Source organism: Chlamydotis macqueenii, chromosome 1 (genome assembly GCF_036417535.1).
Source record: "Chlamydotis macqueenii isolate bChlMac1 chromosome 1, bChlMac1.mat, whole genome shotgun sequence".
In the NCBI taxonomy this organism is placed as follows: Eukaryota; Metazoa; Chordata; class Aves; order Otidiformes; family Otididae; genus Chlamydotis; species Chlamydotis macqueenii.
In genome coordinates, this window is record NC_141556.1 from 87,656,151 (window position 1) to 87,894,631 (window position 238,481).

The following is a 238,481-nucleotide window of genomic DNA, read 5'->3' on the forward strand; positions in this document are numbered from 1 at the left end:
ATCAGTCAAAACAGAATTTCACTGTAGCACTGAAAGTCACATCAGTTGTTTTCCTCACATCATATCTCAGATCAGATGAGTACTAAGCTGTGATGAAAATTTACAAGAAATGTTTAAAAATGGGAACCTTCTCTCTTCCCTGCTCCACAAAATGAATGATGTTTTCTTCAAAAATGCATCCTATGCAAAGGGTTAGGTCTGAAAAGTTATGTAAAAGAAACTGGAAAAACTTAAACTTGGGCAAAATTAAAGATGTACGTGTCAAATTGTTTCTTGTGATAATTCATAGATGTTAACACCAGAAGGACTGTTACCATTCAATCTGTTGGAACGCAAAACACATCTTCACTCAAAGATTTGTTTCATTACTAATATAATGTCCTCTACCGAAGTCAGTGAACAATTCCTATTTCCACAGCCTGGAGAAGGCTTTCACAAAGGAATTGCCCAGCAGCTTGGGACTGGTCTGGAAAGTAACTTTAAAACAGACATACATTCTCAATTTGAAGTCTACATTATGAATTTAGCTTTTCCCTTGATAAACTGTTTGGTGATTAATTACACTCATGGTTGAGAAGTTGTATGGGTTTTTTTCAAATTTGCATTTTTCCAACCTGAGTTTCCAGGTGCCAGATCTAATTATATCCTCATCAGCTAGATTAAAGGGTCTCAGAATTACATACGTCTTCTCGTTTTGCAGATATCTACTGACCATGATTAATTTAGCCATTAATATTCCCTTTCATGGACTAAATAAAATAAGCTCTTCTCTCATTTTAAGCCACATTTTCCAGACTTCTTTCTTTCTATTCTTCATACCTTCTTCAACACCAAAAGCAAACACAGCAGTTATGGAGTAATCTTTGCAGTATCCTATACAGAGGTTTTGTCACCTCTGTAGTACAAAATCATTTGAACTGCCTCTGTTTTCTTCTCAGGTCCGCAGGCTCATGGTCTGCAATCCCCTCAAATTATCAAAGTCTCTGTAGTAATTTTCAAATCCTGAACTTAGTTACTCAGAGGATTCGGGCTGTGATGTTTCTTAAAATGTTTTCAGCTACTACACTACAGGTAAACACCCCAATCTAAACTTGGTTTAACATTGAGCATTGGTCAGTAATTTTGCAAAAGAAAGATACAAAATATGTTACAATTAATCATTAAAGTAAATGGAGCTAATAATAACATGAAGATCACACAAACATATATTTAACACATACATTCATACATTTCAGTTCATGGATTTTTGAACCAATGACCCCATGTAGAAATGATTGATTTTGCTGTAAAGATCTCTGGGAGTACAGCTTAGAATAAATACAGGGGATTGTTTTGTCAAAAGCATGAATAAGTCATTTTGCAAATAAGAAACATATACAGAGATGGTTGGATACAGTCACACGTGTGCAATACAAATGCACAGAAACAGGCATACCCAAATGTATTTTTATGTGATTACACATTGCATAGTCTCCGCTACTGTCAAATGATATTTGCACTGACATAAAGAAACTCAAAAACATACAATACCATGAAACAAGTAACCTTTTCAGAATAAAGAGGGAATAATAAAACACTGAGCAGGAAACATCTTTTCACTTCAGAATGCCTCATCTCTTTTTGCCTTGGGAACAAAAAATCCCTTTACAGTCAGACTTGCAGCAGCTCTCTCCAGACAGGCTACAGGGTGCTTATTTGTAACATTCATGTTTGTATAAGGCAGGCTGTTCAGTCAAAGATTTTTTTTAAAAAAAAGGTACAATATATAATCCTTTTTTGCACTCACTAAAATCTGTACTTGTTCCCTAAAGTGATGTGTTTCTGTAATTAGGAACTTTGAGAGAAACCTTTCCAGGTAAATCTGACTGGTTTCTTTTTCATTAACTAGGCTGACCCAGAGAAGAAGAGTTTTCAGAGACATCTTGATTGTTAAAGAACCTGAGAGACACTCTTTCTTTCCACTGTGTCTGGCTTACAGTCTCATTTAGTTCAAAAGGAACCACTGAGATCAGCCAGGAAAGTACATGTGCACACACACACAGAGCAGAATAATTCTGTGTAAAGGAATAATTTTTAGTAAACCTGGAGAATAAATATAGAACTTACGTCAGTCTGCAAACAAACTTTTGGTGAATCATTAGATGGTACTAATTTGTTGAAGTCAGAAGTCAATGAAGATGGTGAAGTAATGAGAGAATTGTGCTCCAATGATTACATCACTGATTATCTCATTTAAATGTCCATGAACCAAAGCTATCGCATTGCCCCGGCATTCATGCAGGCCTCTTTACGGAATATTCAATACTAACTGCCAAGGATGCCACTGGCTTTGAGATCTGTTCTTTGCTAACTTGTCACTCATAATTTCCTACGTATTTTTTCCAAACAGTGATAGGAACATAAGGATGAGAGGAATTTAAATCCCCTAAAAGGGGGCTGTTGAACAAGCCAGGAAAAAAGAGATTCAATTTCTAACAGGTAACAGTTACCCTAGATATGCTTCCATCTCAAAATGCCGTGTATACAGAGAACAAACATGCTGATGATGTGGTAAGACATTTGGCCCAGAAGAGGAAATTACACTGAAGTACAAAATATTGAATCACTTGGATATGGTTTTCATACTGAAAAAAAAAAAAAAAGTTATTTTTGTCTCAACTGGCACTGAAAAAAACCCAGTTTTAAAAAGGCCTATCCTTGCCAGTTTTTCTAAACTGCTGTAGCAAGTCACCCTCTGAGGGTGAGAAAGGCACTCTGGGGTGGGAACAAGTAGAAGGCACGCACCAGTACAGGGTTACCAGTTGCAAGGATGGCCTTCATCCAACTCCATTATGTCAGCCCAGGAGTCCTGATGTTAAGGATTAGTTCTGCTTTGTATGACCTCCTGAGTTTCTAATAGCACATCTGACAAAAATCACAAGATGGTACTAGATCTCTCAACTCTAGCTGGTATTGATCTACATGAAAGTTTTTGATACATGTCAGTTAAGACAGAGTCCCATGCAGAAACCAGTTGTGAACATGAGATGTTACCACTTACAGTGAAATATCTAAATATTTCAGGAACTGCATGGGCCAGGATTTCTTACAGTTATTGGAAAACCACTTACTATGGTGTATTTCAACCTACAGTTATTCTACAGGAGGAGGTATTACATGTCACTGTCTATGACAATAAGCTATCCATTGCAACACCTCTAAAGGAAGGGATAGTGCAGGGTCTTATTTCTTTTCAATGACCCACTGTATCACCTTTAGGAAGTTCATTTCTCTCTCTTGAAATAACATTCACAGATTTTGCATGAAGTATGCTATTTCATTATGGGGAAAAATTCTTTCAAGCTTGTCATGTTGTCATACGATAGCACAGATGTCCCACCCGATCAGCAGCCGTTACTTCACATGCAAACCATCAGGACAATGCTAAGCCTCTTTAGAAGCTTTCCTATATGTGCATGCTACCTATACATAAAAAAAAATATTAAGGCTAGAAGGGGTTGATAAGTTATTTGTTTGATTTATAGACTAAAGGAGAAATGTCCAGAACTGCATATTGGCCACTGTTATGTTATTAAATATTTTTTTTTCTGGGCCTTTCTGAGCTAATCTGCTGTCACACTGCCAGGAAAACAACAGTGCTATGCTGCCAGGTTGCTCGGGGTTAGGATAACTGATGACATCAGATGGATTTGTAGCAGACTCGAGTTTGAAACTTTGTGGTGCATGAGTGATTCTTAGAGAAATTATCAGTCCTCTCAGATCAATGCAAAAGGCACAAACTAAATAAACACTTAGGTCAGCTGGGCTGACAAGAAGGTAGCCTAAAAAATGGCAGGGAGGGTTGACACAGTAGCAGGAGGATGTCCTGTTGGCACCCAGTAGTGCCACTTACATATTTGATGGCACAGATAACTGGATGTGGTTATCTGCCACTGGATGTGGTTATCTTCACCACCACAGGAGAAAAATGCTGTTAACTAGCCAGTACTGTGTGTGTCCGTGAACTCCTGCCTTCCCAAGAAGCCACTTTTTCCACAATGTGCTCAGAGAAACACCAGCAGCCAGTCTTCTGTTCTGTCATGTAGCAAGTGTTGGCAGAGTGTTGCAATGAATTACAAACTTAAAATTGCACGTGATTTGAAACAGTTAGTGATTTAAAATCATAAGTGGTTGCTCAGACACTGGGAGAATACTGGCTATTGCTGGAAAAATAATTTTCTGTGCTGGTGATGCTGCACAGAATGAGTAAGAGAGAAACAGGCACAATGGAGGAACCAGAAACCACTTATCAGAAATTCAGACAAGAGTTGCCCAAAACTTGAGACAAGCTCCTGGTTTTACTATCACTGTGCTTCATCGATCTTGTTTACCCACACCCTTTTCAACAGCATTCAACTGCCTGACCTGGGAGACTATGAAATCTCTTGTCCACCTTCCACTGAGGCCCAAGTTGCACTGATATGTACCTCCTTAGCAACATAACCCCGATCCAGTCCCTAAGCACCTTTTATTTTGTGCACTGAATGAAGCAGGTAAACTGGAAAAAAAAGCAGAACAACAATTAAGTTAACAAAGTTAACATCGTAACACACTTACAAAAAAAAGTTGAGCTAACCTTGGGTGACCAAATTTAATCCTGGGAGTTCTTAACTTTTGGATATGTAAGTCCTTAGGCTTTTTATTCTTTTAATATTTTTATGCAAGTGGGCATACGGAGGCATAACAAGTCTGAACTTCTGCAAAAAAAGGTCGCCATATAGTCACTTCTACTGCCAACATTAACTAGCCACAGAAGAGAAGAGAAGATGTACTCCCATTCTGCTGCTCCAACCGTGGCCAGTATGCTGAGTGGATAACCCCTGAAGTGACACATCTTCTGCACATCTGCCCTTCTCACCTTAGCCTGAATGGAGTCTGCACTCAGCTACGTGTCTGAAAACCCCCTTGCTCTCCCAGTAATAAAACTGTGTTGACTGCATCTCTTGAATCCATTTGAAAGATTATTTTTCAGACAGCCACATTCAAGTCTAAGTACTTCACTGTACTGACAAGAGAGGCAAACATAGGCTCAGCCTGCCTACCACACGTGTGTAAATACCAGCTAGTGCTTGCACTTCGAGCACAAGGCTGCAGCCTGTAAGTATCATTCACATCCTGACTCACACCCGGGGCTATAAAATGTCACTTGAAAAAATAGCAGTTCTGTGCTTTTTGAAGGATGGGCTTTAGTTTAGACAGACAGACAGAGGCCTGGGGGTGCGTTCTGGGCATTTCCTGCTGGACTATGCAGCTGTAAAGATCAGTCACATTATAAGCCTAACCAACTTGACAGAATCCCTTTAACTAAATCTGCAAATGAAGGCAACCCCTGATGGGAAGGAAGGGCCACTGTGGCTTAATTAACTGTTAATGAAGAGCCTGAGCCTTTCCAATACTAGTAGAGGATAACTTTAAGTAACAAAATCAGCTGGTGACCACTCTTGGAAAAACAGAAAGCTTGCAGCTCCCTTCAGAGAAATGATACTTCTCTGCCTTTTAGTGTTTCTGATATGCCCAGCAAGCCTGCAAAATATGAGATGTAAGGCACAATTTTAGCTGATCATTGCCAATTACCTTCTTATTGTACCTCACCTCCCACTGTCCCCACATCGACATACTACCTATGCTACCTATTCTGATCTAGAAATTATCATTTCCTGTAAAATACATTGTTAAGTGCAGAAGTCACTTAAAGTTTATCCTCTGAATCTCTTTTAACATTGCCTTGAGTGATGGGCTCAATTAATTAAGCCAGATAATTCCTGCACACCAAGCAATGGTTAGATGTTGTCAGGTCCTCAGTTGCAAACCTGCCTGAAAGTCTCGGGTCCTGGCCTGCTGAGAGACTGAGTGATCAGTTTCTTTGTCTTTCTGCAACAGTCAAGTAATTTGTGAGCACCAGCATTCACTGATGTACTGTGGCAAATGAGAGCAGGCAGGAGAAAAAATCCAGGGGTAATACTAGCTTCCACGCTATTGACAAAGGTTCACTACAGGGATCTGAAACATGACCATACCCATGGATGTTCAGTCATTGGCAGCAGTTTTCCCGTGAGCCAGTTCTTTACCAATATTCTCCAAATCTTGCAGATTGTCATAAAAATCATGGGAGTAGAAATGGAAAAGTCCATTGTTTTTATAGTCTCTTGGGACCAAAGAAGGCACACTCCTTTTGCTAAATTCAGCAATTCTATACTTCTTTTAAATGCAGCACTGTTTCAAATTACTCAAGAAATGGCTCTCACCATCTCTTGTAGACAGAGTTCCACAGCTAATAAATGTCACTGAAAAGATTTTTTTTTTTTCTCAGTGGCCCACCTATGTTTTGGTTTCTTCATATTTATCTCATTACTCAAACTGTAATACTTTACTTTCTTTGGTGTTTTCATGGTGGAAGTACATGTGGATGGCTCCCATAGATTTATAGAGTCTAGAAGGGAACTCTGCGATTATTTAGTCCAACTTGTATATAACATAGTCCAAGTGATTGCTTCATCTCAGCCATTAATTTGTGGCAGAATCAAAGTGTACCTTTTGAAAAGACAATGAGACTCCATTAAGAGACTTCAAGTGGCAGAGAATTTATTACATCCATGAGTAAAGTGCTGCAATACTTCATTATTCTTATGGTTAAAATTTTAATTCTGAATTTTAGTGACCTGAACTCTGAGCCACCAACTGTTGTTATAGCTTTTGCCATTAAAGAATTTTCAACTCTGCTTGAATAATACCTTAGTGTTCATTTAGCTTATACTAATAGTGTTTAAAGCTGTCTGACTATGGTATTGCAGTCTTCACAGAAATGGGGGTCTCAAGATTACTCAGAACTACCCACCCAACATTGCGCATTATGACTGATAGAGATCCCACTCTCTCTATATCTTAAGAGATCTCAACCTTAATGCCTCCTGTCTTTCCAGCAAAATGGCCAAAAAAAAAGAGGAAAATTAATTTTGAATTAGTAATTATTAGCACTTTTTCTGTTATATCTTTGTGATACTTTCCATCCAGAAGATGCAAATTGTCTGTGCTAAGGAGAGAAATTATATGCAGATTTGATTTTCATGGAGAGTGGGAGCTGGAAGAGATGGCTCTGTGGAATCTATGCACCAGTATGGAAAGGAAGAGAAGGCAGGGCAGCAGTTTCCTCCAGAGCACTATTATTATTGAGTGAGTATGTTATTACAGAAATGTACGTATGCCTGTTTAACACTAATGCCTATTCTGAGTAAATAGGATCTTGGCATTCAAGGATTCCTTCTAAAAGCCTTTTCACACTCAGAATAGAAGGGAATTCATCCTAAGCACCTAAAAAATATTGACAATAATAATAATAATAATAATCTTCCACTGTGGTTTACACATTTGGCCTTGTCGGGCATACATTTCTGTACCAGCATAAACTGTTTTGGTTAGAGGCTGGACTTTCATTTTGCCTTTGAGTTATTGCCTCAGCTGTGGATACAGCCACACTTTGTGCTTATCCTGGTATAGATTATCTTCCTCTAGTAAAGGACTAAGCTACACCAGTAGAAACAGGTGTGGATTCATTCACCATAGGTGAAGGTGTTGCCCCCAGCACCACCTGCAGTCTGTGCTCCCCTGGATCACACTGTGCGTTAATGGCCATGCGGCTGCACAGCTGCCTTCTCCACACATCCTGCCCAGCTCCTTGTACCCTTCCGTGAGCCTAACAGCACGGATACAAGAGAGGGACTTGATAAAACTTGAGCTAAACCAACAGTACAACTATGTCTAAGTAAGAGGGCTGCATAATCAGTCTGCTGTTTACAAAGGGTACTTTGGATACAAACAGAAATGTGGTGCCCCAGCATGAAACAACACAGTGATTTCATACTAAGATGTTAGGTTCATTAGATAACCCCTAGTGAAACAATATTCCCTTGCAGGCTTCTCTCCCTTGCTGCTCTCTCTGACCTTGCTCAGAAATTTTGCAGGTAGTTGCTTCCCCTGACTTGTTCTACTTGGCTCCACCCTTCAGCTGGGGCTCTACACACAAATGCACCTGCCTTAGCCTGGGCATTTGCCAACACATTTTTAGTACTTTGGTTAAATAGATTTGTACAGGTCTATGATTCTATGACTCTATGAAACAATGCAACTTCTTATCACCTATGACCAAACTCTCCAAGAAATTCAGTCCCTCAGGCAGCACGTTTTACATCTGACTTTGATAAGTTAGATGTTGGATGGTTATTCTCTATAATCTGGGGTCATGCTGATATGGCCCTCAGAATTAAAGACTTATCTACTTTAAGTTCAAATTCCAAGTACTGTTCATTTTGGGAACAGGTTAAAGTATAGGTGTTGCTGGTAGCTCACGTCCTAGGCTGATTCAAAGTCCATTTTAAGATGAAGTCATGGCAACATAAATGCAAATTCACAGAATTGACATCAGAAAGCAATTAGGTTATTTTGTCCAATCTCCTACACATAACATCGGAAAGTTTCAGAGTATGATCTTGCTACTCTTCTGTACGGTCCAGCGACTTCGGTTTGACTGAGGCATATCAGCCAGGAAGAGGACTGTTACAGAAGATTACTTGTTTGGAAACAAAGGGAGCAAAAGGCTGATGCCACAGTAGCATGACGTTCGAGTACAACTGAAATGAGACAATAAGCACAACCCACTTCTCCATCTGTTACAGAGTAAGAGTGGGAAAATGCTCCAGGGTGGGTCAACAGGACCATTTTCTGTAGTGCAGCACTTCCAGCAACATGCAGCACCAGGAGCTGTGCGCAGCCCACTATCAGCTACTGACTGCAACATCTACCATCTTTCTTGGACATGAGACAAAATCCAAACATGCAGCCACCTCAGTTCTGCAGAGATAACAGCTAGTGAGTTAGCGCTCTGTGATGGCACATCTCGGATAACAGAAATGACGTATTAAGCCTACAGAAAATCTCATCTGGTAGCTGGGCTGAACAAAACATAAAGCCCAGATTCTTTGCCACAAGGTGATATCTACTCTGGGCTGTTTCAGGATTTCTGCAAGTCTTAAAGAGCTATTTAAGTTAAATCAAAATAACTTTTCATAAATAAATAGTTTACTGACCAAACTTGCCAAGGCTGCATCTCCGCAAATCTCAAGGGAAGAATTGGCTGTACTGAATCAGCTACACTGAGAAAGGTCCCTCTCTTCATGCCTTCAACACCTACAAATCTTCCAGGGCCTGCCGGGCTGCCCCCTAACTGACAGCATTTCTGCAATTAAAATAAACTGGCCTAGAGTCAATTTTACAAAAGGAAAGTGCAGACTTTCTTTCCAGTGTATAGAGGAGAAGGCTGAGGTAGAGGTCTGGGGACAGACAGAGTAGTAGGTACAGAGGTAGAAGAGGACATAGGGTGTAGTTGCAAAAAGGTGTCCTGTGTTGTCCTCAATGCCTAGAATTAGTTGAGCGTTGGCCATGTGAGAAAAATACAAGTCTTTCCACCTAACAAGAAAAAGATTTTTTTTTAGCCTTTTTTTTGGGCGTTAAACACCTTGTTAATTTTTCAGCGATTAACAGCCGTTTAGCACATGGAGAGTGCGGTGGGCAACCTATGTAGACGAATAAATTAAGGCTAAGAATGCATGCTAAGATGAAAATCAAAGCTGTCTGTTTTATTGGAAAGGCATCTGCAAATGAGAAGGGAGGAAATTGGTATCTCATTAAAAATGGGAAAGAGAGCGACAGCAAGAGAGAGAGAGAGAGGAAACTGAAATCTCGTTAAAATAACTGGAGAGTCTGTCCTAATTATATGTTTCCAATTGCTAACAAGAGGATATTTGTTAGAGGTTCAGAGTGCTTTTCCTCCAACCAAAACAAACAATATTAATGGTATTATTCTGTGTCCTTCGTGCAGTAGCAGTGACAGAATCTTTTTCAAAATAAACACTTTGAGGCTGGAGATCAGCAAAGTTAATGCAAGCAAAAAAAGATCAATTGCTTTTTCTCTTAATGACTAGTTGGTATGTTGTGGCTTGACCTCTACCCTGCTGCACGTAAAGTGGCAGGTTAGCCTTAAAAAGAGGCAGCTCAGCCTAGTAATGAACCAGTCCACAGGGCAGCAGAGGCACCCTTGCACTGAACTACAAAGCTCCCTTCAGCCTCACCAAGTGCCTGCGTGTTGCACTGGAAAACAGTGAGACTTGTCGCTCACCTCTGAGCTCAAAGATACGCCATCATATCTAGCAAACAGAGAAGTGGATTGAATGCCAGAGATTTGTGACTTTTACTCCCAGTTCTTCCACTGGCTGATTCAATTACTTTGCAAATGTAGCCTTGCCTCATCGTGCTTCTGTATAGACTGAGGGTAAAAATACTTTCTTCTATTATTTCAAGATCGCAGTAGAAAAGAGACAGAAATACAAAGTTCTACCACACTGCAAAAGGAAGTCTAAAACGTACTTTGACTACTGACCAAACTGCAACTCAGCTTGGCTACAATACTCCAGAATTTGTCCCTCAAATAGCCACAGTCAGGTTTGGGAAACCTATTGCAGGTCATAAGAGGGTTCACAGCTGCAAAGGCCAGAACGCATAGTCTTCAGCCTTCTCCATACTTCCACTGTGCCAGTGCCAGTGACATAAGCACTGGCCACCAGTTGGATGACTTTAACTGGGACTCAGTCTAGTCCCAGCTAAATGCTTACTTAGCAAAAAAACAGCAGCCTGGCCCAAGCAAAAGTAAGAAATGCACATTTTACTCAGCCTGGAACAAGGAGGCTAAAACACACTAGAAATGGTGACCTCTTTATAATGGCATGCCTTTGACCAGGACCCCTCTAACAGAACTTCACTCTAACCCACACACAGTGTCCCCACGGCACGAGTTCCCTTTCCTCCCTTTCAACCCAAGAATTATCAAACATGTCGCCAGAACATGTTTCAGACATAAGAATGGTAGGAGGTGCCACTTGAAATAGCACAAAATTCTCAATCTAGAAATTATTCACCTAGCGTGCTATCGTCCGCCTCCAGCTGAGGAACATCCATGCTCTCTGGCATACTATCCGATGCAAAGCTCTTCTCCAGGCTATCCAATCCGCTTTGCAAAGGAGCAAATGTAGACAAGGCATCATCCTATAAAGCTGCAAACTTTGGCTATGGGATATAGGAGGTTACTGGTTGGCACCAGCACAGTGTACTTGTCTCCAGACAGTATCTTTGCCTGCACATGTGAATCTAATGAAAGCTGGATACAGCTACACTTTCATTGCCATCTCCTTCCTACTCCAGCACCGTACAAAAACATGCTTAGAGGTAGTAGGTGATGAAGTGAGCTGCAGAAAAAGTCTGCCTGTGAGGGTAATCTCAGAGAGAGGTAAAGACAGAGGATGCCAACTGGACAGAAGATGATTACGGTGAGAAAACCATAAGAAATTCTCAGCAGGATGCAAGTTGTTCACATCCCTGCTCAGTATTTGATTCTCCTCTCCCAAAGAGCTTGTGGTCCTTCACCCAGGATGAACAAGCTGCTTCTGTCCCAAAGGCATCTTCAGATCCTCAGGCAGCACAGCCCTCTAGCCCGGCTATTCTGAAAGAGCTAAGAGCCAAACCCTTTGAGAGGGCAAGAGGTGGAGTGGTTGTGAGCACTTCCGGGTGTACCTCAGTTTTTGTTCAAAAGAACACAAGTGTCAAGTGTTTTGCTGTTCTGATGCTAGCGTTCGTTTTCATGTGCACAGACAGCATCACCACAACATCACAATGTCTACTCATTCCCTGCACCATAAGCCAACCAGCAGCAAATCCAAGTTGTGAATAAATGGATCAGTGGCTCAGTCCTGATATTCTCTGCTTGGAAAAAGTTGCCAGGCTTCTCACATTGGCTTTGCCTGGTGCCACCAACTGTCATGATCCTTGTGTTGATCCAGCTTGATCCAGCTTGTTCTAGAGGGTACTGTAGCATGTGTCTGCTCCCAAAAGTATACTCTGCCTCTGCCGTACAGCAGCTCAGGTCTGAAGTACAAAGGCCATGTGGCACGGTGTGTTTAAGAGACAGCTGCACGATTCAGGGCAGTGGGTCATAAACAACATTCCTTAAAACACAGGCAGGTACCTTGAGGCCATGATGACTGATGTCTCCTTGAGAGGACACGATGCTGGCCTGCATAAGAACTGATGTAATGAACTGAGCTGTTGTAATACGTGCCAGTGGCCATGGGTCTCCAAAGTAATCCAAAATAAGTTACGTATTCCTTAACATGAACATAAGAACATCATGGGGGCAGTCTGTGGGGATGTGAATGCCATCCACTACCCCTCCTACTGTGCTGCTGTGCAATCTTTTTTGGGTGAACCGTCCCATTCAGTAGGTCCTGGCCTGGAGAAGTATGGTTGAATGTCAACTTGCACCACTTAGCCAGAAGACACAGTTTATTCTCTTTCATGGAGAGAAAAAAAAAACCACCAGAAAACTCCAAAACAACAAAAAAAAAGGACAATGTAAATGTGCATTGGGTCACGTAGGCATATCCTTGGGTACTCCTGCCCTGTCTCAAGGGAAAGAGAACATATGTGGCAGACTGTGAGATGTTCAGACATTGTGTGTAGGTGAACAGAATCAGGCTCAAGTGAACATCAGTTTAAGCTAGTAATAATTTCTGACTTATAAGGAGCAAACTGAATGCAAATATTGACTACTTAGTGACTTTGGTCTGATAATGTTACTAAAATCAATGTGCAAAATAGACATGTCAGATTTTACAAGAAGGAGCCAACAGCAAGCCAAATTCAGTTTATGATCTCTTCATTATAGAACAAAATCCACAAGTACCTTCCCCACTGCTTATTATTTTTACAAACTATAGCCAAGCTGCCATTTATGTCACTATGAATCATCCAGTAGATTTCTGCTATTGTATAAAAACTTACAATGATAAGGATAGAAAAGGTCTTGAGTTACTTTACTAAGTTCAGAGAAACTCTATGCATCTGTTGTGGAAACCATGGGGACGCAAAGGAATGCACTGGTCAAGGTGGATGAGACTGCTCATGCAAATGCAGTGTGGGCCTGAGTCAGACAACCTTCTTTTCAATCTTCTTTCTTCCCTCCTCCACTTTTTTTTTCTTTTTTACAGGCGATTTCTCTTATAATCCTGCGTGCTGGTGTTACCAGCAGCACACAAGTGTGTCTAAAACCTTGACGACAGTAATTAATGTATTCCATCAGCACCCATGTCTCACAGCCAGCTGTTTTGTTGTGAAATCTGCCAAGCCCTAGAGGTAGAAAACTATGCCCCCTCCTTTCACTCCATACAATGTCTGGTGTAACTTTCACTTAACGATTAGTGGCTTTATTCAATCCATCAGCATAGGGCAGGGGTTACACTACTCTCAGGGGCATCGAGGAAAACCTGATCTGATAGAAAGCACTCTGCTGAAGGAGAAGTGCCTATCAGAGGAGTAGCTGCAGGTGGAGAAATGAGAGAGAAAAGAGGGGAGGCCTTTTAGGGAGAGAAATACCACTTCTGTTCTGCTTAGTTATCAGAGAATACAATAGGATGCCTGGGGAAGAAAGATCTTGGCTGACAGAGTAAGGCAGATAAGATGGGAGCTATGCTTGATTATCGCAGTGACCACCAGACTGTGCATCTGGGCCTTCTGTGTTATTCTATTCCAAGCAGAGTCTGAGAAACCTGTTTTGTCCCGTCAAGCCCCTGTAACTTCCTTGTATGGAAAGCTTCATTGTTAATTGCACTTAAAACAAGAATGGAGCATTTTTATATACCACACATATTTGCCAATTTGCAAGTGGAAAAGGAACTTCTAATCATCTATAAAGAAAACCACTTGTTTAGCCAAGAAGTAGGGGAGCTAGAAATGTAAAACTATTTTAAGAAATCCTTTTAAAAAATCCTTTGCACTGACTAATGAGTTTATGAGTCATTAAGGTTACTCTTGTCCTTCTCTGATTCACAACAAGAATGTGCATACAAATTAATTTTCCGTCAATTTTGTCTCAGTGAAGGCACTAAAAACTCAGACAAAGAGATGGGACTTGAACTTTGTCCTCAAAACAGGTAGGTTTATAACCTTTCTCAAATTAATAGCATCAAGGCAGTAGTATCAAAGTATTCTCCACCAGGAACATTAAATTTTAAACGTGGCAGACATGAATGTTCCATAAGCTCCCTGTTTTCTCTGGACCCATTCCCCAGCCAAACCTACAAGGAGGCTCTCAATCAGTCTTTGTTGGCTCTCTTAGAAGTCCTTCAAATCCACCACCTGTTCCCTTCCCGAGCTGCACTGTAGGATTCAGTTATCATTCTTGATTCCTGTACTCCCTGCACAGGTCCCTTGTTTGCAATAGCCCTCTCTAACTTAATTCTAATTTAACTTGCATCTTTTGCTGCTTCCTTGCACAGTAAGTCTATGTGCTTCACTCCCACCTTCACAACTCTGCTCTTAATTCTCTCTCATCCATGAATCAGGAAGGCTTCTATGTTACCAGCACTGATTTACTGGATGCACGAAGAAGCTGTGCATAGTTCCATCAGAGCTGCCTGTTGCTGCGTACACACCTGCATCATCTGAAGCAGATGCTGCTACTCAGCCTGTGACGATAAATGCTGCTGACAGCAAATGCTTTCTACCCTTGTGAGACTAGATGTTTTCCTATGCTGTTGTCTTCTTATCAGAAATATCCTGGACTGTTCACATTTAGGAGCTTTGCTTCTTATCTTCCAGTTGTTTGTTGTTTTTTTTTTTTTATTTCCAGGACTCCTCTCTTTTAGCCAAACCCTAGATTTTCGATCTTATTCTCTTTTACCTAACATATAGCAAAGTTAAATTACTTTCATTGAGCTTGACACTTCACTGTAAAACAAGCAGTAAAGCAACCATGTGCGTAATTTTTTTCATAGACTTTCCAAAGTTTTCCAGATTCGAGTCCTAAGGCTTGAACCATTTTGACCAAAAAGGGTGCAATCCCCTTTGATCCATCAGTCTTATGCAGAAAAAGCAGAAATCGACCCTTACCAATCACTACTGTAGGTGACAAAGATCTTCAGCAGATAGGTACAGTATTTAAATATAGGTAAAGACTCCCTCCTGTGGAGCTTGTGAACTCTGCAAAACCTTAACAGGTTTTGAAACTGCTCTGCAAGGGAAGTTGTTAGTGCTAAACCATGTTTGGGACAGGCATTATCTTTGGGGACAAATCCCTAAGAAGGATGGCATCTGAGTCAGTGGCATCTTAGTCTAAATTTGTTAGCTGAAAAAACAGATTCAGCTGCTGCCTACATCAGCAGGCAGCATCAGCAAGGTGGCTGTGCATCACTAAACCATTTGCAGAACAAATAATGACGGCTGTGATGCTGTCTGTCGCCACTTCCCTGATCTCACACTCTTTGCCCTTTTGATGTCATGAAAGGTGCAGGACTGAGGGTTGCTGGGGGCATTTGTGGCTTGTGGGGGAACTTGTGCCTCATCTTCACATTTCTGATGACTGTTTGGGCCTTCACAAAGACCTTCTTCCAGTTAATGGCCGTGAAGACAAGAGGGCATCTGTGAGAAACTGCATGGATGAAAACTGGGAATCTGGCAGCTGAATTCTGAGCCCCAGAGACAGCTCAGGTTTTAACACTTAAAGTTTCTCAAGTATCTCTACACGTGTGCAGACCCTGCTCCTGCACAGCCAGCCCAGACCGGTGCCACCTCACACTGAAACCCCCTCTGGCTCCAGAAACCTGGCACTGCTCCACACCTCTCCCCCAGTGCTGGGGCTGACAGGCATCCCCTCAGGTGGGCTCCACTCCCATGATGGCAGAGACCATGGAAAGGGAGCCAGTGGGCCTGACCAGCATGTGGAGGCCACTGTGGCTGCTCTCTCTCCCTCTGCCTCGTGCCAGGCTGCAGAGAACCTCAGGGCCGGAGAAGCCACTGCCACCTGACCATTCCCGCCCAAGCAGTGGCCCCAAGCCTGGGCCTTGCCTCTGCCACCGGGGCTGCCACTGCTCTTCCTGCTTCAGCCACCCTGCCACCTCCTGCCCTGCTGCCATGTCGTCCTGGCAGCCTGAGAGCCGTCGCAGGGCACAGGGCCACTGCAGGGGCAGCTGGAGGAGAGGAAGATGTGCATTCCTTGCTGTCCCTGCTCAGCCTCCTTCCTTCGTCTGGCGATGGTCCTCAGCTCCCTGGAGCCCAAGCGACCCTCCTCAGGCCACCTGTCTCGCCTTCAGCACCCTCCCTCTGCCCCTGCAAAGAGCCTGCTGCCCCCATGGCATGAAGCCCTGAGGAGGCTCCAACACAGGGCAGCCTGGAGGGGCTCCAGGTGAATCAGCTCACACCCCTGCACAGCAAAGGACAAGGCTGCCAGCAAGCAGAGGCACTAACACATCACCCATTGCTGAGAAGACTTTACTATTGGTTTCTTTCCCATCACAGCCTTGGTCGGTATTTGAGAAGAAACACGGGATGGCCACAAAGAACTGGGTTGTGGCTGAGAGAAGCAGCCCTTGAAACAGCCATGGCTCAGAGCAAGGCAGGACATGACAGTGGGAAGCCTCCAGTGGTGCTGGGTACAGAAGGGATGCATTTGAGGGGAGTTCAAGACTGGTAGCAAGTGCCTTTTGGCAGCCCAAAGGAGCCAGCTTCTTTAACTCCTTCCCGATCCGAGACTGGCCATTTAGGCTTCCCAGAGGCAAAGGAGGCCTTTGTGCATTTTATTTCTCTCAGGAGATTTGCAGTCAGCTCTACCATACACCTGCCACCCTGCCAAAAATAATGTAAACAAGGTCATTCTGTTTAGTCTGTAGCCAAGAAAATCTCTGTATATTTTGAACAACTCTGGCCCTGATGTTCAGGGCTTTTTGAACACATCTCTTTTTTTTTTTTTTCTTCACTTCTCCTGCATTTAATAGCTTGTAGACGGTGTGTTCTCCTGTATTTATGCACAGCCTCACTTCTACGGGTCCAGGGTCAAACTCCATAGTATGGTTCAAAGGACTGCAATACTACATTTAGAGTGTGAGAGCAAAATCTGCTTGATACACTAACAGCCCTGCAACAATGTTGGTGCCTCATGTAGAAGACCTGTGTAGCTCTGTGAAAACAGAGGGATGCTTTTACTGTTTCCTTCAGCTACCTTCTTTATATAGACAGTTATGTGCTGCTGGGGAAGGAAAGTACACTCAGAAGGTAGAAGGCTAAGTTTTAAAACATGATAATTGCTTTTCTGCAGAGAACTATTTTAGTATGATTTAGGATTAATGTCACACTTCAAAATTCCTCTGTTTTATTTTTTTTTCATATTCCTTGAGCAAAAAGCATCTAGATACATCGTATAATGGGAAACTTTTTTCACTTGCATAACTAAGGAACATACAACGGGATGTGGTCAAACTTTCTAAAAAATTTTACCTCTGGAGCTGAGACCATGCACTGAAATGGGAGATTATAATAAAAGTCCAAACATAACCTTAATAATAGGTTTTTCTGTTTTGAAAGCTATAATATAAGGTAACTACTTGTGCCAGCCCAGCCTATAGGGAAATTCTTTTGTCTCTGACACTTACAAAAGTTTCCTTTTAGCTAGGAAAACATCTTTGGGTTCCTCAACTGAGTCACCAAAATAAAAGAAAAAAAAGGAATAAAATTACAAGAAAAAAAAAAGGCTTATCAACTCCATGTAGTCCAAGAAGCTCCCAAAATAGCAAGAAAACTGCCAAACCTCTAATGCCACAAGGTCCACTCATTCCTTGATCTGATCTTGTGTTTTTCATTCCACACTGGGATAGAAAATTCACTAGCCCCTTCCGGAGCTGCACGTCTTGCCTACTCTTAGCCAATACTGTTAGTATTGTCTACTCTTTCTGTACTGGGAACACCTATGGTCTTATTATAGAATAATAAGAGCAATGAAGAAGTCCCAGAGGAAGGAAAGACAGAGAAAAGGATGGTTATGTGGAAAAGCCAGAAGATAGGAGAAGCTGAAGGGATACAGAAATTGAGAAGGAAAACAGAGAGGATGGAAAACAGGCAAGGAAGGTGATGAGAGGAACAGAGGTGGCCCTCAGAAAGAAAATGAGATTATGGAGAGATATTTTACTTTCCCGTCCATCTGTTACAGGCAGAGAGAGCCATAGAATTGCACTCCTCATTTCATTGTTTACTCGGTGGAATTCTCCCATGTGGTTTGACATACCAGCTGAATCTACAATCCACCCCATACCCTCTACAAATACGTCAATCAAAATGACCTCCTGTGAAAGCTGTGAGAAGGCGCTCTTTTGTGTTTTCCTCATATGCATGTTAGACCCACACAGAAGCCCTGCTGTATCTTATTTTCAATCACGGGACTCTGGAAAGCTCCTGCAGATGTTATATTTGCCATGCAAGTAAAGGAATATTGTGATGTGACTAAACCATGAAAGATGAGGAAAAGCCATGAAATGAGGTCTGGTGTGTGAGCTAGCAGAAGGGCATCAGTCACACATAGGAGGGTCTGACACAGCACAAGCTCAGCGCTCTTTTATATTACTCATTCTGGAATCACAGAGACAAACAGCTTTGCAAATATTGCTAGAGAGCTGATGATGAAATTGCTCCAGTCAACCCAGATGTTCCTATAAAGAAGCCCTTCAAGAAACTCCTGAAGCATCAGTGATAGCCAAAGAAAACTTCCCCATTATACCACAGAGCAATTTAAACAAGTTTCACCATCCAGCTGCAGGAGCTTTCTCGAGGTTCTGGTCTTTCTTTCTTTTGTGTATCTCAGATGTTTTCGGACCCACAAAGTCAGTTTGCTGATTCAATAACAGGTCTAAATCCCTCACCTCACTGGAAGCTTGAGGAATAGCTTGCAATACTAGTATAGTATTGCAATACTAAGCTTAGATTTAGTTAAATCCTGAGGAAGCTGCGAGACATATGCATTACCAAGCTGCGCTTTATCTGGATACTCACAGCTATATAGGCCAGTCCAAGAGCTATCTCTTACTTGTGTAAGTTGTACTCACAATAGGTAAATGAAAATTGTTAGCTTCGCACATCTCTATTCAAACGACAAATACCTGGAGTTCCTGTTGGTACTGCAGATTACATGAAACTTTAAGCTATACGAAAGTAAGTTGAGGGATTTGTCCTGTAAAATGTCAGATTTTTTTTTTCTCATCCTATGATCAAGTTTCCAAAGGAGAGACAGAGCTTTTCTGCCTGAATAACAGCTCTATGTTTTCTTAAGATCATTCCATGCTACTACCTTCTCATCTTCTACCGTATGATTCCTTCACATTTCTATTTCCATCACATACAGTGGGAGACACTCTTATCTTTTTTATCTTTTTTTTTCTTATTTAAGCAAATAATGTAATTAATTCTAACCCCATGCTGTAAATTGACCTCAAGTGAGAAATTCTGGCATTTCTGTGAATGGGACAGTCAGTATTTTCACATTTCTGGTACAAGTGGCACAAATCAATTATTTTGTGAGCATGCTGAAGGAGAGGATTGTAGTAGGATATTCATTATCTCATGAAGCAGTGGCAGGATGGAGACTAACAGGAAAATGCACAACAAATACATAATAAAGAGGCATTATTTGTCCCTCTTTCATAGACAGGTAAAGTCAGGAGCACGGTTTTCTTGGAAGTCCTTCACAATGATTGAAAAGCATAAATGCCCAATAGCCTTCCTCCCAACCTTCTAGTTCTGAACATCAGATGCCGATGCCTTTTCATTAGTATTGTATTGCTGGTACATGGTCTTCTGCAAAAACAAGGTGGCATATAGTTTCACTTAAAGCTCTTCTGTGAAGAAAGGCACATTATTTCAGAATAATCAGAACCTTAAAGTACGATGCCTTAGGAATTGTTGCTACTATTTCCTTCTGACAGGTAGTCACAACTTAAATAAATGTGTCTGGGTGGAAAACTGATACAGCAGTGAACACTTGTGTATGATCCCCGATAGAGTCCTTGGATGCGTCACTGATTAATTCATTTCAGCTTTAACCGAGTTGCTTTACTGGCCTGCTGAAGTTAGTTAAGTTTTCAATTGGTCTGCAATTGGATCTTAATCATCCATCTCAAAGGTATGGGGAGAAAGTTTGAGCCAACCTGATGACTCACAGTCATGCTAAGCAGGTCACACTTGTCCTAAAGGGTTGCGTAAGTCTGGGGGGAGGGAGTTCACCAGGATGAAGCTAAACTGATCTGTGCTGATCTCAGTCAAGTCTCTGTCCAGCAGTAAATTAGATCCTGTGACACAAGGAATCAAAATAGAAATGTGATGTGCAAGTGTCTTTGTGAGCTGAAGACTGTTCCTTTCTTTAGACAGCAGGCTGGTAAAATGATGCCTCACGTAAACTGAAGTGGAAACAGTTTTAGTAAGGCCTACTGTATCAAGCAAATTTTCTGTTCATAGTGAAAATAGCACAGGAGCTGGTTTTGCTGTCAAGTTCTGCTACAAGGAGTGCCAACTGTCTCACAGATGTTCTGGGAAAACCAAGAGTCTGTGTTTTAGAAGAAATAAAGAAGAAATGAGAAAAGTTGACTGGGGTTCAGATCAGATGCACAGCCACCACATGCCAAAAATGCCAGAATCTCACATCATGTGAGAGGCACACATGCAGTCACATAATGGGTAATAACATTCATCCATGTGACCAGCTCACTCCTTGTCACTTGATGGAAGGAAGGGCTGTGGGGACATTAGAAAAGAGGATAGCAAGGAAGAAACTAACAGAAAAAATAATCCAGCCTGCAACACATTCCCTCTCCGGTCACCTCCAAAACCACTTTCAAGTGACACTTCCTCCTACCGATGGTCAGCTGGAAGGCTGTCCTAGCAGAGAATGCCTTGGCCATGTCTTCGTCACCATGTGGCTGAACTATAGCAATGTCATAAACTTTGGGAAGTAGCCTTTAGCCCATAAGAGATTCCAACCACATTCAGAGGGGAATAGGCTATCATTTATTCCATACAGATTTGTGAGACATGAAGCCTGACTCCCCTGTGCTCTGTGTGTGCAAAATCAGAATCAGGATATAAGAAGTTAGGATCGACACCTTCTTTACTATCTGCTGCTTCACATACCTGTCATGCTTTTTGATGTAGTCTTCCCTAATATAAACAGATAGCAGTGTGCTCTTCTAACTTTTTTTTTTCTAAAATAAACAAAAACAACAATAAATGTGTATGTCCCCATGAAGCAACCTTTTCCTTTCCAGCAGCAGCTTCTTCCACTCCTGTCTCCACTGTTCTGCAACACTTCCTTCATCCATGCATTCCCTGAGTCATCTCTGGTACTGTCTATTGCATGCCTCCTTGGATTCCCATCCCTTCTGTGCAAGAAAAGATGATCTCTTCACTTACATTTTTGGGGGTAGTTACAGGTCCTGTCTGAACATGGTGCAAGGAACTGCACAAGCAATAGCTGGCATGGCTGATGCTAATAAGGGGGAATGTACATCAATAAATCAACTCCTGAAATGCCTCATCTGGCCTCAGATTATGTGGTGGCCTCCAGCTTAACATAACTAGAGCATAGATAGGGAAGTTTATGTATTTGACAATTTATTCAGAATGAATCTTACATAGCAGGATATGAGGACCAAAAGAGAAGTCTAATCATATTTAACTTCCAAATAACAAATCTTTGCATCAGATAAGACCCTTCCTCTCCCTTCAGCATTTTGTCTTCATCATCATTTTATCTGGAAGGGAACTATTTTGTGTTCTTTCTATGACATTTAGCATAGAGAGATCTTCATCCCATCACAGAGGCCTCTGAGGTAATAAGTACAATGACGATAGTGATACATATTGAATAAAATCTATGTGCTGGTCCCATTACTTTGCATGTCCCTGCACAAGCAATGGAAGACGTTTGGGAGCTGCTGCTTTAGCAAAAAGCGATGCAAGGATGATCATTCCTTTGGGGCCTCATTTTCTGTAACTTTTGCCATATCTGTTCAGTAAATTTTTGAATTGCATTTCCCTACCAGACCATTGCTTCTTTGAACTCTCAAGTGTCTGTCCTGTCAATCAAGTTCCCTGTATTACCTCCCTCTTCATGTCACACTGTTTCCCTTCTGACCAAAAATTGATCATCACGGATTCAGGTTGGCAGCTGGAATCCAGCCATTGAGCTGCACAAAGAGTTGTGAAAGAGGGACATCAGCCAAGAAACTCCTCAAACAATATGTGCTTTAGTGGAGAGAATTCAGTGTAACATGAGTTGATGTTTCACAGAATTAAACACATCTGCTTCAAAAACCAACCTCATCTATTTGAGGGCATGCATAAAGGTTTTTACTTGGTCAAGATATTAAATAAATAAATAAATACTCAATAAATACTAAATTTTTTTTCTTTTACAGGAGAAGTTTTGGTGGTTAAGTTTTTGTGTTTTGATTTGGGAACAAAGATGAATGTTGAAATATCAGGTCTCCCAGAATGTCATGCAATGTAGATAACTCTGGTGTGTCATACACAGTCCAATTACAGTTCCGTCTGATGGGAACAGGTTGCTACTAACCAATTGATGAGCTCTGCTGAATTTTTCTGAAGTGGAAGAACAGGCATTATGTCTATTCCTACTACCCACCACAACCTGGCTTTGAAGCTTTTGGGCCAACCTGGAACACCAGTCTGTGAACTGCAGCATCTGGGCACAGAAAGTGCTTCCTATCCTTCCACTTCTGCTAAAAAAGGTGGTGTCTCCAGAAAAGGATCGAGGCAGAAATGCCAGAGAAAAGCAGTATCTTTGGCCACCTCAGCAGACATTTGGCATACTTCATCAAATGAAGCCCTTGTGCTTGCTCTACTGCTGGACTTGCATTCCAGGAGAGACATCTGATCCCCTCAGGTGAAGGCTATTGCCAAGATATTTCTGTGGTTGGCCTTTGGCTTTGCAACACACGTCTTAACCCTCTGCTCACCTGGCAGTGTGTGCCTTTTTGTTCCCTGACATCTGGCAGAACTCTGTGATACGACTTTGTGTAATATAAGTGCAATTGAACACTAATAAAAGAGGAATTTCAGTTTGCGTGGACTTTCCAGTACTTAGCTTTTAATTTCTGCACAAATGTTTGGACTGAGCTGAGGTAGGTTGCTTCCAATATAAAAAGAAAATATACTTGAAAAATTCTAATTAATTCACTGTCAGTAAGAATGGCCTTTTGATATTTATAAGCTATCCTGACATGTTGAAGTGTTAATATTAATGATAATTATCATTATCTGCATACAAAATTAACAGAACAGCCAGAGGTTATATCAGCACTGAATCACTTTTCTATGTGGCAACTTGTGAACCACATTTCTTTTCCTTAGCTGATCATTCTTCTCAACAAATTTTACTGTGATTTTTTCCCAAAGAAAATGAGAAAATCTTGATTTGAAGATTACTTACATCTCAGATCATCAATCAAAACTACCAAAACCAAAAATGAGATTATATGTTCCAAGAAGCTGTACATTTTGTCATTGGATTCCATTATATTTTAAAATAATTTTCTTTTTAAAAAGCATTCACAAAAATAACTTTTGGGGGAAAAAAAACCTAAAATTAGCTACTTCAAACTCATAAGCCATTTGCTATTAACATTTTCCAGCTTGAGGTCAGACTTATGACAAGTAATGTAGAGTGTACTGAGATATCTTAAAGGACAATATGACCGAACACTAAAGTAATATTTCTTTCCTACTGGGACACTTAACCACAAAGTGATTGAGTCCAAAGTATTCTCAATGAGCTGATCTTAGAGCTGGGAATGAAACTTCAGGCTCTGGCTTGAAATTTGCCATTTGAACACTATTAAAATAATGAATACAAATAGTGGAGCAATAAATAGTACTGTTCCTGCGCCAGGCATCCCCAGATGATACTTGCACTTAGCAAAAAAAAAAAAAGGAGACATTTAATTATATGAAGATTTTCTGCATTACGAATTTCAGCCCTTGATAGCATCAGTGTCTGAAGACAGCAGCTGTGCAAGCAGCTGAAAAATTTGCTCTCTGCCTTGATGTCTGATCAGAGCAAATTCTTGAAACATTGTCTTTTGTGAACTGCGTAAGAGGCTGAGATTCTCAAAGAAACAATTATGTGTCCAGCACTTGACGGCCTGTGTTCCAGAGCATGTGTCTTGTGAACAAAGCAAGGGACACGCAGATACTGAGATACAGAGATGCCTGTTGTGGGTGTTTCCCATCAAGCATTGCCCAGGTGTCTCTGTTTCACATGGAAATGCCACCAGCACCTGAAGAGAGCAAGTGCCTGAAAAAAGGGCATCGATATTCTGAAGAACCCCATGAATGAAAGAAGGCAGCACATGACTGTAGACCTTACTCAATAGCATGAGTACTTAAACCTCTATTTTTTTCTGTACTAAAACTGTTACTATCTGAACTCTCCATCTTGGTTCCAAATATCTGGATTTTATCAAATTCACCTATTTTTGAGAAATTACAAAATAACAAAATCCATTTAGGAGACAAGGAATAAAATCCTTCAGGAAAGTAACAGTTCCCTTTAAAAGCCTGGAATAAGACTCCGATCTACAGTGCCAGATTGCAACAATGGCAAAAGAAAAAGTCATCAAGGAAAATGCTGACTTCATATCACACCTGATGGTAACAAACCCAGCTGCAATTTCAAGCAGGGGAACGGTACTTCTCCCTCATCACTTTAAAGCCTGCTGTGTTTTAAAGTTCCTGCTAAATTTGACAGTTTAAAGGGGCATTTAATGGAATTGGTCCTTGTACCTTGTGTTATGCTTTAGCTCTGGAAGGAAAACTTGCCAGTTTTGCTGAAGTCATGCCAAGAGAGTGGCAATGTGCACTATGCATGATCATCCATTTGGGACAGAAGCGAGATGGTCACTTGCACAGACCTTTTATAGCCATCTGAAGATCAAATGACCTGCTGTGGTTCTAATCATGGCTCAGCTCTGCGGGAACTGCCAAAAGGAAAAGGCCAAAGGAGAGAGAGAATTCGAAGCTCACATCATAACAGCAATCAAGCGGGGCCATAGTTACAGGCAAACCACAGAAATGAGCAGGGTAAAAGAACTATCCAACTATCACAGGCACATTAACTCTGGTCACATTCCAAAGCACTCATTACAGCACTCCAGTGTGGCTCCATGTACAGCTGGTCAAATAATGCTCATCAAATAAACGATTTGACAAATTTTGCAGAGTTTCAAAAATAAATTATCCAAAAAAGTGTGCTTTTTAATTATTCCCACAGCTGTAGTCTTGTGAGTCTAGAAATATGTTCAAACTCGCCTCTTTCCCTCAGCTCACTGACTCTCTACATTTTCTTAATTCATGCTCCCCAGTTGCACTTTCTGAGCAACTCTGTTAAAATAAGTCTCTGGGCACACGTTGCAGCCTTCCCAAGCAACCCAAAATAGCAGTGCAGTGTACCTTGCCCAGTTCTCCCCTAAGTTTTAATAATAAATCAGTATGTCAGTACACATGACAAAGCCCAGAACCATGAGGGTTTCTCCCAGACAAATCAGGCATCCAGTTGTACTTCATCATCACTCCTCTGAAGTTAAGCTCCACTGAAGTTAACGGCACTGTGTTGATTTACACTGGATGAGGATCTGCTCCATCATCACAACGACCCTGGTCAATGTACATTTGAGAAAGAGTCCTGCTTAGTTGCCTGCCTCAGTTTGCTTCTCTGTACACTGGAGTTGGTAAAAACATATGATCCTGCAAATTTATAATTTCCCCCAATAATCTTGTTTGAAAAAAAAAAAAACCCACAGAGCATATATTTATTGAATTTAATTGATTTTTTTTTCCCCTTTTATTTGTGGAGCCATCAAAATGGCTGTTTGTACATAGCAGTGTACACTGAGTGTTTCTCCTGAACAACTACAAAATAAGGGGTCAGTAAATTTCTCATAGCTCTTCTGAGCAACTTTAAATGACAATCATGTTTGTATGACCAAGACTGTGCAGTCATCCCTGAATGCTAGACCTGACTAATTCAGTTCTCCATGGCTCTTGCTTGAAGGCCTCTCAGCTGAGAAACATGTAGGCTGAAGTCGTTCATTTTTTTCACTATGGTTAGGAACAGAGACACAATGGAAGAAAGATAGTTTATTCCTTATAAACAAAGAGAATGCAATTTCCTAGCCCTGCTGGACCAACTCCTTCAATAGCATTAAGTACACATTTAATTAACAAAAAGAAGTCAATGTAGAAACAATTAAAAACTATGCAGATACATTTATTAAATTGGTTGATTTTGATTGCAGATTCAAAGATCTTTTGCAAGAGGTCCCAGATACCTAGCAGATCTGCTCCTGCTCTTGCTTCTAACCACAGCTTCCTTCTCTCGAACATTGAAATTGTCGGTCGATAGAGGGAGGCTTCTGACCATGGGAAGCAGGAGCCTGGCCAGGACGAGGACCAGGTTGCAGAATTTTGCTGTCTGCTGAAACAAAAGTGAATGTTCAGTCTTGCCACTTTAAGAATTAAATGCAAAACCCACCTGTTCAGAAAAGTTTGGCTTTTTTTTTTTTTTTTGGCAATAATACTCTTTGTGATGCATTCATTTAGAAAATCAAGCCAAACTTATCAAACTTTGGAAAGAGGACAAATGTTTTTTATCACTTACCACAGTCATGATAACAAGTGACATACAAGCATCAGGGTTATTAGCAAAATTATATTGGAACATCATGTTTAAATTCAGAAGGAACTTACCACCTCACTGCTGTTCATTAAAAAATGTGTATTATGCATATGCGAAACACACAAGAATACACACAAGAATACAAGCCTCTGACTATTTTTTTTCCAAACTTGATGAATTAACTGTGGCTGTGAGAGGACAATGGAGACATATGCACTATTTCTTTAAATCCAAAGCAGGGGAAGGTTGTATGCAATAGTAAGCCTACAGAATAGCTTTGGAGATGGATCGATTTTCCTTAATCTAATAAAGTTGAGGGGCAGGGGAAGGGTGCCTGTACTGATCCATATCACTCTGGTAGTTCAAGCCCCTCACAAATCCTCTATCAAAATGAGTGTTAAGCAATGTTGCAGTCTCAGTGGGAAATTAAGTTGTGGATTGTTCTTACAATTAGAACAGGAAGAGTGGTGTGCGCTGATGGAGGCTGTGTTGCTGATTTTAGGCTCATAGCCAATATATATTTGTTAGGATCTGAACAAAGATGTGCCAGTTCACTCCATAAAAACTCCTGAGCAGTCAAAGTAGTTCAGTAAAGTCAGTGGAAAATTAAGCATAAGGAAAAAAAGGGTTCAGAAACAAATAAAAATGAAAATGTGTATCTAAAATTGAATAAAAACGTTAAAAGCAGAAGTTAAATAAAAGAGTGTTTCGACCTGCCTGATTCTGTATGCATTGCAAGAGTTATTAAAACACAAAATCTTACACATTATATCTTTCTCTTTCCTCAGTTGTGTATTTTTTCACCTTTTTATATCTTGCTATATGGAAGTGGATTCCAACAGTGCATTTATTATCCAAGGATAAGCTTTCAATTCTATCAGAATATTCAATCTTTAAAATATGGGAGAGGGAGAGGAAAGGAAAAGGGTCTAGGAGTGAGAGACGCCAGAAGGCACCAGACTGGTTTTTTCCAGATGCAGAATTACCATCTAGTTTGATATTTATGGGCCAGCCTTGAAACACAAAGGACATGCTTGCATCCTACAGGATTGGATTTGGAACTGTTAGACTTATAGATCCAAGGTTGCAGCCCTTTTGGGGGGCTTTCTTATCTTGCTGTTCATGTACATGAATCGGTTGGATGTGGGGTAAGTAGATCTGGGCTCAAATGAGGCTGTCATGCAGTCTCAGGAGTCTTCATAGAAGCTGAGGGATGAGGAAGCTGGGCCTGATCTGTGGCCTTAATGCAGTGTGCAGCAGTGGTTCTGGAGGTTCTCAGCTAACTGGTACGTCACTGCAGGTACAACAGCAGCTGCCACGGCTTCATGGGTGAGAAGGGCTGTGAAAAGATTTGCCTCCCTGAGCCACCTACACAAGTCCTAAGTGAGACTCAGAGAACAGGGTTGGAAAGACACTTATTTCAGGCAATGAAGGAGTCAATAGGAAAAGAAGGCAAAAAAACATGTCAAAGGTAAACGAAGTACAGGTATGAGCACAGATGCTAGTGAGGCTGTTACGGAAGAAGACCCCATTGAGATCCTAAAAGGGCTGAGAGACAAGTGAGGAAGAAATGGAGATAAAGAGAAAGAAAATTAGAGAGAGAACTGTAAGAGGGCAGTACTTCTCAGAAAATGTGCCATAAGAGCAGCTGAGTGAGTGAATAAGGGCATTGAGCCAGCGCTGAAGAGGATGAAAGCAAAAAGAAATCTACACTCAGATCAAAAAATCACTGATGCAACCAGTGAAGTCATTCAACACAAGAACTGTGCACCACACGGTGAGGGAGAAAGAGATGGACAGAGAAAAAAATTCAGAGAAAGAAATTAGAGAAACTGGAAAAGGAGCAAGGAGGAGGTTCCTCAACAACAATCAGCCAGGATCCTCAGTGCAGAGGTTGAATCAGTCTTGTAATCAGGAAAGGACTTTGTCTCTGTGACAGAGAGCAGGAACAAAGAGATTGCCAGGTCTAAATGAACATTTTAACTGTCAAGCAGGGATCTGAGAGGAAGCAAAGGGCAGGAAGAGATAAGAGGCATAAAGCTGGATAGACTATGTGGAGGAGAAGGAGAGGGTGTAGGAAGAGCCTGATATTTAGAACTTGCATATTTCTTCCTTGAAATGATGAGGCAATTTATTTTGGAGAGATTTCTACTTTGTGGACGGCAAAGGGGCTGTAGATGATATGTCTTATGCAAGGTACATTTGAGCCATCGGTGTCAGGTGGCACAGGAAGAGTTAACTTCAAGTCCCACCAAGCGGCTGTACAGCTGGTGAAATGCATCTGTCAACAGAACTATTACTGTCATCCCCAAATCAGCACAATGTCCTTGACCCTGGAGGTCAACTGTGAGGCATTAGCTGTTACACAGACAGAGCTCTCATGCTCAGTTGGGAACAGAAAGGATATGAGACCAACTGGATCAGCCTAAGAAGTAAAACTGGCATTCCTTACCCAACAGTGGCTTAGAGGTGCAGGTGAAGTGCAGTCTGATGGAGTTACTCCACTGAGTTTTCCCTTTGGAAACCTAGATTTGAACACTCCTTTTCAAACCGGCAAGGAGAGGGACTCCGGTTATCGTCCTCAATAGTCCCTATTTATGCGCATCACAAAACTGTGGTGTAGTTTGCTGTGTGCAAAGCCTGCTCTTGACATTGAACAGCTCAAGGCTGGAAGGAGGTGGGAAGCAGATTTGAAGGGGTGGCACAGCTGGGGTGAAATAGGCAGCACAGGACAGATGTTGTAGGACTGCAACAGTGAAGAGCTGCAGGACAGTAAGAGGTTTGTGCTTTTAACCATAAGAAGATGAACATAGGCATTAAAAAGTTACTTTTTGAAGTAACTGGTGGCATTCCCACTGACTTCAGCAATTTTTTTTTTATCATTTTGGTTACACTGCAGTCACAGTAAAAACTTTTCAGTATAACAGAGGCAGAGGGCTCTTAATGTCCCATTTCTCTGAGGGGATGTGAAGTCTTAAAGCTAAAATTTCATTAATGAACAATTTCATTAAATCTCCTCTGAAGATATATATAGACATATAATCCAGTGCTGTTCAATTGCCAGCCCTGGCAATTACATCCCGGCTTAGCTGAAATATTATCTAAATTGCCTTTTTAAACAGGTGATTGACAGTGGAATGGCAGCTTTTCCCTCAGTACTAGAATGTGGCAGTGTGGAAGGGTGATGAAAGAGCAAGCAGAGAACAAAAGCATGAAAGGTGAAAGCAAAGGGAAAAATAATCAGGTTCTCCAGTTTTTTGGTAAACTGATTGTAAATTGCTGATCTGGCAGCCCATTGCTCAGCTTGTAAAATGCCTCCCCTCTTGCTCCTCTAACTTCCACTCCCGCTCCCAAGTTGTTTTTTTTTTTTCTTTCGAGGCAATCTGCATTAGGAAGACATTTTTGCATTATTTAAATTGCGGACAACCTCCCACTGCGTGCCGCTCGGGGAGAGGACTCTGCCCTTTTGTTCATCTCCGGGTTCTGCAAATCCTGCAGCATTCGCAAAGTTCGCTCAGTACTTGCAGCAGGTGGAAGCTCCCAGCCCCGCAGCAGCTGTGCACAGCCTTGAACTTCAGGTTTTCACACACAGTCCTCAACCTTCCCTGCCCAACCCTCCTTTCCCTGTTGGTTTTTCTTTTGTTGTTTTTTTTTTTTTTTAATGCGGAAAGCAGTAACCCTCTGGCCTGGCTAGCCCCCCACTATCAGATTCCACCAGAGAAATTCTGGGCACGAAGCTTCACAGGGCAAATAGGTCTCCTGCCTTCTCTAAATGTCTCCCCCTCCCTCCATCTCTGTCACTGGGAATCCACCCTTATGCACTGCAGCAGAGATGATATTTTTGAATTGTGTTTATTTGTTGGCACCCTGGTGTGAAAGCGCTTCCCATCAACTCCATATTAATCTTGTCAGCAGTTTGTGAACATTTTCCTCCCTCTCTGTCCTAACTAATTTATGAGGTTTGGGTCTCTTGTTCCCTTCCATCCTCACCTCTCACTGTAATTAAAGATAAATTAATCATCCTGATTTTTCTTAAAGTGACTCCAACCACGTCAAAATGATAAGAAAGGGACAACTTTAGCTCTAGGAAGAGTGAAGTTAAGAAAGCTATGAACTGACTTTCAGAAAGAAATAGGTGGTGATACACGTATCTATCCATTACATATTCACATGATCTTAGAAAGACCTGGGTCATTTGTGCCTGTACTTTTTCCACTGGTCTACAGCCATTGGTTGGTACCTCTGCTGAGTTTTCTTTATCTTGAAATCCCCAGGGACACTGCAAACACCCAAGACACTATTCTCCATTATCCTGAAATCTTTGAGGCCATTAGTTATATTCATTGATACAGCCTTGTATTCACTGCACCCATCAATACATTAACACTTCTGTTACTTGATAACCCAAACATGCCTGGGCATTTTTTGCAATCCCAGATTTCTGGTCCCTATTTCTTGGGTACATAGTCCACTGTGATTTTTATTTCAGAGTGGTTTGGGGGAGTTGAATTAAATTTAGTTGCACTGAGCAGTTTTCTTCAGGAAAAGGCATGATTAAAAGCTCTCTGGCTGATGGGGGCAAGTACAAATGGTGTGATGCTGTTAATGCATGGGGACATTGACTAGTTGAAGTTATACAGGAGGTAACTGAGAGTCCCCACTGCACAAGGACTGCACATTCCTCCCCTGGCTATATCAGAAAGGAAGGAGGTCCCCCCACCTTCTTGGCAAGGTGGAACTAGCAGAAATCCTGTTCCTTTTCTTTACTCATTTGGTGGTCACTTCTGATGAGCTGCTCCAGCCTTTCACTTCCTTGGCTTAGTGAAGATTCACGCGTCCATATCACTGTGGACGCAGATGGATACTGGACCCACTACCAGAACACTCAACTATGTCTAGGACAGATACTGCCAGCTTGAAACAAGCTCTAGCTGACTAAAAGTGAGCTGCTTGCTTATATAGCACCCCAGGCTATGTTTACCATCTTATTTTCCCAGGAATCTGGCTAAATAGCCCAATCAAATGCAGAACTTCGGGCAATACCTTCTAGTTCCTCTGCAGTAAGAGCCCCAGTTAGCTGGAAAACTCAGCAGCAGTCTTACCCTTCCAGGCCTACCATACAGATGGGCATAATTCACAAAAGCCCCCTGCCCATCTGTGAGCTAACTAAATGTCTCCTGTAGCTATTTGGCTTTTGCACAATGGTAGTAACTCTCAGCCCGTACCACCTACATCAGGGAGTGACTTTTGCAGGGACCTAGCCACTGTGCCATTACAATTCATACTTTCATCACTTCCAAAGCAGATCAGTGTTAAATGCTAGGAAGGGGACCATGCTTGAAAAAAGATCTGCAGAGATGGGAGTGTAAGAAGGAGCAAGGTGCAAGGAGAATGGGCAAGGAACTTTGAGAAGGCTCCGTGCCTTCTCAAGGAGCATCTTCCTGAGACCACACATCCCCAGGGCCCTGGTATTTGTACCACATGCCTATTAGACTTCAACTTTTTTCCTTTGACCCAAAACAGCTAGGACCAACCTGCATAAAACATCCCATCTTCCCTGCATCCTGTCCCCACTGCAGCTAGGGAAGGTGCTTTGACAAATACAGACCCAGAATCTCCACATCTTATTTTATCTTTCCTCCATCGTGATGTCCAAAATTTCCCAGATCTGTCAGCCTTTTTGGTACACCATATAAATTGTTCATACAATCAGTGTTTCAGGAAAAGGGTCGGCTATAAGACAGAAGGGAAAGAAGGGGCTTTTATCTGGGTAAAGGAAAGTGGGTAGTGGTTCGAATTTGTAGTGTTGGGGTGTCAGAGTAAGAATACTTTATGACACTGGCTGACAGACATTTTGTAAGAATTTGATATTGCTAAGTACTTTATCACTGCTGTATTTGCATTTCTATAGTTTTTACAAAGCATTTCATAGTAGGCAAATAGACATCATCCCAAAATGAGAGGCCAATTGTTTTGCTAAAAAATTAGCAACTTTTATCTTGGGGACTGAAAGTAAACTCAAATTTTTCTCTTTGTAGGCCAGGTTTTTCTACCACACACTGGAGCTGTCTGCTTCAGGCAAACCCTGCTTCCCTTGGAGTATCAAAAGAAAGATTATGCTAAGCACTGAAAAGGGCAGCAAGGTGAGTAATCTCGTACTGGTTGAAGACTAGAAATGCAACAGGCAGAAAACATGTGACCCTCTAGATGCTTTAAATTCAACTAATTCCATAACTCAGGCTCTTCCGACACAGATTTCATTTGCTTCCTGTCCGAATATTCGTCTCCTCTCTCTTCTAACAGAGCTACATCCTTCCCTTTGAGCTCTGACAATGTTTCTGCTACCAAAATTACATCAGTTGCAAGTGTGCCACTTTGTTATTTATGTCAGCATCATCCTGGCTGGGATTAATAAAGCTTTGGGTACCCCAAGGCTGCTGCTATTTCTCTTATTTATGTTAATGAGTCCTGCATAAAAGATTTTGCCAAAATAAAAAAAAAGTGAAAAATTGATGACATAATCATGGGAGAGTCTACAGGAATATTAAGGAGGATTAGAATACTATCAACAAATCAGGTTTTAAGTATTGTTCTGCTGGGCAAGGAGTGTTTTCAATTAATTTGTAATTAAATAAAAGAAGCAATTTAGTGAACTCAGAGAGATATTCCAGCAAACGGTTTATCTCATCAGTCTGAACCTCACATTCCTCCAGAACAGGATCATTGTTTAGATCTTGGGCACGTTATATGATCTGACCTATAGGAGTAATTTAATAAAATATCAATATTTTCCTTCTATTAACCCCCAGTGTCATGCTGAATGGAGAGAGTTGCCTCTGCCTCCCTTCACAGTCCCCATTAGATCTACACCCTCTCTAACTGGTTGGACAGGTGTTATCACTAAGTAGCCTGGGGCTTTCAAACATAGACAAACCAGACACATTCTCCAGCAAATCTGCAGCACAACAGTAATATATGGAGGAATGGAGATGAAGAAAGAGAGGGAAAGATAGAGAGGACACACATCTAGCTTTCACAGTGGAAAACATAGTGTCACTTGAAGAGATTTCCAACTAAGATGATGATGGAATTTGCTCACATTTTCTCAAAATGTTCCTTATAAAATAATTTCTTCAATTGGGCTCAGAAGTATAAGGTAGTTTAGGAGGACCTGAGAAGAGATGAGCAATTCCAGATGGGGTTCTATGCATGAATATATTCAGGGCAGGCAGAGCAGGGATTTGTTGATTGTTTAAAGGGCTTAGTGCAACAGCTGGGCACATTTGTATATGACCAAAAACAAGAGTACAAATGAACACTGATGTCCAGACATCTGGCCTTACAGCTATTGTTCTTGGCTTTTTCTTTTTCTTTTTTTTTTTTTTTTTTTGCAGAGACAGAGTTATGTTATGGAATAGATTGAAAGGAGAAGAAAATTATGACATGAGGGAAAAGAAGCCAAGAGAAGTGATTCAAGAGATAATCAAGAGGCAGAGTAGGAAAGAAAAACAATATGAGATGCAAGAGGAGTATAAGGAAATAGAGTAGGAGACAAAACAAGTACAGAACAGAAGAATAAAGATGTTTGGGACAGGGAATTAGAGAAGTGAGTGAATGAAGTAGGAGAAGACAAGACAAGAGAGGGGTGAAGAGAGTACTTCATGATAACTATGTTGTTAAACAGTTACTGCAACTGCTGAAAAAGGACAACTTCGGTATAAATGTCTTCCTTTTCAAGTCTCCTTTCACTTAGACTTCTTCCACCCTCTCTGTCCCTACCTTGCCCCAGTCATTGTCATATTCACGATAAAACACTTGTCTGGAAAATTCAACTTAAAAAAAATTTAAAATTGAAAAACTGAAAAATTATAATATGGACATTTTTATTTTTGCTGATATTGAACATGTTCTGATAAATTAATTTTAGAAGCTGTAGTGATACTAAAGTTCAAAAGGAAAATGTGGTCCTGAGTCAGGAGTATTCCTCTTTCTCTCCTTGTGAAAACTATCAAAGCTTGGCCAAGTTGGAAAGGTCTATTTTTGACATACACAGGTCAAAGCTGTGCAGCTGAAGTCACCAAGGATTTTGTCCATGCATAAGAAGTCAAGTAAGTTGCTTCTTACAGACACTGCTCCTAGAGTTAATAATGCTAGGACAGACTCCCTCAGGATTGCGATGATCTGCAGCTGGCACTCAGAAGACAGGGTGGAGAGGACCTACTGAATGGAAGCAGATGTGGAAGAGAGAGGGAAGGAATAAAATCTAATTGATACAGAGCAGGAAATTGACTGGAGCATAGAAATTGCAAACAGGCTAATGCTTAGGGCAGGGATCTAAGGAAAAGGGAAAGCTACATTCAGAAGAGGAGGAGGAATATGAAGAGGAAATACTGGCCTTGAGGAGAAGGCTGGAGCCACAGGCTATGCTGGAAACCTGTCAGATGAAGAGGGGTGGCAGGAGAGAGATCACTTCTAGTAGGAGTTGTGTCCAAGGTCTACACAAACCCAGAGGCTGGAGAGGGAGCAGAGAGCAAGGCAGGCAGGAAAGCAGGTGAACGCCAAGGGTGAATGAAGAGTCTGAGAAACTGCAGTGGTATGGGGCAACAGAGATTGTGAGAAGTGCAAGTAGGGATAAATTATTGTAAACTCAGAGAGGCAGAGAAACAGATTGATCAGGGAACTAGTCAATGCCGGTGACGCAAATCAGAGAAGGGAGTCAGAGACAAGCTGAGCCAAGAAATTGGGGCAGGTATGGGGAGAAGGGATTGAACTACAACATGTTTCTAAGTATGGGGAAAAGATAGAACTGCAGCAAGGACCAGGGAACAGTGATGGTGCACAAGGATCACAGCTTGTTTGGAGCTGGCAGAGGGGATCACAGTCCCCATCGGAAGAGAGTCCACATCTCACCACTCTTTCCCTGCCATGGAGTCTCTCTGAAAGCCAACAGTATGTGGTAGTAAGAATTGTATGACCTCATCTCTTTTTAATGCTCATTCACCTACCAAATAGCAAACCTCTGCTGTTACCAGTTATTCCAGTTAGCTCAAGTGACAGGGGCTGCTGAAAGTGATCTTAAGCTATCAGTTGTGGAGTCAAGGATGCCAGTGTGATCCTGCATAACTGGTTTATTTTTCCTTGAGTTCACCTTTCCTCTTTGAGGCCTAGGACCATAAACTCAGAAAAATATTTTAAGATAATACTATTAAGCTGTTAAGGTCAAAGACTTTTAAGTTGTTTAAAATAAGGTCAGCATTGTGAGGCATGCATCATGTCAAAAGTATGAGGTTATGCTACTGTAAGAATTTAACTCTGTTTTTCTTACAATTTCTCTTGTGATGCTGTATTAATTTCTATTTTTCAATCGAAGAGTAAGCTCAATATGCAGTTTGATTTTTAGTACCCAGAGAGACAGTGCTCAGCATATCTGGAAATGGTTCCAGCAAAAATACAATTGTCTAAGCCCTTCTTCAGCTACACATGCTGCAGAGAAAAAGCCTATGACAAGAAATATCTTGCATAGCTTTCAAGAATTCTCTCCTTCTCTAGAAACTCCTCCTTTCCCACTCCAGCAGCTGTGGTTCACCCTGTCCCTCTCAAGCTCCTAGAAGTAGGTCCCTTTAAGCTACACAGTGGCCTGGGTACTTTAAAGTTAAATGCTGCTTGAAGAATCAGAGCATATTTTCCAGTTCCCATTTAGTAATGGCTCCTTATCTGAGTGTGGCTCAAGCAAGCTTAGCTTCTTTGCCCATATCTGAAACAACCATGGGCTGTTATGTCTAATTTGCCTTAGAAACCTACAATAAGATTGCTTTCCTTCTAGAGGGACCAGGCAGGACTGGGTTACAGGGCAACACGAAACTTAGGGCATATACAAATTGCCTTGGTTGTGGTGCTGGGGTTTTGTATTTATAGGCTGCCCAACTGCAGATGTGGAATGCAGCCATGAACTTTGCTTGTTTATCTTTGCTTTGGTTGCACCAAAACCTATAAATGAAACAGAAACCCCAGAAAATGGTTTCTGAGCTTAACCACTGCTGAGCTTTTGCCCAGCTGTACAACCTCTGGCTTTCCCTCATATAATTATGGAAGGACCAGAGGCTTGATCCTTGGTTGTATATTAATTTTCTCCTCTGCAGAAGGGGAAAAAACAGTTCTTAGGAGGAGCCAAACAAGACTAGAGGGCTTGCTGTAGGAAACAACAATGCAGGGAGCCCAAGTTCTGGATTAGGCATGGCCTGGGTGGCATCATTTGCTTCCATCACAGATGATAAAGCCAGAAGAAGCCATTGTGATCATCTGCTCCAACCTCCTGCATAACACAAGGCAAGAGGCTTGCCTAAATTAGCTTATCTTAAAGCCATAGCATCTGTTACAGGAGAAAAAAAAATTCAATCTTGCCTGGAAGCCTTCCAGAGAAGGGTGTTCATCATAACGCTTGCTAATTGTCTCCAGTCACTGGCTGCATTCCACATTAAATACGTGGGCCCTTGTTTCCAGTCTAAACCAGTTTGTCTTCAGCTTCACCCACTGCAGATCATCACACATTTGTCTGCTGTACTGAAGAGTTTCAGTCCTCAGTCTGCCATACCTGTCACATTTGAAGGATGGAATGACTCCACTGAATGGTGTCATCTCAGCAGTGCAGCTCTGTGAAAGACCATGGACTTAAACATCAGACATGAAGGAGCCCCCGTCTCCTTACCGGGGGTGGTGGATCATGGCTGAGAGACCCCATTTCTTTTAAAGCCCGTGGGGACTCCTAGCGGGAAAGACACAATGACTTTCAAAACACTGAAAATTGTTTATAATCGAAGTGGTCACTTATAAATAGCTCTCACTTGTTGTCATGTGGCCAGCTTAATTTTAAGTAGCACAGAGCGTGTGCGGTCACTCACCTCAGATAGAAAAATCTGTACTGAGCCTTCACCCTAATGTGAATTTCCTGACCTGACAGATGGGGATTGAGTGTCTGTTTATGCCGAGAGGAGTTTGCTAACATTTTTCCTCTAATTACTAATTATACCAGTGAAAGGGGCTTTACGGCCGGAGTCCTGGAAATGTGAAATTCGATCATCAGAGATTTGCAGGAAAGATGGAAGATTGATGGGTGACATCAAACAGCTGACAAGGAGGCCGGGGCAGCCAGACGGACAGCAGCTGCTCCAAGGGGCTTCATGGGTGGGGGGGCAGCTGCTTAGGGGGGGCAGGGGTCTGGAGGGGAGCAGCACGGAGGGGGCTGAGCCATTTTAACACTTCTTCCCCCCGCCACCAACGCAGACATTTCAGATATGAATGGGTCTAATCTCCCTGGGCTTGAGGCTGCGCATGACAGCGCATCTACCAACAGGTGGTAAGGCAAAGCAGCAGGGCTGAAGGCAGCTGCCGCTGCAGAGAGGGCTATGGCAGAGGGCTCCACGGGGCCCTGCAAACACTGAACCAAGGAAGAGGAGCTGGAGGATGTAAATCAGCTCCTCCAGGCCTCAGGTTTCCCTGAGGGTGTTTTTCATGCGGTCTCCAAACCACCAGTTTCCCTGGCATTCTTGGGAATCACAGGGATTGGCTACCAGAGCTTCCCCTACACACTCCCTTGTCTAAACTGCAGATCTCCCAATTACAGCCGGTCTGCCAGTGTGACAGTCCAGACGGTCCAGACAGAGCCTCCCGTGCTGACAGGAGGCCTCTGCTGAAGGACTTGAACCCCTACCTTGACTGGCGTTCCCTGAGTGGACATAAGAGCCCTGGTGCTGGGGCTATGCCTGCTCCCAGCATTACTGCCTGCTCACCAGTGCCACCCTGAAGAGGATCAATTATCATGCCATGAGCTCACATCACTACACCACTAACCTGCAGGCTACCTCTTCCCCAAACACACTATTGTCAGAAGTGAGCAGAAATGGAAATACATAAATTGGGAGTCTGCTGGGGAGTTGAGAGAAAACAAGCTTTCAGTGTCCCGGAGCAGTCATTTGTTAATTAGAACTTTATTCTTGAAAAGGGCCAAGAGAACGGTGTTTGGTTTTGCATTCCACAAATGCAACTAAATAGTGAGCCATCCTTAGGAAAACTGCTTTTTGCTGGATGTAAGAGAGTGCACAGAAGCAGTAGTGTAGGGATGAGCAGACCTGTGGTAATAGGAATTTTTTCACCAGTACAGTGAGCTGAAGTTCAAACTGGTATAGTAAAGAGCGCAGACGTGTATTAATCCATAAATAACCGCTACTGCCACCTAGACAATAGTCGAGGTAGTTACCACAAGCTCCATATCAGGTAACAAGCCTGCCTTTCACCAGATTTGGCAGAATATTGTAATAATTATGAATGGTTTCCAGAGCGTGAGTGTAAGTTTGAAACAACCAAATGATCACATAGGAAATACTATCATTTCATGTTTCAGCATGTACACTTTCATCCCACTGTTTCTGATCCAGGTGGGCAGCCTTCATCTGAAGGGCAGTTGGAGGAATAGACAGGGGATAACTCCATAACACATGTATTCTCTTCCATGAAGGAGACTAGTTATCTATTCTCTCTAGGAAAGGCTGTGGTCTCCCCCATTGACATCTGCATTTCTATGCTTGTACTTTTCTTATCAGAGATAGAAACTACTAAGCATCTCTTAGCTTAGAGGAGAACAGTCTTGCTTTTTCACTGTGTAGAAGACAACTGCCACCAAGAACCTAGCCTAAGCTTTGCAGCTTCAGCTTTACAAATGCAAACAGGACCATACTGAAAATATGGATATTTAACATTACAATTAGCTTTGTATTGTCTTATCCTCTCTTTCTTCAAATTATGTTTTAGACATACTACCGTACAGAAGTGTCTTACGTTCTTTGAAAAAAATACCCCACAAAAAAAAAACCCCACAGGCTTTTTGAAGCGCCCATCACCAAATCCTCATCAATATCCTAGAAAGCATCTGGGCAAGACATCCCCAGCTTGATCTTTATCAGACTGATAAGCTGTTATTTTAAAAAGTCTAATGCAAATGATTTCCAGGGCTTCCCATCTAGGTCAGGAGCCTTTCAAAACTTGATTAAAACATTCTAAGCATAATGTTTCTTCCCTTCAACAATTCTTTAAATTCCAGATATATAAGTGGAGGTCTAGAGCCCAGCATGGAAGGACGGGCAAACACTGGGTTAAGGCAGGTCAAGGTATCTCAATTTAAAAAGACATCAAACACACAGTGCAGTCCCTAGTGGTAATATTGCTGTGCCCCACCAGTACCATGCCGCACCAGCAGTGTGGAGAGAACCAGAATTATTTTCTCCCAGCTTCAAACGTTTGCCTTTCAGTGCCTTCTCATCCTTCACCACACTTCCAGCTACACAGACTGCTTGCTTGTGTGTAGTAGCAGTGATGCAGTGTGCCCCAGGGTTCTGAGCTCTGTTCCTCCTTTGTTCTCTCCATGCCTTCACATCCCCTCCATAGATAAAATCAGGAACAGGAATGTACTCTTTTTTTTTTTTTTTTTTTTTTCAGAAAACCACACTGTTCCTGGCCAATTGATGGAAGAGAATCATAGAATCATAGTTTGGGTTGGAGGGGACCTTTAAAGGTAATCTAGTCCAACTCCCTGGCAAGGAGCAGGGACACCTTGAACTAAATCAGGTTGCTCAGAATCCCATAATAATCAATGATGGCATAAATGCAGCCTTGAGGAATGCCTCACAAAGGCCAAGCTGCATCATCAATAGCCCTTTCTCATGAACACTTGGGCAAAGAATTTGGTTTACAGCACTGTAAAGCTTTCCATCATTTTGCCATATTTCTGAGAAGCAAAAAGGATAGCGCTTTCTACGGGGAACTTTACTGTGCTTAGCAGTAAAGATCTCCAAGTCTCTGATCTGAATAGCATCCTAGTATGTGTAGTGGATCAACTGACTAAAGTTTCATTAAAATCTATTAATTAGAACCACTGGATGAGAATTGCTGCCAATTGTATCTACTATGTGTTGCTAATCCACTCACTTTGGGCAGAAAAGAAGGGTAAACTAGCTCAGTCTGCCCTGTTTTGCCCTATTCGACAGCCATCTAATTACAGGTGAGTATACCTCCAGTGATCCAGGATGTGTGGCCGAAGGTGTGTGAGCCAGGTACATAAGCTCAGATCATTCAAGGTATCTGGGGAGCTAACTGCCTACAGATCTGGGCCTCAGCCTGTTGTTTGAAGCATCTAGAATTACTCGAACTCTGATGGCAAGGTCTGAATGAGGTAAGTGTTGAGCTTTAGTAGTCACTGTTTTCCTTGCTTCAGAACCGATCAGCCTTTCCCACAGCTAGCTTACTGCCCCAAAATAACAGTGATATATTTGCACCAGCTTGGAATCCCAAGCACTAAGCTCTAAAAAGGAATATAAAGTGCTGATTGGACCTTTTGTGCAAAAGTTACGTTATGATCTCTGAAATAAAATTCCATCACCTCTGAAAGGAAAACTACCCTAGGAGTGATTCAGTTTCAGAGCAGCTTTTTATTACACCCAAACTCTCACACTTCTTGGTGGCATAGCTCTGTCTTTCTAGTGTTGTCTAAACATCATTAGACCAGAAGACGGCCTTTCAATTTCAGTTCATTAATTTTTTTGTCCTGGAAAGCAATAGTTGGTGTTGCAAAATGCAAAATATTTCAAATAAATCTTGCAAATGTCAGACTTTTGTAGAAGAGGAAACCAGACAAGTTGCAATTCATTGATCCACACTGGTACTAATGGTACTCAAGGTTTACTGATGGGAGTTTGCAGTAAAAATAGCTAATTCATCAGTGCTTTCTTTAAATTGTTATTGCTTAGTTGTCATAGGATTTTGTGGGATCATGAAGAAAAGCAAAGCTAATTCAAGGCAAAAGGAAGAAGATGTATTCACCCAAAAAAAAGGCTTTCTGTTGCCATTTGACATATATTTTAAAGAAAGATAAGAAATTCTGCTTTCTTTCATTTTTTTCACAGTTTTACTTTGTCATATCTGATAACAGATAGTCACAATGAATTTATGATGTTTACATACTCAGAATACATTTGTGTAGAAGAAAATTAGGTTCAGATACCAGAGCTGGTACACTGGGCCAAACTGCTGAGCTCAGCTGTTTATCTCAAATCTCTCCACGTTATTTTCCAACCCTGACCAGTACCTGTCTTAAAAATCACTAGATACAAAATAAGCATTAAGGATGGCACAATCCAAAAACTCCGGCACAGGCAGGTCAATACACTGGGAGCATGGCCAAATTTTAGCTAACTAGTGTACCTTTTCCATTGATGGTCCTCCACGTCTTGCAACCCTGCCATAGTAAATGTTTTGCTTTGTCTAAAGCAACGAGACAGAGGGAGATGGAAAAAGGTCAGATTTTTCATTCTGACTGCTATTAACATGAATTAAGGAATTTGAATGATGGGAATTAGTGCTGACAGTTTGTTAACTAAGAAAAGTGCTAATTAGAAATCCTTTTAAACTTCATCTCTGCTGCATTTTATTTGCTTAAAGCTTACTGAATCCATATGAACGGCTGGTCATGGCAGAATCTGCACTACACTGATGATAACGCGTCACCAATTCTTCTTTGCAACTTCTATTTATTATACAACATCTGTCAGTAGTAACTGGAGCTTTTACATTAAAGCAGGTGTTAGCATCTGATAGGGATGAAAATATTGTTTACCTTTCATTTGCTTTACCTTTTATTTCATTTGCTCTACCTTTTATTTCATTTGCTCTTTAAATAAAGAATTTATTTTCTGAAAATTTTAAATTAAATCTGCTCTCCTGCAAACAGCTAATTTAAGAAATGCAGAAAAGCTGACAAAGCTGACAAAGCCTTGTTTTTGCTGTCATTTACAGAAACAACAACAGCACAAATCCCTTCAACTTCCCATATTGCTAAGACTCACTAAAGTCTTGCACATAGGACATATATGCAGACTTTTGGGGGCAGGAAACTGTCGGTTTTTGTGGTTACTTTGCATAACTGCACAGTGTCCATCCAAAAAAGCTAAGGAATAATACTCCATTACAGATAATTCCGCAAAGGTAAGCCACATGTCACAACACTTTCCATCTCTCACTTATCTTGGTAGGAGGGTGCCAGATGAGGCACTGGCTGGCAGAGACTGCTCACAGCATGCTCATCCCCATCACCTGGTTCTCGCCATTCCCACCTAATAGTAGCTGGGGATACAGCACTTGCAGGGGCCACTGTATAGGTTCAGGGCTGGATCCTGGTGCCCTCAGCAATAAATAAATTCCCAAATTATCTATAGGAGTTCTTATAGGATAACTGGGCAATTTTTAGGTTGTGAACTCAACTCATTAGCTATCGCAGTACCCAGCCTTCCCGTATTCTTTTATTTCATATGCCGCCTGGGAAACGGTGGTAGGGGGGTGCTCGATGAAGTGCAAGGGAGGTGGTATTACTGACCACATCTGCATAAATACTTTGCTGGAGTGCTATGCCAGGAGCTCGCTGGCTGAGGTGCTTGGCAGATGTATCACAGATCACACAGACCAGCTGCATCTAGAAGAAAGGCCTGGTAGGAGAGAGGTGCTGGTCCTTCAAATATGAGAGATCTGCTCGTGCTGCTGCTGGGAGATGCTGGCTTTGAACCTTTACAGCACCACAGTCTGCTGACACAGGGAGGGGTACGTGCTGGCCATGGTAAGTATTTCAGGGGATTGGGGTCCAGCTCAAATTTTGAAGATGCAGAATAAGTAAAGCTTGTGAAGTTGAAATGGTGCAGGTGGGAAAGAGAGAAGCACAGAATGCTGTTCTGCTCTGAGGTAAGGAGATGATAGACTTCAAGTTTACGGAAAAGTAAAGAATTTAGTGGATGATAAGGTGAGGCACGATGGTGTTTTGGGATACAGTCCTAAGACTGGGAAGTTTAATCACGGCTGTTCTAGAAAGCAGATTTTAGACACAAGTATGACCAAGAGAGACAGGCACCAAAATAGGGCAGGAAATAGTCATTACTCCATGCACTTCTTTCCGAAACCTATTCATTGATCTACATCTACCAGGGAGTGTATGTGCTCAGTGAAACAGATTGGAAAGAAGGGAAGGAGGATTAAAGTTGAAGCAGCAGTTTCATAATAATATATATATTCTGCAATTAGACATATATTACCCTCAAACAATTCAGTAAAAAAACATCCAAATATGAGTTCACAGAATTAGTATACCAAGGCTAAAGAATTATGGTTCTAGCCATTTAATTACTCCAATTCCAGTTCAGATTGCATGTATTTTTATAAATAACCTCTTCTCCTTTAAAAAATAAACAACCACACCATGTCTTTCCACCACTTATTATCAATATTTTCAGTGCAAACTCTGACATACATCTCAGGTCTGTTCAGTCCTCCACGGTGTTAATGTTTGTTTTTAACAGATTAGAAACATTTTTATTTTTGCACCAGTAACAGTACAATGTTTCAAATTCCACTTATTTAGACATTGCTTTGTTTGGCTGTTGAGAAAGGTTAGTGGTTAACGCTCAGCACTACTGTTATACAGTCTTACAGACTCCCTTTTCTTGATGGTGGCAGAAGTGAGGAGTGCTACAGAAGCAGAACTCCACTGAGGACCCTCTAACCTTAGGGGAACTACTCCTTTTGTGCCAGAAGAAAGCAGGCAAAGACACAGGATTTCAAAGTGCAGGGGAATGGTGTGGGGATGCAGAGTCTGGCTTTCTGGAAGGGTGGGGAAATGTTTTCTTTGGATTTACTTCTTTAGAGAGAAGAATTAAAACCTTGTGATGTGTTTTGGAAAAGGCAGGAATAAAGCCTGAGATATCTGAAATTGGACTTTTTTGCTGACTGGCAGCACTGAACTGCTTCCAAAATTCAGTTACCTAGAGACAGTAGAACTACAATACCAAATGCAGAGGGAGTCTTTCTTTAAAGAGAGACTGTTGCACAGCATCCAGCTGGAATTTGGAAGTCATTTTACTGACAGATGATAATGGATTTCACTTTGAGCTTTGCCAGGAATCTTTATACCATTGGCTATAGAGAGGAACAAGCATTCTCCTCGCACATGCATGCACGTGGGAGAGAGCAGACTACGAAAGCATCTTTTCTGAAATTAAATGCAGGGCCTTGTAAGTTTTTCATTTTGTTTTGTTTTTCCCAGTAAAACAAAGTTGGTCGAGACTCTTAAATGTAAACTTATTTATATGTATAAAAGAAGTTTCCTCTGTTCTGTGTGTTACGCTGGTGATAAACAACAGAGGCTCCATACATTTGTAACTCAGCTTGACAGGAAATATTCGAGTGAAGAAAAAAACAGTGACTGGCCAGGCCAACACTAAATGCTAGAGCCAGAGGAAGAAGAGAATATCTACAACTTGCTTTGATTTTGGCCATGTTATTAGACAGACAGGCTTAAAAAGGCCAGGTCTATTGATTTGTGCATATAGTGGCCCAGCATCAGAGGGCAGACCTTGCCATGTGACAGGTGAACTTGACCAAATTGTATTGTCTTCACAATTCAGCCATTCCCTTTCTGTCTAGCCACCCTTGCACATTCTCACAGTTTAACAACCATCTAGCAACACTTATCTTATTAGGAAGGCCCATTACGATCTGAGGAGGTGACTGACTTTATTTTATTGTTTCAGTTAGAACTCAGTCTAATTAAAAAATTATTGACCTTTGGCGCTAGAAGAATTATAAGCGCACCATGCCATGTTCAGAAGGGGAGTGCATTAATATATTTATGCTCAGCCTAACCTTTGTCCCTTTCAGGGCACACGCACTTATAATTTACTGACGTAGAAATAAGCTTTCTAGATCCTAAAGCCAAGACAGATATTCGGTCTGCATCCACGAGGCCAATGCAGTCCATGTGGGAAGCTTTATGCAAATTATACAAATGAATTTAGAGACTGAGAAATAAATCATAAGGAATCATTTGGTGGCCAGAGCAGCAACTGTAGGCAAACACCTCCTACATCCAGCTTGGTACGTGAGAGTTCAGGGAGGCTGTGGAAACACATGCCATAGCTGCCAAATCTGTATAACTTGTGAGACGGTTGTGTCCTGGGGGGTTGCAAACTTCAAGCAAAAGCTGTTCCCAGCCCAGATGCTGCAGTGCTATGAAACTGGAACGGAAAGGAAAATGAGTTTTATGTTCTTCTCCTTTTTCCTTTTTGAGGGAAAAAGGACTGAACAGTGTTGTGTTTTTTTTTTTAAGTGTACTTTTTAAAAAAATACCTTTCTTCTTCTTTTATAAATAGAAGGAATATGAAGGACTGTTTTCCTTAGTGGTACTGAAGGCCATGTTAGCTGTTCTAGACAACCTTCTGGAAAGTTTTCTAAAACGGAAACAGCTCTCTGAAGCCATAATTCAGGAAGCCTCCTCGTTTAAGAAACATTTAAATCTTATGAAAGCAATATAAAGCAATTAAGTGTGTTCTTAAGGACTCAAGTAAAGAGGACTCTTTGCTCACTTTTCAATTGAAGGCATGAAGTTGACGGTTCTTACTGAAAAGATCATTTTTTCCAAATATTTGTCAAGCATTTAAAATAAGCACTTAAAAAAAAAAAAAAGCAAGCAGGATTAAAATTAATTGCCTTCTCAGCCAAGCAGGCTTTAATTATTTAAGATCCAAAAATCTTTACTAGTTCTTTAGTCAACTGTAGTCTTTCAGGAAATATCAAATAGAGAAGACATGACTTTTACAACTAGTAATGCCTTTCCACTCCCCAGACTTTACTGGAGAACAAGTAAGTGCAAATGTTCTTTAAGTCACCCTAAAATAAAAGGCAACTGATGTTTCTTCTTCCTGAAGGAGGTAAAGAGTATACCAGATTTTTTACATATTCCTTCTATATTATTATTAAAAGTGTGGGCACAGGAACATGTTATTGTGTCCAGCTACTCTGCAGTATTAACCATGCATGCTTTCTTAACCTGCTGTGTAAATTCAGAATACACAGGGTCATTAACTCCTCTCCCAGGGAAAGGCAAGCCACCTTCTATTTACACAGAGTATTATTCAGAATTGCAAGTGTACTGTAAATTCACGGCTTTGGTTACTCCACTCTCATATGTTCATGTATTGACACACTATGTTTTCTAATAAGCCAGAAAATAAAAGGCTGATTTTATGATTTTTAGGTTGCCACTCTCCCTGAAAATCTCACCATCAATATTCTTGTCATATACAAAGTCAGCACAGATTTGCCTATTAATTCTTGCACTAATGGTAGACCCAATTTCGCTACATGGAAATGTCAGGCTTACATCTGCACATCCCTTTTTTTTTTGTGCAGAAGGTGCATGTATTGTCTTTCTGGATCCTTAATTTCTCTATTCATCTCATCTGTGGCTCATCAGTATATTTGAATTACATTCATTTTTGCAATACAAGTTTTAAGATTGCAGCAACTTAATCTTTTAGTTCTCAGAAGGAAGCTGGAGGTTTTCAGATGGCTTGGAAACAACTGAGTGTTTTGTAGTCCAGACCATTTGGAGGAAACAAAGGCTGTAGTTTCCCAATATTTCTGATTTGTCTCTTGTCTGTTGGAGGATTTAACCAAGAGGGTTTCAGTTATCTGGTTTACAGCTCAGCCTACAAGTATCTTTGGCAGCACAAACAAATGGACAGGGACAAGTAGCCAAACAGGAGATGACTTTAGCTGATTTCACTACTGGAGAATCTATTTTAGGACTATATGCTACGGCCCTTTGTAGTAGGGAATAGATACAATTTCTTTCTCTTCTTTGTTTGGGAGAGTGGTGGAGGTAATTTTATATGAACTGGTATAAGCTCCCCGTGATGGGCTCTCCTACTTCAGCTTGACTCACTATTTGCTACAGCATCCAACAACAATAAACAGCAAGTTATCTAGATGACTTTACTAAGATGGTAAGCAGCAGAACAAAACGACTTCCTTCAAATTCATCCAAGCAAACACACAATTGGTATAAAGAGGGCAGTTCATGGTTCTCACAGCTACTGTTCATGTTCTCAGAACTGATTGTAGGCTGACATCAGTCTTGCTGGTTTTTAGCCTTCCCGATGATCCTGAGCATACAGATCCAGGCATGGGCATAATTTAGCAGCTGTCATCTCCCACAAACATCATAGTCATACCATCAGGATCTGGGTGCACCACCCTCTCCTGTTGGGCCTCCTGAAGCTTATATCCAGCCCTGAAGACTGAGCTATGAAGAATCAGAAAGGTGGTTCATTAAAACGGTATTTGGCAACATTATTTGTGAATTCCACCCCATACCTCTGTCCTGTTCTGCTGCATTGATTGCTGATCCTGTCCTATTCCTCCTTCCTGTACTCTCTCAGTGCTCCTCAGCAGGCACAGGCTGCATATCCAACATTTTAATGAAGAGCAAGGGTACAGTGGGAATGTCACACTGCTTGTTTCTGTGAACAACTGAAGTCTGATTTTCTTCTGGACAACAAAAGAAAACCTCAAAAGGAGAAAAATGGATACCCGCCAAGAAATGGGGCGGGGAAAAATGTTTATGGATGTTGGCAAATCTACTGTACAGCTTTCTTGTGTTATAACCTACATCACTGTCTGCAAACTCAAGGAAGATACCCTTCTGCAAACTAAGACGATACACCAGACTTGCCTGTTACGTCCCCTATGAACTTCTTCACTAAAACTGTGTCACTAAAGGTACTTTATTCAGCACGTACACCAGTTCAGTATCATCCCAGAATGAACTTCTGACTAAACCAACAACGCGCTGCACAGCAAGGCTTTAAGGCTCTGCTGAAATTAAAACAAAGTTTTGGAAGCTCTGAGCAACCCTGGTCGGTATAAGGGGGTGGGGGAAGGGCAGCATGTGGTTCGGGATATTTTCACCAAATGTTAAATCACAGAGAGTATTTCACTCGTCTCCAGCGTGAGATCACGACATGACTCCTCTGTAATGAATTCTTTATCTTGGCAGCTCTCCTGCTTTCTCCCAACTGTGCCTCCCTCTCCCCTTCTGGTGCCGGTGCTGTAACACATGGTAGTATTTGGAGAGGGATGGCGGCCTGGGAGCAGGGCCGCCTGCCTGCCCACACCTGTGCGCTCCCCCGCCTCTCTGCTCCGCAGGCGGCCCCGCTCCGGTCACGCTCCGGCGCCGCGGTGTGAGAGCCCGGGCCGTCTCCCTCCTCCCCGGGCACGCCGAGAGCTGCGGGCGGCCGGGTGTCGGGCAGCCCTCGGGATGCGACGTTTAACGCGGTGGCTGCGTGACCGGCTGCGGGCCGCTGCCGTTTCCCCACCGATCCCTTCGCGGGCAGCCGTGCCGGAGGCGGCGGCAGCTGCTCGCCCGTGTCGGGCACGGGGTCCACGGGCGGGAGGCACGAACCGCCCGCCGTCGGTTGGCGCGGCCGGAAGCCGTCGCCCGGCGGGAGCCGGTCGCCACGGCGACGCGTGCGGCCTGCCCGCCGCCATGGGCCCGAAACGGCCTAAGACCGGACCGGTCGCCTCGGCGGGGGCCGTGGCAAAGAGCTGGGAGGCCGCGCTGGTGTCCGCCCACCTCGAGGAGGTGAAGGCAGGCTAAGGGCAGGGTGGGGGCCGCCCGGGGCGGGCTCCAGGACTTGGGTTGGTGCTCAGCGGGGTCCCGAGGGTCGCCAATCCTCCCAACGTGCGGCAGGGCCGCTCACCCCCCCCCGCAGCTTTTGTCCCCCGCCACTGAGCAGCGGCCCAGCGGGTTTCTTGCTTTTTCCTCCTCGGCACTTTTCTTTCTGGGGGCTCTGGGTGCCAAGTTTCGGCTCGGAGTGAGCATTTTATAAACTGCTGAACAACGAGGTTTGATGGAGGTGCTGACACAGCATTAACCGTAGCGTTGAAAATGTGAGGCTGTAATTTTCCTGCTTGAGTGTGTGCAGCTAAAAGGCACTTTTTTTTTCTTTTTTTTTTCTTTCCTTTTACAGTGTGTGAGGATCTAAAGGCATATTTAGGTTTCCAGGTTCTGTGTAAGCAATGTAATTCTAATAAATCTTGACTTGCAAGAGAGAATTTGGTTTCAAAATAGGGTAGTAGTTTAGCAAACAATAATATTTATCTTGCATGTGTTTATCTAGCACTGCTTCTGCAAGTGAGACAAACGACTTCCACAGCTTCCTTCTTTGGTGGATTCCTGTTGTGCTCTATTCAAAAACCAAGGGTGTTTCTTCTTGCTGCGTTTTGGTTTGTTGTATTTTTGTTGGGTTTTTTTTTTTTTTTTTTTTTAACATACCAGCAATTCTAGTAAGTATGAGGACTTTTGCATTCAGGGGGAGGCTTTTAAACCAGCTCACCAGGTTTCCTGAAAATGCCACAGGTGCCCAAAAATCTCTTAAATACTTACTTGCTTTTATTTAGTACTGACTATATAGTACAAGTTTAGCCAAACCAAATCACTCGTTGAAGTAAGCTGCTCGCGTAAGGCTGTTGTTTCCCGTTTTTCCCTAGAACATAGATTTTCAGCAGAGTACAAAGGCCCTTGAACCCTTCCTTGCTTGTGACTCTCGCCCCTATCTAGGAGACCCTCTGTGAAGCATGAGAAAAGGGTGGAGGTTCAACCTCCATCACCTGCTCGGTTCCTGACCTTTCTCCCGCACTTACTAGCAAGGTGACAATTAGTGACTTATTTTTTTTATGGTAGTGTTTATTATGGTTGTGGATATTGTCCAGTGAATTCAGTGTACAAAGTGCTTTGTTTACTCTGCTGCTTCTACATGTAACTTATTACATTTGTTAAATGCTAACCATTATATTGAAGTATTTTAAAAGGTAAGAAAGAAAATGCTCAAAATTTAGAAAATGCTAGAATTAGGATTGTTCAGGACCACACATTGAGGTAGGTGGAAAGAAATGTATATATGTTCACTAAATGGGGCAAGAATTCTGTAGGAAAGCATATGTGAGCACCTAATTAAAGATTATCGTAGTGCCTGTTCCCTTGGGGGCTAAATTAAGATTCCTGGGTTCTTTATTTCTGTTATTGTCCAACTGTTTTCTGTTCCAGTTAAGCCAATTTCACTTTCTCTGTCTTGCTGTTAGCTGACAGAGCCTTAAGAACAAGTGAAAAACTGTCTCCCTGCTGTGGTCAGTTTTAACTCGAGCTTCTGTGATGCTGGGCAGCCGCTGAAATTTCTTATTGCAGGAAAATTGTTTTTCAGCTCTTATAGTCACGGGCAGGATCCAGCTTGGTGCAAAACTGTCAAATGCCAACAAATCTCTTCTGAGCATGTGTGAATCAAGATTCATCAAGTATGACCAAATTTGGGTATACTTAATGTAAATAAATGTGCTCTGTAAAAGCACATCTTTGTCTCAAGTATGGCTGTGCTGCCAAATTTTAGTTCCTTCCTCTTGAACACAGAGGGAATTGAATATCTTAATTACTTAATCACATAGGCATTTTTATTAAAGGATTAAAATTATTTTAAAAATCTAATTCTGCAAATAGTCTAACCACACTATCCTTTCTGCCCCCCTCTCCAGTAATCTTACACAAGATTTAAACTTGAATATATAAAGGTCAGGAACTGAAAGCATCCTGTAAAATAGTGTTGAGCAACTTTAATTGTAGATGTCACCAGACACACTGCGCAAAATTATTTCTTACTCCTTCTCAGTATTTTATGTGATAAACCATATGCATCTGAAATTATTTGGGGACGACAGGAACTCATATCAATTAAATAAATTTCTCTCCTCGTAGTTAATGTATAAAGAATTTTAAAATCTTTTACCTGTAGCAATTTAGAAAATATTATTTCTCTTCAGTGGAGTCAAAGGGAATTTACTAGAACTGGTTTTAAATTGTACCAGATAGGCTGTGCAATGAAATGTCACATTTTAATGTGTGTTTATGACTTACAATATTTTATTAGTCTGATCTATGAAAAGGAGTCATTTTACCAGTGGTGTTAAGATTTTATGGACGGGTATGCTAACTAAAATATGATTTAAATGGTATTTACTAACCAAGTAATTGCTTTTACTAAACACACTGTGAAAACTGGCAAACAGACAACTTAAAAACATGTACAGAGGAAATATGGATTTTGCAGAGCCTCACATCATAGTTTATATACATCTTTTTTGTTTCTAGTGTGCTACGCAGAAGAACATGGAGCTGCAAGTTGTATTTGCCTTCAGATATTTATCAAAATATTTTTATTGGGTTCACTGCAGAATTAAATTGCAAAATGTAAACTAAGATTCTTATTTCATTTTAAACTTTGCATGCTTTAAGTAGTTAAAGGGCAGTACTTGCTAAATGAAAGGTGAATTCTGGGCAAAGACAGCCCTTAGTTGAAATAACTGTTATCTATTATGTGTTCTGGTATAACTAAGCATAGCAACTGGAAGCCACGTTCTGCTTTGACTTTCCATCTGTATAATTTCTCTCATTTTATTAGCATTTTAGGGCCTGAAAATTGGACTGAAATTAAACCCTTTAAAACCACTAAAAATGTTCTGAATAGGATGACTCCACTTTTGTTTACTGTTCATGCTACTTCCTCTTCGGAGAGGAATTAATATTCAGTTGAGCTTTGATGCTCTCTAATCTGCTTGGATAATACAGCAAAAGCTCAGGCTCTGAAAATCGGAATCCATTAGTAATATGGGTGTGTGTCAATCAGCAGATAATGCAAGTGGGCTTGAAGATTTCTTAGCAGTGATCCCCTGAACAGTCATTACGTTAGGCCTACAAAATTGCTGATAAGCAACCTTTCCCAGTAATGCCAACTGTATTTACTGATTTACAAGCTCCCTGATTGTTGAAAGCAAAGACTGCTAGAGGTAATATTGCTTTAAGTGTTCATAAATCACTAGTAAATCTCTTTTTTTTTTTCTGAGTCGTTACTTAACACTCAGGAGATTAAAGAACTCTTGCCATTTGATGCTCAGATGTTGGAGTTTTAAGTTTTCAAATGTTTCTCTTCAGCCATTACAGTTGAATTTGAAATTGTACTGTAATGAAATGAACCTACTAGTTGTGGCCCTAAGGAAAAAAATAAAAAGCAGACAAACAAAAAAACCCCATTGAATACTGCAAGAATAAGTGATGATGCAAAATGGCAGATACCCAGATTGCCTGGAATGTGTGTGAGATGGCTGCTTGATGCTTTTCCTGACCAAAGAGATCTAGAAACTGGTACTGAAAAAATAAACAGTATACAGAACTTGTTCAAATGTCTTCTCTAGAACAGCTACCCTTTTGTGTCTAGGAAATGAAGCAAAGAGAACAAGATATATTTAAAAAGGAAACAAAATTTTGTGAGCTTGTCGTATCTGTTTTTTTCTTCAGTGTGAATTCAAGTTAGAGATTTTTTTTTTTTTACGTATCTATGCTATTCCAATACTACTGTGACAAATAAGATTTGTAGGATATGTGTACTGGTTTCTAACGTTGGAAAAAATTACATCACAGAGGGACACAATGGAGGCTTGAGAACAAAATCTGGAGATAGGACACCTTCTGTGTTTTGTGAAATCAAGGATTTTTGAAAACTGCTAGTTGCTTCTGTGGAGCTTCAGAGTTAGGTGGATCTTGCTCGGATTGGAGCCTCTTCACCTGAGGGGCATACAAGCTTCCCACACAGATGATTGTTTCTAACACTGAGAGAGATCTCGCTGCATTTCAACACTTGACGTGGCCAAGAGTTTTAAAATGGAGGGAATGACACTGTCACTTGTGACAATGATTGTCACTGGATATTTTCCAGTGAGAGTGGTCTGGCCTCCCCTTGACTGGAGCTTGTTTCAGATTGTTTAAGGAATATTCAGTTACCAATGCCACATTTCCAGCTTCAGGTTTTTTTTTTCCGTTCGTATTTGAATCAGCATTGTAGATTCTGTGAGTTATCTACTCCTTGCATTTTGGTCTTTGTTCACAATAGGTAGTGCTTGTGTTATACTCTCAATGGCAGCCCCCCTAGACTCTTTCCATGCTTTTCCAGTAGTTATTTCATGGTTTTCTCTATCCTGTTCTTTAAGCTGGGAACCTCATTTGAGGTAGCCTTAGGGTCACTAATCTATCCTCTTTCAGATCCTTTCTCAGGTCTCACTTATACAATAACATTTGAAAGAATTAAACTAAGTAGAGAAGCAGTTGTGTATTGAAGGAGAAAATATTTTTAAAGTAACCATATACATTTTACTACTTCTCATTTTTATGTTGTGATTTTAGGTGGTGAGCTGTAGAAGCAGGGTCTGTTTCTTCTCCATCCTTTCAGTACCTTGAACATTAAGGATACTGTTACAGTATTGATAATTTAAGGGCCATATTGCAAAAATAATACATTTTTAGGGTCAGAAAAGAGCATAGTCAATTAAACACCTTAAACTATATACTAATGCTGCTCATTTGCTGTCCTTATTGACTTCAGTTGCTGTTCTCAATGTTCAGCTTTTCTGAAAAATGATCTTCAAGGCCTTCAAAATTGGTCAGTGTAGAAATAGATGACATGCTATTAATGATTCTGGGAATTCTGGATCGTTATTCCCTGTTAAAGTGTGTGTAGCTGTTTCTAATATTTATCTAGCTCCAATTCCCAGGTATTGTACCTTTTTTACAAAAGGATTTATTCTTTTTTCCCTGCATTTTGCAACTAGGGAGGTATGAGCTATCTCTAATACTTATATTTTTATGCAAAAGACTGTATATCAAGTTGCATATACTTCTGCAGAATTAAGTTAGATGGGGTTATAATTTTCACTACCAGTTATCTTGTAGAGGTTAATTCCATGTATTTTATTTTTAATATAATACCCAGTATTTTACCTATGTTATGAGTACTGTTATAGGTGTTCTGTGGAGAAGCTTCAGTAGCTTTTTTTCTTTGAAGCAGAGAATTTAGAGGGGGGAGATGTGGCACACTAATGTCAACGGCATACATTCTTTTGCTTAGGGCATACATTTTTCTGAGAATGTTTATGTTTGGATAAATTCTAATTTTTTTTTTAGAAAGTCGTTTTTCACATGCAAGACTTATCCTGGTGTTTTGCTTTGGTGCTTTGCAGGCTGCTGTGAAGGTGAGCAACACAGTGGAAATGAGGAAAATTCTCTCCCGGTTGCTTATGGTGCCTTTCCAAGGAATGCACAAGTATAGTGAAGGACAAAGTCTCATTGCTCAAACATAACTCTGGAAGTGCCTGGGAAGTATTAGAAGGGCTAGAGAATAAGGATTTGGAGAAGGAATCTGAGGATGGAGCAAGCTGGAAGTGGGATCAAATAATGAAACTAGGGACTAGCTGGACAAGCAGATTGAGGACAAGAGCTGGGAGAGCAAGTACCAGATGTGGGAAGCATTAGGAGAAGTGACAGAGCTCAGATGAGGAATAGAGAGTGGAAATGGAAGCAGAAATGAGCCAGAGACAGTTGTGACCAAGGAATGAAAAGATCAAGAAGAGACAGGACTGTGTGGAAGACATGTTTTACAGACAGCATTATTGCAGGATGATGTTAATCAGTGCTAAGCAGGTTTAATTTATGGGCACCAAGATACCAATGTGTTTTAAGGAGGAACTGAAGAAGGAATAAGGCAGAGGTTTTAGGACTCTGATGGAGATTTCTTAACCTGTCTGAAGAACTGTGGGAAGTTGCAGGAGCAGGCTCTATATTGCTGCTGAACCATGTTTCCCCTAGAACCTAGAATAGGACCTGACATTCCTGAGTCTTCCTACTCTTGTGCTGTCAGCATCTGTCTGTGAGACTGGGCCTTGATCCCATCTTTTGGTGGTCCTTACTGAAGTGGACAGCATAGTGATACCAGTTGCTGCGTTAGCTCATGTCGCAGGTGGATGGTTGTTCTAAAGGCTCTGTCTCTGCTGGCGAGCGCTGGGAACACCAGGATACTGCCACATGAGGGCATTTCAATCTCAATTCTGAAAGCCTAGAAAACTATGCATTTGCACACAAGTATGGACATCTAAATGATCTCTGTTCAAAGAATGGTAAAGTTTTTGTGTCCAACTCTTGGCAGCTTACAATGATAACTTTGAGTCCAGATTAACTGCAACACATATATGCATGTGTTTTGGTGATAATATTGGAATACCTAGCTCTTTGATAGTGAAAAGAATGGTAGCTATGTTGGCAACTTAAGACAGGAGAAGGTATCATCCCCCATCCTCCTCCCCAATTAGAAAGGGGAGAAAGAAATTCAGTGTACCTGTTGCGGTCCCTGCACAGGCCATTGCTGCTGACAGTTCTCCATTGAGAAGTGCCTGCTGCCTCAGCTCAGCTGGACACTGCTCTCATAGCTCTATAGCTACTTGTAGTTTCACAAGACTACACTTAGTGACCCAGGTGATCTTGCCATCCTTTTTATTTCTCTGAATATTCTGTGGTTAAAAAAAAAATAGGGTGTGTATGTATAATCCCATCAATCTGTATTCATGTGATGTTATGCTTTGTACCTTAAGAGTATGACAAACTTTCCCTCCGTGCGACCATTTACTAGTTTGAAACTTATGTCAACTGTTGCTTTCTCCCATCCCAAGTCATCAGTTACTCAAACTGCAAACATTTAGGTAGGCTTTTTTTTCAGCTAAGAGAAGGAAAAATTGAAGCTAGGAAGGGTACAGTAAAACTAGAAGAAGAAACTTCTCCTTTTACTGTTTACATCTAACTTTTTTTTTTTTTAGTGGTCCTTTCCCTCACTTTATCATAACTCACATTTTGTTCCTCTTTTCCAAAAGAGCTTTGTATGTAATATACGCATATGGAAATATTTCCATCAAAATCATAAAGTTACCACCTTCTCTTAAATTTATCTTTTAAATCTTTCCCTGCTATGATGCACACTGAACTGGTATGTGACTTTGCTTAGCGTGGTCCTGATTAGTGTGACAATGTCTTGGGACTACCTTGATTGTACTGAAGCTCTTTCTGTATTTACCTTTGTGCAGCTTTATTGATATCCTTGCAGTTTACCTGTGCAAATGTGGAATGAAAAAAAAACTATTTGGTGATTCCTGAAGAGTGTACAGTACAACCATTAGAAGTACTTATGGTTCAGGCACCTCTGATGCTGATAGAGAATGCCCTGGAGTGAGATGTAGATGTCCTGGAGGTAGCCATTCACTTTGTGAAAGGGATTCCAGTAGGTTAAAGCAGAAGAAATAGGAAAGAAGAGTAACCAGCAAAAGCTGTTTAAATGACATTGTTTTGAAGCTTTTGTGGATGTCTATCACTAAATAATGTGTTCCAGTCTTCTCTTGTTCTACATTTCTTTAATGTTGAATCGAGTTGGTTTTTTTTTTCATAGAAATGTGTATTTTACTGCAAATGTTTGAAAAGTGTTAGTGTTTTTCATTTGTCAATACTGCAATGAAATATAACTTTCTACTGATAAAAAATTTTTCTTAGTTCAGAATACTTAGTGAAACCATGTAAGAATCATAGGATGCATAAATATACACTCATAAATATACAAATAGTGCTACAATTTTCAGAAAATAGTGTGCGGGCATTATCTAATTCCCAGGATGAGCAAGCTGAAAATTGTTTATTTTTTTTTTTGTACAGCAAATAATCACAATAACACATATATTCAATGACAATAACACATATATGCAAAATTCGCTTCTGCTTCGCGTACTGAACCGTCAGATCTGCAAATGACACTTTGAAAGTTCCTTTATCTGTGTGTGATGCTAATGCAGCATTTGCCTGCGGGGAGGTTTGTAGAGGGTGTTAGTAGGCATTTGTGTCTTCCATAGCATAATGCTGCCACCTAGTGGCAGAAAGAATTGAGACAAAGTAGTGTGTGCTTTTTCGGGTTGTACACAGTTTATTTCAGTGTGATTAATACCATGGTGTTTAATATGTCTTCAAGGGAGTAACCATCTCTACAGGATTACTCCTTGAAACTGCAGAGAAACGCATTTGTTTGCTTGACTTTAATACCTTAAATGCTTTATTTTCGAAAATAGGATGACTGGAAGCCTAGCATTGCTTTCGTTGTTGGGAACAAAATTGAGGATGAAATGCACACCAAGGCTCTGTCTCTTGCTGTGCAGGTGCCACAGCGGAAGCTCTTCAGTGTGATAACACGTGAAGACATTTTCAGACAGGTATTCCAGGAAAGGAACTTTTCATAACAAACCAAACCCACTCACTTCTAGATACTAATTTCTTTGGTTTGCAGTAACTATAAATTTTGTCTTCAGTTGAATTACTCTGTGGAAGTTTTAAAAATTACACTAGTTCATAGGACTTAAAAATGTAAAAAGAAAAGCTTACTGTACCAGCTGCTCTGCTCCGTGTAAATAATGAGGTTTTGTTACAGACTTTTCTTCTAGGTGCTTATCACAAAAGTTCTCTCCCTAAGGTGCAGGGGTAGCATAAGATGATTCTTCACTGTTTTGGAGTGTGAGTGTAGTGTTTGCAAAAGGGAATAGTGAGTAAAGTAATTTGTGTAAACTTAAAGTCTTCTCACAGTAGAATGTTTTATTTCCTTGCAGGTCAGAGAATCTGGGAATCAAAAGGGAAAAAAGGTTAAGGATGTGCCTATGTACTATGAGGTAGGTTAAAACATGTGTTGCAAAGTCAGTGCTCTTTTACACTGAGGTAAATACAGCTGTATGATTGTGTTATGCACACCTGAATAAATGCAAATCTGTTGGATGTAGATGGTAAAAACACTCAACCACTTAAACTGCTTTCTTTTTGTGATACCAACAGTGTTCTGTTGGACTGCTAATTAAGTGAGGATCAATATGTCTTTTTAGGGATATGAGTTTTGTTATGTTAAGAATATGTTCTGTGGTCACATTTTGATGATGGTGTCACAAAAAAAAAACAACATTAGATTCTGTTCTCTCAGATGCTCCCAGAAATTTAGAGACTTATACCTTCACATATGGGAATGCAGTCCGACAAATGAAACACCATCTGTATGCTAGTATCCATTATAATCTCGATTTGATGTTGAATTCTAACCTGATTTGTCTAGCAGGGTATGTCAGGAGGGTTAGGAATCATACTTAGTATAAAGAGTAAAACATTAACAAGGTAGGAGGAAGTACTTATAGCTTGTGAGAGGTAATAACATCCTGTGATTAATTAGAAGATTGTTTAACATTTTCTCGGGTAGAGTTTTATGGCCCTACAGACCTGGAGCATAAAGATTTTTGGATCCCTCTAAAAAGATCTTGTTTGCATTTTAGTTCTGCAATGACTAATAAACTTTTTATGTGTCTCAGGTTTTGGTGGACTTTATAACAGGTCTTTTTAGTTGCAGTCTGTTTGTCAGTAATGGCAGACTACTATCTGAACAAGTCCCTTTGGAATTATTTACCACTGACATGACTGTGAATTTTATGCAATTAACCCTCTTCGTTTAGGACTAGCCTCCCAGGCAAACTCACCGTTGTATTACCTGGTACGTAAAACCTCTTCAGTCCTACTGACAGGATTTTGAAGTCTAGCTCTAAGCAGAAGCTTTGTATGATACCTGTATTTAATTACTAAGAGCAGTTTTCCTTGTGAAGTGGATACTTATTAAATTCCAGCTGTCAGTGCTGTGTCTCATTAGCTACTTACTTTACTCCTCAAAGACATTTTTTTCCTCCCCTTCTTTAACAGAGAATATAAAATGCCTGTTCTGACCTTTTGCTTGGACTCTGTTTCCGTTCTGGCTGTAGCAAATTAAAAGATTGATCATGTTGCCACAAGCATTAAGATCCTGCCTCTTTGGGCAGAATTTGCTTCTGAGTGTTCACTTAAAGTCCATGTGTGGTTTGTGCATTCAAACCTTTCACTGTGGTAAGGATAAACAAGAACAACATTAGCACAGAACACAGGGTTGTGAAGTGTTCTTCGGAGAGGAGCATTTCTGTCTTCACTACATACAGTTCTCTTCTCTGTGGTAAGATTCAACACACTGGCATTTCCACAAGCACATATACATTTCAAGGGAGGCTGTAAATGAGATGCCTGAAGCTTATGAAGTGTACGTGTGTGTGAATTTGGGATTGATGACATGCATAGTAATGTGGTTATTACTGATATTAATAGTAATGTTGTTACCCATATCATTAGTCTCGCACATTGAGTCTACTGAAATACAGAGTTTTTTAATAAATTTCAGTGCAGCAGTCTGCAGTGCCTACTGTAACAAAATGCCCTTGAGATATCATATTAAAATAATTCCTTTTTGTCTATTCTAAATTATTTCCTTTCAGAGTTTATAACATTATGTTATATTTCATATCACTCTTATTATAAGTGGAGCAGATAAGGGCAGGGTTTATGAGTAGGTAGATAAAAGATTTCCAAATCCAGGAGACTTAGGCTTCTGACTCCTTTTCTGTCTCTTAAGCTACTTGATCTGGAGTAGGAGTCCTGATTTGTAATTTTTGCTAATTCCAGCATGTAATTAAGTGATGTGAGGCCGAGTCCCTCATAAAGATGCCATGGATTTTGTTTTCTCCTATATGAAATGTAAAATGCTGATTTTCCTATAAAATATTAATGAATTTCATAATGAATCAGATTAATTTATAATGTACAATTTTTCCAGCAGACAAGACCTAAAACTGCAGTATGTTTGAGTAAAATGTATACATTTTACAAGCAAGGTATGTATTTTTTTATTGTTTATGTGCCTGTTTGTTTTGTCAGCTTTCTATTAAGGTTGGTAATGTCATGTGTAATTAAGGTGCTTTACCACTACTAAATATAAAACAGTATTTCGCTTTCCAAACTTTGAATTTTGAAACTCTATCCAAGTCTAAATTTTCCATACTAAATTTGTTCTTGAAAATGACCTTTTTCCTTGAAAGTTCTCGTGAGACTGATTTCAAAGGCTGTGTGGATGGATATTTATTCATCTATTTATTTATTTATTTGTTTGTTTGTTTGTTTATTTAAACTTGTAAGAGTTGTTTTGCAGTTTTGTTGGACTCACTGGGACAGGGTTAGGAAAGTTGCCTTTACATTACCCAGGAAATTTTGAGAATAATTCATATTCCAATACCCGTAAGGGAACAAGCTGGAGCTGGGGAGTACTACCATGGTGAGAAAAGATTGTGAAAGAACATGGAGCCTCATGTGGCCCCTTCATGTGAGAAAACTGGATAGAAGGGATTGCTGAAAATGGACAGTTGAATAAGGGATGTGGCCATGAGAGAGAGGGGGCTGAAAGGGGGAGAGATGTGGAACAATTTTGTGGTTCTTTCAGATAAGCTGAGATGCTTGGGATAAAGGCTTGTGGAAAAATGAAAAAGGTACAAGTGGCAGAGACGAGAGCAGGTTTTTTTTGAATGTGGATCCCAGAACGCTGCCTTCAAAATATGTCCTTGTGCTGTGAAGACAGTAGAACTGAAGTCTTGTAACAGTAGCATCCTTCCCCACACTTCTCTGACTCGTCTCTAGAACAAAACATTCTATGTAACTAAAAAGACTTGAATGCAATTAAAATTATTAATCTCTGTTCCACTACATGTCAAGAATTAATAGATTAATTCTGCTTTTCTACAGCAAGGCTCCCACCTATAGTTGTCAAACTGAAAAATATTTTCAAATCAGGGCCAAATCTGAATCCTGGCCCATTCCCATGCTGGAATTCTGTGAGCCTAGAAGCAGAATAAATCAGCTCTAAGTAAGTGTTCCCCAACTGTTAGCACTGGGTAGATAGCTAACTCTACTGGTAGTGGTGTCTCCTGCATTTTGGGGATGGGAGGCAGCATTAACAGTGTGCACTACACTCCAGAAGTCCTTGCTAGACTTACGATTCCTTGCGCACAGGTGTAGGTGAATACAAGTTAGAAAAGCTCCTAGCTCTTCTGCTAGGATTTGTGTAGTATGCTGTGGAAGAGTGGAAGCATGCATTAAGTAGAAAAGATGGGCACAACCCAGGGGAAGAGGCCATTACAGATGTGGAGTGAAGTCTGTGATAGCAGCAAATCCCATAACTTGTTGTTATCATCAGTTTGGTTTATGTTCTGTGAAATTAGTAGGTAGATGGATTTGATTGGCAGAAGAGACTATGAAGAGACTATGTGCACAGACTAGCACAGGTCACAGTATTTTTTTCAAAAATAATCTGTGTGCTGAAATTTTTAAAATCAAGATCGGATGTTTTTTTCTAAAAGATTGAAAAAATTGAGAATCTGCTACAACTTAATTTTTTTCTGGGGAGGACCTTTCCTGATAAAAGGTACTTCTAGTTTCAGTGTAAATGTATGTTTCAATGTGTGGCTACAGCCATATTTATAAATTAAATAAAATCTCACAATTAATCTTCTCTGTGTAGAAACTTTGAGATTGTCTTCAAATTGTCCCTTAATTTTTCTCTTTATTTAGCAATGTGTAATAAATTCCTTCATAGTCTTTTTTCAATTCTTTAATAATTTCTGTGGATCTTCTCTAACAAACATTTACAATTCACTGGTTTTATTTAATTATGGACACCAAATGGACTTAGTGTTTTTGTTGAATACATATCAAATACAAGCATAACATGATGCATGTACTCATATTTGATAGCTCATTGTATACAAATCTGAAGATTGCATAAGTTATCTTGGCTGCTGCCTTGCACTGAGAGCTAGTTTTGAATTGATTGGTTCATTTTTGTCCAATGAGTCCTTCCCGAAGTTACTGCTTCACAGGTTCTCCATCCTGTAAATTTGGCCTGTTTTCTTTCATCTGAAATAAGTCTTTTAATTTAACAAAATCAAATAATACTGCTTTCTTGCACTTTACTAACTATATTAACCAAATTTCTTTGTATGAATGAGTTTTCCATTACGTTCTTTATATCTCTAATGATTATTGATTTTTCTAGAGTTCTTATAATTGAAGACTTTGTGTCTTTTCCCAGGTCACTGACAAACTTCTAAATAGTCTGAATACATTGTATGATTCAGACCTCACAAGAAACTCACCTGTTTGTAATTGCATTTTTAGATCTGTCAGTTAATGAGTTTTAATCTTCATTACTGCTTTCTAAATCAATGGTCAAAGAATACGTAAGGAATTCTGCTTTTCACAATATCATATTAACTGTTTCAACTAGAACTGCAGTCTTACCAGAGAAAGCTATTCTCTTTGTGAAAAGGCCGCCTTTTTTTTTGCCTTTTTTTTTTTTTTTCCCCAAAAAGAACAAAATTGAACTGGTAATAATTATTTTTACCCTCCTTTTATTTGTTGTTCATTGAATCCTCCGTTAGGACATTAAGGAAATAGTATCAGTTCCTCTGTTATCCTGCAATGATCAGCATTACACTGCCAGTACTTAAAATATATGTTATTCTAGTTTCCTTTTTTTAAGTGCTGGTGTGACATTAGCTTTCTTCTATTTACTTTAAAACTGCCCTTGTTCTCCAAGGGTTGCCTAAAGTCAATATTCATAATCTAAAGAGCTCCTCAGCTACCTGTTTTTAACTTCTTTGATTACGTTGTCCAAGTCTACTGGATTTTGGTATGTCTAGGTTTAAAAGCTGCATTTTGCAACTTTCTGTTGATATAGTTGGAAATAACTGCTTATTAATGAAGTGATACAACCATATTATCTGTTGGTTTTCCGACTATAGAGCAGAATGATCACTGATTAGCCATACTTTTCCTGCATCTTTATTGACTGTTCTACTATTTCCATTTAATATGAGACCAATGCCATGTTAATAATATTTTTTCCTGATACAATTTAAAAAGAAATAATAATCTGTTATTGTCTTTATCTCTGCTGGCATGTGTTGTCTTTCTCTTTGTTTTTCATACTTTTCTTCCTTAAATCTGAAATAGTGAGGACTCTTAAACCAGACTATCCAGCATCTTGTTACCCATCTGATTGCACTGAATTATCGTTTTGATTCTTGCATGTGACAAGCAAGCAAACATTAGCTTGCATGTCACATGTTGGAACTGTTAATATTTAAACACAAGAAAATATAGAAATTTGATTGCAAATTGTTCTGCTTCTTGTCATCACTGGCTGAACGCAGGACCCGTTTGATTCTCCTGTTGACTTGCTTCCAGATCTGCATGGCAAACGGTTCTCATACAAAACCTCACTTTATTTTACCTTCTTGCTCACAGGGAAATAGTATCAACTCAGATACTTCAAACTTCTTGACTGATAAAAGCAGGACAAGTGCCAGTTTTACTGTCTGAGCCAAGATACTAACAGCCAACCCCTATCACCAAACATATTAAGATATCAACCTAGTTGTGCAGTTTCAAGAAATAAACCAGAGAGACCCCCAAATTAAATCCTACTGCCAAGAATAATATGCACAGTTTTTCCATTAAAATCCAGTTCAGTTGAGTGTTTCCATATAAGTCTTAATTAGTTCATGCTTTGTTCAGCTCATTTTGAGAATTGAAAGTTTATTGGTTAGAAATAGAATCTTGCATTGTTTATAATTATTTATATGGTACATGGGCTTTTTTCTTTGGTGTTTTTGTTGTTGTTGTTTTTTCTCTCCCCCCCCCCCCCCCCCCCCCCCGAGATTGTGCTGTCAGAATCCTTGGGAAATTGTATAATGTTCACAGTACTTTTTGCCACAGTACACAATAGGTTGTAGCAGAGACAGAAGGATCCTCAGATTTTCCCCGATTGCTCTCCTGTCACTTCCAACACAAAATACGTAACCCATGATGTTAAGAACATCTGTAGGACAGTAAAACATAACAATGAACAAGCTGAAGTGGAAAAAATGGGATTAATTTAGCCAGGAAACAGTGGATTTAAAGCAGTCTTTAAGCATTTATGTGAATTAATGCTTACTGTAGACTTATGAAGTGAGGGTTACTGCTGGTTATACTTTTTGAAGTGCTGGTCACATCATGAAGTAAAGAGAAGGTCCACTTTAGATTGGAATTGAGCATGTAGTTCTTGGGGTAGGTGCTCTTACTGTACTATGAAATTATATATATGTATATATTGTATTATATATAATTATAGCTTATGTAGTTATGTAATAGATACATTTAAACTATGTGTGTGCATGTGCGTACTTATTCAAAACTACCTTCTATTACTCACCCCAATGACATGAGTTTCATTCAAGAAACCAGTTAAGAATAGCTGTGCTATTCCTAAATCACTTTTATGACCTGTCTTCAGTAGCTCTTAAATACCTCATACCTTTCTATTATTATCTTATACCTTTCTACTGTCTTATGTCCTTTTTTTAAACTCTCTCATCATTGTCTTAACAAGGTCTTCATGCCTTTTTTTTACGTTCTCTAATAATTGTCCCTAACAGTATCTTCAGAAAAAAAAAAAAAAAAGAGGGCAGCACTAGGGACAAGGAGTATGCATTTATTTTGTGTTAAGGATGGTATAGTAAATTCCTAGTGTGGAAAACCAAAACACCTTAGCTTGATGTGAAAACAGAACTCTCAATGTCACAGACATGGCACTTATGGCAAGGAATATTTTCACCCAAGAAGTAGAAGCTGTTGTGAATTGTGTGGCATCTGGAGGAGAGCAAAGACTTATTAGTAGCCAGGATATGTGTCACTGAAGAAAAAAGTTTCAGAAATAACACTAGTCAGGAGTAATTTTAGGGAAGCATATATATATATATATATATATGTTGTGGAAACATATAATTAAAGGTGAAATATTTTGGGGGAAGTGTATAGATTTTGACAAAACACTGCCAGAAAGGTAGTGGTCAAGACCAGGCGTTCTGAAAAGTAGAGACAGCCGTATTAAAATCCAGGCTTCTCAGTCTAAAAGTATATGTCAATAGAATTCTATTTTGTAATGAAAATTAGAAAGATTTTGTTTTCATTCCGCTGTAGAACAAATTAATTTTAAAAATTCTTGTAAAATGGAACAGCTCAGGAGCCAAAACTTGTATGGTGTCACTGTTTTGATGAGAAGGTTTGACAGTAAAAAAAACTTTAGCAGCCATGCTGAATGGTCAGAAGGATAGAAAGGTTTAACTTTATTTTTCATTCCAGTACAGAGCAAAACAAATACTGCAGTCTTAAATGTCATAATAAAACAGAACAGTTCTTCAGTCAGCCTTTGTCAAGTGCTATTGCGTGTATGCAAGTTAAGAGGATTTTATTGCAGCAGGTCTTGGCCCTTGCACTATACAGATATGCAGAGAATTAATGTTTAAGAAACAGTTGGAAATTGTTGTTAAATGAACATGCCTTTTAGGGAGGTACTGGTTCTAGGGAAGGGTAAGGGACTTTAAATCCTACTGTGGGCACTATCTACTAATCTGTTTTCAGCTCTGTTGTATCTGTTACCAAGCTCCTACCAGGTACATCATAGTACAGAATAGAGTATGTTTTGCAAGTGATCCCACTGCAAGAGGTGGTATATTTATCCAAGATGTTTATTGTCTTGTCTTCTGAGGAGAGTTTAACTACTCTGTCTCCTGAGTCCAAGTATTTAGGTCAGTTTACTTAAAAGGATGTTAAGGAAAAAAAATCGTTAGCTTAGGTTTAGCAAGTTTCACAGTTCCCATTGGTCTTCATCAATTTGTAATTGTCAATATGAAGGAGGCTTAAGGAAGACTACCAGTGTCTGTGTATCAGCTGAGGTTAGATTTATCTCACATTTCTTTATCTCACATGAGACTTTTACAAGCAATTCAGTTTGCTCTGCTGCCAGCTGAATAAGGACAATTTATGGCTGTGCCAAACTGTTCCAGACACACAACTGTCACACCCCAGGCCACAAATCTTTGGCATCTTCAGATGAACTGCACACTTGAGTTATCCACATTCCTCCTAGATAATGTTAAGGTATACCGATATTTCCTACATCTTGAAGATTTTTCTAGAACTCACTGAGAAAAAGCTACATGAGCTTCTACCTGTCCTGCTTATCTTAATTCTTACTTCATAATTCCTTTCACTGGTGGACTTCTTAGTGCTTGCTAAATTGCTTGGACAAACAATTGCCTTGCTAGCACCAATACTGAAGAGACCAGAATATCATTGTCAAATACCTCTCATAACTTGGCCAAATGGAAACAAAAGAAAATGTCCTGATAAAAGAAAAGGCATTCACCTGGGTTCAGCTGCCTTCCCAGAAAAGCAAAGATCTCACCTAGTCTGTGTTCTGTATACCAGTTCAGCATGGATGTCTTAATGACCTATGTCATCCTAGTGGCATTGGAGGTGTGTATGTGATCATGTAAGTAGTTCTAAGCATCGAATAACAGAAAAGGGATTTTTATTTCAAATATAGGAAACACATGCCACCTAAAAAGAATAAAATATTACCCAGAGTAAAGACATACTACCATGTCTTTGCATCAGCCATTGCATGGCATTGTCAGAGCATCTGATGCCACTGCATGATCAATCGTGGCATGTGTAGTCCTTTCGGTTATCAAATTATACGCCTTCCATTTGGGATTTATTTATTCCATGAGAATTAACTGTTGTTACTATGTCCTAGTCATCAGGACAATCAGTCCTAGAAATTGTAGTTGTTTGTAATTGATTTCTAAAGCTTCTCCAGTTCAGTATCCCTTTCCAGGGACCCCTCTAAGGACAATATATTGTGTTAAGAAGTACCAGAATTTCTAAATGCTGAAACTAGGGCAAAAAATGTTGAGCTACTACAGAAAAACAATCTGTGTCTTCTAATTTTCTGTTTCCTAAAAACTGAGAGGTCTGGTTCTGTTATTTACGTGAGACAATTGAACATGTTAATAATTTTTTTCTATTTCAGAATAGTGACTCTTCTTCATAACTCTGATTTTAGAGGCAATGTTCTCTGCATGTATTATTATTTTACCACTGATACTTGTAATTTTTTGGCCTGATTTTGTTTCATAAAACTAAAAATTGATGATAATTTATTTGCTAGGAAAGAAACTTGATACCTTTTGCAATTCATCTATTTTAAACTTGCTTTAGATCACTGGTGAGACCTTGGTTTTGCTTCCTAGATCACGAGATTTCCTGCATATATGCAGCTTGGTATAAAATTTACTGTTTTTTTCCGTGCAGGTTTTGTTGAGATCTCTTTGTGACTAGAGCAAACAACAATTCTGTCTGTAACAATGTAATCCTTAAATTGGTAGAGGGACCCTCTGGAGTAGCCAAAGGAAATACTGTTCTCTGGTTTGTTGCTTTCAAAAATTTCAACTGACTGTAATTGGTTAATTAAGGATAGTAGAGTGTAAGACATTTTTCTCAATTAGAACAACTAATTCCAGGATTCTTTATCACCAAAGGAGAAAAAAAAAAGAAATCGCAAAGCCGTGTTGCAAAACTGGACCAAGGTGGAAAGATCCTGCCTAGGAGTTTTGTGGTGCCAAGTCCACGAGGCCCTTGGGACTTCCTGGCTGATGAGTTCTGAGGCTTCTTAGTAAACTCTGGCAAGGTATAGCTAGATGGGTTCTGCTGGCACAAGGGTTGATGAGACAACTTTGCTTCTTAAATCATTTTGTTCCACATCTGATTGGGTTCTCTTCCTAGCCAGACGCAATCTTAGAGAAGCGTGACTAAATCCTTTAGCTCTGTAATGTTCATTGTGTGGATCCAGTTGGCTGGAATTACTGGAGACAATTTACTTCTCAGAAGCATAAAATATTCTACTCCACAATGGAAAGACTTGCTGGGCAGATCCATACCACTGAAATGTAAACATTTCAAGATTAAAATCTAGCAATATATCTCTTCTTCTGAGCACAGATCACAGCAGACTGGCCTGTCCTCTCTTTTTAAAAAGGGGTTCTTCAGATATCACTTAAATGCTATTTTAACTCTCTCCCCCCAGTCAGAGTGTTAAAAGGAAACAGGTATCTGAAGGGTCACTTGATAATGTATAAAACTCCTCCTTCCTGAGATAGCAATGCTAATGACTGATCTTTGTAATCACTGAATTTCGTATTGTATTTTGTCTTCCGTTAACGCAACTCATTTTTGTAGCAGTTAGGTGGTCAGGAAGCTGTAGGAGGTACATTTCATAGATGGTGAGAGCTGTTGTATAAGCTCTTTCATAAAGCCAAGTCATCTTAATTTTTATGTAATCTATTTTCTCATTTTTACTTAAATTAGGTTATTCACCTGTTGTATTTCCCTTAAAACATTATTTAAGTACTTGTAACACTAAGACACATATGCCGTACACATGTCTTAGTTCTCATTCTGCACTTCTGAGGTTAAACCAGTTAAGGTATGCCCTCAGGTTGCACATTTTCTGTACAGAGAGGTTTAAAGAACAGACTTTCTTACAGTGGATATTTATAACTAGGTTTCTGCTAACCAGATCAAGCTGTGTTGTGATTTGGCAAAAAACAGACTTGCTCTTATGAGTGACAACATATTTTTCTAGAGCACAAGCAGCCATTGCTGCTGCTTTGAGAAATGTTCTCACAAGAGAAAGGCAGATATTTAGTACATGAACAGCATACATATTTGTTCAGTATTGCTCAGTAGTGAAAGTAGTGTAGTCTTATTTTAGTAGGTTTGTTTGAAAAGGGCTCTGAGGAGAAGTACTCATCAAATCCACTTTAATTTTTTTTTTTTTTTTAATTCTGTGGATTACATGTTGGTAGAGACTTCATTGATTAATAGAGATGATTCATTGGGTTAGCTTAAGCTTAACAGTGTACCTTGTGGATACATAAGCTCTATATGGATCTCTCTTCAGATATGTAATTGATTTACTGATTTACATGAGTCCTTAAGCTCAGTTTGAATTGTGAGTCATTAATTTGCTAATGGAGGATAATGATTAAGAACGTTATCTTTTGACATCATAGTTGGGAAGAGGTTCTGAGAGGAAAAATGAAATAAAGTGAATGGCCTGATAGTAGAGACTAAATTGCCTTTCAATGCACTGCAGGTATGATCTGAAAGAAATTGTTTCAGTCAACTCAGTGCCTTCCTGGTGTTCTTTCAACATAATTGATCATGGTATGCTATAGTCAATGAAATGACATCCGCAGATTCAGAAATATTTAATAGTATGTGTAAAGAAGTCTTCTTTGGACAGAAGAAATTTTTCAAGATGACACAGGCACCTTTTTTTCCATAGTCTGTCTTGAAAACTGCTTGTGAGGGATTCACAATACTGATGGCAGATGGTGGTAAGTGAAGATCGCTTTGTTTTTTTTCCCGTATTTTCATTAGCTTGCTCAGGAAAACACATTTGAACAGTAGACAGTAACTTGGTTGGTAAGTGTAATCCATGTGGCCTCTTGACTTATGGCTCTTCTGCTTCATATTGACTTGAACAGTGTCAGCTACTAAGGGATCTGAATTACTAAGGATCTAGGAACCACTGTGTTTCTATTAGGAAGTGTTTTGTGAGTCTGAGGCCTGGGTGTGATGGCCTGGATTTCTTACAGTTTAAAGAGCAGAAGGGAAGACAGGCCTTTAGAAAGGTCATCCTGAGTATGGGAGAACTACGCTATGAAATGGGCTGACCACTGTTCATAGCAAGTGATGCTACTGCTTCCAATTAGTGATAAAGATGTGAAAGTTGATAATGCAATTTATCACTTTGAAAGCTTTTCTGATTATTATTTAGCAGCCACAATAGTTCTGTATATTGAAAAGGAGGCATTTCAAAGAAAGATACCATAAAGACTCTAGCTTTAAATGTTTCCCTAACTTTTAAGACCCATCTCCTCTCTCAGTGGTGCTGGCCAATATGCATGGTGTCGCCTGCAAGCACTCATGCGGGTTTAAATAGCTTGAAATACATGCCCTTTGCACCAGACAGCTAAATCTCTGCATGGTTCATACTGCCACCATATGAGATCAAATACTGCATCACTGAAGCCTTTCTGCACTTCACAAATGTGACCCCTGCTGTGTGAGGAATGCTAAGTTTCTTCTTCCTTTAAAGGAAAAGAGGCCCTACCTAGGTTTGTCCATCCAAGTTTCCATGGTTTCTCACTTAACAAAAAGGTCATCACTGGTGGGATGAAGTATAGCCAATCTGAAATGAATCCACTTCACAATATCCTAAAAAAATTATTCTGTACTCCTACCAAGTCTTTGTCTTCAGCTCTTTTTTTTTCTTTCTTTTTTTTTTTAATTGAAACTTTGTGGGTTCTAAACTGTTTATGCCAGGTGCCTTTGAATTCACAGGGCCACAGATTAAGTAAAAATGCATAAGTGTAATAAATACAATTTCTTTTATCTACTCTGCATGGATTGATCTATGTTCTGTCTTTAAACTAGCAGTGATGAAGAATTGTTTTTTATTAGCTTGTGCATAAAGCAGATTTTACATTGCTGCATGAAAAACTATTTGCTTCCTGTGTATTGCCAAATGTAGTGTCCTCATTTTATCTTTGTCTTTGTTTCTCTGATCTCTCTCCACAGTCATGGAACGTACTCCTGTTAAACAGTTATGTTTATACTTCTCTAACGCCTCACGTAAGAAAATTTGTCCTTCCCACCCACTCAGAGTTGTCCAGCTCACTATAGACCTTGGTCCAGTCTCTCAATTTCTACATTCTCTATCTATGAAATAGGAATAATCATGATGCATTACTTCTGACTGGTGAGATGCTTTGAACTTCTCATGAAGAATGGATTGTAAAAGAGTCTAAGCATTCCTTCCTTCTTCTATGAACAATAAATCATCAACTGCCAACAAGTCAGGATACTATATATACACTTTTCAGGAATCCTTCCAGATTCCCTCCATTTCCCCTCTATTGTATTTCAAGAAATGTGCAGTTCATCTAGACTAGGCAGTTGGGAAGCATCCCTTTCCATAGGCTGTTAACACCACTTCTGCAAAAAAAAACAAAACAAAACACAACTACGTGAGAATTTTTCTCTCTAAGGGAAATTGCTGTGATATTTCTACCAAAGTCTCTTTCTTTCAGAGCACAGATTTTCTGTAGCTAGCTCTGGGTGACTATATTTTTTGTTGGAACACCTAGTAGCTTCTAGTGTGCCTACAGTCTGTGGGAATTTTTAAATCTGTTTTTAACATATCCTTGATTTTCTGCTGTGACTCTGCAGTCAATGGGAGTCTTTCAAGAAGCCTTCTGTGGTTGGCTTCTTGAGATAGTGACCAGTAAGTAGTCTCACTCTGAATACAAAAGATGTAAAGCAGAAATTATCTTAACCATGATGTGTTTTCCTACGTCTGTGTTAAGGAGATCATAAGGTTTATTAGTGTTGGAGGGACAGGATTGGTTTGGGAGGATTTATAAATGCAAGTATTTTGATTGTTTTGTCTCCCTGTTACACGATTCAGAAAAATCTGAATTTTAAGATATTTCTTTTTCTGTACTTTGCTTTCATTTGTATGAAACAATAACTTGGCATATAATGGTCTGGATTCCATTTTCGTTTTGTTTTATTCAGAGAAACATCTTTAGTGGCTATGTTTGCTTACCTAGGTTTTACTTGAGAAGTGAAAATACCTAGGCTGGGTGAGAAAGTATGAAAGCTCAAAGCTAATGGTGGTGTTTGCATTAGACAAGACACAGTTCAGTGAGATGCAGTGTGCACCTTCATTGTCTGAATGTTAGCAAGCAAAATTGACACCATATGTGCCCAGCTGTAATTGCTCCAAGAGGGGAAAAGAGAAACATGTCAGAACATTTGAGTAACACCTAATTCAGCCCATGGTTATAAATAAAGCTGATAGTTGCTTTAAAACAAAAGTAGGAAAATATTATGGTTATATTATTCCTCAACAGTGCTTCCTACATAGGTGAACTTTATTACAGAGACAACACAAGTGAAAAGAAACATATAACAACTTTTTACGGTATTTTTATGTTATTTTATTTTTTTCGCAGTAAATAAAGTGGTTATGAGGCTCCAAGGAAAACAGCCCAGATGTTAGTGAGTTGTATGAAATTTAGTGGAAACAAGCTGTAAAAAACATAGTCATAAAACAGCCTGTCAATGCCACACATCTGGACAATGCAGCTGTATGTTCCCGCTGCTGTCATCACCCTAAGAAAACTCAATAGCCTTATTTCACCCCAATTAGGCTGCATACCAATAGAATCAGAATTACACGTGGAGGGGGTGTATTTTCACCAAGATAGACCCTTTCAAATTCCCTTCAAGAAGTTTTTATCTTTTGTTAAGGGGTAGTGCTTCAGACACTAGTCACTTTGTGTACAGTACTCCAAATTATTCCTCTTGATTTTCTATCAGTTAAATGGTTTTAACTTTATTACTTTATTATAAGTAGTTGCTTACTTCTTTGTTTAAAACCTTAAAAAAGGACATTTTACTGTAAGAATTGTGTGTGTGTTGACCTTTACATAAATCATAGAAGTTTTCTCCATTCTAGTTTTGTCTCATACTATAGTAGATATAACTTCATCTGAGGTCTTAGGAATCAAAGAATAGCTATGCATCTTACTGATATGTTGTTTTTTCTGAAAGTGTGGCCATTTTGACCCACACATTGTACAATGTGAGATAGCACTTCCTCATTTCAGCATGCAAAATATGTCAAATGCAATATTAAAACTATACGAGTAATAGTTTGTTGGTTTGTTTTTTGTTTTGTTTTTTTTTTTTTCTCTGCAGGTGATAGAAGTAGCCAAAGCCATTCTGGATAGTGGTGAGGAAATTTCTGTAACACTAACTGGAAAGCTGTTAAAATTTCAACTGCTCTGTCTCAAACAGAAGGACCTTCAGAGAAGAGAAGCTGAAAAGAAGGTATTATAGTATGCCTTAGGGAGGATGCTTAATTAACTTTATGGAGACACTTCCATTCTGGTACGGTTTGCATAAATTCAGCTTTCTCCTCATGCTTAACTTCCTAGATCTGAAACTGGAGAGAAATGTGAATAGAAATTTGTATTTTAAGTTAATTAGATTTGAGGGAAAAATCTCTCAATTTCTCAAATGCAGATGAGACAGTGAAGAAAAAAAAAAGGGCAAGAATTTTGCTAGAGTAATAAGTAGTAATGTCTTAGCTGAGTCTTAGGACCATTAGAAAACAGAGCTAGACACTAACTTGAGCTGCATATATCTCTGCTGAAGTAAAGGTAGGAGAGGTTATTGCTTGCAAGGTATCAAGAATAGATGCAGAGCAACACTATGAGGAAGTTATTATCATGAATCACCTCTCTGGAGGAAATTTGAAGAAGTTCTCTATTCCATCCTCCAGCACTAAGGCAGGATAAAATATACATAAACTATTCCTCCCAGGTGTTTGTTGAATCTCTTAAAACCTTCCACTGCTGTGCTTTTGCTTTTCTACAGCAATCAGTATTACTGCTTAACTGTCTCTGCATCATAGCCATTTGGAAGAGATTTCTGACCTTATCAACCCTGCTCTAGTTTAAACCCATTACTGCTTCACATCTTGCTGTGTATGGGGACAACAGGTCTTACCTTCAGTTCTGCAGAAATCTGTTTCATATTTAACTAAACAAACCCAAATACATGTAATGGTTTTTAGTTTTTGATTATGCTTGTTCCTCTCCTCTGAATTCTCTCAAAAAAGTTGGTATCTTGAAGTCTAATTCTCAGAACTGGGTATCACATTTTCCAGTGTTCCCAAAACTCGCTTCCACATGTTCTCCAAGATCATCACTACTAGATGCAAGATTGCCTCCGTCAGATTACTTATGTGTTCTAGGAGGAATTTCACCAAGCTTGCACAGAATCACAGTCAAATCAGACCTCTAGTTGTTTTCTAACTTCTATAATTAAAAAAAAATAAAGAAAAAAGTAATCAGTGGTACATTTCAACATCTTACTGAACAGTTGGTCTTTGCTATAGTCCTTTTCCAGCAAATATTAATGCAGCTGATGACCATTATCAGAAAGTCATATAATTGCTGTAGTAGTTTACCATGTTAATTGATTAAAAACTGTAATGTAAAATATGATGACATGGAGACCATGCATGTAAAAGATGCAAAAAGAAAATTATTTCATGGATTTTGTGTAGTTCAGATGTCTGTAGATTTCTTTATAAATAATTCTATTTATGGAAATAATTGGTTGATGAAGTATAGCGCACTAGAACATTAAATGCTAGGACATAAACTTGTATCCTGTTCCCACAGAACTCAATTGCAAAATTGATTAGCAAATGATAATGTAAGCTACAGAAATATGTAAAGAATCTGAGGGGGGAAAAAAAAAGTATTTTCAATACGAAGAGAAATTGAGAGGCTGAGTAAAATGTAAAACAAAACTTTGAATTTTAAAGATTCAATATTAAAATGGAGCCTTTAGCTTTGATTTGGCACATTTATGCTTGTGAGTGTAATTTTATTTCCTTAGAGGAACTGACAATAGTCAGTATTGAAGGCTGAAGAATCTCTGGAACTTAAAATTTCTTCTCTGTTTTAGCCAAACAATGTGGACAAAGTTGTCAGCTTCTCTGAATTGTATCTATATGAAAGCATGACAGGCAAACATGAGAGCAGCACTTGAAGGACAAAGACTGAGTCAAGAATTTGGAGGTCTCTTGGCTTTGAGGATCCTCTGCAGTATAGAATGGGCAGAAACTGGCTTTTAATTTAGAATTCTAACTCTAAATTGTCTGCCATAATTTTTTAAATCCTTTCCAGCTAACTGGTACAGTATAAGTTCCATTGCCAACAACTCAGGTGTTGAAACCAGGATTTTACTAGCAGATCAGTTCTCAGAAAGTTTTGGGGTTTTTTTTTTTGTTGGTTTTGGGTTTTTTTTTGTTTGTTTGTTTTGTTGGGTTTTTTTTTTTTTTTTAGAATAGACACCAGGTAATAGAATTGGTAGGCAGAATAAAACCAGCAAAATAAACCATTATGAAATTTCTATATTTCATTAGGAGCAGAAGTTTGTAATCAATTGACAGGTGCATTTAAATTAATACACAGAAGAGAAGAAGTATCTCTGAATTAGAAAACTGTTTGAGGTAGTAATGTTCTGTAATATGAAGCTTAAATTAACAAAATTACAGAATGTGAAGCTAATGGAAGATGAGAAACTTCACAAAAAGCTGCACCTTGTAGGGAAAGAGAAATATAACATTGAGTTGAAAAGGAAAGGCTCCTAGAAGGGAGAGACTTTTACTTCCTGAGGTATTAAGGTCAACTAGTGCTCTTGGAATCCTGGCAAGTTCAGAAATGTCTCTGCTTATTTGAGACTTAATTACATAAAATGAAGTGGATGCAATCCAAAGCTGATTGTGAACTTCATAGCCTCATGATTGTATCATCTGTTTTGATGTCTTCATCAGCTTAGAATTAAAGTAAGATTATCAAAATCTTTCATTTGAAATGTCCAAAGTGTAATAAACTTGAAAGAAAGTAATGAAAGCATCCAAATCCCCTATTTCACGGTACAAATAGTTTTAAGAAACTCTTGAGGGTGTTTCTAAATTTTACAGAAAGGGAATGCATGAAGAAGGGAAAGCAGCAAAAGATTTTCCGCTTTGATTTTGAATTTGAACTAAACACAACTTCTGCAGCTGGAAAGTCTACTTTTTTAGCTGAGTCTAGGGAAAGCAACTGTGTAGAGTCAACTGCCCTATCTCATTTGCATGGAGAGCTTTTCCATTTGCTTTAATAGCCTTTAAAGTGACGCCAGCAGGATGATAACAGTAAGTTAAGTTATTATCATTTTATTGTATTTAATTTAGCTTTACAACCCTTAGATGTCATAGTTAATGCATAGTCCTGCTGCTGGGTAGAAATAAGGTGGAGGTTTTCTTGCTCTCACAGCACTATGCTTTACCTTAATATATTTTGGATTATTTTAATTTTAGACTGTCTCTGAGCTTTCTGGATTTATCGTGTGAGGCTTACAAAATCTTTTTTCATTCTTTACTCTTAAATTGCTGAGCAGAACTTAATGTAGGTGTTCTTGTTGAAAATAATGAGAGTGGCTGAGTAATATCCTGTATGAAATGAGCACAAGACTCTTGGTTCTAGTTTATAGTATATTTACATCAAAGAAAAATAGCACTGGTACCATTTTACACCATACTCGAGTGCTAACAGAGATACTAAAAACTTAACAGAAATTGAATTTTTGTCTTATTTCCCTTCAGTCCAAGGAATATTTCTGGCTGATGCAAGTGCTGTACTGGCAGTAACTAAAGCACAGTGATTCTTTTCTCATCTTTCTACCAGTATACATTTCATTAGCTTTATAGGTATAATGTCTACCTACCTCATTCAGTTCCTTTTTAATATGAAGTCTTAACACTATGGTTCAGTAAGAATATAATAAACTGAATGGTGTGTTTGAGGAGGTTAAAGCAGAGTGTTCAAGATAGCTTCACCACATCAACTTTATAGAGGCTGAGAGGAAAAGGTATTCAAATAAAAAAACTGAACCACTAAAATTTTATAGCAATCCGCCCTTCGTTCTGTACAAAGGCTACAATGAGAACTTAGTTTATTCATCTTGTCAGGTAGAAGAAGAGCAACAAAAGGAAAAACATGGAGGGAAAGAGAAAGCTAAACCTCCTGGCAAGAAGAAGAACCTCCCTAGTGCCAAGACAGCTGAGAAAGAAGGGAAAGGAAAAAAGACAGAAGCAGGCCGTCTAGCATCAGCCACTGTTAAAAAGGACACCCAGTTGAAGCGACGGGGAAAAGTGGAAGAGGAAGGCAAATACATTGGTATGTAAAAAATGTTTACCCCTGGTAAACTTGCTAGAAATCTTGCAACATAGGTTCTAACCAAGTACTTTGTTTTGCTCAGTGTTGAAAAGTCAAGATTTATTTTGCCATGTTAAAGCATTGCCACTTTGCATTTGAAGAGAATGCTGTGTTCTGCTCAGTATTAGGATAGATTGTACAGTCCAAGAAATAAAATACATATGAGGTATATGTAGCATGTTGACATAAAAATGTTTTGGCATGTGTAAGATTAAAAGAAAGTGGCTAAGCAAATCCTACAGAAAACCTTTTCTGTAAGAAAGATTTCAGAATAAGTAAATGCATTTGTGCCAGTATTCAAAGGTGGCTTTCTCCTTGCATTGTAACGTATAACAGAACTGTCTATTGATGTCTGGAAATGAAGCCAAGTTCTGTGCAAAGGTCAATATGATTTCATTTGCTGTAAAAACACGTGAATAGAATTGAGACCTGAAGAAATCTACTCCAGAAATGAGCTATACGGAGTAAGGAATAACATGCTAACTAGTGCTGAGAAAATCTTTATTCTTAATACATAGCACCCATGGTTACAAATTTCACTGGAACAATGTTGTAGAATGTGCATAGCTCTCCTCATTAAATGGCAGTTATAGTTAATTTAGACCATAATATGTTTGAGCTACATCAACATAAACAGGATCTCTCCTGCTAGAGAAGCACTTGCTGATTTTTTGATGCATTATGTGTACCTGCTCTTCACTAGTTGAACCGCTGCACATTTTCCTCACTCTTTCATCAGACCTTTGCATCTGGCAACTGTTCAAGCATCTAAAAAGCATCAGTACAGGTGTTTAGAGCAAATCTGATTCTTAGTGAAGCTGACAAAAGTACACAAGAACAGAATAGTAGCTATCTATGCGTAGCTCCTCATTTTTTCAGATAAGGCTTGGCTATAACATAATCCTTTTGATGATTTTAAGATTTTTCAGGGCCTGGAATGAGAAGTGTTCAAAGGAACATTCATGCTTTTAGGAATCCAAGCTGACGTGATGTAGCGAACTCATGTCACCTTACTAAAATTTGTACAGGCTGTACATTATGGAGTGGCTTTGAGTGAGTATTAACGTGCTTCCACTGGGCCCCATAGAAAGAGTTTTACCAGCTCCAACATTTTTACTCCCTACTCCCTTGAGAGATGGGCAGAAAACCTCAGGTACCTGTATAAGATAACCATGTTTTGCTGCCTTGTTAGTCACAGCTAATGGGAAGACAAAGTAAGGAAAATACAAATTGCCTCCAAAACCTAACAGCTGTGAAAAGTATCCCCGTTTAGTGTGCTTAGTAGCTTTATATTATGAACTACCAGCATTGCGGTTAAACTGTGATTTTATTGACTGGGGTTTGTCTTGTTAGTCCCAAGGATATTTACAAAATAGCAATAGTTGCAGATTGCCTCAAAGGAGAAGTTGTTGAGGTATTTTGTGCTTAGTCACTTGTGCTGTATTTAATTTTACAGTCATGACTGTACTGAGCTGAAACCATTCTGAGCAATTCACCACATTCATTGTGCATCCACATAATTAGACTTAATAAAAAAAAGATTCTGACACATTTAAAAAAAAAAAAAAAAAAGAGTTCCATGGATTGATTTCCAGTCTGAAGACGATGAGGAACTACGTAACAACAGAGAAGGTGATCTAACCTTGCTAATTCGTTTAGTCATGCTGAGGAAGACAGTGAGGAGGAACCTATAGCCCTAAGAAGGGACAGCAGCCCTCAAAACCCTTCACCCTAGGCTACAGGAAAAACACAACTGTTGTTTTATGGAGAGGTAATTGTTTCTTCGTTATTCCTGACAGTACCACCTAGAAGTCCATACTAATAGAAAATTAGGTCAAATATGTCCAAAACTTCTGGAGACCATTTTAAGTGAACATTAAGTGTGGTGAAACAACTGTGTCAGGAATGTGTGTCTTTCCTCAAGAACACAGTAATTAAGGTTCTCAAGGACCTCATGTTAAAGCTTTGGTTTGTGTCTTGGAACAAAGTGGTGCCAGCTCCGTTTCTTAGTGTCAAGAACATGTAGATCTATGAAACATTTAACATTTCTACCAAGAATGTAGTACTCTAAAAATCTTCATGCATATTTCATATTTTACAAGAGTCTGAACAGAACAAAGAACACAAAGAACTGTTGATGATCCTTAAAATTCATACGTGAAATTTTATTTTCAGCACTCTTGGCCACTCTAATATCGCTGTATCAAGCAAAATAAACCAAAGGAGAAAAATGCCACAATTTTTACTTGAGACTAGTCTGAGTTATTGCTTTTATATGACCATGTTTTGAATGCAAAGATAATCTGTATGTTTCTAATAGCTAACAGTTGTTTTATCATTCCTCCCTAGTACAATATCACCTTTCTGAAATTGAATATTTCTGCTTTTCAGTAATCTTGAGATTACTTGCACTGATGTCTTTCATCGTTTGAGTATGAACTAGTTACTAATTATTAGAACTAATGGTTATCAACTTGTCATGGTTATTGGAATAATCATAATTTTAACTGTTGAATGGCAGGCAGTCTTTTTCTTCAGTATATATGCATTGGGATTTTAGATCTATGTAAGTTACTATGCAGACATGTGTCTCTTTTGTTAGAAATCATTAATGTTCAGTAATTGTGTGTGCTTATACTTTTTCTTCCTGCAGTAGCCGAGGCATCAAAATACGTAGTTCGGTTTCAGTACTAGCAATGATATAATGAACTAGTTTTCTTCTGGTTTTGATTTTGCTTTATGCTGTGTATGTACTGGACTGTGCTGCCTGCTTCCTCAGTCAGTCCTTCTCTAAACTCCTAAGTTCTTTTTTGTTCAACTAATGTTACAAGAAGAGGAGAGATGAGCATGTTGCCAGCCTGCTGCTCCAGGTGGTAGCAGCATTTGCACAGCCCTGGCTGTATACCTGAGCACAGGCAGATGCCAGTGCCGGGCTACCTTTTTTTTTTTTTCCTACTCTTTCTTCTCTCTTTGATTAATAAGTCCCGTGAGCTCAGGAGTAGCCAAAAGACTTTTAAGTGTGTTGTGTTAGTCGGCATATGAAAGAATCTTAGTGCTAAATAGAAGAGAAATCTGTGTTTTGTTGTTAGTGCAAGATCACCATTAATTATGTATGTTCCATAGTTGATGGAGAGATACAGGAACTTCAATAGGCAGTTTATCTTGTCTTAGGATAAATAACCTTGCTGCATGAATTAAATCACCTAATACCTGTCTGAATACCTGTATTTCTGCATGGGCCATAAAGGGAATCTATGTAATTAACTTAGACTAGAGTTAAGCTTCTAGAGGGCTCGTTTTTACTTACATAATTCTTAATCCTTTGCTTTGGTACTGAAACGTTGCTACATGTGTTTCTACAGAAGTATAAGCATGAACAGAGTAGGCACTCAATGAAACTTCTCATCTACTTTAGGATTAATTTGGATATCCCTCTTGCCAACTTAAAGGATTAGTGTGAGCTGGTATTACCAGCTGATGAGGGTTTTGACAGGGAGTCCATCTAGCAGATATGAACGTGTTGGGCAGGGAGCAGTCAGCAGTGAGTCAGCTCCTAGCTGCAGCTAATCCTTCAAAACTCTTGCAGCGAATATCATCTCTTAGCTAAGACACAGTAACTTATTCTGTGTGTGCTCCCTGGCCAGCTTTATGCAGGATGAAATAGGATAACTTAAGTTACCATTAGAGCATGTGAGTTACGTCTTGACACTAAACTCCTGCTTAAAGAGAAGCAGTTACAGAAATGTTAGCATTCTGGTTATGATCAGCTTCTCCAATTTTTCTCCTGTTGCTTCTCCAAACAAGTTTTACTTCTGACTTGTATTCTTTCTGCTGAGTTTTAGGTGATTTGCCACAGAGGACTTCAGTCTAATGCGCATACTGTTTTGAAACTTCTATGTAATTACCCAATGACGTTATAAAAATTGTTTCTCTGAACTTAATTTGTAGTATCCCTATATAGCCAAGAAAAAATTGATTTTGTTTAGCTGTTGAATGTCCTTGCTCTAATCTGGTTTTGTTGTGTTTTGAACAGATGATGAACCAGATGATGGTGCCCATCATTACTTTATAATTTTGGATTTCCACAACCCTCAGCTGTTGCCTGTGATGTCTGAGCTTGGGATTAACATTTCAAGTGTAATTAGAATTTCTTCTGAGAATTACAAGCCATTGCAGACATACTTGGAGGCAACTGAACTTGAGAAAGAATCTTTACTTTCACCTGAAGGTAATGTGGTCATAAGAACAAAATTTGTGTAGAAAGGCGACTATTTTGTATCCAAGTAAAGGCTGTTCCTTCTATGTTTTTCTCCCTCTCTGTACCTTGTGTTTGTGCGTACTATCTGTGAGCAGCTGTTTGCCAGTGCAAAGATGGTATTGCCACTGGTTTGGTCACCAAACCAAATGGTTTGCCAGTGCAAAAACTTGCCTCAGCTGGACAGTGGAAAGAGGAACTGACAAAGCAGGCAGTGGTTGCAGCCACAGTTTTCTGCAGTAGCCAGTAAGAACAACATTTTATCAAATGCATACCTCTATGAATTGTTAGCCAGGAGGGTGTGTTGTTAAGTAAACTTGGCTTATTTGGTAATTTCAAGGGAAGTCCGCAGCTGGCTACTTTGGAACTGTGGCCCCAGCCAGATAAGAATATGCCACAGAATAACTCCCTGCAGTTGTATTCAACTGTCCCCAGGCTGTAACACCTCTCTTGAACTGTGATCTTGGTGAATAGCAAGCTAAATTTGGGTCATCAATGAAAGCTAACCATACTGAGCTGTAGTAGTATAGCCGGTAGATCAAGGAAAGTGATTCTTCCCTGTTACTTGGCTCTCATGAGACCAGAGTTCTAGGCTCCACAATACAAGAAAGATACTAATAAACTTGGGTGAGTCCAGCAGACAGCCTCCCTATGAGGAGTGGCTAAAGGACCTTGGCTTGCTTGATCTGGAGAACAGAAGGCTTACGGGGCACCCAATAGCAACCTTCTAACACCTCTGGGAAGGTTACAGAGAACACAGAGCAAGACTCTTCATTGAGGTACATGGAAAAAGAAAGTGAGACTGTTTAGTACTGTCCCACACAACATCCTTGTCTCTAAAATGGAGAGACATGGGTTTGACAGCTGGACCACTTGGTGGATATGCCATCCAGGGGCAAGTTTCCCCAAAGTTATATTATCTGTTGTTTGTCTTATATGTGTAATAGTGGGAAGACTTTAGTAAACTTAGATCATTAGTAAGTAAATTTTGTGAGGAAACTTTTTAAAAGGGATAAAATGTAAATATAGATGATAGTATCTTATGGAAGTAGTATTATGGGTAGTAATGCAAGTTTTCCCCGTTACTAAGAAGGGACATGCATGGTAAAAAAAAACAACTCGGTTGAACCATGCATTCTCTGGGGACCTCAGATATTTGGAAGCATTTAAGAATTAGAAATAGGTTAGGTCATTAGGAATGACAATATATGTTTATTATGAGCCTATTTTCACAAAATCAGAAATGCCAAGATACAAAATAGGATGCAGGAGGATGATCAAGGAAAATGATTATCTGCTGCTCAGCAGAGAGGAAGAACTGTCAGGAGGTGATCCTGAGAAGAATGGCAGTGGTTAATGTTTGAGGGGGCTTTTGGTACTTCTTGCTGACACGCGTTGTGGAGGGTTAATCTGTTTTCACTACAAGTACTATTGCAGACACTGATAGTTTTAACGAACCACAATCAATGTTGGTAGCAGAAAGATGCAGCTTCAAATTGTGGAGGAATAGATAAAATAACCGAGTACTACATAGGTAAGGTAGAGAACTTCTCAGATCAACTGATTCAGATTAACTTAAATTGTATTCTGTTTAAAGATCTGCCTGCCATTCTCATTTATATTTGAGAACTCATAAGGAGCAAGTGAGATAGTGGAAAAAGAGCTGTGAGGAAGAGGGAAAGGAATAAAAATAGTTGAGGCAATGTAATCTGCTTAATTTCTGTTTCAATACTGGAAAATAGTAATTTGTAACCACTTAAAAATGAGGAGATGAGTAATAGCTAATGTATGCTGTTCAAGAGCAAATCATGTCACAGGTTTTATTTCCTTACAAAATGAAGTACTGGCTTTCTGAGCAGAGGAGTAGTCTCTGTTGTATATCTGGGTTTTAATAAGATTATTTCACATGGCCCATAGTGAGCAAGCTAGGTCTAGATGAAAATAAATATATAGTAGGTGCAGTTTCATTGAAAAATCTTGCCCTCTGTAGAGTAACTGTGAAAGATTTGCTATCGGATAGAAGGATCCATAGAGTGAACTCAAGGGAATTTGTGCTGGGTCTGGTGTTATTTGGTATTGGAATAAGGGAGTGTGATTCAAATGCAAAATGTTCTTGACAGAACAGAGAATAATAATCTGGAAAAAAAGACTATTCTGTTCAATATGGACAATGTGTTATGCTTATACAGGAATAATTCAATGTACAAACAAAGTCTAGGAAACACATGGCTAGATGACAGGTTTGAAAGATAAGCTATAAAGCAGACTTCAAAAATGAACATAAGTGATATCAATAAGCCTCTAAAAACCAAATGCCATCTACAGATTATAAGTGAGAATATGTCCTAAAAAACCTGGAAGTATCTTAACATGCAACTCAATAGTGAGGTAAAGACCTTGTAAGAAATGTGTGCCAATCAGAAAAATTCCAAGGAATGGATAAGAAAATTATTAGGGATCTATAAAATTTTACCTATGAGGGGAAAAAAAGGAATTGCTATCCTTAAGTTTAAGAAGAGAAGGCTGAATGCTGTAGTGGAGAAATGATAAAAGTTTTCAAGTCTGAAAGAGAGAGAAAAATACAATTTAGCAGGAAGAAACTTTCCACAAGTGAGCTTAGTGAGGTACTGAAGTGGACAAAGTAGGAATATTATTGAGTCTTCGAGGCTTTAAAGGTTATATTAAGATAAACATTTGTCAGCAGTGATACAGGTATAGTTAAATGTGCCTCAGAGTGTTACCGAAATCCAGAATAAAACTCCTTAACAGCAATGAGAAGTTAAGAAGCAGGCACTTCTTTATTGCAGCGCTGGGCACACGGGGGATCGATCCACCTAGCGTGCGCACCTGTCTGATCCAACAGCACAGTTAAATACGCATTCGATATACATATTCACTAGATTTATGAGAAATGTTACGCATAAACATCAGTTTTCTGAGAAGTCATTATAATCTGTCTCCTCCCATTTGCGGATGCTCAGTCTTTTTGAGTCGAGGGTCTTCTGGTGGTCTTGGGGGTCGTCAGGACACCCCCTCCTCGAATTCGTTGGTCGAACCCCTCCTTGAAATCTCCATATATGGTCCTGAGAACAAGGTCATCTTGCCCTTGAATCTTCTGGCTTGAAAGTGATGGCTCAAGGCCCAAGCTGCATAGCTGGTGCCTTGTTCTACCACTCCCCAAACTATCCCCGACACGCTAGGCTAATTTCTAAGGTAAGGATATTTCATATAAAATTTAACCCATGTGACTATAGCTCTATAGTTAACAAGAATCACCCCATATTTATATTCCAGAACAATATTGATTAAGTATCTTCCTATTATCAATCATTGGTTATATCATTGATTATAATTCTACTGATTAAAGTCCTCGATACCCAGATCGAGGTGGAAAGGGTAGGGGGTTTCCTAGCAGTAAGCTGGTATCCATAACAGATTTGCAACAAGAGCAGGTATTAACTCAAGTATTTTGTAGCTGAATGACTTACAAAATAGATCATAGGTGATCATTTCAGTAATGTACAGAGATACTTTTAGAAGGGAAGACTGTAAATGCAGTCATGTTAACAGTGTTTGTTGTTCCTAGCATGAATGCACATGAATCATGGATTAGAGACCACAGTTTTAATGTTCTTTTTTTTCCCAGGTGTTTGCACCTCCTAATGGCTTTCATCTTGTGATGTTACCAAGCCAAGCACTTTTAGTACCCTTTCATATATGGTTAGTTTTTTGTTCCTCTCATCACTCTAGTGGCTGTGCTTAGGCCAATCTCTCAGCCTGACAAAACAGAATTCATTTTTCTCTGTTTCTGCTGGAAATGTGTGACCTGACACATCCTAGTGATTCTAGGATTTCTCTTTTCACAGTGATAGTTCAAAATCACTATGCAATGTATTAGTGTATACTAGATGCTTTTCTTCTACTGTTATATGGTGATAACAGCTTTTGTTATTGTTGTTCCAAAATCGTGTAGTGTACTGCTGGGTATTGTCTCATTTCTATTGCCGAAGACTTCAAGGTAATTTGGTTCCTCTCTGGGGTTGTGCCAAATCTCTACTGCATTGACAGTTTCTCCCAGCTCCTGCACCTTCCTTTGGGGTTACTCATGAACACTTTAATTCATTCTGAGAGGGTTTACATGATGAAAATATACCTGAGGAAAGAAAAGCCTTAGGACTGCAGGCAAAAGAATTAAAAGAGGACACAGTAGTCAAGGGCAGAGCATGTAATTATTGATCCTGGCAAGCCATGATGTTTCTGTGAAAGAGAAAGCCTAGATATCATGGACATTTTTGTGTGTTTTTAATTATTAAACTATGGACGAGAGTTAGTGAAATGTTATTATTCTTCTGTTGTAAAACAGGAATGTTTAGCTACAATGCTATTAGCACAATGCCATTCACCTTTCATTCAAAAATGTGAAGAGATTAATACATTGACCGAGCAGCCCTAGATGCTGCTACACTGCTGAGGTGTGCTTTCAAAGCTGAGTTTGTTAGGGGAACATTGCCACAGGTGAGGTATTGTCCTGAATTAGAGGGTATCTTTCAAGAGCAGATGAAAAACAAAGAGAGAAGATGATCCTGTGACTGAGATGAGCTGTTAGGAGCATAGAACTGTTAAAGATCCAGTGACCGTCTATCTCCAGAAGTGTTCATAAGCTAATGCCCAAGAAAGAGTGAAGAAAAAGAATGGAAATAAAAGGAAAAGAGTAATGGGAGAAGCATGTATGAAACTTCTCAATGCATGCATCACCTAGCCACTAGTTATTTTCAAGTCAGGGGATTTTCCTGATCCTGATGTGTTTTGTCTTTTTAGTAAATCTCAATGGATTTAGTTTGTTTGCTTCCTAAGTAGTTGTTCAGTCTCCCCTTGAACTCATGAGACTGTCTTATACATGCAGAATCTTGTGACAGAGTTCCCAGGTCTTCTGCCCACTGTCTGGAATCACTTAATGGGACGTATCTTCCAAATTGTGGTAAAACCTTTTTATAAGTTAATTGGCAGATGTTTCTGATGGCTGCTACAGGATGCATATATAACCTGAAAAACTGTAAAGAGACCAGCATTTTTGGAAGTCCACAGCCTCACTGAGTTGTTTTAAACCTGTGGGGCCACAGGAATTATACAAGTGAGGTATTGAGCACCCATAAGTACTAGAGAAAGCAAGTCACAGTTCATGTCCTTGTGTCTTTTAAATTAGGCTATAGAAAGTATGATTTATCTTGGATTCCAGAGTGTGATTGTAAGGTTGACATTGTAAGGTTGAGAGAATTATTTTTTTTTCTCTGTAGCTAGAGCACCTTCGAAAACTATGCAGTAAAAATAGAAACCATACAACTTCTAGGCTCGCTATTCGTAGTCATACTGTATCTTAATCTCCTTGTGCCCCAATTTCCACACCAGTAAAATTGTGATAGTAAGGCTTGCTTACCCTATATTTAATGAACAGGTTCACCAAGGTATGTGCTGGCAGCTTTGGAGAAGTGCAACCTGGAATTTTTACATTTACTAGGTTTCAGGCATTCATTGCTGTTTTGTAGTTTGGGGGAGAGAGGTAGGAGGAGTGATTTTGGTTTTCCTTTTGTTTTTTTAATTTTTTTTTTTTTCTGAAAGAATGACTGTATTTTACTGAGGCTTTGTCTTCCTGGAGTTTGTTAATCCCAAAGTTGGGTGTCAAATTTTTGCTGAGACTATAAGGATGGAATTACTTTGACAGTACTTATAGGAGACTAATATATGATTTGTGCTTTGCATAAAAGGGAAACATTACACCATAATTTAGTTAATACTTTTACATTTTAGTTGAAGAAGCAGAGAAAAGAAAGAAAGAGGAAGCTATCAAAAGCCTGGAAACATTTTGGAAATACCTGGAGCTAGTTCTGAACAGTGGAAAGCATGGATCAAGTCTCTTTGATGTTGCCAGACTTCATCACGTAGTTAAGGAGAGTGCCTTTCCCCCTGATTGGTCTGACAGAGAAATGCTGGTCAGTAGATTCTGCTTTCACAGTGCATACCATGCTTTGGGGTTTGTAACACTTAAGACCAATTTAGAAATTACAGGAATTTTAGCTTAGTCTTCTGTGAAACAGAGCCGGAGTAGTTAGTATATTTGTGATCTTGAACAAAAATTATTTCCTATGTATCCAACAAGTATATTCAGCATGTATTCACAAGGAGTTCTTTGAATAAAAATAGCTGACTTAGATTTTCTTAATACTGTAGGCCACAGCAGCAGAGTTTTAGAACAGTTTGAGGTATTAAATTTATTCAGCATCTTTACAGAGACCCACTTTGATCTCATTAGAGAGTCAGTTGTCAGTGTGAAATAATAAAAATTGTATTTTTGTCCTCATAACAGCAGGTCTGCTGTATCTTAGAACAGTCACATGAGAACACGTGCAATGAATGCAAAATATTTTTTGATATAAGATGTTCTTTTAGCACACTCATTACTGCTTCTTTTTGTCCAGCCCAAACGGTGTCTCTAGCATATTACACGTTATAGTCTGCTGAGTCAGGACTGTTTATTACTTGTTATAGCCTACTGCATCAGGGCTATTTCCAGGCACTGGAAGAGACAGTGAACCATTAGAAATTTTTTTCCAGCCTAGATTTTCAAGTATAGTGAGATAAAAGGGTCCAGGGTATTTTCAATCCACAATGCCAGCAGTAAAAAAATATAAACTGCTGAAGCAAAGTCAAGCAAGGTGCCATAGTATAACCTACTGTATTTGTGGTCTATATTATTAGGGTTAAATGACAGACTGCATCCTCCTAACACTTATTTATGGTACATTAAATCCTATATATAAACAATCTGATGAGCTAGGAAGTACCCTTGATCCTGAAGGGATCAGAATCGAGTTTGGCCAAATCCACAGTGGTTTCTAAGGCATTCACTTAAAATGCCTCAACTGTGGATACTTGTAGACATGCTACTTACAACATTACTTATCCTTATACTCTTGGTCTAATCTTAAAGTATGAAGTCTGTTTTGGGAAAGAAGTTTTTTAATTTTATCTATCTCCCCCATCTTATAGGGCACTGCTGTTAGTCATGAGAATCCTGTAAGCAGATTATAGATTATATATTATAGGTGAAATAAAATAAAAATTATCTGTCACTGAAATTGTTGCAGCGGATTATAGTTGTAATTTCATGTTCTTCTGTATCTCAGAATTCAGCAGAGCTCAAAAGAAGTAGGAATATTTCTAAGTTTTTAAAGAAACAGGTGGGAAGAATATAAGTTGTGAAATTACAGGTGGCTAGAGTAAGTCTGTTCTAGTGAACTTCCTGGAGTGTCTCTGAGTCCTAGCTTGCTGCATCTCTGAAGTCCAAGATATACAGAAGGAAAACTCTTGTGACAAATTGTTAGACATTGACAGAGAAATGACAGAGTATTAGGTACAGCAAGTGTATATACAGCAAGTAATCTCCACTTTCAAATTTCAGATATTTAGAAAGGAAAATATTTTAGGAATTTTTTTCCTTTCTTGAAGACTCACTAGTGGTTAGACTCAAAGGACTTTTGACAAGCATCTGTGTCTGTCCTGAGAAGAGGAGAGAGCAAGCAAATAGAATGACAAAACTGTAATTATACGAAACTTTGCTTGTGTCTCATTAAGTGGACCCAAGTTGTGTTGTAATTTTGTAAAAATTCTTGTTTTGTTTAAAAGATTGTGCATTCAAAACAGTTCAGTACTTTAGATGAAATTTTCCTGTGTTCTAGTGTCTAAAAATTATAATAATTTCATCTTTTCCACAATGTCTAGGATGTACAGGGGAAGAATATGTCCATTAAAGCCACTGAAACTTGAGTGTGGCGTATGGTCTCGGATAGGGTTTGGTATTTGTACAAACACATTCAACATTTTAAATAGAAAATGGTATTTTTCTTTTTATTTCTGCCAAGCTTTGGTGAAAACCACAGTACAGCACCTCAAGAACCTTGACTCTTTCCTTGTAAGACTATTGCAGATACAGCGCAAAATGCATTTGGGCATTCAGCTGGTATGCTGATATTCTTTTGCTTGCACAACTACAGACTTCAGAGTTTAGCTCTTGAGGCTTTCTTTGTTTTAAAAGGGCAATAGAAAGAAAGAAAATAATATGAGATTACATTGATTACTTGGTTGAGTTTTTATTTTTTATCCTTCTAGGGCAGGAGAATGCTACAGGTTGATCATCAATGGAAATATGCACATAAGATATAAAACAATTATTTAAAGTTACCTCTCCTGTTCCTTCCCATAAAAAAAAAACCAAAACCTAAAGTCCAGTTGCAAGAGAGCAGATCTTGAACAATTACTGTTAAGATAAGTTAGACTTTATAACAACTAAAGCAGTTGGGCAGTACTCAGTCCATACTATGATGTGACAGTGTTTACACAAATAAAGATGAAGAGGCCTTGTTTTCTTAGAATAACTCTATAAAACATTTTTAATTAGTAGAGAAAAAAATCCCTTGGAAGATTTTTAAACAGTTGTAGATCTGCTAGTTAGAGAGCTAATTGACTCATGGCTAAGTTACATGACACTTCTGTATGTAAACTTCATCCTTTGTATCTGATTTTCTGTCATAGCTTGCATTTGGCACTGTGCTATTTGAAAGCATTGCTTGTTTAATGTATGACTGCCTGGACTGGAGAAGACAGCATTGTAACTACTTGGAAAACACCAAGTTTATTAATGTGCCTTCATTATCAGAGAGCAAATCGACACAACCACCTGAGGCAAGGATCCTTTGTGCTTTACCATGCTTCCTGTAGAGAGTAACTAGTTATAGGCTAGGATTGCCTGTCTTTAATTCTGTGCTCAAAAATTCACCTTGGACCATCGCTCTATAGATAATTTTTTGTGAATGAAATTGAGATTTTTGTCTTCAGCACTTAAAAGCTAAAAAATTGAGAAAAAAAAAAAGCAGAGCATTAGGGAAACAAAAAAAAAAAAAAAAGAAAATTTGAAAGATCATACAGGTGCTGGCCTAAAGTGCTAAAGTGCCACAGGTGTAAAAATTATTTAGATAGGCTCAGATGACAACTTCTTGTGTCTGGAAAAATTACTATGCCTGTAGTGCCTTATTATGTTGTGTTGCAGATCTGTGAACTACGCAAAAAAGATTAGTAGTTCTACCCAAGATCAGTTTCTTTATTTTGTTCACGGTAGACAAAAGCTTAAGTGAACAGAAGAAAGTGGTTTATAGGATGTAAGTGGCAGGGAAAAAAATGGGGTTACTCCATTTGTAGCAGTAATACTCAATGCTTATTTAAAGCATTCATAAAACTACATTCTTACTCTCTTGTTCTGTTCAGTTAGGTGGGATTTGCCTTCCCTCGTATTAGCCATTTAAAAGTTTAACATCTGGTCTAGGGTAGATAACCAAAGTGAAATGAAATTAATCTCTCCCATATCTTCGTGTAATCCTCATTTCTTCCACTGTTTCTGAGGTTTTCTATTTTTATTTTTGTTCCTTTAGGTACAACTGGGATCACAGATTACCCTTTCAAAGAAAAAAGGGCAATCAGAAGAAATTCTGCCAACAATAATTTTGTCACAGGGTATGTCTAAAGGATTAAAGCAGTCATCTGTAGCTGTTTACTCTGTCATACCATTCATTCATCTGAAAGCACAAATACTTGAAATTACTTGCACAGTAAGCTGAAGATGTGATCTGATGTTGTGAGAGTAGTTTCTTCGTGAATACACTGTGAAAGACTCTAGAAACTGCACTGGATATAACTAAGCTCTTTAGAAAATCACTTTTTCTATGTATTCCTGGTCACAGTCAGATTTAAGAGCTCCACAGTAATGGACTTCTTTAGTCTTTTTTAAGAAAAATTGTCTGAAAGTGAAACTGATTGGTAATATAATTTGACGTTTCTGAAGAAATCAATCTTAACATTTTATCTCTTACTACAACAGAGGAAGAAGCTTCTGTTTTGGCTACTTCCGTGGACATGAGATATTACAATGACTTACTGAGTCAAATTCCAGAGGAATACTTTTCTATACCCTTAATGCTGCACTGCATGTTGGAACAGGTGGGAATATTCTCTTTATAATTCCTGTTGCTAATTTGGCTTAGACCTGGTATAATGAATTAATCAAAGATCAATAAACCCATCTGTTTCGGCCTAAAGTAAGAGACACTGCATGGAGGCACTGACCAAGGAGGTTCAATACAAAGGAATCACAACTCAAAAGTGACATCTTTATTTTTGTTTTGTATTGTGCACCTACTCTGTATATAGAGTGTTATTCCAAAATTATTTTTTAAAGACTACAGATGCAATATAATCAAATGAGGAAGAAGATGTGGTTTCTTAGTTAGGTCAATAACAAGTGTTTATGTCCTGCAACAATGTTACTGATACTGAACTTTTACTGTTTTACGCAGTACTAAGGTTGCAGGGCAAGCCTAACTGTAGCTGTGTATCGATGTGTCAATGGTTTAACCCCAGCTGCCAACTAAGCACCACACAGCCACTCGCTCACTCCCCTCAAGTGGCATGAAGGAGCGATTCAGAGGTGTAAAAGTGACAAAACTTTAAGCCACACACGCAAGCAGAGCAAAACAAGGAAATCATTCCCTACTTCCCATCGGCAGGCAGGCGTTCAGCTGTCTCTGGGAAAGCAGGGCTCCATCACATGTAACAGTTACTTGGGAAGACAAACGCCATCACTCTGAACATCCTGCCACCTTCCTCCTTCTTCTTCCCTCAGCTTTATATTGCTGAGCATGACATCATATGATATGGAATATCCCTTTGGTCAGTTGGGGTCAGCTGTCCTGGCTGTGCCCCTCCCAACTTCTTGTGCACTCCCAGCTGGTGGTGTGGTGTGAGAGGCAGAAAAGGCTTTGACTCTGTGGAAGCACTGCTCAGCAATAATGAAAACATCCTTGTATAACCAACGCTGTTTTCAGCACAAAGCAAAGCATAGCCCCATACTAGCTACTATGAATTAAATTAATTCTATCCCAGACAAAACTAGCACATGATGCTAATGCTAGACAGATCTGACTCTTCACTTTTGTTGAGTTCAGGCACGATCTATGAGTTAGCAGAAACCCAGAGTATGATTTGGAATTCCTCCTTCTTTAGAAATAAAATTACAGCACTATCTCTCTTTCTCTCTTTTTTTTTTTTTTTTTTTTTTTTTTTTTTACTTTTTGCAATTTAGTCTGAAAGTAGACTCAGGCAAAAATACTGAAAATAAGGGTCAGCAACTGATAAACAATCAGTTTTTAATTATCTGTGTTCGTTAACAATTCTTAACATTTCAGGATGGAAATATTTTTCTTCTCATCCTTCAAAAGTGAATACTAGGAGAAAACATTTAATTCTGTTTTCCACAATCTTTATTTTAGGCAGGAACTAACATGGAGAATTGCATTTTTGCCACTTGTAGAAAAAAAGTATGGTTTTCTTTCCTGACAAAATTTATGGATGTGTGTTTAGTTTATAGCAGGATCTGCATGGTAGTTTTAATAATGTTAAGCAGCAGTTATGCTGAAATAAAACCTATTATGTATCCCATTTGTCAGGTTATTGCAACTGAAGAAGACCTTACACCACCTAGTCTGGTGGTGCCAGAGCCCCAGGCAGATGGACTACATAATACCGTTGCAGACCATATAGCTTCTATCCTCCCTTCTCTTTCACTTTCTGTGAGTGAAAAAAAGGTTTGTGTTGTCTTTTGTTCATTTCCTAAAAGGACAAATAAATCTGATTATTGGCATTTAATAACATCTTTATTTTTTAACAGAATCTGTATGACTACTTTTCTCCTAAATACAATGAAAAAAAGACTGTCACCCCCAAGTACCCTCTCTTATTTAACTACCGTGATACCCTAGCTCAGCGATTGCACCTGCTGAAGGTATAGTGCTACCTATCTTGTCTAAACAATTCTAAAGTCCACAGGCAGTGAACACTCAATGCACTAGAAAGGACAGAGTGGTGTTTTTACAAAGCAGAACAGTATAGCCTAGATTTTTCCTACTGAGATAGACACACTAACACATACGTTTGGTCTGCTTGAGAAGCAACGGGTTACTGCTACTGGTAGAGGACACATCACAAAAATAGAGCATTATATTGATTTGAGTGATCTGCTTGCATTATTAATACGAATACTTGGCCTTTGGCATAGATTAGAGATATTACAGAACCCTGTTAATTTACTGTGTTCAAACAATGATGAAACTGCAGAAAATTAGTTACTGGCTTGATAATGGTGATTTAGCATGTAGACTACATTAAATACTAAGATATAGAGAAGTATGAGAAAACATGTAGAGGTTTTCAGTGAACACAAGAAGTATATTCAGGTTGGCTAAATAGTTGGAGCATAGTGCATAATGAAGATATTGCCAAATTCTAAGAAAAGCAGAAAGGTTCAGAGACTGCAAGGTTTGGGATTATTGAAAATTAACAGTTCCCAGAATGTCTGAACCAAAAAAGCCAATGTGTCATTTCCAAAGCCAATTCCAAAGCCAATGTGTTGTTTTACCATTAAACTTTGAAAATACTGTGAAGGTAATACAAGTGATAATACAGTTCTAGATTTCACAGCTAAGGTGGATCTGCCTGGCTTCATGAATTACAAATTGTCTGCACAATACTTTGACAACCATTGATTAAAACAGTACTCAGAAACAAATCGAGCTTGAGACACTGGAAGTACTCAAGCAGAAGGCAAGACTGAGTAAATCACCAAGAGAAGTGCTCTTAGCAGGCATGTGCTTGATGTGTACAATGTACTTGCTGCAGAAGAAATTCAGGATATAGCATAATGTTTGAGGAGTGGATGCAGGGAAAAGATTTGGAAGATACAGTCCAAGAAAAAAGGTACTGTAAGTATGTAATATTAAAAAGAGTGAAGCTGAAAGATATCAATAAGTCTCAAAAGATAAATCCTAAAATATATAGGGATGCTGCTGTCACAGACTCATGAATGAGTTTACAGACTTCATTACTATGAGAAGTGTCACAGGCTTAGCTGCTGCCTGTCTGGATAGATCAGTACTTATTTCTCCATGCTAGAATTTTAAATCTAGCACATATCTTCTAACAAGTGTCTGTTGTTATGCTATCAGTTATTCTCTTATGTATCTCATTTTTTCTGCCTAAAATGTCTGACACCATGATTCAATAACACACTGCGAGCACATACTGAAATTTATGTCCAGCTGACTTAGGCACATGCTTATGTCTTTCGCTATAAAAAGACTTCTTTATTCCAGCATAATTTTTAGAAATCCACTGATGTGAAAGTTTACTTTAATTCTGGTATTTTGGTTTTTATTCCAGATCCAGGAGAACTTAAATCCAGAAAAGATTGAACGTGAAATGATGGAAAAACTGCCTCTTGCAGAATTTATCCAATTCACTCCTCCTTCAACTGAAAGCAACACTAAACGCTTGGCCAGAGTCCATGAGTTTATGCATTATTGTACCAGTGGTAAACCGATTTTCTTTTTCATTGATATAACTTTCATTTTTTAATCCTGGTCAATGATCTTGTTAAGTAGCAGGAATTTGGAAACAAGCTTTTTCAGCTGCTGAAAACGTTTGCAGAATTTCAGATTTTCACACTTTTGCTTATACCTTAGCCTACTATTCAAATTAGCCCTAACTTCAGGCCTCAGTTTCATGGTTAATGGCCAAGGCTATATAAGTATTAAATGTTGCATGACTAAGAGATGGAAGTATTTTAGAACTCATTTATTTGTTTATATTAACAAACATAAAAACACTTACTAAATCTGGGGGAAAAAAAAACCAAAAAACAACGGTGTACAAATTGCTATTTTGATCCTAGGATGTAGAATGCATTTTGGGAGACACTGGCATAAACTATATGTTTGTTTATCAACACCCTTTTGGTGGAGGACTGCACGTGTCTTAGGCAGAAGATTTTTATTAGACAGCAAATGGCTTTCATTATGTATTCTGTGTAAGCTGTTGGTGTTAATAATGAAATGACTTCTATAATAGTCCCTTTATCAAACCAGGAATACATTTACTTCTTCAACCATAATCACTTCTGCAGCTACGTTTTCTTGGAGTGTGCATACCACCATGACGTACACTGTGAAGCAGTCCCAAAGACTGCGTAAATATCCTTAGGTGGTTTTGAAAATTTACTCTAGACTACTAAGAAATATAAACATCCAAATCCCTTTGGTTACATTTATGCCATCATATAAGGCACAGGATTTGAAGGTACTTTCCCAGCTATTCAGTCTTGAAATTCCTCATGTTGGATTAATTTGCACTTGCTACATTGTTTCTAGTTGTTGATATTTTCATTTTGGACGTTAAGCTATTAAGGTATTCCATATTGCTGTAGCATTCCATATAATGGGTATCAAATTTTATGGTCTTCACTGGACCATACTATACTGCCCAACCCTCCCAAATGTTAACTTAGCTACCAGTGTATTCACTTTTATCAAGAAGGTGCTTGATTTGAACAGGAGATGAGATAGCCAACATTTTCAAGATGTGTGACATGCTTGAGTTTTTAAATACCATAAAGAGAAAAAATTTCAAACTGAAGATACTCTTTGTATGATTTGGGCACCTTTTTAAAAATTCAGTTCTCCTTGTGATTATCATTGTTATATGGACACCAATGCATACAACCATAAGTAGGATTTATTATTGCCTTTGCACCTTGCATACTTCTGTGTAAATTATGTGTAAAATTTTGTCTGAAGAGAAAAAAAAAAAATTGATACTTGATTTGAGAAGGTACAGATAATAAAAAAAGTTTATGATAATGGAACCTTTTCATGAACTGAAAATAACTACTTGTTAACTGATTTGATAAAGTCTACTCAATATTTTAAAGTCAATGTCATTTGTATAAAGTTAATGAGCCAGGAGGTATTCAGATGTAGGAAGCAGTTCATTTAAGATGGATTAATAGTTAGGCATATCATTTTGCAATTTGGAAGCATTCAACTTCGAATACAGTGTAAAATGTAGCTCACATAATTTGATCCAATACCATTAAGGAAATTGTTGTTGGCTTTTGCAGAGTTCCCAAGAACAACACACTTACATAGTCTTCTATTTATCTTCTACTGAGCCGTAAGGACATTTTCAGTTAATGATTGTGACTCTTTCATAGAACTTCTGAGCTGGGCTGAAGTAGAAAGAGCCTTCAGAGTGTTTACTTTTGAAAGCCTGAGGCTGACTGGGCTGAGTGAGTCTGGTCTCCTGGAGAGCTCTGGATCTATGGTTGGAGGTGATTCTGAAGTGTCTTATATCCCTTGGGATAATCCAGCCAGGTTTGCAAGACAGCTGAGACAACTCTTCCTTATGGAAAAGAAGCTTAATGGGAAATCTCCAAGAGACTCTGGTAAAAACCTCTCTGTTTACATTACTCCTGAAGAATTTGAATCCACTGTTTATTTTACTGTATCATTTGCAGGGCTGTGATTTTTCTTCCTTGTACAAATCACTGAAGTCTGAAGTGTTGTATAGTCTGTACTTTGGGTATCTATGTAGGAATACTAGATAAAGATAAAAGCTAGCTATTTTGTGTGGCAATATTGTTTATTTAAGCAACTCTTTAAAATGATATCTGTAAAAAAGTATTTACTAGAAAACTGTTTTATTGCCTGTGACACCAAATATATTTTATAGACATAAAATACTGAATATATGCTTAAGTACCTTTCCTAAGGTATTTAATATAATAATATATTTAATTTATTTAAATATAATTTAATATAATAATAGATATTTAATGTAATAATTCATAGAATCACATAGAATGGTTAGGGTTGGAAGGGACCTTCAAAGGTCATCTAGTCCAACCCCCCTGCAAGGAACAGGGACATGCCCAACTAGATCAGGTTGCTCAGAGCCCTGTCCAACCTGGCCTTGAATGTTTCCAGGGATGGGGCCTCCAGCATCTCTCTGGGCAACCTGTTCCCAGTGTTCCACCACCCTCATTGTAAAAAAATTTTTCCTTATGTCCTGTCTGAATATATCTCCTTCTATTTTAAAACCATTACCCCTCATCCTATCACAACAGGCCCTGCTGAACAGCCTCTCCCCATCTTTCTTGTAGGCCCCCTTGAGGTACTGGAAGACCACTATAAGGTCTCCCTGGAGCCTCCTCTTCTCCAGGCTGAACAGCCCCAGCTCTCTCAGCCTGTCCTCCGAGGAGAGGTGCTCCAGCCCTCTTGTCATCTTCGTGGCCCTCCTCTGGACCTTCTCCAACTGGCCCATGTCCTTCTTATGTTGGGGGCTCCAGAACTGGATGCAGTACTCCAGGTGGGGTCTCACCAGGGCAGAGTAGAGGGGGAGAGTCATCTCCCTCTGCCTGCTGGCCACACTCCTCTTGATGCAGCCCAGGATGCGGTTGGCCTTCTGGGCCACAAGGGCGCATTGCCAGCTCATGTTGAGCTTCTCGTCCGCCATCACTCCCAAGTCCTTCTCCTCAGGGCTGCTCTCGATCCATTTTCCACCCAGCCTGTATTTGTGCCTGGGATTGCCCCAACCCGTGTGCAGGACCTTGCACGTGACCTGGTCAGTAAACAGGTCTAATTTCCTAGAGAAGCATAACCTAAAGATATGTGTCTGGAAGCTGAGCTGGTTGTGAGCCATTTATGAACAAATACTTTCTGCGGTATTTCTCCCAGGAAGAGAATTTTTCTTGTACATGTGAATTTTTGATCAAATATTAGTGATCTCTGCTCTAACTTGGGGCATACAGAATTCTATTAAATGGAAGTTATTTTAAAACATTATGAGAATACAGAAGTTAAATTTTCTGTGTGAACTTGTCCATGTCAGCTACCCATTATAACAATGGGTACTCACTAAAGGTAATATTCTGTCAGTAGCTGTCAATGAATTTAAAGTTTAAAATTTGCATTTTTCAAAAATAGGTGAAAATATCAAAGTAATTTATTTTACCATCTTTTTATACCATCTGTGCAAAAGAATGCTTGTTATTTTTTCTTAGATAGTACACAGAAAGATGATTCTTCATGTATGAATCTGGAGGACACTTCTTAGAGTATTTTTAATGTTTTTGACCATGCAAGGCCAGCATAAGACAGACAAAGAGGTTGATTTGTATGAGTCTTATTATTGTGTAGATCTTTTTTTAAAAAAAAATATTTTTATTTAACTACATGGCACTTGTTCCTGGATTTTAAAGTACTCTTTAGGAAAAAAGTGTAGCAGAGCTGATCATGTATCTATTGGACTAGTATCATAAAAGGAAGCTTCAACTTGATGGCAGTCTCATCAGGGAGGCTAAGGAAATTGCACCACTCTGACCTTAGTGTTTAGGGCTGAAATTTCTGGAACACTTCTTAAAACTCCACTTTCAATTTCCAGGATATAAAGATACAAACGGCAAAGATGGAAGAGATGGTCTGACTGATCCTGTTTTGAACAAAGAATTGGATTTCCTTATTTATGATATGGCAAGTGTGAAGAATGGAATAAACAGTGCTCTATAGCATGAGACAACAGAAGATAGTGTTTAGTGCCAGGACTTGTTACTGGGGATTCCTTTGAAATGCTGCATGCAAGTGTTAATTTTGTGATGTTTGGCAAATAGTGCCATAACTTTTAAGCACTATGAAATCACTTTGTTTGAATTCTAATGTGATGGGCCTTGCTGAAGCTACTAATGACAATTCTGTGCTGGTTTCACTGAATACCAGGGGTCAAATACTAGCATGAGAGTTTGAGAGAAACTGCTAAACTGTGTCGCACTAATAAACTGTGTAGTTTGACATCTTCAGCAACACCTGCCTGCCATACAGCCCTGGATAAATATAGTGGTTTTTAAATTGCTTCATAGACTATGTTTAAATATTCATAATTGCTTACAGAACTCAAAAACATATAACCTAGTAATAAAAATATTTAGATTATGTTTGCCATCAAAAAGCCAAGACCAAAAACCTTTGGAAGTAATTGTGTTTTTTATTAAATAGTGCCATACGGGTCTACACATGTGCAGCATTATGCAATTAACTACGATGCAACTTGGGATGCTCTCTAAATCAACAAGATTACAGTTAATTTAATACAACTGACACTGAAATGTTGATGTTCATTATTTTGTTTTGATGTATTTTGAGGTGAGTCCGGAAAATTATGGCCTAGGTCCAAACTTAGAAGAAATAAAAAAGACACAGAGGCGTTGTTTGACAGACTGGAGTTTCGCTGAGCATTTTCAACCCAATATTCTTCTTCAGGTATCTGTGAACTGACAGTCTTATATATACAGTCACCCCTCAGAATGCAGTACAAAGAATTAGTAGCAGGGTATACGGTATTTCTTTGATAGATAATTGATTCCGTTTTATCCCTTTTACATTTTTCCAAAACCCATTGTTCTTTAGCTACTTTTCAGATTCTTGTGTAAAATAAAGTTTGTAATGGGTTTTTATTTCCTGGTTTGGCCACACTGCAGCTGTCCTTTTTGATAGCAAGTCTTTTAACTAAACACGTGATGGCGACAAAATGATCTCTACCCTTAGGGGTGATCGTCCCTGGCAGTTATGGGATTCATTAGTGCAATGTATGTGAAAGGATACATTGCAAATACCTATGCAGTACATGTTTTATGAGCAAATAGAAAATTTTGTTGTGATGGTACTTCACCCTTTCAGGTCTAAAAGCTTTGTTTATATAAATCTTGCAAGCTAAAGACTAAAACTCATCTTGCAGAAAGACAGAATGACAAATATGAAAGATGGTAGGCATTCTCTTGGGACGAGTGGATTATGAGTTCCTGTACTGCTCTGAGCTTCATGTGCTCCAGTTCTTATTTGATCCTGACACATTCTATACATGGGTGAGGGAAAGGCTACTTGGACTTTTTCAGCACCACGTTAAGCATCACAACTTTAAAGTCTGGTCATACATTTCAGTACATGGGGAATTCCTTCTTGTGCAATATAAATAGCTAATTGAATTAACTGTCAATGATTAGTGAATCTAGTCAAAAGATACTGATGGAAAATTACTGCAACAAAAAAGGAACATTTTATTGCAACAGAAAATAACATTTTGTAAGAATATTTCCTTATACTACATGTCACATCTGAACATAATTTTTACACCAGCTGATATTAAGGTTTTAATTTTTAAAGAGAATATTTGTTTATATGAAATTATTTCAGTTTTACTTCAGTTGCATAGTTCTGTAAAAATAATAGGTTAAAAGAAAGCTTTGTTCTAGCTAGAACTATAAAATAAGTTTCAGCCTGCAGACAGGTAAACATTGAAAATGGCGGGGCAGTACAGAACAGAGCAGAATAATGTAGAACACAGTAAATCTCAGTGATGTGCAGGTCATAGTATAGCAAATTGAATTCCAAGTAAGCTTAAGTGAGCCAAAAAAAGTAAATTTGGGGTTTTTTTTTTTCCTTGTATATGGTAGTTCTACTTTTATTTACTATTTATTTATTCATTTAAATACTTTATTAATTAAATTTATTTAAATATTTAATATTTAAATTTGTTTGTTTATTATTTAGCCGTACTGTTTCATTCATGGTCAGTCTCAGAAGGTGGAACACAGTGACTACCTCTTCTCAGTATGAATAGCAATGGAGTTTCAGTTTCCACCTGCTTGAACACTTCATATTGCTGGAATTAAAATGCTTTGCGTACATCTTGTAGGAGAGTGACATTCTGAAGCATCTTTTGCTAAAAGCTGTGCTGTGTAGCATCTGTATATATGCTACTGTCTGCAGGGAGGATGTACCTTTTTTTTTTTCCTTTTCAGGTTCTTCATACTGCATCCCAAGAATACAGATGTATTGATTCCTTTTATTATACCCAAGATAACTCCTTGCTAATGGTTCTTCACAATCCTATGAATCAGTATCGTTTGTGCCAAGAGACCTGGAATATTGCATTGCACTCTAATGTTGGGTTCAGGTAATTGATTTTATCTTTTCTGTCTCATTCACAGCCATTTTCAATTAAAGCCTGCATGGCTATGCTTGAGGCAAAGCTTTGAAATTAAAAGATACCATGATGTAACACATTTAGGAGAAAGCAAGTCATGCAGGTGGACAAAAAAGTGCTATATCAAAAAAGAATTCTGTTGAGACCAAGGTTTTCTGAGTGAGGAGGACCATATAGTAACAGTATGTGTGACTCCTTATCACAAACTATAGAAACAGTATGTAATGCACATACATGGAAAGTCATATTAGAGATATCCACATCAAGAAAATTATATTGTAGACACTTCAGGTGAGGGAGGCTAAGAAGAAAATTCTATCTAAGAATATAATTACCAGGTTTTCTAACTATGTATACATAAATTGGGTGAGTGTCACTGGGAACTTTTTTGAGAAAACCTAGAAGCCCTTTCATAGTATTAGAATAATTTTTTCACAGGATACCACATTCTTCTTAATTCCTTATCACTGTCTGCTCACCAGTTAGAGGTATGCAATTGGTTGATGCACAATTTGAGCTTTTGATGGACCTATTCATTTTGGAATACCTTTTTTCACTGGAACAATGATGTAAATGATGATGTGGATCCAATTGCTATTCCAAGTAATTGACCAAAACTAGAATATGTGTCCATGTACTGATAGGTAAAGAAGCTATAATGCCATGGAGAGACAGCTGAACTATCTTTAACCATGTCACACTGGTGCTCTATGGATTAATTAGATTTGATTTATCAAATAGAATTTCAAGCAAGTTATCCAATGGACAAACTGCCCCCCCCCCCCCAATTTGTCTGCAGGCATCCCTTTATCAGAATATGGGAATATTTTAATAGCAACTTTTGTTGGTACCTGAGTAGATGAACAGGTTTGAATGCTAAATAGACAAAGTGTTCCTTTCTGAAGATATGAATTGTATTTTGTATCTTTGCTCTCAATTAAGGAACTCTGTGAGTCCATGTCAGCTTTCCATCACTTGGACTTAAATTATTTTCCGTGAAAAGAGACTGTTGTGATTAGCAGTTACTGGCATCACAGCCAGAAGATATTTACCAGCAGAAACACAAAGTTCCTTGAAGAAAATGCTGGCTGTTTTATGGTTGTTGGGCAAATCCACTAAATGTCTAGTCAATGAATTTTTTTGCATGTCTACAACAGCTGAAATCTTCCCCAGAAGACAGTGAAAAATGATGTGTTCAAGTAAACCTGGGTTTTGGATTCAGATAGACTCAGGCAGAGGGTCAATGGTCTCAAAGCTTGTATCAGGAACAGTGTGGCCTGCTCCTGTAGGGAAGTTATTGTGCTCCTGTACTTGGCACTGGTGAGGCCACACCTTGAATACTGTGTGCAGTTTTGGGCTTCTCAGTACAAGGAGGACATTGAGTTGCTGGAGCAGATCCAGAGAAGGGCAACAAAGCTGGTGAAGGCTCTGGAGAACAAGTCTTAGGAGGAGTGGCTGAGGGAACTGGGATTGTTTAGTCTGGAGAAGAAGAGGCTGAGGGGAGACCGTGTCGCTCTCTACAGCTGCCTGTAAGGAGGTTGTAGTGAGGTGGGTGCTGGTCTCTTCTCCCAAGTAACAAGTGATAGGATGGGAGGAAATGGCCTCAGATTGCATCAGGGGAGGTTTAGCTTGGATATTAGGAAACACTTCTTTACTGAAAGAGTGGTCAGGCACTAGAAGGGGCTTCCCAGGGAGGTAGTGGAGTCTCCAACCCTGGAGGTGTTCAAAAACATGTAGACATGGCACTTCAGGACATGGTTTAGTAGGCATGGTGGTGTTGGATTGACAGTGGGACCTGATGGTCTTACAGGTCTTTTCCAACCATAATCATTCTATGAAAATCTATTACACAAAAGTCTATTGGAGCCCAGAGCTATTTACTTTGGCATCTATTCTTACCCTGCTTTGTGGCACTGGACATTAAAGGCCTGATTGAAACTGCTTAAACATAAACACCTGGTGCCAGTTTAGCTGCCTGGTGTAGCTGAGATGTCCACACAGGGCTGACACGTATGACATGAGACCCATACTCTTTTGGAACAGACACTGGAGACAAGGTCACATACCCTAGTATATCTGACATGTTACTTGGTGTTCACATACACTGAGTAACACCTCATCCCAATGGCATATTGTTGTTGTGTTGTCTGTAGGAGCAGATAGTGAGGAACTTCTCAGGAAGCATTTCTTCTTGAAACAACAGCTTTTCATCTATGGGGTCCTAGAGCAATTTGGCTTGAAAGGGCACTGAAATAGTCAATTCAAGGCCAATTGGGAAATGGGAAGAGGTCTTGATACCTGTGAAGCAAAAGTTGCTGATTTTGCATCCACAGAAGGAAGGTGTTCTCTGGTAGAGACATTATAATTCAGTTGAGGATGGAATAGCTATATGCTTCCTCCTTCTCAGTCTTCTACGTACACTGGCAACAAGGCTTAGACATTAAAGATAGCTTCTGCTTGGGGCATGCCATTTTTGTTCAGTGACACTTCATCTGTTTCAAAGTAGCAAGGAGTTCTTAAAGAAACTGGCATGAAAGCTCACAAGAAGTTTTGGCTTTGCTTTTGTTTCATAGAAATATTCAATGTCACTGCTACGTATGCTGCTTAGTATCTTAGCTGTGGGCTCTCACTTGGTTCTGTTATATGGCTTCTATACCTGCCTTTTTTTCTGCCAAATGATCAGCACAGTTTCTGAACTTATTCAATCTTTTTCCTAAAGATAATTTCAGATTTCCAGACAAAGTATCATAAATATTTGCTAGTGTATGTTTCCAAGCAACATAACACTTCTGTGGAAGACAGTCTTTAAATACCTGGAGTGCTTCAAGTTATTGCCTGCGTTAGCTTCCGGATCCTGCTGAGTTGCTAGTTACAGGCACAAACCCTACTTATTAATTAAGCAGTAGTATTACTGATTTTTGCCTTTGTATGAAATAACTGGCTTCTGATTAGTTTAGTAACAATTTATTGATTTTCTTTTTATTAAAATTACTACCTTTCTAATTTGGGGGATGTATTTGAGTCACACTTCCGCCATAGGAGAGTTCTGTACCTGTGTTTACTTTAGTTTCTTCTTTATTATAACATCTTATAGACCACAGATCCACTTTGTAGGGTTGTTCCAGAGTTGCTGTCTGGAATATACTTCTGTTAACCTGCTAATTAGTTGGTTACAGTGGGTCCTGTTACAGCAAATTGTCATGCAAGGGGAAAAATCAAATTTCTTATGTTGCGGCAGCTTTTGCTTCTGGAGATTCAAGTCACCCTTCCTTCTTTTCTGTGGATATCAGGTCCCACAGTTTGTGTAGAACACACAGAAATTCAGGAATTGTGCTGTTCAAAGTGTAGACGGCAGGAGGCTGCACAAGAAATCCAAGGGCTGTTACTGACTAAGGGAATCCAAAGGCATGGGCATATGTACCTGCAGTGATACATGTGTATAAAACATTTCAACTCTGTTTAGGATAAGTGGCCGCTCTATCAGGAAGCCAAATGAATTCAGGACATTATTAAAACTATTCTTTTGCTCAAAGTTAATTTTAATGACATTTGTTTATTGTTTCATAGTAAACACATTACGCAAGTTACTGGAAAAGAATAATCCTTTCTGAGAAATTATTCTGAGTCAGACATTGGCAGTAGTGACATCAGAATACATATTAATAGGATGTGTATTTTTGACTTTGAATGACTGTTTCATTGCCCTAAAATATTTTCCACACGAATAATCTCTTATTTATAACATATATTTATCTTCAAGTTATTCCAGTACTGGCAACTCTAGGTTCCAGCCTAGTTCTGCCTTTTGTTTTCAACACCTTTGTTTTTATAGCTTGTACACTTTTCTTCAGATACAAGCAGAGTCACTTTGTCCCTACTTAGTATATGATCAATGATTTCTCCACGCAAGTTTCCCAAAGCAGGCTTCAAATATATTGCAGGAGCTAGGAGAGACTTGCATATCTTTAAGTTGTACACGAAGTGTATACATCTCCACTCTGTGTAGATAGCCTACATATTAATTCTCTTGGATGTACAATATAGTGTTGCAATAAGACCTTTAAAACTGTCATGAGGTCAAGAATTGGTTGTGCTGCCTACATATTCGCAACCAAGAACTGTAATGCACACGGAGCTTTTGAGTGCAGTTGAATCATCTTGAACTTGTAAATGCAAAAACAACAACTGAATCCTGTGCATTCTTTAAAAGCCCCTTTTAGTTTTGCACACGTGAAGAATTTCACTTTAAAGAATTAGGGTAACACTCCAAACAAGGGGTTGCGTGGCAACTACATGTAAGATTTCTAGCTTCATCCTACCTTTGAAACAGTTTACACAAGGAACTATTTTAGCAGTCATTTCAGACACCTTTGGAAGATGAGACAATGCAGCTAACAATACAAGCTGCAAACTCTGGATCAGTTTGTCATTCAGTGCTTACTTCAACTGTTAATTGTGAATATTCTAAATTTATGCCAGTGTACTGATTCTCTAATCTGGATTTGGATGACGATTTCCAAGCATCTTTCTTGTCACACTGATAAAGAAGAGCTAGAAATTAAATAGAATAACACCTCCTCAGTTGATGAACAAACGAATTAAGTGTATTCTAAAAGACAATATAAATGAAGAGCAACTAAAAAAATAGTTATCCTGGTGGTAAAACAGTGAAGGGGAGAATTAGTCTCAACCTTTCTTAAACTGAATGTCTGTATGTTCTCTGACTTTCTGGATTCTTTGAGGGCAGGCATTCTTTGGAAGACAAGTTTCTAGTATCTCTGCAGAAAGGAGAACCCAAATCTCAAGCATAAGATATGTTAAGCAAATACTAGCCAGGCAAAAGCACCAGCTCCTGCAAAAACTGAGTGAAACCCTGTCAAATGCAAGCTCTCTCTCTAAGGTTATAGAATAATACTATCTGTATAAGAAACTAAGAAGCCAGTTGATCTTGTTTGACCTGAAATTGTATTAGTGAAAACTGTATTATGGTAAATAGAGGAATGTTGTGCTTTTCAGGAACTACCTTGAGCTGGTGGCCAACACAGTGGAAGACTGGGTGAAAGAAGAAGAAGTCAAATACCAAGAAGAAAAGATGGCTCGGGAAATAGAGTCTCTTAAACTGGAAAAAGCCATGGCAGAATTGTCTACATGTGCTGTCAAAAAAAATGGCTTCCCTAATAAAGCCAAAAGTAGGTATCTTTCTATCTTTTATCCTAGAAAATTCATTTTTCATGTTAAGTGCTGAGACCCAAAGTTGTTTGGAACAGAATTGCGTGTATTTTTTCGTAGGGTAGTCTTGTTTTGTCATCTGTATAGGCTTAAATAGGTTTTTAAATGCATTAAATACACTTATTTAAATGTTCTGCATCATATTCTGTTTTGAAAACTGAGACCTTTAATGTCAATTGAAATTTACAATAGCTATGTGTACTTAATGGAATTACTTTAAGGATTACATACAAATATGAATCTCTGTTTAGATCACTGAACATATGAAGAGATGAGCAGTAGTTAAAGTTGGCAACACAGTTCAGGAAAATTCCTTTTTAAAAGGGCAGGATAAAAGCTGGAAGTCAGAAACTGTGGGCTGGAAGCTAAAACTGGAAACTGGAATTGGCTAGGCTGCAGAGCAAACTTTAATTACAAACAACATTTTTGGAGAGTGAAAATTGTAAGCGGATTACACAATAACTGTTGAGCAGGCAGCAAAATCTGAAAATCCCTTTTGACAAAAGAGAACGTTTGTTCAAATTCTCTGTTTGCGTATTTAAATGGTATTAACAATGATTTGTTGATATTTAGCCTTTGTGTTTTTCACCTGCTTTGAGAATGCACTTTGGAACCTTCTAGCACTAGCAATTAGCATTTACAAAAATAGGAATGTTATTCCTTAAAACATTTAACATGTCTGATTATCATCTGGAAACCAAAAGGACTTCTAAATCACAATTTGTACCTATCTAGCTGTCACAGGACAATTTTGCCCATCTGATGCCTCGTGACAGATATGATTCATAGAGAAGTTCTCTCACTAAAGGAAGATAATAGTCTCTAGCTGGGACATGAAGACAGTCAACAGTGTCTTTAGGAGATTTCAATTTCACTGACACTGCTGTAACCCACAGTGCAATTTTTACTTTTTAATACAATGTAATTTAACTAGAAGTTTCTGGTAGTATACTTTAATTTATCTTTTCTAGCAAGGAAATATTGTGTCTCCAGTCATGGTATAAAACCACATACCTAGAGAGATACCCTGTTCATGAGTCATAGGTGCTCTAAAGCTCTAGTAGTAAACAGTGGATATGATGAGTGCTTGTTTAGTGAAGGTTTGAACGTTCAGACAGCATTTATTCACTTTTTTTACTTGAAAGGTTGTAATATTTATGATTCTGGTATTAGGCTTGTTCTGGAATCTGGTGAGCTTGTTAAATCACCAGATCTGAATTTTGGAACAGTGGTAGTGGCAAAATAACAAATACTGCATATTGTTTATTCACATTGCTTATCTGCATAAAAAAAAACCCCAACTTGTTGCAGGAGCAAAGCCTTTAACAGCAAGAAGCAGTCTTTAAATATGTTGATATATTGTTTAGCATATTTGGTCTCCAGAGCTGTCAGATTAATTTCTTCTAACCTAAGGAACCTTTCTATTTCATCTCTAAAAATATTTTCTTTATTCTACTTTTATACTTCTATACTTTACTGTTTACAAATATATTTTCTTTATTTTATTTACTTGCACTTCTTTTATTTTTATTTTTCTATATTTGTTTAGTTATTCAATTTTCACATATTTATTCACACCTCATTTATTCCACTTTCTTTTCTCAAAGGCAGCACTTCAGGACCTGAGAGTGTAGTGGAGACTATTCCAGAATCTCAATCCAACAATGAAAAAACTATTTCTATCAGAAAAAGTTCTCTAAAGGTGAGGCAACAATATCTATGTTTCTGAAATGCACTAAATAACACTGCTTTCCCAGGAAGGCAAGCCTTTATTCTTATATAGACTTAGTAGTTTTAGTTTTTGTGCTCTTGACTATTTTTGTATATTTTGTTTCTTGTTTTCTTTAATTTATTCCTTATTGATTCAGTTTTATTATGTTATTTTCTTAAGGGAAGACTGTTTGGAGCTAGACTAGACATTCCAAAAGCAATTCATAATTGCAGTACTAGGAAATGAGAGTCATGGAGAATATCCTGCTTCTCATTGAAGTTTTGTGGTTATAAAGCTATGAAAATGCAAGATCCAGATTTATGAAAGTACTTAAGTACCCAACTCCTCATTTCACTATCTACATCTCTTTGAAATTAAGGAATGTAAATATAGTACTTCAGAGTTCCCTTATGTCAGAGCATCCCTTTTTATAGATGTAGACCATGGTCGTGCACTGCAGGTGAATTGACTTGCCTAGGCTCACACAGTGAGTTTCTGGCTGAGGCAGGAGTTAAGCACACGTTTTTTAAGCCTTAGCATTGGCATTATCCATTACTCTACACAAATGTAGCTTAACTGATGTATTCGCCTTCTTTCTTTGACTCCTCACAGCCATAGTATGTCTCATCCTTCTTATAGTGTGTAGTGCTCTGTTGAAGTACTGACTGGAATGTAGATATGAAATAATGTTACCCCATTCCTGCGTACTCAGCCTAACTTGTAAATGTGAATGCTTACCATTTTGTCTACAGAAGTGTTTGTGCTTTGGTATGCTTAAAATATAAAATGCTATAAACCTCTAAATACTCTGGAAAATCTCAGATTTCTCTTGTTGTCTTCCTGACACAAGTTGATAATTCTGGCATTGATACCCAATTCCTCTTTCTGTAAAAGAATAAAATAATGTTATGTCACAGTTGTATTTTGGAAATAAACTAATACCAGTGATGCATTCTGATTTAATGATAAACATTGTGGAAAAGTGCACAACAAATGATTTGTTTATGTCTGAGTGTGTAATATACAAATAATCATCTGATATTTCTCCTGTGGTCAAGAATGGCTAAACCCATGGATTGAATGAGTCAGTAATTTTATGCAAAATATAGGGCGTAATATTGTAAAACTGTAGGCAAGTTTGGAAAACATGAGTGACTTAGAACATTGATTCCTTTGAGTTTGTTTACTTGTACTCTTTTCAGCATGCACTTATTAAATATCTTGTAATACAAAGAGAACATAGTCATTTGAATTCCTAACATTTAATGTAGGCTTGGAAGGAGGAGAAGAACCTATTACTAGAGGAAGCAAAAATTAAGGAAGAAGAAAAAGCAAAAAAAGAAAATTTGAGAGGTAAAAAGAAAGGGCAGGAGACAGTAATACATGAAGAAAGTGAAGATTTCAACAAGAAATCTTCTGAAGAGAAGCTTAAAGATGAGCCAGCAAAAACACCTGAACTTGAGGAGGATCCCAGCATCCCAGAAACACATTCTGATAAAGTTTATAAGGTAAGGAGTCATATTATTGCACCACGTTAGGGGACCGCTAACTGTTTATATATGGAGTCAAGATTACAGGAAAGCTATTACCCTTGGTGAAACTGGAGTTCAGGGCAAATTAAACCTAACTAGGTCTTGTTAACTTCATCATTTTAGCAGCAGATCCTTTCCTAAAAGTTTTGGAAAGCAGTTTCTGATATTTAAGATTATCCTACAGAAGTCTATTTCATTATTTTGGATGAGTTTTAATGTATGTGACACACAAATGTATATTTTAATATATAATGAACACAAAGATAAGTTGTTCATGTTTTTGTGTCCATGGAAAATATATTTATGGAATGAATTTTGCCTAAAAATATTACTTTCTTGGGAGAGGGTGGGAAAAGATAGCAAAGAAAACCTTAGAGACATGTTGTAACTCCCACATTCAGGGCCTGGTAGACCTAGTTGAAGTTTGGGCTGCCCACATTGGAAATCAAGTAAGAGGAATTTACTCTTTCTTCCATTTCCTGTTTCAAAATTAATGTTCTTGGAGTGCCCTAATACAAGCCATTCTGCCTGTTACACTAACAAAGGGATATTTCTTACAGAGGGAACTCTTCACTAGTTGTGTCCAGACAGTTTTCAGGCAGTTTGCACTGCTTTATATTTGCAGTCTAAGCCTTGCATCGAAGACTTGCAGAAGTTAATTTATTTTAGTCTAAACTTGCTTGAGTACAGGCTTCAAACTTAGAGATGTATAACATTTCAGTCTGAACTTGCTTGAGTACACTCACCTAGTTTTTGCCAGTTTGTGGTTCTTTTGAAAGGCACAGCAATCTAAGAATCAGACTTACAATGAATTCCAAAATCTAGAAGGTGGAAAGCTGAATCTTTATCTGCCCTTTATCTGATCCCATGGCATTTTACTTTGTACGTTATCTCATTGTACTTAGCCAGAGTTTCTTTCTCTTCCATTATGTGTTAAGCCACCAGCCTACTTGCTATTCTTCAGCTCCTGTGTTGGTTCCATACCACCAAAGGACCAGATTCTGCTGTCATGTGTAACAAGTTACTTCATTAGTAACTGAGAAATTATTTGGGTGTGAGAATAACATGTGTTTGCTAGAGTCATCATTACATTAGTTAAATATCTAAGCAAAAAATGTTGACCAGAACAGTGTTATCCTGATGATCTGTCCCTCATTTGCCTCTTTCATGGCTTCTGCCTTTCTCATTTATGCATAATCTAAAACTTATTTTTCCAGTTTCTTGGCTACAGTACAGGGGAGGATCTTATTCAAGTATCAGGAACCACTCAATATCTTTTCCCATCTGATGGAGGACAGATCCAAGTAGAGAACATAGAGTTTGTAAAAGGTGATTCTTTTATGCTTTGCTTGCTAACTAATGGCATAGTTTCTTGATTTGTAAATGCTTTTTCACATCTCAGCAGCAGAAATTCAGTTAAAGATACTGTGAGAGTATCATGTAATTCCATATTAGCCTTTATCGCTACTAATGCTTACATTTTGCTGTAGTATGTTAACAATTGGTAGATAAATAAAATTTAAAAAAATAGAAGTTGAGAAAAATCAGCTTATATTTGTCTGTTAATGGCAACCAATGCACGGTATTCCAAGAATGCATGTTCAAATAATTTGTTCAGTCAAATGCAATACATACAAGCAATGGAGTTCCTCTGAAGCCTCTTGATTCTAATTGTCAGGAAGTTTTTAAATACTTAGTCTAAACTCAGCTAACCTTAATTTTATCATCTTGGTCTACTAATGAGCAATTTAGTCCCCTTCTGAGTAATTTTCTCTTTTGTGTGCTTTGTAGTTGCAGATGCAGGGGTTTTTTGGACACAAGGCACTTCTGAAGCGTGGTGGGAGCAATAATAGTATTCTGTTGCTTTGCAGGTCTAACTTTGGTGAAGGTGAAAGTGGTAAAAGACAACCACAATTTCTTCATTCATATCACAGATCCCAAGAAAAACTTAAAAGAATTTGAAGTGCAAGAAAGTAATGAAGCACAGAAAATTAGATCAGGTTAGTGGATTGACATCACTGATATAAAGAATTAATAGTTTCACATATTTAGTAATCAGATGCAAACCTTATCAATTAACATGACATAAATTCCTACTAATGGTAGAGGGTAGATTAGATCAGTGTTGCTGTAAATAGATGCATATTTTCAAATGAAAAATGTGAGCAGAAATCTGTTATTGGACATTATTCAAAATGACAAAGATATCAGAATCTCTGTGAATTTGAGGCTTTGTTCCATCATAAAGTGTAAATGAACTATTCAGCTATGTAGTGCCATTCATCAAGAAAACCAAGTGAATGTGCACTTTTTTAGCCAGTACCATCTCTTAGAATTCGCTGACCAGATCATAAGTCCAAGGAAGATGTAGAAATATTTTTTCAGTGACCAGACTTCCAATTAAAATAATATTTGGGTGAGTCTTGGAAGTTTACAGATCTAGAACAGCTCCAACTTGTTGGAACTGAAATAACCTTTGGACCCTCTGAGTCAGGAGATAGCAAAGATGGAGCATGCCACCTGTCCTCATCCTCTAGGACTGTGTTGTGTGGAATGCTAACTTAGGCAAGGAGACGGATATGAGGTCAGAATAAGAGCCAGTCGTTGAAAAACACAGGACTAAGTAAAAATCTGGTTGGCTGACTTAGGCACCATGTAGAGAAGTCTTACTAAGATACAGAAGCACAGTACAGGTCAACAGGAGCAAGATGTTTCCACAGAGGAGATGTTTCTTGTCTGCCCTTCTGAAAGTGGTCCTGTATCATTCTGGGGTCTGACAAATGGTACTTTCAATCACAGTGTGCTAGCATCTGAGGCAAGCTGTATTCACTTGGCACGAGTGAGAGGCTTTCCTGCCGTGTAAACAGGAGTCCCTTATAGAACGGCAGTAGGCAGAAGACTCAATCCACTCTGATTCTTGGCAGTGGTTGAATGGTACAATGGTAAGCTTTTAATGCAGTCAAAATGGCAAAACAACGTCCTGCAGGTGGTTGTCACCAATGAACACTGCAGTGACAAACAGTAAATTGGAGCAGCTGAGGTCTCTGTATCTGTGCCTTGTTCATGAAGGAACTGGGAGATGGGTAGGAGTTGGGTGTCTTCCTTAACCTTCTTTTGTTGTTGTCTGTGCTGCTCCTCATAGTATTAAGAAACTGTTCCGCATGTTGGAAATCCCAAGGATTTCCTCTTACCAGCAGAACTTTTCTTTAAGGCAGTAGGAGTTGAACTAGAGGCAAGGTAGGATCCAGTGTCACTGTCTTGAAGGTGTAACCTTGCATAGTTCGTGTGGTTTTCAAGGATCAAGTACTCATCACATAAAATCTTGTCCTGCACCTCTAAGTGAGCATGTCTGCTGATCCACTTTCACAAATACCAGACATATCTTTGGATCTAATTTCTCAACTTTTTCTCCTTTCTTTTACTTTCTCCTCAAGGTACAGTTCCTGTGACAGTGCCTGAGAGACAGTGACTTATTACTGCATGGGCCACATGTGATCAAAATAAGCAGTTTAGCATTCTTGTCAGCCAAGTAGAGAACAGAAGCAAGAATCCTTGATCTAGGTTCTTTTGCTGTTTAAATTCACAAAGACTTTTCAGTGATTGTTGCTGTTAAACCTGTTTTTACACACCTAACTGATTAGAATGCAATTTGTAGGTGAAAAATCACAGCTATATTACACAAAACTGACTATTATATACTACCCCATGAGTGGAATGGTAAAGTTTTCCCCATCCTGTATTAATCTGTTTTACAGATTAGGCATCCACATTGAGGTGCCACTCTTCAGACCAGTCATTGCTTTGCAGATCAGGTGGTTCTGGTATGTGTTGGTATCCTTAAAATTAATTCTAATTTTTTTTTAAAGGAAAATTGAAAAACCAAAAGAAAGCTGTGAGCAAGTTTGGATCTTTTTCAGCCACCTTGGAAAATGGAATCCAGCTGTCTCTGAGCTATTATGGACCTACAGGGAAGACAGCAGGTAAAGTAAGCAAATAGAAGAGGATATTTGAGAACCATAGGGGGAATTATTTTCTTTTTTTTCTTCTTTTTTTTTCTTTTTTTATACACTCCTTAACCCAATAATTTGTTGCATGCAATTGTGCCTTTCTCAGCAGCTGTTACTACATGGTAGGGAATTTTCAGCAAGGCTCGAGATGAGATTACATTGTCAAGAATATTCTATGATTCATATTTCAAAATGAAGAGAGGTCTCCATGCTTTTTTACTTACAATGAAAACAGAACAGTGCAGGGAGAAACTTGCAAGTATTGTTATTAAGTAGCCCAGCAAAATCAGCCAATTAATTTGAGCCAAAGAAATGTGATTTGCTGAGGAGTCATCTTGGTTTTCCAAGAAATAATATTTTTGTAAACTTATATAGGTGATTTTGGAACTTTCATTTTACATTAGGAGTTGGACTTTACGTTACAGTTGTGCAGGCATAATGAGGGATTTCTCTCAGCCTTTCAATAAACACATTCACCAACTGGAAGCAATTGCTTCACAAAACCACAATGAAAATAGCGTCTGCTTTTACCAAGAGCTTTTTGTTTTCATTACAATTGAAAGGCCACTGAAACCATCATATGGATAAAAGTGAAACCCTCCTCTGATCAGAAAATAATCCCAGCATTTTTCAGCTCTTAAAATACGAAAACATTTAATTGAATGCATCTTTGTGTGGACTGTGGTAAACCATTCAACTATACACTCACTTTTAATTATTCAAATATACTTTACAAATTAATTACTGAAAAAGGACAGTTTAAACTTGGGCCAAGAGAGCTTTCACAATATAGTGGACTATGAAAACTTGTATTTTGGCATAAAGAGAAACATGTCTAATTAAACACCTACATGTCAGCAGTGATGTTCGGGTTTTTTCACATGTACCATAAGCATCCTATTTGCTGTTAGGATAATCCTTGTTGAGCTTTAGAGCAGCACTGTTGACTTGGCATTCTTTGATTGTTTGCAGTTTTTCTACAGTCACTTGCTTATGGCTAATTCCACTTGTGGGTGCTTGTATTGTAAGTGCTCAGAAAAATTCTGACCAGAAATATTCTGGTTTAGACTATTTTCATACGCCATCCATTCCTAATGTAGAATGGTATGCCATGTAATCCCAGTTTCTCTCCACCGATTGGTTAAATTGGGTGCAAATCATTCATTTTCCCCTGTGTTACTGAAATAATTTTCTGGAAACTCTCTAATTCTCATTTTTCTCATTGTTTTTCTCATTTTATCTGTTTCATCTTCCTTTTAGGGAAGCTAAGATCACAAAAGGCCTCAGGCTGTTTGCCAGCTTTGTGCTTCTTTTTTATTTCTTAGTTAAATGTTAATTTTTGTTTAAGTTTTTAATTGACAGGCTGAGACAGTTGAGGCTGTTCAGTCTGGAGAAGAGAAGGCTCCGGGGAGACTTATAGCAGCCTTCCCATACCTAAACGGGGCTTATAGGAAAGACGGGGCAAAACTCTTCAGCAGGGCCTGTTGTGACAGGACGAGGGGAAATGGTTTTAAAATAGAAGGAGATAGATTCAAACTAGACATAAGGAAATTTTTTTTTTTATAATGAGGGTGGTGGAACACTGGAACAGGTTGCCCAGAGAGGTGGTGCCCCATCCCTGGAAACGTTCAAGGCCAGGTTGGATGGGGCTCTGAGCAACCTGATCTGGTTGAAGATGTCCCTGCTCCTTGCAGGAGGGTTGGACTAGATGACCTTTAAAGGTCTCTTCCAACCCAAACCTTTTGTGATTCTGTGATAATTATTTGTTTTCTCTAGCATGACCAAAATTTAACTTCAGACCACCTTACAGCCAGGCTTAGAAGTAAGCTCTTAATCGCTTTGTGAGTCTGGCACTGCTTCAGCACCTGCAGGACTTTCACCTCTGGATATTATAGAACCTTTGCACTTGCTCTTTGTGCCTTGATGAAATAATGAGAGTACAGCTCCAACTGCTAGAGATCTGCACTTGTGTGCAGGAGGAAGGAAACCTTCCTTAATCATAGAATGGTTAGAGTTGGAAGGGACCTTCAATCTGATAGTCCTCTGGAATTTCCCATCTTTCTCAAGATTTCTAAAGACATTTTCCCTCAGTCTCAACAATCCACTCTTCTTTATTACCCTCAAACACTGTGTTCTTGTTTTTCAGCAACCATGGTTTTCTTGCTACCATAGCAAAGGGGTAGGTGAAATTTCCTTAAAGGTCAAGTGTCAGCTTCTATTGCTAAATTCAGCACTCTGGAAAGTAGTGTTATCTGAAACTGAGCATGCTCCGCTTCACAGGATGCGTAGCTGTGCAGGATAGCACCCCTCATTGCATATCAGAGCTTGCTTATACTCAGTTTGCAGTGTTCACATGGGTATTTATAGTCACTTGTCAAGATGGATTACATTCAGTAATGATTTTATAGGACAGTTGCTTCATTTTGGCTATCCTGCTTCTCTATCGAGCACTGTCAAAGTTTCCTAGTCAGCTGTTTCTTCTCACCATACACCTGGAGATGGGTACTTCTACTTGTTTGTTGCATGGCCATGCTGTCTAATAAATGCGTGTCAGAATGGACCCCATGGAGAATTTTAAACTTTCCTAATTATATAATTAACTGAGAATTTATCTATAGCATACTACAAATAAAACAGATTCATCAGATTTACAGTAAGCTGTAAAAGCCACACAGCATAAATTTCAGTCCATGGAAGCAGAGCCACCTAACAAAGCATCAGATTATCATGCATCAGCTGATGAAAATGAGGATTTCAAAAATGTTTGTAGTAATCTAAATTTCCCTTTCAGGCTAAAGGTCATGAATATGTTCGGATACCTGTGCATTTCCCCAGTGCTGGCACCAAGACAAAAACTGAGACTGAAGGCTTAAAAAGTGAGGTGGAAGGCTTGTTATCCATGGACTCCTAAATAGGACTTTTTCACCAGATGATCTAGTAGTTTCTTCTGGACTTATAATCTTAAGTTTTGGATCACCTTTGCCGTTGTCATAAATCCAGAATCATCCATAAGGCAAATGAACATCCAATAGGCTTTCTAGTAGTTTATTTTTAAGGTGGCCTCTGCATTTTCTTATCTGCAGAGCTAAAACCATCTATGCTAAAACTTTTCAGGAAACAGTGGACATAGAAGCACTTAGGCCTACCTTTTTTTTAAATCTTTTTCAACCAAAAACTAACATTTCATCTGCATTACAGAAAATGCTATGATTTCACACCAGAATGGTTCTTTTAGCATGCTTCTGGTTGCATTTCTTTCCTTCTTTATCTGAATGTGATCTGGCTTGCAATTTGTCGATGAGGTGTTTAGCTTTCCTTTGCCTGTTTTATCACTTTTCACATTAAATAATATTGTTCATTGGAAGAAGCAGAATTAAATTATCATTTTGCCAGAAAAAAAAAATAAGGATTTTTGAAAGTCTTCCTAAAGATATTTTTGAAATGACTGACTTGTTGGTAAACTTCATACTTGGTAGAAACTGCTAAGCAAATCAAGTTTGCTTTATTTGTTTAAAAAAGGTTTACAAGGTAGTTTCTGAGATCATCATGTTTTGTTCGCTGGTGTTTTCTTTTCTTATCTATATGGGTGTGGTTAAGATGTGGATAATAAGTTGCTCTATCTGGGGTAACAAGTTCTCTAAAACAAACAAGAATTCAGTTCCTTAAAATGTCTGGATGGGAAACAAGGTGCTATTTCATGAGTTGTAGGTTTCAGACTTAGGCTGCCTTCAAGCAAAAAAAAAGATGGTTTTAAAAAAATCTTTCAAAAAAGCATTAGGGTTAGAGCTGAGTAGGTTTTTCCAGTTAAAGAGAAATGTCAGTTTGTTGAAACAAAAAAAAGTTTTTTTACAGAAAATCTTAATTTGTATTAATTTTATTTTCAAGAAACTGTTTTGGAAGGCAACATGACTGCTTTCTGTCAACAAGCTTAGCAGGCTGTCCTAATGCTTGGCCTTTAAGAACTAGGAGAGTCTTGGAAAGTCTAGAACATCAGAGTCTTTCTAAATCATTACAGCAAAATGGAGCTATGTAGTGCAAAACTACTGGAATCTGTCCGTGCTGGATCAGCTCATGGTAAAGACAGTGATAATTTCCTAGATACTGACTCAAAATGTGTCCACCTGTCTAAGTATTCTGGAGGTAAAAGAGAATTTTTTAAATAGTATTTTCTATTTTTGAGGGACAAGTGACGACCTATGGGAAACAACAGTTTCAAGATACCTTTTGGCTGACCACTAGTCAGTCTATGGAAATACTTTCTAAATAATTTCATATATTCAGTCCCTCTATCTGAAATAATAAACTCCCCCACCGAGGTTATTATTTCAAAGGTGAAATTTCGTGTACAAAATCTTGTTAAAAAATAAAATGTGGCCATTGACATTTATGAAACTTAATTGCATTAAAGATATTACTTTTGCCTTCCTTAGATGATGAAACAGATCCTGTCTTACCAAGAATTCTGAACATCCCTTCCGTTCATATTCCAACCATAATTCCTCCTGTTACATCGGCTTCAGGAAAAAAAGATAAATCTGGCAAACAAAAATCAGGAAAATCACTGCCATCTACAAAAGGAAGCCATAGCAAAATAGGCCCTCCACCACCTGATGAGCTGGTAAAGGAAGAAGAAGGAAAGGTGAGAGAATAGACATTATCCAGTGAATACAGAAAAGAAACAGAAATTTATATACACAAACTTATGTAACAGAAACATATTCTTCTCAGAGGGCTTTGAGCTGTGCCTTAAGAAATTCCCAACAATTTATGGTGCTTCTAAGGATATGCTTTACTCTTCTAGTTCTTCTTAAAAGTACCTACTGGCAGTTAATGAAGCTAGCCTTTATGACTCCGTGATGTAGAGCAGTGTGTCTTCCATGGTACACATACTTTTGTCAATTTTGGCTTTACAGTTACACATGTTACATTATTAGTATCTCAGTGACTAGAACTGCTCTAGAAATTAATATTTAGTTTAACTAAGAAGGAGAACTTCTCTGTGCTTTCCAAAGCCTGTGTTGGAAGTCTAACCGACTATTAAATTAGTGGAGACAGTTTTGCAAAAGCTTGCTCTTCAATTTGGTCATTCCAACTGATCGCAAGCCAGAGACCAGCTACTTGAGGAAGTTACTTCTCTCTATAACTGAAGTACTTCTATCACAGGACAGTCCTTTGGAAAAGATGGATGACATTTCAAAAGGACATTCTGAATTTCTGTTATGAAATACTTAGCACAGAGTAGTACAGGAATTACAGGAACATGTGCATCAGAAATACACAGCATTTAGTCTTGAACATCTTCTGCAGCTCTATGAAAAGCTTTTTAACACTAAAACACATGAGTGGGGGAGGCCGTATCAGTTCAGAAATGGGTCACAGTTCCCCTCTGCAAAATTACTACGTAGATTATTTCAGGTTGTTAGCTAACTACTGGTAGAATATTTTAGGCAACCATAGGAGGATTGTTTGGTCTAGTGACCTCACAAATCAGGCAGAGTATGAGTTACTTCTCAAAGAAATAAGGGAAGAGTTATTAGCAGTATGGTGGAAGAGTGCAGGAGTTTTCTATTTGAGATGATTTAACCTCTTTTATTTTTTGACACTGTTTTCTGCAACCAGCAGTGTCCTGGAAATGAACACAATTAAAATACAAAACAAACTATGAGAGAAGGACAGAAATGAACATTAATAGAATTGAGAACCAATTTAGTTACCATCTTCAGTTTAGGACAGGACAACCTCCTGAAAATAGGTATAATCAGAACACAAAGCAGTGAGGTCCATAAACAGTTTCATGTAACATGCTCTAAAATATGCTGTCTGGGATAGTTCTTTAATGGTAGGTATGATAAAAAGCTATCCCTTTTAACCTGATAAAGTTACAAAAGAGTACAATTTCTAGATAGTGTGTTTGTTAATATCTTGTGCTTGTTAATAGTATGCAGTTCTTAATATCTTTCCAGACTAACTGCAAAAATATTTAAAGCATATAGTAGTGTGTTTGAATTTCCCCCCTACTTGGTTCCATCTTTGATCAAGTATGGCTGAAATGATGCAGAAAGAGCTGCTAATAGAATGTCCTGGTTCTCACCCTGATCCAAATTTTAAGCCCAATCTACTGCCTGTAATATTTTTCATGACCAGTTATTTTCCATTAACACAGTCATTCATCCCTCTTATATTCTGCTTCTTCCATAGGCTGGTGGGGGATGTGTAAAGAACATGACTGGCACCAGGACTGCCATCTCTTTCTGCACCGTTTTCTCTTTTGTCCCTTTCCTCAGAATTTTTACATGAAAAATTAACACTAGTTCATCCAACTGTGGTGGCTTCCAATTCCAGAGGCATTTCATGAAACTCTACTTCAGTTCTTGTTACCATTTTCTAGGGCACTGCCCTGAAAAGGTTCACCACCTTCTGGTCTAAAGGTCTGGTCATTTATTTTTCAGAACAACATCTTGGAAAACTGATCTTTTGTCTGCTTTGATTACTTTTGGCAATTTCTCTCAAAATCATTCTTGCTGTCCCCTCAGCAGAGGCTTATGGTTATCTTCTCAGTTCCCTTGGTAAGGGAGGTTGAATGGAGATCATAATTCTGTTGAAAGAGCTAGGCTGATCTGTTCAAGGAGGTAGAATAGGCAACATAGAAATGAAGGGCTAAATGCAGTGCAGATTTACCAGAAACAGGTGATAGCTTCCATTGCAAAGCAAATGAGAGGACAGAGTAATAAGACAGACAAGAATGAATGCATACTGAGAGTTGCAGGAATAGCCTTGTAAGACTTTCTAAACACAATTTACCTGTGCTGCTTCCCTGGTACCTAGTAGATGAAGTAATACTGTAGCTCTTCTTTCAACATGGATTCTGTCTATATCCTCAAAAAGTCCTGCTGACCTAATTTCAACGAGTTTAGCTAAATATTTAAAGAGCATGAGCATGGAAGGTGGCATAGAGAGTTGCCAAACAGCACTCACCATAACATACAGCAATTGTGTGGTAAAACAAATCCTGTAGAACGAAATAAACTTACCATTAACATTCTGTCAGGAGGGCATCGAAGTTCCTCCTCTTCCAAAAGGCTTTTTACTGTTTGGTTTAGAATGTTTTCAAACAGAGAGTATCCATATTAGTGCATACAGCACCCGGCTCTGTGAGTCTGCAAGTGTTTTGGAGGACAGGATTAGAATTCAAAGTTAACTTGACAAATTCACCTGGACATAGTCTGGAAAATAGGATACAATTCAGTGAGAATAAATGGTAAATTCTACAATTACATATAAATAATCAATATATATCTACAGAATGGGTAACAGTTCTATCAATAACCATTCTACAGAGAAAGGTCTGAGAGTTGCCATGGATCACAAGCGATGCATGAGTCAACAATGCCATCTTGCTGTGAGAAGGGCAAAGACCACATTGAGATGAATAAACAGGAGTGTAGCCTGCTAAATATGTAAAGTTATTTTCCATTTAGAGCTAGTAGTAGGGCCTCAGTTGAAGTATTGTGTCCAGTTATGGATACTGCACCAGAAGAAAAATATGAGCCACACTGGAGAGTTCTAAGGAAGCACCACGAAGGATCAGAGGTCTAGAAAACTTGACCAATGGGGAAAGATTAAAAGACTTGGTGTGGGTTTTTTTGATCCAGAGTTGAGAGTCAGAACAGACTTCTTTAAAGAGGTAAGGGGACACCATAATCTCTTATTTTAGCCCACGTATAATAAAAAGAAATAATCAGAAGTAAACTTAATTTTCTGCAAGAGGGATTCAGGGTAATCAATAGGAAAATGTCAGTAAGATTAATCAAGGTAAAGCACTGGAATAAATTGCCAGGAAACCTCCAGCCCTGAAAATTTTTAGAATAGGTTCCATTAACAGTTTTCTCTGATGATATAGATGTACTTGATTTTTTTTTTTCCCATTAGACAGGGAGAAGTAGATGATGACTGAGGTTTACTTCTGCCCTATTCTGTGACTTCTACCCTATGATCCTGTGACTACAATCTTAGGGCATTGAGGGTAGTCTTAGTTGTCCAGTAGTACTGTTTAAAGTAACCATAAAATGTACAGAATTCTGTATGCTGAAAAACGGGCGGCAAAATGTCTGCCAATTTTCCCCTACTTTTCCCTATATTTCTATTCCTCAAAATCAAGAATATGGGATAATACCAGGACTAGTTCTCTCCGTTACCTCTGTATTCACCCCAAAACTGTTTTTACCTTATGACTACTGGCATGGTGTAGTTCATTGTCACATAGGTTTTTTTTTTTTTTGGACGGAATGATACCAAAGGGTCCATTGTTGTATTTTTTTCAAATGTTTCAGGGTCTTCAGACATTCTTTAGATCATCTTCATCTTTTCTAGTCATCAGAACAGTTTCCACTACAGAGCAGTGCAAAGATAACCATTTTTGACTGCCAAACTTTCCTTCCTGTCCCCTTCTTAAGTCAGTGCAGTATTTGCAGCAGAATGGAAGTACTGCTTTACTTATGTTTTGTGCTCTTTTAATGATTATAGGTAGAATAACTGATGTGCAACTTCAAGAATTATTTCACACTGTTCTGCTTCACATTATCTATTTATTGTCAGCTCATCTTGACACCGTGCACAAGATAGACTAATGACTCAGCAAAATGAATAAAGTTATGAAGGGTTGTTCTTCAAGGACTAATAAAGCAGAAGGAAAGAAGATAGCATAATCAAAGAAAATAAGATAATATTTCCACTTCAGAGTCTGTAAACTCTCAAAATGTTAAAAATGAGTGTTAGAAAAGACCTTTTTTTAATGTTTTGTTACAACTGAAATCTGTAGTCTAAATTGTCTTTGTTCTTTTAAAATGTGGACTAAAGCTAATTCATGTTTCATTCTGTAGATGGAAATAGAATCACCGGCTTCCCAAACACAAGTGATGTCAAATGCTCTTACTTTCCCGAGTTTGAATGTCTCCTGTCCCAATGGATTAGTATTAACTTTCCTTGGTGAAAGTTTTGGAGGTTAGTTTTCTGAGCCACTGTAAAGTAAGGAATTTTAAAATAAGTTAAAATTACAGATTAAAACTATTTCTGCCCCGATGAATTTACATGTGACAGTATGAGTTTTAAACATCTCAGATTGCTAAATCTGTCATGATGTCTATTTAATAGTATTTGCAACATAAATAATGTGTTTCAATTTAGACAAATGTAAAATCTAGAATTGCAAGTTGTTGGACATAACAGTTTGGGGCAGGGGAGCAGCAACCTTAAAAAGCACTTGGGAGTCATGTTGGACAATCGGTTGAATATGCATGTCTGTTGGAATACTAAAGAAAAATGAGGAAATTCAATTCATAAATACATATATTTTGAAGAATCTTGAGTGGTAACAGGAAGATTGTTTTATTACCTATATCGGCATCTCATTTTGGAGTCTTATGTACTGTTCTTAAGTCCACAAGACAAGATGTTCATATTTTGAAAGATTCATGGAAGAGCGACAAGAGTGATTAAAGCATTGGAAGATGTATGTTATAGTGTGCTTATGTCACCAGAGAACTCAATTTAATTACCAAATAAAAGGTCAAAGGCGTGACCGGTGCTAGTCTGTACAAATGAAACAGAATTCTGGTGGTAGCTTGAAACAGAGATCTTGTAAACACAGTATACAAAGGTATTCCAAATTTCAGGGGCTTCGAACTGAAAAGTAGTACTTGATACTAGGTATAAGTTATACTCATTTTTTAATGGCAAGAATGATTAACAAAACTAACACAGACTGTGATGGACTCTTTGCTAGTAAGTATTTACAATTATGTTTTGTTGGCTTTCTAAAAGATGTGATCAGTTTCAAACAGGAATTACATTAAGTCCATCCTTTTGTTTGTGCCATCCAGTACATACAGAGAAGACAGTCATAATAGGCCTTTCTGCCCTTATAATTTAATTACCTTTTGAAGACTGACAGGGCATATAGATACTTACAAATTTCTATACCTGGTATCCTTCTGCAATGATTCTGTTTCCCAGTGTTTTTGAAAACAAGCACGAGGTTAATCTTTGCATACTGTAAACTCTAGTAAATCCTGAGTTTTTGTAGTCAAACTATTAGGTTCTGAAGCAGACAAACATACATTTTGCTGTTTTCATCTGGTCAATTTTTAAAACAGCCACCTACAGATGTCATTTAATGCCTATGTGCAGTAAATCTGTCCAGCTCAGCCTGTATTTGAGCCATTGTATGTGTGAAAATAGATGAGCACAACTGCAGAGGTACCCATATCCAGGAATAAACCAGATGTATCACACACACCAAGTACATGCTAGCAGTAATTCCAGCACATCCTGTGCCTGAGCTGGTGCAGAAAAAAATAGAATCATTTGTCTTCCTGGCAACTGATGAAACAGCATACCTCTTAGAAACTAGCCAAGTGGTAAGTCCAGTGTATATAAATTAATAAAAAATAAGAAATTTGTACTAAGTAACATTAATAAATGTGTATGGTAAACAAGGATCCAGTACGAATTTATAATCATGTGAGAGACAAATGTCTTCATTTTTTGTGGCCGCAAAGACCTGAATTGCTAGTAAAAGCTTCCCTCGTTTTTTCTTCTCTGTCATCTGTTTCATTTTTGTATCAAAATCATAGAACCATTGAACAGCCCAAGTAGGAAGGGACCTCGGAAGATAATCTGGTCCAACCTTTTGTGGGACACAAACATGTAGTCTGCTGACACAATTATCGTAATTATACTCATTAGCACACTCAACACATTGCTGTAATTTAATCTATAAACCTTATTTGTTCATGTAGACAAAATCTGTAACTTCAGTTTCTATACAAACTCAAACTTGGTGAAAGTTAGTAACTTTTCACGTATGTGGGAAATTATGAAATTCCTCTCACCTAATGTCAGTCTTCCAAAAGTTCAGCATCATAATAAATCAATCTTCAAATCTCCTTTATTTTCATATGGAAAGACAGACACCTCTATGGGAGGATGTAGAGTTTATGCATAGATGACTACTTTGAATTGTTCTCTGAAAAACAGTGTTTTTCTGAGAACAAAAATCCCTTGCTCTGGATTACAGAGGAAGCCAAGGAGGATTAGTCTTACTCACCCAAAGTTGCATACCTTCTGTAGACACCATGACGCTGGGTGTTTAGCACTGTCTGAATGTGTACTATGCACTATTAAGTAATTCAGAATTTCTTTTCAGACTTGAAAGGTGAATCCAATACAGCTGAAGCTGAGAAAGAGGTGGTAAAGAAAAGCGAGGCCAAAGCAGAGGAAGGCAAGGAAGAGGAGGTTGAGAACAGTGAGGCCAAAGCAAATGAAGGAAAGCAGGAAGAGGTTATGGAAAGTGAAGAAAAGGAACATGGAGTTACACAGGATGAAATGAAGCATGAAGACATGAAAAGAGAACTGGCCAAGGAACCTTCTCTGGAAATTATGGTTAGGCAAAGTTATCCCCAAAAGGTGAAGAACTCTCATCTCTATACATCTATGGCAAGACAAACAGAGCAAGAGGTGTCAAGAGTCATCACCAGTCAAGGAGCTGTCATAAAGTACATGATGGATGGATCTACCGAGGTATGTTTAGTAGAATTCATTGAAAGCAGCCTGCGTGTGTGATTACTGTTGAATATGTGCTTGTCAACTGAGATAGAGAACTGTCCAGTTTGTAGATGAAGGAGTTAAGTAATCACTGAGTTATGCAGCCATGTCAAGACTACAGTGCTCTTGGCTTTGTTCGGAATAAGAACTTAAGGCACATAAGGAGCTTTAATGATGAAAATTTTAGGCATGTGAAGATTTTGCACAACTTCAGGATTAGGAAATAGCTGAATATGATTTTGAGAACTACATTCCTGGACTTAAAAATCTGAAGTGTGGATTAGTTGGGCTTTGGGTATTTTTGACAACACAAAAGCATCCTTATATTATTTTTCAGTCATCTAAACAGTCATATGGGTTCCTGAAAAGATGTGAACTATTCTTCAGTCCTGCAGACGCCTTTAGATACCCTAAATTTTCACGAAAAAGACTTTATATTCCTAAGTACCTTCTTTGTTTACACATATTTAGGTTCCCAGAATTCTGGTACCTTTTAGGGCTATAGGCTAGGTGCCATCTTTGCAGATAATGTAATCAATCTACAAGCAACTGTCTTTTTAAAGTCTAAGGTTTATGTGTAGTTAGCAAGCAGATGAAAAGAGGAGTCTGTTTTGACTCAGAAGCTGTCAAAATAATTCCTTATTTCCTCAGCTTTTTTTTTTTCTGTCTCTGTATACCACAATTCCTAGTAGTTTCTTTACATTCATTCATTACATTAGATCTTAAGCCATTTAGCCAGGATTTCTGAGAAATGTATCCATTTCAGAAATATGCAAATAAGCTAGCTGCTGTATGACTATATATTGTCAACATACTATCTCCTGACAGAAGAATTCTAGACTTGTGGAATACCTGAATATAGATCAATATGGTGATACAGACGCATCATCGCTGCTACAAAAAAAAAAACCTCATCAACCTTTGACAACTTAAATAATCAAATAATAATCTTTGCTATTTACTTTTATAATGTCTATTTGTTACTAAATAGAGTCCCCATTAATTATATATGTGAACTGCAGCAATTAGCAGTCCTTTCTTTTTGAGATAGCTTCTTTGTTTCTTGTTTTCATTTTGAGAGTTTTTACTTTTTTCCCCTCCATCACCCACAGTATTCTAGTGAATTTTGCATTTGCAACACATTCTTTTGAGACATTCTAGTGGTATTTGAAGTGATTTTAACCTCTAGTATGCCCGTAGATTCTGTTTGCTGATGGCACAGTGAGTAGGAGTCCTGATTCTGGTCCTGTCCTACCACCACCTACGATTCCAGGTAACATGCAGCTATTACCAGAGTTGGAGCCTTTACCTGAGACCAGCACTAAGAAAGGTAACATTTCTAGTGTTTTGGACAGATTTGAAGTTAGCAGGGCTGGTGATACTTAATAAAGGGCGTATTTCTTTAGTCTGAAAATTCTGCCAATGTGAAAATGCAATTTTATCTGTACTCAGCCCCTGCACACTGCTGATTTGTTACCTTAATATCAAATAATTTTTCTCTTACTCCAGATTTCTTTTTTTTTTCTAACATGCAAGGACTCTATTAAGTAAAAGAGTGTGTAAGAACTACGTCAATAACAGAGTGATTCAACACAAAGTATTTTGAAATAAATTCTTGTGACTACAGTAGTATCAAATCCTTACTTATGTGTTTTTGCTCTTAGTATTGAGAAATGCTTCTCTCATAGAGGACTTAGGATATTTTGATTTCTCACTGTATGTACTCCAAGGCACCTACTATTGGTCATTATCAATTTGTTGTATGAACTTGTGGTCTGTGCCAGTATAACCATTCTTACTTTATTTTATTTAGAATCATAGAATGGTTAGAGTTGGAAGGGACCTTCAAAGGTCATCTAGTCCAACCCCCCTGCAAGGAACAGGGACATCCCTGACTAGATCAGGTTGCTCAGAGCCTCATCCAGCCTGGCCTTGAACGTTTCCAGGGATGAGGCATCCTCCACCTCTCTGGGCAACCTGTTCCAGTGTTCTACAACTCGCATTGTAAAAAATTTTTTCCTAATATCCAATCTAAATCTACCTCCCTCTATTTTCAAACCATTACCCCTTGTCCTATTGCAACAGGCCCTACTAAACAGCCTCTCCCCGTCTTTCTTGTAGGCCCCCTTGAGGTACTGGAAGACCGCTATCGGGTCTCCCCGGAGCCTTCTCTTCTCCAGGCTGAACAGCCCCAGCTCTCTCAGCCTGTCCTCATAGGATAGGTGCTCCAGCCCTTTTATCATCTTTGTGGCCCTCCTCTGGACCTTCTCCAACTGGCCCATGTCCTTCTTATGCTGGGGGCTCCAGAACTGGACACAGTACTCCAGGTAGGGTCTCACCAGGGCAGAGTAGAGGGGGAGAATCACCTCCCTCTGCCTGCTGGCCACACTCCTCTTGATGCAGCCCAGGATGCGGTTGGCCTTCTGGGCCGCAAGGGTGCATTGCCAGTTCGTGTTGAGCTTCTTGTCCGCCATCACTCCCAAGTCCTTCTCCTCAGGGCTGCTCTCGATCCATTCTCCACCCAGCCTGTATTTGTGCCTGGGATTGCCCCAACCCATGTGCAGGACCTTGCACTTGGCCTGGTTGAACTTCATGAGGTTTTCATGGGCCCACCTCTTCAGCCTGTTAAGGTCCCTCTGGATGGCATCCCTCCCTTCCAGCGTGTCAACAGCACCACACAGCTTGGTGTCATCGGCGAACTTGCTGAGGGTGCACTCTATCCCACTGTCCATGTCACCCACAAAGATGTTAAACAGGGCCGGTCCCAACACAGACCCGTGAGGGATGCCACTCGTCACCGGATGGAGCCATTGTCCACCATCACTTGGACATGGAGCCATTGACCACCACTCTGTGAGTGCGGCCATCCAGCCAACTCCTTATCCACCGAGTGGTCCGTCCATCAAACCCATGTCTCTCTAGTTTAGAGAGAAGAATGTTGTGCGGGACAGTGTCAAAAGCTTTGCACAAGTCCAGGTAGATGATGTCAGTTGCTCGTCCCTTGTCCACCGACGCTGTCACCCCATCGTAGAAGGCCACCAAATTGGTCAGGCACGATCTGCCCTTGGTGAAGCCATGTTGGCTGTCACCAACCACCTCCTTGCTCTCCATATGCCTTAGCATGGTTTCCAGGAGTTGCCCGGGTCCTCCTTGTTCCCCTTTTTAAAAATGGGGGTTATGTTCCCTCTCTTCCAGTCATCGGGGACCTTACTAGACCGCTACGACTTCTCAAATACGATAGCCAGTGGCTTGGGAACTTTATCCGCCGGTTCCCTCAGGACCCGTGGATGCATCTCATCAGGTCCCATGGGCTTGTGCACCTTCAAGTTCCTCAGATGTTCCCGAACCTGCTCTTCGAGTACAGTGGGTGGTTCTTCATCCTTGCAGTCCCTGCTTGTACCTTCTACAGCTTGGGTGGTGAGACAGGAGCCCTTATCGGTGAAGACTGAGGCAAAAAAGTCATTGAGCACCTCAGCCTTCTCCATGTCCCAGGTAACCAGGACACAGGTTTCCTTCCGGAGGGGGCCTACATTCTCCTTGGACATTCTTTTGTCCCCTACATACCTATAGAAGCTCTTCTTGTTGCATTTTACATCCCTGGCCAGATTCAATTCCGTCAGGGCTTTAGCCTTCCTCACCTGATCCCTGGCCACTCGCACAGCCTCTTTGTAGTCCTCCCAGGCTACCTGTCTCCGCTTCCACCCTCTATAGGTGTAGTTCTTTACTTTCAGTTGGTCCAGGAACTCCTTGCTCATCCACGCCGGCCTCCTGGCCTTTTTGCTCGACTTGTTCTTCGTTGGGATGCACCTCTGCTGAGCTTGGAGGAGGTGCTCCTTGAATATAGACCGACTTTCCTGGGCCCCTCTTCCCTCCAGGGCTGCCTCCCATGGCACTTTGCCCATCAGGTCCCTGAAGAGGCCAAAGTCCGCCTCCCTGAAGTCTAGGGCAGAGAGCTTGCCGTGTGGTTTCCTCACTGCCCCATGGATCTTGAACTCCACCGTGTCGTGGTTGCTGCAGTTGGCTGTCCTTCAGTTTCACATCCCCCACCAGTCCCTCCCTGTTGGTGAGCACAAGGTCGAGCATGGCACCGCTCCTTGTCGGCTCTTCTATCGCCTGCAGGAGGAAGTTATCATCCACACATTCCAGGAACCTCGTGGACTGCCTGTGCCCTGCCGTGTTGTCTCTCCAACAGATGTCAGGGTGGTTGAAGTCCCCCATGAGAACCAGGGCCTGTGACCGTGAGGCTGCTCCTATCTGCCTATAGAGTGCCTCGTCCGCTCTGTCCTCCTGGCCAGGTGGCCTGTAACAGATCCCCATCATAACATCCCCTGTCTGTCCCCATCCTCTAATCTTGACCCATAAGCTCTCTGTCAGCTCCTCCTCCATCCCCAGGCGGAGCTCCACACACTCCAGCCGGTTGCTGACGTAGAAAGCGACACCCCCTCCTCATCTCCCCTTCCTGTCCTTTCTAAAAAGCCTATACCCCTCCACGTTGATGCTCCAGTCGTACGAGTCATCCCACCACGTCTCCATGATGCCAGCAAGGTCATAGACGTGCTCGTGTGCACGCATCATTTGACTGATGATTTGACTGAGAAAGAACCAAATGAAAGTTTACTTCATAGCTCAGAGCAGTCTGAGATCATCATCAGTGCTACTTAGTGCAAAGAATAATTTTGACCTGTCATAATATTAACTTATAATTTATTGTACATATGTGTATAAAAATTGCTGCCAAAGAGAAAAGTCTGTCAAAAAGAGACTTTCTGAGTCATCAAGTCCGGTTCTTGTTATTTCAGTTATCTCGGAATACCTGGAAGTATGTTTGAGAACTTCTCTGACAAACCATCTTCTAATTTTCAGTCTCAGTATCTGTGGCCAGTTTATTTCCTTTATTCCTTATCCTTTGTTTGTGATGACTTTTTCTCCCCACCTTTCCTCTCCACTGCTTAGTTTTGACAAATTTATATTGAACATTTTCACAGTTTCATCTATTTTTGGCTTTTTTCTTTTTCTAGGTTGTATATGCTGTTAGTCTTTTGGACTCCTCTCTGTATCATGCTGTTGTCTTTTGCATACGCTTAGACTAAGTTCCGTTTCTTGGATATGGGAGACCAGAGTTCTGTATCACATTCTTAGTAAGATCTCTCCATTACCTTTCACAATGGAATCTCCATCCCTTTTCTTCTGATGCACCATAGGATTGTTTGCCTCTTTTGTCACCATATTTTCACAATGATAACTTGTAGTCATTCTGTATGGCTGATACCTCCAGGTCTTTCTTTTCCTCTGCTATTGCAAGCTTGTCTGATGCATAAATTATTTTCATTCCCTTTCACATTAAATTTCATTCTAATAGGCTGTATCAAATTCCTATTACTTTAATCTTCAAACTCATGGGACAGTTTTGGATGCTTTCTTTTCTGTAGTCCATTCAGATTTTCTTCTGCATTGATGGTACCTTCCAAAGCCATGTCATAATTGGATATCATTAGCATGCTATTTGCTTTTTCTCTTTCATTAATGAACACATTAAATAAAATTAGTTCAAAGGCACACCTTTAAGTAACAGTAGTTGTAATTTCCCTCCAGCCTGATAAACAGATTTTTCTTTAAATTCTGTCAAAATCAATACTCACGGAAACTCCTAACTTTATTGATTTTGTCTTTTGCCTTAGAGAATACCAAGTCTGATACAGGATTTTTGTTTCTGCAGGAAAAGGCAGTAAGAGAAACAGTATATCAGACTCAAACATGGACGAGTTGTTTGAAGATACTGTTCAAGGTCCGGTTAGTTCTGAGCAACCTAAGGAGAACCAGGCGGGAACCTGGATAACAACAACTCCGTCAGGCATTCGAGTGGGCACTGAGGGAGCAAAGCGAATGGATTTGAAGCCACTCTTAATCTATCAGGCAACTGACCCAGCTGATGGAACGGTATTACTATTTTTGTTTTATTACAGCACTGTCTAATAAGCTAAGAGACAAAGCTGCCATCATATAAGTTGTAGGATTTTTTCTTTGAACACTGTTCTGGTTTTGCTAGTGAGGCGGGGCCTAAGGTGGTAGCTTCAGTAGGAAACTGCTAGAAGTTGCTCCCCTTTGTTTAGTGGACTCAGCCGGGCCTAGGGCAGACCTGCTGCTGGCCAGGGCTGAGCCAATTGGTAGCAGAATGTTCTATGATAACGCCTCTGCGATAATGTATTTAAGTAGGGGAAAACAGGAAAAGAGGAGGAGAGATGTGAAGCAGCTGAGTCGGGGGCAAAGAGGGGGAGGCGCGAGCCTCCTGGGCCTTGCAGGCCTCACCCTCCGGCCTCCCGCCAGGCAGCCAACTGGGCCCAACTCAGCCCAGCCTGGCTGCAAGAAGTGGAGAGGAGATGAGAAGTTGAAGTGAATAAGATGTAAAAAAGGATCCTGAGAGGCATCTGCCAGCCTGTTGTGAGGAACGGCTGCAGACACCAAGGTCAGTGAAGAAGGAGGGGGAGGAGTAACATGGCTCCTGGCCAAGATTCCTCTGCAGCTCGTGGTGAAGACCATGGTGGAGCAGGTTGTCCCCCTGCAGCCCATGGAGGTCCATGGAGGGGCAGAGATCCACCTGCAGCCCGTGGAGGACCCCACGCCGGAGCAGGTGGAGGCCTGAAGGAGGCTGTGGCCCGTGGAGGGCCCGCTGGGACAGCTGTTCTAGAGGGACTGCAACCCATGGAAGAGATGATCCATGCCAGAGCAGTTTCACGAAGGACTGTGGCCCATGGGAGGGACCCCACGCTGGAGCAGAGGAGGAATGCGAGGAGTTCTTCCCCTGATGATGGCACAGCGGCGTAAAACAATGCGTGATGAACTGACCGCAACCCCCATTCCCTTCCCCCGCCCCAGTGCCGCTCGGGAGGGGAGGTAGTAGAGATAATGTTAAGCCCGGGAAGAGGGAGGGGTGGGGGGAGGTTATCTTGTTCCCTGTCTCATTCTCCTGCTAATTTTAGAAATAAATGAGTGTTTTTCCCCAAGTCGAGTCTGTTTTGCCCATAACAGTAACTTTAAGGATTTCTCCCTGTCCTTATCTCAAACCTTGAGCCGTTTTTCTTATATCATCTCCTCCTATTCTCTCGGAGGGTGGGGGAAGCGAGAGAGAGACTACGTAGTCTGGTCCCGATCGGGGCTGAGCTACGACAAACACATATCCTACATATTGTGTTATTACACTGTTACTAATACAAAAAGTTTAGATTTTGAGGAAAATGTAAGTCCTCCATCTCTGAAGTATATCAAGTTGCAGTAGTCTAGCTTCTTCAGAGTTTCAGTATGTAATGCTTTGTATTACTGTTGTTGCTCTTACAAGTATCACAGTGCTAAAGGAAGTGAATATTCCTTCATTCTTTCAGGTTATGACTGTACGAGATGATGAAGTGATAATTGTTGAGAAGCTGGATGGTAGCAGAGTAGTAGATCATGCTGATGGTACTAGGATCACGACTTTTTATAGAAACTGTGAAGAACTTTTTGTACCCGAGGGAAGTGAGGAAACAGGTACAATCAAAAGGGGAGAACTTCTCTCTGCTATATCTTGTGAAGTAGATAGTTGTCAAAATATGTACTAGGGAAGGCTCATAGCAGTAGCTGAGATAACAAATCCACTAGTGTAGTCTAGGCTGAGTTTGTCTGCTTGGTCTTTTCTTCATCAGTATTCAGTGCAAAAATTACATTGTAGCAAACAAGCAAATTTCTTTCTTTGCACGTGACCCACCTTCACCATGAGACCACAGTGCTGGAGTTCTAGTATGTTCATTGCCCTCTCTCCACCTAGCCTACTACTATCAAGCAAGCTGATCTGAGTCTTAACTGAGTAAGTGTATAAGGACCATGACATCCTCTCATTCCCCACAGAAGCCATAGGCTCACCAACCTTGGAGATATGGAAAATTTGGTTGAATATGGCCATGGAAAATGCCACACCTAAAGAAGTGAAACTTTTATTTGCCTGAAACAAGCGGGGCTAATGGTCATCTGTGTTTCTTCCGGCTGGCTATTCTGTGTGCTTGGTTCAGTTGCTGGACAAATCCTGTCTTCTGTAACTAACATGAAGTGTACATTTATTGTGTGAGTGTCTGGACTATTGTGTTCAAACATAGTAGGAAATTCTGGTTGTGTAGGAAAAGATAGTTATTCAGTTAACAGGAAATGTTCAGGAATGTGTCCTTGTGGGATTTTAAAAATCAAAACGACCTTGAGCTGATTCAGTGAGAAGGCAATGGCCAGATTAACATACCAATTTGATTTGTTTTCCATGATTTGTGCTGTTGAATAGGAATTTCTTCACATCTTGGAGATTGTATTACAGGCATAAAGAATTTCAGTGATCCAGCTTGTGTGTTACAGATATTCAGATCGTTATGATTAGTATTGTACTTGTTAAATTGGTGTACTCTCCTGACCAGTCACAGATGGTTACAGACATTTTTTGGATTTTCCTATATTGAGTGCACAGTCCAGAAATACAAAGGTTACGTATTGTTTCCATAACATAAAATTATGAGGTAAAGGATGCTATGAAGTTTATAAGAGCCTTTTACTGATGCGATAAAGATCCAGCCCTATGAGAGAAAAAGCAAATTGAATCCTAAGACCTTTCCATGGTTCATGTTCTCCTGTCTATTTGTTCTGTATTCTTAGATGAACTCTCAGAAGCCACCACAAGGAAGGTGAAACATGTGCAAGTAGAGAATCCTGAGTTTGCTACTGTTATAACAAATTGTGAGGACAGTACCTGTTGTACCATCTTTGGAGATGGGACGTCTATTATAGCAAAGCCACAGGGAACATATCAGGTGGGAATTATTTTTAGTTTGTGACAGTGAAATTTATGTTCCAAGTTCCCTGCCATCAGCATGTCTCACTTTGACTATTTTAACTCCCTTCTCTAAAGCCCTCACAAATCCTGTGATTCTATCTCTTTTATACTCTACCAATATTTAGATATTCACTCATAACTGTATAGTATAATTACAATTTTAAATTTCCTGAAGTTAAAGAAGGTGTTACAGAGACTAACATTACCTTACCTTCTGGACCTCATGTTCCTTCTTTTTCTCCCTTCAGTCCCTCAAAACTGAATGATTCGGTAGTAAAAGTCTGAAAGCTCTCCTCTTGATTTGTGTTGATTCTTCATTTTCATGGTACCTCTAAACTGAAGATTTCACCTTTCAAGGCTGAACTTCTTCCCTTTTTCCTGTCATAGGTTTTACCCATCAAGACAGGCTCTCTTTTCATTGATGAAGATTGCTCAGCAGTTTATACCCATGAAGTTTTCAATTTCATCAAGAGGAAAGAAGAGAAACAAGCAGGGAGATACATTATGAAACACACTTCCAGCACTATTTGTGAGATGATGGATACTGAAGGAAGTATTTTCAAGGTAAAATACATGGAAGGAAACAAGTTTCTGCATTTTAAGTAAATTTATCTTATAAATATCTCTCAAAGTCAGCTTGTAGCCATGTAATACGTAAAGTAGCCTAGCTAGACAGAAGGAACAGCTCCTGAATCAGGTCTCTGAAATGTTCTTTAGTATGTGATGGATTTCCCTTTTTGGCATTTCCTCTTTTTTTAGAGAGACTGAAATAAAACACATGACCTACAGTTTACCTTACATTTAAAGTGACCTTAAGTAGCATGACCTATATTCTAGAAAAAAATCAGGTGTGCAAATGAGGATTAAAAATAAGAGAGGATATTGGCTTTTCAGAAGGTCCATAGAAACACTCTAATCTGCTTAGTAAGGCAAATGTTGCTGTAAAAGGAATTATTCCATCTTTAAAGTCATACTGTTTGTGCTGTGATCTTTTCACACCTAAGAGAGACTTCTGAGCTAGGTTAGTACTTAGTTTTGAGTTCCGGAAACATCGTCTAAGTGCCTATGACCTGCATACTGTTTTCTAATTAAGGTTCTAATTAAAATTCTAAATGTGACATCTTTAAAGTATCCTTTCTATTGTTGCAGTTGTAATCATTACCATTTTCCCAGATTCTTGTGAATCAACACTGAGGTTCCCCTGGACCCCTGCATTATGATACAGTTTTTAACTTGGCTGAAGAAACAGTTCTTACATAAGTCTGTGCTATGTGTCAATCTCTCCCTAACAAATTTTGAACTAATCTGGCAGAGGGATAGAAATTTCAAAAAGATCAAGTTCCTAGAAAACCAATGCAATTCAAAGCAGCACAGAAGTTACTTGGTATCAGCCTTAGCACATCCAGCTTTTTCTCAGCTGATACTTAGGGAACAAAGGAAGGAAGTTGAAGAGGCTGTGGTTCTTCCTCTGTCCTAATCACACCTGAGACTACAGCAAAAAGGGCATGGTCCTTGTGCATCAAATTCAGTTCATGTACCGACTGAATCACTCTGGTTTAAACTGTATCTTCCAAAGGCAACTGACTGTACTAAGAATTAGAGGCATTATTATTCCTTGTGAGGTTATTATTCATTGGTAGTTACCTTGTCTGTATACATTAATGGCACGTTAGTTAATAATTGCATAGAATTTTCAAGAAGGAAAATATTGTAGAAATTCATTGAGTATTATAATAAGATTATGTGAGATCATATTTTTGAAGTCAATGAATGCCTGAAGAGGGCTCTCTCTATAAATATATAATCTGCATCTTTATCAAATATCTATCTCTTCCTATCAACATGTATATAGATGTGTGTATATATAAGTGTATATATTTATTGGCATTTATCTATATACCTATATATACATACCTGTACATATGTATATACACATTTATATTTATATATAAGCATTTATATTTATATATACAGCTATATAGGAGTATATATGTATATACTATGTGGTTAACTAATATTAGCATTTAGAGAGATATATAAAATTATGTATATATTTGTGTGTGTCTATTTCTATATGTGTGTGTGTGTGTCAGTGTATATACACAGATACTTACATACCTCTCAGAGATACATCAGTGGCTGTCTGAGTATACAGTTACTTGGCTTGATCAGCAAATGAGTAGTTTCATGTGAAGTTTCCTATCGATGCCTACAAATATATATGTTGAAGATGGAATGTAAGGATGGATGGCCCTGTTTGACAATTAACAGTCATTTATTAAATATCAGCATGTGATATTAGTATTTATTATATGGCATGTCTTTCTAGAAATGTTTGATTTGCTTTTTTCACTGTCTTTTCAGTCGTCTTCTCCATTTCTTCTTCCTGTGAATTTCAGGTTGCTCAACATGAAATATGTTTTTTCTGTCTCTTTCACAGGCCTAGGTTATATTAAAATTCAGCATCAAGTTACTGTTTTAAAAGTATCATGTAACTCAAGTCATTTTATATAATTTCTGTTACAGGTCATGGCTGATGGCAGCACAAATGTGTGTGTTCCTAGCGTTGGCTCTGATGACAAGGAGGACAGAAGTTCAGCAGCAGTACTCCCGGAAGTTAACAAACCTGTCACTTATGATGAGCACGTCCCCAGGTAAACTGCATTGGATTCATAGGTTTACACTTTATTTCTTCACTACACTGTATTTCTACAGGGTTTGTAGATTTGTGCTTTCTTTGTTCAGTAATCTGTGTTTGCACATTTGACGTCATCATGTTGGAGTTAGATTTTATTGATATAGTCCAATGTGTGTGGCTGGCTGTGTAGGTTCTTCATCATCTATGCAGATGGTTCTGGAACTGAGCTCCTGCGGAACAGGGAGGTACACGAGTATCTGGCCGAGGCCTATAGTGATCCCGCTGCTGCTGTCTTGCAGGATCCTGTAGAAGAATGTCCAGGTAGGAAACTTTTATCTTCTGACAAACTAATAACAGAAGTAATTGCAAAGGTGGAGTCAGAAGTTCCAAAACTCTTATTTGGACAGGAAATTTGAAATGTTTTTCCCCATGTAGACAAGTTCTTACACTCCTGGCAGTGAAGCATGGGGAAGAAGGAGCTTGTGGGAAAACTCTGGAAAGCAGAGAATTAACTGAATGACATTGTGAAGGGATAAGTGAACAAACAACTGACATATTTTAATCCACTTTCAGACATGCAAAAAAAAAGCCATTACCAAATGCATAGATTCTATGTGTATTTCCCATGAAAAAAAACATGTAATATATCGCAGTCTTTGTTAATGATATAGCTGTATTTATCAGTGAAGACAATGATACTCTGATTTTGAGCCTTAGCCTGGCTGTTGGAAAGGATAAATGTATGTATTTATGATAGTGTGTATTATATATTTATTTTTCTATTTCTTATATAAATATTTTATATTATATATACAAATATATAAATATTTTATGATAATCAGTATGAATTTTTTATATATCAAGAAGTTGGAAAAATGTGACTGAAATAGAGGATGCTTATAGTACATGGCACCAAACACCTCATAGTAGCAGTGCAAGAAGTCACATCCTGAAATGGTTGGTTACCATTGTGAAGTTAGCTGGAGATACTATGTTTCTGTAAAATACACTGTGGAATAACAGATAGATAGTATGAAAATAAATATCTCTTTAAAAAGACAGGAACTTATGATTTCCCTGGATATGGGGGGATGATAAGGGTAGTTTACTTCAGGCCGTAAAGTACTAAGACATTCTTCTCAAAGATTGATATCATAAGCATGGGGAACAGCTTTTCCACTTACTACTCCATCAGGTTTTGCACATTTTTAAATGCCACTTCTATTCACAATAATGACTGGTTCCCCATTGTATAAACTGAATTAAGTAATTTTGCCATGGGAATCATTCTGAGAGAATCAGAAGGATAGTGAAGGTGGAAAGATCAGGAAGACTGAGAAGATAAATACGCAATGAAAATCTTAGTCAAGAAAACTTGCTCACAACCAGCAATCACTTGTAGTAGTAGCATGTCTGCTTTTCCAGACTTCACACTCGCCTTCCTCAGTACTGGCTCTATTTGCCTTGGCAACAAGGCTTCACAATTTTGTATCATTGTGACAAAGTACCTCAGTGGCAATATCAATTTTGAAGGCCACCTATGGGGTAGATAATAGTAGATTAAGTAGATTTTGAGCTTGAGTTGGAAAAATTATTTTGAAGATCATTAAAATTAATAAGAACAATAAAAAGAATAATAAATCATCTCTAATGGAATACATCCAGTGATCAGGTGGTGAAGTATAAAATACAATGAAGAACTATGCTTGTTCTGAAGATGATGTACCTCTTCTGAGGTTAATATCCAGTAAACATGAGTCAGTGGTCTGCTCTTCTTTGTTTGGGTTACATCATGTACTATACAATTGAACTGTTATCCGAGACGCAAAGCAAGTAGCATAGGCAGTCTGTTGTTAAACATGGTCTGAGTGATACAAACTTGTCCAACTATTCTATAATCACTTCAGGGATCTGATATTATCTGTAGCTATGAGTATCACTTTTTCACACCACTTGATAATAAGGTTCTTTATGCTTAGGTAAGTATATTTTTCTGGCAATCTGAGGCACTTGTCCATCATTTTTTGATTTGATCTGATTCTTAGCAAAATGTGTCTTTGAACCAGGTGTTTTAAGTATTACTATCCTGCGTCCTTTGGCTGAAGCCTCCCCCTGGGTAATGAAGAAAGAACCAGAGAGTATTGTTCCTCCAAATCTTCAGTCAAGGACCCTGGACACAGTTTCTCCTCTTGAGGTATAATTGTCTCAAAATTGTCTTCTGCTGCTTAAGCAATAGATGTTTGTCACAGGGAAAAAATCGAGCTTTAAACAATGTGACATTGTTAAGTTCAGTTTATTAAGCAGGCAAAGCAAGGGGTGGGCTGTATCAGGTGGCCTTTTTTTTACTCTCACTAAAGTGATATAGCAATTTTAAGGGAGATCAATTTAGCAATCTTGCCAGATGAATCATAGAATCATAGAATAGTTAGAGTTGGAAGGGACCTTTAAAGGTCATCTAGTCCAACCTCCCTGCAAGGAGCAGGGACATCTCCACGAGAACAGGTTGCTCAGAGCCTCATCCAACCTGGCCTTGAATGTTTCCAGGGATGAGGCATCCACCACCTCTCTGGGCAACCTATTCCAGTGTTGCACCACTCTCATCATAATTTTATTTTTTCCTTATGTCCAATTTGAATCTCCTTCCTTCTATTTTAAAACCATTACCCCTTGTCCTATCACAACAGGCCCTGCTGAACAGCCTCTCCCCATCTTTCATGTAGGCCCCCTTGAGGTATGGGAAGGCTGCTATAAGGTCTCCCCGGAGCCTCCAGGCTGAACAGCCCCAGCCTGTCCTCATAGGATAGGTGCTCCAGCCCTCTGATTATCTTCGTGGCCCTCCTCTGGACTCGCTCCAACTGGTCCACATCCTTCTTATGTTGGGGGCTCCCGAGCTGGATGCAGTACTCCAGGTGGGGTCTCACGAGAGCAGAGTAGAGGGGCAGAATCACCTCCCTCTGCCTGCTGGCCACACTCCTTTTGATGCAGCCCAGAATGCGGTTGGCCTTCTGGGCCACAAGGGCGCATTGCCTGCTCATGTTGAGCTTCTTGTCCACCAGCACTCCCAAGTCCTTTTCCTCAGGGCTGCTCTCAATCCATTCTCCGCCCAGCCTGTATTTGTTGGGATTGCCCTGACCCATCTGCAGGACCTTGCACTTGGCCTTCTTGGTCTTCATGAGGTTTGCATAGGCCCACCTCTCCAGCCTGTCAAGGTCAAGAGGTTTTAAGATAGATACATTGTGCCAAAAAAATCTACTGACTTTTAGTATCTAGATCTATGATGCTATAAGGAGAGCATGTGTTTTTCAGCTGAGACACGTTGCCAATATCTGCATTGAGTCAGTAATATAAGTAGCCTCTTGCTCTTTTTGTTTGTTCTTGTCTATTTTCAGAGGAAAATCACAGGTCCCTCAGGCAGAATATATATTTGGAGGGGTCTCAGCATTGGATCCAGAGAGCAGGTGTGCTTGCCAGTACCTGTGCAAAAATGTCCTAATAAACTGCAAATCCGTCAGCTGTTCCAGTATAAGCCACTCAGTGATGAACTAAGAGAAAAGTTGCAGCTTTCTCTCAAGGTAGTACAATCACATTTATTCATCCTTCCAGTGAGCAACAGAGAACAGACAAATTGAGTGACATATAACTGAGACAAGAAAATCTACTACATTTGAAGAACAATCAGCATTTCATACGTAGACAGGTGCTCTAAGAAAAGTGTATTTCTAAGGCAGCTCAACTCTTTTTTTCACTCATGTTTTGTGAAACCTGCTTCTCTGTGCAAATATGTGCTATACAGTCTAGTACACATCACAGATTGATTTCTGTTACTTTGCTTTTACTTTGCTTAGAGTTTGTTTTCCTTCACAAGCTTAAAAACTTAAATCTATACAGTTTTACAAGAATTACTGTAATTCTACTTAGTTAACTTAGTGACCATGTCACTGAGACACACTGTAGTCTTGATTATGTATTAGTTTTCATAAATCAGTACAGAACATTTCCAGGTTCAAGTCTGAATTCTGTCACTCTACCCATGTCTAGCAAATAGCTATGTTGCCTTCTGATAAAGTGCATGTCCATCCCTCATTAGTGACTGGTTCATAACACGGTGCAAGCTATACCTCACATGCAAGTGTTCTGAGATGGAATCTGAAAGTTCTGCACTTGATCCTTGTCAGCAGCTTCATAGTTCTCAGTTTTGGTAGAAAACATTTATTTATTTAATTCACATTGTGAAGATTCTCTTAGAAGAAATTTTAGAGTTAAAAACTCATTGTTACTTACCAATTAGAGAATAACAAAATATATGTGTTCTATAATTTATTCATTTAACATATTTTGATTATGACATTGCATACTGAATTTGAAAGTTAATAGCATGTGAAATTTGAGAAGGGAGTAGCATGTTGTAGCCAGTTAGAATATTTTTTTTTTTTTTCACATTACATTTCAAAGAAGTCGTGCTTGCGATAGAAAAACATTGACAGCTGTTCGGCCTAGGCATGCTTGGAACATGCCAGTCTATCAGAATCATTTTTTTCCCTTTTACAAACTACAAATATAGAAAAAAATTTATTTAATTTGGATACTGATCTTTCAAAGGCTTTAAAAGTTCCACACCAAAATCCCAAGTTAAGTCTCTCTATTGACCAGATCTGTTATTAGCTTTTAGAGAAAGAAGAACGCTGTTTGTCACATTGGGAAAGAAGAATTGCAATTATTGGCACTCAGGAGACATATTTTTAATAATTGCATTACTCTGCAATGGAAATATATTCTCACTACTCATGTATCAATATTTAATTCATTGATTTTTCCAGAAAGAAGTGTCTTAAATCTTTAGCCAAATATTCACTTTGTCAGAACTAAATCAAGATATAAAGAAAAAGGTATTCTTCCTTTCTCCATCTCCTTTAGGTTTTAAGAGGTACGAATGAATGAAAAAGAACTGGAACTGAGAACAGATTGCTTCTGGAAACCTTGTCTATTCATAAAGCTTATTACTGCATGTAGCTTTCTAGCAGAGTCGTTTGTTAGGACAGCCTTCTGTAAGGACCCTTTTTTTCCATCGAACTGATCTTCTAAAGCATAAAGTAGTGTGGGCAAAGAAAAGTGTTCTTTTCTGCAGCATTCAGTGTGATTCTGGCAAAGTAAACGTCTGTCTAAAAATAGAGCTTCAGATTTTTTTCTGAACCTAATTTTTCAATTATGATGTTGTAAATTTCCTTTTCCCTAATAGGACATCAAACAGGAGGAAGATACAGATCACAGTGTTTGTTTGAACACCTTTTATTCATTAAGCTGATCTTAATATAATATAATTTATTAGTAGTAAAAACAGCTATCTACTCAACACATTCCTTTATTCCCTCACATAGTTTACTCAGATATTTGCATGCTGACTCATACTTGCCTGGCTGCTGCAACAGCTGGGAGACCAAACCTACCTGACTACTCGGAAGCCGGGGCTCACACTGACACACCAAGGGTGTCTAGATAGCTGGTGGATGTGGTCCGAATCACACAGTCCGTTGTGGATACTCATGTGTGCCAGTGGCCTGGTAGAGATTCAGCAGACTCTTGGTTTCCTTAGGTATATTAGTTAATGCAGCTTCAATAGCCATATTAGTGTTCAGAGTTGATTAGTCCTTGGTAAGCTTTCACCTGCTTTTCAGCAGGTACTCCTCTCTTTGACCTGTTGGGTTTTTTAGAAACTGTTTCTCCATGCAAACCTTTAGATATCTATATAACCGCTTCACACAGATTCACAGAAGGGGCCTTTATGACACTGAGAAGAAGCATATACCTCCATTACTTCTACAAACTCTTTTCTCTATAAATGTGCCCCTTAAGTCTACTTCTGCAAAGAAGACATCTGCATCTTTCTTGTTTTTTTTCATTGTTCCACTAGGAATACATAGACAACATTTTAAAGCGGGAACATGAGCTGGAAGAGATGAATGTAAAAGAACCAAGAACAGAAGAGGAAAAGGAGAATGCTGCAAGTCTCCTTGAACTGGTTACGGTGAGAAAAATAGAATTTTTAACTATTTTTTCCAACAAAATCATTGTATTGCATTGGAAGCGTCAGCCTTAAAACACATCATTACCCATTAATAAAATAGCAGATGTTTGGATAGCAGAGCGACAGCTCTGCTGTAGTTCAGTGGTAAAGCAGAGCTGGGCTACTGAATGGCGCTACTGCCGTTTTGGGGAAGCAATGCTGAAAACAGCTGAAGAGTGTGTTGGCTCTTCATAATGATACATTTCCAAACACACAGGCCAAAGTTACTGAAATGTGTATATCCCCCAGCACTAGGATGAGAATGTTTCCAGCCTGTTGTCATTGCAGCTGGGAGACTTCTATTTCAATCACAGCCACCTCCATAGTGAAAGTTTAAACCCTGCTTTTGGGATAATCCAAAAACAATCTGGAGGAATATTGTTATGACTGCTGAACAGCACTCATATTTTTGGAAAATGTGCTGTGCTAATTTGCAGAGCTAATTAGAGCATGAAAATAAGAGGGAGGGGAAGAGGGAATGGGAAAGGTGGGGAAAATAGGGAAAGAGGGACTTGGGGTAGCAGTCAGGAAACAGTGAGGTTAGTGGGAGATGAGTGATAAAAAAATTAGAAAAGTTCAAGCAGCAAAAGTGAGTGGAATAAGTTAGGATGAATGAGAGAAACAATGCTTACATCTTGTGTAAAGAGTGATCAGTTTGCTCTAATACAGTTATTTAAATAATTTGTTCCCTACAACTACCTTTAATTTGGTACCTTGCATAAAGTAAATTCACATGCTAGATTTTTTCCAACATACTGAATTTTAAAAATCTGGTGTTTGAAAAATGAGGTCTAGACATGTTAATTTAAATATTCACTACCAGATGATCTATCTGCCTTTTGAAAATGAGTGTATTCTAGCAAACATACATCATCTTAGCCTCAGAGTCTACCTTTTAAACCTTGTTTGAACCTGCAAAAACATTAGGCATGAGATCTTTCCAGTTTTAAGTGCTGTTAATTTGCTTTTCCCAGCTTTATGGTTAGATCTAAAACTTTATTTTTATTTTTCTTTACAAGCTTAAGAAAACCCCATGTAATTCTAGAATTTCTCTCTGAGCCTTTCAGCCAAGTTAGCATTTTCATTTGCTGAAACTGATGCCTATTTTTTTTGTATTACAAGCTTCTGTATATATTTTTGCTCAGTACTTTCAACTGACATAGAAGTTTTTAAAAGACAGTAGAGAAAAAAGTATCTAGCAAAGAAACAGGGAGGAACTCACAACCTTTCTGGGAGTAGGAACACAGAGAAGTGATCTATCAGTAACTCCATCTGGCTGTATCCTCTAGGCAGATATCTATTTGCTTTGATGAGAGCCAGGTGCTGAATCTCAAATGCTACTCTGTTCCAATGAACATGTCTAGTGACTACAGTTCGTTGTCACAGCTACCATGAGCATGTTTCCGGGCACAGATTTAATATTGGACAACCTTTTTCTGAGCAGCAGAGTCTCACTGTGGACCTGCTGTGACCCGGGAATCAGTGTCACAAGTCTCCACCATTCCCCAGTTCTTTTATAACCTAGACTGCCTGGTCACAGGAACTCTGGTTTCCAGTTAACTGCTTCAGGGACAGCAGAATAATAAAGGAAACAGCTTAGTTTAGAGTCTCTTATCCCTCAAACACTTCACTGTAAACCAACCATAAGAGAGCTCCTCGGTAACGAAGCCTACAAATTCCTGAACACATTTTCTATTTGACTTCTTATTGTGGCCATAAGTTTTAGATCTGGTTCAAATCCTTTACAGAAGGATTTGAGTTTGATTATGAACTGGCTTAGTTGATTTAATAAACAGCAACCACATAAAATACAAAGTCATCTGTAAAGTAGGTCATCAAGAAGGAAACAAATACCTGTTTAGACCAGGGAAATTGTACTTCATTTCCTTTTTTCACAGCTCATGTTTTCTAACACGCTGAAATACCTCCAGTCTTGTAGTCATATTCTCAAATAACAAGATAACACTTGTTTAAGATAGAAATGCTTTGAACGGGATGCTGTTGTTGTAACATCTGTTTCTAACATGGTCACAGTTATTCCTCCTTCATTGCAGTCCTTCCCTAGCTGGGAGAAGCCATCTGAAGATGTCAGTGCTAGAGGTAATAAAAACTTAATATCTATCTTTTAAAATTGTAAAATACCATAGTAAATTATAAAATAGTATTATTTTTGAAGAAGGAACATAAAGGTGAATTCATCTGTGTGCTATGTGCATGCTTTGTCTCTTCTATTCTGAGTATAATTTTCACAGGTAATTAGAACTTGTTAGAATCAATGATTGACTCTCTCTGAAAACCATTCCTTGTATTTAGGCATGTGCATTTATCGTTTTGACCCACACATGAAAAGTTTTTTCACGTATAAGAACTATGACACCACTCAGTCAGTTTTATACAAGTATCAACATTTCAGCCAAGTTTTCAAAGCAACTGGATAAGTGGTTGTTTATTACAATTGAAAAATCTGATCTCAGATGATCGTCTGTTTTGGTTACATCAGCCTTGCCTGAGGGTAAAGGTGGAACAGTATACTAGTTTTCCTGTGTGAATTTCTGTTAAAGTTTTCATGAGATACTTGTTAACATTTATTAATGTTATCAATAGGTAGAAATGAAAATTTAAATGTTTGTTTCTTTTAAAAACCTATAAGCCTTTCCCACAGAAAAATACATAATATTAAATCCTGTATTTTTCTGCCCTTTCTACCTTCTCAAGAGTATGTCTGTTTAAAAAAAGCACACTATGCAATGTAAACAGAAACTACTGCAAGAAATGCTTGCTACACAGTTTCCTGATTTAAAAAAAACATAATTAAAATAGAGGCGTACTTTTAGCATACCATTATTACTGAAGAAGAAGCTCTTTAAAGAGGCAAAACTAGAAAAAGTGAGAAAATTAAAATATATTTTATGGTGAAAAAGCTGACAGAAAAAAACTCCCCTAGTTTTGAAGTTTGCAGTTATATAATTCCTGAAACACTAAGAGATGTTGTCATAATCAAATAGGATCATATCTCTCAAGTACTCAAGTCTCGTAAGTTTTGTCTTTGGACTCACAGTTTAGGTATAAGGCATGAAGTAAGCAACATATTTTATAGAAGATGTCAGAAGAGAGTGAAACTCTTTAGTAAAGCCCTGAAGTTGATCACAATCTTAAATGTGGAAAGACTGGCTTTTCTCCATTATACATAATAATCTACTAATTCCTTCCCTGAGGATGTTGATTATGGCTCCTTCACAGCCACAAGCTAAGTGAGCTGAAATTAATAAAGGTCGCCGAAAGCCCACATTGTTTTCTTCAGCTGGAAATAGAGACATGGAATTTTGCTCCCCAGTCAAAAAGTGGCTGAGTATCAGCAACTTTTTCTATTCACAGGTATTTGATTTGTATCTTGAAGCACATAAAGATATTTCAGAAATACTGGGTAGGGGTATAAATGTAATCTGCTTCTGGTTCTTTCTACCTTGAATTGAATTAATTTCTTACCTGTTAATGTTCTGAACTTGATTTTGGAATGAACCTCTCTCCTCCTCTCCTCTTCCTTCACACCAATAAAGAATCTATAGGTTTTCATCACACAACAGAAAGATGCATTAAAAATATATCCTTCTTTATTATTCATTACACTTAGCAATGCGTAGCAGAACATACACATTCAATAATCTTCCTTACCTTACAGCTCACATAACTGAGTTGTATGAACAGGCAGTGGCTTCTCATCACCAGTATCACACAGAGAAGAAAATCACTACCCAAAGAGAGGACCAACAGGAGAGGTTCAGGTAGGACAGACCAGTAAGAACTGATGGAAATGTAAATAACACAAAGGATGGAACCAAACACAGAGGCAAGGCAATGTACTTTACTAACTGTCATTAAGGGTTGGGACCTAGATCTCTAGATACATGTCACAATGTTTTACTAGCTTTTCCTATGTGCCTCTCTTTCTTTATCTCAAAAATACTTTAAAGTTTGTTCAAAAAGGATTTTGAGGGTTTCTTCGATTGAATAATATCATAAAAATGCAGATATGAGCAAACAACATTGTGCAAGCCATACAAGTCCAAGTCAGAAGTGACCTGAGATGTTAACATACTCTTATAAAAAGCATTTTCTTTCCAAGGTTATCTTGTAAATATTTTTGTGCTTATAGAACATTATGCTAGTTTTCTCATTTTCACTACTTTTTTTTCTTTCCTGATATTCAGCCTAGAAGGAGTAACACCAGTGTCCAAGTGGCAGAGCAGACTAGAAGAGCACAGGTAACAGTATTAATAGGACAAAAAGTTACTTATTTTATGAGCCAACTTAAGTCTGCTTTTGAAAAGACTGTGACTGATTTCACCAGGTCTTGGATAATGGTCTTTGGTTTGCTAGCAAATAATGGGGTGTCCTCTGCAACAGAAATGCTGAATGGATATTTTCTCATTTTTTTTCAAAACCTAGTAGTGCTGCTGTTAACTTATGCTATTCAAAACAAGACGAAGCCAGAATTCTTGTGTTCTGTTTTCTGGTTCTGCCACCAGCATGGAAAATAATTTATAATAATATTTTCAAATGCTGATGCTTTAGGTTAAGATTCAAGTATTCCACAAATATCAGCTGATTTTTCAGATAGAACCCTAGACCTGTCTATCACATGGTGGTGCTTCAAAACTTCTCAAGGCAAAACAGTCCCAGCTTAGCCTCTCCTTGTATGAAAGATCGTCCAAGCCCTTAATCATCTTTGTGTCCCTTCTCTGGACTCACTTCTCTAAGTCTGTATGTTTCAGTGTATCAAGGAACCCAGAACCAGACACAGTACTCTGTGTGTGCTTTTACTAGTGCTGAGCAGAGGGGAAGGTTCACCTCCCTGCCTCCTTCGACCTGCTGCCACTTCTCGTGCAGCCCGGGATTCTGCTAGTCTTAGCCGCAAGGGTGCACTGTTGGTTCACGTTCAATTTGGTGTCCACCAAGACTCCCGAGTCTTCTGCGGAGCTGCTTTCCAGCAGTGGACAGGGTGGCTTAAGTCCCCCATGAGGGGGGAGTATTATGAACATGAGGCTTCTTCCAGTTGTCTGAAGAAAGCTGCATCTCCTTGTTCTTCCTGATCAGCTGGTCTGTAGCAGACACCTACAACAACGTCATCCATGTTCATCTGCCCGCTAATCCTAACCTATAAGCTCTCAACTGGGTTGTCACTCATCCCCAGGCAGAGCTCCATGCTTTCCAGCTGCTCTCTTACATACAGGGCAACTTCCCCTCCTTGCATCCTTGGCCTGCCCTTCCTAAAGAGCCTCTATCCGTCTGTCACAGCACTCCAGTCCTGTGAGCTATCCTACTGCTTCTCTGTGATCCTAATGAGGCCATCGCTCTATGAGTGCACGTAGACTTCTAATTCCTCCTGTTTGTTACCTGTGCTGCATGCAGTAGCGTACAGGCGTTTCAGAGAGGTGCTAATTGCCCAGAAAGGGTCTGAAAGCTCTCCTCATAATGCCATCTTGTAGGCATTTCCTTATTTACATGCATATATGCTTGGTGTGATCCCACTTCAGTCCTGTTTAGTTGATTGTGATGTCCCTTCTGTTCACATTACCCCAGGCCCTTTGCTTGCCTACCACGTCCGCTGCTTCTGCACTTGATTGTTGAAGGGTCTCTCCCTCCCCACTTCTCAATATGATTGAGTGATAATTTCATCGCTGATATTAGACCCTGCAAGCCAGTGAAATGATAGTAGTGTAAAACTGGACCAAATCAAGCTGAAAACGTAACTGATCTTTACTCTGGTGAATCTTATCTTTAGAAGTTTGGACAGCTTTTTCTGTGTCTGGAGAGCCGTCAAGTTTTTCTGTGATAAAATAAGGAAATTTTAGATTAATTTTATATTATAAATTTTAGCAATGCATCTGAAATACCAAATCTTAGATTTAAATGTTTGTTGGAATGTTGGAAAGACACTATTGGCAGTCTCAGACATGTCCCACAAGATTTAGAAAACTGGAGCATGTTTTGAGGAGGAGACCTCTTCCTGGAAGCCAACTAACAGTCCATATCCATTTTGATCAGCTCCTCCATAAATCAGTCCCTGAGGAGGACATTTTCTCTGCATGGCAGACCAGCCCATTCTTGATCTATCAGTGAGAAAATTGCCACTTAAAAGAATATCACTCAATGTGATTAACTGGGGGAAAAAAAAAAAAAAAAAGCCACTTGCCTTTATCCTTTCCATCCCTCAATGTTTCAGACATAGTACTGAAAAACTGGATGGACTCAGTTACAATGCTTTTTTCTTTCTTTTCCTTACCAACAATGTTAAACATTTCTTAGGAAAGAACTTGAAGAAGGAAAGAAGACCTTCATGGCAATAAGAAACAAAATAATTCCTCCATATTTTGAATCAGAATTCAGCAAGGAGTTTTTCCAAAAAAAGGTAATGTAGCTGAAAACTCAACGAGTTTGTGTCAGGCCAGGTAGTTTCTGTCATAGTCCCACAAAGACAGTTGTGGCCTTACTTCTCAGCCTTAATTTATCTCAAGAAACCATTACAGAGGACAGTCATGGAAGAATTAATACTGGGAATTACACACCCTTGTCAAAGGAAACATATATTTGAGACGGTTTATGTTTATTGAGTACAAACTCTGGAGAGAGTCTGATTCAGAGCAGAAGCTGACCCTCAGGTCTTTTCACTTCCACCTGAAAAGCCTCTCTCTGCTAACTAGAGAGGGAGTTAGTAAGACTAACTTTCCTGGGTTAAAGGCAGCCTTGGGAACTTTCCTGTTGTAGTCTCACCTGATAAAAGCTTTTAAGTGAATAAAGCATATTCTGAAATGTACTTTGGTATACTTATGTACATCTTTTTTTTATATAGTTACAACTTTGGTTCTGCTTGTTTTCTTTGCCCTTTTTTTTTTTTTCTAAGTGTTTGGGAGACCTAAGCCCTCTTTCTTTCTTTTCTCTAGTTTCCTGATGTGGAAGCACTGTCTATGGAACTTCCTCCAGTTAAAAAAAAAGAAAGTGGGAATTTCCCTCTAGAGATTATAAAAAAACCCAGGAGAGGTAATTTGAGCTCTACTGTCTGGTAACATTTTAGTATCTTCTTCATTGTTTTATCCAGTTGATTCATTTCTTATTACAGTTAGATTTAAGTTTACATTATCTAACCCCATGTATTCCCAGTCATTTTGACACATGAATTACTTGGACCACCATGGCTATATCTATTCTGATACCTGAAACTTTGACCCAGCAACATTCCCTGACATTGAGATCCACCAGTATGGAATAGGCTGTGTAAATTCAGTCTCCTAAAACAAGATGGCCTTTTCCCTGGCCAAAACTTGTGTACCTTAGAGTGTCTTTGGGGAGACTGCTAGGTGGCACAGTCAATATCAAGCCAGTGTTCGAACAGTTTAACAGTAGAGATTATCATCTTCCAGTATCTGGGAATATTCCTGTTTAATCCACTAATATAAATGTGGTCTGTGAGACTTCTGTATTTAGTGCATTAAAGGAGCCTTTGCAGACATCACTGAATGTGGAAGCACTGTAGGCTTTGGATGCAAAGCTGAAGAGTTGTGCTATGAGTGAGGGATGGATGGATGCAAAATGCTGAATAAAATCTTAAATAAAATAAACAATAGTTAGGGATGAGTGAGCAAGTTCTGAGGAGGGCAAGTTTAGAAAAAGATTAGTATGACTGTAGGAAAAAAATTGGGAGACAGAATTCTGAAATTCAATGGTAAGAGCAGCAGCTTGGAGACTGGGGCAAAACCAAGAAGGAACAGGAAACCTGCAGGCTAAGGATAGTTTGGAGGATATAGGAGTATATAGGAGGAAAGCAGTGACTGGATGATGGGAAGCAGTCAAAGAGTGAACAATCATCTTAAGTTTGGGCTTTACAGCACTGAGAGGCATACAAAGCAGCCCTGACAAGTTACTGAAATCACATAGTGAGATTAAGTCACACACAGCAAAGAACCATATCAGGAAATCTTTATCAATCAGATCCCCACTACTTCCCATATTTCCTCATTTTGCAGTCTCCAGAAGACCTGTGTTGGATTGTCCATTAGACCTTTATGGCTTATTGCTCTGTTAGCTAGAGAACAAGAAATGACTAATCACAAGATAAGCATTTTTGATCCCCGTTGCCCAGTGGAGCAAAATGTCCCATGCAGAATTTATCTAGCCTCTCATGGTTATGTAGACGGCTTTCCAAGGTAGTCTAAATTAAAACGCCAAAGACTTTGTGATATTTTTTAATGTGTTTATGAAAATTATGATAATGAAAAACACTCATCACAGCATTCCATTATTTTCCCTTTAGCATCTGAATGTCTCAGTACCATGAGCGATTCCTCACCTTCACCTGGCCTTCTGCTGCGGGCACATTCAAAACAAAATGAAGGTTCCAGCAGCACAACAGGTAAAGCTGCCTTCCAGAATGTAGTTTGGAGCAGGTTAATATCTAGCTTCTTAGAACTTTTGACAAAATATTTACAATAGAAATTTAAATCCACCCATCTCTGTTTCTGAATAAACCTGAATGCAACACTGGCAGGAAGGGAGATTTCCTCTGTTATTTATGTGTAATCTGTAGATCTCAGGGCAGATGCAAGAGCACAAGAGACACCCTTTCAACGTAAAGTTCAGAGTCTGCTGTTGAATGCTGCAGGACAGCCAAGAAAAGAGAAAGTGAGATTACCATCATCCCTTCAAGGGAGAAAACCAAACTCCATACCAAATAAAAAGGTAATATAACATCTTTTCTGTTGATGTTAATATCCTCTCAGTCATCTCTTTTGCGGGAAATACTCATTCTGGAGCACTACCACAAAGTATTTTGAATCTATTTACTGAAACAATAGCAGTTGCACAGTTCCAGTGGTTTTAATTTAGCAGTATTCAGTAAGTTTACTGGCAATGCTAGAAGAACCTTTTGTCTCAACTGCTAGGATAAACTCTTATGCAAAAAAGAAGCATAGTTCTGCACCAAGCACCCACATGAAAAGTCTGATTTCCGGAAGAGCAGAGCTTGCCCCATTCCCCCTGAGACATCTCAATAGCTTAATATATCTGAAAACTCAAACCAGTATGAATTTGTGAACAATATTCAAAGTGGCCCTTTAGTTCTCACTCAAATTAAGGTGTCTTTTAATTCATGAGGATGAGTGGACAGAGATCAAACGTAGGTTAAGTAGGTGTGAACCTACTTTGATGGCCACCAACTTTCTCTGTTGTCTAATATTTCAATTCTGTTTGCAAAGATAGAAGATCCTGTCGCAGGAAAGGTCAAAACATCTTCTCTTGCAACAAGACAGCATCTTAGTGGCTTCCATCTCATTCCATCCAGAGTGATGCTTGGAGTACTAAAGGAAGGCTGCACCTATGCGGCCACCGTGATCCTGAAGAATGTTGGTGTGAACTTCTCAAGGTTAGTTTGGATTCTTAGTACCTTTTTTTTTAACTGTCCAAATATGCATTGATGGTAATCATCAGCCTTCTGAGCTGATTAACATGAGATAACAAATAGTATTTTAATATTTGGAATTATTTGATAATGACTGACTGGATATAGGAGAGGAGATAGATAATATTAGAAATACTTCAGCATTATTTGCTTATTAGTGTTATTAGGAAGACGGAATGCAGTAAGGAACAGCAGGTCCTATATGCATAGACCTCGTCCATCACAGATTATTTACTGGTTCTTATTGAACTTGGCACGTCCAGGGACTAAACTCTTTCATGGTAACCAGTATTACACTTGGCTTTGGGAAATATTGCTGGATGCTGCCAGTCAGACAATCTAAATGGGCACAGCTGTATTCAGGCAGCCACATGTCTTTAGCTGCACTGCAAGACAGCTTGAGTAATGACACTGAGAACAAGCAGAGGATGACAATGAAATAAAGCATTTATTTATGCACGTTTCCCTAACTCAGTGTCACCCCTGTCAGTGTGTGGCACAAGATAGCACCACACTGTGTTCCAATGTGGTGAGTATAAGTAAATCCATTTCTAAGTCTGCAGTCCAGCAGATTGTCTCTTGCACTGCATGAAAAAAATCACAAGAAATTATCAGGTTTACCCAGCTGCAGTTTAAAGAATATATAAATACAGTAAGCAAATGCTTGTGACTGTTCTTTCTTCTGTGCTAGAATTCCCTTTCTGAGTGACTGCTCATATGTTCATTCAGTTACTCGTGCACCAGCACAGTTCCAGTGGTTTTACTTTAACAGTATTCAGGCAGGTGTGCTTATGACCTGTGTCCTCCCAGGTGCCATACATGTGACAGAAAAGAGAGCAAAGCATATTCCTCCCACTCAGTTTGCTCAATTGCACTTGCCTTAGCTGTGCTATATGTACCTTGCTTTTAGCTAAAAGGAGAGCCTGCAACAATGGTCTCTTAGTCCTTAGAGCTTCTAGCTTTCCACCTAAGGTAAGGTTTGTCACTTCAAAACATTTTCATTGAATGGTTATAAGCCCACCAGCTGGTTTCAAGAACTGCAATACTTGGTGGGAAACTTTCATTTCAGATGGCTCAAAAGCCCCAAAGCCAAACCCAAGCTTTTTAAATTCCTGTGGTTCTAAGATAGCTATTCCCACTAAAGTTTTCCATTGTCAACTTCTCACTCCTACCTATCCTCAATTACCTCCTGCAGCTGGAGAGGTTCTTAGTTTATTTAGCAGTTAACTAAATGCTGCTATTTAGGCCAATCTCAGCCATTTGTCATTAGCAGACAGTTATACACTGTTCTCTCAGAAACTTAGAGTAAACCAGGCTTGGACCACTCCTGTTATAGGGACCTTTTTTCTGCTAGACCTACAGGTCGCAGGAGACAGAGGCTAACTGAAAGCATGGAAATGAATCTACTGTCATGCTGGTCTAGATCATTCAAAAGCTGGTTTCTCCTCTTAGCGCTGGTGATAAATAGTCTTTGGTTTTTCCTGCAACATTAGCACTGTTTAAGGAAAACAGTAAGGAGGGCATTAAACATTCTTGGGCTTGAGTATGCAAGTCTCATGGCGCTGATGTGCTGCAGCTTCTGCTTGCTCTTTCTTTGGAGCACTCCTCACATAAGCAAGCACATGCCAAACTTCCCTTTTCTGGATGCAGGTGACCTACAGTCTGATGTCCTCTTTAAAAAGAGAGTTGAGAGAGGTGTCACAGTGTGACACCACCTCAGCAGTCACAGCATCCCTTTACTATGGTACCACATGGAATGAAACAAACGTAAACATTTATGTGTGCCTGTTGTTGTTCCTCCTCCTCGGATAGCTAATTATCATCAAAAGAGGAGCTCACAGGAGACTTACCCTGCTGGCATCATCATGATCTTTTGTGAGTATTCAGGCAACTACACACTTTTTAGAAAACTGTTCAAGACCAGCTGAGAAACTAATGTACAGCTCCTTCCATCAGGAAAGATGGCATAAATTTATTTTTTTTTATCAGCCTAGTTAGATATGGCCTCAAAGAGACATTTTTTCCTTTAATGCACATTTAAGGATCATGATGCATGCAGTGATAAATCAGGAGATCATGTACCAACATCCTAGAGCTCGAGATATACACATAACTTTTTTTTTTTTTCTTCATGGTAGTGCACTGTAGGTAGACAATCAAGTAAAATACCACCATGATTCTGATAAATCCAGCTTATCTTTTAAGCCTTTTGCTAGATGCTTTGAGAGGAGAGCTAAGTGACTAGCTGCTGAATGACAGCAGAACATCCTGAGGGCAGAGGTAGGGCCGATGGTGGGCAGTTTGAAGCTATGTCTGCCTCATGCTGAAGCCAAAACTTTTCCATGAGAGGGTCAGTAGTTCACTAGGTACCTGTCCATACCATAGCCTGAAATTTTTAGGACATCCTGACAAAAATCAAGTCCAGTTTCCCGTAACAGCAAGCACGCCAGAGAACGTACAGGAATTCTGACAGTCAGTTTATAATTCTGCCAGGGCTTTCCATAAGACAGAAAGCTGTCTTTAACAGTTTCTGGTGCAAGTGCATGCTAGTAACTGTTCTTCAAGTGAAAATTAAAAATCACAAGACAAAGTAAGTCCAGAGCCATGCAAAATTAGAGGTTGTATCTGGTCTAATGATCTTTAGATATCTTAACAGTGGAAGCTGTGTACACAAAAGGACTGCACAGATGTGAAACAATCAGTGAGAAATTAAGTGAAACTACTGCCTTAGTGGGTACCATGAAATTAAAGAGGATTATTTACACAAAATTTATACCAGTATCATGCCTTCTGCAATATCAAAGGACGTTAAATAAAGATTGTTAAGGACTTAAGTGTGCAACACGCGGGTGTTCGCTGAGAAGATGCAATTTGCACTTCAGCTTCCTTTGTGTACAGAGGCTTAGAATGCTGATGTTTCACAGTCTATCACAAGGACCAGGCAGCGTAACCAGCTCTTCAGAGACTTACTTTGGCACATTAGTCTGCTCCTTTGGGTTTTTTTTTTTTTTTTTTTTGGAAACCTATGCCTTGGCAAGAAGTTGTACATGGTGATGGGAAGGATGAGCAGCTTCTGCTGCTGTTTGCACAAGCAGAAGAAGAGCAGAGGGCCTGCTTCCCAGCAGTGCCTTCTGCCTGCCTGGAACAGTTTCTGGCAAACTGATTCTCTTCTTTTTCTGACAGGTTTCGGGTGAAGCAACCACCTCCGCACACAGGACTGAAAGTGATGTACACACCAGGACCTGTAGGTTACACAGAATATTGTTTGGTTTTTGCTAGACTCAGCTGGCCCTCAGGCCATGTAGGGATCCTCTTGCACCAATTGTCCAAAAATAAAGCTAGCAGGGTACATGATTTCTTTAAAGTTATTTGAAGTAATGCTGCCTTCAACCAAGCACCCTGTGCACTCTAGTCTCAAGAGCCTGCACCAGAATGCAGAGACACAAACATGTTTGTTTAAACTCAGTGCTTGACCTGCCACCTCACTGAAGGCAGCTTTTTTGATGCAAACAGCATATTCTACTATTGCCTCTGAGTTTTCCCATGGTTTACGGTACTTGTTATATCTGCTCTGTCTGGTGCCTAGACTTTATCTCCTGTCCTGATATCTTCAAGAGCTGAAGGTAGTAAACTCTTGCCCCAGCCATTTCTTCTCTTGCTTGCAACCATTCTTCACCTTAAGTCTTGTATCTAGCAGAAAGTACCATAGCACATGAAATTGTGCCATTAAGTAGGAAGCTTCATGCTTTCTGCTTTTGTTCAGTCTCTCTCTTCACCTGCATGTTGTATCTGAATAAATATTGTGCTGGTCATCCAGCTAATATCAGGCAATATCCTTGCCAATGTTTTTACAGGCATGGAATTAAGCAGCAAGGACGCAGTGCCAGAATGCAAGTTAAACCTAGTTCAGAGCCCCAGCCACAACTCAGTACTTAAAATGGCTGGAATAATTTCTATTCTCTTTTCCTCTCCACACATCCATCCCTTTTGTATCTCCCTTTTCTCCCTACATCTGTATTCTTTTTAGACTAGAATAGAATTGGATTTCAGTTGGAAGCGACCTACAACGATCATCTAGTCAAACTGCCTGACAACTTCAGGGCTCACCAAAAGTTGAAGCATGTAATTAAGAGCATTTTCCAAATACCTCTTGAACACTGACAAGCCTGGGGCATTGACCACCTCTTTTTTTATTCTCTCCCAGCTGTCCCAATTACCCTTTTCTCTCTAGAACCTAAAAGGAAATTTAAGGGGAAAAAATGCAAACACGTGGCAGTTTTCTTTTAAACTGCAATATGAAGAGACTTTTCTAGTGACACAGATACTGGGTAACTGGCAAGCACAATCACTTGTGCTGGGCCCTAAGTCTTTAATTTCATCAGACAATGCAGAACAAGAACCAGCTGCAAGCACAGCTGGAGGGGACTATTTATGAAACATGCACCTTACCTGTGAGTACTCCTCTGTCTCTCCTAGGTGGCAGCAGGCTTACAGGTTGAACTGGAGATAGAGATTTTTGCCATGGTAATTGGAGGGGAAGATAAAGGTGGCGTTGAAGAAATTTCCCATGATATTGAAATATTAACAGAAACAGAGACTATTCTCCTGCCTGTGAGAGCAAATATCCTTTGTTGTGTTAGTTCCCACACACACCTTCCAGCATCAAACCTGGGGACCGTGGACCTGTCAGGAGCTTTAAACATTGTTTCCAGTCCAGGTTGCTGAGGTAGCAAGCTTTACTGTCCTTTTCAGAAACACACAAATGGGTGTTTTCAAAAGCACAACAAATGAACACTTTAAGATTCTGACCCTAAAAGCAGTTTACATCAGAGTAACAAGGTTTTGAAAAGTGGGGAAAGGAGGAATGCTCAGGAAGGCTCAGAAAGATGTGGCTTTTAAAAAATAAGTGAAAAGAATAGGAACTCTTTCCCATCACGCCCGATGGAAATCCTTTATAATATTTTTGAGCCTGTGGTAGTATCTGATGATACAGCCTCATGAGCAACAAAATCCTGTATCATCCTGGAGACTGAACAGACAAATGAGACAATCCCTGTGTCAGCAGAGATGCAAGCACAGAAGTGCATGACTGCTGTCAGAAATCAGCCCAGTGTGGGTTCAGGGGGCTTTTCAGTTGTTTAATTGAGGACAGAGGTAGAGTAAAAGAAAATAGCAATGTCAAGAACTATTATTTCTCTTTCCCTTGTGCTCCAGAAACTGTAATTATTTTTTAGATAAAATTACAAGTTCATTTTTTAAGGGCAAGTTCAGAAGAAAGGTGAAGTTCTGATTGACTTTTAATCAAATTTACACTTAAAAGCCTGGGAGGTCTTCTAGAAACCGATAATAGAAACAGCAAGGCAAGGTGTATCCAAACATGCCAGAAACTCTACTCCTAGTAAGGGCCACCCTTACCAAAGGAAGGAGAGCTTCAGGGTCCTCTGAGACTGACCAGAGTATGAGCTAACAGCAACTTCATTGAGGCTTTATATGCTCTGCAAGTGACAGTGAAACGCCTTAAATTTACTTCATAGTGACCTAGAGAGGTCTTTCATGCCCATTACTGTGGAGCTGAGCTAGACAGGACTGGTGGCATAGCAGCAAAACCAGCTCCTGCTCTGTTCCCATTCACCCAATCCTCAGACACACACTCGCAGACCAGCCTCCAAAACATGTGCCCTTCCCCAGTATCTTACCTGGTCTTTAAACTTTGAGCTGAGGGCAGTAGTGCACATTCAAGTTGTTTCACACCTTATTTCCAGAACTGATTCCAGCCTCCACACATTTTAATTACACATATGTAGAGAAATGGTTAGATCCCTAACGTGATATTCCACCTGTGTTAACCAACAACGTTTATGAGTGCCGCCCACAAGGATACCCCCAAGGTGGAGTGGCAGCAACAGTCCGGGCAGTTCCTACAAGCCCCAAGCCACGCTTCCAGATTACACTACCCCGAAAGCTTTCTACCTAATGTAAGTACTGCATGCAGTGATACCAGCTGTAAAAGTAAGTACAGTTGTTTTACCTCCTTTTGGCTTCTGATCTACATCATCAAACAACCTCATGCAACTGACAGCAAAGCTGGCATGCACATATCACATAAACACGACGACCTGAGACAAGAAGAGGGAAACACTAGATTACAGTAACCAAAGGACACACTGCAAGAGATTTACAACTGCTCAGCTCAGCAGAGGCACTCACAGCAGAGCCTCCCCAGTCCTGTCCCAAATCCTTCACTTCACTGTCTCCACATTAAACAGCAAGAGGCTGGATTTATTGCAGTTAAGCCCTAATAAATCAGCCTCTTTTTAACACTCTCCACTTTCTAAAACCAAGTCTTACAGCTGACCCTTTGACACTGACAGCAAGCCTAATAAGGGACACGAGTCTTACAGATAGACAGAGCAACCGTAACATGACAAGTTCAAGGCCACACAACCCTCTGCACACATTATTTCAGGCAGCACATTTCTGTACCCTTAGAGAATCAGACTTTATATGGAGAGTGGATACGTCTTCCCTGCCAACAGAAAAGCCACTTTGGTAATTTCTCCTCAAACCACCAGCCAGTATGTTTAACACTAGGCTGGTGTTTCATCTCACCCATACCAACTCAGGTGCTCTACAGTACAATCAATGGTGACGGTTCATACACAGGAACCCTATGGATGTTTCTTCCCTCCTCAGCTCAAGAGTCCCCATTTACCTCATATGTATAAGACTGACATCTTTTTCTTTCAACTTTAACATCTGTTAAGTCTGCCATGTTATCTAACAAGTCAGTAAAGAAATGCCAGCTGTATCTCTTTTCCTCTCCTCTGGAGAAAAAGAAAAGGAACCACATCAGTCAGTTCTCAAAAGAAACATAGCAGAGAGACATGCACCTCTGACTGCTGCATCTCTTCTATGACTGTCCAGAGTACTTCAAACATAGCATTTTTTTTTTCCTGTTTAAATATCTTCTTACCTTTTCCAGTGTGGAATTTTATCCACTGACTGACAGACAATTATAGTCTAGAAGAACAGAGAATTCAAAGGCCTTCCAGCTTAGGGGCTTACAACCTGGAGCTCATCAGTGAAGGCAATTCAGACAAACTTCTCACTTTCTGTTGAACTAGAAGAGAAGTACTCACACAGTGAGTTCACATTTCAGTGAGACAACCCACTGTCCAAACTGGGTCCGCTATAGCCCTGCCCCAGATATGGCTGCTGGATCATCTCTGTACACTGGGTACACACCAGTCTATTTTTTTCCTGCCAAGCCTTAAGTCCTGGAAATTCTGATCAGTGTCATCTCCCATTAAAAGCTCCAGGTGGAGAGAAATTAACTTCATGGTATTCTCCTCCCACATGGCTAATCCAGCTACTCCTGGGGACTCCTTTCCTAGTTGCCATTGCCATAGTCAAATCTGCCTTCTGTTCTGACGAAGTCTTTTTGTGAATTGATTGATAATTCCTACTGAAGCTGGCTCATTTTCTTTCCTCTTTCACTACAGGTCAGAGCCCTAGAAGAGTAAGATGAAGATCAGCAATACTGAAATACCCAAATTTTAGTCCAACGTTATGGAAACATCCCAATGTAGACTTTTTCATTTATTTCATCAGATCAACGTGAATAAATATTTTGTGTCCTCTATTAATGGGAAAGGTGGTCCAAAAGTTGCACAGCCTTCTGACATGGCTATCTGAAATGCAAACAGTGGAAAGATTACTGTATTTCAACCCCAATGTTTGATACTCTGCACTTCAGAAGAGTGCTGAATGGTTCCCAATAGGTTTATCTTGTTTTTAAAAGGGATTAGGTTTCTATAGCCTGTGCTGAGGCACCTGAAATCCTTAAGTACTGAGCATGCAGCAGGTTTCACTGAAGTCAACTATGATTCGTCAAGAAAAATCTGCTGATCTGCTCTGGTCTCCTAAGTTTCTTTTTGCTTTCACAATCATAGGTTTAACTTTCTGTGTATTCACTTACTTTTAAATAGCTGCAGACACCAGGTGGGGATTGTGAGTACACTTGACAGAGAGGGACTCTGCTTAAATCCTATTCTTCACTATCAGACACAATCATCTTCCAATGCTCATCTGCACATCTCTCTTCATAGTGGAAGACTGAGCCACTTAAAGGTGGCCTTTTTTTCCCCTCTTTGTTCCTACTTATGCAGTAGTGACTAAAAGAAGCATCTCAGTCTATTTGTCAGACACCATATTTGAATATTCAGGTGCAGTTCTGCTTTCTTTTTATGAATTAATTTCCAATGAGGTGCTTTCCTGTGCTTTATCCTTTTTCCAGCATGTGACATCCTGAGAGATGGGGAATTTTCCTTGATACATGCAGATGATTTATCCTCTCAACACTTTACAGTGACGGAAAATCCCATGACTGGGGATTAAATAATAGCTTTCACTAGTGTGAAATATGAATGGCTGGTTTAGAGTCTCCCATCCACACTGTTAAGTGAGACACATTCTAACAATACACATTTTAAGTCGTGCCTGTATTTGCAAGTGCTTTCCTGATCAGGTTTGTAAATCCAGGGAATTTCACCTAAGAAGGGGCAAGCTGAGGTACCCAAGAATATCAGAATTCTGCAGACCTCTTCCACTTAAAGGACATGCCGAGTTCCCTCACTGGCCCTCTGAGTACTGCATTGGTGTTTTCCCCACCAGTCATGACCATTTATTTGTCCATCAGCTCTTTTGAGTCAGATTTGACCTATTAACTAGGGCTGAAAGGCAGCTCAGGAAGGTGCTGAAACAGATACCCAGCTGTGAACATTGTTTAAGCCCTACCCACAGATGAGAAAACACTCCAAGAAGCAGTGCCATACTTGACCCAGGATTCTCCAATACCAATGATTTTGCTACTGACTGCTGATTTCTGCCCTGTCACAGCCAACAGTCTTACATCAGCCCCCTCGGCAGTGCATTCTGAGCACTGAGGTGAGCCACTGTTGACAGTACAGACAGGTCACAAGTGATACAAATCAGAGAACTAGAGGGAAAGCTCAATGGGGAAGCCTGTGTCAGCACCTGTGGAGAGAGGACAACCACTTTCTACCACCTCCAACACCTTTTCTTCCAAGGATTCTTCCCAAATGCCAGTGACGGCAAACAGAGACAAAGGTGAAGGAATTCCACCTCCTCCAACTTAGATCAAAGGAGACACCTGTCATCATCACAAGAAGATGACTCTGCATCCCAAGTCACTCCTCTATACCACTGTCTACATCCTTGTCCTCGGTCCCTGAGCTCATGTGCACCTGTGGCCATGGTTTTTCTCCCAGGCCTCTGAGACAATCATCAAACAGCAGCTCATTACATACGTTCCATAACATTTATCTCCCTGGCATTAAGGTAAACAGAGCACATCGCACAGAGCCATAGAGTCAGCCTTCCCCTTTTGGTACCTGGTTTTGGTAACTCTCTCCAGTCATCACTGCTGAAGGTGCACTGTGGTGTCATCAGCCACCCCTCCATTTGTAACACTCTTTTCTTTTCCCTGCGGGGTAGCCCATTTGAGCAGCAGCTGACATGGATACAGGATGTCACCTGAAGTTACCGGCACAGTTCATCCTACAGTGCCTGCTCTCCCTCCCGCTGCGGTAATCCCTCTTAAGAGGGTCTCCTTTGGGAGAAGTAAAGGAATAGGACAGAGGAAGATGAAATAGGAGCAGACAGAAATATGTTTGCGTGGAGCTGTTTGATCACAAGTTTCATCCACATCTGGACAAACCTAAAATTACAGAGGAAACAACTGGCAGAGCTGTATGAGGATTGCCATTTCCATAAAGAGTCTGAGACCCGTCTCCTGGAATTGGAGCATGAAGTGCTGCTGTAAATACCCAGCCTCTAATGAAGCAAGTGAACCATCAGCTCCCTGACAAAGTTATTTACTAACAACAATTATTTTAAGAGGTGTGGTTATTACATCTGAGGTGCTGCCAAAAGATTGACCAACTGAACTGTTTGCCTTGTGCATAACTGCTAGTAATAGAGAACCTAAGTCAAAGACTATAGTCAGTAACAACTGGGATGCAATTAAAAAAATCCATATGAAACTTAAGTTAGAAAGAAGTCCAGCTCTGAGTACCTGAGTCAGACCTGTAAGTCCAACAGTCAGCAAAGTAGCCACAAGCCCCCACCACATCCACCAAACCCATGATTACTAGTAAAAAGGACAGTGTGTACTACAAACTAAAAACTTAGCAACAACAGCAGAAACTTGCTCACTTTATCCTGCCCTGCTGCAAGAATAAATCATTTAATCTCATGCAGGACAAGGACAACATTGCAACAATTCAGTGCAATTTCTAAAAACTAGACCAGGTACTATGGAAACCACCCACGCTTTTCATGCTCTGTCTGCCAGCTCTATGGAGTAGCACCTTGCATTTTCTCCCACAGGTTTTATTCTCTGGAAAAATAAAAAAAATAATCCTTTGAGAACTGTCATACAGGGCAAGGCAGCTGAGGCTCTACTATAGAAATATCAGGACAAAACTCAATAAAAAAAGTTATCTCACAAAGCATATATAAATAGGCCTTTAATAGAGTGCAGCCATGTCTTCCCCTGTCCCACTAAAAAGCCAGTGGCTGTAGACCAAGTTCTCACACTTTGGCAGAAGTCACATTGCTCTGCCCAGAGTCTCCAAGCACTGCCACAAACCACCAGCAGGTGTCAAAAGAACAGAGTATCTTGCCAGCATTTTTCCCTGGATAGGGCACAGTCCCATGAGCAGTCCATGGGCTGGATTCACTCCATTCAGTTAAAACCCTGCCAGAATGAGCCAACCTGTTCTGCAGGAGAAGTCAACTCCATTTCTAACAAGCACTCCACTGGAGGAAAAGCATCTGTCTTTGACAGCCACCTCAGAAATAGTTCAAACACGTACATTCGCAGCAGACTACAGAGAGTTCATCTCAGCGACAACCATTGTGAGGTGGCATTATATGCTGGGTTATACCACATGGGGAGAGGACAAACTTTGTCCCAGTCACCAGACATCATCACAGATGTTAAGCCAGAAGAACACTTCCATGGGCCAGCACTGAGGTTACATGACTCCATCCAGGTGCTCTGGGTCTTGGACAGCAAATGCTAGAGCACTGCAAGAACCATCTTCTCTTTCTTCTTCCTCTTCCTCTTCTTCTCCTCAAAACGGTCAGTAGCATCAGCAAAAAATGTCACCTCATCCTTGGCCTCAATCTCCCTCCTCAGGTACTGGAGGCCTGCCATGTTGAATCCCAGCACATCCTGTAGACAGACCAGCACCACACTGTTGGGTACATCTCAAGCTTGTTAGGGGGCAGAGGGTCATGCAGTGGCCACCCTCTACTAAGAAATGGTGAAAGCAAGACAACCCACAGATTTAAATAAAGCAACATTATTTAAATGTAAACTTCATCTGAGTAGGAAAACAATCAATCCTACACTCTGTTCCCCACAGTTCTCTCTATTAAGAGCAGCTATAATCCACTGTATTTTCTGACTGACAAATTGCTGTCAGGTACCAGAAGTTGCCTGGTTGTGAGAAGATACCAGCACAGTCTCCATTACTTCAGGCACTATTAGCCCACTGAGAAGTCCAAGAGAAATAGACTTTATTTACTTCCTACATATTCAGGAAATAGCAAGCCAAAGCCCAAATATATACATCAAAGAAAACCAAGAATAAATGAGGAAGCATGAGTGCAGGATCATCACTGGGTAGTCTCATGTCAGAAAGAACATAAGGAAAAGGCAGCCTGTTTGCATAGGAGGAAGGTGAAATGGGCTCAGATTCCCAACTGACTTTCCCACTGGACACCACAGACAACACGTGCTCCCAGACATTGGCCCATCCTGTTTTTCCAGATCCTGGAAAAGCATAGGCTACAACACTCACCCGGGCCTCGCTGACTCTGGAGATGGTGGTTTTCTTCAGATTTTCTATCACTGTCACCAGCATATGGTTGCTTGTGATCTGCCCAAAATGTATCCTGGGAACAAAGCAGGCAGTGATGTATTGCAGCATTGTTCTTAGAAACATCAGACAGCTCCTCTCCTGAGTCTCTGTATGTTTTTCCATGATTTTTCTTAAATTAGGCCTCCCTAGACCAACCTTATATACCAGACATGAGCAGATTTATCTGGAAAAGTTATTTTCTGAAGCTTCTCTTCAACATACAATGGTTCAAGAGGAAGGTCTCTCTGAAATACCTTCTGAGGGCATGGGCTCTACAATGACTCTGTGCCAGTGAACAGTGCCATTTCAGCCTTGATGCAGGATCTTTCATACCAGTGAGACTTGGGGAACCAGGGCCAGCAACCCCACCTGGGCAGGTCAACACTGCACCTGATCAGTCCATTCCCACACACCATTCGCTGCAGGATTCCTTATCTCCTGCAGAGACTGCATCTTTATTCCCAAGGATGCTTCCCAAGAGCTTCAAGATCCAGAGACACAGGAGAAAGCCCAATTTTTCCCATTTTTATGCTACATGCATTCATGGCAAGCAGCAACTTTGCAGCTCCAGGAAACAGGGTATATTTCCCAGCTCTGTGCTGTCCAAAAGCACTGTCTCACAGCACAGGAGCAAGGAGTATCTCTCTGTTCACATAACTGGCACAAAGTGAGTTCATGATATGCACCAGCATGAGGGGCCCAGAGGAAGCCACTACTGACCAGAGCCCTGTTAGGGCTTCCTCAGCTCCAGGTTCTGGACAGCAATAGCAACCAAACTGAGACTAGTAGATCAGTCTGGGCAGATGACAGACTCACTTGAGCAGGAAGAGGAGAGCTCGGCACAGGAGTTCAACTTCTGAACCCAGCTGAATATATTCATTGAAGAGTCTGAGCAGGTCAGGGACATAGGAGAAGGGCAGCACCAGGAGAGACTCTTCCAGCTCACTGAGGAGAAAGCAAAAGGACAGAAGCATTAATCTCAGCCACTGCACTGCTACAGATGAGCAGGTAGGTTCTGGTACAAAAGCTGTGCTAAGCATTCATCAGTGCTGGTCTGTGACTGCCCACAAAGCACAGTGCACCTGCACAGACTACAGCCCAAGCCAGCAGACATTCTGGTACAGGGAGCTGGCACACAATCTTCCCTCCTCAGCATCCTCAAGCTACTCTTCACATACACGTGCATCTCCAAGCAGACAACTCACACAAGCTTCATCCAACACTCCCCATGGAAGGAACAATTTCCATTCTTCAATTCCATGCATGCTTGAAAAGGGGCTGCCAGGAACAGTAACTCCAGCTGCCCACACAGCATGAGAGACCGTTCCAGGAGCCCAGCCAGTCCCGGGCCCAGAAATCCAATAGTCAATCACAAACCTGTTCAGCAATAAGGCTCTTGGGACTCACCTCGACTTGACCTTCTTGAAAACTTCTAGCACATATGCAGAAGGCTGTAACAGAGGAAAGACACCAGATTTGCATATGAAGAAACATTCAGAGACAAACATGCTTTAAGGTCCACTTCACCCAGTTAAAAACATGCAATCAAGTCTTGTGAGATGGACAGATTAAGCTGAATGTAACAAAGAGGAAACCCCTTCAGCTTCAGTAAGTTGCCAGTCTGAGAAGTTCTCCCTCCCCAGAATATAAACCCAGCCTTCTCAGTATACTCTGGTGAAGAATATTGTGAAAAATCTAATTTATATTCATCCAGTTAAATTATCTCATATTCAGTTCAATTAATCTTGTACACACTGGATAAAAAGTTTGGTGAAACAGACAAGTTATACCTATAAAGTCTTAACGAACTCATCTCCCAAAGACTTAATTCCTGCTACCCCTGTTTACCTGCTGAAAGTGTTTGGCAGTTGCAGAGCAGAGCTGGAAACTGCCAAAGAAAAGTGCCTAACTACTAAGTCAAAGAATTTCACTCACTTCTATTCAGTCTATCCAACTTATAATTAAATATAACTATAATCACAGAGGAAAGGACAAAAAGGCTCTTGTACGGTGATTACAGGTGGTTAGAAGGAAGACAAAAGGCTGTTTCAGCTGGCATTGACGTACTTCAGAAAAGGGGAGCAAGGAAAAAACAAGGATTTTCCTAAGGGTAATTAAAACCGCAATCTGGAGTACATATTGGAATAAACAAGGAAAAACAAAACTACTCTACCCAGAGTAGTGGGTTTTTATCACTGGAATCCATGCATCCATGTGTCTGTATTTTGTGTAGTCAAAAATTCTCAGTTTAGTGAAAACTGTTGTGTACTAGCATGACACAAGTGGGTAAAGGCATCAGCTCTAGTCTGCAATACCTGAACATTTAACCACCATATAGAATTTTCTAAATCTAAGTTCTTTAGGAACAGAAACAGAATCAGTAACTGCTGTACCAATGCCATAGAAAACAAATCTGGGCAGCTACAACACAGCCCTGCCTCGCTCAGAGCTGCCCTGCTGTTGTTACAGCTGCACAGGCACTGATTTAGCATCAGGAAGCCTTCACGTGCTTCCAGCTCCTGCTTCTTGAGTCAAGTCAACACAGTATGTATGTTGGGACAAGTGTTCCACAAGCAGTCTCTCCCAAGAAAGAGGATAAAAGACTGTCAGTGCATGAAGTATTTTTGTTCATGGTTGGACATACTGAATGCTCATCATGGTCAGGTCACCATATCACAAGACATGTCACAACATGCAGCTATGTTCTTATCCAGCAGCTTAGCACTTGAGACTTTAGAAACAGGTTCAAATTCCCTTCTCTGAACAGTGGGATCCCATCAAACATCACCCACCTCCAAAGAAATTGCTAGCTACCAAGCCATAGGATTTCATTCACCCTTGTTCAATCTATTCAACTTGCAATTAAATATGCCTGGATTCACAGATGAAGGGAGAAAATGGCTTTGGCTAGGTGCCACATGGTGGGGGGCACAGTGCCATGGGTTCTCAATTACCCATTCCAGTGGATGCTCAGGTATTTTGTGTAAGATGGCACAGCTCCTCTGGAATATCCTATAGCATGGCAACTGCACCCTCCTGTCAGCAGGAAGATGTGCCCTTAGGCACAGGAAAGGTTTGAACTAGCTTTCCTGTATCTTGGTTCATAATGAAGTACCTGATAAGGCCATGGCTACACCATCAGTGTCATATTTAACCTTGATAGAGTTAAACTTCTGTAACACACATGCAAGATATTAAAATTTAAAAACCCACTCCCCTCCCCCAACACCCCAAACTGTGTTCACTTTGCACAAGCAAAAGTGCTGAGTTTTCACTTCAAGTTGAACCAAGTAGTCCTTCTTCTCCACAGCAACCCAGAGTTTTGGCTCAGCCAGCAAATCAACCAGCCCCACTCCAGTTGAGAATGGCCCACAGCCTGTGGCCTGGGCATTCCACTTACTGTAATGTTTCCGTAAGCACGGAGGATGGGATTGACAGGAAAGGGAACCTGGAGACACAGAAATGGGTTAGAATGGGGTATGTGTGTGTCTACAAATGCATATTCACAGAGAAAACTTTAACCCACAATAGAAGAGAGCTTTTATAAAGTGTCAATTCCCACACCTCCACCCTCCCCACAACATCATCCCTGTTCACCCCATCCCCATCCTTGGAAACATTCAAGGCCAGGTCAGATGAGGCTCTGAGCAACCTGATCTAGTCAGGGATGTCCCTGCTTCTTGCAGGGAGGTTGGACTAGATGACCTTTAAAGGTCCCTTCTATGATTCTATCACTGAAGGCCTCATTTGCAGCCACTAGACAATCTTATATGCAGACATACATGACTAACTCAAACATGTATGTATTTTCTTCCACTTCTTAATTGTCACTTTTGCCACTTATATCACAGCCCCTCATTTAGCAAGGAACGTTGAGATGAAGGCAAAGAGTAGGTTTTGGGATGAATTTGCAGCAGCATGCTCTCCCAGGAACAAAACTTAAATCCTACTGTGACTTTCAACATAAAGGTCATTGGAAAGAACACACCACCATGCCACAGGGCACAGTGTCATCCTGTTCTCAGGAAGATTTCAGCAAATCTCTGCTATTTCCAGCTGTCCTGATTTTATCAGCATGTTGAACCTTTCTACCAAGATGACTGAGCTGGAAGGATACATCCCCACACCTTGGGACTGGTATATTTCTCAGGTTTTTTACCTCTTTTCCTGCAGCTTTGCATATGGCCTTGTGCTCCTTTAGTTTTGCCATCTCTTCTCTATACAGCTCAATAGCTTCCATGATTCGCTCAGCCTGTGTAGCACAAGAATGGCCCATCAGTGACACCAAACAAGCCAAAGCAGAGCTTAAGTCCAACTAGACAGAGGTGGAAGCAGGGCAGCTGACATGGATCATTACAGGACACGTCACTCAAAGATAACCTCTACTCCAGACTGCACCACTACCCTGAGCACATCAATCATCCTGAGATGTCAAACACCATCCACAGTCCCCCAACTGACCCAGATGCTCTCTGCTGCAGCTTCAGTTATTGCCTTGACATTGCACCCCAGCACACAGTACCCCTTTGAGGCCCAAGCCAGGGTCGGGCCATTTTGCCCACTCAGATTAAGGATTTCCTCTGTATTTACAAGAGCACCAGACTGTTGAAATTTGCACCCATGAAATTACCCACCCCTACACCTTCCTCATAAAGCTCCCACCTCAGGCACTGCAATACATCTCCACCTTCCACAGATGCCCATGGGACTGGGCAGTCCTTTGGAGAGAGGTCTGATACCTAGAGAACATCCCACCTGCCTTGTGTTTCTTTGGGCTGCAAACCCCAAAGGGCAAGAGCAGCCGTGTCTGACCCACATGTGACAAGCTGCAGCCTGAATACCTCAGGAACCTCACACCTCAGCCCCTGGAGAGATCTCTGGAGGAGATAATTCCTGGTGTATGACTCTGAAGAGTCAGACCCCTCCCTGTTGGCCATGGAGCAGGACAGACTGCTCTTGCAGGCAGAGGCAATTCTGCCTTATGTGACAGCCCAGGTTAATCCTCTTCAAATTGATGCTGTGACCTTGTGACAGCTCTCCTCCTTGAGAGACTGATAAGGCACAAAGCAATGCCGGCAGACCCACACAATCTTACCGCTTTGACGTTTTCAATAGTCTTCTTTCCTGCCAGCCCCGTCTCTCCTTGTGTCTCTCCAGCCACCTACAAAATACAGAGTTTGCAGCTCCCTCCTTCCACAGCAGATACACATAGGCACCTCCTGCTAGGATGCAGGACCACAGTCCATGCTAAGAAAAACATCAGCCCTGTTCCATAATCTGTGGAAATACAGGATTTCCCAAGTGCACAGCTCTTTCTCAGGAACAGAAGCACTGCGCTAACACTGAGCTCTGGGAGACAGGTAAACACAGCTCGTCTTCTGCCAACAGAGGCCAAGTGATAAGGTCAGTGTCAAAACAATCTGCAACCCCGAGCACCTGAGCAACAGGTTCTTGAGAGGCTTCCCCAACTGTTCTGCACTACATGGACCTGAAAGCAGCTGTCAGAAGGCATCCCAGCCTTAGTACAGAGCTGATGTGGACATGAATCGGGGAGATAGAAAGGGCAACAGCACAGCAAGGTTTAAGCATCCACAGCTACCGTGTAGCAGTTTGGCCAGCTCCATATACTGCCCTCACCTTGCCTTTAGGAAGTACGAGTCAACTGCATGTGAGCAACCACAGCTTCAGCAGCATCTTCCCCCCTGCACTCCCTCAAAGCAAGAAAATTACCAGGCCTCTCTGACACCTCTTCTATGACTCTTACAGAAATAGTTATTCCAGACTCCCCACAGTCAAGAGTTACACACCCTCAAATGGTGCCACTCACCACAGGCTGCTCTTCCTTCGCCACGCTCTCTTCATATTCAGCTTCTCGTTGCTACAGTGGATAAGAACACAACATATTAACACGTGTGAGCAGGCAACAAGCAAGGGTACAAGTCCCTTCCAGACTGGTTGAGCAAAGGAGCCTGCAACTTCGTGCAGTCCATTGCAAAACCAGGACAAATCTGCAGAGATCAACAGTGTCAGTGCAAAGTGCCCACTTGTCCCTGGTCCCAACCCCATGGAGAACTCTGGCATCTCCCAGAGAGAAAGTAATCAAAGTCTCTGCTCTGGACGAAGGAATAGCCCTTAGACAGCCCACCACACTGAGACAGAGACAACAGCAATTCAGCATCAGACCTTTCACTTGGCACAAAGGACAGAAGAAAGAGGTCTACAGAAGTCCCAGAGTTGTCCTAGCCTGCAATAGGAAAGAGCCTTCTGCCTGGCATCTCTCACATGAATAGGGCCCCAGCAGTGTTACCATGTTACTCAAATTTCACCCAAAACACACTTTCCTGGCATTTGGAAAAGAACCTGTCGCTGTGTCTTCTTTTACCACCATCATTCCTAGCACACCAACTACTGAGCATCAAGATGCTGCCTGTGGGTCACCTCAGCTCTCTGCAAACAGGCTGGGACAAAAAAAAAAAAAAAACAACTCCATTTATTGCAGGTTTCTCTTCCACTCCTGCTTCTGCACATGTTTCTACATCCTTCCCTCACTGTGTTTTGAGAACTGCTTTAAGAAGGGGAGACAGAGCCAGACTCCTCCAAAGGATATAGCGAAAAGACAAGAGTTAGAAATTGTTCCAAGGGATTTCCAATTGCATATGTGAAACAAATGCACCCACCAACCCCAAGATTGGTTCAGCACTGGAACAGGTGCTCATACAGCCTGGAAAATCTTCCTTTGAGATGTTCATGTATCAAGACAAGCCTCTGAGCAGTCTGATAAGCTTTAAGGTTATCCTGCAGTGAGCAAGGGTTGAACTAGAGACCCCCCAGGGTCTCCTTCCTATTTTAAGTCCTTCTGCAAGTCTATGACTCCACACAATACATGCTTAAATGAAGTAGAAGGGGCTTCTTCCAGCACCCCCTGAGCTTTGGGGGCTTCTACTGAGATACAGTGGACCTCTCACAGCTGGAAAAGTGGAAATGAAGACAAAGTGCATTTCACAGGAGCAGTGTTCTCCATCACTCCACAGCAGCCACCTCCTGCACTGCGTCCAAAGCACACTTCAGTTGAAAGGAGCACAAGAGAGTAAGAGAAGATCAAAGACTGTAGCCAGCAGACCTCTACAAAACCACAGCTATACAGGAAAGTCTGAGAAACAAGAAAGAAGCAAAGCAGATAGTAAGTTTGCCAGGCATCTGCAATGCAGTACAGACAGACAAGCACCTGCAATATCTGCGGTACTGTCTGCAGATAGCTCAGGGCAACAGTCCCATCATGTAAAAAATGCCAGTCAGCCCTGAGCACCTCAACACCAGGCTGCAGTTAGTAGTGAGCAGGTCTGACAAGTATGGAGCCAGACTCTTCCACAGTGAAAAATGAGCAATCTGCCTGCTGGAAAGAAAACAGATCTGGAACTTGTCTTTGACAGGAAGGATGTAACTCTCACCATTTCCCTCTCCTCTTCCAAAACAAGTGGCTCCCTTGTCCTTTCCCAGAGGCGCAGGGACTTGTCATGGGATGCTGACACCACGTAGTCTCCATTGGGACTGAGTGCCAAACACCACACCTCCTGATGATGCCCCTGTATGGTAGACAGAAGAGGTAAAACATGAACATCACCCAGCTTCCAGGCCCTGAGGGAAGTGCTGCTCATGCAGGGATAATGCTTCCTTTCAACAGTCTCCAAAACTTCCTACCTCCAGCGTCTGGATGTGCTCAAATTTATCTGCATCCCACTGCTTAATCTTGCTGTCCTTCCCAGCTGTGAAGAAGAGATGGGATTTTGCCACAAACTGCAGATACATCACACTGGAAGGGAAAAAAGCTCAAATTCACCCACTTGGAGAACATTGCAGACCTCCCTCCGCTCTATGCTGGACAAAAGGGTTATTACTGGATCAATAACCTTAGAGATAAGATAGCCCACAGCCCAGAGATGCTGTAGGATTTGACTAACCTGTCATCATGGGCAAAGAGAGAGCGGTGACAGTCCCCAAAATCCAAGCCCCAAATCTTCACATTCCTGTCAGCAGAGCCGGTTGCAATTAGAGTCCCATCCTACAGAGCAACAAAGAGAGGAGGGTGTGGGTAGCTGGCTGGCAGTCTCATGAGGAATCGCTGCTGAACCAGTGACTAAGCAGTTCAGAGTGGGCAGATACCCACCTCCTGAAACACACCCTCCTGATTTCTCCACCTCCTCTCACCAGGGTGGCCCATGCTTGTGGTACTGCCACAGCCCACTGACAGCACCCTGGCTCTTTCCTGAACCTCTGCAGGCATTTAAGACCTTAGCCGTATGTTGATTTTTGGCTTCTGATGAGCCTCGTTCCAAACATACCACAGAGCAAGATGCAGCCCAAGAACAAACAGGCATGAAGGGGCTGCTCCGCCTCAGCACCTGCTCTCTGCTCCCACTAACAAACAATTCAGGCTCCTCTCATAGAGCCAGTAACTTTAGCAGAGAGTAGGCTGTACCTCTTACGTGTAGGGAACCACCACAGCATTTCAATTTCTACTTGCTCACAAAATGCCCTGCCCAGTTCTGTCATGACTGCTACCTCATGACCCCTCCCAGTGAGCTCAAGATCGCAGGATAAGGAGGGGCTTGCTGTGTCCCATCAAGAAACTGTAAGTTTTGGGAGCAAGGAGGTGACAAGAAAGCATTATCCTAGAGGCCTTGCTGCCAGCAGAGGTTCTCGCAGTCATCCATATCACCACAGTCCCACCTAACACACAGCCCTAGTGATACTTACATAGGAGATGTCCATGCACAGCACTGGCAGCTTGTGTCCATACAGGGAGAGGAAAAACTGAAGCAGAAGAAAGGTGTCTCAGTTAGACGTGCTGGGTAGAGATGTGTGAAAATCTCAAGCTCCAGGCTAGTTCTGCTCTGCCTCAGGAGCTCTGTCTTTACAGCACTGACTCACTTTCTCTCCTGCCCTGAACACTGTTAGCAGCCAGGGCCATGATGGCAGAACTGAGAGGAGGGTGGAAGTATCCAAGCAAGCTGAGCCAACTCTGGTGCTAATCACCACAGCCTATGGAGTTTATCTCGGATTCTCCTTGCATATCTGTCAGTGCTGGTCTGTCTCGAGTCATTCACTAACATTCACGTGCTAATACACAGCTCGCCACTGCTCACAAGGAAGAATCTCCTCCCCCAGGCTTTGCCTCTGCCTATGCCCTATTTAATTCCATGTGTGAGACATTCATCCCCACCCTTACAGTGCCTCACAGCTCTGGAGTTTAGGGTGAACCTTGCCACCTGCAGGTTCACAACGCTTTCCCGATGAAAAACAGATCTTCTCCCCAGTGTGGGACAGCCATGGCACGGTCATATTTGGTAGCAAACAGCCATCTATAATGGGATGCATGGTCTCTCTTTGATTCTTACTAGTGTCCCACAAAAACCAGACACTTTTCCTATGTATTCCTGATCTTTCCGGCTACAATTACATCACTCCCTGCACAGCCTCACAGCCCATTTGGTCATCCACCTTGAGTGTGTCAATATAGAAAATCTTCACAGTGCAATCCAGTAAGGAGACAGCCAGCAGTTTCTGGTTGGGGCTGTACCGCACACAGAGAACATCTTCATCCAGCTGCAGAACACGCACATGTTTCATGGAGAGCCTGGCAACAAAAAAAGGGAAGAAAAAAAAAAAAATGTTATCCCAAACAAACAGGCTGGGAAGAGGTATGAATACAACTCCCACGTTGCACCCTGGGAAAGCAAGTTCGTTCTAACACGCAGCATCTCATTCTTCATTATGACTTGACCAAGACAGGACTGGAAATAAGCATGGCATTGCAGGCTGATAAACTTCACTGCTAAATTTACTGCTTAATGATCTGGAGGCCTGTCCTGTGATTTGAAGCTGACCACAAGCAAGGGATCAGAACGTGGCAAGTGCCCTTCCTCAGCTAAGCTCAGACCTTCACAAAACAGCACTGAGTTCACACTCTCCTACATGTGTTCCATGTACATATCATGGGCACTTCTTACAGTGCACAGCAAAGGCCAAAGCATCCATCAATCAGAATGGATACTCCAGCTGAATACAGTCTAGACAGGTTTATCTTCTTACCTTTTCTGAACACTGCTTTCATCCTTCACAAGCTCAAACTCCCAGAACTTGACACATTTATCAGCACCTCCTGTCACAAAGCCACGCTGCAGGGAAAAACAAAAAAATTATTGTGAAACCAGTTTTGCTATAACCCGGAGAAATTCAACAGCAAGGAACTATCAACACACAAGGAGGTTTTTGACATGTCCCACCTTCCTACAATATTAATGATTAAGTGGACACCAGCAGGAGCACTTGCTGCGGTTGGAGCATGCATTACCCGTTGGCTGAGCAACAACAATTTCAAAAGTTCTGGCAGGGAGGTCTAAGACAAAGACTCCAAATGTAAATCAAGACCTGGGCTGAAACTGTGGGACTGAAAGAAGTCATCTCAGCTGTAGGCAGTAATGATGTGTTTGTGTTTTGTGGGAAAGTTGACACTGTTACTGGATCACACACATCTCACTATCACCCCACAAGCACAGCCTCCTAAAGGAAGAACAGTTCAACATAATTCCTTTTACATTAAGAACAAGGGTAAAATCTGTCCCATATGTTTTAATCTGTAAGGTGAATGAATGTCAGGCAGGTTATTACGTGCTATGGTTTTGATTCCACTAAAAAACACTCCAGCTTCTAGCACAACATGACCGCATAAGAAAAATAAGGCAGGCATGCACAGAAGAAAGCAGAAAATGATAGAAACCAATATGAACCTGAACTGTGATAACAGAGAAAAACTGATACAAGGAGTAAAAGACACAAACAGATTTCTACACTCAGAGTGGTTAGACCAAATTGAGTGAGTGTGTGCATGTAAAATGGGGGGGGGGGGGGGGGAATCTTTTCAATAGTACTGACCCATTTCTAAGGGCAAAGTATGAGAACTATTAAACACCAACGTTCAGTAAACATGGCTTCAGTAAGCATTTCTCATCTGTTTTACTCAGGGAAAAACTATGTACCATAAATCGCATTATAAGACAGTGATGACGAATTGCTCCAAAAACTCACAAGGCCATCAAAAAGCAGCTACTTATGTCAGACATTTCTAAATCAACGGTTCAGATCCCCTGCCTCTAAGGCTTTTACAGAGCAGAACAAGGTACTCTCTAAACTGTCAATGTCCATTCTCAGCAACTTTGGAAACACTGGGGCAGATCCAGAAAGAAACTAATGTAACATCAGAATTCAGACAGAGTAAGCAGGCAGGCCTGGTAACTGAGCATTGTCAACAAAAGTAACAGGTCATTGCAGTTTCCATCAAACAAAGTAAACCAAATACGGAGAAAAGAGCTTATAGAAAATTATTTTGATTGGAATTATCCTTTTCCTTAAGATTAAAGCTGTAGTTGATAATCATAACTGTGTTGCTCATGCAAGGCACGCCTTTTGGCCTTGTGTTAAATTTTCATTACAAAACTACGATAATATAGTTCAATAAAGCACATGCTCTATGAATTAAAGACTAGCTAAGATGTTTCAGAGCTTGATATTAAATGAGAAATATCTACTAACTTGACACTACGCTCATCTGCTTACAGATTTTATGATTACTAGAAAAATAACCAATTAAATATATCTATATAATGTCAGAGCTATCCAATCTATCTGAAAAAGAGTGCCCAAACAGAACCAAAACACCAATTTATATGTTAGGAAGCAAGGATCTAAGCTCCACATACATGCCTTCTGCGAAGCAGTGCCTCAAAATTGACTTTGAGGGACATAGTGGATTATTATCTGAATACACAATCTCACTGCAGAGCTATGGACAAAAGAACTGATTAAGACTTTGGATGAATTTAAAAGGCACTGGTATCATTCCTATCGCACAGTGCACCCAGATCCTGGGGACACCAGCAAAAAAAACCAAACAAACAAACAAAAAAAAAACCTACAGCAACTTAAAAAAATATCACAAGAACATGCAGGTTACAAAGGGCTGAAGCTCTCCATGGCTGGAACACATCCACAAGGTAGGTACTGCCACACAAATGGAATCTAGCAGGGAAGTCCGAGCGTTCTCAATCATGCAGAAGCCAGACGTGATGAGGATGGCCCCACTCAGCCCAAAGACTCATTGCCATGTGCCACATAGCTAGAGAGATTATTCATCAAGCTGTGCAGGAATCCACAGTTAAAGTTCTTAAATGCTATCAGCTGCATGCTCCACCTCCCAAGATGAGAAGTTTCCATGCTCCCACCAGTAAAACCAACACAGCACTTCAGGAAGAAGCTACATGAAAAGACGTGCAACAGATGGTGCTTAGAGGGGTGGCTGAGTTACCTGGTCTGGTGAAAGAGCAATGGACCACACTGCCCCGTCATGAGCATCAAGTGTCTCCATCAGACTCCCAGAAGCCAGGTCATACAGCTGCAGCTTCCCTGTCTGCAGAGAGAGACATATCACAGAGGACACCTCAGCCCCTTTGCCTTCACGACACACAATAGCTCCTAGCAGAAGAGCACCCCCGCCAGCCATCTCCCAAACAACCAGCCTCATTAGATGGCTGTTACATACAGATGGCCAAACTCCTACTCTCCATCAGGGACTTCCCAAAGCTCTCCCCAGCTGTCCAGCTTAAGCCAGAGGAGCTACATAAATAGGCTGCAAACAGAGCAGAACCTCATTGTCAGAGAGATTTTTACACCTAAAACAGAGCGCTCCAGATCAGGAGATGCAATGCATTTTCTATAAGGCTGCCTTAACGACATTTTCAGAACACTTCCAGACATGGGCAGTCTGGAGTGCAGAATGGAGACTATTTACCTTGGTGCCAATGATGACCTGCCGATCTCCTGGGACAAAGAGCGAGCAGAGGGCGTACTCACAGTCCATTGTCCGGATGCACTGCAAGGTCGATCTGTGGACAAAGGCAGAGCCCAAAACCTCTTATCACACACAAAACCTGGCCCGCTAAGTATGCTCCAGAGTGGCCTCTATCCACAGCTGTCTTTTCAGCTGGGCCAGAAGATCCACCACCATCCTACAACCCAAATGCTATTCAGCATTACTGTGAAGAATGTTTTCTATAAAAACATGCGGTTACATAGTTCACCATAATGACTTATTGCTATTGTAAGCACGGACAGAGCTCCTGTTCTCCAACAGCAATTCCTGTAATTCAGGAGAAGAGGGAGGAGTATAAGATGGCACACTTAAAGGAAACACTTGAGCTTGAAATTGGCACCACTCAGGAAACACTGGGACAACACTCTAGATCAAAACAGCAGCCTGCTCAGCCTAATACTAGATCCTTCAGATAAGATGCCAAGAAACCCACATGTTCCCTAAAGAACAGGCAGTAGCTAGCTTAGGATAACAGTCAGTACCTCTTACTAAAAAACCAAACAAAATACAGTCTATACTGGATGGATATGTATGACCTCTGTGTTTAGATACTTGTTTTTCCATACCTGCCACTAAGCTTAGCCTCAGTGCTGCTTTACAGCATCAAACTCCAGGAGTTAATTATGCAGTTTTACCTCTATAGCTTCTCAGTTTCCCCAACCAGGAAAGAAGTCAAATAGTTTTCTATTCACTTCCTTTACTTCATTCACTATTTTGTATTTCTCCATCATCTCCCCTTCCTTATCACTGCCTCTCTGAATACAGTGTCCCTGAGTTCTAGGAGACTGACACAACTGGACTGTGTACCTGTTCCAAATCTTTACAGACTCTGCAGCTGCTGAGAGAATGGCAATATTGTCAGAGCTAAAAGCCAACGTCCTGACGTCACTGCGGTGGCCTCCAATGGTTATCCTGGATGCACGGACAGCCTGTGGGACTTGTGCTGATAGGTTCAGGTTGTACGACTCAATGATGTTGTTCTGGAGCAGCAGTACAATCTTCAGCTCTCCTTTTGGAGAGAGAAGCAAGTCAAATGACCTGTTTGATTAGACAAAATCAGAGCTGTACACAGGGGCAATAAGACAAAATGCAAGAGGGATCAAATATCACGACAGCTGAGAAAGAGGAATATAAACAGAGGCATGCCACAGGCAAGTGCACAGAGGTGTGCACAAAGGGGACCATTTGTGGAAGAGGTGTGAATGGACTGGCATCAGGGTAGGTCTCTCCCCAGCTCCAAGCTGAACAGATACTGAGAGGGAAATTACTTCTACCTCTCCCTATACTGAGCTGCTCAGAGCCCTCCCCAAGTAGCTACATAATCACAGCTCCACTTTATAATAGGCTTTCCACTCACTTGATTTTAGAAGAAGCTCTGATGTTAGTGACACGCTGAATCTCCTCCTGCAGGCTCAGCTCCACGCTCCTTTCAGAGTCCTCTTCAGAGTTCTGTCTAGAAATGTCAGATAATGGAGGAGAGTCAAATAACCCAGCACAGCCAAAACAAACTACATAAGAACAGAGGATAACATAAGGAAACCACAGCCTGCTGAAAACAACTGCCCTCTTAGCCAACAGTGCTAACTATATTTAAGAACAGAGTGAGACAGTGAAGTTCATGCTGGTATGCAGACTATTAAAGAGACAAACTGTCCTAAAAAAGGCAGCCTCCTCTGGAGCCAATACACTCGAACAAGGCACGTTAGAAACATGGATACAAAACAGACAACAGAAAGCTGTGTTTGAGTGCGAAATCAGCTTCTGCTCATCTACCACTCAACAAAAGTCTTCAGCCATTGTCAGAACGCACCTCCAGATTTATGTGCCCTGTGCATCAGTTTCTACCCTGGAGTCAGACCTCTCCCTAGGGACTGTTGTGAAACACTTGTTAAGTGCCAGGATACCCAGAGAGACACTTAACATGAAGTAAATACTAATAAAGCTCTCGTCTGTATCTCTGCCTGCTGTAAAACAGTAGATGATGTATTAGAGTCACTTTGACTTCTCAGGTGAAACTTTCATTTCTGTAAACCCTATCAGTGACTTCATTTGATGCAGTAAGCAGTGTGAATATGAATGTCAGGTAGAAGCAAGCAGCTCTGAAAAACCCATTTTATATCCATTCCTTTGCACAAATAAGCTTTCTTGCAGGGTGAAGACTGAGAAAGAAAGGTACCTCCTTAGTCTCTGCGAGAAGTCTCTTGCTTAGACAAGCAGCAAGGATGCACAGGGACAGTGCCCTCAAAATACAACAGCTAGCGCAGACAGAATGACCAGTAGCCTGGAGTTCAACCAGCATGTCATGCTGCTGAAGGCGTTTTCTAACAGTTCTCTGGACACAGACAGCAAATACATCCAATACTGCTTACCTGGCTTTTTTCTTTGCTTTCTTCATTTTCTTTTCCAATTTCTTTTGGACTTCCTCTTCAGAAAGGACAGAGAACACTTCCAGAACAGAATCTGTTCCCTAGAGACAGAGCAAACAAAGTCAAAGGCATGCAAAGCCCTTGCTGGCCCTTGGAGAAATTACCCAAGGTGTCTAAACAGCCTCCTCTACAGCTCGATAGCAGAGCCCTCCATTACTTACATGGCAGGCCAAGATCTTGCCCGTTCGGTCTGTGGCAAGAGTAACTACTCGGTCTCTCCCTTCCCGCATGATGGATCCAACTTTGCTGCACTTTACAAGGCGCTACAGAGAAAGAAGGAGAAGAATTTTAAACCTAGTGGCAAGGCAAGTCAAGAGAAGAGAGGGAAATGAACCTATAGGATCCCAGCAGAACAGCTAGCAAAAACCAAGTATTTGTGTGAGCTACAGGCTTATCTTCTTATGCTCTGTTGCATTTTAGCTGAAAATAATCATTGACAGTCTCAGTGGAAAAATAACTTTATTGGCAAACCACAGCCATTGAAGAGACAGAGATGAATTTTTACACTACAAAGGCAGTAGAGCTCAGTTCCTCTGTCAGGAGAGGCACAGAAGGTGAGAACAGACTCTTAAACAGGTCATTGAAGGGAGAGAAATCCTCTGGAGAGGAAACTGGGGAAGTGTTTAACAAGGTCAGCTATCTACCATAATTGCAAGCAGTCTGAAATTTGAGGAGGACCCCAGAAAGTTCCACCAGAAAGACAGATTTAGTAAAGTCTCCACAAGCAGCACAAGTGGGAATGGCTTTCTGCAATCAAATCTCACAACATATGTCGTTATGGTGCAACTCTAACCTCTGAGCTTCTGCTACTCACCTGCAAAGGTAAGCATCAGCACTGAACTCAGCAACCACCAACCAGCTAGTAACTATTTTATTCCCATGTTGTTTGTGAAAGAGCTTTATTAGCGGTGTCGAACTTTAAACATCTGCTAGTCCTCCTCGAACAGAAGGCAAAGAAAAAGCTTTCAGGGGAGAACAACATGTGTTTGTGTGCTGGCAAGCATACTTCTGCTGATGTTTTGCAGCTAGATGAGGCAGCAACTGCTGCTGAGGAAAATGTTATGAAGTAAGACAAGAATTACCACTTTTTCCCTAACAGGCTAAATATGACACTCAGGGTACAAACCCAAAACAGAGAAGCAATGTGTGAGTGACTCAAACTCCTGCCAGCTCTGCAAACAGCACCATGCAAATGGGGTTAGATACACCACTCCACAGACAGCATGGAAAACTGAGCTTACCTCCTCAGGATGCTCATCCAACTCTACCGTCTCATCCTCTTCGGTGTTTTCTTCTACTACTCCAGGTGAAGACTCTTTGCTTTTCTTGGACTCCGGTTCATCAGGGTCTTTTACCTGTTCACAGACAAAAAAAAAACAAACCCATAAGGAGTACCTTAAACCACAAGAGCTGTGGTGCTCTGGTTTCTGTCTCTCACTTCATTTCCCTGAAGGAACAAGTGGCTAGCATACACTGCAATAAAGGAGTTGCCTAGAGCATGACTGGTGGCACCAAACACTCCAGGTCCTCCCCTGATTATCACCCACCCACAAGATTGTCTACTCCAGCCATAAGCCAGAAGGCAGGAAGATCTGACACACTCTGTAAATTTTGTTCTGGAAATGCTCACAGCTTCACCTGAAAGCTCAAACCACAGAAAACATCAGTCTTTCCCAACAGCAGCTTGTGGACCCCTCAGACAGCAAAGACATTGACATTCTGGGAAACCGAGCCAAAGCAATCAGATTTAACCTGTTCCAGTCCCATCTTAGTCCAAAGACAAGCAGCTGAGCAAGACTGTGTGGGGTTACAGAGGGAATATCTTACCTCCTGGATGTACGTGATATCCCACACCCTCAGCTCACTGTCAGCACTCCCAGTGATCAGACGCTTCTCTTCAGATACCAAAGCCATCCCCCAAACCTGTTCACAGGCACAATGTGAGTAATTGTCTTACGGTTCTTTTAACTATCATAACAATAGGAAAGCATCTTTAATTGATTTATTAAAAGGGCAACCATTAAGACATTGGATCTAGCTGGATCCTCCTCTGGGGACATCTGTATTGAAATGTCACCCGTTGTACATTGATGATAGCTCATGGAAAATTTGGAGGTTTCTCATTTGTTCATCCCTAAAGCCTAATGACAAGCAAAACAGTGGCAGTTTACAACTCCTGAGAGCAGGGAAAGCACAAAGTGAGCCATGACACGTAATCCAAATTCCCTCCACCCCAACAGCTCCCCACACATCCCCTTTACCTCAGTACGGTGTCCAACCAGAGTTTTAAAGCAGTGCTGGGTGTCCAGATCCCACCATTTCACCAACGTGTCCTTGCCACTGGAACAAAGATGAAAAACTCAAGACATAAGGAAAGACTGCCAAAGCTCACATGCTTGGGAAAGTGGTAGAAATACAAAGAGTCTAAAACATACCACAACATATCACAAAGCAGGTGCTCAGACATTGAATTTCAGAAGCTATGCAATAACAAAGTATAGCAATACAAAGGTGCTGCAAAAAGGTACCTAGCAAGTCACTGAAAACTGCTTCTTCCTCTGGATTCAGCTGCAAGCCCCAGTGTCACACAGCCTCATTTCTCACTTATTTAGGCTAAGAACAATACTCTTTACTTAGGGTGAGAAGAATAAGCGCAGAGCGGAGATCAATTCTAAAGCTGTCTCTAAAATCCCTCTCCACACTCTCAACCCGTGCCATACCTGTGCATTGAACAGGCTACAAGAGAAGCAGATCCTTCACTTTAGGCAGGGATTTGGAGCTGCTCCTCCTAACTGAGAATTACAGTTGTTTCAGTCCTTCAAAGCCCCTGCAGGATTAGATCTCCTTGAAAACACATTTCTGGCTACACTATGCTACCCCAATACTACAAGAGCACTCAGGAAAAGTAATACGAATATTTACACAGATTCTTTCAGTACACCCTACAATAATTAATACTTTTTAAATTTTTGGTAACTTTGTTACAACCTGTTTTCCTCAATAAGTTTCAACTAAATCAAAATATAAAACTTGTTCCATTAACTAAGCTCCCTCGGGGCAAACAAAATTCCTGATTATAAGTGATATTTGCTGTTAATCCATCGCTTTTGTTACATAGGATCCATACTGGTAAATTGGACATATGAAACTGCAGTTAGCTGCTCGGGAAAAAAAACAACCTAACGTAAGGCAGCAAAACCTTGCATCTCCAGAAAAAGAGCATAATGTCTATGTTCCGTTAATTTAAAAAAAAAAAAAAAAATGCATTCTTTATCTCAATTTAGCTACTGAGATAACTATGAAGTATTTCTAAAGGTGACCTGCAAAGACTTGAAATTCCATTAAGAAACCGGCATCATCTACCAAACCAACAAAATATTATTTTTCCATTTGAAACAACACAAAAACCACAATAAACTTGTTCTACTTTTACACTGAACTGATTGCATGCACTTTTCCATTAAGCTATTAGATGACACATTAATAAATAAGAAATTATTGACTGACATTTGACCAAGAGTACCTTCTGTCAACTGTTCATTATTAGAAGGATACAGTCAACTAGCAGTTCATGTTGAATAACTAAAAACCAACTCAAAAAACATCTATTACCTTTTAACCAATTCCTGTAATTACAGCTTACTAGGAAGCAATTTTTCTGTCACATTGCCATGTAAATTATACATACAGAAGGTAAGTCTGCTTCAAGATAAACAGCACAAATGGTTACATACACAACAAATGTATTATCTATTCCTTGTTACAGTAATTCTAAGTTGCTATATTTACAAGCAAGTTAAACCTTTTTCAAAACACTGTTTTTCAGAATAGCCATTTCAGTTCCGCTTACCACACCTGAATTCAGGCACTAGACTCAAGAAATACGTGGACATGACAAAAATCGTATTCTAAGATGCTGGTGGGTCTCAGATATCATGAGCTGAGAAGGAAAATACAAATGGCTGTGGCACCTAGGATGTCTAAATATCAAGTAAAACCATGGCCGCTTTCCTGATCAACCACTACTGTTAGTCTGGCTCACCTGGTGACCAACAGGTTCTTCTCCTTCAAGAAAAGGACTTGAGTGACAGCATCCTTGTGTCCTCTCAGCCGGTACAGACCGCTCTCATTGATGACATCCCACACGATAACATCTGTATCCTGGAACAGACAGAGTGTCTCCAAGGGACGGGCATTTGTCTCTGCAAAACATCTACCTCTGCTACAAGACTGTAAAGACTACCTTCGAGCACACATTCTCACTCTGAATTTGAATGTCAGGGATGACTAATGCAAGTGACATTTGCTCCCCAAAGATGTATTCAGACCAATAAATGCACCTCTGCCCTGGCTTGAGTCACTTTTGCTATTCCTGACCTCATAAGCTTCTCCAACTTTAACAGCTCTACTAGTACGCCACTCCTGCCCTGTAGCCCCTGTTGGGGCTCCCAGCCCTGGGCTCTCCAACTCCATTGTTGTCTCACAACCCTAACTCCTCTCACTGCCATCCTCTGGCTATAGCCAGAGGGCACATAACCCACTTAAAATACCAGACATTTTAGTGCAAGTCAGCTTTCTCCGTGGAGCATCTTTATGAAAGGTCTGTCCTCCAGATGTGCAACCCTCACCTTCGAGCCAGATACCAGCCGGCCACCCAGATGGTCATACTGCAGGGCTGTAACTGCAGCCTTGTGTCCATTGAAAGTGATGTTTGCTTCTCCAGTTAGGAGGCTGAAGACACGGATTGATCCATCTTCATACCCAACAGCCAAGTGCAACCCATCTGGAGAAGGGCAGAGGTAACTGACCTCCTGCTTGAGACCCTTAAGGATAAGAACCTGCAATTTTTAGGAGACAAAATACACACAATGTTGATAAATGGCATGTCAGAGCCACATACTTACACAGCAGAAAGAATACATTCTGCTTTTCTACTGAACTTCCAACTGAGCCCTTCTGCCACTTCAGAAGTAATTTTTCAGCTTCCTGCACCAAATACAGCATCATTAGCCCCATTTTACAAGGTAGAGAGTAGCTAGGATGGAAATAATTTTTCATAATCATACAGGAAACTGGTGCAGAATGAGTCTTGGAACTCAGAAGCCCGTATTTGCGCCCATGCATCTTCAGTGCCAGAGCGGAAGGAACACTGAGTAAAGTCTGAAAGCTTCTTCCTGACCCATCCTCTCTTGCTTGGCCTTTCTCAAGTATAAGACAGCACAAGAACCAGAACATTATAAAAACATCTCCAAAATAACATGCCAGCAGTCACCACTCTAGGGGTTGTAAAGCAAATCCTGAATTCACTTTGTAATGGAGAGCAGTACTTATAACGACTTCAGAATCTGACATGCGGCAAAGTCCTTAAAGTTACGGCTCACAGACTTGCCACGGGATATAACTCTCACATGGGAAGCGCAGCTCCATAGCCAGAACGCAAACCCCTCGACATCCCTGCTTCATCCCAGAACTTTCACACAGCGCTGCTGGTCACCAGGTAAACAGGGAACAGCTCTGCGGGCGCCGTGGCAGCAATTACTCTTCCCCAGCTGAGGTGGGAAAGACAAATCTCAAAGGATCAACAGTGAGATTCGGCCAGGGCGCACCCAGAGCCGCAGACGAGCCACTGCAAGCCAACCTCAAGGCGTGCCCAGACTGCAAAAAAAAAAAGGGGGGGAAGCTGTGGGAGTGACGCTCGCCTCAAAAAGCGGCCCGCCAACACTGGGGCTTTGCTCCAGGCGGTCCCAAAGCACCGCACACTACACCTGGTCCTCGCCAGCCCCCCCGCCGCACCCCGCCACTGCAGCCCCAGGCAGGGGCCGCCCCCCAGGGCCCCGCTCTCACCTTCTCCCCTTTCCGCGTGTCCCACACGAAGACGTGCTCGCAGGCCGGCACGGCCACGCAGCGGCCCCGCTCGCCGCGCAGCGCCACGAAGGCCGCCTTGCCCTTGGCGCTGGCCACCAGCCCGAAGAGAGCGGCCGGGCCGTACCGCAGGTACTGGCGGGTGAGGCCCATGGCGGGGCTGCGGCGGTGGAACGCGCTAAGGAGACGGCGGCTCAACCGGCCGCCACGCGTGCCGAAGTCCCCGCCCCTCACCCGCCGCGACCGGAAATACGTCAGAGTGGGCGGGGACAACCCTTGCCGGAAGTGAGGCGATGAAGCCGGCGGCCGGGCAGCCCGGAGCCGGGCGGCGGGGCGGAGAGGGCGGGGCTACTCCCGGAAGCGTTCGGCGCCCGCTCTGCTTTTCTGGGTGATGTCGCCAAACCGGCGCCGACCGGGAGCCTCTGGCCGGGCGGGGCTGGCGGCGGTGGCGGCGCGGCCTGCCCGTCCGTGAGTTGCTGTGCGGCTGCTCCGGGCGGCGTCGGTTCCGCACTGACAGGGGCCGGGTGGAGGCGGGAGGGAGGAGGGAGCCGTTAACCGCTCCCCAGGCCGCCGGCCCGGCGGCGCGGGCGGTGGGTTGCGAGAAGTGGAGGAGTCAGCGCCCTCCTCCCGGGTAGGGGCACGACAGCCCGCCCAGGGGGGTTTCGGGCGGCTCGAGTACCCCTGGCAGCGCCTTGTTCCCAGCCTGTCGTCCCAGCAGGGCCGCCTCCGCCGTTGGAGGCCTCCGGGCAAGAGAGGGGGGAATAGGGCGGATGTCCAGGAGGAGCTTGTGTACAGCCCTCCTCTTCTGCCTGCCTCTTGCCTAGGCCCCTGGTTTTGGCTGCTCCTCAGAGGAAAGACAGCGTTGTAGATGAGCTTTTGGTTGGAGCCAGGCTAACCGCTCTTACCTTTCATTGCCTTTCTCCCACCTCTTCATCACAGAATTCTCATTTAGATGTTCTTACGGCTGTGTTTGTCCTAGTGTCAGCCTTTATTACCCCTCTGTTTGAGTTTGGATGTTTGATTTTTTTTTTCTTTAATTCCTAATGTATTATCATTCATGTTTCAGAGTTACCGAAATTATTATTTATTATGAACCTGTCAAAAAGGTTAAATAGTAGGTGTGTATGTGGCAAACTGACGTCGCTTATGCAAGTGCATTTGTGTTAACTTAATTCACTGGTTTAGTAGTCACAATGAAAATGTAGTAGTCTAGTTGTTATGTGCTGCTGATTGAAAAGCGTGTTTCAGTGAGTTTGAGTCTTAATCTATCAACCAGTTGGGTTTGTTTTTTTTTTAAAAAAAGAAACAGGCTGAAAAGCAGAGTTCAGTCTGCAAGTTCACTGGCCAGTGTTTGAATTTACACCTTTGCTCTTTCTTGGAAAACCTTTTTGGGTGAAGGGGTTTTGCGCCTTAAGCGTGTGACTGTAAGAACTAAGGAAAGTTAGTCTTATTTGCAGTGCTTGAAAATTCACTGAACTGCAAAGGTTGTGCCATTTAAGGGGAGGGAGGATGGTTTTGTTGGTTTGTTTGTAAGGGGAGTTTTGGGGATTTTTTTTTTTAAGGGTTGTGCTGGTTTAGTGGGAGTGTTTGTTTGTTTGTTCTGGTTTGTTTGTTTTTTTTTTTTTAACTATGACTCAGGGCTAGACCAAAATCTCTGAAGGCATAGATTGTACATATCCTGCTACAAATTTGCTTTTTGTTTAGATAAATGATAAATTTCAGAAAGACTAAGGTCCTTTCTACACTTGAGAATTTGTGTTCAGCATTTTCAAAATACACGATCACAAGTCAATTGAACCAATTTAATAAAGAAGGTGTTTTCATCTTGCGCTATTGGAAATGGCCTGTCATTACAAGTATTCCACGAATATTTGTGTTACCTTTTTTGCATACAGATAGCAAAACTGGTAAGAAAGAGAGAGTGGTGGGGTCAGAAACCTGTTTTTCTGTTTTCTGCTAGCTGTCATTGTACTGCAGTCTTGTGAAAGGTCTGGCTCCACAGGAGTTGCTCTTAGTGAATATCTGGTGACCTTGATTGATTTTTTTCCTCCTTTTAAAGCACCTGGAAGACTCCAGTAAGAATTGGAGTGTGACAAGTTAGCAGAGGAAAGGAGTTGTTGTTTCCATCCCATGGATCCTTTGGGTGCTCCTTCCCAGTTTGTGGATGTTGATAGTCTGCCAGGCTGGAGTGATACGTGTGAGCCCAAGCAGCTGGACTGTCACCAAAATCCTGTTGAAAAAGCTCAAATTGATGTTAGATCACCTTTTCCATACAGGAAAGACATCAATGCGAAAATAATCTTATGGTAAGTTCCATACAGCTCTGGTGTGTTTGTCATCGCTTCCCCATTTACTGCGGGATCCGATTGCCTCATATAACAGTCGCTGCTGTAGAATAAAGCCTTCAAAGCCCTCTTTTCTTGGATAAAACAGTACAGATCTGGGAAGCAAATCATCTTTGTTCACTGTAAATCTGCAAACTCCATTATAAATTGCATGTTTTATAGGCATTCCTTGATGCAGCAGACTAGAGCTGTGCTTCCTACTGTCATACTGCGTGTTTAATATCAAAACCCAATGGGGCATTTGATACAACTTTTAAAATAATACTTGCCGTCTACTAGCTTTTTTCTTTCTTTGCTGGCTTTATTCTGCTTTCACTTTTCCAGTTTAGATCAGTATTTCTTTCTTTCTTGTGGTCCTTGTGGCTTGTTTTGGGTTCCCCTCCCCCCACTGTGTTCTGTATCCTTTTTTTTTTTCCTACCAGAATCTATTGATAAAGTATAATGTGCTGAGGTGAACCTACTCCATCAGTTTTTCTTTCCTGTAACTCAGATACTCTAACCTACTCTCTAGAAGGGTAACTCTTTGCTAATCAATGTAAAGAGGGAAGGATTTCTCAGGGACACAGATTCAGGGATCAGCCTGGAACTCTTTCTGGTTAATACATACAGGAAATGGGACTGTTCATGGAGTTTCTCAGCGTGATTAAGTAAAGAAAGATAAAAGTAAAAGGCTAAACATCTCTTATGACTGAGGCTTGGGTGTAATAAATGTGTGCAATTTCAACTGTTACTTGAATATCTTCTTGTGTGGGGGAATCTTTATTTCCCTTCCTATGCTCTTCGATCCCAAAAATCTAACGACTGCTGCTATGACAAAAAGCAGGTCAGGATTCTACTACTCCATTGTCTCTTGCGCATCTCTGCTTTGTTTATCTTCTGCATGTCTGATCCTTGAACAGCAGAATGAACATGATCAAATTGCAGGTTCACAATTTCAGAACAAAAGCAATGAAAACTTGTTTAGCTGCAGTGTCATTCTAGACCAAAGTAAGTTGTTGAAAAAAAGTTGTTGAAGTTTTGAAAGTAACATACCACAAGGACTGTCCTCTTATCTTCAAGAGAGAATACATGGTGGGTTTTTTTTTTTAAACACATTAGACTGCATCAGTTTAGCAAACTACTTAGCATGTTCTGCTAGCTAAACTGTCCTACATACAACTACAACGCTGCCTTTTCTACACAGATCACTAAGTTACTGTTGAGATTGGGAATTCTTAAGCAAATGATGGGTTGCATGCAGACTTTCTTCATCAGTTAGAGGCAAAGGATGATTCTGCATGGTGAGAATGTCAGGCTACACTGCGCTATTTGGGCACTGGAGTACTGTTAATGCTTTTCCTTTAACTTGGCATTTCCTCACTTGTCAGCAGGTATTCAAGAATATCCTACTTAATGTTACATTTAGCCTGCAATAGACTGTTTCCTTGTTTCCTCAGGAAAGGAGATGTAGCGTTACTGAACTGCACAGCCATAGTAAATACCAGTAATGAGTCTCTCACTGATAAAAATCCAGTATCTGAAAGTATATTCATGCATGCTGGGCCTGATCTGAGGGATGAACTCCAGAAGCTCAAAGGTAAGTGGCTGGAGGCATTTTCATCTTGCTGAAATCTACTGCCCTTGGATAGTACAAAGCATCAGTATTTGAGCATGAACTAAAATCAAAGTATTGCTTCCCCCCACCCTCCACAATGTCTGCTGTTAATGTGAAAAAAAATGGAGGAAATGCATGCCAATCTAGTCTCTTCTCTGTTTGCCATTCGGGTTACAGATCGTTGGAGACCTGTGGCAGATATTCAAGTTGCTGAGCCCTTCCTTTGTCGTACAATAATTCCCAATGTTATCTGAAGCCACTTAGAGTAGTCAGCTTATCAGAGCTTTTACTCAAGGCACCAGTCTTGTACATCTTCAGATTTTGCTCTTATCCTGTTCAGTGTGTGTACACTGAAAGACAGGAATAAAGTTCACCATTGCAGAAATTAAGTGGGTTCTAATACACACTTTGTGTATCCTCCTTCAGGCTATTAATGTACACATGCAGTTTTTCAGGAAACTATGGCAATAATAGGTGGAGTGATAAAACGCCGCATGGATAAATAAAGTCTTAGTGATTACTTGAATTGTTCAGTTCATTTGCCTATTCTGCACAACAAATTATTTTATAGTAAAGTTACAAGACCATACCTAGTGGAAGGCTATTCTGGAAATGGATGAAGTTTACTTTACCTAGATTCTTTATTAGCAGAGTTTGTGGCTGACAATACTCAGTATTTACAAATACTCAGCTTTTTTCCCAGTGCCTCTTAGGTGAAGAGTTTCCTTATTTTCTGTGTGAGAAACGAAGAGTTTATAGTTATCCAAAGTGAGACAGAAGTCTAATATAGTTTTCAGTTAAAAATTCACATTTCTAGTAACTGTGGTACCGAGCTAAATTTTGAGACCCAACTGATCCATGATTAATACTGCTCACTGTTGGGTAACAGCTCTATCTCCGTATTACATAGTAACAAAAGGCGTAGAAGAGCCATAGTATTTCAAATACAAACTCTCAGTAGCTTGAACTACAGTAGAATAGACATATTCTTCTGTTTTTATAAAGTCATGTTTTGCTGAATCAGTTTGCTTTTTGTGAGTAACCTGGTAGTAAAACAAGAGGAAGAGTAACCATTTGATAAGAGATGAAAAAGTCAGTGTGCATCCTTTGGGTGAAAACAACTGTTAGAATACAGCAGGTGTTATCAAATAGTGTCATAGTTTAGCACTGCTCGGGACCAGACTACACAGTCTCTCTCTCACTCCTCCCACCCTCTGAGAGAATAGGGAGAGACAATATAAGAAAAAAGGCTTGAGTTTTGAGATAAGGACAGGGAGAAATCCTTAAAGTTACTGTTACGGGCAAAACAGACTCGACTTGGGGAAAACTGTTCATTTATTAATAAAACCAAAGCAGGATAATGAGATAATAAAATAACTTCCCCCCACCCCTCCCTCTTCCCAGGCTTAACATTATCTCTACCACCTTCCCGCCCTGAGCAGCGCAGGGGGGGAAGAGGGAGTGGGGGTTATGGTCAGTTCATCACACGTCACTTTATGCCAGTGCTTCGTCATTGGGGGAAGAACTCCTCACATTCCTCCCTTTCTGCAGTGTGGCGTCCCACCACGGGCTACAGTTCGTGAACTGCTCTGGCATGAGTCATTTTTTTCCACAGGGTGCAGTCCCTCCCAAACAACTGCCCCAGCGTGGACCCTCCACAGGCCACAACCTCCTTCAGGCATCCACCTGCCCCAGCGTGGGGTCCTCCATGGGCTGCAGGTGGATCTCTGCTCCTCTGTGGGCCTCCATAGGCTGCAGGGGCACAGCCGGCCTCACCACGGTTGTCACCACAGGCTGCAGGGGAATCTCTGCCAGGATCGGCATTACTCATCCTCTTCCTGCTTCACTGACCTTGGCGTCTGCAGCCGTTCCTCTCACAAGAAAAATTCTTCACAGCAGGCAGGCAGACGCCTCTCAGGTTCTCTTCACATCTCATCTCCTCTCCACTTCTTGCAGCCAAGCCGGGCCAAGTCGGGCCCAGTCAGCCACCCGGCAGGAGGCCAGAGGGCGAGAGCCACAAGGCTCACACCTCCCCCGCTCCAGCTTCTTCACATCTTCTCCTTTTTTTTAAATTATTTTTCCCCTTCTTAAATATGTTATCACAGAGCTGTTATCAGGGAACGTTCTGCTACCAATTGGCTCAGCCCTGGCCAGCAGTGCCCTAGGCCTGGCCAAGTCCACTAGACAAAGGGGAAACTTCTAGCAGCTTCTTTACAGAAGCTGACACCGTAGCCCCCCCTCACTAAATAAAACCAGGACAAATAGTTAGGACCCTGCTATGTATGCCAGAACTCCTCTAAAATAAACTTGGGGTTTTTGTGTGCGCTGTGAGGTGAGAAGAGAGGGACAATATCTCACATTTTAAGGACTCCTTGAAATCTGTGAGCCCTGTAGGGAGTTATTTGTAGAAGTTGTGCTTAGTTTCTTAAATTCCTTTTTACCATGCTCAGTTGTATGTAGTTTTGTATTCTCCACCCCTTTGCTGACACTGATGTTTTCTATCTGTAATGCATTCTGCGGGTTCATGACTGCCTATACATGAGAGTTTCGTTCTGATCTTGTGATGAGAGCTTTTTAGGAATCAATTCTTCTGTGACACTCCTGGCTTGTTGCGTGGGGGAGGAAAGAGGCTGAGTTACAGCTTTGGCTTTTGTGCACCCTTAGTGTGTTTCTCAGTAGCAGAAGTGGAAGGGAGATAAGTTAAATTAGTTTGTGGTGCTTTTGTCACCTCTGCCTCCTTTTTACACTCTTTCCCATTTAACCTTGAGCTTTTTTCATAGGAGAATGTACTTGGGGTAAAAAGTGAAAACATGTAGTCTTTCCTCTAAAGCTGTAAAATGGGTGCAGTGGCAATTTTCAGTTAGTTCTCTCCTGCTTTGTTCCTACTGCTTGGTATATATTCATATTTCATAGACTCCAAGAAAAATTGTGATCTTAAAGCATGTGACATGCTGACCTTTCAAAGGTCTGTGCTTTCTTTAACGTTCAGCGAACTTGTGCATATGATTCCTGGGAGCAGTGTACAGTTTTGATTAACACAGAAATACTGCAGCCAAGAGTGCAAGCTTGCAAATGAGTGCTATTGAGATATGCTTGCCTATCAGCACATACTTGTTGCAGTTTAATATGAACCTTCTAAACAGCAATGTGTAGTATTGTTCCAACTCCCATGAGACTTTTTCTCCGCTGCACACATTTCATTTGGAGGGTTCAGACTTTCCATTTTAAATTTGGTGAGAAAGCTGTTCTAATACTTGAGATCTCATCAGATTTAAAAAAAAAAAAAAAAAAGATCTTGACTTTGTTCCCAGTTTTGCCACAGACCTTGACTTCGTGCAGCTCGCTCTACTGCTCACCTCGCCCTATATCTTCAAACAGGAATAATACTTGCTGCTTATTTTAGTTTTATAAATTTTGTAGAGGTTTCCAGGCAGAAGGCATTGGGAAGTACTAAGTGTAGTTAGAGATTACTGATGCCACATCTAGTTATCTGAATTTGTTAGTTTGCCCACTTAATTCACAGCTACACCTCAGTCAAACTTGCTTCGTTCTTTTTCACAAGACAGTTTTTCCTACAGGCCTTTGCTTGTTCTTTTGAAGTTGTGTGACTTGGATGGATCACGGAGTAAGAATAGTAGCTTGATATCTGATATATTAAGTGTTTCAGTTGAAGCTTCTACTTTTTCATGTTTAATTGCTTGTTCAGTTGCTCTCTTGAGCTGAGGTGTCTTAGAGGATGTGCAGTAATTCAGAAGAGTGTGCTTAGTTTTAATATGCTGTTACATTCCTTCTGATTAACCCAGAAGAAACAAGGTGGAGGTCTCTTAAAAGCTAATGATGTGATTTATTGGATCAAAAACTTTACAAGATGTTGGCTTAAAGGCAACGTGCTGTTGCCATTAAGAAGACATGCTTCAAGTTTTGAGTAAGAGAGGTTCTCAGTCTGGAATGTATCTTGCCATAAAATGTGCTTTCATGCATGCTGATAGCCTGCCTGAGCACCACAAGGAACAGGTGGAATGGGAGAGGTGAATGCTTCATGATTAACTTAAGCCAAGCTACTGCAGTGCTGCTGCCAGAAGGGTGGTCACAGCTGCTTGATGTCTCCTTCCTTTTCACAGGCACTAGCAACCTATAGGATTGGGTTGAAAGCTAATCCAGTGAAAGTACTGGTTTTCAGCCAGATCAGAAAGCTGAAGTGCAGCTGTACAAGCAGAAGGAAGAAGGTGGAAAATGCTTGTCTTTGAGGGTAGGGAGAGAGAAAGACTAAAAGTACTTCAGCTGTCTGAAACAGGAGTGGACTAGATTTGGGTGAAGAAGGGGAGAGTTAGCAAACTTTTCTTCCAGGTGCCAAAGCAAAAACAGACTTAAAACATAGTAGCTGTTCCTGGATTTCTCATTATCAGAAATGTATTGACAAACTGAAGGGAATAGAGAGGTCTGTGGATGTCATCGAGGGTTCTGACAAACTGATTTCCCTTGCAAAAGTACTGCAGGAATTAAGTATGAGTAACTTGCTGGGGATAACCAAAGAGCAGTCAAAACCAAAAACAAGTAAAGATGTATGCTAGCATGTGGTAAATGATCCTAGAGTATGTAACTGGAGGGTGCTAGGAACGGTACAATTAAATATGTCATTTGAACTTCCATGCCTTCAGACCAGACACCTAGTCTGTCAGGAAAGCTGTGATCTTCATGAGAATCATAGTCCTGCCTTGTGGACATGAAGAAACTTGCAAAACAAAGGCAGCTTCCTTGTTCTGGGAGTGTGGAGGAAACAAGTGGTTGATCTCTTTGTTCTTAATAGCTTTGCCAACAGCTGGTCAGTTTGATTAGGGAAACTTGTAGTCCTTTTATCCAAAAAGCAATCTTCCCAAACCAAGTTGTTAAATTCAGAAGGAATTTTTGCTGGTTGTATAGCATATTTGTGCATCAGTTCTCTGCACGTTGTTAAATCATTTCTCCCTTTGGCTCTGTATGCAGCATAGTAGGCATTGCAATTAAGACAGCATTTCCTGCAATTTCTGATTTGTTTTAAAATTGAGAGGAATGAACACAGCTCTCACCTCCTCAACCTGAGTAGGTGATACTAAGCAGCTGTTATGTGATAGAATGCTATCCTTAATATTTTAAGTCTAAAACACAAGCTTCTGCGTGTGAAGTGGAGTCGTCTGACTCTGAAGGAAGTGAAAGGCTTGAATGCTTCTGGCTTTCTTATTGTGACATTGGTGTTTATCGTTGTGTTTATTTTTTTCAGGGTGCAGGACAGGTGAGGCTAAACTCACCAAAGGATTTAATTTGGCTGCGCGTTTCATCATTCACACAGTGGGACCCAAATACAAAAGCCGATACCGCACAGCAGCTGAAAGTTCTCTATACAGCTGTTACCGAAATGTTCTGCAGCTTGCGAAGTAAGCACACAACTTACATGAGAGTTTGCCATCCATGGCACGTACCTTCTAGATACTTGGGTCTGCACAGAGGCTAACTGGCTGTGAATATCTCCTCACATATACTGGATTTGGTTAAGGACATAAGAACGTTGGTGGCTTTGTGATATGCTTCATGCCTTTTGTTATCTGTGTTGCGGTGTAGATAAAATGTGCAGAGACATCTGAGCTGGTTTAAGTCCTAAAACAGTGTAGCTAGAGCTGTGCCGCATTCAATGACTTTGAGGAGAGGAAGCATTGATAATTGCATTGGGTTCCGTGCTGCAAAAAGCTTTAAATGAGCTTGCTCAAGCAGCACCTTCATGTGTCTCTGCAGCCACATGGACATATCCATGGGCAGATCTGACTGCTGTATCAGTTTGTGTATGTGACACCTCTGCCTTCATACAACAGTCACCTAAAATTCTGAGTCAGGGTGCAAGGTTATTTCTAAATCCATGGTTGCTGCAGATGGGTTTGTAGTTTTTCCTCTTTCATCTGTGGCATTTTCTACTTCCTCTTAGCTAACAGGTTTTTTTGATCTTTCTGCTTTCTATTTTTCTGTATTCTTTCCTGTATTCTGTTCTTCTCCTGTGATGGGTGTTGTAGTGGTAGCAGTCATTAAAAATACCTGAACAAGAGCAATGTCAGAAAATATACTTAACAATTTCTTAGGACTGGGAAGATCAATTCTTCAAAGTCTGGACTGTGTGTTACACTGCAATAGTAGCTTTCATAATCAAGATTACAGCTAAGGCTTCTACTATGTGCCAGTTTTGTTCTGCCTCAGAAGTAAGAAGCAAAGTCAAGTCTGGATTGAAACATGTTAAAAACAATTTAAAATTCTAATAATTCTGCTTACTGAATTCTGAGTGCCTTTCAGTCAATCTGTTCTCTAGAGTAACTTTCAACTCTTGTGAAATTCTCTACCAACTCTGACCTTGTTCAGACTCCTGTGATGACTGTTGACAACACCTCTGCTTTACTCTTCTAAAAATGTGGTGCTCTGCTGGAAGCATCTTGCTGATCTTAATGTGTCACTCCAAGCCAATGATTATCTAATTATACCTAGGGTTGAGTAAGCCATCTTTATCTGTGTCCAGACCTCTAACAAAACAAGAGATAGGTCAGGTGGAGGAATAGGAGAATGTTTGCAGTAAAGAGCACCTTCTTTTTCCCCTCCTTCTCCTTACTGTCAATATACAGGAAGGAAAGTATTTTGGAAAGGATTGCAGGGAGCTTGAGGGAAGAACTTCTTCATTCAGGATATGAGAAATTGCAGGAACAACGTAGCTGAGGTAGAAGGAGAAATCTGAGAACAAACACAAGAGGAAACAGTGTGGAATCATTAATGGTTCCCTCCTTCTCTGCTTAATGATGGTATGTATGCATATTGCTATGAAAGAATCCTCCTGCACAAACCTGAAAGAGGATTGCTGCTGCATAGAGGCAGGAAAAAAAGTACTAGTGTTATCTGCTGTACTGACAGACATTTGTGCTCATCTGACCATCTATTCATTTGGGGTTTTTTTTCTGGATTTCAGGGAACAGGCAATGTGCTCCGTCGGATTTTGTGTCATTAACTCTCTGAAAAGATGTTACCCCTTGGAGGATGCAACTCACATAGCACTGCGTAAGTTTGTTGGAAAGGGACATAAACTGGATGGCAGTATTCAGCAGATTGCGTACCTCTGACAGACTGCTGTTGATATGGGGAAATCTCTTATTTTTTCTCGGGGACTGTGGTTTGTTAGAAGCTGTAAAAAGGCAAAGCCTTCCATGATTGATCAGGAAATGGAGGATAAAAATAAATGATCCTCTCTCTGCATGAGACTCAGTAAAGAGTCGTGGGAATCTGTGCTGCAACTTGCAGTCTGGAAAAGATGCTGAACAGTGAGGTGAGAGAGTTTGCTGGTAAAATAAAATTGTTCACGACAGCAAAGGTGAGGCCTTACTATTGAATAGCTATAGATGGACCTCAAGCAACAGACTGAATTTCGTCTGCCATTTTAGTGTCATCAGCATATCCAAATGTGTATAGTCATATTCTTCTCCCTCTAACCCACCCCTATATGCTTCTGCTTTCACATGTAAAATGATGGGCAAAGGGAGCAAAGTCTTGAGTTTATAATAGTTCCATGAAAACAACAGCTCACAAGTTCAAAACAGCAAGCTGAGTAAGACACAACAAAATTAAGAATGTTATACTATAAATCTATGTTTTGTCCACCCTTTAAACCTGCACATTAAAAAAGAACATAGTTGAACTAGAAGTTGAGGAGGTCAACAAGAAATGGGAAAGGCAAGAAATAGCTACGTAAACTGAAGTCTTTTTCAGATGGGAACACACTGAACTTGAAGGGAGTGTGATAGATATCTGTAAACTCAGGAGTGGCATGGAAACGGTGAATAGGAATCGGCTCTTCACTGTCTCCCAGAATAAGAACCTTCAAACAATGCTGGTATGAATCAGGTTCAGAACAAACAAGGGAAAATGGTTCTTATACTTACACTTTTTTTTTTTTTTTTTTTTAGTGGAGCTTTTTATCAAAAAGCATTTTAAGTGCTAAAAGCTTTCAAACTTGTTTGGGTTCAAGAGGAAACTATCTTAAAGAAAAAAATGAAGGCTACTAAAAACACGTTAAAAAAATCCCAAGCTAACAATACTTAGAGTACTAAGGGGTTCAGAGAAGAACAGTATATGCTTGCCTGGTTCTTACTTTTCTGTTTTCTCTTTTGACTTTTTCATTTCTATTGGCCTGCTCCTGTCTGCTTTCCACCACCACCACCCAGTCCCTGGACCTTCCAGCATGGTACTCCTGCAAGATAGGAAAGTTATTGCAGATTGAGGGAGTGGGTTTTCCTCTTGCTATGCAAGCTGACTGGAGAAATCTTTCTTACCTTCTTGTTTAGCAGAGGTACTGACAGTGGAGAAACAGATTTCTGTGTTGTTTACTGTCTGCCTGTTGAATGAGACATATGAAAACATCTGCTCACATAGGTTCGGGAAACTGTTTGCTGTGGAACTGCACAGCTGCATTTGTCCTGTAAAATAGTGTTGCAAGGTCAAGTCCATTACACTTCGAAACAGGAAGTATTTTAAAATAGCTTTTTTTTTTTCTGTTTCTTGAAGAACTCGCGCTAGTATATTCTCTGTAGAATAGACCTCTTTGCTTTATTGCTCTCTTCTGTTGTCTCTGTAGGGCTATAAGCTACTTGATAAAATACTGGTAGACAAACCTATTTGTTTGAACACTTTCTCTCTTGGCAGTCTGACAGGAAAGCACTTGAAAATCCTGACATGCATCAAGATTATTGCAGCTCAAGGACCTCATCTGTACAAGGATATGTCTGACTGGGAGCTTGGTTACAAAACAGTTTTTCCCCTCAGATGCAAATGCTTAGGAACTTGACTCTGTCCTTGGATTATGCTAAACCTTTGGGAGAGTCAAAAAAAATGATAGAGGAAATAAATTATCTCATGATTTACAAATACAATTTTTATATGCCTCTTTGGCATAGCTGACCCCAGAGTTTTTGTATGACTGACTCTGTCTTGTACAAGCTTGCTTATCATCTTGCTTTCCTGATAACTTAGGGTACACTGACTTGTTCTAGGAATATCTGATTTTGGTAATTTGCACAGGACTCTGTAAAGGAAGGATTTGGCTTGATTTTGCAGGACCGTAGAATCACATTCCACAGACTAAGGAATACATAGTAAGCTAAAATCAGAGAAATGCTTTTCTTCTTTTTGTATCCATCTCTAAAGTGAGAAGCCAGAGAAAGTGGAGATGGAACTTTCAATATGGTCAGCAACCCATTTGGTGTGTTAAACTACCGCTTAATCCAGACTTGCATACAGCCTGTGGAGCTATTTTGTATGAGGGGAGAGATGTGTCTCTATTCTGCACTCTGACTTCCTCACTTGTAGTCACGTGTGTAAATTTCTCCTCCTGTTTTGCTAAGTACATATAATCTTCCTTGCAGGCACAGTTAGAAGGTTCCTGGAAATTCATGGAGAGACTCTGGAGAAGGTGGTGTTTGCAGTGTCCGAGCTTGAAGAGGTATCTCCTTGATGTTCATTCCACCAAAATTGATGGGCATATTTGATCTTCTCTGCAGCAGTACTAACTCCTGCATTGTAGAGCTGGATTTGGATTTCCCCTTCAAATCACATAGACTTTTGGTCCTACAGCATCCTGTCTCCTACTAGCGTAGCATCTTTCCCAGTACTGTTTATGGTCTTAGCAGTCACTATGGACATACTCAAGAATCTTTCCACTTCTGGCTTCCATGTTCCTGAGCCACAAACAGGAGCTGATACTAGAGGTTATAGTGTGCAGTTGTGCTGGATGGTATCTGTTAGCCAGAAGGGAAATACCTCATACAAGATTTCTTCCTCATACAATGCTGCTTCTCTTGCGCTTTCAAAAGGCCAGTTTAGCATGCCCACAGATCACCTACAAACATCTTAAACATTGCTTGCTGGCTTGTGGAAATAACAGGCTTGACATTTAATGATCCATGTTCAGACAGATGCTACCAGTTTGAACATTGACTTTTCCTGTATATTGGACTTGCTAATGGCTGTTCCTGGGTAGAACACCCACCGTGTGCAGGTTCTGTGACATCTGTATGAGGAGAATTAACTAACTTGTTGGGGTTTCTAAAACTACTAATCAGTTGGAGAGAACACATGAAGTATTTCAATGTTCAGTAGAGATTTTTCACTATTTTCTTCCATGTGGGGAGGATTTCTCCTAGCTGGTTGTTGCGTTTTCTTTTTTCCCAGTCAGATAACTAAAGGTGATCTGTGTAGTGCTGCATTTTAATATAAGCAGCCTTTGCTGAAGTCTGTCATTCATGCATATTGTAAATTCATTGCAAAGCTAAAGTATCTCCAATTTATCTGAGTTCATGTAGGTTAAAGCAGAGTCCTCTGAAGGTCATTTGCCAGTATGGGTTGGGGGGAGGCTGGGGGAACAGTTAACCTTTATTGCCAGATAGCAGCCCAAAATAAGCCATAGAGGGACGTGGTACTTTGCCTCCCAACCTCTGAGAAAGGTCCCTGTTACAAGGGCAGGTGTTACTTAGCTGAAGAGCACTGATGCGTGATAGACCTTCACGCATTTTTCTTATTTGTAGGCCACTTACCAGAAGTTGCTGCCTCTGTATTTTCCAAGATCGTTGGAAGAAGAGATACAATCCTTGCCTTACCTCCCTGCAGATATTGGCAATGCGGAAGGGGAGCCTGTAGTACCAGAGCGGCAGATCAGGATTACTGAAAAGCCGGGTATTCCGGATGGTGAGTTCTTAACTGAACTTTGGAATAAGTCGATGGTAAGTCTGTGGAAAAACAGAAAAGGCAGGCTTCCTACCCGCCCCTCACCTAAGGCAGGCTATAATGAAGACAGTTGTCAAGCTGCCTCATTGGCTTCGTGTGTTCCACAGCAGTAACTTCTGCTTTCTGCCTCATTGTGCATAGTGCTGTGGTTAGAGGATGTGGTAGAGCAGCCGTTCTGTCTTTTTCTTTCCCTGGGGAAGAGGTGGGGTAGTTTATTCCCTTTGCAAATTTTCTCAAAGGTGATTAGGAACTTCGCAAGTTTTTTGCAGAATCTTATGCAGCTCCTGACTTAAAAATGCATTATTGTTAATGGTCTACCTTTATATATTAGCAAAATGTTGCTTGTATGTTAGCAAATGTTATCTCAAACGATGATACAGCATGTGCATCAAAACAGTAGATGCTTAATGAAAACTAGGAGAAACTCCCTAAAAGATAGACCGACTGGATCAACCCAGAGATAAGTATTTGGGAAATGGCTGTCAAAGCTCAGTGAAAAAAAAGTCTGTTTGTAAAGAGATTGCCTAGATGTTAGGGTTGAGGAGCTGAGATATCTAGGGCAAAACAATTTGATATACAGATAGGCATAGCTGGCACATTTTGCCTTATTTATTAAGCAGTGTTATCAAAGTTTTTTACACTTTATCAAGCAAAGCCTTAAACCATCAAAAGCAGATAAAATGGAATGGCCAGTTGGGATAAGGCTGTATATGCAGTGAGGATACAGACAACTTATCAAACTGCAAACAGGTTCCAATCTTTTTTCCTGTCCAAACTGCTGCTTAGAGTGGTATTTGCAGCTGTGGCTGATCAGCGTGGCATTCAAACACTTGTGAAATTACTTGTGTTGCATATGTAGGAGCCAGTGGGTATAGCAGAATCTCAGTTCTGTCCTGTTGCATGTCACACTAAAACTGGGAAACTCAATTCCCATCCAGAACACAGACATGAGGGATGGTAGAAGCCTTAGCAATACTCCTTGATGATATCAAGTTCAGTGGAGCATTCTGGTATTGTCGCCAACATGTGCTCTTGTACTTCATCACACAGTAATGTTGTAAACAGTACTACAGAAATATTCAAACTCAGGTTACAACCAGCTTTACAGCATCTGTCCAAGCAGTATAAATGATATAAAAAGTGAGCCCTTTCTATAGAACAGCTTCTAAAAGGAATAAAGCTGCAGCATCTGTCCTTCTGCATACTTTTTTTTTTTCCCCTGTGACAAGTAGGAAAACTGTAAAGCCCAAATCTCTCTCTCCAGACCTTATTTTCTGAGAGAGTTAACTATCATCCTTTTGTTACAAAATGATGACTAGGACTTGCCCGCTTAGTTTCCAGGCAGACCAGCATTTTGAGGGAGTCTGTAGTTATCAATCACATGCTACAATCTGTCAGTGGTACTGGTGAGATATGGGAAGCCATGTCATGGTACACTGTGGTTTTTTTGTGTTAGTTTGTAGCACAATGACTGGATTGGCTCCCTGAGATACATAGCAGTTAATCAGCAGCGTTGCTGTCTTGTACACAGCTTGAACATTTTACACTGCCTTTGTTTCTACTGCAGATGCTTCAGATGAAGAGGGTCTGGAGGCAGATTTGTCTTTCATTGGTTCCCATGCTTTTGCCCGCATGGAGGGAGATGTTGATAAACAGAGACGCCTCATCCTTCAGGGACAGTTGTCAGAGGCAGCACTGCAAAAACAGCATCAGAGGAAGTGAGAATTTCCTTGTCTGTGTGAATGTTTTGGGTCAGTTAGCTGTTCAGAGGAGCAACCCTTATGATGATTTTGTTATCTGTAAAGCGTAATCTTTTGACAAGGAAATACAGATAAAGCCTGGTGTCACCCTGGATCGCTATGGTAGTCTCTTTGGCCTGAAGCAGTAGGAGGAAAAGAGAAGCTAGTGATGAAGCCACTAATATGCCCAGTGCATCCAACCAGCTGGCTTGTCTCTGCCACGAGATGTCACTGTTTCATCACCACTTTTTGTAGTGGCATTACCTGCTTTCAATACTGCCCACTTGCTCCTGAGGCTCTGGGCAGATAGCAAAACATTTTTCCTCCACCTTTCAAAGCAAAAATAAATAAATGAATGTGAGGCTTTTTTCATCTTTTTTTTTTCCCCCTATTAACCCTAATATGCATGATTATTTTCTTAGAAGCCAGTTCCATGCTGGGGTCCTCTTGAGACTTGATGCTTGGCTTGTTTTGTCAGATGAGAAACTAAGTTGTTCACCATTCAAGGGGGGGGGGGGGAGAAGAAAGCTATATGTGACACTGAATGGTGCGTAGTTGTGTTCGACTTCTAGACTTTTAAAATAGTTTTTCTTCTTTTTTTTTTTTTTCCCCCCTATTTTTTAAACACTGACACTGAAGCGCCAATATGCAATATCACTGTAGTTACTAATTGATGTGTATTCATTGCCCCAGTGAAAATCACTGTGTATGTAACCAACACTCAAATGTTGGGGAAAAAAAAATTAAGTGCCTCTTTCTCTAACAATTGATAGTTGCTCCATAGGTCAGAAAATCACGATGTTAGAGAGGGCTCAGTCAGAAAGAGTCTGTTTTGTCCTTCCCTTCCTGTGTACCTCTTCAGCTTTCTAATGCTAATCCAAAGGGGGATTAGATCTGACCAGATGTTTTTAACTTTCTAGTTATAATCGCTGGCTGTGTCAGGCAAGAGCTGAAGACCTCTCTGATATTGCTTCTCTTAAAGCCTTGTACCAGACAGGTAAGTTCAGGGTACTGATGACTGATGTATATTGTCTTAAAGTAAAAATACAAAATAAAACTACAGCATTTTCTTTGGACTTGACTATTCAGTACATCATGTTATTAAGCTAGAAGCCTGGCCAAGAACTAGGCAGTATCTCTACAGTAAGGCAGGAATGATCTCTTGATTGTCTTTGAAAGACTGTGTGGTAGACTCCAAAACTGCTCTGCTTTAACAGTCTGAGGATGCATGCATATCCTGAATTATCTGTAGCTTTAGATTTCAATCAGGACTGTTAGATTAAGCCAATGCATAAGGTGCTGTGTATGAGATAGTTCGTCTTTCGTTCTCAATTATCTCTACCCTTATGTTACGAAGAAATGAATGTTGCTTTCAGATGATTAGTGTAGAGAATAAGCAGTTACCAAAGCAATTTTTAATACAGCTTTCCTGAACAATACACATTGCATTATTTCCCTGGGGCGGGGGATGTGTTGCTCTCCACTGTATGTGTCTTCTGGTATTAATGGCTGAGCACCATGGGCAGCACATCTTGCAACCCTGAATTCAGTAGATGGGGAGATTAAGGAGAGATTCAACAACCCAATGGAGAGTTCAGTGGAAGAACACACCTGTGGGGGCCTTGCAGCCTGGGAAGCAGAGATGGGGAACCTGTACTCTTCAGTTCACTTCTGCTCTTTAGGTAACCTGATACTTGGATGTGAAAACCTGCCATAGTCCCTGTGGCTTATTGCTGCTTTGCACTGTGACAGGAAGAAACAAGCAAGTAGTCAGGCTCTCAAAAGCAGAGCTGTGTTTCTGCAGAGGAAGTCTGCTCAACCCTTTGCCTGATATCTTTGGCCTCCTGAAAATCCATATACTTACCTTGATCTTTGTGCAAATGTCAAGGCTGTGTGATACCTTCTACTCAGTAGCTGCTACTCTGTTATTTTGTTTGCCTTAGATAAGGCTCTGTAGGCTGCAGATGGTCCTTAAGGCACGCTCTGGGAATCTGTGCGTTAGATTTCAGAGCTTGTTTTCTAGGAAGTTTGCTTTAGTGGTAGAACTGCAAGTTTTCTTAAAAATAAAAAAACATGTTATTACTTGAGATTTAGGTAAATGTGGCATATACAGGAAACTTAAAAGTCCTATAAACTGTAGTTTCTGGGATGTGATGCACTTTTCTTTTTGAACTGGAATAGCTACTGGTATAGTGAGAACAGTAACTCTACTGTATTTCCTCTGTTTTTAAGATGGAAACCAGGTGCACTGCAAAATTTCTGAACTGTGACTGGTTCTCCCTTGTTTGAAAGGGACCAACTCCAACACCTGGCATGACTGAGAAGTTTTGAGGCATATTTTTCTTTCTTTTCTAGGTGTGGATAACTGTGGTCGCACAGTGATGGTGGTGGTTGGAAGGAATATTCCCGTAACATTAATAGATATGGAAAAGGTAAGGCTTTGTAAAACTAGAGTTGTGTACATTTAATATGAATATTCAGGATGTGAAAGTCTGAGTATAGGGGTAATTCAGTGTTAATACTAGAAACATTATCTGTAGGATACTTAAAAGAGATTAAATAGAAACTATTTTTGTTGACAGATAAAAATGTATTCACTTATAAAACTTTGTGTGTGTTGAGGCAGCTTTCCTCGAGGAGAAACTGGACTATTTTTAGAGAAACAGGCCTGACATGGACTCCTTTTTCTTCTCACGAAGAAAGAGACTTGGCCTACTTTTTAACTGGCAAGACATGAAGAGTGAACTGTAACAAGTCAAATTAGACTTTCATGAAAACAGCAAGAATTTGTCTCAATCTGTGAGGTCAGCGAGACAAAGACAACATCTAAATTTTTACAGTAAAGTTGAAGACTTGAAATGCTCACCTTGCTTTTGTAGCTCAAACATGCCACCCAGCCTCATGATTCCTGATTTGTGAATGAATTAAAGGAAGCATATTAAAATGTAATGCAACTGTAAAAGTGTTCTTTGCAAATATAAATTTCATTTCTTTCTGTCTCAGGCTCTTCTGTATTTCATCCACGTCATGGATCATATTGCAGTGAAGGAATATGTCCTGGTCTACTTTCATACACTCACAAATGATTACAATCAACTAGATTCTAATTTCTTGAAGAAACTCTATGATGTTGTTGATGCCAAGTGAGTGTCAATAGGAGAACAACCCCTTCTAGTCTTTCTCTGTGCTATGCAAATGTTTGACATTCCCTGTATCTGGTTTTCCATTTATTTGTGCAAGAGTTTTGCTGGGGCAAATAAAAAAGGCAAGAGGAGGGAAAATATGGTTTCTTTCCTTCTCAGAACCAGGAAGTTTTGTGCTCTTCAATCTCCCTCCTGGAGCTGTTAGAGAGGCATACTGGGTGTATTGTCTGTCTCTGTCCAGAGGTGGAGCTTCTGGAGCTTGCATCATTAAAAGTATGTTGCCAGTTGTGAGGGAAGATGCTTGGGTAACATTGACCGTTACAATTTGTCCATAACTTTCACTATCCACCTAAAAGACTACAGACTGTGATGTCTTTACCTGAAAAATAATAATTCTGCTTTTTTTTCCTTTACACTTACTTTTCTGGTATCTGCCCTTATATTATATCTAATTTTGTAAAATTACATCACAGGTACTTAAGCAAAATGATCTATGTTTTGACTGTTATGTTGTGTAGGTGAGCTTAATTAGAAGTCACTCTTAAAGACTTTTTTCTTTTTTTCTTTAAACCAGGTACAAGAGGAACTTGAAGGCACTGTATTTTGTCCACCCAACATTTCGTTCAAAGGTGAGGTGTATATAGTACAAAAGAAAGGAGTGTTTTGGGTGTTGGCGGGATAGCATGTAAGACCGTAGTGTGAGGAACATGGAGGTATATAGAAGATTTACAAAATTAGGCAGTATCTTATGGATCCATGGTCAGAACTCAAAATCCATCATCATCTTTGATCTTGCTGTAGTCTTCCAACGTTGGTGATAAGCTGAACCCCAGTGTAGTGCAGCTGTCTCTGCCTTGATTTGCATGTGCTCTTAACAGAGAGAAGTAGAAACTTTTGATCTCCCTTCTTTCAAAGAGAAACATTTTGTCCTTTTTCCTGCTGTCTGGTTGGCAGGATGACAAACCATGACCAAGAACTCTTAGAATTCTTTCTTGTGTAGTTCATTTCCTGGATGTTACACCTTTTCTCTCCCCACAAGAGGTATTGCATGTGTGTTGCATATCACTGAAGAGCTCCCCTGGTAAGGGCAGAGGGCAATGAGTGAAGCAGCAATGACATTAATGAGGATTATAAAGTGTAGAGTAGCAAAGAAAGATGGGAAGAATGTCTCTGTGACATGGAGTGCAGAAAAATCCTGTTAAGCCTTCAGGAGATGAAAAACTGAACTTGTCAAGCAGTAAGATATTATCTTTGACTCTGATCTGTGTTGGGCAACAGAAGACTGAGCTCACTTCTTTCTGTGCTTCATACACACTACTCTCATTGCAGGAGTATGAGTACTTCAGATGAACTAAGTGTCAGCAGCAACCCTTCTTAAAATTTGTTTGTCCTATAAAACAGTTAGAAATTTGATCCTCCATGTTCACATCAGATTAACTTCTGTTTATTCTGCTCTTTGCTGACATTGATCAAATTTGAGAAAACTATACACTGAAAAAAAAACCCATCTGTTTGCGCATGTTCAGCAGGAATTTCTTTGCTAAATTTCCAAAGAGTCCATTCTTTTCATGTACACAGCTGGGACAGCATAAGACTTAGAGCTTCCTTGTCTTCATGTAGATGAGACTGAGTCTTCCCAAAAGCATACCTTCCAGTTTCTGTCAGGGCGTCAATTATTCCCAAAGGGTACAGATCTGAGATCTGAGTGTTAGAATTAGAGCTTCTAGCTCTGATGCTCCTGAAAATGTAGGAACTGTCATAGAACATTACTAAGGTTGCAAATTTGAGTGGAAAAGTTAAAGCTAGTAAATGTACTAGTGGTCTAGATTCTCAGCAGCACTTTATCTCCCTCCCGTCTTACCATGTATTTCTATTTGGTTGAGAAATGTTTGGGTTTTTTTTTTTTTTTGTCAGAGGATGAGAACTTGCATTCACCAGTCTATTGCCATGTTCTCTGTCCATTTGGGAACTGCAGTGGGACTTGACGGATCTATGCAGGAAGCGGATAGTTGGTGGGAAGCAGGGAGGGTGAGAGATGTAGAAAACTCTAGCTTGGTGGAGATGGAATTGGTTTATATCTTATTCTAGCAGCACGGCTGGAGGCAAAAGAAGATTTGTGTCCATGTCTTTCTGCCAAGCCATTTCTCTAACTGAAAGGCAAGTGGGATTGCTGTTGGCTGTTGCAGAGACCATCAGCTTATGAGACATGATGGGGAATATGCAGCAGAAAGTGCTGGTGAAGAAGGTGCCTGCTAAGAGGGAGTGATTTTTCTCTTTCCTCCTTTTTTGGCTATTTCAGGGTTTTTGTCCCTGTGGAATATTGCTAGCCCAGAAGCCTAAAATCTCTTTTAAAATGTTTGGCACATTCATCTTCCTACTTGGAGCATTGACTTCTTTCCTAAGAAATAGTGGAAAATACCCTATGTCTCAAATGTAGGAGGAAGGCTTGTGCATTCATGCAGCTTCCCAAACCGATCACCCTTGTACATGTAGCCCATTCTTAAATTTGATATAAATGGTCCATTTTACCACAGTATTGAATCCTGACACAGTGGATGTCTGCCATCTGTTAGAGTTGCATTGCTTATTTCTGGGCTAAAAGTGATCAAGAGGCTTTTCATCATGCCTCTTGGAAACTCATGTGCCCCTGAGCAAAAAACTCTTAAGTGCTTCATAGTGCCAACGATGGTTCTTTGTTTGGCTTCCAGAGGTGAAACACTTAATTATCCTCAGAATATAGATAATTTGCCTATCTAGAATACAGGGTTTTCAGTATTCAGGGAGGGAGGGTCAGCACTTATCCTAAAATACCGAGTAACTGAAGCAGGGTGTGTCACTGCAATCCATTTTTGTGAGCGTTCCTGTGATCTGTGAAGAACTCTATTCTCTTGTAGTGCTGCTGAAATGTAACCGTTCTTACGATGAAATCGCATCATAGGCAACAGCAGTTTTTTAGGCTGGCCGCAACTCTTGCGGTGTGAACACTTCACCACCAGGACTTGGATTAAGATACCTTGAAGTGCTATCACAAGTTCCTTCATACTCTTGTATGTAAATGTACTTCTGCTTGTTATTGCTATAGTTGCCAATTTATAAATAAAGGGCTTTTTGGGGCATTTTTGTGTGAAGCTTCTCGGCTCCCCTCTTCTGAGAGCTCTCCAAACAAAGCTTTATAGAGCTTGGTGTGTTCTGAGTGAAGTGTTAGGGGCTGGATCTGAAACAATCTCACACAGAGAAATTTCGTTTTCGTAAATTTAGTAACTTGGCTGTGAATCAAGAATGTTTCAAAACTGAAACATACCTGAATACTCAAATTAATATTCGTAATTGTTATATTAATTGTGAATGCTTTTTTTCTTGTTTTTCTGCAACGGTCATAAAAGCAGGTTTTGGAGATCAGATGCCAATACAAAGGTTGTTGCAAGTCACCTATGGCCTTTTCTACACAAGTTCCTTCCAATTGTAATAAAGTTTCCCAGATTTTAGTAAGTTTCTCTTTGGAGTATGACCCAATTAAGAGATTAGCGACACACTTCATCTGTGTTGTGCTGTTTTTTTGAGGGGAAGACATCTGAGAGTTTAACCATGTGTTTTTCTGGCTTGACAGAGTGACTTTGATAGCTTTTTATTCAGATTCAGAACTACAGGACAATGAAAATTAAGGAAAACTTCAGCAAGCATCTAGATATGTAACTTTTCTGACTGCTCTAGTATAACTTATTCTGCTTTCACTGCATTAACAGGGATTTGGTTTAATTTAATGTTCCCTGTCCTCTTACCAATAAGGAAATGGCTGCTTTTGTATTACTGTTTCTATAACCTGTGATTATTGAGAAGGGAGATAATAGAAAAAAATCTCTAGAAATATTTCTGGCCCATTCTCTTTTTTTCTGTGTTACTGGGTAAGATATGTCACACTGCAATGGCTTGTATACTGAGAGGGGTTAAAAGAAAAATTGCATTTCCCAATATCAGTTTTCATGTTGGCTGCAAAAATATTTCCTATTAGGCTTTTATACATTAAACATCCTTAGCAATTATGTTTAATGATTATCATTAATAATATGCCTTGGAATGCGTGTTACTTTGCTACAGGATTGAGAGGGTATTTTTTCCACTCATTAAATTGTCATCCAGTGTCACTCATAAGAGATCTGGTTAGAAAAATATAGTAAATAATGGATGCCAGTAACAGTCTGTCTCCTCACTTTTTGCTAACATAAATCTCTAATTCTGCCCTTAAAATAAGGAGCCAATCTTAAATATTCTGTCCTCTTCTTTACCTCCTTTTCTCTTTTTGTTCTTTCTTTCTCATGAAAATATGCTGTTTTGAGGGGGCAGCAGAGTTATTCCAGGATAGTTTTTAGGCATGGACTTTTTCTTTAAATGTTATATTCAGGCAGATCATTTTATTGACCTAATGTTTTAGTTTATTTGAAGCTCTGACTTCCCTCAAGGCTTTTTTTTGTGGTGTTAACTTACAGTTACTTACTGCAGTCAAAGTACAACTATCAAACAGAAACACAGAATGGTTGAGGTTGGAAGGGACCTCTAGAGGTCATCTGGTCCAGCCCCCCTGCTCAAGCAGGGTCAGCAAGAGGTGGCTGCCCAGGACCATGTGAGTGGTACCTAATACGCGGATTTGTGATGTGTAGAACAGTAACCTCTTGTTCTCATAAATTTTTTCTTTCCCTTCAGTCTGCCAGGAAAAGACTAGATAAGAAATAAACAAAAAGTAATGTAGTGCTTAATTTTGGAGAGAGTGAGTTTGAAAGTAAGAGCTTGGGCAGTCAATCTAAACAGGAATATTTAATAACTTGTAGAGGTATCAATTGTGTCTTACTGGCCTCTGCAAAGCAAAAATTCCTTATCCTGTTTACATCCAAAAGAGACAGAGGTGTATATACTTAAAGTAAAAATCTTGTAGAGTACATTGATAAGGCTTTGATAACAAATGTGTAAACCAGAAGGACACACTACACACTCACTCATTCAGCCAACCCAAAGCAGAGAGATTTCAGTAGATCTCTGAATAGCTGAAAGTTGGTTTGTTTTTTTTTTTTTTTTTTCTCTCTCCATAGAAGTACCTTTTCTGTGCAGACTTGAATACAAAGTGTTGAAAATGCTTCTACCGAATATGAAGTCAAATAGATCATATTCTGAGCTGGCTGAACAGGAAGTGAAAATGTGCCACTATACAGATAGGTTTTTTGAAGACAAATAGCAGAATAGCTGGTACTCTTGTGCAGTAGAAAGGGACCTTAAACCAGCAGCTGGGGAGGAGTGAGCATGGAGTCAGAAAACACTAGCTTGAAAGCTCTCAAGACGGTGGTTGCTAGCAGTCAGTGGTGTGGAATTCCTGACCTTGTTGTGTTACTGCTGTGATATTAGTGTTCCAAGTTTAACTCAAGCCTGTTTAACTGTGGAGTATTATGTTGAACTTGAAGGTTTTGAAACAACACCATCTTAATTTGGTTTTGCTCGGGTTCATTTTCAGGTCTCAGCATGGTTTTTCACAACCTTTACAGTCTCAGGGCTAAAGGACAAAATCCACTATGTGGAAAGCCTTCAGCAGTTATTCGCAGCCATACCCCCAGAACAGATTGATCTTCCCCCTTTCGTCCTTGAGTATGATGCCAGGGTAAGTGATTGCATGTGGCAAGCATGAGTCTTTGCTCCTAAGTGTAGTTCTTGTGCTTCTCCCGTTCTGCTCTGCAAGAGCTTTAAAGGGGCTGACTTCCACATCTTAAAAATGGGAAGAAGAAAGGGAGGGTTCCTGGAGAGTCTAGTTGTTCTTTTGTGAGTAACAATTTTCATACATTTTTCCTTTATACATCAGTCCAAGTAGAGGGCTTGGCTAAGAAGCAGAGTCCTTTCCCAGTAGAGCAGTTTCCTATGTGTGTAAAAGGCACACTACGTTTCTTCAGCCAAGAACGGTAACACAACACACTAAGAGCCTGTGGACAAGATAAAATTTGTGTAATGTACCTGCTGTATAGTTTACACCTCTCCTAGGTGAACTGTGGTGTTCACTGTACTCGTGGAAGATGGAGCTGGGAGTACCTGTTTATTTCTGTCTCTTGTGTCGTCATCCATTGCACCGAAGTATATTGGGGAAGTCTTTTGTTCAACTGCTCATTCTATTCTTGTTGCAGGAAAATGGGCCTTACTATTCTTCTTATCCTCCGTCCCCTGACTTGTGATCTGCAGTCCTGTGATGCTGCTGGTTTCCCATGGATCCAATGACCTGATGCCTGCCAAAACCTGTGCATTTGCCCATGTACAGAATTCAGAGAGAGGGTTTTCCTCCCCCAGCTCTGGTATTTTTTTACTGATGTGATATTTTCAAGCACTCAAGCAATCAGAGAACTTTATGCCACTGTGAACTGTACAACTATTTCAAATATATTTATCCAATGGAAAAGTTGATTGAAAGACCACCAGGTCTTTTTTTTTTTTTTTTTTTAGCTGTTACATTTATTTCTGAACAGACTTTCTCTTTTCTGGGATTTCATCAAAAGCACTTAATCATGTTTGTAACTGTTATCATTTTCCAGCTCCATTTGTAGTACCCATTTCTGTCTGGGCTGTACAAATCTTGTGCAGTACCAGCCTGACACGTTGCTCATGATACAGTCTCTGTGCTTCATATCTGATTACTTTCCCATTCTGCTAGTGCTGATTACTTTGGTCTTGACCCAGCAAAAGTATCTGGAATTGGGAGTGCCATGTCTGCAGGCTGAACAAAGCACTACAGCCAAGCCAAGACTACTGCAAGACTGAGTACCATAAAAGCTACATGAGCTAGGAGCCTTGATAAAGTCCCTGTCAGTTTTCATTGGATAATGTGACATGTCAGGATGCCACTACCCTCCCAGTAAAAATAAAACTGAAAAGTATTTGCGGTTTCTCTTCTCTAACTATAGTTGTTTATGTTCTCCTTTGACATTGCCAGATGTGTTTGCGTGATAAATGAATGCCATCTGCCTGAAGTATGTGTAGAGAGGAGGTGGAAACTTTGACTCCAAATCCAACTTCTGGTGTCAGAGGTTGTTTCTTGGAGATGCTGGTGTCCCTTTTATTTCCTGTTACACTGACGCTAATTTTGACAGACATGATGCGTGTGAGAGAGCTCAGCTGCAGGGTACTTATGGAACTGGAGGTGAAAAGCTTTCAGTTTGCCAGTGGAAAGCTAAAAGAGGGAGAAGGCTCCCTTGTAAAACAAAACCAGGGATGGCAGTCCCAGATACAGAGGGATGGAATTCCTAGTAGCAAGAATGTCACAATAGTACTGAATATGAAAATGATGGTATGATTTTCAAGTTTTCATTCTAGCTGCTTTCCTGCCCTGACTTGTATCTGCTTCTCTTTTTACCAAACTTCTGTTTTCCGTGTTCTGTCACTTCTGCAATAACTAACTTTTTTAAGCATAAGCAAAAACCATCATGAGATATCTTAGACAATAGTTATTCATGCCCATTGAGTTCACTGAAATAGAACTCTCTCCTGTTTAGAGATACTGTAAACTGTTGGGATAAACAGGAAAAAAGTCCTCCCTTGGTTTTGGTCATCTAATTGCATGTCATAATTTGTGTTTGCAGTCTGAGATTTAGGGCTTTTGCAGGTTAGCCATGCAGTGAAAGATGGGCCACACTGAGTTTTCTTTCTTTCCTACCTTGGCCTCCTGGCTTAGTGTTGTGTTTGTTCCACATATCCTCAGCATGTTGGTATGTCAGTTACAGATTCAGATAATCACTTGGCTGGGGTTTAACAGCCATGCATGTACAACATATAAAAAGCAAGTGGTTTAGCTTTTTAAGTGTCCCCCAGAGTCCGTACGTGGTTCCATTATCAGATCCAAGGTGATGCTACAGCTGGAAACTGTAGCGCAATGGAAAACCACCTTGGTGTTATACTTGGGAGTGTTGCACCTTATGGGCAATTCACATGTGATTCTTTCAGCACTTCTCTGGTGGTTCTTGAGAAGGAAATAGCAGCAGTCTATGCAGAGCAGCTACCACGTGTCCTTACCTCCTCTTTCCACCTAGCTGTTTACAGCTGCCCTTGTCTAGTGACTTTTATAGCCAGTAATGAATTTTCCATGCTTCTCTAACGATTTGTATAGCTTTCCACCCCCAGTAACCATCTGCTGTTTTTCACACCCGTGGTATTTTCAGTGGGGCTGTTGCAGAACAGCCAGTGTCCCCTTAACAGGCAGATTAAAGGTGATTCAGAGCGTATTGTGAAAACCGCACTTTTAGCTTCGCGGTTTTTAGATGGTTTCTGTCCTTTTAGCTCACAGATGGCTCAGAGTCATAAAACCTAAAGAGTTCTTCTTAGGACTCAGTCTGCACGTTTTTGAAACCCCAGTCCAGTCATTTTAAGAAAGGACTTGGCTCAGTGAAGTGCGAATCTGCCTCCAGAGCATTTGCAAAGCAAAAAGGAGATCTTGGCACTGTGTATCTTATTGTGTATATTTTTCCCTTGAAAGGCATTGCTTTAAATTTATTTTTTTTTAACTCAGGTCTCGCAAGTCTCAGTGGCAAGATAGACCTGCATTGTGCCGCAAAGATCCTGCATTTTCCAGTGAGTCTAGAGTTGTGGCAATTTAGCAATTTCTTTTTAATGGAGACTTTTAAAAGTAATGTGTCAGTGGAAAAAAAAATGAAATCGTTGAAGTGCTCAGGATATTCATTGCTATTAAAATGTTTAATTGTTTGATTCTAATATGCAAAAAAAAAAAAAGACATTAAACCAGCTGAACTGCATTTGGTTTAGGCTGAGATAAACACTGGCATGCCCTAGTTAAGGGTGGATACAATGCTTTTCTCTTGAAGAGGCCAGGGATGGTAGTCTGTGTATATCTTAACTGTATGTGTTTTAACACCTCTACCCAGTGCAGTCACTACAGAATTAAAAGTTCTGATGAAGGCTTTATTGCCTTGCTTAAAGCTATTTCACACCATCTGCAGGCTTAAAAGGGGAGTCTCTGTAGGGAAGTGTATTAGCATAATTACGAGCATCGTTATTACCACTCTTAACTCCCTGTGTGATGTTGACAGTAGAGTGACACAGTTGCTGTCAGTAAAACTCGCATGTGGTGCTTAGGCACTCGTTAGCCGCACTGGTTCTGAAAGCATCCTCTATTCCCTTGCTGACACTGCCGTTAGATGCCTTAGGAGCCGGAGTCTGTCAAGCTGATGTCAGACCATGGACAGGTGACACAAAGTATCTTGGCTTACCTGTTGTTGTTTGGCCAAGCCAGAGTTTGAAGCAATTGTCAAGGCAGTGAAAGGTAAAGTTTCTAGTGGCTGTTTCTCTTCCACCTGTTGTGTTCTGTGCTTGTTTCCTAACCGGATGCTGTTGGGAATAGGAAATGGCAAAAAATTGTGGGCAACATCAGAATGTCAGCTTTCTACAGGCCATTGAGCTGGTGTGAATTTGACACATACGCTTGAAGCAGAAGTCTTCTCTTCGTGTGTTCTCCTGCTCACAAGACCCTAGAATGAAAACAGAGCTGCTGAGTTTCTCTGCATCTTCTCTTCCCCAGCAGTAGCCTAAAAGCTTGTTTTTCCTGTCACGTATGCCTCTGTTGTCTCAGCTTTGCTCTGAATGAGGCCTTCTGCCTGGTCTGTCCCTGTGCACTTACACGGTTGTAGTGCTGCAAAGGATTAGCATCCCACTGCTGAGACCAGACACTCCATGTGAAATTAATTTAGATGGTTCTGCTGTTCAACAGGCTGATATCAGCCCTTCTCTGTCAAACTGAAAAACAAGAGCAAAAGGAGTTATCCCCCTCCTTGGCCTCTCTGGGATGAATCTCCTGTTAACATCTGTGACTGACCAACCCAGTGAAACTTGTTTGCACCTCGAAGCATATTACAGAAATTCCTGAATATGTGGATTCTGACTAAATAGGAACTTCTATTAGTGACTTCTGTTAGCAAGTACAGTCTTGTGAGAGTAAGGGAAGTGTTTCAGCTGTGTTTGGGGACAAGGGTAAGAAGTCTACCTGGAACAACTCAATTTGTGATCCTCCAGTGCCAAGGAGGATGAACATCAATACCTAGCATGTACTCCTAAGGCAGCTGGCCTACTGGATTTTCTTTAGTCTCCAATGGGAAAGGAATCAGTCCTGAATTAGAGGGATAAACAATTGAGTACATAGACCAGCAAAGTGCAGTCTCTGCACTAGGCTAAGATGAGGATGTGGACGAGCTAAAGCAGCCCTGAGCCACACTGGAGAGTGAGAGGTGAGCGAACCTGCTGCTGCAAGGTGCTGTTTCCTTCTCAAGTGAATGAGAAAGATATTCTATGCCTCAGTACTGGGATGCAGAGCCCTCTTAGCTCATATGCTTAAACCTAAAGCAAGTGTGTGAGGAGGATGTTCCACCTCTGGTCCCAGAGTAAATGGAGCTCTTTCCTCCAGGAGAAGTGGGGAAAGTACTGTGTAAAACTTAAGGGCTGCAGAGATTAAAATGCTACAACCCCAGGCCCTGGGCAGCATGGCTTCTGCCGCCTTCCAATACCAGGTGGATTTCTGATAAGCAGTCAACTACTTGCCTCTACAGTCCCTCTGAGGTATTTTAAATGGCAAAACCAGTCACGACATGTATAACTGAAAAAATGCCAAGATTCCTAATGCAGTTTAGACATAGCTATGGGGAGAGGTGGCTTTGCTTGGAAGGACATTATGTACAAAAACGAGGGGAAGGGGATTGTATGAGATGATCCACAGCAGCTTGTCTGCCAGCACAGCATCTGTTTTTAATTGGCTAATCAGATCCTGTTTGAAGCCTTTCTCAGCTGTGCTTCCCTTGAAAACCAGATTCCTCATCCAGATGAGGCAGGACTGCTTGCGATTGTAGTGCAGTCAGCATAAGAGCAGCAAAACTCAGTGTCGCATGTTCAGCGCTTTCACCAAAATGTTATGAGAAGAAGACCTTACTGTAGCAAGGATATGGGCAGCAGAGCCGCCTCTTCATTCCTCCCATCTACCAGAGGAGTTTATTCTCCCCTTTTTTGGAGGTAGGGAGGAAGGTTGTTAAATGCTCACGTCTGTGCTGTGGGAGGAGGACTGCCTGAGGCATTGAGCAACAGTTCAGTGTGCTCCTCCAATGCTGATGTTTCTGAGTGGAACTGGTTTTAGGAAGGAGATCTGGCTTTGTAGCCAGGGAGTCAGTAATGGCATGAGTAGCCTGAGCCAGGTCCTGGAGGGATGGTCTGGAGAGATTTGGTGTACACACCAAATGCCCTGGAGTGACGTACTTATCTCTGCTGGGACCAACTGCGTGGCATGTTGCAGAGCAGTATATGTCCTGTGTACACACCAAATCTACATTGTGTCCACGTTAGCTAGTGTGGTCCTGACTAATCTCTGCCTGGTGTCTGCAGTTGAATTACTATATATGTGATTTTCAGATCACCCAATGAGGAAGCTGTGGGAAAATGTGATGGGCTTAATCTCAGTCCTTTGGGAAGGTGCTGTAACTCACTGGAAACTGGCATGAAAAGCATGCCAGAAAAGATACTCAGAAGAAACAGGGACTGACCCTGTTTAACATCTTTGTTGGTGACACGGACAATCGGATCAAGTGCACTCTCAGCAAGTTTGCTGATGACACCAAGCTGTGTGGTGCGGTCAACACGCTGGAGAGGAGGGATGCCATCCAGGGGGACCTTGACCGGCTGGAAAGGCGGGCCTGTGCAAAGCTTATGAAAGCCAAGAAGGCCAAGTGCAAGGTCCTGCACCTGGGTCATGGCAATCCCAGGCACAAATACAGGCTGGGCGGAGAATGGATTGAGAGCAGCCCTGAGGAGAAGGACTTGGGAGTGCTGGTGGATGAGAAGCTCAACATGAGCAGGCAATGCGCCCTTGCAGCCCAGAAAGCCAAATGTATCCTGGGCTGCATCAAAAGCAGCAAGGCCAGCAGGTCAAGGGAGGTGATTCTGCCCCTCTAGTCTGCTCTCATGAGACCCCACCTGGAGTACTGCATCCAGCTCTGGAGACCCCAACATAAGAAGGAAATGGACCAGTTGGAGAGGGTCCAGAGGAGGGCCACAAAGATGATAAGAGGGCTGGAGCACCTCTCCTATGAAGACAGGCTGAGAGAGTTGGGGCTGTTCAGTCTGGAGAAGAGGAGGCTCCGGGGAGACCTTATAGTGGTCTTCCAGTACCTAAAGGAGGCTTATAGGAAAGATGGGGAGAGACTCTTCAGCAGGGCCTGCTGTGATAGGACAAGGGGTAATGGTTTTAAAACAGAAGCAAGCAGATTCAGACTGGACATCAGGAAAAATTTTTTTACACTGAGGGTGGTAGAACACTGGCCCAGGTTTCCCAGAGAGGTTGTGGATGCCCCATCCCTGGAAACATTCAAGGCCAGGTTGGATGAGGCTCTAAACAACCTGATCTGGTTGAAGGTGTCCCTGCTCCTTGCAGGGGCGTTGGATTAGATGGCATTTGAAGGTCCATTCCAACCCACACTGTTCTATGATTCTAAGAAAGGCTCAGCATGATCATTTTACTCTTGCTGGATGTTTTGTTTTGGTGGGGTTTTTTGTTGTTTGTTTTGTTGTTGTTTGGGTTTTTTTTTCAGAAAGCAAAAGCAATTTTGAAGTAGTTGATAAGGAGAATGGCTCATTTAATCACTGACCTTTTAGTGAAGCCCTGGAGGGCTTCACTTACCTCTGGTAAGTACAAGGGTACTTACCTCTGCTGGGACCAACTGTGTGGCATGTTGCAGAGCAGTATATGTCCTGTGTTGTGCATCTTTTCCCCATAAAAACCTGTCTGCCTGGTACACAGGAAAGGTGGTTCCTGGGCATGACTGGGGAATGCTTTGGGTGGGAGAGTCTTCATGGTTACAATAAACCTGAGCTGCTGCCCAAGCTGCAGCTCTTACCTGGCACATGGGTACACCATGTCCCACGTAGTCAGTGCAACTGAGCTGTAATCTGGCCTTCTGCTTGATGAAAGAGGTGGGGGTGAAGTTTCAAATGTGGCTGTGGTGCTAAGTGGAGCTACTTTCTCAGTGAGATCATTCACAACTGAGTCTTGTTGGTAGGACCACTTTGGTTTCTAGCATGACACCGTAACAAACTCACACCTAAAGCAACACTGCAGGAAACCTGGCAGATGTACGGGTACTTGAGTGTCCTGCGCTGGGGTTAGGTGCACATCCCGCAGAACGTGCCAGATGTTGTCCGTGCAGTTTACCATGCTAATTTCCTAGAAAGAGCTGGTTGCAAATTCTCTTTCTTGTTCTGAACAGAATGTTTGTGCAGTAAGGAGCTCGTACCATGCATGGTTTAAAAAGTTAATAACAGCAGCTGGCTGGTGTAACAGCTTGGACACACTGAGGCGTTGCTAATAGTTTGGCAGAAAAGCCGTGTTTACATCATCTGAGCAGGTTTGCTTATTCGCCAGTAACATGTTACCCTGTCTGCCCAGAAAGGGTATTTCAAAGGTGGCTTTCCATATCAAAGACTAACACTACTGAACATCACAAGAACAGGGAAGGTGCAGTTTAGGGTAGGTGCATCCGTAGCAAATGAACCTGCTCTTCTCAGTAGCAGCCAGAAGCAGTAACAGGATAAGTGTAGCCAAACTCTGCCCTCTGTCTCACATACATCCTATGAGGATTTGGGAGTTCCTAAAAGTCTTGAGGCCACCTCCTCAGTAAGCTGCAAGGACCCAGAGACAAGCCAGCAACAGGAGATCCCAAAAGGGAGTCACTGAACCAGGCTGGCAAGTGCTTACTCAAGCACAGAAGAGTGGAGAAAGAAATCTCACACCTTGAGATCGCTTGAATCTGCCACCATCGGTAAGTAAAGCCTCATCAGACCAGCCCATCAAACCCTTTGAGTGTGTAAGGGAGGGAAAACTGACAGAAAACAGCTGGGCATAGCTGAAACTCTCCCTTGAAGTGCTTTGCATTGCAGGCCAGGGCAACCTCCCTTTTTTGCTCCCAGTGGACTTGAGAGGGCTCTTCCAAAGGTAGCTGGACAGTACGACATCTCAGGAACATGAGCCTCTCTAATTTGTTATGAAAACGCATCCAGAAGCTCATACATGCAGTCAATATGAAATACGAATTTGGTGAGATGTTATTGTGCAGACCAGCTGATGGTCAACAGCATGGTCAGAATGATAATGTTAAACAAGAATTTTTATATGTCCAGAGCAATAAGAAAGACTGCTAAGCAGAAGAGCTGCAATGTTATAAGACCAGACAAGAGCATTTTAAAAATGCAGACATATTATATGGTAACACTAGGAGAGCTTCTTTTGGCACATCCCGATTAACTAGTTACATTAAAGGGAAATGTTCCATGTCGTATCTCAGTAGCTTTGTTTGCACTTGAGCATCTCTTTGAACCTAACTCCATTACAGCAGCATACCAAAGCATTTTAGAATTCAGGAATTAAAAAAAAAATACTAATTTTAAACCCCAACAACTGATGATCCCAAAGTACAATATGTAGACATGTTCTGCAGCCTGGCTGGTGCAGTAGCAGCCATCAATGGGACTTGCTGATGTGCCAGCTCGGGACAGCAGAGCCTAGGGGCATGGGATGGATACTCTGTACAGCGGAGCCTACAGAGACCCAAAGAAAATGGCAGAGTTTGTGCAGATGGAGAGGCCATGAGCAAGATGCCCTTTTAGGCACCTTTGGAGCCATTAATGCAATTTGACAAATTCTCTGCTGCACTCTATGTGCTGCAATCATCAGTTATTATTAGTGAGCAAAACTAGTTAAAGAGTCATTATAGAAGCAACAGTGCAGAAATATTTCACGATTAGCAATGAGCCTTCAAAGCGAGTCACTAAAAGCAGACTTTAGAGCTGCCCCCTGCAAAACCCATTGCTCCCTCCTGCCCCATCCTCCAGTAGTTCATTTCCAAGAGGCTCAAAATCCAACACCTTTCCAACACCTGAGTTGGAAAGGCATGTCACTGTGCTGTTGGATGCAAGTTGATTTGATTGCAAGTTATTTGATCTGATTGCAAGTTGATGATGTCCCTGCTCCTTGCAGGGATGACCTTTAAAGGTCCCTTCCAACCCAAACCATTCTATGCTCCTGACATTATTGATTTAGATGGGCAGCATGCAGCAGAACTAGGAACAGTCCCTACACCTGTGGAAAAATACGTTGAAGAGTCAGCAGCAAGGGTTTCTGATGGAGGACTACTTCCTTTCCCTGGTCTTGCATGTGCCTCCTGCCCAAGGCAATGCTCATCAGCTGGCCCAAGGAAAACACACTGCAACCCCGGAGCAACCAGCAAGGACAACAGGAGCAGAAAACAGTTCCAGCAGCATCCCATCCCATAGCATGGCTCGGTGCAGTTTTAAACCATCATCATTAAATCAAGCATATTGACTCTGGATATTTCTTGGGGTTTTGGCTTGGGGTGTTTTGGGTGGAGAAAAGCAAAGCTGTTTTAGGAGGGCCCTGGACTCTTCAGTCATTCCTTGATGTGTCACGAGGTCCGCAAATGGAGCACCTGCCTACACCTAGGCACCGTGGGAGAGCTGGGGGCTGTGCCCACAGCAGAAATGCACAGCTGTGTCCTCACACTGCTCTGAGCCCTCCACCTCCAGCTGCCAGCACCTGGTGCAGTCTAAACAGCACAGGGTTTGCTGTGTCTGGCAAATCCCAAGAGAGAAGCAGCTGTAGCAGCTCCAGGACAGCGGTAGAGGGATGTGCACATGAATCCAGAGAGAAAGATCCTTTTTTCTTGGCACTGTAACAAGCCCTAATGAGAAGCAGTCCACCCAAGCTTTTGAAGAATGAACTCACCAGGAGACTCCTCTGCTCTGATCAGCCTCCAACCCTCTCATCCGCTTAGGAGAAAAAATAAACTGGGACATACGAGTTATTTTCATACGCACAGTTGAGTAACCTCACACAGGGAGCATTGTTGGGGAGGATGGGGGAGATATTGGAGCTGCTCACCCCAGGACCAGGCAACACAACAAGGAGCCTGCAGAGCTCACAGAAACTCTCCTGGTCCTTTTGGGGAGATGTGGGAGAGGGGCAGGAAAGAGGAGACAGGGTGCTTTGTTTCCCAGAGCCCAAAAGGGAACCTGACGTCATGTGGGTGACTGCTCTGACGTGCTGTTGTGTCCTGGGACAGACACTGACCTGCCTGCGGTGGAGGCAGGCTCAGCACTGGCAGCACAGCTATGGCACAGCCAGGCAGGTCCTGGGCAGCTTCTTGGGACTGTCCAGAAAACTAACCAGAAAGCACAGGGTCTTCTTCAACCAAAGAATAAACTTTGAGAATGTTATTTGATGGCCCAAAACATGATACTCATGGGATTTTTTTTCCTTAAATTTTAAATATTTCGCTTTTTTAAACCTTTTTTTTTTTTGTTCCTTTAGCATTTGCTTTCCTACTGGTAGCCACCTTTTTGAAAGCTCACATCCAGTCAACTTCCTCCCATCCTATTCTTGCCACTTTCCAAGTCAAGTAAAGCAGGTTTGACTTTCTAGTCTGGAGAGAAAAAAAAAAAAAAAAGGAAAAAAAATTGTCACAAAATCAGTTGTTTACTAAGGACACCAGTTGTGTCAGCACAGTGAATGAGAAACTGTGGTCCTGAATTTGGTCCGTCATCCCCGTCCCAGCAGTAAGCTGTCTGGGTTTGGGGAGCCATGGTGCCGGCCAGGAATGGACTTTGGTGTGGCTGGGCCTCGGGGCCAGCAGCCCCAGGGCTGAGGCGGAGGGAAGCCAAGCAGCTGCCCCCACAGCACTGCTCCGGCGGGGCAGAACTGATAGGGATGACCCTGAGCCCGGGCATGCTCACTCACCAGCCTCGCACCCAGGGCAACTCTGTGCTGCAGTGAGGCACCGAGCTGCGGAGGGTGGTGGGAATGGGCCACACAAAGCCCCGTGGTGGTCAGACTTTCGCAGCTGTCTGCTCAAGCTGTTGGGCCTATGGCATGCAAATGCAATTACATCTTTTTCTTCCAAGCCCAAGAGCAGGAATAGGCAATTTATGGCTTTGTGCAAGTTTTTGTTGTTGGGCTTTTGTTTTCTGGTCTATAAAACCCCAAGGTAGCCAAGAAGAGGTTGGTTTGGGTTTTGGTCCTTTTTTTAAGTCATAGATTTGCTTTTTAATTCTGAATCGGGTTCTCTTTGCATGACCCGCTTTCCCTAACGTCTCCTGTCTCCCCCTCCTGTTTCCCGCAGGAAGGTGGCTGGCTAGAGATAAACAGAGATGGAAACCTTCTCCCTTGCTAGCTGAAGCAGCAACCACTCTTTGAATATTCACATAAAATGCTTCTTCCAACCACTTGCCAGACATCTGGAGACAAATGGCTGCTAAAAAGAATCAACATAAAACAGGTATGTTTTGAATCATTTGATTAACTAAAAATATTTTTGTAGCCTCTTGGTTACTCTTGGTTTTTTTCCCCCTTGCTTTGGTTGTGTCAAATCCATCTTCTACATCACTGGTACCAGGCAAAATCTTCCAGAAAAAAAAGAGAGCAATCAAGACTTAATTTCCTAAAAAAAAACCCAAACAAATGAACAAACAAAAAGAAGAAACTCAGGTCTGCCAGTGTTGCAGATATTTGTGTCTGCTTCTAAAGAAACAAACAACCAAAAACCATCCCCCAAATAAAGCAACTGTCCTCCCTCCTCCCTCTCACAAGATGGACTGGAATGCCAACTCTCCTTTCTGTTTTAATGCTGCTTTTCCAAGAAAAAGGAAGTTTTCAAGTTGGAAATAGAATGAAATAGGCTAATTTATGTCAGAAATTTTGCATTGAGACTTCCAAAAACATTGAGCCCACCATTTTAGAGAAGTATAGACCCATAGGGCTTAAACCCTACAGGGCAAATCACTGGAGGCAATAAACAGGGAGGCAAAGACACATTTAGAAAAACCATAAACCAACTGACTGTAGCAAGGGTATGCCTAAAGATGGGGTCAATTCAGGTTTTGCCTGGTAATGAATGGTCTTCAGTATGGCTGGAGGGACACACACAGACCTTTACTGAAAGCACCGCATGCGGTTTGTCTTTGACACCCCAGCATCTCCCATCCTGCTGCGACTGTACCAACCTCTTCCAGCCCAGGAGCAGCACACAGCAGCTCAGAAGACCTCTTTTTAAAATTATTTTGGCCTACTTTAACTGTAAGTCCTAATTGCCCTGGCCAGCAGCACCTGCCCCCACAAAACCCAGCCAGCAGGCTCTGTTGGAGGAGCAATGTTGGCAGCACTCGGCAGAGCCGGCATGTTCAATGGCTGGCGGCTGCCCAGCTGGTGCCGCAGCCCAAGCAGTGCAGGCACAGCCTGGGATGCCAGTGCTCAGGAGAGGGGGCTGGTGCAGCTGCTGCTTCCCTGGGAATGCAGCTTCTGCAGCATCCCAAAACACGACAGGACTCTTGAGCTATGGCTCAAGCTCAGGGCTTGTTTTGCCTCCCCTTTCTGGGATGAACACCCAGGTCACTCAAACCCGGGGACGTGTGTTGGGGCAGTGAGCATTGCCAGTGGCTGGATCCATGCACTAAAGGCCTCTCCAGAAAGACTGTGGCTGGAGAAGGGGTCTCATCCTGGCACAGAGCCTCGCCTCACTGTTTCCTCAAGGTCTTTTCAGGATCTTTTCCTCCAGGACAAGATATCAACAACCTTGCGCACAGCTGATGTTTAGTCTGACCTGGCTGCTGTATCTCCAGTGTGCTGCTGCCTCGCAGGGATCGCTGGCTGTCAGGCATTTTGCACTGTGGAGCTCGCAGGCAGTGACTGAACTGTGGGGTTACGGCATGCCCTTAGCGCTGGGTCCCTGCAAAGCCAAGAGGCAGCTCCCAGGGTCCCGTGTGCTGGCCCAGATGCAAACACTGGAGGACTGGCACCCAGCATGGGGCAGAGTGGCCAAGAGGCTCAGCCAGCACCGTGGACTCTATATCAGATGCACCATGACTGCCATCCACAGCTGCCGAAGTCTCTTAAAAACTCTGACTTCTCTTCAAAGAGTCCCTTCCCATTGCAAAACAGAGAGGCGGGGCAAGTGAGCACGTTATGTGCTTCGTTTGCTGTGCTGCACTGCTGAGACACAGGGGCACAAACCCTCCTGGTATCACAGAGACCTTTTGGTAGGACCATGTGTTGAGCTGTTCTGCTTTGTCAAAGGAGCAAGTGTCTCTGGGAACCACACGCACCAATTTTTCAGATCAGTTACTGGGATGGACAATTAATAGCTCAGAAACTTCCTAAGCTGGTAACTAAATCCACCTACACCCACACATCATTTCTCCAAGGTGGACAGGAACATCCCCACCCAGCCACTCCCAAGCTCCCCAGGGTGGGACGCAGAGCATGAGCAGACCAGGGTGTGGGTGGCACTGGGCGCATGGAGGATTGGATTCAGGTTTGGGAAACGGCACAGCCAGGCCACTAAAGAGTCATGCATGGAGCAGGTGCTGCACGAGCCATGGACCCCGTTGCAGGACACTGCTCCGGCCAGCACTGGGACGGTGGCTCAGTCCATCACCAGGCTGAACCAGGGATACAGCAGCAGATTTGGGATTTTGCTGGTGCATGGCATTTCCCTTGCAAGTCAACCACTAGCTCCTCAGAGAGCTGGGGGGTTTGAAGGCATCATACGACACCTCTGTGTAGAGACCCTCATCCATCTCAGCCAGCTGCCTGGGTGCATGTCTCCTCCACCTGCCTGCATCAAACCCTGTGGCTGCAGACAACCACACTGGTGGCAACTGATGGAGACAGAGCAGAGCCCTACTGTGACCGGCTCTCTGCTGGCCATGGCCCCCATCTACCTGCTGGTCCTCAGGTCAGAGCACAAAAACAGGAGCAGGAGTCATTTTGTGGGGTGTAGGATCACAGGAAAGCAGTGGGATGCATTCTTTATCTCAAGGGCATGGAAGTGGTTCCTCTCCCCTTGCTGTCCTCAGGCATGAGGGGAGAGGAGGAGAAGGAAGAGGAAGAGGAGGAAGATGGGGACTGAAGTGGCTTGCAGAAAAGTCTCCTTGCTCACGCACCCCAGGAAACACCTGATTTGGGCTTCGACCAGCAGCCTGAGCTGCCATGAGCATGCAGGAAGATGAGGCTGGCTTCTCTCTCTGTTTCTCCCTCCCCGTTCAGTACGTTATCAGCATCTGGGACACTATGAAAGTTTTTGCGCAGGCTGCACCTGGCCCTCTGCCTTCGTCCCATTTCGGCTGCCATGTCCTCTCACAGAGCTGCTGTTTTGAGTCAGAAAAGGGCAGCGAGAGAGCAGCTATTTCCAACCACAGGCCATGCTGTACCACCCCCCGGAGTTTAGACGGGTTTTAGCAGCCAACCTGGCTGACAAAGCAGGTCAGGAGGGGGATGTGCTTCACAGGACACTGAAGCCCCCAAGTCTTCCTGGCTTCCCAGGAAACCTGGCCTCTCCTCCAGGGCTATGGCATGGCCACGATGGCCACACATGGCCACATGCTGCCCATGTTGCTGTCATGCCAACAGAGAAGCCAAGTGTGTGTGATGCCTCTGACGGAGAGGGTCTTCTTCTGACGCTACTGAGGTTCTGGTGGTCCCTACTTGAGCATGAGCCAGCTTTTGCCTAGATCCAGCCCTAGAAGAGCTTTAAGCCTGGCCCTAGGTTCAGAGGTCCCCCCTTTCATTTTCTCAGGCCATGTCTGTCACACATGTCTGTCACTCTCATCCGAAGCCTACAGAGAGCTATAGGAGGCTCTCCTCACAGAGGATGCCTGGGATGGACAGGGAGCACCAGTTCATATCTCGTGGCAGCTCCCTGTGGATTCAGAGGCAGCAATGTATCAGTTGCAACCATAAGCACAGACCCTGTTAGCACCGGCGGGGGGGGGGGGGGGGGGGGGGGGGTCACTCAGCAAGCCAAGCTGCGCCAGGGAGGGGATGCTGGGCAGCTGCAACCCTCCCTGTAACATCTTCCAAGGCCTGACAGAGAGACTGGAGCCACCTTGGCCCAGGGAATGCTTCACCAAGCCAATGTTTCCACCATCTAAGAGCCATGGCCAGACCTGTCAGGCAAGCAACATTACTCATCCCCTCGCTGAAGAAGCAATGGGCTGGATGAAACGCAAATGTCAGTATTTATAAGACCTCCAGCTGCCTAGCTTCTTGTTCTGGAGGTGAGGGGGAATGTCCAGGCTCCAGAGCTTTATTTAAATCCACCAAACCTTTCTGGGGCACTCTCCTGTGCTACGGGGAGCTGGCTCCCTTGCTGGAGCTCTGAGTTGTGCAGAATTGGGGCACAGCCCCTTAACTCTTGGTCCACAAGCCAGCTGCTCCAAACTGCTGGCTGGGATCACACCTGGATGTTTTGATAACAGCACCAGAGCTAGCAATGGAGATAGGGAAGAGGTGGGGGTGGCTGCAGCAGCTCTGCCAGAGGCCAGGGACTTGCACAGCACCAGCACATCGCACCATGCAGGGCACGGTAAGAATCCTGTCCTACATAGCAACAAGACTGTCTGTGACAGGCTATTTTTGCTGCCCGTAGTCTAAATTGGGCCCAGTGGCCGGCACCAGCTTCACTGCTGAGGAGTCAAGGTAAGGGGAAGTGAAAGCCGCAGGAACAGCAACACCTGCTCGGTCTCGCTATTTTGCTTGTCTGTCTCTCTCTGAGGAAACCTTGAGTTGCTATATTTGAGCACTGATTATGTCCTGGCTCTGTTCTTATCCTTGTTTGTGAAGTTTGACTGAGTTCACACACCCCTTGTGTACACAACGTGCCACCCTCCGGCTGCCAGGGAGCGTTCACAGCTGGCTGGGATCGTCCCACACCGCAGGGACACGGGCTCCTGGGGAGGATGCAAATGCTGTCCCTGGGCTTCCTGGGCTTTCTGCACCACCAACACACCGGCACACACACAAAAGCGGAGAGGAGTGGCTGACAGCCCAGGCAGGGGATAGGCATGCCATCTGATCCCCCCCAACCATCATGCTGCACGGCGAGAGGTGCCCAGAGATGGAGGGTGCTGTGAGAGCGCTCCTCTAGAAATGGCAGGCGAGCTGCAGCGGGGGATTTGCAGTTAAAGAGGGAGGGGACAGGGCTAAATTCAGCCCAGCTGCTGAGCAGCCCCTGCAAAGGGGTGCGATGGGAAGGCTATGAATGGGGGGAGGTGTGGGGAAGCAGGCCAAGGCCATAAGGGTTGGGGTCTGTGAGAGAAGAGGAAGAAGAAAAGAAGGCTGCTAAGCCCCAGGACATCCTGGGTGGCTGGGCTCCTGAATTCCCTGTTGTCCCCCCTGTTGCTCCTGAGGGTGATAACAATGATTTTCTCACTCTAGGAGAATTGCCAGCCTGATGAGGGCTGTTCCACACTGTAACCCTTCTTCTCTTCAATCACACCCCACTGACAGTTTTTCCTCTCCATCAATTTTTCTACCATTGAGGGGACCTTTAATTTTCCCAGGAGTCAAACGGCATTCAAACCCACTTAGGCTTTCAAGCCAACCCTCAAGTCCCCTCACCCTTTTTCCCCCCCAGTGAGAGGGGTACACATTGGAGGAAGGCAGCTGGGGTGGGCAGTTGAGTCCTCTTTGACCAGAGGCAACGGCACCACAGAGCACATACTCCAGGATTTGAGGATTCAAACAGAAATTGACAGGATTTGGGACTTCACTTGTCCATGCTTTTTGAGGAAGAGGTGAAAGAATCCTTGCAAGCAGGGAAGAGTATTTCACAGTAAGTGCAGAGGGCAGCCTGAAGGGCCACAAAATAGTAAGATCCAGAATAAAGGGACTTTACTGTGTGACCATTTCAATTTTCGTCTCTTTTCAGGTCTCTCCCAATAAAAATGGGATTAAAACACTTTGTTTTCTCATGTCAAAAGGCAAATTAATTGATCCTCATAAGACTCTCACAGTGAAAGGATCCACATGAAATGTTATTAACCCTTTGTGACTGAGGGACTGGTATACACGGGCCACAGCTGTGAGTGGGTGGATGCACAGTATTTGTCTAGGTAGCAGGTAGAAGAAAAGCCCTGAGAAGGTTGGAAATGAGCCTTCATCTTCCCTTCATACTTCTCATCACAGGAGAATGTGAGGACAACCAAGCTCAGAAGTTTCTTTACAGACATGCTTTGAAGCTCCAGCTCGAGTCCTTCCGTTAGCTGTAGGCTGGCACTTGCTCAGCAAGCAAAGACCCAGCTTTTGTCACTTGCTGCCAGACCAGGGCCCATCCTGAGTTCACGAAGGAGGTTGTCTCCAGAAAGACTGGTGGGAAGAGGCCTTGGAGAATAAGCGCTCCCTCTAGAGCCCTCCATTCCATCCAGGATCGCAAGGAACGCAGCAGCTCAGCGTGCTGAACTCCCCATCTTCTTGTTCCCCAGCCAATCATCCCCACAGCGTCTCTGCCACTTTTTTTTTTTTTTTTTTTTTTTTTTTTGGTTCAGATTTCTCGCTTAGGGGAGGAAGCTCTTCAAGAGAGTCCATTCCACACCGAAGACACACGCAACACCCAAACTTCCTCCTCCCCACTCCGCGCCTTCCAGACCTCACCCGTCTGACAGCCCTGGCTGTCGCGGGGTCCTCCTCGGCCTCCGGTAGCCCCCGCCGGGGATGGTGGCCCTGCCCCGCCGGGAGCCGAGCGACCCCGGAGCCGTCGCGCCCCCGCACCCGGCGGCGGCAGAGGGGGGCGGGGGGTGGGCGCTGACCGTGGTGCTGAGCGCGCCGCCGCCGCCGCTCCCCGGGGTTTTCTGGGGCGCTGGCAGCGCGGCGGCGGGGAAGGGGGAGCATCGCTGGGCAAAAGGGAAGCGTTTGCTCCCTGGGTGAAGCCAGGTGAGAGAGGGAAAAAAAATCAGAAAAATACCCCAAACCATAAGCCCCCAGCAAACAAACAAACAAAAAAAAAATCAACACAAGAATTGGAATTAAAGATTGAAAAATGAGTTTAAGGCATGACTTTCTCCACCCCATACCAGCTTAGGGGTATCATCATCTTCCAACCCTAAAAGTAAAAAATTATTAAGACCCAGACCTGAGTGTACTTCACAACATTCTCAATCCATATTCTGACCTAAATTCCCTAGCCACTGAAGGAGAGGGCGCCTTGCTGGACTTTGCAGCAGCCTGAAAAGTGAGGGGGAAAGTGTAGAGGTTGAGAAGCTTCAGCAAACTGCTTCTGTAAGGACATATAGTCAATTGTCCTAACAGCTTTCCACAAAACAGCCTCCTTACAGCCATTTACCACTACAGTCCTTCCAGGCCTCTCTCCAATCTGGAACGCATACAAATCATAAAACGAAACACACGGCAGGGGTGGACCATTTCTCACAGGCCTAAACAGGTGCATGCAGCTGCTGAACAGGTGTGTGATATGTATAAAAGGCGGTAAGCAGTAACAGAAAATGACGGAGGGATTCACCCAAAAAACACAGCAGGCACGCACAAGTAGAATGAGTCACTGCTCATTCACTGAGGCAATTAATCTGAGACTAAACAGAGGGGAATGACTTCTGTGAGCCTAAGAATGTGAATTTAAATACTTACCTCTCTTGTCTCTCTTACCCAAAGAGCTCATGTTTCTCCAAAATGAGAAATTAAAACCAAAAATTTTCCTTGTTAGCAATATTTATTTAGGGTGAGGTGAACTGGCTTTGGAGATGGCAGAAACTGTTTTAGAAACTTCAGAGGATAAAGTTTATGCACTAAGTTGGGCAAGAGTTAAATCACAGGACATAAATTCCCACTTTTACAGACAGGATCATAGATCTGAACATCAGTGATCAGTAACTTTGTTTTGTTTCCTCTTCAAAAAAGCCTGCATCACCAGCCACGTTTAGTACCCATAGCACTGAATACATCAGAAGAAATATTTTCAACTCATTGAAAACAAAAGTTCAAGAACCAATTACATCAACTATATTTCCTAATGGGAACACCACCCTTACATTCTTCAGTTACATTCTCCCAAGCACTGAGTCAGTCTAAAATGCAGGCAGCATGTACCTGAAGAATTTTCAAAGATTCTTGCCTTACAAAATTTTAGAACAAGATTTTTCTGTGCTCCAAATCCATTTATTTCTCAAGCAGGCAGAGAACACCAAGTGAACACCAAGCAAAGTCTCTCTCAGGTGCCAGCCTCATTGCTCAGTGCAGTGGTCTACTATGTCCCATTTTATCTGTGTAGGGTAGGGAATGCAGGAAGTGAGAAGAGGATGAGAGATGACATCAGAAGAAAAAGTTCAAACAGTCCAACATGGTTTTAAGCTTTCAGGCTGAGGTGAATGAAATTTAAGGAGCTACACTCCTGAAACCTTGCTGTAGGAACAAAAGGGGAAAAAAAGACTCAGATATAAAGATGGCTCTAGAAAGCTCTTCTGCAAAGCTGTAATTATTTAAATCTGTCCATGTAAAACTGTTCTAAGGAGCACTTCCCTGTGTTTTTTCAATGCCAAGTAAAAACTAGAAAGGATGCATACATTGCCATAAAGAAAGACTTCTTCTTTAGTAAAGTGACTTGGTTGAGCTATCCAGAGTCACAGAATCACAAAATGGTTGAGGTTGGAAGGGACCTCTGGAAGTCATCTGGTCCAAGACCCCTGCTCAAGCAGGGCCACCTAGAGCTGGCTGCCAGGGCCATGTCCAGATGGCTTTTGAATATTTCCAGTTGTAAAATCCACATTCAAAACTGGAATCACTATGCTGGGCAGCAAATACTGCACCAACACCATTCGCATGTGAAAGTCTGGTCTCCATCAAGACACTTGTGAGGGTCCTCAGATGTCACACTTTCATTCAGGAGGATCCATCTGAAAGATGTTGTAACAAGTTGGGTGTCGGTCTCTTTTCCCAAGTAACAAGTGACAAGATGGGAGGAAATGGACTCAAGTTAAGACAAAGGAGCTTTAGCTTGGATATTAGAAAAAAATTCTTCACCAAAAGGGTTATTGAGCATTGGAACAGGCTGCCCAGGGAAGTGGTTGAGTCACCATCCCTGGAGGTATTTAAAAGATGTGTAGATGTGGCGCTTAGGGACATGGTTTAATGGTGGAGCTGGCAGTCTTATGTTAACGGTTGGATTTGATGATCTTAAGGGTCTTTTCCAACCTAAATGATCCTGTGATTCTATGATTTTCGTTCAGTAGTGTCCATCAGGATAGCTTCTGGTGGGTAGGGTGAGGACGCCCACAGAAACACTCTGTCTTTCCATGAAGATGGAGTGGCTGGTCTCTTGAGGACTCCTATTGTACAACCTATTTAAGGATTGTTAGAGAAAAATTATCTTTGTCTCCATGAAGATCTGTTCCCCTTAGGGTAGCTTTAAAGAGGAAAAAGTTGCCTTCCTCAGATCCTCAGCAGAGGAATGATGCATCCTGGGATGATTCCTAGGATTGGTGAGGCTGGCCTGCTATTGGATGCACCCTAATTGCCACTATTAAATGGGACAGGAGTAAATGGGAGTGGGCTATTGTGGGTGAACCCCTGCAGCCAAGCAAGGCTATGGAAAGGTTCTCAGAGCTGACACCAGGCTTTCTGTTGTCAGCCACACAAAGTGTGTGAGCTCAAATTTGGATGGGTTTACTGGACTGTTCCTAAGTGCTAACTAGGACTGGATGGGGGCTTATGCATTTGTTAGCCAAGACTGGAGAGGGCCAGTAATAGTTACTGGACCTCTTTTGCTGGTGCCACAGGATGAAGCAGCATATCTTGTATCATCCTCTTCAACTCAGTTACAGATCCTCTCGTGTGGCTGTATCAAGTAGGGACTGCTCTGCTGCACCGCTGGAAGTTCATTACCCCTGCCTGTAACCAAAACAACACCCTCAAGAAGCTCATGGCAGAAAAATAGATCTTTCCAATTCTTACCTTTTAAAGTCGGTACGATATTTTCCCTTGGACCTCACTTCATATTATCTTCAAAAGCTTATGTGAAAGAGTCTCCTGTTTACCTCACATGTCAGAACCACTCCCTCACATATACAAGGCATTTCTTGCGCTAACCTGAAAAAACAGAGTCAGAGATGAGGATTTATATGGTTCTTCCTAGATCCCCTCTTACAATATTGGAATAGAGGCCATATGTGTTCATTCTCCTGGAATTTAGCCAGTATTTTAAGATTTAACATTAATATCAGCAGACCAGAATGCTCTCCAGCCAACTCCTCTCGCAAGTTGTTGTTTTCTAATAATTTTCCCCTATTGCTAATGAGCTCAATAGTAGTTTGTCATCTAAGTAGAACATCCTCCTTTCCAACCATTCATCAGAAAAAAAAACGTTGAACACATCCATCTTTTTTGAATCTTTATTAAGACTGACTTAAAAAAAAAAAAAAAAAGAGCATATGCCCGCAACACAGTAAGTTTTGTCCCAAAACTTAAACACCTTCCCATTTTCTTTAAGGAAAGTGTATCTAGTTGGTTTTCAGCATCACCCCCTACAAATTTTTGTACCTCAGAAGTCTAACTTCCATCAAATGCCACCTATTACTCCTTTTTCCCCCATATCTAATATTCTGCATGTTTGCTCCTACTTGCTGCCTGCATTGTAGTTCAGTACAATGGCTTTTAGACAAACCTACTGTCTCTCTTGAACACGGAAGTACAGCTCTTTAGCTAATATATACTTCCAAAAGAATTTTCACCATTTGAAAACACTTTTTTCCCCCACAAAGTTTTCTTCCTGTCTGTTTTACTCAGAATTTCCTCCTGTTGGGATACTAGGCTTTTAGAGACATGCCACAACATATCAAAGCACTGGCAGGAACACCCTGTTTCACATCCTAAAGGCTATCACTTGGATAGTCCAAGACCAGCTTCCAGACCCCCGAACACCTTCTGGCTGAACCAGTCTCATCTGTATAGTCCTCAGGTGCTTCTGAGCGCTGACTGCTTTTCTCCTGCAGCTCCTAAATGTTTTGGAGTCATTTTCACTTGGAAACAAGGGAGCCCTTGAAGTCCATGAGGCTGACAATGACTTCACTCAACAGTGGACCAAAGACAATTGGAGAAAAATGTTTAGGAGCATGGGTTAAACACGCTCAAAAGATGTGAATCATTCTCCAATAAAGCTCTGGTCTTGAGTCAGACTTTCCCCCTGAACCCTCTACTCCTGCCATCACAGTAGGGCTTCCTCGCACATGCACAGATGTGGAAAATACAAAAGCCAAGACAAGCGTATCACTCAGCTTTAGGGGAGAGTGGAAGACAGACGGTGCAAAGACTTCTCTTCCCTGCAGGAGACGTCTCTACTCTGCTCCCTGTAGACCTTTGGCTAGAAGAGTTGCTAACACCTAGCTTGACATGCAGCGGAGATGACCCAAGCAACCTGCAAGAGTGGACCCACATGGTCATCACAAAAACAGTCATATGAAAGGGTGAAATTACTCCAGGGAGCTTGGAAAAAAAATCCCTGGTATTTTTGTCTGATTTCCAGCCATTTGGGATAAAAGTCTACTTGACCCTTTTTAGTTGTCTGTGTTGTAGATATCTGGGCAAAATTCTTCATAGCTTCATAATCACTGGAGAGACGTGGGCATTTTTAGAGCCCAGTGATTTCACACTACAGCACAGCTTGTCAGTAGAGAGGACAGGGTTGAACAAAGGTTTCCAAAACATACTCCCAAAAACCAGCATGTGTACAGAAACCGTCATATTCTCTCAGATTGTCCTAGTACACCTGACATGACAGACAACAGCTTTTCTCTTCCCCAAACCTCAAGCCCCTCACATTGCACTGACCTCAGCCACTGCCTGGTGCAGTAGCCCCTTGTAGAAGCAATATTGTAAACATTAACCGAAGACTTAACTTGGAGTTTGGGCCCCAGCTAACCCAAAGCCAAAGCATCAACGAGGAAAAAGCACCAGACAGGTTTTGCAGCCAGGCACCAGCACCACAGGCTGCCTTGTCTTACAGTAACCTGCCAAGCGCAGGACTCAACGCCGTGTGAAATGCTATAAGCAACTTATTTTAGGTGGCTGTACGTCAGGAACCCTCAGCCAAAATAAACCTCTAGGCTTGCTGCAATGCATCTTTTTTTAGAAAAGAATTTATATAAATGATCTTTTGTGAAATAAAAATATTGTTGTGAGCCCGTGCAATATTTCACCATGATTCTTTAAAGAAAAAATGGTCTTCACTGTGGAGCATAAGAAGCAAAACATCAGCCAGAACAACTGTCATACCTACATTTTGCTGTCCTCCAGGTGATACTGGGGAGCCAGGCTACAACTGGCACCAACCCAAAGAAAAATTAAAATGGTAACTATGTAATAAAAGTAAGATGTTCGTTTTTAAAAAATATTTTCAGTAATAAGAGTCCTTTGAGCTCTAAAAACAGTTCTTTAAATGCTTGTTTACAACATTTACACCTTATTTTCTCAGTGCTTCAGTTCTCTGCTAACTGTATACTGCGAGAATGAAGATTTGTTTAAAGTCTGGGTAATGTGCCAGCACGCCGGCATGCCTGGATTCTCAAGAATCCATCGCTACGGAAATAAAAAGGAAATTAAACCACTGGAAAAATAAAAAAGTATGTTATGTTGCTATGGAGCCTGATTAAATTTGGAGGTAAGGTTCAACTTGCTGCTTAATTCACATCATTTGGAGGTAAGATTTAACGTGACGCTTAATTCTCATCATTATGCAGTGAATACAGCAGGAGACTGAAGGGCCTCGTGCTGCTGCTCGGCACTCGGCAGTGCCCCGGGGTCCTCTCTGAAATGGCCCACGCACAGAAATCCTCTCTTCGAGATGCAGAGCGGGCACCACAGCCTCCATCCGTCTCTGGCCACCCGAACCTTAAACGTCTTTCTGCAGGTTTCTCAGTCCTCTGATGCCATTTTTAAAAGTAGCGTCACTTCAATGGTTATAAAATGTGGCCATTTAGGTCACACTGTTTCAAACAGTTCCATGAGCCAGAGCTATTACACTGCAGCCTATTTGTGATGCATTACAACATAACATATATAGCAATGGACAGCCTCCTCTGACACGGTCCCTCTTACAAATTAAACATTGTTTGTAATCTATCAGGCATGCCTGAAACAGCCTCAAGAACAGTCATCATAAAAAAAAAAAAACGATTAAATTGTTTTTCTGCAGTCTTCCTCTATTCAAGTGCAGACGAGTGCAATGGATTATAGCAGTACTGCTGTCACTTTTCCATGATGGCGAGGATCTGGAGGCTTTGTCAGCAATGGACATGCACTGTCTAACAGTGAGTTGGTGTTATAATACTGGAAGTCAGTCAAAGGATCCCTGAGACAAACTGTAGCCCCTTTCACTACTCATGTGCTCTTTGTTAGCAGGAATTAAAATCAGTAATCAGGTTGTACACACCTTCAAAGTAAAAGCTGCTGTTTGGAATGAAAAGTCATAACTTTACAAGCAGTTTTACAGTTAAAGGCAAGATCACTTCTGTCAAATATCACATTGCCAGTCAATGAACTCTTATTTATGAAAGAAGCTTCCTTTTTTTAACCAAATCCATGTTTTCAACTGCTACTTCAATTAAAAACAAAACCTCAAGTTCTGGTCAACTTAAACTCCTGATGGTAGTTGCAATTGTACCCATACAGCAATCTTTTTTTTCTAACTAGGCAACAAAAATCTGGCTGAGAATATTGAAGCCCAGACTTCACACCGTAACTGCTGAGGAGAGCCACGCATGTAACACACAGTAACAGAAACTGTTTACATTTACCGCTATGATTTTACATTGCAATTGAGTATTGCAAGAAGTTACGAATTATATATGTAGAGCGTCCTAAACATGGGCATAACACAGCCCCCCTGCAAGTTCTGCTGGCATGCTGCTGCAGTTTTAAGTCAGACATGCCTGTGAGAAGATGGTGCATCTCTATTTCAAAACTGCGTTTCCCCAGTTCATCTATGTGGTTTTCTTTTAACACCTGCATCCTTCTATTAGATTTTGAAGTGTCCCAGTACCACCACCCACCCCTTCCCACCACAGCAATACGCAGAGTTTCCAAAACGTCTACTCCTGGCCCTGACAGCAAGTCCCTGTGTTACCCAAGTGTGCTGCTTCCCCTCCTCAGGGCTCATTTTTTGTTTTGGGAAATGGTAGTAAATAGGAATCCTCCTTCTATCAGAGAAGTGCTGCAAGGAAGGAGGCTAACCACCAATTTTAAGCATGTACATACTTAACTGGAATATTACTCCAGAGTCAAATTTTCCTCTGCTCCAAAACAGATGTCATTTTTTATGAGCAGCATTTCTCTGGAGTGACTCCATGAGTTCGCTGCCAGAGGCCAAGCCCCATCCCCATGTGTTGCTCCCACTGACTGAACAGGCTGTGGGAACATGCTCCAGTGCAGCTGGGCAGCAAGACAGCCGTAATGCAGGAGCCTGTGTCACTCAGGTCTGCCAGGCCGTTAGAAAATCCCTCATAGCATTTGATGAACTCCTACCAGTGTCACAGGGAATTTGAGCAGTGGGATTCATGGCAGGCTCTCTTCCCAAAAATAACTTACTTTGCCTTACTCTTAAAAGAAGCTGCCCAGGAGGAGAAAGTGGAAGGGAGCTTATGAGGACTAGAGAGCTACATCAGTCCTGGCAACTAGTAGGAGCTATAGAACATTTGGGGAGCCCCACATGAGCAGTAAAACAGACAGGCAGATGATTGTGATGGCTAACAGATGTGATGGTGAGAGCAAAAACACGGAGCTCTTCACTTCAATCGTGTTGTGAACTCATGTCCCAGGGATACTTGTCACTGCCGTGTTTTAGATGTGGGGGTGCAAAGGAAAGGACTGAGGCACTGCTGTTAAGCGCTGGCAGAATACAAGCTTCCTCTGCCGTCTCTACCCTGTATTTGCAGGGGAAAAAAATACTCCCAAAATAGCCTGCATCCAGTACCTTTGTGGACTTTGTGCTGACACTGGTTTTAAACCACCTGCATGTTTCAAAGTGTCCACAGCAACTTTATGTACTCTTCAGTATGCAGGAACAATGCAAAACTGTGAGCACTTCTGTCATCTCCAGGCACTACACAACATTTAAGTCAATGGGGTAGTAAATAGTGAAGAAGACAAGTTACTCTGTCCATCAACATTGTGGCTATTTGCCCGTAAGATTCAGACAAAAAGTTTTTCTAATACCACCAAATGTAAACTACTACATCTGGAAACCAGAAGCACAGATGTTTTCAATACCAGATGGGAGAACCTGCCTCAAGAAGCAGCAGATGGACTTTGAAATCAATGTGAATAACTGATTCGGCACAAGCACTTGCCATGTCCTAATGCCACAGCAAAAACAGCAGGCACAGTTTGTGGACACAAATATCAAGAGGTTGAGAAGTAATCTTGGCACTATTTATTATCTGTGGTATGTAGAGCACTGAGCTAGCAACTGGTTCATGGGATGCTCAGGAACCACAAAGTTCCAGAAGAAAAGGTTTCCAGCTTCTAAATCCAATATACACAACACAAAGCTTCAAGTGCTCATTTTCCACAGTTCATCCAAGAGCTGAAGGGATTAGTGGATAGCATGAGACAGTCTGGGACTTTTCAGCCTTGTCAATAACAATGCAGCAATCCACAGGTTGAAGATGAAGTTCAAAGACCAATGTGGAAATGCAAATGAATTTTTCATTAATGACCACAATCAAATGTTAGAAAAGATTCTCCAAGTACACAATGAATTGCCACTACTGAGCACCTTCAGGGCAAGATTGAATAACTTTCCAGGAGGAACACTGAGACACAGATTCCAGAGTAAGTTATTCAGATAAGCAATAGAGAGTAGGTGGAGAAGGGAATTGCTGCAGGTGGACGGTCATTTCTGAAGCGAGAAGGGTATCCACAAAGGGGGCAGCCTGTGGGTGTAATTCGCATGCCACACACCCGACATGCTCAGGCGGCTTGCCTTGCTGCACGGGGACAGTAACTGAATCAGAAGCCTCACACTTCAACTATTCTGTTGCAGGGGAGACAGTTTTCCCTTGAGGTGCAATCAGTGTAATCCCTGGGTAGCACAAGTTTCACCATTTTCTGAAGCAGATTTGCTACATGAACAGGCAGAATAAAGTTAACATGTTTCGGGGGTACAAGAGCACATGAACTGCCTGGTTATGCCATTCCCATGCTGAAACACAGGCTACAATAAACCACATAATATCAGAATGGACATTTTCCAGCTTTGACAGTGAGACCACCTCTACAGCACCAACTCGTCACTTGTCTGCTGGGAATACAGGGGGGCAGATTATTTCCCCAAAGCAGTTCAGGGCTTGGACATTTGTTGGGAGTCCCCTGAAGTATGCAGGCTAGCTCTAGGGGTTTATCAGTGACAAGAGGGTTATTGCTACAGATTT

At 40.9% G+C, this 238,481-nt stretch overlaps 3 protein-coding genes across 3 annotated transcripts; 2 read left to right on the forward strand and 1 right to left on the reverse strand.

Annotated features, from left to right (window-relative positions):
* Nucleotides 1-49,055: 49,055 nt before the first annotated feature.
* Nucleotides 49,056-160,083, forward strand: SPAG17 (sperm associated antigen 17). The gene is made up of 48 exons (XM_086768109.1): nt 49,056-49,151; nt 57,542-57,682; nt 58,073-58,132; nt 73,068-73,199; nt 76,900-77,107; nt 81,180-81,374; nt 87,207-87,388; nt 89,988-90,137; nt 90,881-90,962; nt 91,327-91,445; nt 92,951-93,088; nt 93,172-93,285; nt 94,719-94,869; nt 96,547-96,777; nt 98,775-98,863; nt 99,530-99,646; nt 101,185-101,339; nt 106,386-106,558; nt 108,206-108,300; nt 109,581-109,817; nt 111,059-111,170; nt 111,713-111,841; nt 113,708-113,821; nt 118,279-118,487; nt 122,728-122,848; nt 125,052-125,425; nt 126,650-126,779; nt 131,166-131,386; nt 132,826-132,970; nt 134,114-134,268; nt 134,679-134,855; nt 136,818-136,945; nt 137,120-137,250; nt 138,996-139,123; nt 140,319-140,501; nt 142,838-142,951; nt 145,045-145,090; nt 146,670-146,772; nt 147,199-147,252; nt 149,297-149,399; nt 149,932-150,028; nt 151,299-151,397; nt 151,572-151,723; nt 152,239-152,405; nt 155,625-155,685; nt 156,918-157,062; nt 158,279-158,416; nt 159,944-160,083. The coding sequence occupies exons 1-47, from the start codon at nt 49,056-49,058 to the stop codon at nt 158,413-158,415; spliced, it is 6,600 nt and encodes a 2,199-aa protein (XP_086624235.1). The 3' UTR covers nt 158,416; nt 159,944-160,083.
* A 2,891-nt stretch (nt 160,084-162,974) lies between these two features.
* On the reverse strand, nt 162,975-185,833 carry WDR3 (WD repeat domain 3). Its single transcript, XM_086760632.1, has 26 exons — nt 185,588-185,833; nt 184,372-184,581; nt 183,786-183,904; nt 182,005-182,083; nt 181,571-181,666; nt 180,985-181,098; nt 179,905-180,006; nt 179,687-179,784; nt 178,675-178,770; nt 178,125-178,355; nt 177,237-177,330; nt 176,754-176,855; nt 174,482-174,567; nt 173,891-174,026; nt 173,147-173,203; nt 172,351-172,451; nt 172,091-172,202; nt 171,841-171,975; nt 170,220-170,270; nt 169,488-169,553; nt 168,552-168,644; nt 167,793-167,840; nt 165,800-165,843; nt 165,209-165,337; nt 164,333-164,426; nt 162,975-163,701 (listed from the first exon to the last, which is right to left on the reverse strand). The coding sequence occupies exons 1-26, from the start codon at nt 185,756-185,758 to the stop codon at nt 163,546-163,548; spliced, it is 2,820 nt and encodes a 939-aa protein (XP_086616758.1). The 5' UTR covers nt 185,759-185,833; the 3' UTR covers nt 162,975-163,545.
* A 131-nt stretch (nt 185,834-185,964) lies between these two features.
* On the forward strand, nt 185,965-212,099 carry GDAP2 (ganglioside induced differentiation associated protein 2). Its single transcript, XM_086760645.1, has 14 exons — nt 185,965-186,069; nt 187,665-187,911; nt 189,387-189,526; nt 194,802-194,955; nt 196,518-196,606; nt 198,964-199,040; nt 200,122-200,281; nt 201,888-202,038; nt 202,980-203,056; nt 204,415-204,491; nt 205,063-205,202; nt 205,777-205,831; nt 210,700-210,843; nt 211,358-212,099. Exons 2-14 carry the CDS (start codon nt 187,736-187,738, stop codon nt 211,403-211,405), a joined length of 1,488 nt encoding a protein of 495 aa, XP_086616771.1. The 5' UTR covers nt 185,965-186,069; nt 187,665-187,735; the 3' UTR covers nt 211,406-212,099.
* The last annotated feature ends 26,382 nt before the right edge of the window (nt 212,100-238,481 follow it).

Excerpts from the sequence above, each read along its gene's own strand:
- SPAG17 (XM_086768109.1), top strand. The coding sequence starts at position 49,056 with ATGGGCCCGAAACGGCCTAAGACCGGACCGGTCGCCTCGGCGGGGGCC. Across the intron at positions 87,389-89,987 it reads GGTCTGACAGAGAAATGCTG|CTTGCATTTGGCACTGTGCT; the intron begins GTCAGTAGATTC and ends TTTCTGTCATAG. Across the intron at positions 147,253-149,296 it reads AGCAGACTAGAAGAGCACAG|GAAAGAACTTGAAGAAGGAA; the intron begins GTAACAGTATTA and ends AACATTTCTTAG.
- WDR3 (XM_086760632.1), bottom strand. The coding sequence starts at position 185,758 with ATGGGCCTCACCCGCCAGTACCTGCGGTACGGCCCGGCCGCTCTCTTC. Across the intron at positions 174,027-174,481 it reads GAAAGCAGTGTTCAGAAAAG|GCTCTCCATGAAACATGTGC; the intron begins GTAAGAAGATAA and ends TTTTGTTGCCAG. Across the intron at positions 172,452-173,146 it reads TGTGCATGGACATCTCCTAT|GATGGGACTCTAATTGCAAC; the intron begins GTAAGTATCACT and ends GTTGCTCTGTAG.
- GDAP2 (XM_086760645.1), top strand. The coding sequence starts at position 187,736 with ATGGATCCTTTGGGTGCTCCTTCCCAGTTTGTGGATGTTGATAGTCTG. Across the intron at positions 202,039-202,979 it reads CAAAAACAGCATCAGAGGAA|TTATAATCGCTGGCTGTGTC; the intron begins GTGAGAATTTCC and ends TTAACTTTCTAG. Across the intron at positions 203,057-204,414 it reads TAAAGCCTTGTACCAGACAG|GTGTGGATAACTGTGGTCGC; the intron begins GTAAGTTCAGGG and ends TTTCTTTTCTAG.